The 288358-nt window shown below is 41.4% G+C and overlaps 4 protein-coding genes and 1 pseudogene across 8 annotated transcripts in view; 1 reads left to right on the top strand and 4 right to left on the bottom strand.

Annotated features, from left to right (window-relative positions):
• AOX1 (aldehyde oxidase 1) overlaps positions 1–13697 on the bottom strand; it is a 64849-nt gene extending 51152 nt beyond the window's left edge. Inside the window, 5 exon segments of the mRNA NM_001279815.1 lie at positions 135–261; positions 1673–1781; positions 3239–3335; positions 5171–5228; positions 13653–13697. Of these exon segments, the coding sequence (NP_001266744.1) occupies positions 135–261; positions 1673–1781; positions 3239–3335; positions 5171–5228; positions 13653–13697 (436 nt within the window).
• A 5581-nt stretch (positions 13698–19278) lies between these two features.
• SGO2 (shugoshin 2) lies at positions 19279–57643 on the bottom strand. Its single transcript, XM_012931423.2, has 9 exons — positions 57429–57643; positions 54614–54745; positions 51926–52101; positions 50951–51028; positions 45394–45479; positions 31447–31685; positions 27209–30010; positions 26383–26533; positions 19279–19500 (listed from the first exon to the last, which is right to left on the bottom strand). Exons 2-9 carry the CDS (start codon positions 54741–54743, stop codon positions 19485–19487), a joined length of 3678 nt encoding a protein of 1225 aa, XP_012786877.2. The 5' UTR covers positions 54744–54745; positions 57429–57643; the 3' UTR covers positions 19279–19484.
• Positions 57644–64756: 7113 nt separating this feature from the next.
• Positions 64757–66839, bottom strand: LOC131480320 (heat shock cognate 71 kDa protein-like; annotated as a pseudogene).
• Positions 66840–73558: 6719 nt separating this feature from the next.
• On the top strand, positions 73559–93398 carry KCTD18 (potassium channel tetramerization domain containing 18). Of its 2 annotated transcripts, none has more exons than XM_004576943.4 (7): positions 73559–73695; positions 76885–77118; positions 79257–79468; positions 81801–81994; positions 82853–82947; positions 88716–88818; positions 91562–93398. In XM_004576943.4, exons 2-7 carry the CDS (start codon positions 76959–76961, stop codon positions 92067–92069), a joined length of 1272 nt encoding a protein of 423 aa, XP_004577000.2. In that variant the 5' UTR covers positions 73559–73695; positions 76885–76958; the 3' UTR covers positions 92070–93398. The 2 variants fall into 2 exon arrangements, with proteins under 2 accessions (XP_004577000.2, XP_058520787.1); XM_058664804.1 differs by having other exon boundaries at positions 73572–73691; positions 76883–77118.
• A 10682-nt stretch (positions 93399–104080) lies between these two features.
• Positions 104081–278157, bottom strand: SPATS2L (spermatogenesis associated serine rich 2 like). Of its 4 annotated transcripts, XM_058664801.1 has the most exons (13): positions 278008–278157; positions 255633–255682; positions 189819–189878; positions 165458–165566; positions 162337–162386; positions 159112–159358; positions 142289–142495; positions 140853–140988; positions 121969–122027; positions 114305–114414; positions 111285–111387; positions 108718–108938; positions 104081–104979 (listed from the first exon to the last, which is right to left on the bottom strand). In XM_058664801.1, exons 3-13 carry the CDS (start codon positions 189855–189857, stop codon positions 104584–104586), a joined length of 1677 nt encoding a protein of 558 aa, XP_058520784.1. In that variant the 5' UTR covers positions 189858–189878; positions 255633–255682; positions 278008–278157; the 3' UTR covers positions 104081–104583. The 4 variants fall into 4 exon arrangements, with proteins under 4 accessions (XP_058520784.1, XP_058520785.1, XP_004577001.2 ...); XM_058664802.1 differs by lacking the exon at positions 255633–255682 and having other exon boundaries at positions 278008–278121; XM_004576944.3 differs by lacking the exons at positions 255633–255682; positions 278008–278157 and adding an exon at positions 201337–201481.
• Between the last annotated feature and the right edge of the window lie 10201 nt (positions 278158–288358).

The following is a 288358-nucleotide window of genomic DNA, read 5'->3' as shown; positions in this document are numbered from 1 at the left end:
TGGACATTTGGGGAAGTAAACCGGCAGATAGGTAGGTGGGAGTGATTCATTCTCTCTCTCTCTTTCTCTCTCTTTGCCTCTCAAATAGAATACATAAATAAGTGTGTGTGTGTGCACGCACACACACAACTTACCACCAAGGGCATCCGTTAGCTGATCCAGGCTGGGCTCTGGATGGTTCCTGAGCAGTGTGTACATAGACATCACCATTCCAGGGGTGCAGAAGCCACACTGGGTGCCATGGTACTTGGCGATCCTCTCCTGGAAGCACAGAGGTTGAATAGGCAGACTCCTGGATCCCACTCAAACCCACTGCATCAGAACCTGTGTTTCAGCCAGAACCCCAGGAGGACTCGTGTGCACATGAAAGCTGGAGATGAAGCCTTCTCTGCCCAGATGCTTACCGTGCACAAATGTCCTCCACTTTTGAGCCCCACTGGAGGCAGAGACTTTTGGCCTTTGGAATCACCAGGGGAGCTTAAAAATTCCCAGGCCCAAGCAATATTCTAGACAAACACCCCCAGAATTATTGGGAGTGAGATAGAGGCATATGTCTTTTCAAGATTCTGGGATGGTTTCAACATGCAGTCAACACTATGAATCCTTGAGAAAAGGGAATACCTCCAGAGAAATGAACTAAATTATGCAAGTTGAGAAACGAAGCTTTAAAATGTCCAAGCAATCCTGAGTATCGTTTACCTATCTGGTCCCTTTATGCTCCAGCTCACAACAATTTACAAAGTTCCACTGTTCATCCAAATCAACAAGGAACTCTTGTGTTTACTTGCCCATGTGATTTTTCCCTTAGCAATTTCTCTTGGGAGTGCAGCTCCAAGGACAAGCACATTTTGGAAGCTGTCTTCTGAGGACATTGTAACCATGAGAGCTCAGTATCAGTTAGCAAATGAAAGGGTAATGTATGCTGTGGACAGCTGAGTGTCTTAAAGGTCTGCTGGCACATTTCTGTTCCTCTAGGACCGGGCATTGAGGCTTCACAGAAAGCAAACAGAACCCAACATACTCTCCAGTCTACAGAATACATAGCTGGGCTGTTTGCTATGTTCCTCCTCTGTTTCCCTCTTCCGTCCTCTCTCTCAAAGTGATCCTCATTAACTTGGACTAACGCAAATAGGTAGCAAGGACATTTTTTGTAGGGAGTGGATACAGGATTTGAACAGGTGAGGAGTCTGAACACACTTTTTTGCTTCAGGCAAAAGTTCTAGCAAAGCATAGCTTTGGGAGAGAAGCCTCTGAATACCTTGACAATTCCTACCCTCCTAGGAGTAAACTCAAGGTTTAGTAAGTAATCTTCTTGGTGGCTGAGATTTTCATTCAGTTTCAAAATTGTGTCATTCTCCACTGTGTGAAAAAAATAAGAAAAAAATTCCTTCATGGCATACAACTTTTATTTCTTTATGAGTTTGGAAGATGTAAGACAGATAGGTCCTTCTAATCACATCAGAATAGAGGCAGCAGTGATGTTAAGGCTTTCTTCAAGAAGACAAAGTCAAAAGCATCTTCCCCAGAAATTAGTGACTAAACCCCCACACATCCCACTACATCAGTCCTATCTATTAACAGTGACCAGACGGCCTGGTCCAGCTGCCCACTCTCCCAGCCTCAGGTATAGTGTCATTATTGGTTTCCCTAGTGGGAAAAGGTGCACCTGTACCTGGACAGGATGAAGACGTGTTGTGGTGCTTCCTATTCCCTCCACGGTGGTGATCGCAGCGCCATACACAGAACAGATGGGGGTCAGACAGGCGTTCACTGGGTAATGTCTTCAGATTGCAAAGAGAAGCACAAATGGGAAATTACATCACATCTGGTGGGAGTACAGGGCATTCCCTGAGCACCCAATAGGGCAAGTCTGGTGTAAGGTCTTCAAGCTTTGAACACATATCTCATCCTTAGCTCCCACCTATTTTACAGGAGAACCTAATCCTCACAGCGATTTACTTGGGGGTCATAGCTAAAGTAGCAGTGACGGGTTAAAGTTAGGCTTCTTAATCAGAATTCCAGAATGGTGCCCATTAACCTTGCTCTTCTCGAATGGAGAGGCTGGTGTTCTGTAGTCACAGGTGACCACCCACCATCAACAGCTTCCAGGCGAGAATGGGCCAGGGACAGCTAAGGCAGTAAAGTGAACCTGGCATCATGCTTCAGCAGTGGCAATAGAACAGGAACACAGAACTCAGTCCCACAAAGCCACTGCCAGAGGCTATCCAAGCAAAAATAAGTTCACCACACAGAACTACTAATTGCCAAAGAACACATCAAACAGATGTTTAATCTCAAAAATTGAGAAAGATTCAAATCAAAAAAATGAGAAACTCCATTTCCATCATGGAAAATAGAAATGTTTTCAAAATTACAATATGTGTGCTTTGCAGAGGTTTGGAAAAGCAAAACTCAACTGCTGCTCATAAGAATGGAAGCTGAGCTCTTTCTGAGCCGAGAGATACTCCAGACATACAAATCTGTCAAAGGCACATACTCCTTCACCTTGCCATTCTGCCTCAGGTCATAGAAATAAACATAAATATATCTGTAAGAATGGTCACTGATGTATGGCTCAGAACAAGGAAGGCTAAAAAAATAATACAAGTGATCAGTATTTTGGGGTTGATTTTGGTACACCCAAATGCTGGAACAAACATAACAATGAAATTAGAGGATTCTGAAAATATACTAATGAGAAATTAAAAATATGCAGGCCTTTAAGCAGTTTGTACAGTAAGTTTATACATATGTATATACACATAAATACATACACATGCATATATATACATATATACAAAACGAACACTGAAAGGATATTTATTTTAAATAGATGTAAATACTTGTTGAGTGTCCACTATATGTTACGCAGAGTTTCCAGTGCCAGCAAGGAGCTGGTCTGGAGGCTGTGACAGTTGCATCAGAGTGTGATGGTGGCACAGTGCTCTATCATCAGTTAGTCCTGCCTCTCCTGCCCCGACAGCAGGGGGAGTCAGGCAGCCTTTCAACTCTGAGTGGGCAATTCTTTAATCATGTGATATGCTTATTTGTGGTACCCATTTTTCCTAAGCCATTCCTATTTCTGGGATAATGTCTGTCCTGGTCATATTGTACCATCAATGCTTAGCACAGCTCCTTTCCTATATTAAATGTTCAATACATATTCGCCAGATAAAGGCATGAACCAAAGCTCAGGTGTGAAAAAAAATCAGCCACTTCTGGGTTTTTCTGGAGGTACCTTATCTTCTTGGAGATGGGGTTATATCTTGATATCATCACTGTACAGGCACCACAGCCTCCCCCTCCACAACCATACTTGGTTCCCGTGAGTCGGACTGAATGAAATATTGTTAAAGAAAATGGGTTTTTCATAATTCTCTTTCTATAACAGTCCTGATCTTAGCAGTACCACCATAGACTCTTGAATGTATACAGAAGTTCAATACATATTTATCAAGTGATATACATTTCAGTTGCTACTATAATATAGAAGGTAAAGTGCAGAAACTCACACATTCTTGATTTCCTTTTGTGACATCATGTGTCCTCCTTTTAAAGACAAGCTGACATTATTTTGCCTATAATCTAAGTTCTTGAACATTCGAAGGTATGCATACCACTGCACCTTGGTTCTCATTCTATTTGTGTCTTGGCTGACATATAAAGTAAAACATCAAATTACAAATTGCAGTTGCAGCACTCTGGCCACTTTTGCCACATTTCTCTGCTTTTCAGCAGCATACTATGTATGACTTTACTCAAATATCCATGCTTCCAGTATTCCTTAGGAATGATACTTCAATTTTTAGCTATACACTTGCCTACCCAGAAGAGACTTCCCCAGCTTCTTCTGCTGCTAAGAGGGTGCGCTGACAATGCTGGCCAATGGACCAGTATCTAACCTCTACAGGGAAGTGTCCTCAAAAGGAAAGAATTCTTTGCTTCTTACTCTTTGCTAGAAGCCAGATGCAGTGAGTAGGACTCAATTAGTTAAGTCTGTGAGGAGGCAGGTACATGCTGATGAGGGTGATGCTCGGAAGGGTTCCCTATTAACTTGGTTGTGATTTGATTCTACTAGTCCTAGTCCTCCTACCCTTGGACTGCTCTATGTGAGTGTGAAAGCCAAGGAATTGCACCTCACAGGTGCCATCCCACAGGGAGGGTAACTGATCAAGCAGCCTAGCTACTGTGTTTTGAAATCAAACATCCCAATTTTCATGAAGACTCTGCTTTGCATGTGCTGCTCCCCATCAAAGACCTGGCCCTTGGAGAGGCATGGAATCCCAGTCGATCCTCCAATGGCTTTGGTCTTCAGAACACCTTCGCCCACTAGCAGGGTAGAGCTCTTCCATCAGGTCTTCTCTCACTTCTTTTCCACACATGCACTGGGTTCTGATGACCACCTAGGTCTTCCCTATGTCCTTTCACACAGGCATGTCTTCTAAGAAAGCTCCTACACATTTAATCCTAACATTTGTGTCTGCTTCCTGGAAAACCTGAATTAAAATGATGACAAAGAATGAAACTTCTTTTTCTTAACAGTTTACTAAAACTTAAAATTGTTTACTACTTCAGGAACAATCCACAAAGTAGTTATTTTCATTTGGGGAGTTATAATATATGCTCTATGGTAAACTCTTGTTGTTCTATAATTCTGTGTGTATTTTGCACACCTCTTGAAGCTCATTAGAGTTTATCCTTTGCAGGTTAAAAACCAATTCCTTAGATGGCTTTTACTTAGAAAATTTTCCTAATAAAACAATTTAAAGTTGAATTTCTCCTTTTTTGTGTGTGTTTTACTTTTATTTCAGGAAACTTTTTTGCTCTCTTTCCCTAATGTACCACTGAAGATAGAGTGTAAATATTGACTCTTATTTCTAGTGGGTGGTTAATTAAACCCTTTTAATATCCATTGCTTTAGCTCCCATGGATCACTTCCTCTACTTTACACAACAGATTTGGTGCTCAAATAGACACTAGAAAGAACACCTGATGGCCAGAACTGCACACTGCCAATAAAACTAACATGCAGAGCTCTGTCAAAGAGGAATATAAAACCACAGCAATGGCTTGATGTGACTGCAGAAGATATCTGTAACACCATCTGATGAGGGCACTGAAGCTACATGTACACAAGTACATATATACACACAAAGCAAAGCAAAGATACGCTTCTTCCTCAGATATGGCAGCAGCATTGTTTCAGGATCAGCATGTTTTTCTATCACCTGTGAAATAAAGAAAATAAGAGTTATACACCTAAATTTGGGAGGATTAATATAATATTCATACTGGCTAGCTTTTGCTTCTTTGAAGAACACGCACACTAACGAGTTGATTTCATGTTGAAGGAACACCAGAGATACACAGAAATCCTTTCTCAAGCACAATGTCCCACTCCATTGCCCCCTGTGTCACTGTCCTTGGTCCTGAACCATTCCATTCTCCAGGGCAGTGGTTATTTCTACAACCAGGAGCACTGCTGGCTCACTAACTTTTTCCAAGAATGCCTAAAGGTAGAAAGTGTAGAAGAAACTAGTAGAAAGGTGGATAGGAAGAATGAGAGAAAGAATATAATTTAGAGTTGCAAGAATACAAGCCAGAGGAATTGATTTGATTGACGCTTTTAGCTTTTGCTTATACTCTGGCAGACTTTCTACTTTTTACTTTGTTGAATGTAATGGTTAGAAGCACATTAAGCTTGTGATTATAAAGAGGACTGAAATTATGTTTTTGCAAAAATTTAAAACAAGGAAGAAAGGAGGAATATTAATGGGAAGGAGGAAGGAAGGCACAGAAACATGATTATTTTCTTAAAATTGCACCTATGAAATACATGAAAACTTTTCCCTTTATATTGACAAATTTTTCTAATAAAAAGTTTTAAATCTGTAAAATTAAATTTTAAAAATTGATCAGTTGTATCATGTTCAAATAAATAGTTTCCAGAGTGAGATCATACTACCACAGCCCCCCTCCAAAAATAAAATAAATCAAAAGGGTGAGGATAAAATGTATGTTCTGAGTGAGAAGCAAAGCAGCCAGGACACTCACAGCAATCTGGTGTGGAGCCCAGGGACCAAGCTGGCTGAAATGCCACTGAAATACACCATAATCAATTATGTTTCCAGAGTCATAACCTCTCTCTCTCTCTCTCTCTCTTTTTTTTTTTTTTACAAATTTTGGATTTTTCTTAATCACAGGACAGAGAAGCATAATTTACAATTAGAGAAACTGAGCTTGTCTTTCACTATGCAATAGTAATGTTCTCTTCCGGGAAGTAGGTGAGGATCTTATTCTAGGCCTGTCTCCTTCTATTCTACTTGATCTTATTCCAGAAATATAAGGCAAATGCTAATTACCAAGATCAAGTGTGTGCCCTAGAGCAGTCTGCCACAGAAAGGGATATGTGTGGTAGGAGTATGAACATGTACAAACACACTATAATAGAAGAGATGTGTGTGGTAGGAGTGTGAACATGTATATTACAGTGTAAGAGAAAAAAAATGTGGGGCACTTTCCAGGCATCTTCAGTTTAATTGGCCCTCATATTAAATTCTTTATTTTTCAAACTTGCTCTCTCCTCTTTTCTTCATAACCTGTTTCATAGCCCCAAGATCTGCTGGTTCATCATTTAAGCTTAAAAACCTGAGCTATTTCCGACTTGTTCTTTCTTTCAGTCCAACAAAATCAGTGTCACCAGATTCTGCCATCTTCACTTCCAAAATGATTCCGTAAATACTCTTTACTTCTGCTGTCATTGCCTGGGATGAGCCCTTATCATCTAATGCATGAACAGTTCTAACAGCTCTCTGCAGACTTACCTGCCTCTGCTCCTGGTATTTGCAGCATTGTCTTCTGCACCTTGTTGAAAAGAAATGCCCTAAAACAACCCAGAAGAGGCTATGGAAAGTGTCCCACTGGCATACATTTGGCTCGGGTTGCGGGCGGACCAGGCTGAGTCAGTTCGCGTCATCCACTGGCAAGTCCGAGCGCTGGAGCTGGGTGGGGTGGGCCAGGTTCGGTTGTGATAAAAACAGTACACAACACAAAATGCCAAGGAGAGGCTGCCTGTGCCTGTTAGGAAGGCAGCACCCAACCAGCACACTTCCCACTGGTTTAGGTGAGGGTCGAGTGTGTGATGGGCAGAGCCCGGACTGCAATACTCATTGGTTCCAGTGGAGGTCGGGGCTGAGAATAGAACCAACCCAGTGGTTGCAACCACCAGCTAATTAGGGTGATGGAATGAGGTGGGCACTGTGCTTGCTAGTACATATAGGAACCTGATCTGGGAACACTTCAAAGTTTCTTTGGGGATCCCTACAATCAAAATGGAGGAATCAGAACATTAACCAAGAAAAGAAAGAAGATGGAGTAGATCAACCAACCACCTCAGCTATATGTTGACAGCGAAATACTGGACAAGGGGAGACTCAGTGATGGACTATGTCAATCAGTGGACTCTGCATCAGCCTCATTGTACCTGGATTGTTGCTGATGGTATGTTGGAGCTTTTAATTGATCAGGATAATACTGTGCTGGCTCTGCCTTCAGACCAGGGGGGTCTCCCTAAGAAGTCATTGAACTTGACTGGACAATAGGATGCTGGACTCTATGTCTGGTATATGCTTGCAATGAGGGAATCCCAAATGAGCTTGAGCTGTGGTTATGCAACAAGGTGGAGGAATCCACCATGGGGGTGGGGTTTGGGGAAGGGTGGGGAGAATCCCAGTACCTATGAAACTGTGTCACGTAATACAATGCAATTAATGAATAAATTAATTTTTAAAAAAGAAAAAAAAGAAAAGAAATGCCCTAAATTCCAAGTCTGGCCATCACCTGGATCTGCCTAAACCTAACATAACTCCTGTTAAAACCAAAGTGTTGGGCCCGGTGTGGTAACCTAGTGGCTAAAGTCCTTGCCTTGCAAGCGCTAGGATCCCATATGGGCACTAGTTCATATCCCTGTTGCTCCACTTCCCCTCCAGCTCCCTGCTTGTGGCCTGAGAAAGCAGGCGAGGACGGCCCAAAGCCTTGGGACCCTGCATCTGTGTGGGAGATCTGGAAGAAGCTCCTGGCTTCAGATCAGCTCAGCTCCGGCGGCTGTGGCCACTTGCAGAGTGAACGAGCACATAGAAAATCTCACTCTGTGTGTGTGTGTGCATGTTGTCTTCTCTCTATAACCATGCCTTTCAAATTAAAAAAAAATTAAAACACAAAACTCTTCTGAAAGCAGAATTGCTGTGTGAGGGAAGCACAAACGGGCATCTTCTTTGAGCCCATAGAATGAATCTTAGATGAAATTTGATTTAGGAGTTCTTGGAGTTCAAGAAGAAATTCAAAGTCATTGGCAAGTCTGCCCCTTCATCATCTGCCTTCTTTGCAAAAATGCCCAGTCATCAACATCTACTAGACCTGTGCATCTCGAACTTAGGTCACAGAGGAGAAGTGGTCCGTTCCAGGAGGGCCTGGCCCTTCACTCCTCACTACATTAGCACATAGGGTTCCTGTTGTCCCCCTCACAATTCCCTAGAATTGTGCCTGTCATTCAATGTGCTGCTCAACAGTTCTCTTTGGAGACTGCTGCCATGAATACACCCAGCCAAGGAATCATTGTCCTCCCTGTGCTCTCAGTCAGTGGTTTCTGGTCTTCTGTGACATTTTCTCCTGAATCATCAGCACTTGTACATGAATACGCCTCTCTTGGCATTGACAAAATCACCTTCTGTTAATCTTCATGTCAAACAAAGAGTCTGGCGTCGGAGAGTTCTCACAGGGATATACTAAATGTTAGGTAACTAAGTGAATAATTTGATCACAATATGTACTGACTGAAGTGAGAACAACAAGGAGGAATGATTTCTCAGAGATAAGCGTCTGAAAGATAAAAACCCAGGAAGTCATTGATGGTGGGAATCATGGTTATCTACACCAGCATATATTCTCTTTTTATTTCTTCCTGCTTCCTAGAATTGGGTAGAACTCCAGCAACCATTTCAGACCGCCAGGCACATTCATGGTGGCTGAGGAACGGAAGACAGCATCATGAAGCTTCTGTGCAAGCCTCTTAATCTCTACTCCCAGATATGCTTGCAGAAAAAAAGAAAAATGACTTGTAGCTTGTTTCAGTTAAAAGTGTAGGTCATTGCAGTTGGAATATTCATACATGCCATGGTGAACTCACATAAGCCCAGATTTAATAAAGAGACAGGATCTGATAGCCTCTGTAGTGAATAACAACATTTTAGGTTTGAAGGATATTTATACATCAGGAAAGGAAATGATGGAAGCTAAAAGCCTTGTCTGTTTGAGTACTTATTCCAGGAAATGTTTCAGGACATTAGAGTCTGGCTCAAAGAACCACTACATTGAAATATAGTTCTTTTTCTTGATTTGATGGTTGGCATACTGGAGGAGGGCAGTAAGAGAGGGGATCTAGAAGGCTTCCTGTCCTGGCAGCTCCTGGAGTGAAACTGGGGGTTAGGACTGAGATGGTGGAACAGCAGAAGGGCACCTGCAGAATGATGGACACAGGAAAGTGGCAAAGACAATGGTGTGGTGCTGCAATGACTTGATATACCAGAAGCTTTCAGCAAGTGGTGATCTGAATTCCACCAGTGGCTGGAACTCCATCAGCAACCAGGTGGGAAGGGGAGCTCACAAGGAACTCAGGAAGTAAACCCAGACAAAGAAATGCCCCTCTTGCTGATTTGATTGAGTTGACGAGGAGCAGACAGAGAGCAGCAGATCCCCAACAGGTAGTGCAAGAACAGAGTGGATTTCACAGCCCAAACTCCACCAGAGCCAAATTGGGCACCATCTTGTGTAGGAAGACAATGGCTATGGGACAAGACTTCATATGCACTAAGCTGGGAGCGAAGTTATTTTAGGCTTAGTGAATTGCAACAACATGGCATCCTTCAGATCCCACCCAAAATAGTCCTGGGTAACCCAGGCCTAATGGCTAGCAGATCAAGAACCCCTTCAGTGGAACTTCAGGCGCCATTTTGTGCAGTATGGCAAAGGCTTTGCCACTCCTTTGCCACAGGGACAACAATGAACTGCGCATGTGCTATCATCCTGGGAACTGTGTGAACTGGAACTAGGAGAAACAGTGTACAGACAACAGTGCAATAGCGCGGGATCACAGGAGGTGGAGTGCTGAGCCAGGAGCTGGGCTATGCAGACCATGGTGGAAGTCTAACATAAGAGACTAGATCTGGAACTCGCTGGAGGGAGTGGCACAATTGACTGCAAACAAAGAACAGGGTACCAACCACAATAAATATAATCAAACTGTAGACCTGTGGATGACACAGATTGGAAACCTACCTCAAGGAGAAGAATCCACTAACCACAAATAAAATGAGGTAGGGAAAACCAGGGCTTATGGAACAGTATCACATAATGATAATACTATGATAATAATAATAAAGAAAAGAAACATATAGAACAAAGAAGGATTGAGGTGGTGGCTGGAGTGGGGTGCAGAGAGGACTGGGAACAAACATAGTCTCCTTGACTCAGGATTGGAAAGATGATGCCAGAAGAATTTTACTGCCCTGGTTCAGAGGCAGGGTCACAGTCATTGCATGTCATTGTAAGGGTGGAATCAATCCCTTTTTATCTTCGTCAGTCCTTTGGGGAAAGTCCAAGTTCATATTGTGCAAGATTAAGAAATCACTTTCCTCTGCGCTTTGCTGACTCATGCTTGAGGGAGCTTTGCCAGATGCGGAACAGGAGTAGAAAGAAAACGGAGAACAGAAATAAGGAAAAGAGAGAAAATAGTGCAGGAAAATACAAAACAAGGAAGGAAGAAAAGTACATGCGAAAGGACACAGCTAAGAGACAGACTGATGACCCACAATCTTTCAGAGTCCAGAAGGGAGCCAGTGGGGGGACCAGTGAGGACATCTGTCTGAGCTTCAGGACGCTCCAACACTCATTTTGTTTGTTGGTCTTCCTGCTTAAGTTGCCTCCACCGACTCTACTTTCCTCCCTCCAAAACACGGCCACTATACTCAATGACTTCTCAGTTCTCCTGATTCCTCTGATGGTTCTAGTTCTAACAATGAAGCCGATGATTTTCTAATCCAGATGCTAGCACCACCATGCCCAAAGCACTTACTGGGAGCAGGCACCTCCACTCCTATTCCAGGGGAAGGGGTATCAGTTCCTTCAGGCAGAGAGGAAAACTGAGGCTCAGCAATGGGAGGTACCTGGCTTGGACCCACAGCTGCTAAGTAGCAAAGCAGATGGCACAGGATCCATGCCAGCTCCAAAACCAACACCCTTGGTTTCTAGACTTCACTACCTCATGGAATGATATGCTTTAGTTCCTGAGTGGAGGGCAGCGTCTATGGCATAAATCACTCCTTCAAATTAAGTGTGTCACCTGCTCCTCTCAGGACCCCTGGCTGACCAAGCATCTCTCAGCAAGTAGGTTCACAGTCAACATGCAGCAGACTTGCTCCTGGAGGATCTTCCCACTGTCTGCTGATTCCTTTGGATGATGTAGCGATCTGACAAAAGGCATGGAGCAGAAGCCTATCCTGTCAACTCAGACCCCCTAATTGGCTGCTCAGATGCCTTTCCAAGGCAATTTTTAACCCCTGAGGTTATGTTTCTCCTCAAAATTCCTTTTCCCTAGGAGCTTCTCTCTTGTCCTCTTCCCAACTCTTACTTCTATCTGTGCAGCAATTAGGCCTGCTTGCTATTACTGCAGCACACACCTAACAGAATTGGAAAGGGAGGGGAGGGGAAGAACAGCGAAAAGAGGGGTGGAGAGAGTGGAGAGGGGTTGAGGGAAGGAAAGGCCTGAATTCTTTTAATTAAGCCACCAAAATCGCCTAACCACTGTCTCTAGACCACAGGGCATTTGGTTCATAGAGAAGAACAAGTTTATCTATCTTGAAAAGTCAACAGAGCACAAACTGACATTAGTCATTATGTTTGAAATCCCAGAATAGCTTATTTGGAAGCAGGGGAGGGACGGGGCAGTGTGTCCTCATTGAGATAAAACTGGTCTACAAATTCCAGTAATCTGAGTATTCTGACCCCTGCTCAGGTCTCTAGCTCCACTGACCTATCCTGTAAGCACACAGAAATCCTCCTGCCTTAGGACTTTGCACCTGCCTTTCCCTCTGCTTGGAATGCTCGTTCCTCCGAGAAGGTGCACGGCTCACCCCTACTTCATGCCCATCATGATCCGGGTGCCACTATCTCAGTGGCCAAAATGCCCACCCCATTTAAAGTGTCAGTTCTCTCCACCCCCAGTCCCATCTCCTCACTTCGCTTCGCTTCTGTTACCTGGGCATCTCCCACTGTCCAACATCATACAGTTCCATGTATTGATAGTGGCCCAACTCCCCAGTCCCTGGTAAATGAGGTGCCAGCACCAGCTCCATGCTGTGCCCTGCAGTACTCCTCAGTCTGACCACCACCTGGTGCAGGGAGGGGCTGTGACAGGTAAACGTGCCACTCATGGCCAATCTTTAAACAAAGCAAACAGTATCATCGCTTTTGAACAGAAGGACTGAGCCTCTGACGGGTTAGTGGCATGGTCACAGTTGCAACTGAATTGTGGAAACAAAAAAAAAAAAACAAAATAATCAGTGTTGTGCATACTCTACTGCTTGCCATGCCATGCAAAAGAAGAAAACATGGTATGATACTAATCCCTTCACCTCATTTTCATATTCCACCCTCATGGCTATCCCATGAGGGACTCTTTCTGACCCCATCACAGAGCACGCAAAATGAACTCATTTGACCAGGATGGCCTCTGGGTGGCAGGGACTTATAACTAGTACAATTAGTGGTGGGAGGTCCTGTCTAAACCCACAAAACTGAAATTAGTGTCATAAGACAAGGATGCTTAAGTTTTAAGGGGTCAGCCAGTGCCAGAGCCAAGGAAAAAAAGGGCTGTGGCTGTCCTAAGCATTAAGCAGGGGTCTCAGGTGGCAGAAAACAGCCGCCCTTACTTTGTAGCTCACTCTGGGGGAAGACGTTTCTTGCCTCAGTTTCCCCCCTTCCACATGGTGTCCATGCACTAGGACAGTAGTCATGGTGAGCAGAGGTCAGTGCCCACTCTTAGGGAGCCTAAAGGGTGTCCCTGGAGCATTGCGGCACCCGAACATGGGGTACTACCAGGACCAGGCTCCAAGATTCTGCAACAGCCTGCCGAGCGCCTGGCCTTGGCAAGCTGCTGCAGGAACAGGCTTCAGCAGTTCAGTTCTTCAAAGTGACCATGTCTGTGTGGGGGCGGTGGCACCGGCTGCCTCAATTCACATCCCCCACCCACCCCCAAGCTAAATGGCTCTCCTGAGTTGGGGCGGGGGGGGGGGGTGCATTCCTGACATCAGCTGGAGTTTTCAGAGAGATTATACTGGAGGTGCTGGCCTGGATGGGTAAAAGTGACAGTTTTTCTTATTTAGGTTCAGAGTAGTGTTGTTAGGCGGCCTGGGTGTCTTGGAAGAAGAGAGAAAGGAAGAATGGAAGGCGGTGTCCAAGACCCTAAGGTAGTCTCAGAAGCAAACCCTTGCCCACAGCAGAAAGCCTGGCGCGTGCCTGAAGCGCCCGCCGCGTGGGCACCGAGAGCTCGAGGGATCAACGGAAGCGGGCCGAAGCAGCAGGCAGCCCCGCGCGCTCACCTTGCGGCCGTTCACGTAGAAGAGCAGCTCGGATGTGGACCCCATGGTGACGGCTGCGCGGGGAGCTCGGTGGAGCACGGGAGCCGGGGGCCGAGCGGGAGGCGAAGGTTCCGTGGAGCTCGCGGCCCAAGCTGCCTGCCCAGCGGACGGTTCAAGTCCGCACCGAGGCGTGTCTGAGCTGGCAGCGGGGTGGACGGCCTGGGTATATAGACGCGGGGCTGCGGATTCGCGGGCCTGGTGCGGACCCTCCCCTGCCAGCGGGCGGCGCTGGGCGCCTGGACCACGCCCTCTGGCCCGGGCGCCACCGCCGGTCCCGTGACCGCTCTCGCTTGGATCCTGGTATTTTATTGCATCATTGAAGTGACTTTCCTGCTGGATTTGAACTTTGAAACACTAGTCCCTCCCTTCCCCCCTGTGCCTGCTGGCTGCGAGCCTATACTCCAGCACAGGAGCTTAAAGAGGTGTTCTACAGCTTCATTAAAAAGGTTTAGAAATAATTGTCCATGTTTACTTTTTATACCAAGGACCTTGATAGAATAACACTTTTTTTAAAAAAGTTATTACCGTTTAGATATTCGTTTATTGCATAATGACTAACGAACTTCTAAGTTTATCAGGAAGTACTGAGATGTAGAGCCCAGTGTTGTGGCAAAGTGAGTTAAGCTGCCACCTGTGAATCAGTTACTCCTTATGGGCTGCTCTTTCCAGTTCTGGCCTCCCCCACTTCCCATCCAGTTCCCTGCTGATGAACCTGGGAAATAGGAGAGGATGGCCCAAGTACCTGGGCCCCTGCACCCACTTGGGAGACATGAAGAAGCTCCTGGCTACTACCTGGTTTAGCCCAGCCATTGGAGCCATCTGGGGTGTGAACCAGCAGATGGAAGATGTATCTTCCTCCAATTGTTTAAGATACATAAAATAAATCTCTTTAAGAACTGCATTTTGAATCTGGTTAATTGCTCACTTCTCTGCACACTGTTGATTGAATCAGCGTCAGTGTTGAGGCTTGTTTGCAGCACATCAGGAGGCACAGGCGGTCTGATTTTTCTTAATGATCCTGAGATTGATCAGCGGATGCATCCCTCTTAATGAGTGTATCCATCAATATCTCACCTAATGGCTTCACATCCACTTTTGAGCATTGGCTGAGCAATTATTACCGGGTTATAATTTTTCTAACTGTAGCACTCCTTTTGCATTCATCACTGGGATTCATTTAAACAGAACTATCCATCTTTCACTACAGTAATTAGCTGCACAAACTAAATTTGCACCAGAGAAGCAAGATTTGTATTACTTTCCCTTAAATTAAAAATTTTTCAGTTTGAGTTAGCATTGTAATAATCTCAGAAGCCTTCAATGTTTCTTATTTTTCTTTCTTCCCTTTAGAAAGAAATATAAACCTATGACTTTTTCTGTAAATGTGTTCATCATTTTTCATAATGTTGCTTGTCTTATCTTGGGCCAATGGAGGCACCTTCAAATTGGAGTACTTCCTTTTGATGTTGTTTCATTGGTGGTTAATAATTTCCTCACTTGCTGGCGTAGTGTGCCAGGCTCATCTTTCTGTTATCTTGTCCCATGTTTGGAATCAGCCATTTCTTCAAAGAGCCCTGGCTATTTCAAATGAGTAATTACACTTAGAAAGTAGCATCTGGATGCTAGAGGGCTTCACTGCCAATCATTACTTCTACATATTTTCAGTGAATACAGCTAGATAACACAAATGTTATAAAGAGGGGTGAAAAAGGCACAAGTTGACACAGACATTTCTAATTAAAATCTAAGATTGCGGAGGTTGTTTTAATCTTCTTGGATCTACCATTGTATCCTTTTCATGTGCCAGCAGTCTTGAAATCTGAAGAACAACTCTGTCCTGTCCACAGATCTGTTTCAAAACAGATCAGTCAAAATAACATCAACAGTAAAATGATGAAAGTTTGATTTTGCAGTTCTTTCTTTATCTCCTAGATTATCCTGCTAAAGATGTCAATTCAAACTACTTTTTCCTCACCTCAAATCTTTTTCGTTTTACCAACTCGATAGAACTTTTTATTTCAGGTTGCTTTCAAATTAAGTGCTCCCTATTGATTGCTTATTCTTTCATTGTTGTTCACTTCTGATATGCACTACGTTGCAATCATTTTTATTTATTTTTGGTAAAAGAATTCTGTGCAGTTTCCTGAAAATGGGGCTGCAGAAGTGAAGGACAAACTCATGTTAGTTTGTTGGATATTGCTAAAAGCACTTCCAAAAGGTCTGTATCATTCTGCATTCTTCCAGCCACATTTAAGAATCAACTTGAGTGGGCCCGGTGGCATGGCCTAGCGGCTAAAGTCCTCACCTTGGAGGCCCCGGGATCCCATATGGGCTCCGGTTCTGATCCCGGCTGCTCCACTTCCCATCCAGCTCCCTGCTTGTGGCCTGGGAAAGCAGTTGAGGACAGCCCAAAGCTTTGGGACCCTGCACCCGCGTGGGAGGCCCGGAAGAGGTTCCTGGTCCCGGCATCGGATTGGCGCGTACCGGCCCGTTGCGGCTCACTTGGGGAGTGAAACATCGGATGGAAGATCTTCCTCTCTGTCTCTCCTCCTCTCTGTATATCCGGCTTTCCAATAATAATAAAATCTAAAAAAAAAAAAAAAAAGAATAACTTGAGTAACAAAGAAGTCTTCTGGACTAATGGAACCCAGACATGTGGATGGTCTGAGGTATGAGGGAGCGCATTGCTCAGCTACCATGAAGACTTCAAGAGCTAGGAGTCAGAATTCAGATGGCTAAGAATGGGTGCAGCACAGATGGTACTGATACCCCAGAAGCCTGAAAAGTAGGGCTGAGGCCCTTGAGGAAGGGACATGGCCCGGAGCGCGGAATAGGGCCGATTATGAGAATGCAAACACCACCTGGCGGCCACCACCAGTGCTTGCCGCCACAGGGGAAGCACCACTACCAAGGTGATATTAACAGAAAAAGCCAGTAAGCTGGTACAAGGAATTAGCCCCTTTCTTCCTGATTCTCCATCTCCCATTGCTCCCTATTGGCAGAAGTTGATTTTGCTTTTGTTTTTTTAGTTGAGCTAAATTATAAAGCAAACAGAACTGGGCTTGAGGTAACAGCTGGCACTCATTAAATGTGTTAAGAAAATTGGGATGTTTCAACATCAACAACGCTATGCTGTGGCTCATCTTTGTAAGGAGACCCACCTTAGCCATTTTTGTGCCTCAGCTTCAAGCCCGTCCTTCTCTAGTCCCCTGTGTTTTAGCCAGGACTTTGCATATGCTCTTTCTCCTTTGCCAGGCTCTGTTTTAGTCTCCCACGACTGTGGGTGTTGGAGGCAAACTCAAAGAAAGGAGGACCTAGGACAAAGGTGCTGCTTGGCTGTTTCAGCATTACCACAGACATGGTTCACCCCGACAGGAAGAAGGGGCTCCCCATCTTCAGAGTATCACCACAGCAGTCTCTCCAGCCCTCATCTGGGGAACCAGCAACAAGGAGCTGTACCACTCTGGAGTTCAGGGCTTCTTCCTGCAAACCTGCTCTTAGCTCAGGTATGTGACACCTGGAGCTCTCCCTCTATAAAACATGGTCCCTTCTGCCCTTTTTTCCCCTTCAGTTCTCTAGTATAGCTAAGAGTGATAGCTATTTCTGTCTTCTGACTGCACCCTAATTAATAAAATTCCTAACAATGCCACACGATATTAGACAAAACTTAAAACCTATTTTTGATTTCCCATATAAAAAAGCTCTCAAATAATACTTGAATGATTAACCTGAAATTGACTATAAATATATAGCTAGTCTTTAAACCACCATGTTCTTTAATGGGGTAAAAGCAGAGGTAGTTCCGTGAAAATCAGGAACAAGACACTCACTATTCTTACTTAGCATTTTAGTTAAAACAACAGCCAAGCAATTAGACAAAAAAAGCAATGAGAATCACTGAGTTAGAAAAAGAGGTACAGATAGCTTAGTTTTCAAAAAACAAGAACCCCATGCAGACTATAAGTTAAGCAATTAACATATGGAAGTTAATAGTCTTCCTATATGTAAACAACAATCAGAAGAATCAAACAGCATGGATTTTATTAGAAATGCTCAAATCCTCTACAGGGAAAACTTTGAAACCCTCCTAGTCTTTATAAATACTACAGTATTGGGCATAAAAACACACAGGCTAGTAGAAGACAACAGAAAATTTAAGTACACTGAAAAAACAACATGCAAAGGTGGCATTTCAAAGCGGTATTGGGAATCATGGATTTTTTTCATGGTTGTTTGAAAGAAGGTGAAAAATAATGCATTCATATTTCACTTGATATAACAAATCCCAAGTGAATTGGAACTCTAAGTAAAAAACAGTATGAAACACAGGTAAATGTCTTTATAACTTGGAAGGAAATTCCAGGACCAAATTCCACCAACAGTAAAATGTTGACAATTGTGACTTATGAAAAAAAAAATTCTGTGAAGGGGGAAAAAAGCACAGAGAAAAATAAATAGGAACAAGAATATAATAGCGTAAAGACTCTCAAAAGTCCAAAGTCTTGGATAACAGTTCAGGAATTTAACAAGACTGTCACAGAGCCAAGCTCTTTCCCTCTAATCCACAGTGTAAACTGACTTAATAACATAGTCTCCACTCCACAGACATTATGAGGTGGCTCTTCCGCTTTAGCACTTAGAAATGTTATCTTTAACATTATAAATTCTATGGCACACTGTATCCCTACAGGAGTCTCTCCAACTATGGCCCTAGAATAATTTGTACCCAGATGAACTGCATTATTTATGGAAAAATGCAGATTTGTGGGCTTGCTCCTTCACTGGTCAGATGTTACCTTAGAGAGACTTTCCATCTAGTCAGAAAACAATTTAACTAGTGATTGAATATGGCAAATGTTTCTTTGATCTCGTGTACTAACAGGATTTGTTACTTCTTACTAATTGGTGGTTTTCAAAATAAGGTTATAAAAACAAAACTCAAAAAAGAGCTTGAAAGGTTAATCTTCTCCCTCAAGTCATCAGATCCCACAAACTAGAAGTAATATATGATACCCTACAACTATTTCTGCAAATAGAAAGATGAAGAGAGGAAACTGGCTAGGGCAACAGGCAATGTTGAAAATCTTTTTTTAGGATCCAGCATGGTACCTTAGTGGGTAAAAACTCTCCTTGTGGCACCAGCATCCAGTTTGGGTCCACTTCTGATCCAGCTCAATGCTTGCGAGAGCAGTGGAAGGTGACTCAAGTACTTGCACCCCTGCACCTATGTGGGAGAACCCCAAAAAGCTGCTGACTCCTAGCCTCAAACTGGACCCATCCTGGCTGTTGTGTCTATTTGGAGAATGAACCAGTAAATGGAAGATCTATTTCTCCAATCCTCTGTAACTCACTTTTCAAAAAAATAAACCTTTTTAAAAAAATCAGCAAAACCTTTTTTCACATGTTCACATATATTGAATGGTTTAAACATAAAGCTAAGCAATGTAATCTTGGTATACATGATAACCAAAAATACTAAAGTTAACATTTTATTTGGTTAAAATACTAACAGCTACTGTTTGGTTGAAGGGTGTAAAAAAAAAAAAAGACTTAAATGAGAAGGTGGATAATTTATATGATGACCAAAAAATTTTTAAGGTTTATTATTATAAAACAGTATCTTATACACATATATTTATTAACATAATGGATAAATAAACAATCCACAAATAGTCCCAAAACAATAACAAAAAGGTGCTTTTTACTGAGTATTTCATCTTCTTCATCCTTGTTATACTTCTGTTGTGACTTATGCTGGGAATTCAGAAAAAAACAGAATCCACAAATTTCACCTCATCTTCTCATCTTCCTGCAGAGTAGAAAAAAAAGAGATATTACCAGTGAGAACAGCCCAAAATTGTTGCTTTTATTGTGAAGCTTGGAGACAAAACTGCTGCCTCACACCAGAAAAGCAGTCTTCTTAGACCACAGGCTTTACCATACAATTATGTATCAGCTTTAAAAAGAAATTGATCAACATCAACTTTACACATTGCATGTTTTACTACAGATTTCCTTGTTGTTACAGACTTTGGCACAAATAAAAGAATAAATGTAAATATACAACTGAAAACAATAAAATAAATGTTCATGTATTGCCACCAAGATTAAGAAATGAAATATCGGCACATCTCATAAGCCTTCAGTGGGGCCCTTCCTGCCCACATCCCCCTCCTCACCCAAGGAGAGTGCCACTCTGAACGTACCAGGCATTCCTTTGATTTCCCTCTGTGCTGACCAGCTGTACATTGCTTTCCTCAGTATTGGACTGTGGGGTTTTCTCGGTTTCACTTCTTAACAATGGAACCCTACGGTAGAAGCGCTTTCCTATGACTTGCATGTATTCCAATGAACATCTCTATTCATTTTCAAGGCTACCCTCAAACTTTTTTTCTTTTCTGTATCTGATTGACACTGATATTTCTGCTGGTACTTACAGCTTCCCTTGTGTGTGTAGTGTTTTTCTTTACTGTGAGCTGTCTGTTCATGGTCACTGGTCACTTCTCTTGCAACTTTAGCTGTGGAAGATGTATGTAACACTGAGATGAATGAGGGCTCTCCTGGAAAATATTTGCATTTGAATCACAGGCAACTTATTTATACTTACTGCTCAATTTGTGGAGTTTCATGCCTTCTAGTCTAACTGCAATCTGCATGAAGCCCTGATTTTGGTTATGAATTTTGGTAAGATTTTTTTTCTCTCAAATTCAGCACCAGAGATATTTCCTGGGGCTGAAAAAGCTAGTGGAAAGATTATTTTTAGTTTGCTGTTCTTTTGAGAGAGTAGCTCAACTTTATTGAAAGGGATCTACCATTAGACTTTTCATTTTTGCTAAACCCCAGGATTTGTCTTCTGTCCCCAGCCTCATAAAGCTGCAAATCCTATGTCTAGATATGCCCAATTGGACAAGCTGCCCTCAGGCAAAAGCAAGTTTTGGGCTCCACTTATTTCTCTGGGTTCCTATTTTCATTTATTTCTGATCTGGTCTTTTCTTACTTTTCTACAAGCTCATAGATATGTCCAACATGTTTTTAAGAATTTTAGGTTATTTCACTCAGTAGGTTGGTTGATCTGTGGCACCTAGCACATCATGTTGCAACAAGTAGTAATGTTTTTGTTCTTTACATTGCTTATGTATATTTGTGACTGGAGGAAATACATGCACATGCCCAAACTTTAAAAGGTACTAAAAATTAGAAGGAGAGTAGATACCATTCCCTGTTCTGAACCAACAGGACACTGCTGTCTTGAGTAACTAGAATTAGCTGAGGAAATGTCTGAAAACAAAAATCATAAGGAATATTCAGGACAAATATACAGTAATGACAGCTGACTTGTCATTGGTTTCTTTTTTGAATTGGAAATGGCATGTATTAACTATGTATGTCACAGCTGCTAGTAGCTTTTACAAGGGTAGATCCTGATTGAAGTTGCTTATTTTTATTTTATTTTTTTAAAGATTTATTTATTTTTATTGCAAAGGCAGATATACAACAGAGAGAAGACACAGAGATAAGATTTTCCCTCTGTTGGTTCACTCCCCAAAGTGGCTGCAATGGCCAGAGCTGAGCTGATCCAAAGCCAGGGGCCCAGTGTCTCTTCCAGGTCTCCTACATAAGTGCAGGGTCCCAAGACTTTGGGCCATCCTCCTCTGCTTTCCCAGACCTTAGGCAGGTAAGCTGGAAGGGAAGTAGAGCAGCCAGGATATGAACCAGCACCCATATGGGATCCAAGCACATGCAAGGTGAGGACCTTAGCCACTAGGCTACCATGCCAGGCCCTGAAGTTGCTTATTAATTTGAAGTGCTCACAGGCATTGATGATAGCAATGGCAATGGCAGGAAGTATCAGGGAGGTCTCAAAGGAGGGCATTTCTAACAGAAAAAAATGCAATCTACTATGAGTATACAGTGGTGCACTCCAGTGGATGCTCTCCAGTGGATGATTTATGTATAAAAAAGTACAGGAACCACCTTCCTAAAACAAAAATTACAGAAGATACATGGAAACACAGAAATACATAAAGATATAGAAATAACAGATTCTAATGTATCATAGTAAAAGATAGTTCAATTGTACAAAAGTAAAGACACAGAAGACTAAATCATACATTGAATGCAACACCCTAGGAAGAGAATACATATTTTCCTTAGTGTTCAGAGCAGTTAAAATCAATCATATATATTACGCCACAAACACTTAAATAATTCATAACATAGAAACATCTCTCTCCCTCCTCTCTCCTTCCCTCCTCACCACCCCCCCTCACAGACACACATAGAAACACACAATCAGTAATCAGAACTTCTGCAGAAAAATTCATAGGCCCATTTCCTGAGCACTTGGCTTGCAATCCAGTCCTTGGTTAGTGTGCCTGGGAAAGCAGCAGAGTCTGACTCACTATGCAGGCCCAGGCACCCACAGGGAGGACTTGAATGGAGTTCCAGGCACCTGGTGGCAGCCTGAAGCAGCCCCACATCTGTGGTCTTTTGGATAATAAAACAGTAAATGCCAAGATCTTTTGTTTCTATCTTTCAAATAAACAACAACAACGAATTCTTAAAAACTAAAGTCGGGATACCTTCAACGATGAAATAAAGATCAATTGAGAGAGTATAATACTTTTATCTATAGAATAAGATACATATCCATAAGGCCATATTGACATAAATAACATGAATTATGTTCTTCCTTATAGAAGGAAAGATGAAAGCAAAAAGTCAAACAGCACACTAGTTAACTGTTGCAAAAAATCCACCAAAGCATGCTAAAATCAGTGGATGAAAACCTGAGAAACTGGATACATAGACTCATTATCTTCTTTAACTGAAAAGGGAAAGACAGAAACATAGCAGTGAATAAACCTAGCAGACATCACTACAATGAAGTGATGAAGGTAATACTACTAATCACAAGATACAACTGACTTGACGAATCACTGACATGAAAACAAGTCATTTCTGTGGAAATCTTGCCCAGAATAACTGCAATATTATGGAAAAACTTTAGACAAACTCGTAGTGAGAAACATTTTTCAAATAACTAATAGTGTTTAATGAGGTTAAAGGCACGAAAGAAAAGGAACAACCGAGAAATGGCACAGGCTTGAGAAGGCTAAGGAAAAACAAAAACTAAATATGAGGTGGAACCCTAGCCAGGATTCTAAGATACAATAGGATATTAGTGACAGTTCATAGCCTGGCTAATATTATTGCACCAATGCTAAGTTTGCATTTCTGATAGTCCATAGCTTGGCTAAGCTTCCATTTCTGATAAATGTACTGTGAGCATTTAAGGATGTTAAAATTACGGAAAGCTCAGTAACGGGCACTGATAAATCTCTGTACTCTTGCAACTTTTCTGTAAGTCTAAAAATAATTCAAGATAAATTCAAGATAAAAAGTTGAGCCAATGAGAAAACCCAACTGAAAAAGGGCAAAGGACTAACAGATACTTCTCCAAGGAAGACTGAAAGTAGAGATGACCAATAAATGCATGAAAAATATTAAACATCATTAGCATTTGGGAACTGCAAATCAAAACTACGATATCATTTCACATCCACTAGGATGGAGAGAACCAAAAAGTTGAATAATAGCAAGCGTTGCTGAAGTAAAGAGAAATCTGAAGCCCCACCTACACTGCTGGTGGGAATAAGCAGCTCCTCAAGTTATTAGAAGAGCTATTATACTTGTTGATCCTCTTTTATACTTCTGTATATCCCACTCCTCAGAAAAAATATGACAAGAATGTTAGCTACATTCATGCAAAAACATATGTGAATTTTTGTTGCAGCATCATCATTCGTCATTGCCAAGAAAAGGGGGGGACAACAATTCAAATTTCCATCAGTTAATGAATAAACAAAGTGATGTAAGATACACACAATGAAATATCAGCCATAAAGAGGAATGAATTAGGGACACATGCAAGAGCATAATTGACCTTGAAAACATACTAGTGAAATATCAAGAAGAAGGAAATATGGATAGAAAAAAAAGCAGAGGAATAGTTGCGTAGGGCTTGGAGGGTGGAAGTAAAGCTAGACAATATGGCACAGAATTTGTTTTTGAAGTAGAGAAATAATTTTAATTTGTGAAGATACTTTCACATGTCTATAAATACAGTAAATGCCCCTGAATCATTCACTTTAAGTGGGTGAAATGTACGTTATATCACAATAAAGAGTTACTCAATGTCTCAATAAAGTTGTTTTCTTAAGGAAAGCCCTTGGTCCTTCATTGGTATCTAAATTTCTTCTAATTCACCCTCCCTTGCATTACTGCCATCTGCTGGCTATTATTTGAAAATATTTCTCAAAACTATCAACATCAGTTGCATAAAAGCAGACAATGGAAATAAAGCAAACGAGGACAAAATTTAAAATATTTTTCTCTATGTTACAGAAAAATTATCCACAATGTGATGCAATCCATAACACAGTACTTGATTTATCTCAAAAGCACAATTTTGAATGAAATGCATGTAAAGACTTTGACACAATTCAAGGCATGGGTTGACATATGAAACTATGGAATTATTTATGATTTTGTTATGTGTGGTAACTGTTATCAGGCTTTGTTAACTGTGTTAAGAAGTTCATAGTTATGGCCAGAGTCATGGTGTACGGGGTTAAGCTGCCACGTACAACATCAGAGATCCCAAGTGGGTGCTGGTTCAACTCCAAACTACTCTACTTCCAATCCAGCTCTCTGCTAATGTGCCTGGGAAAGCAGTGGAAAATGGTCCAACTACCTGGGCCCCTTCACCCATGAGGGGGACCGGATGAAGGATGAAGCTCCTGATCCTTGGTTATGACCTAGCCCAGCACTGGCTGTTTACAGTCATTTGGGGAGTGAGCCAGCAGATGAAAGATCTCATTCTAATTATGCCATTAAAATAATTCTTTCAGTTTACTTTTATTGGAAAGACATATATACAGAAAGAAGGAGAGATAGAGACAAAGATCTTCCATACATGGGTTTACTCCCCAAGCGTCCACAAGGGCTGGAGCTCAGCCAATCCAAAGCCAGGAACCAGGAGCTTCTTCCAGGTCTCCCAAACAGGTGTAAGAGCCCAAGGCTTTGGCCATCTTCTACTGCTATCTCAGACCACAAGCAGAGAGCTAGATGGGAAGTGGAGCAGCCAGGACACAGACCAGCATCCATATGGGATTCCAGCGCATGCATGGCAAGGATTTAGCCACTAGGCTATTCTGTGGGGCCTGTAATTTTTTTAAGTTCTTATTTTTTTTTAATATACATGGAGAAGTGTTTAAAGAATTATACACCTAGAATTTTGCTTTAAAAATACTACAATAAAAAATAACAGATGGTCTATGGCGACACCACCCTGAACACACCTGATTTTTTCTGATCTCGGAAAAAAGACTAAATGAAGCTAAGATGGCAAATGTTGATAAATGAGTACATTTGTTTTGGTTTTTAAAAAGATTCATTTATTTTTATTGGAAAGGCAGATATGCAGAGAGAAGGAGAGACAGAGAGAAACATCTGTGCGCTCGTTTACGCCCCAAATGGCCGCATTTCTTGGAGCTGGCTGATCTGAAACCAGGAACCAGAAGCTGCTTCCAGGTCTCCCAGGCAGGTGAAGGGTCTCAGGGGTTTGAGCAGTCTTCCACTGCTTTCCCAGGCCACAAGCAGGGATCTGGCAGGGAAGTGGAGCAAACAGGACACAAACCAGTACCCATATGGGATCCCGATGCATGCAAGGTGAGAAGATTTAGCCACTGAGCCATCATGCTGTACTGTAAATGGCTTACACTCACCATTTACAATAGATTATATAGATAAGTAGACTGAATTAAAAGAAAATAAAACCCATCTATCTGTTGCCTAAAGCAGACACATCTCACCAACAAAGATCAGAAAAAACTGTATCTCATGAATTCTGACTTTTTGTTTTTAATTTCATTTCTTCAAAGTTTTTTTCTCATATTAAATTCTTCACTGACTCACAGCTCATTACAGTAGCATCATTTTCTTCAGAAGGTTCTTCATTTTCTTTTCCATTTCTTCAGTGACACATTAGTCATTTGGTAGCATGTTATTTAACTTCATGGCGTTTTAGTTTCTTCTTTTCCTCTTGTTGTTGATTTTGTTTTGTGGCTTTTTATTTATGGGGATGTATAGTAACTGTGTAATGGAGACTATCATATCTGGATATGAGGATACAATGCAATATGCATCTCTACTTCCGGATCAAATAGAATCCCAATGGAACTGTTGAATATACCGTGACAATAAGATGCTGGACTCTGAAATTGTCTGTGTCCACAATGATGGACTTACAACTGTTTATGACGAACCATATTATTGTAATAGCATAGGGGAAATCAGTGTGTTATCAGAGGGGATTTGGGTAGAGGGAGAAGGGAAAGCCCAGAGTCAATGGAACTGTGTCATAAAATAAAATAATAATAGAGTGAAAGAAGTATACATATTAAAAAAGTAGTAGGACTGAGAACTGACCATAACAACAAATTCAGACCAAAAAAAGATACACCTGTTCAAAGAATACATTTCTCTAAGCTACCCAGAAATGTCGTAGCCATTATACACTAACAATACATTTTACTGATGTTCAGAAGCATGCATATCTGAATTCAGGTAGGATGTTTCTTAAGAGCAAATATTTCCCAACAGCATCTCAACTCACGGAGACACTTACCCTCTGAGACTCGGTTCTTTCAGAGAGAGAGGTACACATCTCCTTCTTTTCCTCGGAACCTCTGAGGAAGGATCTTCTAACACTTCTTCAGATTTTGCAGTGTCACAGGAAACAAAATTGGTATTTGTCAAGTCCTGTAATGCTCTAACACCTGGGAAGAAAATTTTCAGATATTTATGAAATCCTTATAGAGATATGGAAATACAGAGGAGATTTACACTGCTTTGTAAATTACCAGCCTATTTTAAAACTGAGTATTAAATTTTGACAGAAAAAAAAGGCTTAAAATTTGATGCAAAAACCATCAAGTTATGCCTGACATTTTATCCTGAAATAAAGCACAGGCTGACACAAATTCTTTATGATTAATCTGAATGACACCAATTATTACACATTCATTAACTATGTATCCCATTAACTCCCCCCTCTGTGAAAAGTACCGTGAGACCAAGGATAGCTCAACAATCCTCTAACATAACCTACATCCTCTAGAAGATGTATTTTTATAACATAAATTTCCCATGAATGTTTTGAAATATTATGTGGCTGAAATCTTTAATTCCATTTTATATGAATTTTTTAAGCACCCTCATTTCAAACAACTTTGTGATAAAACAAATTTTTTAGACTATAAGTTTTCAAGAATTTTATTACTATTTTATCAAAGTATTAAGCTTTCTTTTAACTCCTTCATGCTATTTCCATGGATAACTTTATATCAGCATATACTATCTCAAAATTCCAGAAAATTATTATACAATACATACTAACCAAGTGAAAAAGGTACGTATACTTCTAAAACTTGATCACTTTGGAATTTACCTACCTATTCTTGATGTTTTTGTTGTCTGGTTGACTTTAAGCTTCATCTCTTTCACCTTCTTATGTACATCTTCACTTGCTGGAAAAACTGGTGAGCATTTCAGGGCAAAAGTTTCTTTTATTACCAGATTTTTACTAGAAGAAAAACTCAAAGGTATTGAGCTCTCATGAACGCTGTGAAAGGAAGAATCTTTTATGTTAGGTGAATATATCCGAGAAAAAGATCTAAACTTCTCGGTGCAAAAGTCTGGCTTAACTGCAACCATCTGCTCATTCTCCAAGTAATTTTCCTTATCAGTCTGTCCACAGTCAGCTGACTCTCTGCGAACAATGTCAGGCATTTCCCCCGTTACTTCATGCGTATCTGGAGAGGGAGCCAGGAGAATCTTTCTTTTCTTTGATTTGGAAGTCACTTTATTTACTTTTTTCATCTGGCTTTCTCCTTCTTTTACCATCTCTATAAAGAAAGTATCTCTCCTTTTACTCAAAGGTGGAGAACTGTGCTTCTCACTGTTAGAGTGTTCAATTTGGTTGCCTGCATCAGCATCTGCTTCATTAGCAACATTTTGCAAACCAAATTCTAAGGAGAGAGATGTCTGGGAAGAATCTGTCAACTCTGCAATAGGTTTATTCTTATCCCTTGCTTTGCCAGATTTCTTCCTATACTTGTTAACTAGTTTGTAAGGATCTAAAATTTGGTGACTGTTTTCATTACTGTTGGTACTCACATAGTGTCCACTGATGCCTTGACAGTCAAGTCCTTGTTTAGATTTTCTAATTTTAAAGTCTTTTGGATAGTTTTCTTGACCAAGCACTCCTTTATCATCATCTCCACATATCCAGTTCACTTCACCAATTATTACCGTCTTCCGATTTTCTTTCTGCCTAAGCTTCTTATTTATTTTTGGATCATTTCTCTCAGTTGCTTCCCTATCAGTGGCATGCTTTTGCAAATCCAATATATCACGGGTGTCATAGTCACATAAATTTCCATTATCTTTAGTGGGAAGAACAGCTGTTGGAAACTCATTTGTGATTTGCATGTTTCCAGATACGGCTTCTTTATATTTTGGGGTTGGAGAAAAGAAGTTACTCTTTTCTACGTCACATAATGGTTTGTCACTAATCTCATGTGTTTGGGTCATTGTAGAAATTATTTCTGTTTTTCGACAGACCTTTTGTCTAAGTTTCTTGTCTGTTTTTGAAGCATTTTGACAAGCAGTTGGCACAGCATGGACATGTTTTATCACCCCTTCATAAAGGTTTCCACTATCTTTGGTAGGAAGAACAGATGTTTGAAACTCACTTGGGTCTTGCAGATTTCCAGGGATGATCTCTTTATCCTTTTGAGTTGGAAAGAAATAACTATCCTTTTCCAGGCAATGCACACTTTTGGCATCATTTAAATGGTCCACTTCAGAAATTCTTTTTGTTCTCCGACTTACTCTCTGCCTAAGCTTATTAACTTTTGATTCATTCTCTTGAACAGGGTACACACTGGTGATCTGCTTTTGCCAACCCAACAAATTCTGGGTCTCATATCCATTATCTCTGATGAAATGAAGTGCTTGAAATTGTTGTGTAACCTCTACGTTTCCAGACATGGTTTCTTTATCCTGTTGGGTTTCAGAGAAAAAGCTACTGTTTTCTAGACTGTGCAAATCTCTATCATCAGTCTCACGTATCTGGTTTCTTTTAGAAATTATTTCTGTCTTCCGATTTACTTTATACTTAGGTTTGTTTACTTTTGATTCATTTTGCTGAGCAGCCTGCATATCAGTGACATACCTGTTCAAATCCAACATATCCTCGGTCTCATAATTACATAACTTTCCAATATCTTTGGTGGAAAAAATGGCTGTTTCATATTCATTTGTGATTCCTAGATTTTCAGAAGTGGTTTCTTTGTCCTTTTGGGTTGGGAATACAATTCCTTTTTCTAACTTATGAATCACAAATGTCTGCCTAGAAGCTTTACTTCTATTACCAGCTATGGAATTCTGACCCAAATCAAATTTACCCTCTTGAAGGAACTGATCTGAACTTTGAGAGAAAGAGTGTATTTCTTTTTGCTCATTTGTTACATATGTTCTTCTCTTCTTTTTATTACACTGCGTATTACGTCTGTCATCTGAGTTGAAGTTATTACTGGGGCTTATTTCCTTCAGAGTGTTCACTTGAGCCAGCTGTTCAGTACTAAAAGTAAAAACATGTAGGTCTTCTGAATTACTTCTGTCATTCAGGACAACAGATGTTCTTTCGGGTCTGTTTTCAATCTTTTCCTCAATATCCACCACTGAATTACTTTTACATTTTCTCTTTGATCTTTCTTTCTTTCTTTCAGCACGTGGATCTTTCACTTTTCTAAAAGTTTTTGTTTGACAATCACTTACGCTTTTATTACTTTTACTTTTAGTGCCTCTTGAAACTGTAACAATTTTGCTCACTTCACTAGCAGTTAAATCCATGTCACCATCATACACAGTTTTCTGTAGCTGAAAGTCATCATCTTGCAGTTGATTCACCTGCTCTGCGTTAGGTTCACGTGCAGATTCAGAAGAGAACCCAGGAAGACATTGCCCATCTCTGTGAGTTTTATTATTTATTTCCTGAGTGTAGTCATTTATCTCATTCCTCAAATTTAATTCTGGAGCTGAAATGCATTGTTCTTCAACTACGTTTGTTACGCAAGGCATGTCTGCAGGCAAATTGGCTGATCCCCGGGACGACCCACGTTTCTTCCTTTCAGTCACGTTACTAGGAGACTGCTTAGCCCTGCAACTTTGGTCTGAAGAGGAATGGCTTTCTGCAAAATAAAGGAAAAGGAAATTCATAAAGTAAAGAGTTACTTAAAGCAAGTTAGATTAGAAATCTAATAAAAAATCCAAGTGTTTCACAGAAAGGGACATCCAAAAATGCATTTTGTTTTGATCCTTATATTACTAACAACCTGTGCTGGTAAAAATTAGAAATAATCAGAATATTCCTAAACCGCATTTTACATTTCTATCTATAGAAAATGCATATTATGGAGAATTTACTCTATCTCAGTCCCAACACAGGTAACAGTACTATTGGAATAGAGCTAACAGTAGTCATCAAAACATATTAGCAGAGCAGAAAGAGGAAGGCAAGAAAACCTAAATGAAAGCGATAACTTTAAAAAGGATTACTGTCAAAAGTCTGGTTAATCTAGGTATAATATATAACTCATGTTTATGTGTACATATATACACATGCTTTCATAAAGGAAAAGTAATTTTAAATTCAATCCAGTTATAGTGCCATACCCCTACATGAAAATCTGTGATAAACAGAAAAATACAGCAGACTATTTCATTTAATAATATCATGTAAATTAAAATGTGTCAATGGTGGGGTGAGACTTAGTCATTACCCAGGACCGAGTTTTCATTAACCAGTTATAACTACGCCTACTTACACCCTCCCTCCAATTTTATTATTTATCAAAGGAGAGGATGAAACTAGCTAAAATAAATGTCATCTTCCACATCATCAGATGGTATACCAAAACAAGCTTTTTAAGCCAGGCAGAGTTGAGAAAAACAGATTTCTTTCACCAGTTGATTCACTGCCCAGCTGGCCATGACGTGGCTGAGCCAGGCAGAAGCTAGGACCCTGTAACTCCATGTGAGTCTCTCACGTGAGGCAGGGCCCCAGGCACGTGCATCATCTTCTGTTGGTTTTCCACGCGCATTAACAGAGAGCTGGATCAGAAGTAGAACAGCTAAGACTCAAACCGGCACTTCTACGGGAGGCTAGAATCATAGGTGTCAGCTTAACCCACCACAACAAAACAATGGCCCCAGTCCTACCCATTTTTTAAAGGGAGACTATTTCGTTTTAAATTCAAATTTTCATCAGAAGTTTTAAACGTTGGAAGTTAGCAAACGTGTAGCATCACAGACTTTGCTGATTATATTTACGTCATTGCCCTCAAGAAAATCTGATGAATAAAATAGCCCAAATTAAATCCAGAAGTCTTATCCAGGTCTCCCACGCGGGCAGCATGGGCCCAAGCATTTAGGCCACCTCCACTGCTTTTCTCAGGCCATTAGCAGGGAGCTGAATTGGAAGCAGAGGAGCCAGAACACAAATTGGTACTCATACGGTGTGCTAATGCTGCAGACAATGGCTCCAATCATTATACCACCAAGCCAACCTCCCTGAATACAACTATTTAATACTGATACTCAAAACAAATTTTTAAAACAACCTCACCTTTGGGAAGTATATCCACAAGAGAAGAAATACGTTCCGAGTCATCCAGGCTATATATAATTTTGTTATTTTCTTTCTGAAGTAACTCTTCCAAATTATGCTGTGCAGATAAAGACTGCTTTGTTGATGCTGAAGAGGGAATATCAGGTGGTGCCTCTGGTAAAACAGACTGGTTACACTGTATTTTCTTTTTATCATCACCATCACCTTCATCATCATCATTTGAAGTTAATGGAACTCTAAAGACAAGTGGGAATGAAATAAAGAATTTTACAAAAACCATTTTAAAACTTGCATGGGTACTAACTATATTCCACCTATTTAGGATCAAACCACAAACCCACTATGATATCTTTTCATGTCTAGTTTAGACATTATGAGTGAAGGAACAGGTAGTATTTAGTAAAAGAATATAGAGTGAAAGAGGAATGCTGCTTATCTCCAGTTAGAATGGCTACAAAAGACAATAATCAATATATTTATCAGTTGGGTTATTGGAAGACAGCTGCTAATGAAACGAATAGAGCCGAAACATACTGAATACTCAGTGTATAATATTTATACATTTTTTAAAGATTTATTATTTTTTCTAAAGATTTATTTATTCTTATTGGAAAGGCAGATGTACAGAGAGGAGGAGAGACAGGAAGATCTTCCATCTGATGAGTCACTCCCTAAGTGACCGCAACACCAGGTGCTGCGCCGATTCGAAACCAGGAGCCAGGAACTTCTTTCCGGGTCTCCCACACGGGTGCAGGGTCCCAATGCTTTGGGCCAGCCTCAACTGCTTTCCCAGGCCACAAGCAGGGAGCTGAATGGGAAGTGGAGCTGCCGGGATTAGAACCGGTGCCCATATGGATCCCAGTGCATTCAAGGTGAGGACCTTAACCACTACGCTATCATGCCGGGCCATATTTTTTTTAATTGGAAAGGAAAATCAGATTTATGGAGGAAAGACACTCCTCAGATTCACTCCCCAAGCGGCCACAACAGACAGAGCTGAGCTGATCTGAAACTAGGAACCAGAAACTTCTTCCAGGTCTCCCACACAGGTGTAGAGTTTCAAGGCTTTGGGCCATCTTCTACTGCTTTCCCAGGCCCTAAGAAGGGAGATGGATGGGAAGTGAAGCAGCCAGGACACAAACCAGTGCTCATATGGGATCCCAGCACTTGCAAAGTAAGGATTTGGCCATTGAGCCACTGTGCTGGGCCTATATATACTTTCCACAATCCTATCAAATATCCAGAATTCTTCCTATGGTTTCCAATAAGTTCAATTTTATGATAGTATTTTAAAATGTTTGTGAAGAAATGGAATTAGAATACATTTTGTTACAAAAATATTTTTTAATTAACATATAATTTTTCATGATATATACTCCCCACAAACTTTATGTAGTCCCTTTGCCATGCATAGTTATGTATGTAATAAATTTGCTGTTTCAAAGAAGCACCCATGTAAACCAGAGGCAGGGAGCATTTTTTTCTTCCAAAATCCAATTGGGTATTTATATAACATTAATTCTCAGGCCATACAATATTACCAACTTAAAAATTAGCCTGCTCTGTTTATTAAAGTTCAAGCCCCACCTGCAGCTGCCTTGACAGAGCTAGATCAACAATTTCACAGGCCTCATATTCCTGTGAGCCAGATGTTCCCCACCTGACTGTAAACTACAACCATATGTCTACAGTAGTTAAATCTAGAAATTACAAAAGACAGGAACTCACAGAGATAATTTAATAAACACATATTCCTGAACTCAAAACTGAATAATACCCTCCACCAATAATATTTTGCCTTGTTCCTCAAATAAATCACATTTCACACTAATTTACTGTGACAAAAATAAACATTAAAAATGTCAAAAACGCAAAGGCAATTACTAGTAGAATAACCACTGGGAAGAAATTTCTGTGCACTCTGGGAAACAAGGTAACAAAAATAATCAGAGGCTTTGCTCCTGGTAATGAGCAAACAATTATTATCAGACCAACCATACTATAAAAAAATAACGATGAGTATAATTATGGCCAAAATATTTTCAAAATAACTATGAGGAATCAATGGAGAGACACAGATACTGACGGGAGAAAGAGGCTGGGGAGCATGATTCTCAGTATATGTAGCCTCACTGAGTTGGTCCCACATTCAAAATAAGCTATAGAAACTCATGGCCTTACTGATTTAAGGTCAAAATTCAGGACAACTATATTATCTACAAAGTGACAGGAGGATATAACAAATAAAAGAGGTAGAGAAAGTAACCGCAAATTGGTGTTTGGATGTCCCACAAATCTCTAACCAGCTTCTTACAAAGACACAATTGCCCAATTAAGGATTAAAAAAAACAAAACAAAACAAACAAACAAAAACAACAAAATTGGGCCCAGTGCAGTAGCCTAGTGACTTAAGTCCTTGCCTGGCATGTGCCAGGATCCCATTTGGGCGCCAGTTCATATCCTGGCTGTTCCACTTCCCTTCTAGCTTCCTGCTTGTGCCCTGCAGGGGAAGGCAGCAGAGTTGAGGATGGTCCAAAGCCTTGGAGACCCAGAAGAAGCTCCTGGCTCCTGACTTCAGATCCAATCAATTCTGGCTGTTGTGGTTACTTGTGGAGTGAATCATTAGGTAGAAGGTCTTTCCTTCTCTCTATAAATCTAACTTCCCAATAAAATAAATACATAAACTTAAAAAAAAACTGAAATGAGATTTAAAAATGCTACTTATAGGCAGACAGGCAGTGTGACATGTGATTTGGACAAATCAGTGCCTATTAAAATAAGAAACTTTGGAAAAATGCAATGGAGTCAAATTTTCTACAATGTAGGATCTATAATGTGCAGACATGAAACAGGAAAACACAATTAAAGCTAAAAGGGAAAGATAGTCAACACAGAATGATATCGATACATAAAGGACCAATTAGTACGAGAAAATTGTCATCACTGATTATCAGGGAAATGCAAATCAAAACTGAAGTGAGCCACCCCTCCATGCTCATTAGGATGGCTAGAATCAACAAGTATTAATGAGGATGAGAAGAAACTGATACCCTAACACCTGGCTGTATTAAGCAAAACGGCATAACAGCTTTGTAGTTCCTCCGAAAGTAAAAAAGAGTTATCATATGACCCAGCAATTCCACTCCAAGACATATACCGAAGAAAACTGCAAAGGTTTATGTACACAAAATCTTGTACATGACTGTTGACAGCAGCTGTATTCCTAATCCCCAAAGTAAAAACAACACAAATATCCATGAATTGATGACCAAAATATGGTTCATATAACACAATATTTAGCTATAAAAAAGCAATGAAATGCTAACAAATATAGATGGACCTTGAAAAAACTATGCTAAGTTTAAAAAGGCACAAAAGCTACACTATCTTACGATTCCATTCATCTGAAATGTACGAAACAGAAAAACTGAAAGAGATAAAAACTACATTATGGTTCCCAGGGAGTAGTGGAGGGAGGTGTCTACTAACAGATTCATGACTTTTTTTTTTAAGTGATGGAAATATTCTGGAATTCGATACTGATAAAGACTGAACAACTTTTTAAAAATACTGAGTCACTGGGGAGGGGTGGGGAGAACCCAAGTACCTATGAAACTGTGTCACATAATACAATGTAATTAATGAATTAAAAATAATAAATAATAATAATAAAAAAAAAGAAATATAAAGCCGGGAATCTGTTGCAGACAGAAAAGTTTATCTACGAAGAGACCAGGTGAGCAGGGAAGGGAGGAAAAGGGAAAGCACCTCCGGAGAGAAAGCCGGAGGTGGAATGCCTCTCGAAAGGGGAGGGAGAGAGAGACAACAAAGGTTTGAGGAAGGGTCTTGGGATGATGGTCTCTTAGTTATTTAGAAAATGGGTGGGCAGCCGCCCACTTGAAGATGTGGCCAAGACCTCAGCAGGCCTGGATGGTCTCAGTGAGGCCTAACAATAATGGGATGTGGCTGGCAGAAAAAGCTGAATGTCTGCAGCTTTATGTGTCCAGGTTGTTGGCTGTTATGTTTGTTATGATAACTTATATAGCTGGGGAAGCTGGAACAAAGGTCTTCAGTTTAATGGATGGACTCCAGGGTAATGAGCATCTTTACTCTTAGGATTTCAATTCAGACTGGATTGCTACAAGGACTTGTCATCAGCTAATTTGTACTGGACCCTGTTATCACCAAACTTTGTTAATAAAGACTCCTTATACCATAAAAAAAAAAAATACTGAGTCACTATTGTTGAATCCTTTAAAAATATGAAAGTCATGTTATAAGAAATGAATAAACAATTTCATATCAATAAACTTGAATGCCTAAGTGAACAGATTTTCTTGAAATACACACATTCTCTAAATTGACTTGAAAAGAAACAGAATCTGAAAAACCCTATATCTGCTTAAGAAATTAACAAAAGAGGCTACGTTGGTGCTCTGTGCTCTTCTGCTACGTGGGGACACAACCAGAGGACCCACAAGAGACAACCAAGGATGACCCTTCAGTCTTGGAATTCAGAAAGGCAAAATTACGGGGCTCCCGGCAAGATGGCCGACATAGGAGGAAGACTGTGAGAGAGCTCACAGACAGAGAGGGCTAGAACGCGACAAAAGCGTAAGTGGAGCAGCATAGAACTACAGGGAGAAGAACGTGAAGTTCCCTGGACAGTGTGGAGCCAAAAAAATCCACACGACTCGGAAGAGCAACCAGGGAAAAACAAAGCAAAGGACAGGGAAGACGACTTTCCGCTCCTGACCTGCTGAGTCACCTCTGAGTGCAGACGCTGAAAGCCGCCGACCCACCCAAAGACCGACCCGCAGACGCTGTGGCCGTGAGGACCGGAGGTGATTGGGACCCGCTGGCATCTGCTCACCCTGGTCACCAGGACTCGCCAGGACCTGCCCCGCTGCGGACACCAGGACCCTGAATCACCGGGACCCGCCGGCATCTGCCCACCCTGGTCGCCAACCCCCGGGACCTGCACCAGCCGCAGCCTCCAGGCTCCACCGCGACCCGCGGAGACCAGCAACGGATGCAGCAGTTGGGAGACGCACCGGCGGCCAGGATTCCCACCAGAGGAAGAGGCAGACTGCAAGAACCTGAGGTTTGAGTGAGTTGGGTGGGGACAGTGGTGGGTTGGAGGCTTTGGGAGTTGGCCCCCCAGGGGCACGGACAGAGCCTGAACACAATTGGTGCTCGTCTCCCCGCCCCTCCCCCCCCCCCAGACTCCAGCCTCTAGAGACACAGGGCGAGTGCCTTGAAACTGCCAAAACTGTGTCTGGGAGAAAGGCAAAAGGCACACTGGATACTCCCCTGTGCCTTTGCGGTCTGGCACTCAGCTGGGCGGTGCTATCCCACAGGAACCCAAGCACGCCTCTGGGCTGGGCAGTTCCCTGCTAGCGCCGGGGCGGTCGGTCCCCTGCAAGTGCTGGGGTGGGCGGACCTGCGCAGGAGGCGTTTCCAGAGAGCACCTGGAACACCCCACGCCCTATAGTCCCTTGCTCCGAGCCCTGTGATCCAGTGCACAGGGGGCGCGCACAGAGAGTGCCTTCACTCCCCCACGCCCTGTGGTAGCATACCTGTAGGGGACGAGCTGAGAGTGCGCTTTGAATCCTCTGGGCCCTGGAAGTGGCGCCCTGAGGTCCAGTGTTCTGGAGACGCACCAAAAGTGCCTTGAAAATTCCCACACCCTGCTACTCCACGCCTGCAGACTCCGATCTCTACAGGATAGTGCTTGGAGACCCCTCAGCACACTGGTGCCTAGGTCTCTCAAAAAAGAAACACTAACACAATGGGAAGAAATACCAGAAAAGGTAATGATCCAGATGAGAGTGCCAACACCCTACCAATAAAGGATCGAAAGCCAATGCCTATTTCGGAGATGCGAGATGAAGACATAGAAGATCTACCAGACAAGGAATTCAAAAAAATAATGTTAAAATATGTCAGAGACAATGAGAAGAATTGGGAGGACTTCAAGGAATTCAAGAACCACATAGCCTCAGAAATACAACAAATGAAAAGTAAAATCCTTGACTTAGAGCACAAAATTGAGAGCCTAACCAACAGAACAAATACAGCAGAAGAGAGGATCTCTAAAACGGAAGACACACAAAACGAACACACCCAGTTCATTAAACAGCTGGAGACAAGTCTGAACAAAGCCAATAAGACCATACAAGAAATGAAAGACAACCTCAGAAAATCAAATATTAGGATTATTGGCCTTCCTGAAGGAGCGGAAAAAGAATCAGGAATGCAAATGGTGCTCGACGAAATTATACAGGAAAACTTTCAAAACACTTGGAACATGAATCCAGCTCAAATCCAGGACGGTCAGAGGACTCCCAGCAGATATGACCCAAAGCGATCTTCACCCAGACATATGGTGCTCAAGTTCCACTCCAACGAAGACAAAGAAAGAATCCTGAGACAAGTACGAAGCAGAGAAAAGATCACATACCGGGGAAAACCAATCAGGATCACGGCTGACTTTTCTGAAGAGACCTTACAAGCAAGAAGAGAATGGACAAAGATCTTCCAAATCCTGAATCAGAACAACTGTCAACCAAGAATATTGTACCCAGCAAAGATCTCATTCGTATTTGAGAACGAAATCAAATACTTCCACAGCAAAGAGAAATTAGAAGAATATGCCAGCACAAAACCAGCTCTACAAAATCTCCTTAGAAATGCACTAATTCCAGAAAAAAAGGAGGTGAATCATAAGCAAAGATGGCAAACAGGAAGGTCTCCCCACTAAAGTCCACACAAGGAAGGGCAATAACACAGATATCAACACCCACAAAAACAAGTATGGCAGGGCAAAATCACAACCTCTCAATTTTAACTCTCAACACAAATGGCCTGAACTCACCAATCAAAAGGCATAGATTAACAGAATGGATTATCAAACAGCACCCAACTATCTGTTGCCTACAAGAGACACATCTAACCAGAAGAGATTCGAAGAAGCTGAAAGTGAAAGGTTGGAAACAGATATTTCATGCCAATGGACGAGAAAAAAAGGCTGGGGTAGCTGTCTTAATTTCAGATGATGTGGACTTCAATCTGACACACATCAAAAAGGACAGGGAAGGACATTATATATTGGTGAAGGGACTGATCCATCAGGAAGTAATTACCATTGTGAACATATATGCACCAAATTCAAACGCACCTAGCTACGTGAAGCAATTACTCACGGACTTAAGGGGAGACATAGATATGCACACAATAATAGTGGGTGATCTTAACACCCCACTAACAACAACAGACAGATCAACAAAACAAAAACTCAACAAAGAAACAACAGAACTCATACAAACAATAGAACAACTGGACTTGGTTGACATTTATAGAATTTTTTACCCTAAGGCCACAGATTATACATTTTTTTCAGCAGTGCATGGCACCTTCTCCAGGATCGACCACATGATAGGACACAAAGCAAACCTAAATAACTTCAAAAAGATAGGAATCATACCATGTACCCTCTCAGACCACCACGGAATGAAGCTGGAAATCAGCAATTCAAAATGCCCCAGGAAATACAGAAACTCTTGGAGGCTGAACAATATGCTACTAAACGAACAATGGATCAGAGAAGAAATTAAAGATGAGATCAAAAAATTTATGGAAACCAATGAAAACTCTGACACAACATTCCAAAATTTGTGGGACACTGCCAAAGCAGTGCTACGGGGTAAACTCATCGCAATTGGAGCTCATGTCAAGGCGCAAGAGAGGCGCCAAATACAGGAACTAAACACACACCTCCAGGAACTGGAAAAACAACAGCAGAAGAGCCCCACACACAATAGGAAACAAGAAATCATCAAAACAAGGGAGGAAATCAACCAGATAGAAATAAAAAAAACCATACACAAAATCAATGAATCAAAAAGCTGGTTTTTTGAGAAGATAAACAAGATAGACACTCCACTGGCCCGACTGACAAAGAAAAAACAAGAGAAGGCAAGAATTAACAGCATCAAAGATGAAAAAGGCAACATAACAACAGACACCGCATCCATTAAGGCCATAATTAGAAATTACTACAAAGCACTGTACTCCAACAAATCAGAAGATCACCAAGAAATGGAAAAGTTCTTAGACTTCTACCACTTGCCAAAACTTAGCCCAGAGGCAACAAACGACCTGAACAAACCCATAACTGAAGTAGAGATTGAATCAGTGATTAAAGACCTCCCAACAAGGAAAAGCCCAGGCCCAGACGGCTTCACTCCAGAATTCTACAAAACATTCCGAACAGAGCTGACCCCAATCCTCTACAAACTCTTCAAAACAATAGAAAAAGAGGCAACCCTTCCAAACTCATTCTATGAAGCCAACATTACCTTAATCCCAAAACCAGACAGAGAACTAACAGAGAAGGAAAACTACAGACCTATCTCTTTGATGAACATTGATGCTAAGATTCTCAACAAAATCCTAGCCAACAGAATTCAAAAACACATCAGACAGATCATTCATCCAGATCAAGTAGGATTCATCCCTGGAATGCAGGGATGGTTCAACATTCGAAAATCTATAAATGTGATACACCACATCCAAAAACTGAAAAACAAGAATCACATGATAGTATCAATAGATGCAGAAAAAGCTTTCGACAAAATCCAACATCACTTCCTACTAAAAACCCTAACCAAGGTAGGCATAGATGGAAAAATCCACAACATAATTAAAGCCATATATGAAAAACCCAACGCCAGCATCATACTGAATGGAGAAAAGCTGGAACCCTTCCCACTGAGATCTGGAACAAGACAGGGATGTCCACTTTCTCCACTACTATTCAACATAGTCCTAGAGGTACTCGCTGAGGCCATAAGACAAGAAAAAGAAATCAGAGGAATCCAAATGGGAAACGAAGAAGTCAAGCTCTCACTATACGCAGATGATATGATTCTTTATGTAGAAGAGCCAAGAGATTCAATACAGAGACTGCTAGAACTTGTACGAGAGTTTGGTAGAGTGGCAGGGTACAAAATTAATGAACAAAAATCAACAGCCATAGTGTATGTGAACAGCCCCAAGATGGAAAAAGACTTAACCAGCAAGATACCATTCAAAATAACAGAGAAAAGTATGAAATATCTGGGAATAAATCTAACCAAAAATGTAGAAGACTTATTTGAAGAAAACTACAAACTGCTTAAAAAAGAAATTGAACAAGACCTCAAAAGATGGAGTAACATCCCATGCTCCTGGATAGGTAAAATCAATATCATTAAAATGTCTATACTGCCAAAAGCAATATATACATTCAACGCAATCCCAATCAAATTGCCCAAAATATTCTTCATGGAACTGGAAACAATGATCCAAAGGTTCATCTGGAAGCACAAAAAACCACGGATAGCTAGAACTATCCTGAAGAACAGGAAGTTAGCAGGGGGAATCACAGTTCCGGACCTCTGGACATACTATAGGGCAGTGGTTATCAAAACAGCGTGGTACTGGCACAAAGATAGAGAGGAAGATCAATGGAGCAGAATAGAAACGCCAGAAGGAAACCCACACAGATACAGCCAAATAATCTTTGACAAAAAGACAAACGACAACCCAGGCAAATGGGAAGGTCTGTTCAATAAATGCTGTTGGGACAACTGGTTGATAGCCTGCAGAAACAAAAAAATAGATCCACATCTCTCACCATACACTAAGATCAGATCTAAATGGATAACAGATCTAAACCTACATCCAGAAACCTTCAAACTTTTGGAAGAAAATGTTGGAAACACACTGGAACACTTAGGGGTAGGCCCTCACTTCCTAAAAAAGACTCCAGATGCAGTAGAAATCAAGACCAAAATAAACAATTGGGACCTCATCAAACTAAGAAGCTTCTGTACAGCTAGAGAAACAATCAACAAAGTAAAAAGGCAACCCACAGAATGGGAGAAGATCTTCGCACATGACATAGGTGATAGAGGGCTAATATCCAGAATATACAAAGAGCTACAAAACAACCAAAATGTCAAAACAAACAACCCACTCAAGAAATGGGCACGGGAAATGGGCAGACACTTCACAAAGGAACAAACCCAAATGGCAAATAAACATATGAAAAAATGCTCAAGTTCCCTGGCAATAAGGGAAATCCAAATTAAAACATCAATGAGGTACCACCTAACGCCAGTAAGACTGACCCACATGAATAAAAGCACCAACGACACTTGTTGGCGAGGTTGCGGGGAAAAGGGAACCCTACTCCACTGCTGGTGGGGCTGCAGGCTGGTACAGCCTCTATGGAAATCAGTATGGAGAATATTCAAACAACTCAAATTCAACATACCGTATGATCCAGCAATAGCACTCCTAGGAATATATCCAGAACACTTGTTCTATGAGAAACCAACATGCACTCCTATGTTCATAGCAGCACAATCAGTAATTGCAAAAACATGGAAACAACCAAAATGCCCATCAGCAGACGATTGGATAAGAAAGCTATGGTTCATCTACTCCATGGAATACTACTCAGCTATTAAAAAAAACAAAATGCAGTTCTTTGTGGCCAAATGGGCCAAACTGGAAACCATAATGCTAAGGGAAATGAGCCAATCCCAAAAGGTTAAATACCACATGTTTGCCTTAATTTAAGATGATATGATGTTATGTATAACATGTTATGTTTTGAATGTTATATGTTGTGTATAAACTAAAACTGAAGTATAGGTGAGGTGGTCACAGAAGGTGGCTGGGAACCCGCATTTACTTTTAACATATTGGTTACTCATTACTATGTCAATTAATTCCATAATGATGTAAATTTTTGCTGATGGTATGTTGGAGCTTTCAATTGACTGGGATGATACTCTGCTGGCTCTGTCATCAGACCAGAGAGGGTATACCTAAGAAGCCGTTGAACTTGACTGGACAATAAGATGCTGGACTCTATGTTTGGTATACGCTTGCAATGGGGAAATCTCAACTGAACTTGAGCTGTGGTTATGCAACAAGGTGGAGGAATCCACCATGGTGGGAGGGTTTGGGGAGGGGTGGGGAGAACCCAAGTATCTATGTAACTGTGTCACATAATACAATGTAATTACTGAAGTTAAATAATAAATAATTTAAAAAAAAAAAAAAAAAGAAAGGCAAAATTACAGAGGAGAGATACAAAAAAAAAAAAAAAAAAGAAATTAACAAAAAACAAATTACTTTTCTTGTAAATTGTATTACATAGCTAAGAAATACCAATTATACAAAGTCTTTCAGAAAATGGATAAAGAGGGAACGTTTCTCTCTATGAGACCTGCATAATATTTACCAAAACCTATAATAGATTTTATAAAGATAATTATAGAACAATATCCTTTATGAATAAACAAATTCTTTAAAAATATTAGCAAATAAGAGTCAGCAACATGCAGAAAGACTAATAGACCATGACCAAGTGGAATTTATTTTTGAAATGCAAAATTAGTTTCACATTAGAAACTGTAAACAGAACAAAGAAGACAAATCCTGACTCTCTCCATAAACTCAAAAAAAGAATCTGACAAAATTCAAATTCATTGTGAAAACTTGTTGGGGGAGACATTCAGCCTAACAGTTTAGACGCCAGTTGGTACGCTTGTGTCCCACACTGCAGTAAATGGGTTCAATCCCTGGCTCTAGCTCCTGACTCCACCTTCCCACTAACGAGCCGTTGGCTCAAATAAATGGACTGCTGTCACCAATGCATGAGAACTAGATTGAATTCCCAGCTTCCAGGCCTTGCTTGGCCTGGCCCAGACCCACCAAGCGTTTGGGGAGTGAACCAGCAGACAGGAGTTCTCCTTTTGTCTCTATGCCTCTTAAGTAAATAATAATAAACTAGAGGGGGGAAAAAAATCTCAGCGAACCTGAAAACAAACAAAAAATATATGAATGCCTTCAACTTGTGAAAATGGCTGCTGCTAAAGACATATTATGAACCTGTACACATTTCAAATATAGCACCATTTGCATGCAAAGATACAGAAAAAGACATACCATGGAAATGCTACACCAAAATAGATTTCAAAATAGGAATTATCACTAAAAATATTTTGTTTATACAATAATCAATTCATTTGCAAAATCGTTAAGACATCAGATAAAATGCCTATGTGCCATTATCAGTGTGCCTGGGCCTGATACAGGATCCCACTCGTTGAGCCAGTGTTTGGACAGTGTGGATTATGAAGCACTGGTCCCACCTACACAAAAGACCAGAATTAAGTTCCTGATGGCCAGCTTTGGCCTGACCCAGTCTTAGATCTGTGATTATCGGGGGTTTCAGATTCACCCAGATTTACACGATTAAAGCTAAAAAAACAGCAGTTTCAGATTTACCCAGTAAAACACATAAGAAGTAACCTGGAGAAGAAATGAAAAGTAACAGGATATACAGAAGAACTTGGTAACTGAATGAAGGTTAACCTTCCTTGGAGTCCTACAGACAACCTACAGCATGACACCAAAAACCATCTCATTCCTTCCTTAAGGGACAACTTCGGGTTCATTAAGCCTGAACATTGTGCAAGGAACACAGGAACACAAACACTGCACTGCTTATGTTAAACAAAGTCTCTGTAACTCTCAACCAGTAGTAATTAAAGCCTGCACAGCTGACAGTCCATCTGTACACCTTTCTTCTCAAGGGCCTATGGGAAAGTACAACAGTTTAAAACTGAATTCTTGCAGATCCTCTTTCATATCTTATTTAAAATACTTTTTATTTCAGAATAGCTTTAAATTTATTTACAAAACAAAAAAATTGTACAGTGTTAGATATGAAGTTAAAAATTAGCATCTTTGTTTGAGGGGGACCTAAGGAAGAGAGAGCATGCATGGCAAGGAATGAACCAGCTTCTACCAGCTCAGAAGCAAACCCTGGAAGCAAGCCAGGATTTCACTAAAAACTCCTGTCCATACTCAAGTCTCTCTGCAGGCGGCCCAGTCTTTCCCCAAGGAAAGCACTGTAAGAGGATCCTCTCTGCCAGTGTCCAATGGAGTCATCCAGTCGAAAACACTGCGGAATCAAACTATCACAGCCTTCTCCCACGAAAGCGCCCTAAGGGAATCTCTTATGCCCAGTGTCAGGTGGGCTGCCCAATCTGACCTACCACTGGGTATTAGAACCTTGGGAGTGAATCTTCTTGTTGCACACCCTGCAAACCCTCTGTCCAGGAGGAGAGGAAGGAACAAGTGGACTCCATTTCCTTAGGAGCTCCATTCTGGGCCTGGCCTGTGTTCTCAGCCTGTCCCCGAGACGACTGCCTTGGCCGGCTCTGAGTGCTCAGCTCTCTCCTGAGACGCTCACCTGTCAAGGGGATCTTCCTTAGCTCAGTTCTCAGTTCTTTGCTGAGATGCCTGCCTGCTTTGTCAGGGATGTTCTCCTCATCAAACTAATAAATCTTACTTACTTCAGTCTGAATGGGCAGGTACTGTTCTTGAAAATTCACCTAGAGAGGTGCCCATGTGCTCTAACACATGTCTTACACACTAAATCCGGATTATCTAAGGAATCTTGCTACTTACTTTGCTTACTACTACTTGGTCTCACACCTGAATTTTTTCTTGCAAAAAGACAAGAACTTCTATTCTATCCCACAAACAGTGCTATAAAAAAAGTTCCCATATATCCCACATTGCTTACCTTAGTATTAACATACAAGTGTGATGTACTTGTCATAATCAATAAACCACACCAAGCTTCCCTGTTAACATTTCATATTAGAATAATGTACTTGTCACATTTTACAGATGCAACGTTAATAATGCAATGTTGACAGGTACAATGCTGAAAATAAATTTCATTATTTATGTTGAAATGCTTCTGTATGTTTCAAATAAGCAGAGAAAATAAAAGCTACTCAAAGTCCAATATACCTTCTTCCAAGGTAGATGTTTATAAGTCAATATTTAACCACATTGTAAAGCAATTACCTTGCAAATGGAAGACGCATCAACTTGCACTGCTTACTAATTCGCTTCTTCTTGCTAGCTGGCAGTGAAAAAGGACTTTGGTGGAACTATTCGCAAAAGAAGAAAAAAAGAAAGGAAATAAGGCTTCGAACTTCCTCAAATCATATTTTTTGTTATACAAGGAAGCCAGTAACAATAGATAACAGTTAAGTTAATGGAAAACAATTAAAAAGTCAATTTTGGAGGTTGGTATTGTGGCATTGCAAGTAAAGCCACTACCTGCAACATTGGCATCCAGTTTGAATAGCATTCCATTTCCTGGCTGCTCCATTTCCCATTCAGCAAACTGCTAATGGCCTGAGAAAAGCAGTGGAAGACGGCGCAAGAACTTGGACCCCTGTCATCTACACAGCAGATCTGGAAGAAGTCCTGGCTGCTCCTGGTTTCAGCCTAACCCAGAGCTAGCCATTGTGTCCATCTCGGGGGTGGGAGAGAGTTGAAGCAGGAGATGAAAGATCTCTCTCTTCCTATCACTCCCTCCCTATGTATAATTCGAACTTTCAAATAAATAAAAAAAAATTTTTTTAATTAATTTTGGGGAGCTGGCACCATGGCTCAACAAGCAAATTCTCTACCTTCCAGTGCCAGCAACCCATATGGGTGCGATTTGTGTCCCAGCCGCTCCACTTCCCATCCCTGTTTATGGCCTGGGAAAGCAGCAGAGAATGGCTAAGTCCTTGGGACCCTGCACCCATGTGGGAGACCTGGAAGAAGCTCCTGATTCTTGGCTTTGGATTGCCTTAGCTCTGGGAGTTGTGGCCATCTGGGAGTAAATTAGCAGATGAAAGATCTTTCCTTTCTCTATCATTTTTCTCTGTAAATCTGCTTTTCCAATTTAAAAAAAAGTATCTTTCAAAAAACTAATTTTGGTTCAAAAAAATTGAATTACATGCCTAATCTGTTCATAATAGGCATTTTCCACAAACAATTTGAAGAATCCTTATAGGTATGGATTTCATAAAGCAGAAGAAAACATATCAAAGGTAAAATAAAAAACCTGCAAGCTTGAAACACAAAAACAGTAAACACACAAAATAGTTAAACTGAAAATTAAATTCAACTCGGGAAATACGTCTCAGATAAAAATGTAAAAATTAAAAAAAAAATTGACAACAAATTAGTCAAATCTGGGCAAATCAATACCTGAAAGTATGGGGAGGATGTTTGGCTTAGCAGTTAAAACACTCATGCCCATGTTCCATATCAGAGTGTGTGTTCGATTCTGACCTCCAGCTCCCCAGATGGCCTCTGCCACCCTCAGGAGAGACCTGGATGAAGCTCTTGGGTCCCAGCTTCAGCCTTGACCTGGCCCAGATACTGCATGGCATTTGGGGAGTTAAACAGAATGAAGAAGCTCTCTTTGCTTCTTAAATTAGTTAATTCAAATTTTAAAAATAAAAATCTGGATTATCCAAGGGAAAAAAAGTCACAAAAACTAATCAATTAGTTGATTAAGACAATTTCCTTTAAAGAAAAATAATTTTGGGCCAGTATGGCAGTGTACCATGTTAAGTTACCTTCTGTGACAACAGCAACATCAGGCTAAATCCCGACTGTTACACCTCCAACACCTCCAATTCAGCTTCCTACTAATCAGCTGGGAATCAGCAGAATGGCCTAAGGACTTGTGCTCCTGTTACCCACCAGGAAACCTGGATGAAACTCGAGAATCCCGGCCTCCACCTTGTCTAGCCCTGGCCATGAACCATCAGACAGCAGACATTCTTCTTTCTTTCTGTTTCTTCCTCTCTATGTATAAACTCTACCTTTCAGATAAATAGATCTTTAAGCAAATGAAAAAATAGAATTCAGCAGCACAAAAAAATATCAAGTTTTGAAATTTTTTTCCATAAATGCAAGATTTAAAGTTCCTCAAATAAGTAATTAATATACCTTTACAAAAAAGACCATGTAATTATTATTATGCTAAAAACGCGTTTTACATTATTTAGCATTACTTTCATTTAGAGAGCTCAATAAGCAGAGAAATTGTGGGAAACTATGTACCTTACTCTTCTGAGAAAAGAAAACTTGGCTTTTAATGAGGAAAAACTATTCAACATTTTATTTTTAAAAATTCCATTTGAGCTTGACACAGTGGCTAAAGTCCTCACCTCGCACACACTGTGATCCCAGATGGGTACCTGTTCCCAAAGCCTTGGGACCCTGCACCTGCATGAGAGACCTGGAAGAAGTGGATGGAAGATCTTCCTCTCTGTCTCTCCTCCTCTTTGTATATCCAACTTCCCAATAAAATAACAAATAAATATTTAATAAAATAACATAAAATAAAACATTCCATTTAATATGTTTCAGACATTGTACTAGTATAGGTAAAAATCTTTGCGCTCAGAAACTTATATTCTGGTGGCATAAACAAATATTATTAAGTAAAGTTCTATTGTACAGTATTAGGTAATAAGGAACGAAGGTGGACATGAAATGCAGGGATGGCTGGAAAGTGTATAAATTTACACAACAGTTGCTCAGGAAGGCTTTATGGAAATAAACAACATTTGAAACAACATTTGAGACAAGTAGGGAACTCACACATGAAGGAAAAACCAGTATCCGTTTCAGGGAGTGGGAAGAGGTTCTGTACTAAAATAGTAAGACTGGAAGGAAAGGGACAGTAGGAAAAAAAGAGAGAAATAACCAAGACTTTGACTTTCTGGGTCCAATCAGGCAAAAGAGATGAGAGACCTCTAGCAAAATCTTGAGAGCCATCTTGGATGGCTCTGGCTGTTATGCTAAGAATCGAATACAGGCTGATAAGGAGAGAAGCCTAAGTGAGGATGCTACTACAATATTTAGATATGAGACGGCAGTGCTTTGTGCACGGATAGTAAAAAAGGGTTGTGAATAGTGGCAAAAATTCCAGACTGATTTTGAAGGCTGAGCTAAAAGGACCTGTTAAAAGATCAGGGATGGAATTGTAATACTTCAGATGAAGACCTCAAGGGACCTGGTTTGGTTGCAAGTGTGGATGAGATGCCTCTCAGATATAATAAAGTGGTGTTTAGCAGTGTTTGAAGTTCAGAGATGACTACGCTGGAGACACAAGTTCAAAAGCTGTCAGTATACAGGAACAATAAAAGCTATGTGACTTGTTGAAATGATTTAAGAGGAACGAATATAGACAGAAAAGAGAAGTCTGGAGCTAGCACTGGGCATAGAGTGTAAACCTAGAGCCTGCAGTGTCAGCATCTCACATGCGTGCTAGTGCGAGTCCCAGCTACTTCTTCTTCCAATCCAGCTTATGGCCTGGAAAAGCAGCAAAGTATGGCCTAAGAACAAGAACTTGAGCCCCTGCATCCTCATGGGATACCTGGATGAAGTTTCTGGCTCCTGTCTTTGAACCAGCCCAGCAGCTATCATGGTCTTTTGGAGAGTGAATCAGCAGATGGAAGCTCTCGTCTTCTTTTTTCTCTCTGTAACTCTGCCTTTCAAATAAATAAATTGTCAAACAGGCAGGATGAAGGGGGAGCAGTCTAAGAACTTAGTCCCAACGGCACTCCTAAAATTTGGCAGTCAGAAAAATAAAGAAAATCCAGAAAACAAGTTGAAAACGAAATAGCCAGCCAAATAGGAAGAGACCTGGAAGAGTATAGGATCCTAAAAGTCACATGAAGGACAAGATGAAAAAAAGAATTATCCCTGGGTTTTACAATATGGACATCAAGGGTGGTGAAAATCAAGTTAATCAGGTTCAAGAGGAACTGGAAACAACGTAAGCTGCTCTGAAGGGATTCTGCTTATGGAAAGGAAAGATTCAGGCAAGTAGCTAGAAGATAAATAAAGTAAGAACTCCTTAGATTTTGCTATGTATAATTAAGAAGGAAAGGAAAAAAAACTAGTGATGCAAGAAAGAAAAGCATTTACAATGCTGCCAAGCCAACAGCAAGAAACAATCCAAGTGCCCCAAAGCAGGAGCCTAGGAAGTACATTAGAAGTCCATTCCATGGGCCCTGCACAGTAACCTACTGGCTAAAGTCCTTGGCTTGCACGTGCTGGGATCCCATATGGGCACCGGTTCATATTCCAATGGCCCCACTTCCCATCCAACACCCTGCTTGTGACCTGGGAAACCAGCTGAGGACTACCCAGAGCCTTGGGACGCTGTACCCATGTGGGAGACCCAGAAGAGGCTCCAACTCCGGGCTCCGGGTTTCGAATTGGCGCAGCTCCAACCACTGCTTGGGAAGCAAATCTTCAGACAGAAGATCTTCCTCTCGGTCTCTCCTCCTCTCTGTATATCTGACTTACCAATAAAAATAAAAATAAAATTTTAAAATAAAAAAAAAGAAGCCCATTCCAGATTACCCTAAACAGTACTAAATAAGAAGGCACTCACTCCGTGTAATTAGGAGAGAATCCTAAGATATGCCACAGAGAAAAAAAAAAAGACCAAGAACAGTTAGTACAGTATGCTATTATATAAAATAGTATGCTACCTACTGTGTAAAAAAACAATCTGTATTTGTTACTATATAAACAAAAGTAGATACCTGCAATGAGGTGAGAGGAGAAAAAAGAATACAGTTAGAGATGAGACAGAGATAGATTTAAGATTTCATTTTATACTTTTTCTGTATTGTTCTGATACAAGAATTGTGTCTGTTTAACCCTTCACCCTCTCCCTCAACAACCACTAAAAAGAATGAGATGTTAAAACTTTATCACAGAAGTGTATCCATCAGATAGTGAATGCTGCTGAATAGACATGAACCAGCACCCACAGGGATGCCAGTGCCACAGGGTGGAGGATTAGCGTGCTGCACCACTGTGCTGGCCCCTCTTCACTTCTTTTTAATAACTTCCTTTTATTACATTCAAATTCATCTAGAATGGTATCAAGTAGCATCTACTTCCCCTCAAGACAGTTTTTAGATTGTATCCCTTTTTTTTCAAACTAACAAAAATTCTTCCCTAATTTGAAATGCTGCCTTTCTACTCGTCTGTTTCTGATCGACCTATTTAAACCTTTCACTTTCAATAAAAGCTTAATTTTTGCATAATAATTTCAGAACCATATAAAACAATGTGCTGTTAGCCAGTTAAGATTATCATCATTTCTGTTCAAAAATTTGGATTTTTTTAAAATAAAGATTTTATTTATTTATATTAGAAAGGAAGACCAAATTTATGGAGAGAAGGAGTATCCTCCGTATGCTGGTTCACTCCCCAAATGGCCACAATGGCTGGAGCTGAGCTGATCCTAAACCAGGAGCCAGGAGCTTACTCGGGGTTTCCCATGGGGGTGCAGGGTCCCAATGCTTTCGATCATTCTCTATTGCTTTCCCAGGCCACAAGCAGGAGGCTGGGTGGGAAGTAGGGCAGCCAGGACACAAACCAGCGTCCATATGGGATCCCAGCGTGTGCAAGGCAAGGCTTTAGCCAATGAGCCATCATGTTCAGCCCCAAAACTGGAATTCTAGCCTGAATGCTATTTAAATCACCTCAGTCATCCTAGACAACACTAAAGAAAAGACAAGATTTACACACAAATTCTACATACCTCAGAAAGACTGCTCATTTCAATTGCAGTTATTAAGTTGTTGTTCATGAGTGCTTCTATTTCTATAAGCTTCTTATTCTGAATATATAAAACAAAGATTTTTTTCAGTGAGTTAAGGTTTGGTTTATTATAATACCATGCATTCATGAATACCATCATTGTGAGAAGTTTCTATTTTCTAGTTGAGATGACACTGATCTAAAAAGGTATAGCACTATAGTCCAATAACCATGTATATAAACAAACACAAGACATTTTGAACATGTTTGATCCGTCAATTACAAATCTCATTTTTCTGCTCCTTATAACAGTACTACACGGCAAGTAAACACAGTTGGTCAGCCACAGGAAGTAGACCTTCAAGTAGAATGGTCATTTTTCTGTTTTAAGTGCTTTTCCATTCAGAATTAGCCCTGCAGTTACCACTTAGCTCATCATTGACTCTCACTGCCCTGCCTGGGTGCAGAGTTAAAATTTGGAAAGAAGAATAATGACTACAGGCACCATTTGATTTGGTTTGCAGCCCATGAAATGCTGAGATTAAAGAAAATACAAACACTCGGGAATTCCCTGCTTTCTGTTCACTGGGAGAATTATGCGTATCTTTTAAAAGTTTATTAATGAAACAAACTGTCTCCGGCAAGAAGTCAAATGTGAATCAAGCTATTTTACTTGTTTAACAATTCATGAACACACACTGGAAAGCAGAGTTAACTACCTCATCTCACATTAGCTACTTGCCCTTAACAGATTTACATGAGATTCTGATTTCTCAATGAATTTGGAAACAGAAAAATAGCAACCTCTTTACTTGGTGAAAGAGTCAAGGTTTATAGATCAATAATGAGCTTCAATAATTCTTTTAGGATGATTTGAAACTGAAAAAACATTTTTAAACAGTTTTAAAGCTTTTATAATAATATAGTTAAAACATTTTAGCTATAATTTAAAATTCAGAACCAACAGTTTCCATACCAAGTTATTTAGCTTGTGACGAAGAAACATATTCTCAAAATTCAGTTTCTCCACTTCTTTTTGCAACACCATCTTTTCAGTTGTAATTCTTCGAGAATTCTCTTTCTCTCTACTAAGAGCCTGAGCTAATGCCCTGTTGTTGTGCTTCAGAGAAATTTTGAAAATAGAAGAATTATCTGTAAAAAGATTTTTTTTAAAAAAAACAGTTTACTCAATTGTCACATTCCTTAGTAAAACTATTTTGGAAAAAACATTACATTTTATAAATTTAACTGTTAAAAGGCAGTAAGAGAACACAAAAGTAGTTTTGAAAAAATAGCACCCAAAATTTAGACTTAAAGATATAAAGGCTAGACAAAAGAGGAAGAGTAAGTTTTGAGGAATGCAGAATGTGTATAGAATAGGAAGACTGCACCTTAAGTACCATATCTCAGATAATGAAAACAGTCACAAAAACTCTTGAACTGTTAGTCCTACCTTCCTTCCTAATGTGACCAGGTAACAGAATACAGAAGTTGATCCTGCAGCTCTACAGACATCCCACAGGAATTAGGGTAGCTAATCTATAACAATTTTAAAACCAGTTTCTGTGATTCCAGAAGTTAACAAAATAGTTAATGATCCCAAAGTCCATTTTTCACACTTGATCTTAGCCAAAAAAGCTGAGAAGCGATCCAAAATCCATTTTTTAATGGATTACTGTAATGTTGGACCAATCATCTAAATCCTGCGGAACCTTGTACCATCATTGAAAGATCCTCTCAGACCCAGGTGCATTAGCAGAAATATGGATCAGGAATCAAGCAGCTAGCACTTGAACTGAGACTTGGATATAGGATGCCAGCATGGCAGGTGGTAGCTTAAGCCACTATGCCACAATGTCAGTCCTTATATCCATCTATTCTATTACAATCATCAACTTGACCCCTTCTTCTTAAAAGTACTGCACAAATACAATTTAAACTGCTTCTGAAATTTTTTATTGTTGACAACAAGTAAACAACATTGTCAACTTTAAAATACTACATTCTCTTGGTACACATAAAGCATTATTATAATTTTCTAATTTTGACTATGTGCCACTATTCAGCAACATATTTCACTGAATAAAAGAACAATATATATTTTAAAAGGACAATATATGTAAGATTATTTTATACTGGGCCCGGCGGCGTGGCCTAGCGGCCAAAGTCCTCGCCTTGAGAGCCCCGGGATCCCATATGGGCGCCGGTTCTAATCCCAGCAGCTCCACTTCCCATCCAGCTCCCTGCTTGTGGCCTGGGAAAGCAGTTGAGGACGGCCCAATGCATTGGGACCCTGCACCCGTGTGGGAGACCCGGAAGAGGTTCCAGGTTCCCGGCATCGGATCGGCGCGCACCGGCCCGTTGCGGCTCACTTGTGGAGTGAATCATCGGACGGAAGATCTTCCTCTCTGTCTCTCCTCCTCTCTGTATATCTGACTTTGTAATAAAATGAATAAATCTTTTAAAAAAAAAAAAAAAGATTATTTTATACTACAAATATTTTTCAGCTATTTAGGGGAAGCTTCTGTGTCTAAAAATCAGGGCCCATAAATGTACATTATCTTTGGCTCAGCCACCATTTTCAGACAGCCTTCCTTGATATAGCCAATAAAAAAAAAAAGTCAGAACAAATTTAGGATTCCCTAACATTTCATTCTTGCACTTCTCAAACTCAGCAAATTCCTTCATGACAGTGAATGCCCAGAAGTCCTCCTGGGCAGGTGTGTAGCACAGTGGTTAAGACACTGCTTGGCACAACTACATCTCACCCTGGGGTTCTTGGGTCTGAATTCCAGCCCTGCGCTGGCTCTAGTTTCCTGCTAGGATGCGCCACAGGAAACAACAGATTAAACAGCTCAAGTCACTGGGCCCCTGTGACCCGCTTTAGAGAGCCGAGTAGAGTTCCTGGCTCCTGGATTTTGACCTGGCCCTACCCACACTGCTGTAACACTTGGGGGGGTGAACCAGCAGATGGGAGATCTCTATGTCTTTCAAATAAATAAATTAAATATAATGTTCTGCCAAGAGACCCACTGTAGAAGGTGGTCTAATATATAATTTGGCCCTAGAAACCTGAGTAGGAGAAACAAGACATAATAGTCAGGACACTCAGCTATCTCACTAAACACGCCTGTCCTTCAAAGATGCTAACAGCAAGAAATGTGACTACAAGGACACTTCCCTTGCTAAAGCGAATTATTTTCAGAAGTAATGAGAAACTGTCTTGGGGAGTTCTCCCATCTTCTTTTTTTACCCTGACACCTAATTCCAGAATTCATAAAATCCCATCAAAGCGTCTCTTGTTCTCATAATAAACTTAGGCCATATAATCACCTACACATGCTAATGATTATCCATCAACCAACTGCCACAACATGCCAGAACAATCTGTTATTCTTTGTCGCTCTCTTCTGTAGAAAGCCACATTCGTATTTTCTTTGCCATGTAGGAGTTACTATCTTGGGCCATCCCAGTCTCACGGCTGAAAATTCAGCTATCCAGGGTAAGCCGTTAAAATAATTCAATGAGTTGAAGCACACAGAATCAAGTGCAAGAAGGGCATTATTAGCAAAAAAAATCCCACTTTAGTAATGTCCTATACTTGATAAAATAAAATACAAATATATCAGTACTCTGGGGAAAAAATAAAACTGATAACACTTACTTATTATTTTTGTCTTGATTTTTGAAGCGAGAGAAACATTTAGTTTTGCAGTCTTTGAAATTCTTCTGTCTCTTACATGCCTCTTTGTTCTTGAAGTAACTGAATCAGTTTCCATGACTGAGGACTCCATTGCTGAAGAGAAAGGGGAAAAAAGAAGAAACAAGAGGGTGAACAAAAAGAAGAGAGATCACAGTATTGATTAATGGAATTAAAACAGTAACCAACAGATAACCCTAAAATAATCATCACACCTTAAAATATACTTTCCTTGCAATAAATATTTGCAAAATCCTACACACACACAAGCACACATGGAGAGATTCAATTTAATCAAAGATAGTTTAAGGTAGAATTGAAAAAGGCAAATGATGTTTCATTCAAACCTTTGCAGATTTGATTAAACTGAAAATCTTACAGTGGCAGGTTTCCCTGGATGAGGGAGGCAATTCCTAAAGACCATCATCACAGCATCCTTATAGGTGAGAGCAGAGACTGGAGTTACAGTCACATCACAGCACCCTTACAGGTGACAGCAGAGACTGGAGTCACACAGTTGCATCATAGCACCCTTACTGGAGTTATGCAGTCATATCACACTACCCTTACAGGTGACAGCAGACACTCCCTTTTATCAGCTGATAATATCCTGGCTCATTTTTGTTCCCTTAGAGAACACTGAAGCAACCTGCAAAGGATTTCTCAAAACTTCCCATCACCTGCTTGTGGCTGTGCAGGTACCTTCTCTCCTGTGGTAACAGATGAATGATCTGTGTTCCCACTGACAGCCACGTTTATATTCAGATGCTCACACCAGGACTCATACCGTCTGGCCTTCCCAAAACATCCTTCCCACTATTCTCTGTGTCAGCTCCTTCTCTAGCACATCGTTCTTGTCTGCATACAAGCACACTGCTGTCTTCCTCACTCTAAGCAGGGGCAAGGGCTCATTTTCCTTCCAAGGGTCATTGGATATTTCTAACGTGATTTGCAGCCCATATAAAATTATCAGCTTCAAAAATCAGTTCACTATAGACAACGTGACTTTTCAGTACTGTTTGTGGTTGCCTTGGACCTGACTAGAAGATTTTGCCAGCTTTATATGCCCTGTGAGCTAAGACATTCCTGATCTGTTACAGAAACCTCTCTGTTCCCTCTTGACCACAGACTGGTGCTCCAGCTCTTGGCAGACCTTATCTGTACTCAGTTCCCAACAGTCCCATCCGCTTACTCCAGGCAGGCTTTCACTCTGACTGCACCAACCAAGACCCTTCTGCCAACGTCCCCTGGCACCTCTACTGCTAAACTCTAATGATCAACTCCAACTTGATCTGTCAGTAGCCTTTAACATGCCTAGTTTCTTCCGCCTCACAAATGGTCTTTTCTTGGCTTCCAGAACACCATACTTCTGGTTGGTTTGTTTGATTTTCTTGCATGACTGCTCTTTCGCAGTCTTACAGGTTCTACCCGAGGTTCGTTGCTTGGACCACTTCCCTTACTGGCGGTCCAGCACTACTTCAGCCTCTTGGCCTGAAACACCATATAGACACCAAGTGCTTCTAAATGGGTGGCTTGGATCCCCCTCTCTCTGGAACTTCCCTGGATTTGCACAGGCAGCTAGCTATTTCAGAATCCACTTGAATACCCAAAGTTAGTATTATCAAATTTGACCTGCTTCCCTCCAAGTCTTTCCCATTTCAGTTCACTCTGTCCTACCAGCTGGCCTCATCCAAAAAGCTCTGACAAACCACTTTATACTCACAATATATTCTGAATCTGACCACTTCTTGGTCTGTCTAGGGCGACCAACCTAGTCCAAGGCACTCTCCTACTTGACCTCAATTATTCCAGCAGCCTCCAGTCCCCCTCCTCCCTGCAGTGGATCAGTGTGCGCAATCTAACACCCTCCAATAATTCCCACTTCTCTCCAAAGTCCTTGGATCTTAGCCACCAAGATCTAACTGCTCCTGGCATGTCAGCTCAAGTTCTTCAGGTTAGTTGTTCCCTATTTCAATATCTCTTCCAATGGCTCCTTCACTGCCTCCTCCAACTGTTCAAATACCACCTTTTCACCAAGGTCATTAAAACTATAACTCCTCCCCCTAGCCTGTCTGATTATTCTCAGGCCTTTTCTGTTGATTTTCTTCCCCCTAGCTGTAATAACTGCCCCACCTTGGAGTGAGTGTCTTCTGACAGTGTTGGGGGGTATCAAGCAAACAATGCAATGCCCGTTTGAGAAGTGTGTGCCATGGGGAGGAAACTGAGCTGGCAGTCTGTGAATATTAAGACTCAATACTTCTGCTGAAAGTTTCACAAGAGACTTGAAACTGACAATTACTATTCCCTAGACAGCAGAACGCAGAAACGCAGACACTTCAGGAAAAGTATTCTATCTCACACATTCAAGTCCACACCCAATGTTCCTTAATTAAGATTCCTCATCTCGAAAAGCCGTCGCCCCTCTTCTGTACCAAAAGTCCTACCGGTCCACCGAAAGGAGGACTCAGTTCAGAGTTCTCCCATCTGTGTTCCCTCACCCCTGCGCCTTCCGCCTGTCTGCCCTGGGGAGCTGGAAATCGTCCTTGGGACAGCGCGAAGAAACACAAGTCTCTTCTCTCCCTCGCCCACCTGCACCGGAGGCAGCCATTCTTAGAACTCCAACCACCCACCCCGCCGCGCAGCTCTCTGAGCCGGGGACCGTGCCCAGGAAACCCGCCCGAAGACAGCCCAGGCGGCGAAGCCCGACAGCGCCGGGCAGGAGACAGGCACCGGCCCCGCCAGATCCAGAACCGTCACGCCAGGTGTCACAGTCACTCACCGGCTCACCGTAAGATCAGCATAGGGAAACACAATCTAGTTCCGGGACGCGGGCAAGGAGTCGCACAGGGACTGTGTTTAAACGCCGCGGCCGTTAGCGGTTGCCTCTTCAGCCAATCAGATTCCGAGGAGACGGCGTGGAGGAGCGTGCTCACCAGGAAGTAGGCGGTGGAAGGGGCGGGACACGTTGCCGGAGCAGGCGGGGGAGTGGCCAGACGCGCCAGGGCTGGAACCAGCAACGTGAAAGGGGCGTGCCGGAGACTTGGGGCGTGGGGCTTTCCGCCCCGTCCTGAAGAACTCTCAAAAGTCGGGACTTCCACCTCAAATTTCTTGGAAAGTTGATGTTGATTCCGGGAGTGCTCGGAGGCGAACCGACTGCATCATATTCTTAATCGTGATACCAACACCTTTATTTAGTATTCGCTTAAAAACCTTCCTCATTTTTTGTTTAACGTTCTGAAGGAGAAGCAGCCGTGACATTTTATTGCCAAACCTGGATCTTATTAGTATTTCAATCTTGTACTCATGGGCCTTCATTAGGTTGAATTTACAAGAATGCCATTTCGTGTTATATCCCACAGCATTAAAAATATCCCACTTTATTTTCCAATTAAGTTCACTCACTTTCCTTTCACAGATAACATATTTTTCAAAAAATTTACTCATAACTGTAGGAGGACGTTGTGACCGTAGAAGGTCAGTGAGCACAGGATTACAGTTGGTTGGATAATATTTGGAGGAGAATAACCAAATGGCTACCTTTTGTATACCTTATTGGATATCATTTGCTTAAGAAGAGTTGAGTGGAGAGTATGTATATGAGAACACCTGGTGGAATATACAAAAGAGTTCCAAACAAAAGCATTGATGGTTTTGTTGATGAGCTCAATACTTCCTCCCTTATCCTTTATGGTCCTCTGTGTATAAAGTTTGATGCCACTAATAAACTACGGCTTTTGTCCATCAGTCAGGGTCCACGTGTGTTATTATCGGCTCCGTGCACCAAGTCCATCGCTGTGGGACAGCGACACATAACATCTGAAAAGTTTAGAGAGAGAGAGAGAGCACGATCATTATTTTACTGGTTCTCTTCCCATCTGGCCAAAAGGAAGCCTGGAGCTTCGTCCTGGTGCCAGCCCCAGGTAGGTGCCAGCGTCCCCAGTAGCTGGTCTATCTGCTACTGTTCCTCACAGGCCATTAGCAGGAAGCTGGGTCAGAAGTGGAGCAGCCAGGACACAGGGCAAATGTGGGTAACTTGTCTTACTGTGGCCGATAACAAAAAAATCTGTAGAAGTTATACAGACAGGAGAACATCCTCTCTGTCACAGGTTGAAAATGAAAATAGCTTCTTAAATCTGTACTTTAATGACTGGGTATACAGTAATACAGTCAGCTTCATATTCTTGTCTATCTTTTGTTCTTTTGGGGATGTTTGAGAATCACATATTTCCATCTTCTAATAACCTACAAATGATGCAAGATATGCTTTCGAGTTAAGGCCTCATGTTCTGATACATTGCAAGACTGGTATTAAAACACATCTGGTGTAAACCTTGTGTAAGTAGGAAAGTATTTAATGACTGACCACTTGCTAAAATTATGAAACAGGAGACATTGAAACTTCATTGATAATTGTTTAGAATGTAATATCCTACCTATAGAAGTTTCTGGTTACCTGGGAAGGCTTTTGCATTGGAGTAGCAAACTGAAGTTTCTGCCTGCAATGATGGCATCCCATCTATGCTCCTGTTCATGTCCTGGCCCTCCCCTTCCAGCCCAAGCTCTCTACGTATGTCCTGGGAAAGCAGCAGAGGATGGCCCAAGTCCTTAGGCCCCTGCACCCACATGGCAGACCCTGAAGAAGTCCCTGGCTCTTGGCTCAGCTCCGTTGTGACCCCTTGGGAAGTGAGCCAGCAGATGGAAGATTCTCTCCTCTCTCTCTCTCTCTCTCTCTCTCTCTCTCTCTGTAAAAATGTGTCTTTCAAATAAAAATAAATAATAAATCTTAGAAAGAAAAGGATGGGGAGGAGACAGATGTAAAACACCAACAACAACAATAAAATCTTCTTTAGCAGATCAGTGTTATTGAAATAAAAATATTGAAGGAAAAACATCCCAAGTAAAAGGCACTGCAAATAGGCAGTAAAACAAAGAAGAAATAATATGCACACACTTTGTTAAACCATCAGGAATTTGGTCATCTGTACCAAACTGCAGGTTAAGTTGGATCAACAAAAACTAACCCATGGTGGTAGAAGCAGGGGGAAAACAAAGCCAAACCAAAACAAATAAACAAACCTCAGGTGGTTAAGGCATTTGAGGAAAGGCTGCAGATTAAGGCTTGGAAAACAAGGGGTCCTTGGCAGCCAGCAAAGGACCACAGTCGTGCTGCCCAAACAGCCCTGTGAAGCAGCTGTTGATCTTGCACAGCTAACCACTGGATGCCACTGGCGGGATGCCACAGCTGCTACCTCTGCAAAAAAGGGGGCATGGCTGTGCTGCAATTCAATGCTTGGCATTATTGGTGCCTGTGGCTAGTCTGGGGGGCTGTGTCTAGCTAGTCAAGCCTGAATTATATGCTACAAGTTCTAGCTGCAAAAGAGTCTGTGTCTGCCTTTTATTTATTTAAAAACTTCTTAGTGAAGTACAATCTCTGTTTCCTCCTTAGTCTCACAAAGTGAAGTATTGGCAAGGGCTCATGGTGAACTCTTAGGCAACTTCCTTTCCATACTGCTTTCTTTGAGACTCCCTGCTGTGCCTGGTGAGGGGAAGCTTACCATTGTAATTGCCTCAGATAAAGTGTTAGGGCATTTAGCATGTCCCAGGTACTGTGTGGAACCCTTTAGTTGCTGCTGGAAGACCTTGGCAAGGACAAAAATGGAGTCTGGAAGAAGGGGAGTCATTGTTTTATAATAGAATGAATACAGAGATGAGAGTAAAAAATTCTTGGTGGTTGCTGGGAGAGTTTGCAATTTTTGCTTGCTTGTTTTTGACTTGGGAAAAGGAGCTAGTGGAGAGAAAAAGCAAATGTCCTGGGAACGAGCCAAGGAGTGGTGCAGCAATATTTTGTGGATTTAGAGTTTGGAACAAGGGGTAAGTCAAAGGTGAAAGAATGAAGGATGCAATGTTATGAGCGCAGGTAAGTTTTCAAGTTAAAGCACCTTGCGAGCTTTCAAATCCATGCACATGTAAGACTGTTAACTACTGTTTTATGTCTATGATTAATCATTTCTGATACCTTAATTTTAGTAAAAAAAATTAAGGTCAGAAACATTATTTAGACAGGACCCACAGCTTCCTTATCTCCTAGAAAAAGTTTCTCTTCCAGAAACAAAGGGAATAATTAGTTTGTGCCTGAAAGTCTCTGCTGTAATTCTCCCCGCAGACAGATTGGACCTCCAAAGATGCAGTTAATCATGGAACAAAATAGAAAACACTGGTTCCCAGAGGGGTCGCCTGCCAAGCAAAGCACTCCAGAATTTGTGAAGGAAAAGATAACTACACTAGATTATATATTCCTCCTAACAGAAAGCAAAATTTAGATAATGAACTTGAAATAACCCAAATAAATCAACTCATTGAATCAGATTTTTCCCACTCAAGGCAGGAAACCACAAACAACTAGATAGTTGGCACAGCAGTTAGTTGTAAAAAAAAAATTTGCTCTGTTCACCCTTAAGGCAAACCTAAAATTCTTTCTCATATATCCTAAAATCTGCCAAGATCAGCAAAATTTTACTTCAACACAACAACTGGCTAAATACTAAGATGAAATGGACACGAAACAGCTGAATGGTGCCTTATGGCCATTTTAAGGTATAGAGCAGCCGGTCCTGTATATGAACTAAAATTGAAATGTCAATGAGCTAATCATAGGTTGTGGCTAGGACTTGTTTTCCTTTTTTTTTTTTTTTTTTTTTTTTCTTTTTAATACACTGGTTACTCAAAACCATGTCAATTCCATAACATTGCAAATTGCTGTTGATGTTATATTGGGACTCTTAATTGACTGTGATGATATTCTGCCAGCTCAAACTTCAGACCAGAAAAGGTCTCCCCAAGAAACTGTTCAACCAATCTGGACAATAAGTAGCTGGACTCTATGCTTGGTATATGTTTGCAATGAAAGAATCTTGATTGAATTTGAACTGTAATACTGCATCAAGGTGGAGGAATCCACCGGGGGGAGGGGAGGGGGAGGGAGGGGGGGATTCCCAGAGCCTATGAAACTGTCATATAATGCAAAATAATTAACAATAAAAAAAAAAGACAATTACTCATTTTTGTATTCCCAGAAGATCAATTTAGCTTCTCCATCATCTTTTTGAAGTTATTCATTTATTTTGATTTTGAAAGAGAGAAGAGCCAGCATGATAGCCCCACTGGCTAATCCTTCACTGCCAAGTACCGGCATCCCATATGGATGCCAGTTTGTGTCCCAGCTGCTCTGCTTCCCATCCAGCTCCCTGCCTGTGCCCTAGGAAAGCAGCAGAAGATGGCCCAAAGCCTTGGGATCTGGGCCCATGTGGGAGACCCGGAAGAAGCCCTTGACTTCAGATCAGCTCGGCTCTGGCTGTTGTGTCCACTTGGGGAATAAACTAGCAGATATGGAAGATTTTTCTCTGTCTCTCCTTCTCTCTGTAGGAGAGATAAATGAAAATAAATAAATCCTTTTAAAAAGAAAAGAAAGGCAGAGAAACATGGAGAGAAATCCTCCAGCTGCCGATTCTCTCCCATAGCATTCAGTGCTGGACCAGAATGAAGCCAGGAGCCCAAAAGCCCAACTCACGTGAGTTGTAGGGCCCCAAATCTTTGAACCTTCACAGCTTCTTCTCAGCCTGAGAATTTTGAGTAATCTGGATCCAAAGTGGAGTAACCAGAATGGAAACCAAGCACTCAAAAGCAGGATGGTGTGGGCATGCCAAGGGGTGACTTACCTGCTACACCATATGCCTGCCCCATATATCACTATGGTCTTATTATTAAGGTATGTGATAAAGGATCGTAATAGCCATATTTAGGTGTAATGAGTGTACCTTTTATCGAATGATAGAAATTATCTAGAAAAAAAAGGGTGGAGTGTTAAGAGATGTTAGCTCCCATATTATTACATAATGAAAAGTTCTTGCTGTCCAAGTTGTTAGACACTAATAGCCCTGATATATACATTGATAACAATATAGTGTGGTCTCATGGTCATAATGATACCAGAGGAGTTCTACAGTGGCTAACTTTGGACACAGATTTTTTTTTTTCCATACTTCAAGGGATAGGGGAAGTGTATATGGATTAAATAATGTAGATTTAATTTTCTTTTTTTTTTTTTACTTTTTTTAATATATATTTTTATTATACTATTTATGTATCTGAGGTGAAGGGGAATATTGAGGGAGAATCCCCACCCAGTCTCCCACCCACCCAAAGTCCCGGATGTGGGACATGCTCTGAGATACTTGCTCAAGTGGTTTTAATAGTCCTCCAGTTATGGATTGCTGCCAGTCTCACCACTCCCAGCTCGATTAGGTCATTGAAGAATCGATTGATTGTCACAGTCCATCATAGAGTCTTCATTTGCCCAGTATTTTGTTGCCCAACATTTAGCTGAGGTGGTTGATTGACCTGTTCCATCCTCTGTCCTCTCCTGGCCAGGGCTCTGAGTCCAGAAGTTCGATTGGGGAGATCACCAAAGAAACTTTGAGGTGGGCCTGGCGGCATGGCCTAGCGGCTAAAGTCCTCGCCTTGAACGCCCCGGGATCCCATATGGGCGCCGGTTCTAATCCCAGCAGCTCCACTTCCCATTCAGCTCCCTGCTTGTGGCCTGGGAAAGCAGTTGAGGACGGCCAATGCATTGGGACACTGCACCCATGTGGGAGACCCGGAAGAGGTTCCTGGTTCCCGGCTTTGGATCGGCGCGCACCGGCCCGTTGCGGCTCACTTGGGGAGTGAATCATCGGATGGAAGATCTTCCTCTCTGTCTTTCCTCCTCTCTGTATATCCGGCTTTCCAGTAATAATAAATCTTTAAAAAAAAAAAGAGAGAGAAACTTTGAGGTATTCCCAGATCAGATTCCAGCATGTTCCAGCAAGCACCGGGCCTGGCACAGTCCATCGCCAGGATCAGCTGGTGGTTGCAACCGCTGGGCTGGCTCCGCTCTCAGTCCTGACTTGCACTGGAACCAAGGGTGTTGCAGTCCAGCCTGGTTCTGCCCAGCACACACTCGACTCTTTCATCAACCAGTGGGGGCTGCAGCCCTGTCAGGGCGACCCACAATAACCCCCACCAGGCTCGCCCCCCACCCTGGCCTGCCAGTATACATAGCAGACTAGTCCAGTCTGTCCCGCTTCCCATTTGGCTCCCGTACCTGTCAATGGGCATTGAAGCTTAGTTCCCTCCAGCCAACTCAACTATCCAGCCCTCACGGATGTTGCTGAGTGCCTCTCCTTCTAGCCACCCCAGCCCCCATCCTATTTTTCATGCCCTTCCGAGGGAGTAGTGACCCAAGAGGGGGGAACCCCGCCACTTCCCTCCCAGGTCTCTCTCAGTCCCGGTTTATGCACTCTTTGGGCGGTTCTGTGGTTTGACTTGACAGAATCAGCCCCCAGTGCCAGCTTCTGCCAGCTGTCTGTGGCTAAGCCCAAACAACCTTCACCCGCTCCAATTTATGCTAGAACCGGCAGCAATAATCAGCCCGACCTGGCTTTTCCCTGATCTAGTCCACATGCGGTGCTCAGGTGTTGCAGCACTGCCCGGTCTGGTCTGTCCCCATCCCAGCCCACGCTATCCAGTGAGAGTAGCTGTCCGGTGAGGGGACAGCTGGTACGGGTACCAGAGAAACAATCCAGGTCTGTGCAGAGTCTCAGAAACTCGGTTACTGCAGATGTCACCCCTGCCTCCCGGGGGCTGCATGGGGGGAAGCTGGATCCGGCCCTAGAGCCTGGAGCAGAACCCAGGCACCAAGGTGGCATGTGGGCTTAGCACAGAGAAAAGGCATCTGTATGATGATAAGAGATGTTTGTTCATGTTTAACTTTATTTTTGTGTCTCTCAGGAATGTTTTCAACATTTTCTCGTACAAGGTTTGAACTCCTCTTGATAACTGTTTCAAGGCATGTGATTTTTGCTGTTATTGTATAAAACAAGTCTACGCATAAATCTACATTATGCTTATGCCACTGAGAGCTGCTTACTCTCTTTGGTTGTGTTTTTTTTTTTTTTTTTTTTTTGAAGCTACTGAGTCCATTTGTACTGAAAGAACTTATGAAAGTTCTCAGAGTTTTTTTTTTCAGTGCCAATTTTAAATCGTTTTGACATTGCATTTTCCACTTACAGTGTATATAAAGTGCAATGATACTTCCTTTCCCTGTGGACATGTTCCATATTCAAGTATTGAGAATGCCTAGTAATTTACTATAGCAGCCAAACTTTAAAACTGCCAGAATTTGCTACAAATTTGGGTCCTTCCGTCTTTCACTGTGTGGAACAATGCTGCATCTACACTAGGGTTGGCTTAATCTACTTCTTCAATGGTGGGCCCTGAGGAAGCACTCCGGAAGGAGGAGCTGCTCTGCCAGGGAAGCCCTCAGGCATACTTCCTGGCATGCCCCCTGCACTCTGGTACAGCTTGGTGATGATGGGGTTTCAGACTTTCTCCAGCTCCCTCTGCTGATGTTCAAATTCCTCCTTTTCTGCAGTCTGGTTTTTATCTAGCCAATTGATGATTTTATTACACTTATCAAGAATCTTCTGTTTGTCCTCATCATTGATCTTGCACTGAAGTGTTTCATTTTCAACAGTTGCTTTCATGTTGAATGAGTAAGACTCGAGTGAATTCTTGGAAGACACCTTGTCTCTCTGTTTCTCATCTTCAGCTTTGTACTTCACAGCTTCCTGGAGCATCTGCTCAATATCTTCCTTGCTCAAATGGCCCTTGTCGTTAGTGATGGTGATCTTGTTCTCTTTCCCAGTGCCTTTGTCCACAGCAGAGACACCAAGGCTGCCATTGGCATCAATATAAAAGACGACTTCAATCTGAGGAACGCCACAGGGTGCAGGTGGTATGCCTGTGAGTTCAAACTTGCCAAGCAGATTGTTATCCTTGGTCATAGCACGCTCACCTCCATAAACCTGAATGAGCATATCAAGCTGGTTGTCTGAGTAGGTGGTGAAGGTCTGTGTCTGCTTAGTGGGAATGGTGGTGTTACACTTGATGAGCATGGTCATGACTTAACCAGCAGTCTCAATGCCAAGGGAAACAAGAGTGACATCCAACAGCAACAGATCCTGAACATTCTCAGACTTGTCTCCAGACAGAATGGCTGCCTGCACAGCTATACCATAGGCAACAGCCTCATCAGGGCATGCTCTTGTTCTGCCCTTTCCCACTGAAGAAGTCCTGAAGCAGCTTCTGGATCTTGGGAATTCTGGTGCAACCACCCACCAGGACAATATTATGGATCTGTGACTTGTCTAACTTGGCATCTCAAAGGGCCTTCTCGATGGGTCCAGGGTGTCATGGAAAAGGTCAGCATTCAACTCTTCAAATCGAGCATGGGTCATGGAGGTGTAGAAGTTGATTCCTTCATACGGAGAATCTATCTCAATGCTTGCCTGGGTGCTGAAAGAGAGAGTGCACTTAGCCTGCTCACAAACAGTGCGCAGGCACCTGACAGCTCTCTTATTCTCACCGATGCCCTTCTTATGCTTGTGCTTGAACTCTGTGATGAAATGGTTGACCATTCGGTTGTCAAAGTCTTCTCCACCTAAATGGTGTCTCCAGCTATGTACTTGACCTCAAAGATTCCAGATTCAATTGTGAGGATAGACATGTCAAAAGTGCCACCTCCAAGGTCAAAAATCAGCACATTTCTTTCAGCCCCAAACTTCCTGTGCAGACCATAAGCAATAGCAGCAGCAGTTGGCTCGTTGATGATCAAGAACATTGAGACCAGCAATGGTTGCAGCGTCTTTGGCGGTCTGACGCTGAGAGTCGTTTAAGTAGGCAGGCACTGTGACCACAGCGTTGGTAACAGTCTTGCCAAGGTAGGCTTCTGCAATCTCCTTCATTTTTGCCAGAACCTCCAGGCAGAAGCTCTTCGTCTCCCCCTTGTATTCTACCTGCACCTTGGGCCTGCCGGCATCATTCACCACCATGAAGGGCCAGTGCTTTGTGTCAGAGTGGACAACAGCATCATCGATTCTACATCCAATCAGCCGTTTGGCATCAAAAACCATGTTGTTTGGGTTCATCGCTACTTGAGTCTTTGCAGCGTCACCAATGAGTCGTTCTGTGTCAGTAAAGGCGACATGGCTCCAGGCGGTGCAGTTGCCCTGATCTCCACTTTGCCATGCTGGAAGACACCCACGCACTAGTGGGTGGTGCCAAGATGAATGCTGACTGTGGGTCCCATAGACATGATTGTGTGTGCGTAAGCCTGGCTCCATTAGGAAGAAGACACAGCAAGCCCGGAAGCAGCGAGCAACCCCAATGAGTCACAGAGATATTTTTATCAGTATTTCTTTGCATGTCCTATATAGTTCTTGCTTTACAAAGTTTTGTTACTCAGTTATTTGGTGAATAGAATCCATAATTGTTGCATATCCATTATGAGTTGCGATGTTGAAACATATATTTCTGAACTTCAGTCACTTTTCATTTTGTACTTCATTTTTATTATTTCCTTTTCTGCATTTTCAATGCTCATCTTTATGAATTCATTTGACTATATAGTCCCCTGAAATTTTCACAACATGATCTTCATTTCTGTATGGATTTTTTTGAGTTTTTTTTTAAAAGATTTATTCATTTTATTACAGCCAGATATACACAGAGGAGGAGAGACAGAGAGGAAGATATTCCGTCCGATGATTCACTCCTCAAGTGAGCTGCAACGGCCAGTGCTGTGCCGATCCGAAGCCGGGAACCAGCAACCTCTTCCGGGTCTCCCACGCGGGTGCAGGGTCCCAATGCATTGGGCCGTCCTCAACTGCTTTCCCAGGCCACAAGCAGGGAGCTGGATGGGAAGTGGAGCTGCCGGGATTAGAACCGGTGCCCACATGGGATCCCGGGGCGTTCAAGGCGAGGACTTTAGCCGCTAGGCCATGCCGCTGGGCCCTGCATTTCTTATTTTTTATTTGAAAGAGTTAAAGAGAGAGATGTCCCGAACTTCAGGTCATGAAGCTCAAACCCTGAGGGTGGACTGGGAATGCTGGGCTGGTAGCCCCGGGCTGCTGGCCCAAGAAACACACGGACACTCGTATTTGGTGGAAAAGAGTGCCTCTCTTTATTTTTTCTCCTCATATATATACCTTCTTCTCTAGGGCAGGGGGAGAAAGGGAGGGGTTTCCTGGGAGTAATTATCTTCGTTGAAGCAGGGAAGGAACTAATCCTCTATATTGAAACAGGAGAGGAACTAATTATTTGAACAGGAACAAGGGTGGAGGTTCTATTCTGCTTGCTCTACAGAGGATATTTTGGCCTAATATCCTGCTTGCTGTAGCCCTGCTTGCCCAAGCAGGCTTTGCAATGCAACAGGCTGTCAGGTAGGCCAAGTCTAAGGCCCGTAAGTCTGGTTCCTAACAGAGAGAGAGAGAGGGAGAGATCTTCCATCCACCAGTTCACTTTCCCAATGGCTGTAACTGCTAGATCTGAGGTGATACAAAGCCAGGAGCCAGGAGCTTCTTCCAGGGCTCCCACATGGGCCCAGGAGCTTCTTCCAGGACTCCCACATGGGCCCAGGGTCCCAAGGTTTTTGGTCATCCTCTGCTGCTTTCCCAGGCCACAAGCAGGGAGCTGGATGGGAAGTGGAGCAGCTGGCACATAATCCAGCACCAATATGCTATATGAACTTGGAGCTATATTACTATGTTTGCTCAGTGACTGATGACAAATAATGGGACTTCGTACATTCTATAATCATGTCAGCTAATGCCTTATTATCTGTCAGTCAATCACCCAATCTATTGATCCAATTCATCCACCTACCTTTCGTTGGAGAACCTTCACCTGCTACTTTCAAAGATTTGATATGGCTTACAACATTCGAATATCTGGAGTGCTTTCTTCGGCAATGAGACACTGTTTCTTAAAGTTCTTGTATTCATGTGTTTATATGCGCACCTGTGTACACGTGCATGTGTCTGTGTGTTGGTTGCTCTGGAGCTCTTTTGTCTCTCTTTAGTTTACCATTTCTTTTAACTTCTTTTCCCCTTTCCCAAGCTCCAAACAGTACCTTCACATTTAATTATCTCTTTCCAGAAGAAACGTATCCCACAAATTGCCACCATAGTCATGTACACTTTAATATATTTAGCAAGAGCTCTCATTTATATTGTTTCCAAGTATTTTATCATGTAGAGTGAGCAATCTCTTATTTTCTGATTATATTATATCCATCATAGGCAAGATTCTTAAGCATGGCTTGCTGAGATTTGGTGTTTATTTTCTACTGACTGATGGTGTGAAGTTTGGATATCTCTTTTAGTTACACAGATAGCGTAAGTTCCATATAGTTTTATTTGTTATTTATTATTTGTTATTTTTTGCATGCTGTGTCATCATTTTGGAGGATGAATTAGGACATTCAGATTTATGTCCCCAGTGATACTATTTCACTGACTGTTCAGAAATTCTTCTGCCAGGGTGGGCTTATGAATTCCACACTAGGTTTTGTTTTGTTGTAACTATTCCAGCACATCTAAGTTTGGTGAATAAACAATAACCGGACTCTTGTTCTCACACTTCATACTGGGTTTGAGAGAAGGCTTTATCTGTGAATTGTTGGGACACTTTCCCCAGGGGATGGTTACAAAATGATTTGTTTCTGCTCAATAATAACAGGATTTTATCTTTCTCCCCTTAGGGTGAACAAGGAGAGGGCAGCAGTGTGGGGTTGAAGGAGACCTGTGGTTTAGGCTATAATCTGTGTGGTACTTCCTCTTGCTTCTCTTCAAGCTGTCATACAACACAGGTGGGATTGTTTTTTTATGTTCACAGCTGCAAGAGTGAGCAGTTGTTCAAAGGGTTGCTTGATGCTGTGGTTCCCTATAAGGCTCTTGCCTTTTCCCAATCCACCCAACTCACACCACTGAGAGAGAATGGGATTAACCAATGTTATTGAGTTATACATCTATCCTTGGCCTGAACCTTGTGTTAATAGATCACTAGGATCCCTGTTTATTGCAACTACTCCAATAGCACCAATTCTGCAAGTTGTCCACTGTCACACATCTCCCCATCGCTTGAATGCCCATTACTCTGAACCCATCCCCCGCTCCTCCTATTATTCCCAAACATCTTCTCTGAACTCTTTAAATTCACTTTTAAATGTTAATCCACTTCTGTTCCTAATTTTACGGAATCCTGTCTATTCCCGGAGTCCTGTTTTCACCAAAACTCTCTAAAAATTGTTTTCCTTCTAGTTTCAACATATTCTGGATCTGGGGTGGGATAGGGGAAAGGACTGGTGTAGTGGGAAAAGCCACCCCTGTGGTGCTGGCGTCCCATGTGGGCTCCAATTCAAGTCTCCGCTGCTCAACTTCTGATCCAGCTCCCTCTTGATGCACCTGGAAAAGTAGTAGAGGAGGGTTCAAATGCTTAGGATCCATGTGGAAGACCCAGAAGAAGCTTCTGGCTCCTGGCTTCAGATTGGCCCAGCTTTGGCCACTGTGGCTATTTGGATGGTGAATCAGCAAGTGGAAGATTCTCTCTCTGACTCTCTACCTTTCAAGTGTATAAATAAATCTTAAAAAAAAAAAATAGAAAATAGAGAAGAATCTAAGATGAAGTGGAAAAGCAAAAGTGATTTTTTTTGCTCTCAAGGCTCCCAGCATTGAGGCAAGACCCCAAAGCTGACAATCCCTGTCCCACTGGCACTGATCTGCTTTTATAGCGCCTTCTTCCCTCTTATCTATAAGATACCAGCCCCTCACCTAATGCATGTAGCAGTGGTCATATTTGGATGTGCTCCCCTGCTTGTGTCCATGAACATGAAAGGGGTTGGTAATTAGATTCCCTGAAGGGGTGGATTTTCCTAGGAGTCCTCCAAGGTCCACTCTTTGCTCTAATCCTAGCCCATGTATGCCAAATAACTGTTTTTGAATTCCACATATACTCAACTGCTATTCAATCTCTTTGGATATCTATTAACCTGCTGCCCAAACTACAGCATATGTGACATCCATGAAAACATGTCTTTCAGCTGTCTACCTGCAGGTATCATCAATGACTGAGAGCCCCAGCTGCTGTGATTTGAAATCCATCATCATGGCCTGGCTGCCCATCCAGCTACTGCTCCCAGCCAGCCATTGAATATAGCAGGGATACATGGACTCTCATTTCATGGAGACACAGGACTGCTCTGTCAGAGGACTTTGGCTTGAATATCCCCCATTGGCTTTGCTGTAATTTTTGTAGGACTGTGTCATATTTACAACTTTTCCTACCTTCTTTTCCTGAACAAGGGCTAAACCCATCTGATGTTCATTCTCATTCCTTCAGATGCCTTTTTATGACTGTCTTACATCAGTTCCTTCATTTAAAATCCTATGACAGGGCCTGGCACACTGGCATTACAAGATAAGAGTTTGCCTGAGGTACTGATATCCTATACAGCCACTAGTTGGAGTCCTGGCTGCTCCACTTCCCCTCTAGCTCGCTACTTATAACATGGGAAAGCTGCAAAGGCTGGTTTAAGTCCTTAGGACGCTGTACCCATGTGAGAGACCCACAAGAAGCTCCTGGCTGCTGGCTTTGGATGGCTTTTGTAGCTATTGGAGGGTGAATGAAAGATCTCTTTCTCTCCTCCCTCTCTGTAACTCTGCCTTTCAAATAAATATACATACTTTAAAATATGTTAAAATAAAATATTTTATGTAAAATAAAATATATTAAAATAAAATATTAAAATTTAATAATATATTAAAATAAAAGTTATAAGATGCTTCAAAATCCATTCTCTCTTCAATCTCATGTCAAATTACCATGTGATAGGCTCACCAAGCTTTTCCCAATGCCCACAGACTTGGGACATACTAAAGTGCTTTGTCTTCCTACGAATTCCTAATCCTTTTTTGCCCCAGGCCCTTTGCACTTACTTTTCCTTCTTCAAACTCTTACTCTATCTCTTCAGAAGATGGATACATTCTAAGCTCTCAACTGAAAGGCTCCCTTATCAGTAGGGATCTACTCCCAGCACAGCAAGCTCCCTGCAACTTTGCCCTGACCCCCACCCCCTGCCAAGCACATTTTCTTTGTAACTATTTCATGTGGTGTTTGTTTCTCCTTGTTAAATACGCAAGCACACAGATTGTCATTTACGTTTTTGTATGCTCATGTTCTAAGAACAGTTTTTGTATAGTGAACAGTTTGAAAAAGGGAGATCATGACACATGCAAATTATAAGAAATGCAAGGCCCGGCAGCGTGGCCTAGCAGCTAAAGTCCTCGCCTTGTACGCCCCGGGATCCCATATGGGCGCCAGTTCTAATCCCGGCAGCTCCACTTCCCATCCAGCTCCCTGCTTGTGGCCTGGGAAAGCAGTCGAGGACGGCTCAAAGCTTTGGGACCCTGCACCCATGTGGGAGACCCGGAAGAGGTTCCTGGTTCCCAGCTTCAGATCGGCACAGCACCGGCAGTTGAGCTCACTTGAGGAGTGAATCATCGGATGGAAGATCTTCCTCTCTGTTTCTCCTTTCTGTATACCTGACTTTGTAATAAAAATAAATAAATAAATCTAAAAAAAAGAAATGCAAATTTCAGTGACCACCAAGAAAGTGGGACTGCTTGTTCATTTATGTACTATTATGCTAGCTTTCACACAATATCAGAGTGAATCAGCTGTTGATGGCATGCAAATCCTAAACTACTGACACAGCAGGTTTTCTGACTGCTGCACAAGGTGTGTGGCTCAGTGACACTTTTATAAGATTTTATTTATTTTTATTGGAAAGGTAGGTTAACAGAGAGAAGGAGAAATGGAAAGATATTCCTTTCGCTGGTTCACAAGTGGCTACGATGGCTGGAGTTGAGCTGGTCTGAAGCCAGGAACCAAGAGCTTCTTTCAGTTCTCCCAGGCAGGTGCAAGGTCCCAAGGCTTTGAAGTGTCCTCTACTGCTTTCCTAGGCCACAGATATGGAGCTGGATGGGAAATGGAGCACCTGGGACACGAGCTGTTACCCATATGGAATCCCAGCAAGTGCCACTGAGTCATCAAGCCTGGCCCAGTGACATTGTCCTGTCCAATCCTTCACTTCCAGTACGTGGTCTATAGAGCTCAGTGATCACAGACTGAAAAGGCCCTTACCTGCTTCCCAAGCTGGTTAACACAAGAGGGTGTGGATGGGTTTACTTCTCCTTGGCTTCCTCCCTTCTAAGACTGGCAGTGCAATCAGGAACCAACTAGTTTTGACTAGGGAAGCACCTTGAAAACAGGCCTGGGCTTTGAGCCTCTTGAAATACCTAGCAAAAATTCCCCTCCACAAGGCGGGGTGCAGTTGAAACTTGCAAGAACTTTTTGGGGGGCTTATTGTTAAGAAAAAAAATAAGCAGTCATGCAAAGGCCTGAACATGGCTTCAAGTGTGTGAAAGCACTGAATACACATTTGGTCTCACTTTAGCTTTTTTTTTTTTTTTTTTGCTACAACAGGAATCAAAGTGTCATCATGCTCCGGCATAACACAGACCACGTTAAACAGGAATGTTCTATATGAAACAACTTTGTAAACCGCCAACAGTATCCAAACGGATTTCTCCAAGAGCAGCATTTTAATAAGCCTCACTGCCCAGAGGCTCTCTTAGGGAGGGCGTGACCACTGTCTTGAAAATGAGGACACCTAACTTACCAATTCTAGCCTCGCACTGACCCTGAAGAGTTACAACTTGTGTGATCTGTTCTTTTCTTCTATATAAGCAGTCTCTGGATGGGTGTCTCTCCGAGGGTGCAACCCCAGCTCTTTTTGCCAGGTCTTTGCTTTCTCTCTGAGAATGGGAGGACACTGTCCACCAACTCATCCTCCTCCCCCACCCCCCACCCCCGGCGGCCAGCCAGGCTGCACCAGTTCGGGGCGGGACCAACTCGGGGGCGTGGCGTGGCGTGGCGCGGGCGTGGCCTCGCTCCCAGTTGGCGCCTCCGTCGCTGCCAGGACCGGCCGCAGAGGGGAGCCGCTGGGCCTGCTCTGAACCCGGAATTGCCGAGCAGCCGGGTTGGCGCTCACTTCCGCGTCAGGTCCAGGGGCGTCCGGCGGCGGCGCCGAGGGCCGGGCCGTCCGCAGGTCAGTCGGGGAGACCGCCGCCCCGCCCCGCTCTTGCTGAGGAAGGTGCCGGGTGGCCCTTGGGCCCGGGAGGTGGCGGGGAGCCGTAAGGAAAAGGGTCCTGGGACCTCAGGCTCGGGCTTCGGGCCGATTTGGGGTTTCTTGAGCCGTGGGCCACTCCGGCTGTGGCAGCTCCCCTTTCATACTGCTACGGGCGAGGAACGTGAACCCCTCGGCGATTTTTCTCAAAGTGGGGTCCGTGGGCAGATTCCGGTCTGCTTTCAGACTTTGTGAAGCCTCTTTGATGGCCTGGGGCTGGGGGGAGGTTGCATTTTCAGCAAGGGTATCTGATGGTTGTGATGCAGGCAGCCCCAGGCCTGCGCCTTGGGGACCCTGCACCCTCACAGGAAGCCCCAGTGGGTGTCTCTGAGCCTCGGAGTTAGGTTATGCCTAGCTTTGAGTTCTTTCCCTTAAGGGTCAAGGGTGGGGAGTAGCCCTTGGGGCCTTAGCTCGTTGTATGGCCACCAGAGCTCTTGTATGGTACCTAGCCAGGCGAAGACCTGGGTGAAAACATGCTGACGGGTGGGCGGGGTCGACGGTTCCAGCACATAATAGCAGGTGGCCCTAATACAGACCCCTGCATATATCAGTGAGTTTTTTACCCCAGTGTCTACATCTGTCCATAGGAGCAGCCCTTTCTATGCGTAGATCAATTGTTTGACTCAGGTAAAGACTGTCCAGTGAGTTTTGCAGTGGGGAGCACTTGGGAGGCATTCAGTCCAAGGTTACTAGGACAATTATCAAAAGTGACACAGGTCCTGCCTTCCTCTGACCAAGCGGAAAGTTGGGATTAAACAAGCCGGGCTGCTGTGGACAGGACAAAATGCATTTGTGAAACTAGAGTGATTCGAATGGGTGCTTGGGAAGGTCATGTGAGAAGTGAGATTTCCCTAGAACCTTGAAGAATATGAGAAGACTTTAAAAAGTTGGTGGCAGATGGAATGAAGAGCTGGCTTTTGGTCTACCAGTTAAGATGTGTGAGGCAGTCCCCGAGTTCCTGGGGCTGATGCCTAGCTGCGGTTTCTTTCTCCAGATTTCTTCCAGTGTAGACCACAGGAGGCAGCGGTGATGGCTTAAGTGATTGAGTTCCTGCCATCCTCATCACACACTGGACTGACTGGACAGCTCCTGGCTTTGGCCCTGCCTGGTATAATGGTTCTAGGCACTGAGGGAGTAAAGCCGTATATGGGATTTCTCTGTTTATCTCTCTGTGTTCTGTTTGCCTCTCAGATAAATAGATTTAAAGAAAAACAATTAAGATGTTAATTTTGGCACAAATACATTGAAATCCATGCATAGTTTTTCCATGATTTTTTTTAAGATTTATTGTTATTGCAAAGTCAGATATACAGAGAGGAGGAGAGGCAGAGGGGAAGATCTTCTGTCCTATAATTCACTCCCCAAGTGAGTGCACCGGCCAGAGCTGAGCCAGTCCAAAGCTAGGAGCTTCTTCTGGGTCTCCCACACGGGTGCAGCGTCCCAGGCTTTAGGCCATTCCTGACTGCTTTCCCAGGCCAGAAGCAGGGACCTGGATGGGAAGCAGGGCCATCAGGATTAGAACAGGCACCCATGTGGGATCCTGGTGCATGCAAAGCAAGGACTTTAGCCCCTAGGCTACTGTGCCGGGCCCTTCCAGGATATTTTTCATTCTCAGAATTCACTGGATTTCAGGGAGCTGATCCAGTGGGGCATTGTGAACCTGAGAAGTGATTCTTTCACAGGACTCTTTTAAGTGGTGTTCCCAGAACTTGTAGGCAGCCTAAGACATCACCTCCATAAATAGTATGTGGATGCTTGTCCTCATAAGAGAAGCCATATGTTGGTTTCAGTCCATGACTATTCTACACACATGATCTCCCCTAGATTCTAGTGATGCCCACTCATCCTGTTGGGGACTGGCTAAACTGGAGCATCTGCCAGAGGGTCTTAGGTGATCACTTGATAGAAGTCAATTGATGTGGATATTGTGGGACCTCTTGGCTGCCATTTTAAAGCTGCTGTGAATTGTGTACATACGGCAGCTTCTCAATGTTGGCAGTATCTTTTCCTCACAATATTTCAGTTTCCCCAGAAATGCCAGACACCTGTGTTCTGTGATCTCCGGAAAGCATGCAGAGACCAGTCCTGGGAAAGGTTCCTGAGACTTCAGCATGCTAATGAAGCTGGATGATGCAGAGGTGTTATTTGTCATTTTAGATGAATCTGGTGACTGTATCTATATGATTCTGGGCTTAATTTATAAAGTCTCTCAGCATATACCTTATGAAAAAACATTTTTTTAAAGCTGCAGAGTTACACAGAGGGAGAGAGATAGAGATCCTTTGTCCGTTGTCTTATTACCTAAATGGCTGTAATGGTGAGGGCTGGGCCAGGAGCTTCATATGGGTCACTCACATGGGTGCAGGGGCCCAAATACTTGGACCATCCTTCGCTGCTTTCCAAAACTCATTAGCAGGGAGCTGGATCAAAAGTGGAGCAGCCAGGACTTGGAACAGTGCTCACATGGGCTGCTGGGATTGCAGACTGCAGCCCTGATACGTTATGAAAAAATTTATATCGTTATAAATAATACTTGTCACTTGCTGAGTACTTGCTCTGACCCAGTCATTGTTTCAGATGATGTTCTGTTAATGATTCTGATAGTCCTTTGAAATGGATGTTATTGCTGCCCCTGTTTTGCCAAAGGTTCCCAGAGGCAATACAGAGTAAAAGCCTGGCAGCTCAGTTCTGTGCTGCCCACTGATGTCCTTGACAGTCTGGATAGCCTCCTTGGACTTCGTGCAGTGAGAAGGTGTGCAGTCTAGACAGCTTCCTCAGACTCTGTAGTTGAAAAGTTGCTTGAATACCAAAGATCACAAACATACCTCAGCTTTATCCTCGTATGTGGCAGACCAGTTGTTATCTTCTTGACTTTTTTGAGTCCTTTCAGCAGCTATGCTTTGGTTGGCAAGAGTTTATCATCTTGTGCAGAGTCTCTGAGCCAAGTTTTCCAGCTTCTCAGCATGTCTCAGACTCCTTTTGTCTTGCCTAAAGCCTTCAATTCAGTATTGCCAGCATTGAGGAATTCAGTTGAAGTCACAGCAGAATGCATTCGATAGTCTCTTGAGTGTGTAGTTGGAAATGTCGGTGATGATCCTCCTTTGTTTTCACAGAGCGGGACTGGTGCTGCCTTAGCTTTGAAGTTTCTGAGGATGTTGGGAGGCAAAAAATCTGATCCCTGAGGCAGCAATGGCAGACCGCAAGGCAGAAGAGGAGGTGCTGGATATTCTTCGCCTGAATGTGAGGGGCTGTGTTTACACAGCCCGACGCGAGTCCTTGTGCCGTTTCAAAGACTCTATGCTGGCGTCTATGTTCAGTGGGCGTTTTCCTCTGAAAACAGATGAATCAGGTACTTGTTGAAAGCCTAGACAAATGATCCTGAGTATTCAAATAGGAAGTCAGTTGAAGTTCCCTTTGATTTTTAAAATTATAATGGAATCCATTAGATTAGTATTACTAATTATTGAGATCATTAGGACTTGTATGGAGAGTCATTAAAGACATAGAAAAAATTAAATGTCTATTTCCTAAAGTTTGTGATGCTCTTGCTAAGAGTTGATGAAGAAGTGAGTGTGCAAAGGTCAATCATGACCTAATTATGGAGATTAGCTATATTTTGAAAGTCTTTACTTTCATGCAACATCATGGGTGGAGGTATTTATGCTGATTGAATATATTAGCCTTTCTCTGTTCTTCAAGTTAGAAAATGTGTTTCTCTGAAGCAGGCAGCTACTTTTACAAACAACAGACTAGTCATCAGCATAGAATTAGTATGATACAGGAATCCCTGCAAATCCATTAGGAATCCATAGTGAGATGTCCAGTGGGTGTCTGAAACTGAATAGTACTGAGTCCTGTCACACCAGCTGCTTTCCTGAATACAAATACCTTTGATAATGTTTTATTTTATTTTAAAATTTATTTATTTTTATTGGAAAGGCAGAGATTTACAGAGAGAAGGAGAGACAGAAAAAATCTTCTATTCTTTGGTTCATTCCCTAAGTGGCTGTAGTGGCTGCAACTGAGCGGATCTGAAGCCAGGAACCAGGAACTTCTTCCAGGTCTCTCACATGGGTGCAGGGTCCCAAGGCTTTGAGCCATCCTCCACTGCTTTTCTAGGCGAGAAGCAGGGAGCTGGATGGGAAGTGGGGCAGCTGGGACACGAACTGGTGCCCATATAGGATCGTGACCCATGAAAGGTGAGAATTTAGCCACTGAGCCATGGGGCTGGGCCTGATAATGTTTCATTTGTAAGTTAGGCACAGTAAAAGGTGAATGATAGTAACTAACAATAAAATAGAGCTGCTGCAATAATAACAGTAAAGAAAATTTATACTTAAAGCTTAGGAATTATTTATTTCTAGAATTTTCCATTTGACGTTTTTAAAGCCATGGTTGGCTGTAGAAAGTGGGACCATGGATAAGGGAAGACTACTTACCGTACTTGCCACCTAACCTAGTAGCTTCATGGTCTCATTTGGACTGACATATGTAACTCAGAAAATACTGTGGTGGTGCTGTCTGCTGGTGGCAGGGACCCAAAATTTGGTGTTTAGAAGAAATAATAAAATATAAGATAGAGTTTGGGGGCTGCTGTGATTGCTTTGTGTACTCTGGGATTTATTGAATCTGCTTCCTGATTGTAAAATAATCTCAATGTTAGTTTTTGTTTTGTTTTGTTTTGCTTCGTTTTTTTGTTTTTTTTTCACTTTGATCCTCAGCAATGTTCTTTGGTTCTGTGTCAGAGGAGCAGGGTTGAGGAGTCTTGAATATGAGGGCCTGTTCTCCCAGGAGGTTGCTGTGCCAGCTAATGACAGTTGAAAGGATGGAAAACATACGAATTACTGATATTCAGGACTCAGTGTTCACTAGAGTGAAAAGGTTGTTGGTAAACATACCCTCTTTAGTGAGCAACTATATACATCTGTTCTGGTGCAGTTGGGCTGAGGTTAAACGTGAGTTTCTGTTTCAGAAGTCTGAGGTCTCCTGGATTTTGCAGTGGTCACAGTGGAAAGTGTAGGCATTGCATCTACCTTTTTATCTAGGAAGATATGGTTTGATTCCAGGGTACATGATCAGATTGTAGACTTCATTTCAGCTTTACTTTTGTCCTTGGCCTCGCTCCTAGAATTATAGCTTTAGTTCATATTATACCTGTTGCACCAAACATAGTGACTGTGGTGATAAACATTTGCATTCAGATTTAGATGCAGTATTATTTAAATACAAATGGTTTTCCTAAACAGCTTACCCGAATTTAGTTTTAGGATATCACTTTGGTAAGCTGAGGGTTGTTGGGGTATCATATTTGCTGCTCCAGTGAAGCACCAAAATCTAGCTTGGTTTAATTGACTGAACCCATTTGAACAAAGAACATTAGCTTTCTTGTGAGAAAGAAACAACTGTAGAAGTAGTCAGACTTATTTCAAATTGCTAAAGTTTATTGTATGAATCTATGTAGTCATTTTTGAACTGGGTGTTTTCTAGGGGCTTGTGTCATTGACCGCGATGGACATCTCTTTAAATATCTTTTGGATTATCTTCATGGAGAAGTTCGGATTCCCACGGATGAACAAACCCGAGTTGCCCTACAGGAAGAGGCTGATTATTTTGGCATCCCTTATCCATACAGCTTGTCTGATCACTTGGCCAGTGAAATGGAGATATATTCTTTAAGGTCAAATATAGAATTAAAAAAGGTCTTGGCATTTTCTTAAGTTTTAAAATAAATACATACATACATACTATGGGCAAACCAATATATTGTTTTATATAGCCTGTGTTGTCACATAACTAAGATTAAGACAGTTTTTAAAATGTCTGCACATGTGTTTATTAAAATAATGATGTTGAAAGAAAGGGAGATTGCGAGGGAAGGATAGAAGCAAAGAGGAAGAAAGAGAAGGAGACATCTTCCATCTGTTGCTTCAGTCCTCAAATGCCCAGGAGTTGGGAACTCAGTTCAGATTGTCCTTGTGGCCATAATGTGCTGTTCTCTGAGGTATGCATTAGCATGAAGCTGAGACTGGAAAAGGAGCTGGGAACTTAAACTCAGGTGTTGTGATATGGGATGTGGAGGCCTCCTGCGGCATGTTGAACCTGCTCTACCAGGCTCCACCTCATTTTTCTAAGGCTAAGACTCTATTAATTCTGTTATAGTAAAGTGCATTGCATTGCCAAAGATTTATTAAGTTTATATTCTTATTTTAAGATACAACATTTCTTGATGGCTTTGTAAATGGTACTATTCTGTTCTTGAAGTTATTTTTATATTAGAAGAAATATAATAGTACTGTATATGAGAGTATAGTGATATGATTTTTTTAAAGAGTAGTAATGGTAATAATAGAATCTGTTGCCTGATTTAGTGAGTGTAACAATTACTCAGTTAAAACATAAGTTTGATTAATTTACTTTGTGATCAGTAATGTTTTAAAAATATGCTACTATGTTAAGTCACATTTTAAAGATTAATTGCTAATTTACAAAATTTCATTGTCTTATTGATAAGATATTATGTATAACACATAATTAGCTAATTTGGGCATCTAACAAACCTATTTCCCTCCATGATTTTTAATAGTGAAAACTGATTTGAACTGGTTTCAATTTTTGATCTGCATGCCGGTGTCTAGGAAGCAAGCTGACAGATTGAGTTCCAGGTCCCATTCAGTGATTTGCATGATTGCATAGGTTCTGCTACTGAAGTTATTTATTAACTGAACTATTAAACAGTGGTTCTCTGTGTTGTTTGCTGCATCTAAACAAAGGAGCTAAAGAAGTCTGGCTAGAAGTTTTTGAACGTTAACATTTATTTTTGGGTGTTCCAATTCTTTGATCTTTTATTCTTGATTTTTTCCTTCAACAAGGAAATAGTATATCCATATTCCTTCTATAAGCTCACATGTGTCTTTTTCCAATTTTTTGTGAAATTATGGAACTACTCAAGGAATACTAAGAAGTGTGACATGCAGTTTTACTCTTGAACAATTCATAATTTAATTGGGAAGTCTTTTGCAGGCAAACTTAAAAAGCAATATGGGAGTGAGATAGCAGTACTAAGTGGACATTAGGGCTCTATTTTCATTGCTGATCCCTAATTAGAGGGTATCTGCTTTGTGTCAAGCACTTGTCCATGTACTTAGGATACATAGTGAGTTAAAAGAGACAGAAGTGCCTGTCCTTAGTGTGTTTACAGCACCAATGCTATTTTTTTTTCTCCTTCCCATCCACTGGATAAAACCTTCCTGCCCTGTTGCACCTTGCAGTTTAGCATGATGTGCTAATAGATTATTTAACGTCAGCTATTAACTATAAGCTCTAGAAGGATTGGAAACCTATCTTTCATTTGCTATTGCATCTTTAAGACTTTAGCTAATGCACATAGTAAGTACTTAGTATTTAAATGAATAAATGAACAGGCTGAATAATACCAAATGGATTCAGATAATATACAGTGAACTCATGTATTCATATCTGTTAGTGTAAAAGAGCAGTTGATTTAATTAATTCATCTTTGGAATTTGAAATTAAAAGTAAAACTCACCCAAGGGGTTAGTAAAAGGAAGATGGTATGAAATGGGAAATTGGGGGGATAATATTCTAAAGGGAAAAGAAAGGTTCTAAATTTCCATTATTATATGAAGATTATAAAATTAAAAGTGATGTTGGCAGTGGGGAAATAATTTTACAAAGATTAGATTTTATGATGATTATAAAATTAAAAGTAATCTTGGTAAGTGAAGAGAGGTAGAGATAAAAAAGGATTTCCAGGCATAAAAAGTTCTCTGAATGGAAGCTTTTAGGCTTAGGTGGCACTTTGTGTGATTGTTTCCTCCTCCTCCAATGAATCCAGCATACGTGTGCTTGCAATAAGGCTCTAAAGGTCTAATGATTACGCTGAAATGTGTAATCTTGTTATTTCCCTTATGATCAACTGAAATTGTAGCTTTATATGAAAGTGATAGAAAAAATTAATTTTCTGTTTTACTCCAGAGTTAAATTCAAATTTCATGTATCTCTTTGCTTTAGGCTTTAGCAGACTTCTGTGATTCATATGGTTTAGTTTGCAATAAACCAACAGTTTGGGTTCTCCACTATCTTAACACATCTGGTGCAAGCTGTGAGAGTAGAATAATTGGTGTATATGCCACAAAGATGGATGGAACAGATGCTATTGATAAGCTGCTGGGAGGAAGAATTCACAGTAAAAGCATTTTTAAAAGGTATGTTCAGATTTAAATGTGAAAAATAGTGGAATAAAATTGTGGTCTCTCCTGAGAGATACTATTGAATTAAATAGTGTGACTGACTAGAACAGGCTCTTGAGCCCCTCTCAGTGATCCCTTAGAGCCTGCTTCATGAGGAGATGGCAATGAAGACCATTTCACAGAGCTACAAGGTACAGGCCAACTGCATGAGCTAGGACAGTGCTGCTCAAGTGGCAGTGTGCATTGGCACTGCGAGGCTCAGAACCAAAAAGAAAAGCAAGTAAACCTAGCTGTCTAGCATGGGAGCACAGGCTAGAATTACTGGCTCACTGTGTATGCTTTTCTGAGGAATAATGGAGGACTTCATGTTAAATTCTTGACAATTCTTCTCTTCACGTGTTCCTGTAATCTTACTTAACACTGATCAGTTCACTCATCAAACTTGAAAAAATGACCTAGGAGATTGGTTTGAGTCACATATTAGTAGTAACTAATGAGTGACCATACAAACATGCTTTGTTTTAGATTAAGGATGTTATGAGGTTCTTATTTCATTACAGGGAGGGAGGCTTCCAAGTAAGATTTGAAAGAGTCTGACATAATGCTAGGAAAGTTTTAGCCTTGAATCTTTTCTAACTTTACTGCAATTAGCTGACCTTTTAAAGATGATGCTTTTTAGATTATCTATTTAGATGACCTTTTGAAGATGCTTTTAAAGATGATGTTCATTTGTCTACATGGTCTATATTGTGAAATTAACAAATACTTTACCGTAGTAACATGACATTGTGTTTGTGTGTTGTTTATGGTTAAGGCTCACAGAATAAATACTCAGCACCTGTTTTTATTGATTATCTTTTGCAATATTTCTAGAGAGGCGGGAAATAATGTTCAATACATTTGGAGCTATTATTCAGTAGCAGAGTTGAAGAAAATGATGGATGCCTTTGATGCTTGGGAAGGAAAAGGTACAGTGGATTTCTTTTATGACATGGAAGCAGGCTGACTTTTCATTGTTGAGACAAGGCTTGCATATCGCATTTCTCTGAAAGATTACATTTCTGTTTTTGAAAAAAAATTGAATATGTCAGGATAATTGTCACTTTGTATTCATATTGCACTTTCCCTAACAAAATGTTAAGCTCATGGATTGTTGGTTATTTTTAATTGTTGCTAGTTTAGTAACCTCAAATACACTTAATGTTACTTAGGTCTGTTTAGTTCAATTAGACAGAATTTATTTACCATCTACTATGTACCAAACATTAGACATATATTTCTAAATTAAACATGAAATTAAACATAAATTGTGTAATAAAGAGTAAGAGGAAATGAAAATTATGCTGAGAAAAATGTCTGAGAGCCCTAGTAAAACACTGAAAATAACTTTTAACTGCGTACTACTTTGACAAGTGACCATTTTTATCAAACTGCTGAGAGGTGACAGTGCTGTTTAAAATCCAGTGTGATAATCTACATTCAGTATTTCTCAGTCCTCAAACAACTGTGTGTGCTATTATGCATTCCTATTTTACTGATGCAGAACCTGAGTTTCAGAAAGCCCATGTCACTTGTTTCAGGACCATGGAAGCTTAACTCTTCTGTGCCTAAGTATTTTTTTCTTCATTCATAACATGTATAAAAGTTCTGTAATTTCTGTAAGTAGGTCCAGTGCTAAATAGGCTATATCCCAGTCTTCAGATGATCTTATATGCTAGTAGAGACAGACTGTCAGTCACGTAAGAACAAGGGGCCAGTGTTGTGGCCCAGTGGGTTAAACTGCCACCTGGGATACTGGCATCCACCTGGTTTGAGTCTTGGCTGGTATATTTCTGGGTCTCATTCCCTGCTAGTGTGTCTGGGAAAGCAGTAGATGATGGACCAACTGCTTGGGCTCCTGCCACCCCAATGGCAGACCTAGTTAGAGAATGAGTAAAGGGAGAGGAAGAGCCATTAAAAACTCCAACTGTTCCTCCTTTAAGTCCCATGTTAGAACTCACCCTTCTTCATTTCCTCAGTTTTGCTCCCCTTGTGTCTTGTTCCCTTTCTTATCATCACCCGAATCAGGATGACTTACAATAATGAAAGAAAGACTGTTCTCCTTAAGTTTATTATTGTAAAATTCATTTACTTTGGGATGCTGCAGCTTAAGTTGAGAAACAATTCCAGTGGTCTTCTCTGTGTCTCCTCTTGTGCCTCTGGGCTGGTCAGATGCCCGGAGAACTTGGGGAGAACCCAGCATGGCTTCTTTCCCTGCTGCTGTAGCAAGCTCAAGTAGGAAAGTGGGATCACTAACTTAGAAAACTTGCAACTGATTTTTTTTTTTAGAAAGTGTGTAATGGAGCTTTATTATTGTTTAACAAGGTTTTGGTGGGCCTATGGAAATGACTAAGCTAGGAATTACAAGTAAAATAAAAAATACTGGAAGGGAGAGGACTGGTTGTTATTTGTGGACAATTAATCTTCAGAACTACCCCCCCCCCAAATCAACAAAAAGTATTTTAAGAAATAACTTTAAAAGACTAAACTACATGGATGCAATATAATGTATAAAGATCAGCACCTTACCTATCATGAATCAATTAGAAGGAAGTGGGGGGAGTCTCATTCATGAAAACAATTCAAAAAAACATCTAGAACTATAGCTTCTGGGATTATGCAATGTAGCAAGGGATAGCTCAAGCTGTTAGATCCCTGCTTTTTCTCTTTGACTCTCAAATACTTTTTTTTAAGATTTATTTTTATTTTTATTGGGAAGGCAGATATACAGAGAGAAGGAGAGACAAAGAGTTCTTCTGTCAGCTGGCTTACTCCCCAATTGGCCATAATGGCCAGAGCTGAGCTGATTTGAAGCCAGGAGCCAGGAGCTTCTTCCAGGGCTCCTACATGGGTCCCAATGCTTGGGCCTCCTCTACTGCTTTCCCAGGCCACAAGCATGGAGCTGGAAGGGAAATGTAACAACCAGGATATGAACCAGCACTCATATGGGATTCTGGTGCATGTAAGTGGAGGACTTTAGTCACTAGGCTACTGTGCCTGGCCCACTTTTTTTAAGATGCTTATTTTGGTGTAAAAAATTGATATCTATGCACAACTTTTTCATAAGATACATTTCCCACGAACTTTTTGAAGATCACACACATATACATATATATAATCAAAATTATTGGACTATAATAGGCTATTAAAATTATGTTGAGTAACTTGTATAAACATTCATAAAAATAGGATATAATAGAATGATATAATAAAAACAAACAAAATTAAATGTAACAGTAAATATATACTCATATATATATACTCATTAATATATACTCATATGAATAGAAAAAGATTGGGCTAAAATATACCAACCAATATGTCTTCAGCCATAAATCCTGGCTTTTGATTAGGAGCAAATTTGGTTTTCTTCTATAAACTTTTCTACATTTTCCAGATTTTATGCAATGAATATGAATTACATTATAGGCAGAAAAAATGACTGTTTAAATAAATTGTGATGATATAGCATACAATGGAAGAATTCCCAGCCTTTCAACAGAGTGATTATTTTTATACACATCAACATGGATGAATCATAAAGCATCATGCTAAAGAAATTTGACCTAAAAGGCCATCTATTTTATGATTCTATTTTATGACATTCTGAAAAGGCAAAATTACAGGTGGAGATGTAGCACTGAAGGTGAAGGAATATAAGGGGAACTTTATGGGGTATTAGAAATATTTTATATCTTGACTAGGACAAATTTTAAAAAGGACAAATATTATTTCATGTAAGTTGCATTTTAACAAACTTGACATTTAGTTATTTGAAGGGCAGAGGTACAGAGACAGAAGGAGAGGCAGAGAGTGAGAGAGAGAGAGAGAGAGAGAAAGAGAGAAAGAGAGAAAGAGAATCGACTGGTTCACTCCCCAAATGGCCACAATGGCCAGGGCTGGGTCAGGCTGAAGCCAGGAGCCAGGAACTATTGCCATCTCCCACATGGGTGCAGGGTCCGAAGCATTTGGGTCATCTCCACATTGCTTTCCCGGGCACATTATCCCCTGGAGAACAGAGAAGTGGAAAAGCCAGGTCAGGAACTGGTGCCCATAGGGGATACTGGCACTGGAGGCAGCAACTTAACATACTGCACCACAATTAAATCTAATTTTTTTTTTAAAAAAGCAAGCATAATGGTCCAGGTTATGGAATGTTTTTGTAGTATATGTAACTTTTAGAACATGATCAAACAGTTCCAAAAAGTTATTGTCTTACATTAGGTTCATAGAGTTTTCTGAGTATTGGACATATTTGTTATATGCAGAAATGCAAATATATAACCTGCTGCATTGGCTATTACTACCAGAATTTTAATGAAAAAAGGAGATACCACATCATTTCTTTTGACCTAAAATTTCATTCTTAACAATTTCTGAAAGAAATATTTGAGGGACAAAGAGAGAAGGAGAGAGTCTTGGAAAGCTCTTACCTCTCTCTGGTTCACTCCTCAGCTCTTTGCAGCAGAAGGCTGGACCAGGGCTGGCAGTGGGCAACTTTAGGGACCCTACATGAGTGGCAGGATCAATTTACTTGAACTGTCATCAGCTGCTGCCCGAATGTGCATTATCAGGAAGCTGGAAGCTGGTGTAGCACTGGAACTTGAGCCCAGGGACTCTGATAGGAAATTCAGACATCATAACCAGCATCCTAATTGCCAGGTTTAATGCTTGCTGTGGTTACTCTTGGTTTTGTTTTTAAAGATTTATTTTCTTTTTATTTGAGAAGCAGAGTGTTACACAGAGAAAAGAAGACACAGAGAGAAAGATCTTCCATCTGTTGGTTCACTCCGCAAATGGTCGCAATAGCCAGAGCTGGGCCAATCTAAAGCTTCTTTCAAGTCTTTCACACGGATGCAGTGGCTCAAGCACTTGGACCATCCTCCGCTGTCCTCCCAGGCCATAAACAAGGAGCCAGATGGGAAGTGGAGCAGCTGGAACTTGAACTGGCCCATATGGGAGGCTGGTGCCACAGGCATAAGCTTAATTTGCCACACCATTGTGCTGGCCCCAACTTTTGTTTTTTTAAAGGTGGGAAATTTGTATTCAGTAAATTCTTTGAACTTTTTTCCATGTGTCTACATACATAATTTTATTTTTTAAAAATTGAAATAAATCTTATAAAATGGAATGAATTCTTAAAGTACGCAAGAGGGATTTTAGCTCAGAAAATTGGAACTCCTGCATGCAAAAGATCTTGTGCAAAAGATCGTAACAAGTGTCCTTGTTAAGGAAGTAGCATTTAGTCTAGTGGAAAATACACTGGTTAATATGCCTGTGTCCCACATCATGGTTCCTGGCTTGGGTCTTGAGTCCAGCTTCTGCTAACGCAGTCTCGAGGAGGTAGTGGTGATGACTGAAGGTGCCGGGTTCCTGCCTTCTACACAGGAGCCCTGGGCTGAGTTCCTAGCTCCCTGCTCCAGCTGGGTCCAGTCCTGGCTATTGCAGGCATTTGGGGAAATGAATCTGTGTACACAAAGGGTGTATGTGTGTATCTGTACAGGTGCACACGCCTGCCTCTCAAAATACATTTTTTAAAGTTTATCATAAATACATATAATAGGAAGCTTATGTATGGATTCCAGAATTTTTTGGCACCAAGATGAACTTACCTTTTATTTATACTTTTTCATGAGCTTTATGAAGTGCCCTTATACATTTCAGTGGCATTTATTATATTCATACATAGTATAATCATTTCCCCTGTTCATTCCAAAACATTCCAGAAGTGACCTTTGTACCCATTAAGTGGCTACTCCCTATTCTACTTTCTTCCCAGTCTGCTTTCTGTCTCAATGGATTTATTTATTCTGGATGTTTCATATAAATGGAATCATTATAATATGTGACCTTTTATGTCTGGGTACTTTTACTTAGTGCAATATTTTTGAGGCTTATAAGAATATGCTTTTCAGCTTTCAATCAGAAGCATGTACGATTTAAATGTTAAAATGAATCTGAGTGGGATTTTGGCCTAACATATAAACTCAGTTTATTTTTCTTTGAAAAGGTACTTGGAGGTTTTGAAATCTCCTGTTGCCTTGATGGTTGCCATTTACGGAGTGTTCACAAAATTTATTGGATGATCATAGCGGCCCAGTGAAGTAGACAGGGCAAGTGTTAAAAAGCGCATCGTGCAGTTCTGATACTACAGCCCAACACTATGGCTAACAGTAAAGGCACCTAGTGTATTTTGAGTGCTTAGCCTGCTCTAAGTGCTTCACATTCACTGATTTCTGTAAACATTGACAACAATCCTGTGATGTAGCTACTATTATTATCATCATTTCACAGATGAGAAAATTTTGACCCAGGAAAGTTAACTTGCTTTAGGTCACATGACTAGTGAAGCTAGAGTACGATTCTGACCCAGGCAGCTGTGGTGCCAGGCTCTGTGCCCTTGACTGACACACATCCAGCCTGCCTGGGCGTGCATCGTGACCTGTTTTCTCAGCGGATCTGTGGCGCAGCTCAGGCCGCTCGCCAGCTCTTCTGGATGGTGGCAGCTCAGGAGCTGGGCCCCTCTGCTCTTGCCCCTTCTCATGAGAACACTTCCTGTTCACGTTGGGCACATCTCCCTTTGTCACATGAGAAGCATAAACCTTCAGACCTTTCTGGCTGGCCTTACATGGAACAGCGTTGCTCAGCCTTTTGCAGTGGGCAGTGGCTCTCTCAATGATGTCTTTTGATCCTGCAGGTGTTAGCTACTGGAGGGTGCCTCATGAGCTGATTGAATGTTGGACTCTGGAGGAGCGGCCTTTACTTGGAAATCTGCGTCACATGGCTCCGATTCGAAAGAGGTGATCCATGTTGTATTGTTTTGTTTTTAAGGCTTTAACCAAAATCCTTGTTAGCTTTGTGAAAAGGAAATGGTTAATAGTCCTTGCTCTTACTAAGCTTATTAATCACATCACCTTGGTGAATCTTCTACTTTACCATCAAACTATCTTCAGAAATGCAGTTACAAAAAAAAAAGTAAAAAATGGGATTAATTCTCTAAAATTGGATTATAGTATATTCTTACTGACTTAGTGTGGTTTTAGAAATGCTAGAGGACATAGAGAGAATGCTCTGGTAAGCATTTTTCTCATACAAAATTGAAATCCCTGACTAGATTGGCAGTAGTAAAAAATTCTACTTAGACATAATACTTGAAATTTCCCGTGGCTTACTCTGAATTCCTTTCTCTTTCCTATTGCCACAAATAATGTTTTTGTTTAATGGTATTTTCTTGTGTTCTGTGAAATTGTTGGCATTAAACTCACTCTGCATCTGTCTCTTTTCAGTATGTCTTAGATATATTTAAAATAATATTTTATTTTTAATGTCTGGGTTTTATTCATGGCTTTCAGATGCTCTGATTTCTTGATCACCTATTTTAGAATTTGATTTAATATCCCCATGGAATTTCAAAGTAGTCTCTTTTGTCTTCTGGTCTTGTCAAAATGGATCTTACTTCTTGAATGCTGTATACTTCTATTATCATTTATTTTGCCTTTTGAGTTATATTTGCTTACCTGCAGTTAGCATATCTTATTTGGGTCTAGAATAGTGCCTCTCAACGTGAGGGGAAGAGATTTTGCTCCCTAGGGGTATCTGTCAAGGTTTGGAGATATTTTTGCTGCTCACATTGTGGCTTAGGGGATTCTGTTGGCATTTAGTGGCTACAAGTCAGGGTTGCCACTAGGGACTACTCCGGCCCTAAGTGGGGAAAGTGCCAAGGCTGAGGAGCCCTGCGTTTGAGTCTGACAGACAACAGAGGAAGCACACTGAGTGGGCAGGTGGCTTAAGGACACCCTCGTACCCCTGTGTTGGCTGTCTTTCCTTTGGGAGTTGCAGCCACAGGATAACAATGATGACTGAGAAGCACTTGGGAGATCCAACAAGCCACCTATGTCACTGGAGAAAATGGAATGATGTTCAGTAGAGTTTTAGGAATGACTACATTATACTCACATTCTTTGCTACATGTAATAGTTTTCAGGTAATCCTGCTGTTACCATCCCATTTCCAAGAATGAAAGTTTGCTGTGTGAGCGCTAATAGCACATGAATGTGTGAGAGCAAGCAGGTGGGCAGGATTAGGCTACCCTTCCTATTATGGAGTGGTCCTTCTTCTGGAAAGCTAGTGGAAACCGTGGAAGGTACAGACAGGGCTGTGACAGTAATTTTACAGTTTTAAAGTCATTTCTGGGGCCTGGCGCAGTAGCCTATGGCTAAAGTCTTCACCTTGCATGTGTCAGGATCCCATATGGGTGCCGTTTCATATCCCGGTTGCTCCACTTCCCTCCCCGTTCCCTGCTTGTGGCCTGGGAAGGCAGTAGAGGACAGCTCAAAGCCTTGGGACCCTGAACCCACATGGGAGACCTGACAGAAGCTCCTGACTTTGAATCAGCTCAGCTGTGGCCATTGTGGCCACTTGGGGAGTGAACTGGTTTAAGGATCTTTCTCTCTGTAAATCTGACTTTCCAATAAAAATAAATTAATTAATTAATTTAAAAGTCATTTCTAAAGATGCTTTACCTCTGTGGTTTTTTTTTTTTAAAGATTTATTATTATTGGAAAGCCGGATATACAGAGAGGAGGAGAGACAGAGAGGAAGATCTTCCATCCGATGTTTCACTCCCCAAGTGAGCCGCAACGGGCCGGTGCGCGCTGATCTGAAGCCGGGAACCAGGAACCTCTTCCAGGTCTCCCACGCGGGTGCAGGGTCCCAAAGCATTGGGCCGTCATCAACTGCTTTCCCAGGCCACAAGCAGGGAGCTGGGTGGGAAGTGGGGCTGCCGGGATTAGAACTGGCGGCCATATGGGATCCCGGGCGCGTTCAAGGCGAGGACTTTTTTAGCCTCTAGGCCACGCCACCGGGCCCACCTCTGTGTTTTTGTAATGAATGATGAGTTCAGTTTGGGAATGTTCCAAGCTTTGTCTAGTACTCAATTTTTGAAAGCACCTAATCATATTATGGGTTTGACCATTCTAGCAGTATTTCCAAAACTGTGTCCTACAGAAACAAATTTCACTGCATGTCCAAGGTTTCACTCCAGAATGACTGGGAAATAGGAGTATAAATCTAACAAAGTTAAATGCACATGGGGGTCTTTATATAGGCCTCCTTAGAATCTTTCCTATGCTAACATGGAAAAGAAACTGTTTAAGGGCATTTCTCACGTTTACTTCATCTTGAAACCATTGTTTTTCCCCCAGTACATTTCTTGAAACTGCAGTTTTTCCAAAAACCAACTGTAGGTATGCTGGGAACAGAGTATGATGTTGCAAATTCGTTGGTAACCCTCCCACTGTCCACTGGTTGGTGTTAGCATTATGTGAGTCATTGAAAGACACATTTTGTCTTCAGGTTGCAGTGATCGTTTGTAAACGTTCTAGTTTACATTGTGACCTCAGTGGGAGATGTGAGATGAGGGAGGTTGATCCCGATAAACTGCTCAACTCTTGGGAAGGCCTGCAGGTACACTTTGGGAATGTGTTCCTTGGCTACGCAAAAGGAAAGGTGGATGCTGAGAATAACTGGCTTCTGTATTTCTAGGCGGCTGACAGCACTCCAGGAGGAAGAGGAAGAAGGTGTGAACTGTAAGACTGGCCCAAAGCCTGTCCGATTTTTGGGCCCTTCCACAAGCACCCAGATTAAAGTCAAGAACTCAGCTGCTGTCAGGGTGTCTCCAGCCTGTGCCAGTCAGACTGCATCTGGGGCAGCGGCACACCCATCTCAGATTGGCAGCAGCGGAAGGGCAGCTCAGCATTGTGCTTCCCCTCTGGGCGCGGTAGGCTCCAGGCACACTCAGGCTTCCCCGGAGGCAGAGAGTGCTGAAAACGGGGCTGTACCCCCACCTCCAGCCAAGGTGCTGCTCTGTGACAGGAAGTCTACACCCCATCGCGTGATAAAACTGAAGAGGACTCCGCTGTGTGTTGCCATGCCCTCCCTGCCCAGCCACCCCACAGAGAGGCAGGCAAGCTCCCCCGAAGCACTGGCTCTCCAAGCTTGCAGTGCTTTGGGAGTGCAAACTGAAAATGGGAAAGACCAGGTGAATGGATAAAAATGGTGCACTCCAAACTTGCTGCTTCTACCTAAGAGCTTCCAGCCCCTTTGACAAGAATAACTGTCACTGTTTGTTGAGGCAGCAGGGGTCTTATTTAGGATTAATATTTCCTAGAATTATTATTATGGGAAAGATAAATTGTGTGAAGGCAGAATGGAGGAAAGGAGACTTAAGCACTTGGTGTTAGGCTTGCCTCTCGCTTCCCGACTACAGTGATTGTCCACGGGCAGTTTCTTGTTTTCAGGGTGGTTCGTTCAACAGTTAATTGGCACTAGGATGACAAAACTGAACAGCAGAAATAATCCCCAGACCGTCTACTCTGTTGCTGAAGTAACTGTTGACTCCAGGCACTCTAGTCCTGCTGCTCTTGGCAGGGATAGGCTTTGCAGTGTTGGCTTAGATGTTTTGGGCTGGTGAAATGGAGAGTGATGTCTGTGGGTCTGTGTGCTCTACCACAACCAAGAAGGATTCAAGAGCAAGAATGGAGATCAAGGTGAGCTGCCTCCGTGTCACTCCCAGTCATGAGGCATCAAGAAAAGAAGTGAAGTGGTTCTGGGCCCGGGTGGGTGAGTGGGGCAACAGTAACTGGAGGTCACACTTCAACTCTCCTGTAAGTGAACTACTTTCTTTCTTAGATTGGCTCTTCTTGGTGTTTTCTGTAAGCTGATTTATTTATGTCCACCAGAAGATGATTCCTTGTGGTAAGAACAGTAAACATGTCTTAAATAAGTTGTTAGCACATTTGGATTTGGATAGTGAGGTTTAAAAAGTCCTTTGAAAAACAGAGGTAAAAAGAGTTTTTAGCTAAAGTTGACATTTGGTTTTCAGAAATGACCATGAAAGAGTCATTCTGACACTACAGAGTGATTTTTATGCATAAAATTTACGTAGAACTTGAATTTAATACTTTTAAACAGAATGTTTTGATCTATTTTTTCATAACTATTCAGTTGTTGTTTTTACTCTTATATGTTGTATTTTATAATTGGATCACACAATCCTACTTTTCAGTGAGTGCTATTCCTTAAGTGTGTTAAAAATAAATTCATCAAGCAGGGTACTTTTTACTCAGATGTTTATCATTGTACTTGCATTGCCTTGAAGAAGTAAATATGCTGCAAGCATTACTTTCTACAAAATAAAGTAAAAGTTTTCAGTAAAATGTGACATTTCGCTCCTCCCCACCATGACTGTGCTTATTTAGGCCTTGGAGCCCTTCAGTGCTTTGGAACCTTGTTAGTTTATATAGGTTGTCTCTTTAAGCTTGCAAAATTGCTTTTTTGTCCAGATAGTGTATTAAAGTATTAAACTAATTTTGGATAACTATCTACTGGAAACTTTTGCAATAGGTGCTTTATTTGGCTAAAAAAAAAGCCATTATTTAATTGAAAACCTTATAATAGCATTTTCCTGTGGAGTATTTAAAACTTGAGTCATCTTTTAAAAGTGTTGTTAAACAGATTCCAGGCAAATCTGAAAATCATGGACCACAGAAAATTTTGGAACTCCCAATCTGGACATTATGAGGATTGCTTGTGTTACTGATTCGTATAAGAACATTTTATGCTTAATAAATATATAATGCATATTTTGTGTATAATAGACATTTACTGGAAATATTGCACCATAATTAGGCATATATGATGCAAACACTTGCATCCGCATTTCTTTGCATCAGGTAGTTTAAGGGAAATCTGCAGCGTTTCTCCAAAGAATGTCTTGTGCAACTGCTGAGGTGGGGAAGAGACAAGCTGTTCTTCATGGTATCAGGGTCAAAAGCCATTTTTTGAATGTGTGAGTTAGCTGAACAATATTATTTGAGCATGGTTCTTTGGGAGTTGACCTCATTTTATATGAAAAAAAATAGTGTTTTACTCAGTATCAGACTGCAAACATAAAAAGGTTGATACTCAGCATAACTCATGTTGTTTTTCTGAGAAAAAAACAGGGAGAGAAAGAAGGAAATAAAAAGTAAAGCTTTATAAATGTTGATTTTAAAAGTAGGTTTGTGCTATTGGGTTAAGGACACATAGAAATTCTCATTGGCAAGTAAGATAGTTGAATATTGCTCATCTTAAAAAAAAATAGTAATAATTGATTGTGTTTTCAGATGTGTTGATAATTGACTTGCCCCAACTAAAACTGGGTGGTTATGTTGTGGAGGGTCCAGGACTGGCAGGGGGATCCATGGAATGCTTTCTGTTGTTTATAACACCTTTAAAAAGTGTTTTTATGTGTTTTCTTGCTATTCAGAACAACAAGGTAGAGAAGGTTATCTTTTCACAGTTCTAGATGGAGAAAATGAGGGTCAGAAAAGTTAAGGCTGTACAACAATGATTACATGGGCTCCCATTTCAGCCCCAGGACTGAACTTCTGCTGGTTGACATGGCATCATTATGGTGAAAGGAAAAGCTAGAGGGAGAAAATAAACATAATATTTGAGGATTTTTAAAAATGATTGATTTATTTATTTGAAAGTCTGAGTTACAGAGAGAGAGGGAGAGACACAAGTATTCCATCTGTTGGCTCACTTCCCAAATGGCCCTGATGGACAGGAATGGGCCAGCCCAAAACCAGGATTGTCATCTGGGTCTTGCTTGTGGGTGGCAGAGGTCCAAGCACTTGGACTATATTCTGATGCTTCTCTGATCCAGGGAGCCACAAAACTGGTCCCTATTGAGGGTATTTTTGTTTTTTTGTTTTGTTTTGTTTTTGTTTTTTGTTGTTGTTGTTTTTGCATCAAAGCATTCAAGGGTTAGGTTACGTAATGCAACTGTCCCCCACTAGATAGGGACTCCATTGTTCTGCCCCTGCAATGCCTGGTCTGCTGTAGGACTTCAGTCAAGCCCCAGATTATTTCCAGAAGCATATTGGTAGCAAGCTTCAGGAGATGCAGCAACTGCTTTCCTACTTGGTGGAATTTATCCTGTGGGGAGAACAAAGGAGGCGCTCATGCAGAGTCCTTGGGACAGTGGTATAGCTAATGAACATGACTGCTAGGAGTGCTGACAGTAATGGCCATCACTGTTAGCTGCCTTGTCAAGTCATGTGAAGTCTCACCAGATCCCAGTGGTCAGCAGCAGATAGAGGTATCTTCCACGAAGAGGAGCCATCTTTGGTGCTTCTCTTTTGCTGTGGCAATTTTTTTTTCAGTCACAGACTGACTTCATTGGATCCTTAGTGAGTGTTAATGTCTCATCAACCTACTGTAATTAGTGTCCAGTAATGTTTCAAATTTAAAAAATTGATTATTCTGATATTAATGGTTAGATCTCTTATTTTTGTTGTTTAAATTATTTTCATTATTTTTTATTACATTGCATTATGTGACACAGTTTTATAGGTACTGGGATTCCCCCCACCCCTCCCCAAACCCTCCCCCCATGGTGGATTCCTCCACCTTGGTGCATTGCCACAGTTCAATTCAGTTGAGATCCTTTCATTGCAAGCATATACCAAGCATAGAGTCCAGCATCTTATTGTCCAGATAAGTTCAACAGCTTCTTGGGGAGACCATCTCTGGTCTGAAGGTAGAGCCAGTAGAGTGTCATCCCGATCAATTAAAAGCCCCAACATAACATCAGCAACAATTTATAATGTTATGGAATTAGTGGACAGAGTATTGGGTAACCAATATGTTAAAAAAAATACAAGTTCTTAACCACATGAGGTTGAGATAATATTACATTTTACAGGTACTATTTTACATATTGACATCATTTCATCTTAAATTAAGGCAAACATGTGGTATCTAACCTTTTGGGATTGACTCATTTCCCTTAGCATTATGGTTTCCAGTTGGGCCCATTTGGCCACTTATTATTTTCTATGATGCAGTTTTGTAGTATAGGGATTCCCTCCTGTCCCTCCTCCATCCCCTCATATTATTACAGCAGTATAGTCCTCCAGCAACAGTTGCAAGTTCAACATTCTGCCACCCATGTTCTCAACAGCATTGTAGGTATAGACAAAGGCAGGAAATATAATACCTCAATTTTAAAGATGAAATTAACACAGAGACATATGTGATCTTTCCTAAGACATTGTCCCTAAAATATTTCTGCATTCAAAATGTTTTACATGGCATTTTGAATGTGCACAAAGATTCTGTGAAGGGAAGAAAGGTGACATTTATATGACTACAAACTTGCTTTATAAAAGATTGCGGTATATCTGCCATCCCTTTGAATAGCTTTAATCTATATTTGGTGAAATGTTGCTTAGACACTGAAGAGAAAGCATGAAACTGATAGAATGAAACAAAAGAACTTCTTTAGCACACAAAAAGTATTTAGAATTAATTTACATTTGTTTATTCGTTGGTTAATTGGGAACCTTTAAATTAGGGAAAATGCTGTCATTTTCCCATTTCCCATGTGCTGAAATTCCCCCGAGTGCTTGTCAACAACTGGTGGATTCTTCACGGAATGTGGATGAATGGTTCTTTGTTGAAGACTGAAGTTGGTCTGCAAGATTTCAAGCATGTAGTACAGCCAAAAAAGAGAAACATTCTGAATAGCCAACAGGAAAACAGTATTTATTTCCAGCTGTTCCCAGAATTTCATATCCATGGAATTTGGTGGGTGATGTGGCCTCCCAAGGGCCACTTCCACCGGAGTCCTGTCAGCCTCATGAGATACACATGGTTTGCATTGTGACAGAGAAGCTGCTTTTCCTTGGATCACGTGTGTCACCTTCAGACAGCCCTAGAGTCCCCGTTTGCCAGCTAGGCGGTTTCTGATGGACGCTGTAGCTAAGACAGATAGAATTTTATGGAAACTGTCAAGTCAGTATGTTACCTTATTGTTTAGTTAACGGCTTGTCATTCTATCATGTTCTTCTCTTGTTTGTCATTTACTTTTTTGGGCCCCTCTTCCCTCAAAAGCCTCATTACCTCAGGGAAAGCCTGCTGAGCTCCAGGTATGAAATTGGGGCCTGGGACTTAGAAGTGAAATTTGCTTGAGGCAAAGAGCACAGGGTGGGAAGAGGGGGCGTACTGGCTGTAGTTGGGGAGCAGCATGTACTACTTTCTTCTGCCAGGATTTGTCCAAATGTTGGGCATATCTGCTTCCATAGCAGCTCTTTCAGGAATTCATCCTGTGACTTCTTCCTTCGGAAGACCTGAGGACTCAGTTTCTGTGTGGATGACATTGGCAGCCATAGGACATAAGAAATTGTACATTTGGGTCTTCATGTGGGTTGGGCAGTCTGGAACCGATCACCTGGGCTGAACCAGTCCTGCCTCCAGCACAGCTGGAGGAAGCAAAATGTACTTACTTGTCTACTTCATCTCTGTTTTCTTTCTCCAAATCCCCTGGACCCTCTTATTGTAGTCTGTTTTTGTGTTGCTAGGACATAAAACCTGAGTAGTTTATAAAGAACAGAAACTATTCCTTATAGTTCTAGAAGCAGGGAAAGTCCATGAAGGGTCCGGCATGTGGCGAGGGCTTTCTTGCTACATCACCCCCTGGTGGAAGGAAGTGAGTATAATAAAGGGAGAGATTGGAGACCCAATCACAAGCCTTTTTATAATTGGCATTAATGCATTTTTAAAAAGATTTATTTATTTTTATTGGAAAGTCAGATATACAGAGAGAAGAGCCAGAGAGGAAGATCTTCTGTCCGATACTTCACTCCTCAAGTGGCCGCAATGGCCAGAGCTGAGCCAATCCGAAGCCAGGAGCCACTTTGGGGTCTCATTAAGGCAGAGGGTCCCAAGGCTTTGGGCCATCCTCGACTGCTTTCCCAGGCCACAAGCAGGGTTCTGGATGGGAAGTGGGGCTACCAAGACCAGAACAGGCACCCACATGGGATCCTGGCATGTTCAAGGTGAGGACTTCAGCCGCTAGGCTACCGTGCTGGGCCCATTAATCCATTCTTGAGTGTTGAAGTCCTCACAACCTAAATATCCCTTCTATTAAAGCCCATCTCCTAGCACTTCCTACATGCTTTTTAGGTGATGTATTAACTACAGCACCTCTGGAGCAGGGGTTCTCACTGGCGGCACTGCTGATATTTAGGATTGCAGGCTCGTTTATTGCGATTGTATCAGGTACAATAGGCTGTTTAACAGTAAAAATATCTTCAAATTTTTCTAAATGTCATTTGGGAGCTACTGCTGCTGTTGAGTTTCTTAGCCTGAGCAAAGAACTGGACTGCCTTTGCTTTTAGGGAGGGAACACTGAGCTGACAATCAGCCTGAAGGAAGTGGTGCTGTGGCCTGAGAGGGGGCAACACCAAAGGAAGGAAGTCCCTAATCCACCAGTGGGAAAAACAAAAACAACCCAAAACCACCCTTTGGAGTCCCAATCTGTTTCTGGTATTTCTGTTGTTTTGACCAAGTGGCTACCTAAGAAAAGCTAAGATGCATTCTCCTAATTTTGTTAATGTTAGTAACGTACATGTTAGGCTAACTTCAGGACATGAGCGTGCTGTTATCACCCATGTTTGACACATGGAGGGACTGAAGCACAGAAGAGTTAGCTAAGCTGCCGAGGAGTCCAAGCCAGCACCCACATCTACGTCATTTTACTCCAAAATCCGGATGCCTTAGCTGTGCCGGTTATAGGAGTTTCCTGTTTTCACCCCCGCTGATGAGCTAGGCAGCATCCACGTGCCGCATAGCTAATTGGCATATTCATCACATGCTCTCTAAGAATGAACTACCAAGCCATTGTGTCTGCTAAGGCTTGGTTATGGTCTGAGTACCTCCCACCCGCACACCTCTCCCCCTGCTCCCTCCCCTCCCCCACACATCTCCCTCCGCGCCCCACCCCCTCCAGCTTCACATGTTGTCATTTTGATCCTCATTATGAGGCATTGAAAAAATAGAAATGTAATCTACCATGTTTACAAATGGGTCCCTTGAGAATTGATTACGATCAGGTAAAATTGCTATGCCCTCGTGATTGAAACCTGGTGCTTCCTAAAGGGAGGAAGACCAGATATGCATACCTACACACATGTGCTGTTGGTCTCTTGGTATGTGATGTTACATGCTACCTCGGGACTCTGCCAGGGAAAAGAGTATCACCCAAAGAGGCTCCTAGATTGTTCTCTTCCAGAGCCATGAGCCAATAAAGTAGCCTGTCTCAGGTGTTTCATTATTATAATGGGAACTGGACTAGAGGATTCTCTGACTTCCCAAACTCAATGTTCACTGGCCTGGCCTGCTTGAGGAAACATTTCTTTTCAGGCCAGCTGGCCTGAGGTTCCTGGTGGCACACTGGTGGCCGGAGAAAGGGGCTTCTCTTCCTGGTCAAGTGTGGGTCCTGCAGTAAGTGGTCCAGATCTGGAACTTTCTGGTGACCTTTGCCCTCAGTCAGTACTGCTTCCTGCAGCTTCCAGTTCAGTGTGTCCCTCTGGCAGCTCCCCCAGGTAATTCTGCAGCGTCCCTAAGGATGGTTTCTTGGTGAGTTGGCATGTGCCTCAGCTGCCTCCCCAGCATGTCCAGTGGCATCCCAGCAGGTGAGGGCTCTGTGGGTGGCTGCCTGCTCACCTGCCCCGGCCTGTAGCATCACAGTGGCCTGATTTGGCCACCTGCCCACCAAGGTCTAAGCCTCAGCCTTGGGAGGGGTGGGGCTCTTCCTAACTTGTTCCTTCCTTCGCTACACCCATAGCTGGTGGTGACTATTCACTGTCATCTCTTCCTGTAACCAGATCTCTTGCCCATTGGAAGCTGGTCCTTTGTTCTTATGATACTACACATCTGTCTTCCCCATGTGCAGATTACTCTGTGGTCACTGTTGCTTGCCTGGAGCCCACCTGAAGTGTCAGCCAGTATTCCAAGGACTTTGCAAATATGAACTCATTTAATGCTTATAACAACCGTGCAATGTAGGCAGTTACTAGCCCCATCTCACCATGGAGAAACCAAGGTAATGAGATATTGGAAGTGCTCCCAAGTTTACACAACCAGCAGAGGGTGGAGCCCAGACTGGAGTCCAGGTGGCTCTGCCCCTTTTTCCCAGAGTTTCAATTATCTTATTGAATTATTCATTATTGTAAAAGTCATTCAGATTCCAAAATTTGCAGGAGCTCTCGGAACTGATCACTCATACTTTCTTTCTCTTCCAAACTGTATTTAGTGAGTAGCCAGTCTATATGAGGTGTTGGCAGAGGGTGATGATGTTATTGGCTCACTTGTTATATGATGATGGTAATTAGCAGAAAGTGTTCTTTCAAAAGACTAAGAATGGTTCAATGTAACTCAAACTTAAATGTCCCAGTTTAAAAAAAAAAACATAGCTTTCTTATTCGTTTAAAGGTTTATTTATCCGTTTGAAAGGCAGAGTCACAGAGAGGGAAAGACGGAGAGAGATCTTCTGTCTGGTGGGTCTCTTCCCCAAATGGCTGTGAAGGCCAGGTCTGGACTGGACCCGTGCCAGAAGTCAGGAACCAGGAACCTCTTCCAGATCCCACGTGAGTACAGGGTTCAAGCACTTGGGCCATCCTTGGTTGTTTTCCCAGGTGTGTCAGCAGGGAGATGGACTGGAAGCAGGGCAACCAAGTCTTGAATAGGCACCAACATGAGATATCGGCATTGCAGGTAGAGGCTTAACCCGTATGCCATAATGCCAGGCTCAGTTTTCTGGTTTTTTTTTTTTTTTGGCAAGAAATACTTTCATGCTTATTTGCTATAAAAGTTTTTTGGTCATTGTTAAAGATAATGCATCCTTTTTTTTTTCCTGCTAGAAATCTACATAGTGTCTCAAACATGCTTTCTTTAGTTGTCATGAGTGACAATTTCTCTTGTGAAACTGGAACTTGTGTTTAGCACCAGGAGTACTCTTGTGGCTCTGGAAAGAAGTGAAGTTCATAAATGAAGGCTTCTTCAAGTGAATCCAGAAACATGTGTAAGACCTTTGAGAGGGAAGAGCAACCAAGTGTGGGTTGCGGCTGGGATGACTCGCTCCAGACTGCCAGGGCGGGACACGTGTGTGTGCCAAAATGAGGCTCGCGCTCAGGTTAGCTAATGCACCTCTAAAAATTGTGGACCTGCTCCTTTGAACATTGAAATTAGCAAACTCTCTTAGACTTTTTGGAAAAAAGAGCAAAATACCTTTTTAAATTTTGCTTTAAATTCTTAGTAAGTAACAAGAGAAACGACTGGGAATCAGAAAATCTTTGTAATGTTTCTCACAGAATTAGAACTATTAAAATATTTCTGTGCTTTTGGGGAAATACTAGAACGGTCTGTTAGCCGGTTTTTCTTTTATCTTTGGCTGTTTGGAGTTTACTTAAGAAACACGGATTGACTCTCTTTCAGTTCCTTTTTTGGAACCTGGGGCAATCTGGAGTCTTATCCCATACAAGCCTGAATTTTTGGTATGGCCTCAGAAGCAGGGCTGCTTAGAAAAAGGGTGCTGTGAGAAGTGTGTTACCATCTCTGGACACATGAGGGCACTCTAAACAGGCAGCGGTGAATACAGTAACCAAGGGCAAGGTCATCTCTTCCTGGACAGCGCTGTGGAATTCAGGCTCCTCTCCACTAAGTCCTGGACCAGCCAATCTGTCATGTCCCCTTCTGAACTGGCCTAGGGAAAGAACAGTGCAGGCTCTTGCTCCCTGCTCTGGAGAAATGAAAATCAAGGTTTCATCTTGGGCTCTGAGTCAGAAGTCCCAAGCCTCTTACTTGAGCAAAAAAGCTTTTAGTCGGGTAACTCTCCCCATGACCCTCAATTGGAATTGCTTCCCTGTGAACATTCAATTAGAATCCTTTTTCTGGTGCCAGCAGAATGGAAGTGAACTTGAAAACAGACAGGCTGCATTGCTAGTTTCTCTAGCTTCCACAGCGGCTGGCTTTAGCTGTCTGTGCCATGTGACATCCAGTCCCTGGAGGACAGGCTCTGCAGGACAGAGCTGGGGTATGGCGAGAGCATGAAGTGAAAGAAATGTACATGTGAAATGCCATTTGGAATCCAACAAGGAGATTTGGGTTTCACAGGTGGTGTCTCAGTGGAAGACCTATGTGATCCAGTGTCGATGAGTTTTGAAGTTATTTGATCTTCATGGATGTTAAGCTGCTTTAACTGTACTAGAGAAAGGCTTAAATGGAAAAAAATCCATCCTTCTGACTGTTGTGCATTAAGCAGAGATCAGAGCACTGGTAGCTCTTGAACGGAGGTTAATACAGTTTAAAGGAGTGGCAGAATACGATCCAGACCTCTGGGATCCCACCACTGGTTCCATCCCAATGGAGGAAAATTCATAACAGAATTTAAACAGCCTGGCATCAGTGCTGTTGAAATCACTGTTTCGAAAAATGCAAATTAGTAATGTTCACGTGTTCAGAATCTACAAGAAGGGCATACGTATGAAAAATATAACTGGGTCTGAACACTTTTCTGCATTCTTTTGCTTCTTGTCAGGGAGCTGGAGTGTTTCTATGTACTAAGGAATGTGTTTGAGCCTTGAGCCCTGCGAGTGACATGGGGCAAGGAGTCAGGGGTCAGAGTGGCCGGTCCACTGTGACAGAGCCAGGGTCACCAATGACCCAGACAATCCAGACCTCTCGCCCTGTGGCGAGTACTGTTGGATTCATCTTTAAAGCTGTCATACTGCAGCTGACATTTTTCAGCGGTGAGCAAAATCTTGCTACACAAAAACTGTACGAAGTCTTCCTGTCTTAAAAGATATAAATGCAAGGTCTCAGACAGGGTAAACAGAAATTGCAGTCCTGAACGTTTATCTTTCTTATTTGAAGGGACAACTCTTCCTTCCTTCCTGGAATGTGACTTAACGTTTTGAATGCCTATTAAATCTCTGGGTACACTCAGAGACCTCAGAAAGCGCTATGGACAAAGCAAACATCCTCCTGCCCTTGGCAAAAGAACAAACGGATGCTTGCATGGCTTACAGGCTCAGCTGCTCGGCAGAAAAGAACCGGCGAACCTGAGTTGCCAGAAAAAAAAGTTCATGTGGCTTGGAAAAGCAGCCTTTGCACTTGAAAAAAATAGCCAGTGCTCTGCAGTGCGTGTGTAAGTGTGGTGGTGTACCCAGACAGACCTGGCCTGTGGGCAGAGACAGGGACAACTCGGTGTCTGGGGCATTCAGAGCCTCACTCCTTCTTCCTGGGATAGGGTGGCACTTCTGGGAAGCTGGCCATACCCTCACCCCGTGGGTAGGCGCTGTCTAATCAGTCTATGCTAATTAGTATGCCCCATTCTCTGCCTGCCCCACTAGATGATGGGTTTAGGGATAGGCCTGGAAGCCGTGGTATGTAAAGCCTTTAGAGAAAGACATGTGGAAGCCAGCTCGAGATTCTCTTCTCTACCTAGCAGGGAGAGACTGATAAGGGTTTAAGGATTTGGAGGGCCTTTCCCACCTCCTTGAATCTGAATATCATGTTAGCTAGCCCAAGGAAGATGGGAGGAGCTGGAGCCCTGACTAACTGGACACAAGACATCCTTTGATGCTGGACTCTTCAGCCACTATGTCAGAGCATTTACAAAGTTGTTTACTTTGTTGTTTTTTTTACCACCTGTTACCAAGGTTTCTAATGCCGCGAGGACTCGGATATGCATCCCCATCTATGTGTAATGGAATTGAAGGGGCATAGTTCTTTTTTGAATTTGTATTCATTTGAGGAGAGAGATAGAGAGAAAACCCATTTGCTGTGTTGGACCTCAAAAACCCGCAACAGTCAGGGCTGGGCTTGGGGCCAAAGTTTGGAGCTGAGAGCTCAGTTTAGCTCTCCCATGTGCATGGCTGCAATCCAGTGACTGAAGCCATCACTGCTACCTCCACGGGGGCTGCATCAGCAGGGAGCCAGACACATGAAAAAGGGCTGGCTGTCCAACCCAGGCATCCTGATACAGAACGTGGGCATTGTAACTGCTAAAGGCCCACTTCCTGAAGGGCATTAGTTTTTCAGAAACTTGTCCTAAAATTCACAGTATTGGATAGAGCTTTGGGCCACAATCTCTAGCCACTGAGGCTTTCTTGAAAGTATGACACAGAACATTCAATAATAAGAGAGGCATCAAGAAACAAAACAAGCCAGGAGTCAAATGCAGCATATTTTAATTTGTTTCAAATAAAGCAATATATGTATATATATATATTTTTTCAGAAAAACACCAGATGTTAAATTCTACAAAAGCACACGTGTCTTTAGCAGATCATGTTTGTCTGATCATCAGGAATATTGTTTTCAACGTGAACTCGCTAACAACGATCAACGGACTGACATCCTGCTACAACACGGGCTGCCACCTGAGCCTCTGATCTTGAGCCACACCTTGATTTTCCTAACAAAGGAGTAAATACTGCCTGGCTAAAATGCTGCAAAGTCTCCATGAGAAAAAGCATCAACAGATCAAGCAAAGCCATGAAGGTTATGAAGCAAGCTAGAGCTGATTATTTAGAATTAGTAAAAATGAGTATGAGAGGATGACACCACCACACAGGGTCTGTATAATTCCGATGGACTCTCTTTTGGCAGCGAATTGGGTCAGCACCTCGGGCAGGGAACCAAAACGGAGTGGAACTGCTCTTTGTTCTCCGGCCTCAGGCCACCAGCGTCACGGCTGGCACGGAGAGAACCGTGGTGTCTGAGGAGACTTCTATTCTTGTGGGGCAGAGGTTGCACTGGGAAACCCTCCCAACGTTTCCTCGGAAAGGCCGGGCCTCCGAGCTGTCTGCGGGGTGCTGCCTCCGTCTGGGCTTTTCAGGATGGCCTGGAGCCTCTGGGGCCTTTGTCCCCAAGGGAGCCTCTTGGTTTTTGGCGCCGCCTTTGTTTTTCGGACGGAAGCCAGTGTGCAGCTGTCTCCGGTGTTCGTGCCTGCTGGTGCCCTTGGTCATGGAATCCACCTCATTCCCGCCACTCTGGGACTTGGCAGGCCCGTTTAGCCTGTTGTTATGATATTGGGGATTAAATCTTCGTCTTTGGCTGGAAGACCCATTCTACCGAGAAAGAAAAGAGAGAGGGATTAGAGCTGAACAAGCAACAAGTGACATCCATAGATGACATCAGGGAAGCCAAAGTTCTAAGTCACAGGTTAGCAGAAGAATATGACACCATGTCAACGGGGTCACGTGGCCAGGAACCCTTACCCTTAGCATTGGATGTCTTGTATATGGAACTGTGGGAACATTACTGATGCTGAGAGATTATAGAAAATAAGACAGTTCCAAGCTAGGCCAATAAAACACAGCCAAATGAGATGTAACATGGCCTGAGCGAGGTGTCTCAATGCTGACAGCTTGGAACCTTCCCTATTCACTGTGTATATGGATTCTAGTTACAAATATGAAGAAAAAAAGAAACATTCTGTGATTTTTTTTCTTCTCAAAAACAGTTTTGTATGTGTTTGAAAACAAATATCATTAATCAGAAATATTCTCTTGGGCATGACACGATGGCTTAATTAGCTAATCCTTTTTTTGCAAGTGCTGGGACTTACATGAGCACCAGTTCATGTTCCAGCTGCTCCGCTTCCCATCTGGCTCCCTGATTATGCCTGGGAAAGCAGCAGAGGATGGCTCAAAGCCTTGGGACCCTGCACTTGCTTGGGAGAACTGGAGGAGATTCCTGGCGCCTGGCTTCAGATTGATTCAGCTCTGGCCATTGTAGCCACTTGGGGATTAAACCAGCAGATGAAAGATTTTTCTGTCTCTTTTCCTCTTTGTAAATCTGCCTTTCCAATACAAATAAATAATTACAATAATAATAAAAACTACTCTTTTGAGCAAATACAGATGAGAAGGGTATCAGGTAGCTCTTGGAAGGATGGGGAGGTAACAGATATTCCCACAGAGGTAACTAGTTCTTTAAATTTTTTGCAGTTTTAAGCCAACAAACTGAAAAATCATTCCTTCAAGAAATCGGCAGCTAGGACACAGAGAAGGAGTAAGGGGCAATGAATTCTGCTTGTGAGTCCTAAACAAGGCAAAGAGTTCTGAGTTCTCTGAGGTCAATGCTAGCCAACACTTCCGGTGACTACAGTGTGCCAGGCACTAAGCACCGCGCCTTGGCACCTTCTCATTTGTTGTCACAGCCACCCTGTAAGACAGTTGCTGTTATTGGCTTCACTTTGTAAATGAAGATAATAGTAAATTTAAGGGATGTGCCCAAGATTTACAGGTGGCAAATGGTAAACCCATTCCCACTTTATGCACTGTCTCCTGCCAAGATGCATAAATAGCTTGTGACATGAATACAGAACTGTTAAAATATCAGGGCCTGTCATTTTATGAGTTACAAATAGATAATGTTCTTAATTTGTACTGACTTTAGGGTAGATCAGCCTGTATTAACTCAGGGCCAAGGGTAAGAGTCCAAGCTCAGGCCCCACATATCATAATCTGAATCTTGTCTCTTCCTACCTCTGGCTGCATCCCGCATTGCGAGAAGCCTTGGTCCTCATGAATGTGGACACTTTGGTCCCCATACCTAAGCTTTACTCCCACCAAGTCACAACTTGGACCTGTGAGTGTGTAAACTAGTGATACGGTCTCCCCTCCAGATGGTGTATCCAGGGAAGTGGCACAGACAGGCCCTGAGAGCAGCTGTGGAACTGTCTGAACACGGAATTCCTGGATTTTGAGTGCTCTGAGCATGTTTCCAAAGGGAAGGGACAGATAATGGGTGGCCATATCCCCTTGGTTTCACCAACTCCTCATTTTGGAGGGGGTGCTGGGGAAGCCCTGGCGGGGTTACTGTAAAGTGCAGTGCCTGGGTCTGTGATGTCTGGAAGCAAGCGCATGTCCACTTACATGAGCTGTCTCTTTAAACGCTAAAGAAATAGTGAGCTGAAAAAGCATTTACAGAGATGACAGGTAATTTGGACTGCTTTTTTTTTCAGGATTTATTTTATGTATTTGAAAGGCAGAGTTACAGACACAGAGAGAAATAGAAGAGTCATCTATCCACTAGTTCACTTTCCCAATGGCAACCATGGCTGGAGTTGGAGCAGTCCAAAGTTGGAAGCTAGGGATTTCTTTTGGGTCTCCTATGTGGGTGCGGGAGCCAAAGCATCTGGGCCATCCTCTACTGCAGTCTGGGTCATTAACAGGCAGCTGGATCAGAAGCGGTGCATCCCACCATGTGGGATACCATGCTTGGAGGTGGAGGGTTAACCAGTTGAGCCAACAAGAAAGAAACTCCAGAGCTCTCTTGGAAAGCTTTAAAGGTGTCTTTACAACAAGCCCATATGCTCTACCAGCCAACAGCATTTCTTGTCACTCTAACCTGAAGGAGGAAGTCACCTCTTAAAGGTGCAGCAGCAAATCAGCAGAGAGCAGCAAGATGGCCTCTGGGAACCTTGCATTTCCACATCACAGTGGGTAAGAATGCATTCTGCCACTGTGAAATGTATCCTGTTTATTGATATTCTGAGAGAAGAAAAAGCTACACTAACTTTGGCCGCCTCTTGTTAAGATTTTTTAGAAAATTATACCCTAGTTGTTTATTTCCCAAGAAGGCAAAAGTGACAGAGAGAGAGAGGGAGACAGAGAAAGAGAGTGTCTACTTGCTCAACTCTTCTCATGGCTGCAAATACTGGGGCCAGGAACACCATCTGGGTCTTTCATATGCAGGACTTGAAACCAGTGCTCCAAGGCGGATGCTGGTGCTATAGGTAGCAGTTTAATAGGATATGCCACAATTCTAACTTCTGGCTTGATTATCAAAGCATAAGTGAGGTGGGCTGGTGAAGTGGTTCAACAGGCTAATCCTCCACCCTGTGGTGCCAGCATCCCATATGGGTGGCAATTTGTGTTCCGGCTGCTCTACTTCCAATATAGCTCTCTGCTTATGACTTGGGAAAGCAGTGGGCCTCTGCACCCACGTGGGAGTCTGTGAAGAAGCTCATGACTTCGGATCAGCTCAGCTGTAGCTATTGTGGCAATCTGGGGAGTGAACCAGTGGAGGGAAGACCTTTTCTCTCTCTTTCTCCTTCTCTGTAAAACTGCCATTCAAATAAAAATTTTAAAAAAATCCTTACTTTATAAACTGTCTTTCAAATAAAAAAAATTTAAAAATATTTGCTTAGTTTTTTACTTGGAAAGTCAAGATTTATAGAGAGAAGGAGAGACAGAGATAAATATCTTCCCTCCGCTGGTTCACTCCCCACGTGGCCACAATGGTTGGAGCTGAGCTGATCTGAAGCCAGGAGCCAGGGGCTTCTTCCAGGTCTCCCAAATGGGTGCAGACGCCGAAGGCTTTGGGCCAGCCTCTGCTGCTCTCCTATGCCACAAGCAGGGAGCTGGATGGGTAACAGGATAGCAGCGATATGAACTGGTGCCCATATGGGATCCCCGTGCATGCAGGGGAAGGATGTTAGCTACTAGGCTACTGTGCTGGGCCTAAATAAATAAAGTTTTTTTAAAAAGTGAGAATTAAGCGATCCTAAAAATCAAGTGCTAGGTTTCATTTCATCAATGATCTTGGTGGCAGGTCCTGAATGTTCCTCCTGTGTCCGTGTGCGTATCTTTCCCATGTGGGCTGACAATGGGGTGTCGGTGATGGTTGTAGCTGAGGACAGGACAAGGGCCGCCACCTTTAGCAGGACCTACTAATGCAGGGCTCACTGCATAGCAAGTGCCCATGGGGCCAGAGAGTGATGCTGGAGGCTGGGATGGAGGGAAGCCCAGAGGGCTCAGTCCAGTGAGCAGCAGCTGTCAGATCCCAGGATGGCTTACCTGCTTGTTAGCTGGTGCGGGCTGCTGAGAGGGCTCGGCGGTGCTGGGGAGACTGCTAGCCATTTTTGGGTTTGCTGCTTTGCCCTCGGAGGGCTTGTTGTGATTGGACGATTTTCGGGGAAAGTTGCTCTGTTTTCCCGAGGATGCTGGGTGTGCATTCAGCAGAGGCAGCAGGGAGCTGCAGGGGGTCCTTGAGGAGTAGTTGTTCTTTGGGTGGGTAACTGCAACAACAAAGGGTGTGCTGTCAGGGACAGCTGCAGCCAGGAGAGGGAGGAGCTGCTGGGAGTTCTTTAGGAACATTTAAAAAGGTATTTAAGACAAAGTGAAGGCACACCTTCTGTTAGAGACCGCCACATCTCTCCTGTGCCAATCACTGACCTGTGAGCATGGCGTCAGCCTCCAGCTTGGGAGACCTTTCTAAGACATAAGGCATAAATTGACCAACTTGGACATAATTCTTGGTTAAGAGCTGCCAAGGGAAGACAGAGGGAAAACCTTAGGTTTTCTCTTTTGTGTGTTGTCCTCCAACACTCTGTTGTAGATGACCAAGCCCATTCTCGCTGCCCTTGTCACAGCCTAGTTGGGGTGGCAGAGCTGGGCAAGGCGGTGTGTTGGGAAGGCAGGGATGGCAGACGCCAGGTCTGCCCTCCAGCATGCAGCCAGTTCTGCTGGCACCTAACACATACATTCTGTCCCCTGAGAGCTGCTTTACCGAGCTGTTTATCAGCCATTTTCAGAAGCTTCTGCACAGACCTGCACCACTTGCGATGCTCCAGGGAAGACAGGCTGATGGCACAGCACCCCGCCAGGGCTCAGGGCTCTGGCAGGTCTGTCCAAACCTGTATTCTTTCCCTTCCCGCTGGGATTAAAAGTGGTGGTTCCTGACAGGATGATTTCTGTGTGATTATGCTTTGTCGGGGCCAGAGGGAATCAACTCAAGGATAAAGCCGTGACTTTCTCTCTCGGAGCTCACTAGAATTTGACTGTCAGGCTGGACAGCAAGACCTTTCTTTGAATCTTAAAATTGTCACCCATTTTTAAAAGCAATTTTCTCTGCTGCCTTTGTTGGATCAGACTTAATCCCAGGGTTATGCTAGAGGATTAGAGGTGATGAACAGGGCTCACAGAATGTTGGAAATGAAAAGGACAGGGCATATCTCCAGTCCCGTCATCTTATCTGCCAGGTGCAACAAGGACCTGGGGCAGGTTGGGGGGAGTGCTGTCCAAACACGACTGGGGGGCTGCAGTGGCTCCTCTGCTCACAGATGCGGTTTCATGGGGCTATTATTTCCTGCAGCTCAAGGACCACTATTTCCGGTTCAGCAGCTGTGGGCTCTCAACAAAGCCAAAAAGGAAAGGTCTTTGCGAGGATTCTCCTTTCTGACATGTGAGGCTGGGTTTCATGGGGCACCTGCAATTTGCTGAGGGATGCTTCTCCCATTAGGTGGCACCTACACCGCCCAGGGGAGCCTTCCCACCCCACAGAGCCCCATTCAGCTGCAGTGTCCTGCTGGGGAAGATGAAGGTGGGCCTTGACCTTCCTGGCTATGAATCCGACTGTTTGCCTTTGTTGAAATGAGGCAGGGGCTGGGAGTGGAAAATGGGGAGCAGGGGGATCCTTTCAAGAGGAAAGAGGCTCCTGGGGTTGCTGGGGGGGGTGGGGCAGAAATACAGTAAAAGACAATGCAGGGCTCGGCAGCGTGGCCTAGTGGCTAAGGTCCTCGCCTTGATCCCATATGGCCGCTGGTTCTAATCCCGGCAGTTCCACTTCCTCTCTATCTCTGCTCCTCTCAGTATATCTGACTTTGTAATAAAAATAAAATAAATCTTTAAAAAAAAAAAAAGACAGTGCAGTCAGAAAAATCAGACAACCACCAGAGATACATGAGCAGGCAGGCTCACAGCACCATCATTTTAATGGTCAAAAACTGGATTAGAGGGCTAGTGACATTGCTCATGGTTGAATAAACGATCAGTAATCAGCAATAATAATACATAGATAATAAATAATAAACAATTGCTCGTCCTTCCTCCATCAAAGCCCCTAGAGAGCACCCCTTGTGGGTGGGCTAGAGTAGAGGAAAAGAGTGACAGCCAATTTGGTTGCCCATTAGCTGCTCTAATTAAGGACTAATCGGGAACATGGCTAAAGTGAATGGTGAGAGCGAAGTCTTTTATCATCTCAACTCAGAGGCCGCAGGGCTGCGGCTGAGGGCATTGCTGCTCAGCTCTGCCACAGAGTTGGCTAGTTGTTCTGGACTTACGAGGGTCTCCGTAGGAGCTGGGCTCTTGGAAGTGAGGGAAGTAGCCTATCTGGCGGTGCCCGGGAGGAGAGTGCAGGAGGGATGAGCCAGCTCCCTGCTCTGTTTCGCTGAGGAAATCCTGGGGATTTGCTGGTGGGCAGTGGCATTTGAGAAGCCTTAAGTTCAAATCCTGACATTTCTGTTGACTTGCATCATGACATCTCTAGATCTCCCTCCAGACCGCCAGGGGCCTGCACACCTGACATCTGCCATATCCGCTCCAAACAGCACCGCACTCACGCACACGGAATTAGCCAAACTCACTTTCTCCGCAAAGCATGATTTGGGCCTTCAGCTGTTCGATGTCACAGGAGAACCGGGCAGCTTTCCCCAGCTCTTCATCGTATTTACGCTCACTGACAAAGTGCTGTAGGAGAGAGAAGTGAAGGAGGAGGCCTATAATATGGCAAAGACCCAGAGCTCCACAGGTTCATTCTCCCTGCCCTCCCAGGGCCCACGGATGGTGCTGATGGTGGGGACGGGTCTAGTCAGACCCTGTTCTGTTCCACCTGGATCATGATAACCTTCCTGTTCTTGGAATATGAGACAGCCTGGTCTCCTAGTCTTCCTAAGCCTGGGCTTAGGAAGAAACTCTGACCTAGGCAAAACGTGTACCTGGACTCACCAATTATTGAACCTTTCAGTGTCTTACCCCTAGAAGAATTTTCTGGGTTGCAGTGTGGCCAACTAGGTTCTTCCTAGTTTGACCGAGGGCCTGCAAGAGTATTAACCACAAGAGGAACCTGTTTTCCTTCCTAAATACTCAGCTCTGTGTTTTTATTTGAAAGAGTAAGCTTCCATCTGTTTGATTTACTCTGCAAATGCCTCCAAGGATTGGGCTGGGGCCTGGGACTCCATTTGGACTTCCGGCTAGGGTGGCAGGAACCCAACTACTACTTGTGCTGCTTCCCAGGGTATACTTTAGCAGGAAGCAGGAAACTAGAACGAGGAGCCCAGCCTGGATTTTTATGGGATGTGGGCCTCCCAGTCTGTATCTTAATTGCTAGACCAAACACTCGTACCCCGCCCCCTCTATTTTAATAGGGAACTAGGATGTCCAAAAAGCCATTAGTATCTAAGAAACATTATCTTCAATGATGGAATTTCAAGTGCTCTTCAAGGAAGTGGTGAAGAGATTATTTTTCAATTCATTTAAAATTCAATTTAAAGTTAAGATCTGTGTGTGATGACAGAGTGAGAAATGCAGAAATAGCTATGACTCAGGGCCTCCTCAAGTTTACCAGGGAGTTTGTCACATGGTAAGGAAACCAGATACCATTAAATACAATACAAGGTAGAGTGTGGCTGATGCTTTTGAAATCACAGAAAAGGAATAAATAATTCCCTGTTGAGGGAAACAAAGTAAGAGTTATACAAGAGGGAACATGTGAGCTAAAACAAAAAAACAAATTCTTAACAGATAATCTCATTTCACCTAGTTGTATTATTTTGAAATCAGTACTATTATGACCATGTTTTACAGATAGGGGAATTGAGGGTCCAAGAACCTAAGACAATGTGTACTTTACGCAAGGCCAGAGAACTAGAACGTTTTGGAACTGGACTATTTGCCTCTTAAAGCTTGTGCTACTGCCCAGATTTTGACAGGCAGAAATGAGTTGCTTTAATAGGCCAGGAAGTTAGCAATTTTCAATCTTTCACTCTAAGCAGCTGAGATTATTGTAGGAAGAGATGGCTGATTTGATGTACATTGGAGGGGTGAGTGCTTGGCGTAGTGGCTAAGTGGCTTACTATGAATGCCAACATCCTGGGTTCAAGTCTGGGCCCTGCTCCGGATTCAGGGGTCCTGCTAATGGACACCCTGGGAGGGAGCAGCTGTTGCTCTAGTACATAGGTCCCTGCTGGTCATGGGAGACATGGAGATCTTAGCAATCTGGTCCATGTTGTAGCATCTGGGGACTAAACCAGTAAATGAGACTTCTCTCTCTCTCACTTTTTGTCTTTCTTTCAAATAAATAAAATAAACCAAGAAAAAAAATAAGTTCAGTTGTGGCATGTCTGCTGAAAGACAGACTAGTGGAAAGCAGATTTGCTTTTGGCATAAAACTTTGGATATAGGGTGGAGGAGAAGGCTGGAAAAAGTAGGGATAGAAAGGTAAGTTATAGACATTGCTATGCACTGAGTGGGAGGCCAGAAAGGCCAGAGCAGGCGAGGAGAGAGAACACCTCTACAGCATCTTGTACCCACAGAGGAGCCCTCTGCACATGAGTTCCCTTCTGGCTTAGCTGGGGTGAAGGAGACCAGAAATTCACTTGCCACTTTGTATCATATTCAACCAGTTCTATATTTTGATGAACAGTAAGCTTTATTTGTAAAGCTCGCAGCAGCTGTATCTCGAAACTAGTTTCCTGGAAGTGGGTGGAGTGGGTGTGTGCATGCATGTCTGTGTCTCTGTGTGTGTGAGAGAGAAAGAGGAGGATAAGGGGAATTTGTAAACTTCACAAGTGTGATCATTTTTGTTCTCGTCCTGGTAACCACTTCCCCTCCTGGTAACTACTACCCTGGTGCAGTTTCTAAGACCCACAGTTCCTGGTGAGTTTGACAGGTACAGTCTCTTCTGGCCAAATGACGGATGCGATCTAAGTGGAGGCCAGTCAGAGCCTTTCTGTTAGGGACTGGAATCAAGCAGAGGAGTGTAAGGGCTGATGACCCCTTGAGACTACTCAGGAGTCCTGGACAGTGCAAGTCCTCCTGCTTGCTACCTAGTTGTAGACTGGTCTTCAGGTCATACTGCTTTGGGGAGCTACACTCACTTCCAAATATTTGTTTTTGGGGGATTTTCCAGGGTCAGTTTCTATTGCTTGCCATGGAAGAAATCTAGTAAGTACACATTTGCAGGTAGTATTCTTAGTAAAAAGGTACCTGTGCCTCAAACAAGGGTAGGAAAGAAACCAACACAGACTGCCACTTTATAATCCTCATTGGTATATTGTTCCTATTACATATGTGCTTGTGTGTGTGTTTATACACATAAATTACATAGTGCGAAAATCATATGGACACTTTATTTGGGCAAGTCTCTATTGGCTAAGAAGACAGTTTGTATCTTTTCTTTGTAAAATATATCCCTTCTCACCAAATTATACTTAAATACAGCAATAGGTGGTACTTCATCCTTTTGGATTCACTCTCCAACCCTGTGAAAGGGAGCTGCGTGCAGGACAGGAGGGCCTCAGAGAGCAGTGCCCTGGCGCTGCCAAATGGCCATCCCAGGGATCTAAGCCCTGGTTTTGGCTTCGGGCTGTGATGTTTCAGAACTGACCTTAATTTCTGCCCTGAGTTCGGCCAGCTGCATCTCTGCCATCTGACTGGCTAGATCAGCAAGTCTCTTTAGTTCTTCTGCTTTCTTCTGACGAGCAGTCAGGATTTCCACTGCCAAATAAGAAGGAATAAGATGTTAAGGCTAGAGATTGAAAAATGTCAATTGGCCTAATTTCTTGGCATCAAACCTTACCCCACAGAGCGATTGCTTTGTTGTACCTTGACTGAGGTAGTCAGCAGAGTGGGCTCACCCTTGGTATCCAGTGTCAATGACCCATTTCCTACTGTCTTTATCCAGAAATCCCTAAACCAACACAGTCTCTTCTGACCCACTGCATACTGACATGCTGCTTTGCTTCTTAATATTTACCTCTGGCATCTGATCCCACTTGGGCTCTTCAACTTGTGAGCTACTCAGAATAGTTATCTTTGAAAAAAAAAAAAGGTACATCAAATCCCACCTGAATGACACCGCAAAGACAAGTTGTCCACTTAGTACACCCATGCTTCTGTTATATGTACAGGACTATTACATTCTAATGGCAGTAGGCCTTCTGAAGTGTAACATGTGCTTTTCTGGGGCAGATGGCTGTGTTGTTGGAGTTGGACATATAAGTATTTATCAGGTTTTATTTTTCTAAGCTGTAATGTGCCTCTGCAGATTTGTCTGCAGTTTGCAGACAGATAGAAGTTTCAGAACTGAGTGTCTTATGTCTCTGTCGTAGGAGTCCTCAGTGGATAAATGTCAACGGTGAGCCAAGCCAGCTTGCACTGGGTTTGCATGTGCCCTTTAACATCTGTAAATGTGGAGGAGTCACCGGGGAGTTCTTTGGCACCGCTTTTTCACACAACTGTCAGCTGAATTAAAGATTCAAACAGATGTAGTTTAACTTGTGTGTCTGAGTTTCCCAAAAGTTTACAGAGCTCAGAAGCAGTGAGAACAAACACCCAGACAGAGTAGGACTTAAGTCTGGCTTTTCTGGGCCTGGCGCAGTAGCCTAGTGGCTAAAGTCCTCGCCTTGCATGTGCCGGGAACCCATATGGGTGCTGGTCCTACTCCTGGCCACTCCACTTCCCTTCCAGCTCCCTGCTTATGACCTGGGAAAGCAGTTGAGGACGGCCCAAAACCTTGGGATCCTGCACCCATGTGGGAGACCTGGAGAAAGCTCTTGGATCTTGATTTTTGGATCGGTGCAGCTCTGGCCATTGTAGCCACGTGGAGAGTGAATCAACAGAGAGAAGATCTTCCTCTCTGTCTCTCCTTTCTGTATATCTGACTTTCCAATAAAAAAAAATAAATCATTTTTTTTTAAAAAAAAAGACTTAAATCTGACTTTTCAGATGACAGACCTGGAGAGGTCTGATTTAAGTCACATGTGAACCGTCTCTGAAAAGGCATTTTGAGGCTTAAGAGGAACTCATCTAAGGTGAAATGCAAGCTGACCCATGCTTTCCATTTCTGGCTTTTGAACACAAACCAGCTGATTCATTTGGCCAGAACAATATAATTTATGATTTCAAGAGCCCTTAACAGATAACATTAAAAAAGTCATTTCAAAAGCCCCCGAAGCAGCACATAATCAGCTAAGAATTAAAAATTTCTGCAAGCCACAGTCCACTCTTCAGACAGACCAAGCTTTTATCTTTGTGTGTTGATGGCAAGAAAATGATTGATGTTAGCACAGGAGTAAGTGAAACGCACGCTGCTGATGAGGGGAGCAAAAGGAATGGTCATCCACATGCAGACTGCATTAAGAAAGGACATCTCAGGTTACCCTTTGGAACAGGTCACTAAAGAGGCCCATTACTTGGTTAGATGTGTGTTCCACACATTACTTTCATGAAATAATTACTCACAATTAAAACTTTAATGCTTTCATCTGGAAGCTTGATTTCTGGTGTCTCTTAAACCGATGGAATTTCTGGGGCTGGCACAATGGCTCAGTCCATTAATCCTCTGCCTACAAGCACTGGCATCCCACATGGGTTCTGACTCATGGCCTGGGCTACTCTTTCGATATAGCTCCCTGCTTATGGCATGGGAAAACAGCAGAGCACGGCCCAGAGTCTTGGGATCTTGCACCCACGTGGGAGATCTGAAAGAAGCTCCTGGCCCCTGCCTCTGGATCATCTCCGTTCTAGCTGTTGCGGCTATCTGGGCAGTGAAACAGCAGATGGAAGATCTTTATCTCCCCTTCTCTTTGTAAATCCACCCTTCCATTAAGATAAATTAATCTTAAAAAAATGGAATTTCTGGCTAAAGTTGGCCAGCATTTCTACATGGGAGTAACTGAGTAAAACTTAGGAGCTACTGCTCTTTTGAATGATCGTAGTTGACCACTGTGCCGTGGTCTTCACCTACCTGCTTAGCACAATAATGTTATCTGCTGGGATCCCTAAGTATCTCTGATCACCTGCGCAGTTACAGTACAAACTGAATTTTGCAGCTTTTTGTGGTCATGCACCTACTGCCTAGTATAGAGGAGGTGCCCCATATGCTTGCTGAGTAAAGGATTCACTGGATGAATAAATCAGCCACTTGCGAGGATTATCTAAAGGGGTTGGTGCCATGGCATAGTAGGTTAAGCTTCCACCTTTGCCACTGGCATCCCATGGGGGTGCCCACTTGAGTCCTGGTTACACTGTTTCTGATCCAGCTTCCTGCATATGGCCTGGGAAAGCAGTGAAGGATGGCTTGAGTCCTTGGGCCCCTGTACCCACAAGGGAGACCTGGAAGAAGCTCCTGGCTCCCAGCTTTGGACCAGCTGAGTTTTGGCTGTTGGGGCCGCTCAGGGAGTGAACCAGCAGATGAAAGCTTTCCCTTTCTCCTTTTCTAAAACTGTAACATTGTCTTTCAGACAAAAATAAAATAAAAATTTTTAAAGAAAGTAATATCTAAAGATGAACAGAAGTTCTTTGTCTACAGGGATCAGTGAAGACTGTTTAGTACTCTTTTTTGATTGGTTATTTGTCATTATGGTTCAACCTGAGAATGGGTCTAAAGTCTGCAGAAGGGAAAATGATTCTTGAGTAGGAAGTTGGAGTAAGGTGTTTTACCTTGTCAATTAAGAGAAAATAAGCTCTGAACAGGGCCCAGATTTGCCAAAGCAGTTAGGAGAGGGTTCTGTGACTGCACAGTTAACACAGATTTGACTTTTCTTATTGGGTTATTTGTGGGACTGGTGACAATTTGGGGTCACTGTTCATTTTGATTAAGCAGAACTTGGGCATTCATACCAAACAAAAACTTCGTAAAAGTAGATAATAAATGGGCTCTAAAATAGGAATGTAGGTGGCTACATCACTAACACATTCTGAGTTTACATTCATGGAAACGTGCATGGCCACGAACACTGCATCAGCAAGTTTTTGATGCATTTTACATATAGTCTCATTAACATTTCAAAGCCTTCCATCATCATTATGAAAAAGCCTGAGACTTAAAAAAAATCTCAAGCCAATATTTTCTGGAGGTGAACATTTTCACCTCAAAAACATCAGTCACAGAAGCAGAAAGCAGAAATGAACCAGGTGAGACCTAAGACTCACTGATCCTCTCATTTAAAATAGAAAACTCAATATATTTGGAAGGCACCATCCTTTTAGGGATTTGCAGAGGGAGACAGTCCCATACAGCTTAGTTTTCACTGTATTTAGGACTTAATTAATATTATCCATCCACATTTATAAGCAGTCTGTGGCTTGCTTGAATTCATTTTCTCAAGATATATTACAAGTTTTTAGATGACATTGGAAACTTGCTTCTATTATCCAAACCATAGAAAACTCTTTAGTAGGAGGATATTTCAAAAAATTCATGGAAATTGAAATTAAAAGATTAAGTTCATTTGGGTGCAAAAAGTTTAGACATACATGTGTAGTCTTGTCATTCTCCATGAATTCTTTGAGAACTCCTCATATGCACAGATTTCAAATTTTTTTTGCACCAAAATTACCTTTTTTTTCCTGAGATTTACTTATTTATTTGAGAAGCAGAATGATAGAGAGACAGGAAGAGGGATTCAGAGATGGAGAGGGTGAGAGAGAAAGAGAGACACCCTCTATCCACTGAATCATTTCTCAAATGGCTACAACAGATAGGTCTAGGCCAGGCTGAAGCCAGGAGCTGGGAACTCCACCTGGGTCTTCCATGTGGGTGGCTGTGGCCCAGTTAACTGCGCCCTTGGGTACATCACAAACGTTGGCTTAACTTTCTGTGTCATGATGCTAGCACTTAAATGTATCCTTTTCCACAAAGTTCTTGAAATTTGGGTGCAAAAGCTGTACCCAAAATCATAGGACGTGGGATGGGTCAGGAGCTGGAGCCCAAGTGTCTTTTTAAGCACAAAAATTCTTTGAAATCCTTTATTTCTTGTGAATTTTGTATCCTACTTATATCTGTGGCTTACACTATTGGTAAACATGGCAAACCAAGAACATGTCCTTTGGCTCCCTGGATTTACAGATGAAGCAGGAGGCCCTAGCCAGTATTACAACATGCTTAGTTTCTCCATCTGGAAAATGTAGTAGGGCTTTTGAGAGCTAAATAGAATGGCACCTGTGAGTTGTTTTACAGTACACTCAAATATGCTATTGGTAAGGGGAGAAACACTCATCAAGCATATACTTCTTGCCATTTCACTAGTGTTCACCTTTACTGGATTCCAAACTCTATGGATACTGAATTGATGACAAATAAACTTTTTAACAAATGCTTAGGAAGTACTTACAGCTTTCTCAGCATTGTGTTAGGTGCCATGAGGAATACAGGTGTTTATGTTGTAATCAGGAAGCCTGGTTTATACAATGTATAGGGAATGGAAACTAGGAAAAACACTCCTGATATCACAGAGAAGTGAGTTCAAGATAGCCATTGTAGAGATAGTTCTATGCCTAGTGGGGAGACATTCCAGGCTTGTAATGATAGGGAAGATGTCTAACTGATGCAAGCATGTCATCTGAGAGATGAAGCTCAACCCTTCTCACCTCTATTTCCTGATTGTGTACGAGAATGGACTAACCTGATGACTAACAAGAACTTTGAATTTTTTATGAATGGATCATGTCAGACATTGTGCTAAATGCCCGACATTTATTCTCTCCTTTTGTCTTTTCAATAACTATTTGAGATACCCACTACTATTATTCACTCTTTTCTGAGATAGAATCTCCGGCTTTGAGAAGTACACAAAATGACTTAAGGTCACAAAGCCAGTGAGTGGATGGAAGCTGGATATGCACTCAGTTCTACGTGCTTCCAAGGCAGGCGGGCAGGCGGGCAGGCGGGCAGGCAGGCAAACTGGCTGCCCTGGGTTCCCAGGCTGTACCAAAGCCAGGGCCTTCAGCACCACTTGACAAAGCATAACAAATCCTGGCAACCCATCTAGAAGGTCTGGCTAGCTCCAAAACATGCTGAGTGCAGGCTCCATCATTCTTTTATCTGTTTGCTGGTTATTCTGGTCACTAACAGTACTTGGTATATAAATGCTTATTGATTGAATTTTAGAAGTAGGAATGGTCTCCAGAGAAACTACAAATTCCACAGGTTTTAAAACTTACGATATTATCCCAAGAAGGAATGATGTGTATAAGAAATCAGAGAATTTGTGTGACCTTATGAGAAAGAGATGTGCTAGGGACTTTCGGTGTGGATTCTAAGGCATTAGTAAGGTCTGTGTTGATGGTCAGCATTTCTATCATTACAATAAGAAAGTGAAATGAGATATCCATGACAAACAGGGAAAAATCCCAATAGGAGTGTAGTCTACTTATAATAAATAAATCAACAAATAACATTGAGAATAAATAATTTCACAATAAAAGGCATTGCATAACTACTAAAATATCTAGATTCACTCTGGATCACATTAGTTTCATTTAATAAAATTTGCTGTATTTTAGATTCTAAAATGATGTTTAAAATGATTTAGAATTGTGTAACAAAAGCAAGGAGAATTTCCATACAACAATGATTGAATTGTGACCAACGTCTAGACAAGAATATAAAAAAGAAGGGAACATCTGGTCTGATCTTTCATCCTGGCAGAAATAAAGACACTGATGTCTATACATGACAAAAAGATGTAGTTAGAACTTGGCTGGAACCACTGATGCCATTTACCCAACTCATGAGTTGAAATTTAGGTAAGGACGAAGAAAATAAAAATTGTAAAACTAAATTCCAGATTAAAAAATATGGTCTTTGGGATTACATTAACATAAGGAACTGAGTTTAATAATAAGACAGGGCTTCTAATGCTTGCTTGTGGCTGGATGTTAAATCTGATTATTTAGTTTTCTCTGACAGTTCCAACCCATGAAGCTCCACCCATTTAAAATGGCAAATCTATTCTACTATTAACTGAGCAGTTTTACCTCAATGAAAAGAGTACAAAGACTAGAAAAAAATTTAAACCTTGAATATTAACATTTTGTGTTAAATATAGGAAAAGTTTTACAATGATCAAGACGGCTTAAGTGTACTTACTTTTTAGAGAACTTTGAGCATTACATAGTCTAACTTGTGATTTCAATTTAAAACATGAAATTGATTTCTCTAATGGTTTAATATGGCAAATATAAGTATATTGGACCAAGTCTGTAGCAGAATCGGGGTGTTTCAAGAAAACTTCATTTAGTACATCTTTAAGTTTCAATTATTAACCTTATTGAGTTACTTAAAAGCTTAGGAATACTTTGCTTCTTAGGTATGTCAGCTTGCCTTGTCAGGCATCTGAAGTACTTGAATCAGATACATAAAGTTCATGCATGTAATTCAGTATGTTGAAGGAAATTTAAATAACTAAGCTTAAAATGGAACTGATATTTTAAGAGAAACTGACAAACTTGAGTTGATTAAAGCTTAAAAAGAATAACTGAAAATGCCTGTAAGTAAGACAGCAAAATTTACGAAAGAATCTCAACAAGTTTTCGGGGAACCGTGGAATTAGATGATAAGTTTAGGGGGGTATTTGGTGGAGTAGTTAAGATGCCACTTGCGGCACTCGCACCGTACACTGAAGTGCATAATTCCAGTCCCGGCTCTTCGGCTTCTGATGCAGCTTCCTGCTAATGCATGCTAGGAAGGCAGCAGGCGATGGCTCAAGTACTGGGAACACTCAGATTGAGTTCTGGGCTCCGGGATTTTCCCAGACCCCTTCCTCTCTCTGTTTCCCAAATTAAGTGAAAACAAACAAAAACATTTTAAATGTTCATCTTGGTGCAAACTTATTTTGAAATCTACCTACAGTTTTTTTGTAATATGCATTTCTATGAGCGTTTTGAAGATCCCTTAGGTAAGATGTGAAGGCTTAAAAACTCATGTCTTAAATTAACACCGAATTCAATACCATAACTATGACTAAAACTCTTCATGTGCACAAAAGTTGCCTTGGAGATGAACCTATCCAACTGACACCTGTTATTTATTGGAAGTTTATTCTGCTATGCCCTCAACTCTAATGTGAGTGTTATGACATTGCCCTCTGCCAGATGACATAGTAGGGGTTTCCAGGGACTAAGAGACTTGCCTTAAGTTACAAAAGTTCATGCAACTCTTCAGTGTAAATTTTCAGGCCCTCTTAGAATCTGATATCAGTATTAGTTTGCCCATTTTGTTGCTTCTGTTTGGAAGGCTTATAATCTAATAACCATATGTCTACTTACTGGCTTCTTCTTTAACTTTATCCATCTCTGCCATTAGTGACACTTCTTTATCAATGATGCTAGTGGGAGAAAAAACAAAATCAAAGAACGCTTAGTCAGATAACTTCTAATAAACACTGGAAATAAAAGACATTATTTTAATTAAACAAAATACAAAATTAACACAAATATTTCTATATTCTAATGGCAGCAGCACACTCTATCTTTCTTAAACCAAGGCAACATGGGAGGGCTGTTCCTTAGACTTACACAGTGATATCTGCTGAGTAAATCGCTTGCCGACAACAACTAAAAAAGAGGTCTTTACACTTTCAGACCAGTACTGCTTTGAATTTAAATTAGAGGCTATTTTTGACCTATACAATCTGAAGTTCCAAACCAATGTCACGAGTATTCAAAAAGCTGACAGTTTATCAGGGACAGAGGTCCTCAATCATCTCTGCTCCTCTTGCAGCCTCTGGCTGGGAGAGAGGAGTAGGGCCTGATTCTGGTGCAGATGGCCCTGGGACCATCCTGTTCTGAGAAACATGGTGTGGGTCAGCCCATCCGTCTGCTGTATAATAGGGGGCTGTCTCACTTGGCCTCTCGAATAAGCATTTAGAGGATATAATGACCTTTCCCTTATCATATTTCATTTATTTGGGAGGTTAGGTTTTTGAAAAAGGTACTACCTACACAATAATTGTCTGTCCAACTCCCCTCCCTGAAGCAACACACCATTATCAATTCTTTATATATCCTCTCTACACAAGCACAACAGATGTCAGATGCTCATTTTATTTTCATTTTCATCACAAATAATTCAATACTTACTCCTATTTCTACAATGTAAGAGCTTTGAAGGTCCATAATCATTTAAAAATTGTATCTAAAATATTGACAATAATTTAATGTTATCACCATAAATGTTAACAGCTTGTTTAAACCAGGAGCCAAACAAGACCTTTTCATTGCAACCATTTTGTAGTCTCTTACATCTGTGTTAAGCTGTGGACTCCAACTCATCTGTTTCCTTATCCCCTTTGCAACTTATTTGAAGGAAGCAGGTTGATTGTTCTGAAAACTTGTCTAAGATCTGAATTTTCTTAGTTATATCTCTGTTGTATTACTTAACTCATTCCTTTTGTATTTCCTACAAATTTATTTTTTGATATGGGAATCAGGATTTTTTCAGAAGGAATAATTTACGTGTGGTGTATTTTATGTGTACTGAAGGAAATATACAATATAAAGAATTCCTTCTGAAAAAGTTAAGTCAGAGACTCATCAATACAATATCTAAAACATTTATGAGAAATATAAGGGACCTGTCTGTTTTTATGGTATTAACCATTGATAATCACTGCCTACATCAACAGAGTTTGAAAAGTAGGGATATTCAAGTTACATCATTTCATTTTTATACTGAAATACTTGCAGAAAGAGTAACCCTTCTTTACAGTTTGCTTATTATGAAGTAAGTTTGCATAGATAAAGCTAGATAAATGCTTAATTCTCCTATTTATCAGTTTTCACAATGGTTGTTGGTTCCTCAGTATTGTCTACACGTAATGAATGAGACACTCATTTTTGTTGGTACTGATTAATAATCATCTATTGAATGTGCTTCGATACAACACAGTTCTCCTTATTACTGCTTAGATGGTCCCATGAGATGCTCTTTAAATGTCTTTTAAAATGTATTTCATCTTCAGAATCTTTTCCAGGTAAGAAGTGGTTGCTAGGATAAACTGATAGCATTGTTGGGGTTCCTCTACTAGATAATATAACCTGAACACTTGGGCAGTAAGAACTGTGCACAAAGAATGCAACCCTTTCCAAACAGGAAATCCTAGTGGCAAGAACTAATGTGTACTCGAATGACAAATTCTCCAGAACTGGGCTCGGAGCCTAGTCCATCAACTGCACACAATGTCAGCTATCCCCATGACGCATGTTACTTAAGGTCACAGAATATGATCATTGCGATATAACCAGCATATCAGGGCACCTGTACCTTACTTATTGACATTACATAACTATGATGTCAATGAGTTTTAAGTATATACTGACGGGTGTGCAGTAAGAAGGAAGTCTTTATTCCAAATATACCTCCTTGAAGGAGGGTCTCCAGTGAAACACGTTTATTGATTTTCTTTCCAGAGATCTCTCTCTGTCACACACACACGTATGCATTTGGTAATTGTATGGAATGTTTCCTGAGTCCACAGGCTTTGTACTTTAACAAGTACAAGGTGTATTTAGTTTCTCTGTCAAGTTCACAAATGGAGCCAGAATAGAGGGAGATGTTTACTACTTGTTCTTGTTTCTTACAACTTTTTAAGGCACCTGATTTTCATTTAGGAAGACAAACACTATGCAGCTAAGGTGAGAACCTAAAGACTGAGAGGAACCCTAGCTACAAATATATGGTTAAGCTACTTTGCCTGAGCAAATAGTTTGAACTTTCATCCTACACAGAAGAGAGGACAGAAGACAGAGATGTGAGCAAATGGTAAGGGCTGTGTGGGGTGAAGAATCCTGGAAGGATCCCCAATAGTGCCAGTGTCTCCTTTATAAGCTGAATGCTTGGAGCTTGCTCAGAAGGCTTATGCTGCTGTGGATGCCTGGAAGGTTGTTGGGAGTACACCCACATGGAAAATGGGAAAGTGGATGGGTTGCAAATCTGTGAGACTCAAAAGACAAGGGACAATAGTCTAAAGGCAGATTGGGCCCAGGTAAACGAAACTGGTTCTCATCCCCAGAACAGGCACAAACCTCAGAGGGTCTTTGGCCTTCTACAGCACATGAAGCAAGCATGCAGGAAACACAATCAGAATCCAGGGGCTGGGCAGCCTCAGCTGATTTGGGGGTTATGTGATGGTGCAGCTGTAGGGCATCTGATAATTTTTGGTAGCCTGTGCTTTGTTTTCTTCAATGGTGGAACGAGGCAGGGCTGCACAAGGTTTGGGTCACCTCTGCAGAACAAGCCTTCAGAGAGCAGGAGGAACATTGACTCTTCTGACCACTATTTGCTGAATACTTGGTGTGTACCAGGCCAGGGGTTGAGGACCAGGAATACAACTTTAGAAACTTTCATCATGGAACATAAGATAGTTGGGGGAGAGCTGAGAAGGATGGAAGGGAACCTGTAGGGGAAATAGGAGAACAAAGGCAGAGGCAGAGGGAGAGTGAGAGAGAGAAAGTAATGATGGCTGAAGAAATCCGGATTGTTTTTCCCACATCCAACTGGAAGGCTTCTAAATCAAGTCCCCACATTTCAGGAGCATGCATACAACACAACTAAGGGAAGCACATGCACTTGACATAAGATTGGCAGGATATCAGGTGAGTAGTGGGTGAGACAGGTGCAGACTGCAGTGGGAGCACCAGGACAGCCCCACAGTCTCCCACCTTCCTCACTTCCCGACCTCCCAGGCAAAGCCTCTCCATGGAGGCTGAGACTCCTGCAGTTTCTGCTGGGAAAGGACACAGGGCTGGGGAGAGCAATCTGCTAAGTTGTTTATCTGCACCAACATGGTGACATTTTTTGCTGATTAAATTTGTTAATATAATTTTGTGCCCAGTGTACGATGGACACCTGGAGTATAAAACATATGCCTATATTGATGCCTTACTAAGCAGAGGTAGGTATTCATTGAATGGTCAGTTCAGGACCTCTGGGCCAGCGTCAAGAGGGATGAAAGTCTACACAAAAAAATGGTTAATCTGCTTAAGACACGCATTTGGGGATGTGAAAAAGCCTGTGAAGGTAGCAACGGACCATGTTCCATTCCTTTGTATATATCTAGAAAGGAAGAACATCCTCAGCATTGTAAGGATTCCAGCACGCACTCAGTGTGTGACTGCCTTCCAGTCCCATGTGCACTGCAGGAAAGCCAGTGAACTCTGCTGAGTCAGGACTCCTTGCTGGACTGTTGAACGGAAGTAAAGCAAGGTCAGGGCTGGCCTGAGGCTGATGAACCTAACTTTCCCTCAGGAATTCAATCTGGAAGACCTGAGGGTTCCCTGTGCTTTGCTTGTGAGAGGGAAGAGGAACTGTGGAAAGTGCATGTGGAGGATGGAGTAGTTGGCAGTCTCTCTGGTCTGTCCTGGGGTGGGCAGTCAGACAACAAGTAGCCAGTTTTGCATCAAGCTAAGGGCCAGCTACAGGAAGGCTTAGGAGAGACCAGGTATGAGATCTCTCTAAAGCCCCCACAAGGCCTATGAATGACAGCCAGCTCTGTAATTTCACCAGTGCCACCTGCAAGTGCTGCAAGGCCAGACACACACACTCAAGTGCTGCTGGGCAAAGCGAGCCGGTAGGTGGCAGGAAGCCAGGGAGCCTGGGGTGGAACGAGGAGGGTGCCCCCTTTGAGGGGATAGTGCCAGCATCGGGGGTGGGCATGGGAGAACCACACATAGTGCCATGATCTCCAATCCAACTGGGAAAACAGGGCACATGCCTGCTTTCTGGGCACAGTTGTCTACACAGGGATCAACTCTTCGTTGCCTCACAGTGAGAGCTGCTTTCTGCTCACCATGGGCTAGCCACTTGTAGGTCAAGCCCATTACCTTACCATAATGGTGCCATTGAAGCTTTTTGACACCTGAGGAAGTACAGGTGCTGCAGTTTCCTGGCCACAGGGCCTTAACACATACCCTTTTTTCTGCCTGGAAGAAAATAATCCCCTCCATTCCCCAGCCACTACCTTGTTTCTCTTCATCATTTAACTGTTTTGCTTTGGGTGGTTCCTGAATCACCTCTTTAGGGATCTCTGACTGAGTTTTATAAAAGAGTTGCTCAACTTTCACATCTCAGATTCTGTGGTTGCTTGACAGCAACAGACATAAGGGAAGAAAATAATTCCTTTTGTATTGTGTGACTGTAATGAAACCTAACTGGTGCAGAGTTTGCATAGACCATGATCATGTACACATTTCTGTAATGTTGGTCATTTGCAGAATCTAATTATTTGAGAAATAAACTTATGAATAATAAAATGTACCAGGAGGGTTTGGCTTAGAATCCAAACAGATAATTGATGACTCCGGTTGCAAATGAGGTTGGTTTAATGTCTGGGATTTGTGCTTCTTCTACTGGTCCTCAGAAATTCTAAGCATTGAATATTTTTGTTGACCAACAGAGATACTTACCAGTAATACAGGAAGAATTCTTCAACTGGCTTATATCCAAGACACAACAAACAAGTGCTACAGAAATCCATGCTGACTGCCCATGGTTCAGACATGCCCTGTATCCTTTCAAAAACACATCTCATTTAATCTAAACTACCTGGATCATAAACTTTTATTTTGTTGCCCATAAAAACACTTTCATTGTGAAAGCAATAAGGTATGAGAAGATTACACGGCAAAGCCTTTACAGTGGATCTATAATTAATCACAGAGATAGTGTCATTTTATAGAAAGTGTCTCCCGTCTTGATTCCTTCCTACAGAAGATGCACAAAAACAATAATAAAAAATGAATCCAAAGGGCTCCTTCGCGGGAGCAAATGGGTCATTTTTTGCTCAGTGAAAAATTCAGCTGTAAATGAGGAGACAAAGACAGTGAGTGCCCACTTTCGTGGGGAAATTGGAGGAGCTATGTCAGGCTCAGGGCTCTTCAAATATGGAGCTCCTATGAGAGGGAGGCAGCCCCAGAATCATTAGTGGCTGGGAAGCTGGGGAGCAGAACCTGCTGATAGGTACTGAGGAGTGAGGACAGGACTTCTGAGCAAATTTAAGGAAATCCATATACAGTCATAGCCAGAATAAGTGGTCAAAGAGTTAAAATAAAGCCACATTCTACGATGTGCTGGCTTGAGGGAGACTGCTATGAGAGGAGTTGCCAACAACCATCTGATCCCAGACAATTGTGCTTCTGGACTTCCTTGTGGATAAATGGCTTCCATGATAGCTTCTGAAACTCATCAACCACCAAGCCAACAAAGGAGGCTGGGAACCTCAGTGAAGAGACAGGCAGGTGCAGGGCACTGTAGGATGAGCAGGCTGTAGGAGAATCTGCATGGACAGTTCTAATGTAGAGGCAGAGGAGGTGGAAACTACCATGAGAGGCATGAGAGGTGAGTCTAATGAATGCTAATAGAAATGTTTTAGCCTTTGTGAAAGCTCTACCAAATAGCATAATGCATACATATTTGTGATAAGCTTCCTCACATAGACTGTATTTCCTTCCTAGATAGGAAACACGGTGTATAATCATTCCCTTGCCCTGTTTGTCCATAGCTTCTGCTCCTTGTGTCTGCATAGGAGTGAGAATTGTGAGGGCAGCTTAGAGGAATGCCCTTTGGCTCCTGACAGCTTGCTGGTGTCCATGGCTGCTTGGGTGGGCCTTGAGCCACCTGTCCTTTGCAGGTGGGCCTAAAGGAAGAGGTGTCTATACTGTCCACAGAGATTATGCATTGGGCATGTTTTCACTCCTGCACGGATGGTTTTGCCTGCCACATGGAGGGCAGAAAAGCTTCTATATACATAAGGTGTCATCTACTGTGTTCCATGTGTAGCATTTCCATTTTACCCCTCAGGTATTCCAGGGAATCTTAGAACATGTAGAGGAAAAACCCAAAGGCTTCAGCAGCCATTTCTCAACTGTTGTAGCTGTCACCAAAGCTGCCTTCCTGAAGGGAGGGCCACACCTGTGGCAGGATTGGATGTGGGTCTCTGTCCTCAGGGCCAGCAGGACTGTAGCGCTAACTGCAACGGTGCTCGTGCTTTGCTTGTTTCTGTTCCAAGCCCCTCTCCCTGTCTTGTGCTATCACCTACATCATGCTACCAGGGTCACCACACGCTCAGCTCCTGTGACTCCACTTGCTTTCCTTCCCACATAACTATTTCTTTTGCAGCCCTCATAGAGACATTGCTTCCCAGCTCCTGTTCACTTGCACCATGACTGATTTACCCATGGGCTCATTCTGAAGAATTGGCTGTTCATTTGTCCCATCTACAGAATGTGACCTGAATTTGGGACACAGGCTTTCAGCAAGTTACCTCCTCATTGTAAAGCTGCCTGCTAATCATGACTATCCCAGAGAAGAGCTAGCGCTGCCTCTAAGCATGGAATTGAGCTCAATCTGCAAAGCAAAGGAAAAATATGTCAATGGAAGTCAACGAGCATGCTCAATTTGCCAATCAGGCTGAGCTTATTCTTTTCTACTTCTTTGATCAGAGGTAATACACTGTAGTATCTCTTAGTCTGCATATTTTATAGTGGAACCATTCAGTGATTTGAAACCACAGCTAATGAATATTTCATCATACTGTCTGAGGTGCATTTGTGGAATAAGGCACACGCAGATTTAGCATATGGACTAACTCCCAACAGTCAGAGAATTCTGGAGTTCCTCAAAAGGGACTTAGTTAACTTTAAAAAGAAAGGAAATTCCTTTTTCTGCTTGGAACTTCTGAGAAGACAGACTTGCAAAATCCTGCAAAGTCTACATATAACACTTAAAGCACAAATAGTTCAAGTGAAAAATCTACTTTCCTCATAGACTTCCCTTTAGAATTTCACATATGATTTTGCTAATTTCTTACCTTTGCTGAGTATTGCTTAATTTTATGTCTTTGCATGGACACCATTATTAAGGGAAAGGAACTATATTTCTGTTTCTATAAAAATAATGTGATTTAAACTGACACTTAAGCCAAAGCTACACCCATGGATGGGGAAGGCAATCTGCTCCTTCTGTGGGTGATAACTGATCATACAAGGGTGTCATACAACTGGCTAACATTAGTCTACCAACTATAACTTCATTTTACATCTGCTTTAAAAAATTGGAAAATATAGAAAGCATGATAAAATAAACCAAATTTCAAGCTAACACAAAATAAGGAAAAAAATCTTTGTCTCATTCACAAAATAGAGACAACTACTCAGGACACTGTTATATTCCCTACAAAAAAAGAAAAACTGGGCAGGGAGCTGGATAACTGTGCAGGAGCCATCGTGGGTGATGAACAGGAATAAACAAACACTGGAAGAGGCTAAAGTGACACAAAAAGGATCAGGAGTTCTGATTCACATCCAACCCCAGGCCACCAGGCCTGACCTCAAAGGCTCCTTGCTTCCAGTATTGCTGACTTCCTGGGCTCTCATGGGAAAAGGGTAGGATACATGCTTACCTGTACCTGTTTGTCCTATGTGATGCCACCTCTCCCAGTACTGACCTACCCTAATCCAGGAGCTCCCCAATTTGGGGCACCAATGAACTCTATGTACTTAGTATCTATTATAAAAAGTAGACTTTCCTAATCTTTGATATATGGTGGATTAATAGTAGTCCACAGACATAATGTGTGAATGCATCTCCTGATTTGTTCAAAGTTCACTTGGGAATTTCATGCTTCTGGTTCTTCATGCTGTTTCCTATAACATGCCTTTAATTTTTAAAGAATATTTATTTATTTGCGAGGCAAGGTACAGAAGGAGAGGAGAGATGAAAGTGGGGGGTGGGAGAGGGAGAAAGAGAGAGAAGAGAGAGAGAGAGAGAATGAGAATCAGTATTTCATTCACTTCCAAATGGCTGCAAGGTTGGGACTGGGCTAGACCAAAGCCCAGATCTGGGAGCTTCTTCCGGGTCTCTCCTGTGGGTGCAGGGCCCAAAGCACTCAGGCTATCTTTTGCTGCTTCCCGAGGTGCATTAGCAGTACCAGAAGTGGTATAGCTAGGACTCAAACTGGTGCCAATATGGATGCCAACCTCACAGTGGCAGTTTCATCCATATGCCACAATGCCAGCCCTATACAGCTATCTTCTTTCTTCTGCCTCCCTCTGGCTAAGTCTTGCCAGGGACTTCTTCTGAACCACCCAGCCAGGGTTCCTCCCCTGCCCCACCCCACACATGGCTCCACTGCAGCACTTCTAACAGTACATCACAGGCTGTTTCTGTCTGCACCACTGTACCTTGGGTTTTCCAGGAGTCTTCCTTTCTCCTCAGTGTTTTTTGCAGCATTTCTTACTGGGGTCCTCCTATCACTAACAGTCATACTCACTGTACTCATTAAAGACTGAGCCTTAGTCTCCAGCACTTCCAGAATCTCTGGGAAGGACCCAGATGCTCTCGTCACACAGAAGTTTGAGAGGTGCCAGCCTGGATACACTTATCTATCCACAAAATGGGTGAGCAAAGATAGGGGAAGGGAGAGGTTGGGTAAAGACATGAAAGGGGAAAGAACAGCTGCAGTCGTTTAGAATCAAGAGATCCCTTTGCTTCTGTTTTCATGAAGCATTAAACAGTAAATGTGATGGCAACTCCATAGTTCATATCTGGGATCTGACACATAGTACACTCAACAAATGGAAAGTGGAGAGGGGTAACTTCTTCCTAGTGCCTTGGTGTGGAAGAAAAGAAATTTCCTGAACGCTGTTCTGTTCTGCAAGGGAAGAGAATCAACCTCAAATGAATAGCTGTCGAGGGCCAGGCTAGTGATTTTCTAGACTGCTCTGAAAAAATGCACTGTCCTCTATGTGAGTTCTCACAAAGCCCCTTAAAAAAGGACAACAGCACCCCTGTTTCACAGCTAAGAAGACATCCAATCAGCGTCAGAGCTAACATATGTGAAGATGAGATTTCTAATTGCACCCAGTGCCTCCCAATTAAGTGGTTAATCAACCTTGAAAGATGCGACTTTTACTAGAATATAGCCCAGTAGGAATCAGCAGCTTGCAGTCACTGATAGAATAGTGTAGTACACATGGGAGGAATTCTCTTCTATCAACTTCAGATATGCCCTTTGCCTAGGACTTGTTGCCATCTTAGCTGACAAGTTGCCCAAAATGACTCCTTGGTCTCGCTCAGTACCACTCTAATAAAGGCAAATAAGCTCCAAGACACACTCTGAAATAGTGATCTAGGATATTTCATTTAAAAATATTACAAAGTATTTTGTATTTATACTAAGATGTAAGAACAAATTCATCTTATTTTTCTTCAGTGGAAATGAATTCTCCAATAAATGAAAAATAATTAAAGTCTACGCGCCAGTACCTCACAGAAATGTATAGACAGAACCATAGGCTTAATTTCCTTGGGTGGTTCTGCTCTGCGATAAAAACAAATGATTGCTTTTCAGGAAGAAGTTACCAGGCTGGCTGACTGGCAGCCTTTATTTTGTGCAAAGATTCAGAAATCTTTTTAGATGTTTAAGATTTCTTGTCTTTAGTTCTGCTGGGTCTATTATTCTTCAAAGAAGTCTGCAGTGGAAGCAAAGCTGACTTCCAATGCCAAGTGTGCAGCTGACATAACGCATGGGGGTAATCCACATGTGGCTCAGGAAGGCTGTTAAGATGAGATGCTATTTATGCCAGCTTCCTGGGGGACTGCATCCAACCTCAAACGGCCAGTTTACAACTTTCTTTGCTTATCAATCTGCTCTTCTTTCATGTCAACTGATTTATTCAGTTTTTGGCAGTGACCCTGGGGAAACATGTAATGCAAAGAGAAACCTCAGGGAGGAAAGAAAATAGGCAAAGAGAAGCTTTCACCTCCAAACAGCAAGTAACATCTATTTAGCATGACACACATTCACAAATGAGGAAAGATGGAAAATATACTGTACCACAGGGGTTTGCCTCCATTCAGAGCCACAGGGACCTTGAGTGTGTCCAAGTCATGTGGTATTTGTCCTTTGCAAAAGTTTCAGAAAGGATCCTGCAGCTTATTTCTGTTTATTGGACTGGTGCAGAGTGAGGAAAAGGAGTCATTTTGGGCAATTTGCTAGCTAGACAGCAGCACACCCCATACATATAACTCTCCTGAGACAACAATATATTTATTAGCCTCTTGCATTATAATCTCGTATATCCTTTGCAAGTGTATGTGCATCCTCATACTGTGGGTTCTTTTAGTATTCTGGCATAAGAATAGTAATACTCCTCCTGGGGAGGAGGAACCAGTTTGTTGAATTTCCTTTGCACAAATCACAAGCAGAGGGCCACTGGGAAACACCCTTTGGTGAGTGAAAGGGGATAGTTATAAAGTCTTTTCTGTACAGGTTTTGATCATTGGGAAGAATGTATTTCTTCACAGAGAAGCAGGGCATAGAAAGCTTTCATTATATTTATGAAGAACTAATAAACACATCTAACTCTTGATAAATGTATATGCACATATATAAATATATATGAACAAAATCCAAGAATACAGTACTAAGATGGTTTCTATCTTCATTACATGTTTAGTTGAAAGCGAGGGCAAAAGTGTTGGGGCTGGCATTGTAGTGCAGCAAGTCACATCACTGCCTGCGATGCCAGCATCCCGTATGGGTGTTAGTTTGGAGCTGGTTCTACTTCCAGTCTGGCTCCCTGCTACTATGCCCAAGTTAGCAGTGGAAGATGGTCCAAGTGCTTGGGCCTTGACACCCATATATGAAATCTGGATGGAGTTCCAGGTTCTTGGCTTCAGCATAGTGGCCCACGTCTAGCTGTTGTGGCCATTGTGGGAGTGAACAGGTGGTTGAAAGATCTCTTTTTCTCTTTCTTTGTAACTTTGTCTTTCAAATGTACCAATAAATAATTCTTTTTAAAAATTCAGTGTTAACACATTCCTGATCATTAACGAGGGAACTGAACATGTCATGAAACTGTTATGTACCAATGCCAGATGGCTGAAGAGGCTCCGAGACAGGCTCTTCTACTGCTAATTCCATTATAAACAGGTCTTGCTGAGTGGCATGGAAAAGCATCTTTTTATGACTGTGCAGCTGCTGCAGATCCCTCCTGTCCTGTGTATACTAGGAATGCTTGTGATTTTGGCCACATGGGCTTTTACAATGGAATCTCTTATTCGTTACTCTATCAGCACCCTCCATGCAACTGAACTAAAAAAAAAAATCACATTTGCTTCCTATTACACCATCTACTATGATTCTAGGGCCTGTTTCACTCTGTATTTTTTCCTATACCTCCCCACTAACATGTAAAAAGTCACACAACAATTACAATGATACTCCTAATTTTAAAAAGGCTATTGAATGGCTTTTAAGTATTTATTTAGCCAATCACCACTCACCATAAGCTATGCAAAAAGGCATTCTGTTTCATGCAGTTTCAGTGGCATGAAGGCTGGTACACCTGACTATGTTGCTGGCATTAGAAGAGCTGGGCATCAGCCACCAAGGCCCAGGAACACCAGGCAAAATCGCTGCCTTACTGAAGCCAAAGAGTAATAACCCCTAAACAGCTGCTTAATGGGACAATTCCCTGGTGCCTTTAACTCTGCATGCCATGGAGCTTCACCTTAATCCTAGCTTCAACTGTGATATTTTGGTTTTACTGAAAAATGAGAAAAAGATTCAGGTAGAGACAGAATGGCTAGTGAAAGTGAGTGCCTATCATCAGCTACAAACTTCAGTTCTTAATTTTCCCATTTTCTTCTAAAGACTAAGTTGAATTCTATAATAAAAAACGGACAAAAAACACCCATAACAATAAGCAAAGCCCTCAATTTCCCACATAACAATATAATTGTTTTTCTGGTCTCAAGGCAACAAACATGCAATGTGACCTTTAAAATGTGCAGCTGAAAGGTTTTGTTTCAAGCAGTATGGATTGATATGAAAAGAGAAGGCCCATTGGTCTGGTTTTGGGGCGTAGAATTATCAAATGAGGGAGGGGTCTCTGTCTTCTCCTCAACAAGCTGCAGCAGGATGAGCCACAGTACTAGCACAATCCTTCCATCTGGGCCTCACCCAGGAAGCCTCAGCACTGCTGACAGCCCGGGCCAGACAATTCTTTTGTCACAAGCACATGGGAAGGAAGAAGAGGTGAGGAGCTCTTTTGTGTGTTCTAGGATGTTCTGTGGCATCTCTGCTTACTTCTTGGAATTCAGTAGCACTCCCTTTTTTTTGCATCTTTGATAACCACATCTATTTCCAGACCAACTGCCTTCCTGAAGTGGGGGGGTGGCAAGTGCATCCAGTTGAGAATCATCACTCTGGTCCCATGCAGATCACACATGGCAGGTTCATTCACTTTCACTCAGTGTTTCTAATCACAAAGGCATTTTTTACTTTTAAAATCTATATTTGGGACCCTGGGAGACAAGTGAAATCAGTATTTCTGTGGGTGGCATCAAAGCAAGGAATGGCCTCCAGAGTTCTCAGAGATTTTAATTACAGTGTATATTTAGATAGTCTGGCATGGAAAGAAGTAAATGCCAATTTACAAGCATTAGCTCTGAGTCAATCTTAAAGTTATTCAGACAGAGAACAAAGACAGGCTCAAAGGGCACAGAAACAGCTGGCTCCTGAAACTACCTGCAAGGCTGGGTGTCAGCACAGTGGCTAAAAGTTTGGAGATTAGAGGGGGAGCAACCAGCCACCATTCAACCAATATAGCAATCACCCAACTGTGTGACAAACCCACAAAAGTGAAGAAGCAAGTCTCACTGGACTCCTACTAAAGGACCTCCCAGACATATGCTTCAAGCATTCTGTTTTAACTGGCCATTCAAGGAGCAGCAAGCTGAGAACTGCCGCCTATGTTGTTCTGATCACAACAGTCCCATTGGCAATTTCTCACTTGGGAGGCCTTCCCAAGCTGGTGCCTAGGAAAAGGACAGTGTATTTCAAATGTCACAGTGATGCTATCTGGCCTGTGTGTGCAGCCATCTTGATACTCTGGCAGGGTTTTGCTTGGCTACCAATAGGGTTTCGGCAGCAGATGAGAGGGATTCGAGGGATGCCAGAAGATACACTTATCTCAAAATAGTTTTCCTTTCAGCCTGAAATTCTCACTTTGAGTTATTCTTTTGGCTAAGGGAAAAAGTGTCAACAGAGCACTTGTTAACATGCAAATATGTGGCTTTGAAAAGGAAGCCACATCATCAAAAGGATGAAGTTATCTGTTAAACAAGACAAATATGATTCACTGGTTAAAAGGCGGTAAAGACCGGGGATAGAGACTCCTTGGCAAGCTCCAGGCTTGACGGAGGTGTGGTGGTGAGCAGCCCTTCCTGTGGGCAGCAGTAGCAGGCTTGTTCTGTGTATGAACAAGGAAATGATGTAGAGGAGGAGAGGATATAGGAAAAGCAGGCAGTGGTTCATGGGTTAGGACAGCAGAAACTTCTGAAATACTTTTAAATTCCGTGTGGTCAGGCCTTCTGGTCTGTAATAGGAAAAAAAAAAATCAACAGAAAGACTAGGACCGCTTGTGGCCCCTTTATACAGAATGCAAGCTTTGACAGATTTTCTTTTCCTAACCCAAAGCAAAGCAACCTGAAGGGACTGTCCTCTCTGGCCCCCATTTTCCTGAGACAGCTTTTGATCACATGCTGAAATGACAATCATACCTACCAGAATTTTTACATCTCTATCTTAAAATATGTTCTCCCCCAGCATATGGCACAACTCTCAAGTATTATTCTCCTTCCTCGATATTTATTGAATTTAACAATCTACTGTTTATTTGTAAGCCTTCATGATCAACATGGAAACACACACACACACGCACACACAAACACACACAGATTTGTGACAAGAAGCTTGACTTGTCTGCACATAAAGCAATGAGATCTGGCAACTAAGAGTCCAAGGATGAATATTTTCCAGTTGTGGTAGGATGCCAACCATATGGGAAAGGACCAGCTGTTTCATGTTAGCTCCCAATGTGACTTTTCATCTCATGTTGCCAAATTTATTTCCTGTTAGGACCCGTTGTGGGAGCATACTGTCATCTTTGTTCTTTTCTCAGATCCCCAGATGCATCTGGGAAAATGAGAACGCTCTGTTATGGTCACTGAGCCCTATGGAACTCTGTCTTGGTTAAATGCCATCTTTAATTTTATATATGAGCTACTTAATGGTTTTCTTCAAAACTGAAGGATAAGCATTCAGCTCATTTAACCCCAATGTGCTCTCACTTGGCAATAAGCATGTACAAACAACTGTTTTCTCCCAGCCTCTCAAAATCAGCATTCCCATGATTTCCAGCAGGGTTTTTTTTTTTTTTTTTTTTTGGTGGAATTTAGTCAAGTAAGGACACATGTCCTCAAACTGGCACTTCCATAGCAGAGTAAATATTTAGAATTTCTTGTTTGAGAGTTTCTATCTATTTCTAAGCTACGTCCAACCCCTGCTATGGAGTTAAGAGATCTGATGGCCCCAAAGTAAGGCACTGGCAAGGAACCTCTGGGTCCACTTCACCGAGTGCCACATCAGTTAGTGTCTGCCACAGGACCTTTGCTCCTTTGGAAAAGTATGGGATCTGTCCTATATACTCCACATCTAAACATGCCTTATGGTGTTATACAAGGTCAGAACTATACTCAATGAAGAGTTTGACATTCAAAGCTCTGATGCTTAGAGTACATGGTTTTACTATCTATAGGAAGGCTTCATTTTTCTTTTAAACTTCTAAGCCATTCTCTTCTGTTCTGTAAACCTGATAATTTTCAGAAGCGCCATGATGCCTAAAATCTTTTCTTTCGTCCACTTAGAAAATAAGAGGGATACTTCCTATAAGCACATCAACATGTTGGCCTAATAGTTGGCTTATCTGGAAGAGAAACAACATTTTTCTATTTGGCAGAAATACATGCAAATAAATCGTTGACAAAAGAAAGTACTTTGGTTTTATTTTTAAGTTGCCACTTATGCAATTACTGTGGGATCATTTTAATTAGAAGTTAGACCAGAAAACACGCGCTAGTATTTGCTCATTTTATAGCTATGGCACACAGAGAATGGCTGTTCTAAATTTTGTTCTCCTTCCATTGGGAGGAAAAGTGTCATTTTGTTAAGTAGGTGACTTCTAAGCAACAGCAGCAGCAGCAGCAATGCCTGGCAGAGCTCCTTTAGAAGCAATCTCTCCCATCAGCCTAAAGTGCAGTGTGAATTACCAGCAGGGAAAAGCCACATCGCTTTGGCGGGTGCTGACTTTCCTGGCTTTGTGCTTTCAGCTCTTGAAGAGTAGAGTGCTCAGAGAATCTGCTATAAATCTCAAGATGCCATGACCTATGGGATGCTCATTTTACTAAGAAGCGAAATAAAATAAAATAAAAAGTACTCCAGGCAGCTGGAGGAGGGAGAGGTAGTTGGAGGTCATTGCCACACTGGGTCAATTAGTATGAGAGTTCCAGGTATCACACAGAGATGCTGAGAGGAAGGGTTCAGCCTACGACGCCATGCAAAATGATAAGGCAGAGGTTTTGCTCTGAGCAGCACTGATGCTTTCAGATGCTTTCAGGCAAACTGTGATCCCCTCCAGTCAAGCCTGGCCTGCTGGGTTTGCGTTATCAGTGCTGGCTTTCACACAACTGAGGCATTATACAGGGATCCCATGCTGTAATGCTCAGACATTGACTAGATAGCCTTTCAGAGAGAAGGTGTGTGTGGGCTCCAGCACTGGAGAACAGGCCTGCAAGTTGGGAACATTTAGAAGTATCAAGGTGACTTACTTAAAAGACAGACTGGAAAAGTCACATTAACTTGATGATGATGATGATGATGATATTAACAATAACAATAACAATAATAATAATAATACTTTCCTGGAAATGCCTGGAACAGCTGGTTAGATTAATACTTAATTAAACAGTGAGGTATAGATGCCATACCAGGTGTGTGTGTGTATGTGTAATTTGTAATTACTTCTCTTCTCAGAAGATCTTTGGGGGCTGGTGCTGTGGCATAACAAGCAAAGCCACTTCCTGTGGTGCTAGCATCCCATATTGGGGCTGGTTTCCATCTGATGCTTCATTTTGATCCAGCTCCTTATCAATGGCCTGGGAAAGCAGCAGAGGATTGGGCCCCTGCACCCATTTGGGAGACTGAGTCTCCTGGCTCCTGGCTCCAGCCTAGCCCTATGCCTCCAGTTTTTACCATTTGGGGAGTGAACCAAAGTATGAAAGATTTTTCTCTGTCTCTCCCTCTTTAGCTTTGCATTTCAAATAAATAAAATGAATCTTTTTTTAAAAAAGATTTATTCAGTTTATTACAAAGTCAGATATACAGAGAGGAGGAGAGACAGAGACGAAGATCTTCTGTCTGATGATTCACTCCCCAAGTGAGCCGCAACGGGCTGGTGCGCACCGATCCGATGCCGGGAACCAGGAACCTCTTCCAGGTCTCCCACGCGGGTGCAGAGTCCCAAAGCTTTGGGCCATCCTCGACTGCTTTCCCAGGCCACAAGCAGGGAGCTGGATGGGAAGTGGAGCTGCCGGGATTAGAACCGGCGCCCATATGGGATCCCGGGACGTTCAAGGCGAGGACTTTTAGCCGCTAGGCCACGTCGCCGGGCCCAAAATGAATCTTTTAAAACAAAGCTCTTTGAAAGGCTGAATGATAAACACTTCTTTCAAGTCCCTGCACCCTTAGAATCTCATATGTAGCAGATGGTTTTAAACTCATGAATTTTAGATTAGGTTAGTGTGAAGTGTAATCCTTAGTTTTATACAACTCTACAATTTTTGTGAAAAAGCACATCAGTGTCAAAGCAAGGACTTGGAACAGGGAATTTGTGGGAAATGTGATCAAATTTTAGAATTTCAGGAGGCCAATGAGTTAAGGGGACCCTGCTACATGAAAACATGGATGTGTTTTCTTTGGTTTTCTTCCTTTTCATGTCAGTACCCGGATTTTCTTGTGGAAGATCCTAATTATTCAACTCCACCCCTGGGGTTGAGGCAGGGTTCACAGGACTCTGGCCTATTTAGCAGGAAGGCTGTTCCTCTTGCTACTGTGATTGTTTAAATATGCAATCTAGTGCAGCCAATGAGAATTAGCCTTTGGACTTCTGCTACAGCTTCTTGGAACCAAGCCTTCTCCCAGATCTCAGTGCTACAGGAAGCCTGGAGCTGTAAGGGAGATCTTCTTTGCTGACGCAGAAGAAGAATTAAGAGTAAGTCCAAGTTGAGAGAGGATGAGAGAGACAGATAGACAGACACTGAGTACTGACAATACATTTTGTATTTAGAAATAAATTTGCATGAAGGAGTCTTATATAATTTTCAGAAATATCTTTTTCTTTTTAAGTAGTGTGATTTGGGTTTCTATAACTTGAAACTGAGAGTCCTGATATACTGAGAACATTTTTCTATCAATAGTAACTTTTACTAACACATACTCCATTTTGTGGGCATAAGAAATGAAGACTCAAAGAAATGTCTTCCCATCAATAGCAACTGCAGGGCAGGACAAGGACAGGACCAAAACTGCGTTGATGCATCATTTCTTAATGCTAAGTGCATTTGTTTCCTTTTGTTAAATAGATTTTTAAAAAATATTTAATTATTTTACTTGAAAGACAGAACAGTCTTATGGAGAGAAGGACAGAACTTGCATCTGTTGGTTCATTCCTGAAATGGCTACAATGGTCAGAGCTTAGCTCATCTGAAGCCAGGAGCCAGAAGCTTTTTGCAGGTCTCCCACGTGGGTGTAGGGTCCCAAGGCTTTGGGGCATCCTCGACTGCTTTCCCAGGCCACAAGCAGAGAGCTGGATGGGAAGTGGATCAGCCGGGACATGAACTGGTGCCCATATGGGAATCCCAGTATGTATAAGGTGAGGATTTAGCCATTAAGTCATCGTGCTGGACCCACTGTGATGATGCTGGAAGCATTTTGTTTTCTTAGTAGAATTCATGATATTGGCCTTTCCTGGATTTGTAAATAAAATTATTTTTTTGAGGTTTTGTTCTATTCATTCTTAACATCTTTGTGTCAACTTGAAACTCGAATGAACTGTTATTAGGTTTCATTTTATTCTTACCCAGAGGAATAATTTCCCAGACATGTGCTTCAAAACTTATTTAAAAGAAATCTACTAGGGAACTGCTTGGTGATGACTGTGAATTAAATACACAGCCTTGTCCACTTGATGTTCTTACTTACCAGAAGTTCTCTGGGCTCATACACTTAGAGTTCCAAAACTGAACTACTCACCAGTTGTGTAACTCAGCAAAGGCAGCTTTGATCTTCTTTACGGAACTGTCCACTTCTTCTTTGATCATAACACGGTATCTTGTTAGAGAAACGGTGCAGCGTTGTAAATCCTTCACTGATTTCTCAATATTTGGGCCTAAAATTGATGTCAAGAAAAAAAAATGGTAAGTTGTGCATTTTATATTTTATATTTTACTTGAGGTAAACCACAAAACAAAGCAATTAACCAAACAAATAAACAAACCAGAGAGGAGGGCAGAATTCATCTTTTCTTTCTCAAAATAACCCACCGTGGATACTTCAAATAGGCTCAGAGCCTGCTGTGATTTCACCATTTGGGTGGGTTTCTGGGCAAGCTATTGAGGGACACGTTTTAGGAAGAGGCTCTCATCTTGGTGTTCTATCACAAACTGCAGAGTCTCAGCATTTGATACATCCAAAGACCGACTGTGCTGTCTTTGGTGGTCTCTATAAACACCACTCTGTGAGGGTAAAAACCAGCATGTCTTATGGAAGAGGAAAATGACCCAGGGACGGGTGAGGTACAGATGAGGTAGGGAGAGAAGGGGACCTTTTTGTCAGGTGTGCTGGCTCTGGCCCCATCAGCCAGGCCTGTCATTTCAGCAGCAGCTCTTACAGAAGCTCCATGGGAGCCCACCTTGCCTGGAACCATCACTCGGGTTTACACAGAGTGTACAGCAAATTCAGAAGATTGGCCTTATCCCAATCAGGTCATGTTTCTTAGAAGCAAAAAATATCTCCCCTCCAGGAGAGCGGGAAAGGATATCACACCAAACCCCAAGAAATCAGAAACAAGGGATGCTAAATGAGAAGAATATAATTTAATCATCTGAGAATCAGAAAGGGAGTGATTCATTCCCTTTCACTTTTAATACTACTTATGAGTCAAATATAACAAAGCTTAAAAAAATAATAAAATTCTAATGCACCAGGTATAGATCCCCCTTTTTCAGAGTTACATTGTCTGGAGGTTCTAATGCAGACTGAATTTACATGTCAAGATCACATTTGAATAAGATACAATAGCCTCTAGACTCATCTTCATTCAAGTCAAGAACCTGGTACCAGAGAAACATGCATTCTTTCAGCATCCACATTTCTTAAAGGGCTTTTATGATGAACATGTTTTTTAAAGTATTAGGATTGAAAATATTGATGGTGCAAGTTTATGACAACTGAGATCAGAAAAGCCACAGAAGGGCAGAGACAGTAGATACAATTTCATTTAAGTAATCAAGACTATGAGTAACATGGAAGTCACATCTGCCTTTCAATCTATGTAGGTCACAAAAATAAATACAATTGCATGCTCATTTTCTTCACTAGGCAGCATCTTTTGGAAAGTGCTGTTATTCGGGCACTTTTCTGTGTGTGTAAAATATATTGAATCATCTGTGCAAAAGAAATAACTTTACCTCTTTTCTTTGCCAACTCATCTGGCTTTATTTCAAGATGAGCTGTAGGGGCATTGGACTTAACAGGAGATGTTTTGGCCTTAGGCTTGCTTGGGTTACAAGGCTGCTCAGCTGACCACTGTAGGCCATCTGACCTCTCTGCTGTTCCGTATATAGGTTTAGGGTTGCCATCTAGGGATAGTTTCTGTTGTAGTAGTCTGTTGCCTTCTGTAAGAGAACACCAGATAATGACCGTGAAGTGATAAACTAAACACAGCGATGATAAAGTGATGGCAGAAGCCAAGATTTTTGTTTTTGTTTATGTGTTGGCAACAATGTCTTTTGCTAAAAAGCACTCTAGAAACTGCTGTAAAAGAATCCCCAGGAGATTAGAGGTTCTACTAGAAAGAGCATTGTGTTCAGAGCCAGAAGATCCGGGCATGTATTTTGAGTCTTGCAACCGTTTGCAGAATGACCCACGGTGAATCACACTATTTCAGGGCCTAGTTTTCTCACCTTTAACTGTCCAGCAAAGTACTGAGCATGTCTGCTTTTATTTTCCTTTTTTAAATGATTAGGCACATTTTCAAGTGTGGCTTCATATTGAGTATTGACGCTATGAAGATAGAGCCCTCCCATATCTGCGCGCTACATTAATGTCTTGATATCTTATTCTGAATTAATGAAGGCAGAAGAATGATTGGAGACGGGGCAAGAATGAAGTCACAACAGTTACTATAATCATTTCATCTAATATATGGAGGGTTTAAATCAGGAAACACCGTCATAATAGCCCAACTATATTTAAAAGCCAGGGAGTCAGGTTCTCTCTGAAGCTTTAATAGGTGTGGCAATAAATTAGCAGTATGTAGCTTTCAGCATCTTTTAAAGGCAGGTTCCTATGTAGCCGTTGCTGAAGTGAATTAAATGGCACCTTAGGTGGTCTGAAAAGGAAATGTATTATCCTTAATATTTTACTACCAGAGAGCCTGGTGTGAAAAAAAGGGAGAGGCCAACGTGCTTTTGCTTTGCCAATTTGTTTTGGAAGGCCGGGTGCCTGGAGACAGCTGAATTTAGTAGGAAGGCAATAGTCTGTATCCAGGAGACACATGTTCTGGTTTTCTCTCCATCCTGGGTGACAGTGTGAGCATGGGATTAGTTCTCTGACTAGAACTCAAGCAGAGGAATGCCATCTACACGAAGCCCAGGCTCCTTTTCACCCTGCTTCTCCCTACCTGGCTGGTGCTTCATACAAACTCATGACATTACATTTTGACTCATGGCGTCATGTCTGCCTCTCACTCCTGTTTTCTCATGGCTTTCTCAAGGGCAGATATCAAGTTCAATTCATTTTTTGACATCCCAGTACTTGTAGAATTATGACTGAATTAAAGTATACTTACACACTTTAAATTATTTCACAGAACAAAACAGGACAAATACAAAACACTCTTCCAGACACTGTCACATACATCCTAGATATTACACCAGGGAAATGTGCAGACAAATATAATATAGTCAATTTGATTTTAGATGTTAGTCCATTTAGGATAAATGTAATTTGACTAGTTGAATCTATCTTTCCAATCTTTATTTAAAGAAAGCACAACATACCTTTCATGGGTTGAATCATAAAAATTTACTTTAAGAATAATTATGGCACACAATGAAACGTTCATCAAGGTAGTAAACAAGTGAATAAAAACTGAAACCACTGTTTTTCCCATTAATAAACAGATTTAAATGCTAGCATGTGACGTTTTCTTCAGTTACACTAAGATGAAGTTTTACTAAAAGGCAGGAGTGGTAAAAAATGAAGTGTGAGATGAGTTTCCCTTGGTACTTAGTATACATGGAAATTCCAGAAATTCTTCTCCTCTGATTCATTCATGGGCTAGCATTCTGACTCCTGGGTCATCCTGTTGGAGTGGACATAGGTGGTACTTCCCACATTATGATGAATTTACAGGTTTAAGTTACAAGGATGATTAATTCCAAGCTGTTCTAAACTCATTTCCCCTCTAAATCACAGTTGAGATTGAATCTTGATTAGATACTATGAATTGAGAAGCTAAAACACAGCTCTTTGTGCATAGTGTAATAAATTTGTCATAATCTTGAAAATAAGGGGATTTATATTATGGTCTAATGGAAGTAACGACCTTTAAATAGAGGGGAAATTATTCTATTAGAAGGCAAATGAATTTTAAACAGAAGACAAACATGCAAACGAGCATGAACTAGTTAGCTTAGAGCTAGAACTATTTTGTTTATGCATCAGGAAATTGGTAAGTGTGTTGTGGATTCATTTCATCACGCATCCAACAGACATTTATTGAGAAATTTAAGAAGCAGTATTTTGGGTGGATCCTGCAAAGTTGTCTCATTATTGGTTGCATCACTGATTACCAAAAATGTCTGAAATTCTCCAAGGCCACTTTGATATATTTGCATACTAGCTATTCAAATCTGTTACTAAATACAATGAAACCCTGGAACTCTTTCAAATGAAAATTTGTGTGGTGTTCTACACCTATGACAAAATTAGATGCTTCCTGATCACAAATACCAATACTTCTAACAAGGAATAGAGCTTTTGCTTAGATATACTTAATTTCTTCTAATATCAGCAACAGTATCAGGTATGGAATCCACTTGTAAATTTCAATACATCGTAGCTGAAAGGGTTTAATTCACATAAGTCTTCAACATCTAATGAGGTGACAACTAGCCATATGTGGCTACTGAATACTGGAAATAGGGCTTGCCCAAACTGAGGCATGCTGTAAGTGTAAAATTATATACTCAATATTAAAAACTTAGTGATTAAATGTTTTAAAATATTTCTTTAATAGTCTGAAGAGAATTGACTGTATGTTGAAACAATACTTTGCATATAAATTAGATAAAATGTATTGCCCAATTTCCTTTACCTGTTTACATTTATTTTTATTTATTTATTTTAAGATTTATTCATTTTTATTGGAAAGCCATATATACAGAGAGGAAGAGAGACAGAGAGGAAGATCTTCTGTCCGATGATTCACTCCCCAAGTGAGACGCAACGGCCGGTGTGCGCCGATCCGAAGCTGGGAACCAGGAGCCTCTTCCAGGTCTCCCACACGGGTGCAGGGTCCCAAAGCATTGGGCCGTCCTTGACTGCTTTCCTAGGCCACAAGCAGGGAGCTGGATGGGAAGCAGAGCTGCCAGGATTAGAACTGGCGCCCATATGGGATCCCGGGGCGTTGAAGGCGAGGACTTTATGCTGCTAGGCCACGCCGCTGGGCCCTACATTTATTTTTAAATGTAGCTACCAGGAAATATAGTTTTAGATACAATATATATTATATATGCATTAAGTTTCTATTGGATGGCACTAATAATAAACTATAAACAACATATGATTAGTGGTCTACAATGTGCAATCACTAATTATTATTTTTTTTTTTTTTAGATTTTTTTTTTTATTTTTATTACAAAGTCAGATATACTGAGAGGAGGAGAGAGAGAGAGGAAGTGGAGCTGCCGGGATTAGAACCAGCGGCCATATGGGATCAAGGCGAGGGCCTTAGCCACTAGGCCACGCTGCCGAGCCCAATCACTAATTATTTATATTCTAGAATAAGTGAGTATTTGTTTTAGTGAAGTCTTAAAGATTGGGCCCGGCGGCGTGGCCTAGCGGCTAAAATCCTCGCCTTCAACACCCCGGGATCCCATATGGGCGCCGGTTCTAATCCCGGCAGCTCCACTTCCCATCCAGCTCCCTGCTGCGGCCTGGGAAAGCAGTCAAGGACGGCCCAATGCATTGGGACCCTGCACCCGCGTGGGAGACCTGGAAGAGGTTCCAGGTTCCTGGCATCGGATCGGCACCCATCAGCCCGTTGCGTCTCACTTGGGGAGTGAATCATCGGATGGAAGATCTTCCTCTCTGTCTCTCCTCCTCTCTGTATATCTGGCTATAATAAAAACGGATAAATCTTTAAAAAAAAAGAGTAAAATGTGGCTTCTTTATTATTATATGCTTAATACTTGGTGGGTACATGAGAAACACTGGATAAATGAATAAGTGAATTAGCATTTCCTCAGTACTTTCTATGCCCAAGGCTCTTCTAAGAGTTAGGAAGCCTAGTATGACATGGGTCTCTGGCTGTGTCTTTATCTAACATTCATTAAATACTTTAAGCAAAGTAGTCACATCTTGGGAGGAAAAGTTAACTCTAGAAAATATGCCCATACTTCAATAAAATTGTATATATTTCTATTAAATCCTTGCTAATGTATCTAAATGTGGCTCTTAGAAACGTATTTTTTCAATTGAACTGTCATGAGTCTTTCTTTTATTTTATAAATACATCAAATTCCAGATACATGGTATATAACTTCCTGAGTATTGTACTAGTTTTAACTGAACTCAATGGACACAAATAGAATGCCCAAGGAGATTAATGAGACTTCTTCACAGGAGATGAATGAGTCACAGCCTCTCTGTCCTTAATAACTAATGTGAAAATTTAATATAAGATGATCATATAGCAAATCTGAATTGATTTTCCCATTTAATTGGCATCTTTGTTGAAGATCGGTCGACTACGTGAGGGTCTATGTTTGCACTCTATTCTATAATGGTTTGTTCTCACAGTACCACCAAACTCTTTTGCTTACTCTAACTATGAAATGAGTTTTGTTTTTTTTTTTTTTTTTTAACTGTTTAAGGCCGGAACTTTCTTTTTTTTTTTTTTTTTTTTTTTTTAAATTATTTATTATTTAACTTCAGTAATTACATTGTATTATGTGACACAGTTACATAGATACTTGGGTTCTCCCCACCCCTCCCCAAACCCTCCCACCATGGTGGATTCCTCCACCTTGTTGCATAACCACAGCTCAAGTTCAGTTGAGATTTTAAGATCAAGTAATGTCCTACAAATTTGCTCTTCTTTTGATTGTTTTGATGATGCTAGATGCTTTGCCCTTCAACATAATGAATCAGCTGGTGTATTTCAGCAAATCTAATGGGAGTTTGAATGGATTTGTGTTCTATCTGGAAAGCAATTTAAAGATAGATGTTATCTTAGCAATGCTGAATCTTTCCATCATTGAACATGACATACCACGATATTTATTTACATTTTCTTCAAATTATCTCAGCATTAAGGTTTTTTTTAAGATTTATTTTTATTTTATTGGAAAGTCAGGTAAAAAAGAGAGAAGAGACAGAGAGTGAGATCTTCTATCTGTTGCTTCACTCTCCAAGTGACTGCAATGACCGCAGCTGAGCCAATCTGAAGCCAGGCGCCAGGAGCCTCCTTCTGATCTCCCAAGGACTTGGGCCATTCTGGACTGCCCCTTGCCAGGCCACAAGCAGGGAGCCGGATGGGAAGCAGGGATACTGGGACACAAATTAGTGACCATATGGGATCCAGGCATATGCAAGACGAGGCCTTTAGCTGCCAGGCCATTGCGCTGGGCCCTATGTTACGTTTTTTTAGTGTTCTTTATTTTCATTCAAATATATGCCCAGGTATTTCAGACTTTTATGTTACTGTTTATAACAGTTTTTACATTTTCAATTCAATAATAGCCCATTTCTACAATTCAATAATAGCCCATTTCATAATTTTTTTTATTATGAGAGTTTTGTTTATTTCTTTATTTCTTTATTTCTTTATTTATTGGAGTAGATTTCTTAAGATTTTCTACAGTTGGGCCTGGCATGATGGCTCAGTGGCTAAATCCCAGCTTTTTAAGTGTCAAGATCCCATACGGACACTGGTTTGTGCTCCGGCTGTTCTGCTTCCCTTCTAGCTCCCTTCTTGTGGCCTGGGAAAGCAGTCAATGACCGCCCAAAGCCTTGGGACCCTGCACTGCTGTAGGAGACCCGGAAGAAGGATCTGGCTCCTGGATCAGCTCAGCTCTAGTCATTGTGACCACTTGGGGAGTTAAACAGCAGGTGGAGGATGTTTCTGTCTTTCCTTCTCTCCACAAGTCTGATCTGTCTTTGCAATAAAAATAAACGAATCTTTTTTTAAAAAAAATTTTCTATAGACATAATAGTGACATCTGTAAGGAATTTCTTCATTTACACACTGTCCTTTACTAGTGTTTTGACAGGGATTTTGGTTTTTAATTCACAAAAAAATACCTTTTTTCCCCTTCAATTCTGTTTCTTGCAATGACTTTATCGTGTCTTATTAAGGAATAATGCTGGCTTCATAAAACGGGAAGCATTCCTTTCCATTTTGTGAAATAGTTTAAGGTTGCTATTGTATTCCTATTGCAAATGTTTCTTAGACATGTGGTTTCTCTTCTAATAGGTCATTAAAATACTAGAACACTCTCCATTCCTTTCCCCCTTTTCCTTGAAATGTGGGCATCTGAGAGGATAAGCCAGGTGACTGGCAGGGGTGATAAGGTGACGGTACACTATTCCTTGAAATGTCTTCATCTAATTTCCCTTCTTTATATTTGTCATCTTAAGCTTACAGCTATGGTTTGGATATTAGTTTGGGCATCCATCAAAAGTTCGTCTGTTAAAGGCATAATCCCAAATTGTTATACCAGTAGTTAATTAGAGAAGGCAGGAGCTTGATAGAATTACAAGGTCTACAAGGTGAGTCTAGTGGGAAATCGTCAGGTCATTGTGGGTGGGCCACTGGAAGGTAGTTCTCAAGAGAGGGTTAGTTATATCAGCCTGCACCAGCCTCACCTGCTCTCCCTGTTACCTGGATTGTTATGTGATTGCTCCTCCACACACTCTGGCATTGCCATCCTCAGCCCGGGCAAATTGGGAACAGATGTGGCATGATTGATCTCTGACTCTGAACCCTTAAACTGTGAGCAGGAATATACCTTCATCCTACCCAAGGAGGTTTTCTCAGGTGCTTATTATGGCTACAAAAAGTTGACTAACACATTTGCCTTTACCCTCGCCATCCATCCTATCTGATTCTTGGAGTATGGAGCTTCTCCAGTTTCCGCCTACTCTTTAACACATCAGTCAATTTTTTCTCACTTACTTTTCCTATCTGGAAACTGATGCCATCTTGTCCATTTTTTTAATATCATTATGGATTTCCACATTTTAAAATTCTTTTATTATAATTTACTGAATACTAAATGTGACAATAAAAATAGAAACCTATCTCTTTCTTTTCCCTGAAAAATTCTTTGATCAGCTCTACCAAATTATTTTTGAGCTAAATTGACCATTTACACCCAGTTGCAGTGTGCGCAATTATTTTCACATCAAACTATTGTCAACACTGAGAGTTATGAATTTTCTAGTCACCAAATTTTTGTAACAACTTGTATATTTTACTTGTCCTTGATGTAATTTATTTTACACATCTCAGCAAGAACTGTGCTGGTTGTTTTGTTAATAGCAGCAAGGAAAACAAAGCTTCCTCTTGGGAGAAATGTGTGTGCTTCCAGTCAAAGATTTTCATAATATGTTGTAGACATGCATGTATTCCAATTTGAAAGGCTTTGAAAACTCACAATCAATTTTCACTTTTTAATGATAGCTTGATACACTTATAAGTACACTGAAGGAATTATGCAAAAAATTCAAATCTAACTTTCAAGAATGCATTACACACAATAGTTCTAAAATTGTTTTATTCATTGAGTTATGATCCACGGTTTCCTGTTATTCATGCGGTTTCAGTAAAATGTATGATCTGACCATGATTAACTTATATATTGAAAAAAAAGTTCTACTAGAAAAAAGATAAAGTAGCAAGGAATAAATTTGTTCTTACAGTTATCTGTATAATTCCTGAAGCCTGTATTATATAAAGTATGTTACTATTCTTACTTACGTGAATATGAAAGTTGTTTTATGAAAACATAATAAAATCACTGGGAGTTCTTTCATAATTGATCTTAGTGTTCTCAAGTATTTACAAAGGAAAAATGTAAATGTAAATTGAGCTTCTTAAAGAGGTTTCATCTCCTTATTAATAGGTTTTACACACAGAAACAATAACATTGATACAAACCTTCTGAACAACAATATAAAAAATTTTTTTTAAATGCATACCTTTTTGGGCCCGGCACGATAACGTAGTGTTTAAAGTCCTCGCCTTGAACGTGCCAGGATCCCATATGGGCACCGATTCCGGCAGCTCCACTTCCCATCCAGCTCCCTGCTTGTGGCCTGGGAAAGCAGTCGAGGACAGCCCAAGCTTTGGGACCCTGCACCCGTGTGGGAGACCTGGAAGAGGCTCCAGGCTCCTGGCTTTGGATTGGCTCAGCTCCAGCCATTGCGGCCATTTGGGGAGTGAACCATCGTATGGAAGATCTTCCTCTCTGTCTCTCCTTCTCTTTGTATATCTGACTTTCCAATAAAAATAAATAAATCTTAAAAAAAAAGGCATACCTTTTTAATCCAGTAATTCTACTTAAAAGAATAAATGCTGAGGCAGTAACATAGTTGTTGAGATTTATGTGGAAGAGGTATTCACTATAAGATTATTTAAAAATGTAACATGGAAATAATAATTTATAAAAATACATAAAACCACAATGTAGCCATTAAAATGTTATTTTAAAGGCTACCGATTGATATGTTCATGTCATGTTACATAAGACTCAAAATAATTTGCTATGTTTCATAAAAAGGAATATTTGTACATTTGAAAAATTCCATAATAAAATTCAACAGCAGTTGCTCTGAGGTGGTAGGAGTGCTTTCTTTTTTACTTAAACTATATTGCATTTCAGAAATTTCCCCAATTAGATAAAGCCAGTTTGAACCTGGAAATGCACGTCATAATTATCTTCACTAATAACATAGTAACTTAAAATTTGCTTAAGCTATATTTCCTTGCATATTGTATCACTAATAATCCAATAGAGGAAGGTTTGCTTGGTTGGGTACTTGTTACTGCTGTAGGTACCAAAAATACAATGGCAATCAGAGGCAGACATGGTTCCTATCGTTGCAGAACTTACAGCTTCAAAGGATGATCAAATGTACAACCGTAACCGTGGTACATGTTACAGAAGAAAATCACACTGTGTGCTGAAACTGTAAGAGGACTATCTGACCTAAGCACCCAGAGAAGAAACTCCCCATGGAAGTAACATCCAGGCTGAGACCTGAGCAATGTCACCTGACGCCTCCTGAAGCAGCTGGCCATAGAGTGGTGGGGAATTACGTTGCAGGCATGGAGGAGTCCTGTGTGTTGCATGTCGAGTTCTTGCCTCCTGGCTCGAATCTAGCCTTTGGTGCTCTGTTTCATGACACTGGTGCAGCACTCTGTAAATAATTCTCTCCAGTCAGCTAACTAGCTTTTCAGCAGAGAGCAATAAAGTGGGCCAGCAAGGCGATCTGTATAATATTCTGCTCATCTGGGCTAACACTGACTTGTTGATATTCACCACAGGTGATAGCAGTCATGCCAAGGGGTTCCAACTGTGAGCTCCTGCCATGTGCTTCTCCCTGCCCCAGCAGTCACTCTGTCCCTCTGGCAATGGCAGGTGTTTCCTAAGACAGCCTAGTTCATGCCCTAGTGAATGTCGGCCCTAGCACAGGTTGCATGTCCTTGGGAGCCACACATCTCCGATGAGGTCAGAACCTCACAGTCAACAAGTGGGGCTTCTCCAAGCGCTTACTTCCTTTGTTGGCCATGATTCCTCAGTGCAGAGATAGTATGGCTTCAATACCCTTTTCATGTATTTCTATTAAAAGATAATAAAGTCAATGGACTAAGCTGACAATGACACAGGTAGGTACATTACCTAATCTTATTTGCCTAAAACATGGTTTTATTTTCATTGCATTTCACTAGAGACATTTAAATAATAGTTGTTTTAAAAAAGCCAGAAAGAGGGCCCGGCAGCGTGGCCTAGCGACTAAAGGTCCTCGCCTTGAACGCCCCGGGATCCCATATGGGCGCCGGTTCTAATCCCAGCAGCTCCACTTCCCATCCAGCTCCCTGCTTGTGGCCTGGGAAAGCAGTCAAGGATGGCCCAAAGCTTTGGGACCCTGCACCCGCCTGGGGGACCTGGAAGAGGCTCCAGGTTCCCGGCTTCAGATCGGCGCGCATCGGCCCGTTGCGGCTCACTTGGGGAGTGAATCATCAGACGGAAGATCTTCTTCTCTGTCTCTCCTCCTCTCTGTATATCCGGCTTTCCAATAATAATAAATCTTTAAAAAAAAAAAGCCAGAAAGAAAAAAAAAACCTTTTAATGTTTACCTGAAATGTATCCCATTTAATGAACTCTAACTGAAATTGCCACAACACAGAGTGGATGGTACTCACAGGTATTTTTGTATTGTGCTACACAGTTGCAGAAGTGACTTTCAGATGAGAAAGAGAAGGAAGAGGGCTCAAGATTTCATTCTACATGGGTGACAGAGAACACCTCAAAGACTGTTTCCTGTTCCCTCAGGTCACTACACCCGATGTCTGTCTCCATCTCTTTCTGCTTTTTCACACCTTCTACACACACACACACAAAGAGAGAGAGAGAGAGAGAGAGAGAGAGAGAGAGAGAGAGAGAGAGAGAGAGAGAGAAGCAGAGCTCTAGGCAATGGAAAATGTTCTCCATGTGCCCTGTGCAGTTCTTACACAGGGTGCTTGAAGCTGAGGCTGAGAATGTGCAACACTAACACACAGCTACAAATGGGAGTTCACACCAAGTATCTGGATGCTAAGATAATGACAAAAGAGGACTGAGAATGGCAACTGTCAGTTTAGAAATACCAACTTTAATAATGTGTATGGCCCAGCGTGACAGCCTAATGGTAAAAGTCCTCACCTTGTATGTGCCAGGATCCCATATGGGTGCCGGTTCTAATCCTGGCTGCTCTACTTCCCATCCAGCTCCCTGCTTGTGGCCTGGAAAGTAGTGGAGGATGGCCCAAGGCTTTGGGACCCTGTACCCGTGTGGGAGACCCAGAAGAAACTCCTGGCTCCTGGCTTCAGATTGGCTCAGCTCCGGCTGTTGCAGCCATGTGGGGGGTGAATCAATGGACGGAAGATCTTTTTCCCTCTTTCTCTCCTTTTTCTCTGTAAGTCTGCCTTTCCAATAAAATAAAATAAATCTTAAAAAAAAGGGAATCTGTTTGCATAGCAGTGTTTTATATCAGAGATAAGTGGGAAAGGCAAATGAAATGTCACTATTGTATCTTTCTTTCAAAAAAAAAATACACAGCAAAACCTACAGTTAGAATTCTACAAAGGCTTCTGCTAAGGTACTAAGTAAGATCAAGGCGTTATTCAGGCTACCAGGACCTCACACGCCCTGGGAGACCCTGACCTGAAGCACCCCACATCTCAGATTGAACTCTTTGTTAAGTGCTTGCATCACATTACAAACTCATCTGAAGATGGTGTGCACCCCCATCCATCTCTCTCCTACAATGCCAAACTGCTTTCACAACACTTGCCATAATCTATAATTAGCTTGGTAACTTTGGCTGTTATTCTGGCTTATCCCCGTCTTCTCCCTAAGAATGTAAACTGCCAGTTAGCAGAAGCTGTTGTCTGTTCATTTCTTCTAGGAGAATTCCTGGCACATATTAGATGCTTAAAAATATTTACTTAATAGATAAATAAGTGATGGAACAGTTTGCTTTGCCTCCGATGCTGTGGTAATCAATTTATGTATCTCTCTTGCAGCCTGCCATAATCTAGTCAAATAGAACTACATTTTCTAGTTTGCAAATGAAGAAGCTGACACACTTGTCCAGGGCTACACACCTGGTAAATGAAGAGGTGATGTGAATCCCAACTTGCCCGCAGTTAAAGCCCTGTTCTTCCCCATGATATTATATTGCTTCCATTTAAGAACTGGCGCTGCTCAAATCCTCGAGTATACACACTGGAAGTTCTAAGCTAGCTGCTTTCCTCTTGTTGATCTTTCTAATCCTCTGGCCCAATATAGGGCTTAGAGAAGCATGGAGATAATCTTGAGGGTAGGACCAACAGCAACATGCAAAAAACTGCTTAGAGTTCCCTGAGGGGAACCTCAGACCATAATACACTGCGACACAGTGGTGGGCTGTTTGTATTGTTACAGGAAGCACAAATGAGGGACAAGAAACCAATACGTTAGAAATCACAGGACCCTTTCTCTTCTATTTGGTTCATTTCACTTTGAGAATGAGAGAGCAATTCCATGCCAAAACCTAGAATCTGCATTGCAAAGGGAGAAATGACAGAGCTCTTGCTTCCTGTAATTCAGGGCAGACTTTGAGGTTTGGCTTTTGCAGGTCAGTGAACACAGAATGGGGCCTTCTGACTTGAGACAAAGAGTAGGGAACAGATCAGCTTTCCCAGGACGAGGGAATTAAAACCAAAGTTGCTGGGGCCAGCAAGAGTTGCTGAAGACAAGCCAGAGTCCTGCTCCAAAGTTGATCCCAACGTAGCCATCGGTGGCCTTTTCCCAATCCAGCTCCTCTCCCATTCAGTAGGAACTGCATCCACAGTGGAAGATCATAAAGGAATTTGCATTCTTATTTTGGCTAACTGCAAGGACAGCATTTGGCACATTTTAGCAATATGAGCCTCTTGAAACACAACACAGGAAGAGCACCTGGGAAAACTAAACTCTAGGGTCATAAAGTGCTTCAGCCATTTAGATGGGGACTTAGGAAAAAATATTATTGTTGGCACTAGTTTTGGTAAAAATGAATCTCAATGTCTTCTTTGCCTGACTTTTTATGTGAATCCACGATGCTTTTGATTGGATTATGTAAAGAAAGATCTAATTTGAGTTGTTATTAAAAATTCTGAAATATAAGAAAAAAAACCCTACTCTTGGGCTTAAAACATACTCCCAAACTTCTAAGCTATATGCTGACACACGGCATTGTCCCATTTGACAGTGCTATATTTACTGCCTGAAATGACGATGCTCTGAGTGGTTATTTTTCATGTAGGAAGTCACACCAACACCCCTGAGCCACCTGCATATATCTTAAAGCGAACTTTTCCCCTACCAGAAAATGATTCTGTTTAAGACTTTTCAAAAGAGAGATCTTGAATGTCAAGGTGTTATAAAAAGATAAAACATGCACTGCACATGTTCGCAGCCTCCTGCCCAGCGGGGCCATGTGCTCAGACATTGCCGAGCCACCTTCATTACTGGAGAGCCTGATAAATGCTCCACCACTGGTGGCCCGGAGATTCTATTCAGACTCCTACTGTGAACTCACTCAGCTACAGAATATCACCATATGGCTTTAGCAATATTATTTTTTCTAATTTTTCAATTATACTTTTTTTTTCTAAGGAGTTAAGGAGCCCATGGTTTTAGCTGTAACCCTCCATTGCTTGCATAAAATTATGTGGATTAGAGTCAGCTTCTGAAAACTACAGAGGGATGAAGAGGGCCTGTTCTCTTCAGCTTTTCCATCTGGAAGTCTTGGTCTCCTCAACCACAAAGACAGAAGGTCAGGATTAAAGGCTCCCTCTCAGTTTTCCTAGTTCCCACATTCTACTCAAAATGGGGTGCAGAGTGTTCCAGGCCTCTTACACATTCTGGTATTTCTGACAAACTGAACAAACGCTTTACAGTCATTTGACAGTTTTGTGTCAACTTCCTGAATGACCCTTTATCATCTTTAAGGGAAAAACCTAAGTAGCTAAAAAATCCAGTTTAAAATCTGTGATCCCAAAACCTACTGGTAAAGGTGACAGCCAATCAGAGTCCCTTTCTTTTGCAAATACATCTAGTAACTTTCCATTGCTGTCATTGATTCCTTAACAGAAAAATTTACACAAAGCACAGGTTTGTGATGAACCAGTGACATTAACAAATAATGCAAATATGCTTCAATGCCTCCATGCTAAACTTACAAAGGGAGACTGGGAAGACTGCAAGATAAAGAGATTCTTTACACAAGTTGTAGCTTGAAGTTTGCAAAAGCCCCTTTGTACAAAGAAGGTCCCTGGGTGGCACTTAGCTTTCCTGGCATCTATCCACTGTGAAGGGAGGCACTTCTATAGTACATTTGCTCTGACATCATATACTTAATACAGTTATTGAAATTGTGTTAAGAAAAGGATATAAATTATAAGTAAATGAACAAATACATGTGCTAGGCTTTTAGTTGATGACTGATACCAAAACAGCAACTTGAGTAATTAGATTTTGAAAGTAATTCATGCGAAAGCAATAGCAAGTAAAGTTGGGAATCTGCTGCTTGATTATTTAATTTCTTCCTCCTGTCCTGATGATAAATCAAAACATTCTCAAAACTGTTGGCTAAATTGAATTAAAAGATTCTTAGAGAATTTGGATCAACAATGAAACAGGTTACTTCTGTTGTCATTGTTTGGTTTTAAGAAACCTGTTCTAAATAAGGAAGATTTGAATTGCGGGGCAATTAATGGAGTTGTTAGAAAACGCGTTTCCAGAAGAAAATTAGTGCTTTGGGAGCAATTTAAGAAGTTACTAGAGAGTTTTACAGCATGTCAGTTACTTTTTTAAAATAATTTTTATTGTTTTTTGATACAATTTAGTTGGCGGTGGGCTCTCCCCTCCCTTTCCCCAACTCCCTTCCCCTCCCCTTTGTTCTCTCTAGAATCATGTGTGTCCATTGTGAATTTTCCCAAGTCCATCAGGCAACCACTGGAATATCTCCCAGCCATGTAGAAGAATAACTTTTCATTGTAGGTTAATTCTTGTATCCTGGCCCCCTAATACAGGCACAGTGAGGATTAGGCTTTCGTTGTTTATGGGCCGTACCAATAACAGTTATATGTGGACACTGACAATTACAGGTGGTTATCAACAATCTACCTCTTGTGGATGGTTAATTAATGAATTATACCACAAGTTCTTGTTACATTAGGTATAAGTAAGTATGAAGTAACACTGATTAACACAAAGTAAGATTCACATATGATATCTCTAGATTTGACATCATATTATATTATATTAGAGCAAAGATATGATATCTGACCTTTTTGGATTGGCTCATTTCCCTTAGCATTATGGTCTCTAGTTTGGCCCATTTGGCCACAAAGTGAATGCAGGCCACTATGGAAATCAGTATGGAGAACACTTAGGCAATTAAAAATTCACCCACCATACGACCCAGTAACACCACGTCTAGGGATATATCCAAAAGATTTGTTATACAACAAAGCAACATGCACCCCAATGTTTATAGCAGCACAATCAACAATCGCAACAACTTGGAAGCAACCTAAATGCCCATCAACAGAGGACTGGATAAAGAAACTGTGGTTCATCTACACTATGGAATACTACTTGGCAATTAAAAAAAAATGAAAAACATGTCAGTTACTTAACGCCTCCATGATACAATACGTGTTCCCATGCGATGTGCTGTTTGCACCTCTGCCTTCTGGGATAGACTGAACCCTCCCTAAGTGGGGACGATGCTTTGCTTACTTAATGTTAGTCTGAGGAAAGCACTGCTTTATGTACTGTGGATGTGCAACAGGTGAGGGACTGAGTAATTTCCTCTAAGCTTCCACATCCTTTCTACCACTGCGTATCTACAAGTCCCTCAATACCTGCTGTCCCCTTGACATCTTCTGAACCACTCGGTCGGATCCACCACTCCCCTTCCTAAATCCTTTCTCACTAGGGCGCCCACAGCCTTCTCTTCAAAGATATCAGAACATGATTCCCTCAATCCTTGTTTGAATGTATTGTGGTAGCTAGCGCTGTGAATTTAAGAGGAGTTGCCAAAGCCACAGATTTAATCAATTCAGGATTTTATAAAGAGAACTAAAACTTTAAGAAATCAAGTGATGTAATGGTTCTCACTGAGGTATCTATTGCCTACTGAAAAGCATCCTTAACATAAGATAAAGCATTTTATAACTTTATCAAAATGGTTGTATGTGCTGAATGATTTACAGTCATGTCCTGTGTAACAAAGAATTACCCGTGTCCCGAAGTTTCCTGCCCTTGTGAATGACTGTTTATGTGTATGTGTGCATATGATTATGTAATCCTATACCACTTCGCTGGAGTTCTAGGATTTATTTAAGTTTTCAGGATTTACCTTCTGTATAAATTGAGGGAAGATGGTATTTTCTGGTGTTCAGAACTTGACAAAATTTTTCAAAATGTGGAAAGCCACATGGACAATCATACAGTTATGATATTGCAGTTTGATTCCATGTATATACTTGCTAAGTTCTTGCTTCGCATGTCAAATACACGGTAATGGTATCTACAATATTTAGCTGACTTGATTTCTTTTGAGTACACCCTTACTTCTTCTAACTGGCCACTTCATTAAGCTTCCAATTTTAGTTACTATTGCATTTAATTAATTCAAATTTAGGTTCGTATTTATACTATCTCTACATTTTATTTTAGAATTTGCTATAAAATGATGCTCTGAGTCAGGCAGTATGGAAAATCCCTGCTTTCATTATGGAAAACTACATTTCATCATATCATGTAAAGCAGTGCAAGTTAACACAGTGTGGACTCCTTTACCTAAATGTAAATATTTAATAACACTTTGTTACCAATTATTCTTCTCTTTCTCCAAGTGGATTCTAGCAAACGTGCCTATGAAAGAATATTTCTCGAAACTAGAATCTCCATTTCCACGATGATCCAAATACACCAGAAAAACGTCTTTCTGGTATAAAAAGAACCCTCTGACTCCGTCTAGGGATGCAGCAACACTGATTCTTCAGCCTCCTTGTCTTGCCCCTGCCCTGTCACCCCTGCCCCAACCTTGGCTTCAGGAAGACTGACTAAACCCTCACACACTGAAGCAGACGCACTCCTCAGCCCCAGCAATACCACAGGGGCCTTGTCTGCCCCGACGGAACGCCCTCTGAAGTATCGTCTTCTATTTCTTCTCCAAACAACTCTCCTTAAGAATTACTGACCTGTGACCCCTCGAAGGACCTTGGAAGGCTCCTCGAGGATGGAGATCTTCTTCTCCCGAGGAACAAGGGCAGGTTTCTCACTGGCAGAATCAGTGGACGAGCTGTCCTTCTCACAGCCGTTCAGGTGGCCATTCTGTACCTGAGGGGGCTGTGGCGGCAGGGCCCCTGCCTCCGGCCTCTCTGCCTTGTCCTTGGCATCCTTGTTGTTTTGATGCTGCTTGGATTTGCTTCTTTTCCTTTTATTGTTCTAGAATAAGAAACAAATAAGAAAATAATATTCTTTAGCTTGGACCCACCCTTGAAATAGAAGGTAAATATGAGAAATGAAAATATAATAATATCTCCTAAATGGCTCTTGGCATTTCTTACCAAATGCATAAGAACACTTACATCTTTATCAACCACCCAAATTGATTTAAATGCCTTCTTCCTACAACAGGTCATCTCAGCTTTTACCTCATAATTAGTAAACAAAAATAGTTTGATTAAGAGGAAAACAATAGGGCCCAGCGTGATAGCCTAGTGGCTAAATCCTCACCTCACATCCGCCGGAATCCCATATGGGCGCCCATTCATGCCCCAGCAGCTCCACTTCCCTTTCAGGTCCCTGCCTTGTAGCCTGGGAAACCAGCAGAGGATGGTCCAGGGCCTTGGGACCCTGCACCTGTGTGAGAGACCCGGAAGAAGCTCCTGGCTCCTGCCTTCGTATCAGCTCAGCTCCGGCTGTTGTGGCCACATGGGGAGTGAACCAACAGACAGATCTTTTGGTCTCACCTTCCCTCTGTAAATTTGCTTTTCTAATAATAATAATAATGCACATATATTAAAAAGAAAGGAAAATAATAGCAATGAACATAATATTTGAGCAACTTGTGGCACCACATATATTTGAATAGCAGTATCATTCATAATAACAGCTTTGGAATAACATGAATTCTCTGGCGCTTGGAGAAGACTCTTGATTCTTAACGTAGTGATGAGGTAGGGGCAGGTGAGGAGGACACTCTTCCCATTTTGGGGGGATGAGAGCACTAGTAAAAAAAATGGTACAATTCTTTCTTGTGAGTTGAGGAATGCCAGTCCCCATTGTCCAGGCTAGGTCTCTGACACAGGCCCAGCCAACCAGGAGACTTCCTTAACTCCTGTCACTGTCCAGGAAGCTCCAGTATCCTCGAATACTTTCACAAGATTGAAACTGAAACAGACCATTGTTGCAAAATAATCGCAAACTGACCCTTTCTTGAATGGCTGGACTCGGCTGCTGGTGGCACACTATTACAAGGTTTCATTTGGTTTACTTTGAACTCACATAACTGCCCTCTGCCCTTTTTAAACACAACTGCAAGTTTTTAGGTCGCAATGCCACAACATATCCTATACAACTCCTAAACACCTGATGGTGAACCTGTAGTTGTCCTTTGGTGTCTACAGGGAATTAGTTCAAGTATTCTTAAGGGTAACCAAAGTCCCTTGTGCTGAACCTATGCACTTCATCTGGTATGTTTTAAATCATCTCTAGATTACTTAAAATACTTAATAAAGTATAAAGACTCTGTAAATAGTTACTATATTGTACATTTAAGCAGTAATGACAAGGGAGAAAAGGCTATACATGTTCAGGACAGACACATTCACTGTAGGCCTCACTGCATTTTCAGTACAGTATTGGTTGAGCCTGAGACTGTAGAATCTACAGGTACAGAGGCTTACTGTGCACAACAGCTCGGAGAGACGTTGCTAACCATGTTGCATGTGGTACCTGAGTTCAGTTTTGTGTCCAGTTGACATTCAAGTGTACTTAACAATCAGTATGCAGTAGGCCTCAGTGGATACAGAAGGCTAGCCCTCCAGGAAGAGCCTGTCCCACCTGCTGAATTGGTGAGTACCAACTAAATATCAATCTGACTTTGTTCTTCAAACATATTCATCAAAGAAATAAAAAGAAACTGCTTCCTCCTGTTGATCCTCCTCCCTCCTCCTTTTCTTTTCCTTGGAAACCACAACCATCCGCACCACTGTCCTGGGTGTAGGAAAGGCCCAGGGGCCCCCAGCACCACACAACACCCCCAGCAAGTTCAGGTTTCCAAGCTCCATGTCTCCAGAGCTGAGGATGCACACAGTTTTCCTCTGAGGGGGGACGCTTAGCCATGAATTGTGTGTGTGGCTACTGCTTACTATCACACATCAGAGAATTTCAGACCCCAAGGCTCATGTCCGCACAGTTCCCCTGCAAGTATAAATACTGCCTTCCCCTCACAGGCAAATCAATTTCACCACACAGAAACCTGGGAGCTTTGATTAAAGTCGAGGAGAGCTCACCAGAGATGGTGGCATCCAAAGGTTATAGAAATATCTCCTAATTCTTCCTCTTTGTGGAACTGGGAGAGATAGGGCAAAGTCGACTCTAAGTCATTTCAGTCATCTTGGGATTCTATAGACAGTTACAGTGGCTTCTTGTTTCTTCCCAACATGTTTCCCAGTCCAGAGTTCTGCCTTCAGGGACAGGGGTAGGCTGGTGAACAGGATCTGGCAGGGACATGGCAGCTGTGGGAAGGCCTGGTTACATAGAAGAGCAGAAGAGACACGCCGCATGGGCTTCTGGGAGTCCCTCTGGGTCCAGACCAGAGGGCAGGCTAATCTGTATCCCAGAGAGCACAGCCTCCTCCCTCTGTCTCAGGGAGGCCAGCACTCAGGAAGGCCCTGGACCCACTAGGCCTGGCGAGACAGGCTGTTTTTTCTTCTTTCGTTAAACATTCACCTTAAAATTCAGCACGAAAAGGCTGGTCCTGGAAGCTGTGGATACCTTCTTCCATATGAAAAAAAAAAAAAAAAAAAACATGTGAAAATACAGTGAGAGCTTTTCAAAGTCTCTTAAATGCTCTGCATTTTTTCTTTTCTTTGTATTACAGGATATGTTCAGGCAAGTTAATACCTTGAATCCTTTTAAATTGCAGGCTGGGCTCCCCTTAATACTTAAAAATCAAAACAACTGAGGGCTGTCTTAAGTACACTTGGTGGTTAAAAACAGTGAATAGAAATTAAGGGTGAGAGAAAGAAACAGAAAGAGAGAGGCTGGTAGTTTAAGAAAGTCAGGAAATCTGGACGTTTTCTGGGTAGGCATATTAACATATTTAAAAAAAGCGTAAAGTTGGCAGCCTTGTTAAAATGATAAGCATGAAGGCTTTGATTGAAGATTGAGTAATTTATAGCCAATGTTAATCTTACCTTCTTTTTTCCTGTCATATTCCATTCTTTTAGAACTTGAATTGCACTCCCTAGATAAAGATAAAGAATCTTCAACAAATATTCACAAAATAAAGCAACACACATAATTCATCTCTGTCTTTCCATTTTGGTAGTAATTTCTTTTCTTTTTGCTTTTTCATTTGTTTTGATACACCCTGCCTTAATAAAAATGCCACTTCCATGTCTTATTTCCCAGATTTTCATTTAATTTACTGCATGATCTTGGTTTTATCAAAATATTAAGCTCTACTCCATGAAGGTTATTTTTTTTATCATTATATTGTCTTAGGGAAAATGAAATCTATCTTCAGAATTTTCTGACGGCTTTGTTGCCATAGGTAGAATTAAAATTATGCTGTTTGATATATGAGTAAAAATGTCTATGATATGCTGAACTAAATGAGATTCTGATTATTATTAACCATACAAACTACAGCTTTTTGGGTGGCTATCCCTTCTTTTTTGCCTTGATTCACTATGTTAAAAACTTGTAGTGGGATGAGGAAGACAGCTTCTGGGATATTACTTCTTCCTACTGGTAATAGGAATGGGATGCATTCTTAACAAGACTTTTACACTGAAACAGAAGAAGTTCATTAAATTATAAAGGTGGGTCCTAGGTTCCCTCCATCCCTTTCCCTCCATCCCATGTCCACTGACTCAGAGGACAAGTCTAACTTGATTTATATTTAAGGAAATAAGTTAGCACTAGGCAGCTACATTCAATGTTTCTACTACGTAGTCTAACAAAGTTCATTCATTCATTACAACTATGCTGAAGGTAATTTCAATAAGTACATCAATTGGCATATAAATAGGTACTTGTAAAAGAAACTAGAGCTCTTCAATATGTTCTTTTACCAATTTTAAGCCTTTCTCACAATCTTATTACACTAATAGCTCTCTATAAGGAGTGCCTTGCTTAAACAAAGATAAACTTTAGACATTCATATACAAATTTTTCAAATTAGTACAGTCCCAATTATTGTCTACTGTCTATTTTAGATAAGCCACATCATTTGGGCTAAAGTTTAACCAAGTTAATTATTCCTATCTATTCCAAGATTCAATTTGTTGCATGCATTTGAAACGATGTACTTGAAATAATAAGACTGCACATCTAAAAGCAAGCACAATTCAGACTCTTTATTAACTGCACTGGCCTTTCTTAGGGTTTCCCAGAGAATTAATGTTTTACAGCCTTTTCCTTTTGAAGAACTTCAATAAGTCACTTTCATCAGGCTTTTTAGTCTCTCCAGTGGTTAATAATCATTAGGGTTATTTTTACTTTCAGTTAAACTTTAGTTTTCTAAGTAAAATCAAGTTTTAAAAATAACAAACATTATCCTTTTTAATCAGAAGTTATGTTTATTGTTTTGTGCAGCTGTAATATCCAATCGACCCTCTAGTTTTCAAGTTTTGACATAAATTCTATTTGTAACATGGACAATGAGCTTATAAAGTATAACTTTGAAAGAGAAACCCACACTTGCAGAGGATTTTGAAATAAGCATTTATTAAGTTTGAATTATATTTGAAGCTTCTTTGAATTTCTGAAGCAACTTAAAAACAGTGCTTTCAGTAACTGACCTTAAGAAATATTTTTGATTCATGTTTTACAACCACAATAAGTTTTTCAGTAATCAGTAAAGTTTTTATTTATTTGTTTGTTTATTTATTTATTTAATGACATTTTCACAGTGACAAGTGAAATGCTCAGGAGGGCCAAGAAGGTGCTCTGTTTGAACCCAGAGACATCTGAGGCCACCCCATCACCATCACCCAAATCAAAACCTTCCTGATAGAGAACGCAGGAGGGATAACTGAGGAATGGAGCTGACAGCCCTTTTCCTTTCCTAGAGCTTTTTCTCCCCCATGCAAGTGATGTTGGCAAGAAAACGTTGAAATAGGATTTATCTTGAGCTAGGCTGTCCCTATTTCCAAAAAAAGTTTGATACAAACTGTACCTAATACTGCAAAGTCAGATTAATATTGGGCTCTCTACTATTTATTTCTTTTGACTAAAGATTCTTATCTGCTAATCTATGAATCAGGGAAGAACAATGCTGGATTCTGATTGGAGGTCTTTTTTGAATGATAATCACCTGTTAGTTAAATTAGGATGCTAACCCAGAATGCTGATACCAGGAATGTGAGCATGATGCTAAGGTTCCAAGATGTTGCCCTGAAATGCAGTTATTCCTGGAGAAAACCAAGGGAATTATTCTACTGCTTGGCAAATAAATAAATCAAACTGTCCTTGACAAAGTGTAAATAAGATGCAACTGCGAAATGTGAGGACAGCTCCTTCCTGTCCTTATTTGTCAGATTATCTTTAGTTATTCCCTACTTACAAAATAAAAATGAACACCAGGACAGAAGACCTAAGATTACAAAAGACAGATAGCAGTCTTTGTTTAAAACTTGAAATTGTTTAATTTGATTAGGAGAGGAAAGTTTTCTCATTCTTTAAAGGAAACCTACAACTTTTAACTCGTAACATTATTAGGTTAAACATAATTGCTGAGAGTGTAGATTCTGCAATATCACTAACAACAGACTATCTAAACGTAACTTTTTAGACAACAAAAAGGTTGTCAAGATAAATAAGATGAACTGGCATTCTGAATCATTAGGCAATCTAAAAATCATAAACTAAGGATACTGAAGAATAAAACCAGTGTTCTTAGAGTACATAAACCTTACGTTCAGGGAATAGAATTATAAAGCCAAACAGAATTTACACTGTTGAAGAGATGAGCAGCTTTCCAGGTCAGGAACAAAATATATTACCCTGCAGTCACATGCAGCATCAGATAAAGGACATGTATAATAACAACGTGGAATAGCTGGCAATGAAATCAGTAGCATTATAATTGGTGTCCTTTGGAAATCATCCATACTACTTCTTTTTTCTAATGAGGGAAAAAGAACTTCCAAGTGCTGCTTTTGTTATGTTCATGTGTTTTTAACAGTTAATCTTTATGAGAACTAACGTACCAGTGATATTTAGTTTGCTTAAGGAAAAAAAAAACACATGGAGTATGTATGAAGTATTTCATTCTAACATCTTCAGCTTCAGGAGACACTCTATACTCACCATCTACAAAGGCTTGGACAGCTTTATCCACATTAAAATCAAACTGTTGTAGCACCAGCACTATTTCATTATTGCTTTTGTTGGGAACCACTGATCTAACTGCATAGATCTGTAAAGGAAAAAGAAAAGTAAGTATCTTACATATTTCTTATCTATGAATCTTTCACACAACAGTCAAAAGGTCCTGTAAAGCCAATGAATCGACTTTGTTGCCAAAGTCAAGGCATTTCAACCCCTGAGAAGTCATCCTGGTCATCACCTTGACTCCTACTCTTCACTGATGTGCACATTTCCACAAAGACCTCCTTGTGAGAACTCTGGCAGCAAGTGTGAAAGCCAACTCTGGGTTTGCCATCTGCCCTTCCCCAAGCCTACAGATGCACACAAGATACTTTCTGGGAGGAACACAAAATTCTTTCCTGTCTCTGCCTTTCCTACCACTGGCTCATGGGCTCTCTTAGAAAATGGACAGGGTTAGCTTCCTGCCTTTGCGCGCCTATCTGCACAGTGGAAACAGTCATGTTTATCAACACATGTAAACGCAGGGTACTGTATTTGTGAAATGATGATCTTAGGCATGACGCATAAAATGCTTTCAAACACATGTCTGAAAACAATACACTTATAAGCAGTAACAGTAAATCCATATATAAGCAAAGAGCTTCGAAAGGTTAAGATTAAACTTGATGTTTAATGAACCATGTGCATTTCTTTAATCAAATTTAGCATATATTCATTCTTACAATTAACTGACCTTTATCTCACAGACTTGCAATTACTACCAGATGTTCTACCTACTTGAGCAAAACCTATTCTATCCAGTTTTCTGCCAAAGGGATTACTGCAGCTGCTACTAACAAATTCTTCAATGTTGCATGGTTCAAAGGTAAGAGACTGATAAAGCACTGTAAAATCTTTATATGTTTTCATCTAGTTACATTATGACCAGAGAGTTTTAGAGTTAAATACAGTTTAGTATAATTGGATTTATGCAATATGGATTATATGGACATGGTATGTGAAATGTGATACTACTCACTACAGCATTTAATTGAGCTGTATAATTTATCTCCTGATTATATCAGAAAATAAGCAGCCTATTTTATATAGATCTGTATTTAAGAATATTTACTTATAATGAGAAAATAGCACATGTTGTATGATTTATAGAAGGCCTGACATTGCAGATTAGAAAGTTGGTTCAAATCTTGACATTAAAAGCCAAATATCTGAGTCTGATCAGGACCCAAGCAATATACATATATTTGGATATTTGTGACTCAAAATTCCTTTGATTATTTTATTTTTTATTTTATAGATTTTTAGGGTTTTTTTCTCCATTAAAAAGTCCTCAAATTCATGTTCTTTCTCACTTTTTATTTGTACCTTCTTTTTGATTTTTTAAAGATTTATTTATTTTTATTAGAAAAACATATTTAGAGAGAGAAAGAGAAACAGAAAGATCTTCCATTTGCTGGTTCACTCCCCAAGTGGCTACAATGGCCAAAGCTGAGCCAATCTGAAGCAAAGAGCCAGGAGCTTCTGGGTACCCACATGAGTGCAGGATCCCAAGGCTTTGGGACATCCTCTACTGTTTTCTCAGGCCACAAACAGGGAGCTGGATGGAAAATGGAGTAGCTGGGACATGAACTGGTACCTATATTGGATCCTAGCACTTACAAAGCAAATATTTAGCCACTGAGCCAATGCACCAAGCCAATGTGCCTTCTTTAAAACTCTAACTAGGTGAATATTTTTTCAATGTCTATTGTGTGATAAAACCCCAAATTTTGTGGAATTTGGAAACCAAAGAGGTATAAAATACACTGATCAGATAATCATACACATTAATATGTACTTATAAATGACATATATGTGCTAGAAAATCATATGACAGACTTGACCTGATATAGATATTCCAAGATTTGGAAGATGGAATTAAAATCAATGAGTGAGAAGTGATGGCAAAGCATTTGGATTACAGGGAAACTGAGTGAGGAGCAAGGCACTGAGGAAGGAGTGTGGAGGAAGGCAGAGGGTGGGGGAGCAGGCTAAACACCTCCACCTCTGGTGCTGGCATACCACATAGGCACCAGGTCGAGCCCTGATTGCTCCATTTCCTATGTAGCATCCCTGCTGATGGCCTGGGAAAGCAACGGAAGATGGTCCAAGTCCTTGGGCCACTGTATTCAAAGAATGTCCTGGCTTCAGTCCCTTCTAGCTCTGACTGTTGTGGCCATTTGGGGAGTGGACCCACAGTACCAGTCAGCCTGAGTCTTAAGGTTTCCAAAGGTATGCATAAAACCTGTGAAAACGCCTCTGAACTATTCTTATGTTAAGCTGTTTTTTTATCATTCAATCATTGTGCTGGAAAGTTTTTCTTTTTCCTCCTCCTCACCTTCTAGCTTTTTTCCCTAAACAATCCCCCTCCCGGGAATATGTCCAAAAGAAGTGACACATACACATGAGAAAGCAACTTGTATCCCTATATTCATTGCAACAAATCCACAATAGCAAGATATGGAAACAACCTAGATGCCCATCGAAGGAGGACTAGATAAAGAAACTGGTACATCAACTCCATAGAATAGCACTCAGTCATTAAAAAGCATGAAATTCTACCATGATTTACTTATTCTGAAGGCAGAGAGAGAGAGAGTGCGTTCTCTCATTTGTTTACTCCCTCAATACCCACAAATGTTGAGGTTGTGCCAGGATGAAACTGGGAACCCAGGACTCAGGCCAGGCTGCCTATGTGGGTTGCAGAGACTTAACCATTTGAGCTCCACCTCCTGCCTCCCAGGAAACTGGAATCTGAAGTAGAGCTGGGATTCAGACCCAGGCACGCAATAGGGAAGGAAGGAAGGAACGCATCCCACACGGTGTGATCATTACTACAAACTGTAACCCTCAGGAACATTTCAAGCCCACCCTGGTTTAAATTTTATAATCATCACCATCATTATGGCCATATTGGGTATGCCCTTCTAAATAATAAAACACTTGGATATTAATTACATTAACTGTATTACAGCTACATTAGACCAAAGTTTTCAGTCCACACACACAATTGTGTGGACAGTAGAGATTCAGATTCATGGAATAAAGTAATTGTTCTTTGTGCTTCCAATCTCTTCTCCTGCAAAATACAATGTTTTTATTATAGTAAGGCAGAACACATTATATATCACTGCTTGGATAGATGCATCCCTTTTCAATGTTTCCATTATTCTTTCATGTCCTCCAGTGAAAGAAAAAAACAAAAAAATCCCATGGTCTGATGTGTATAGAAAACATTTTCTCTACTTATTGTTTTTTAATGTCTTAGCCTTGAATGCATCCTTAGAAAACTGTCAATAACATATCTGATAACAAATCTAATTTTGGATATTGGATTTAACTCCCAAAGGAAGATAACTGAGACAAGTATTTCAAGTTTTATAGAAACGACAAAAAGAAAAAAGAAAGCCAGTTTATGTCTCTTCTAGGGTCTCAAGTAATGTTGAGTTACAGTGCATTTCTAGGTCAATCTCTGTTTTTGCTTTAATCATGGAGCTCAGTTAACATGAAGAGAGCAGTACTGTTTCCAAACCTTTGCTATTTATAAGTTCACCACATTAATTTTCCTATGAAATGTCTTGGAGAAAGATAGACAAACCATGTGTGGTCACAGTTGCCATTAAAAACACAGGAAGCTCACTGTGTCAGTATTTATAATTCAGTAGACACACAGGGAGCTTACACATTTTAGGGTAAAAAAGACTTCATTATGAAGCAACCTTAAATATGCAGCACGGATTACCGGGCAGTGGCACAGTGAGGTTAAGCTGAGATAGCCACTGCATTTGGAAATAAAGCTTCTGAGGACCAAAGCTCCAGGAGGGATGGATCAATCAAAGCGTGACTAATGGTAGTTTGCATATGGAGAACTCATAAAATTCACGCCCGCAGTGGCTGCTCTGCAGAGGCTGTTTCTGGCGCTTTTTCATAAACACACGCACAGCCATTTCCTCCACTGCCACAGCCCCAGCTGGTGTGCCCGCTGCTGCAGCTTTGCACCTAAGCTCACTGTGTGAAGCTGCCCTTGATTGCATCCCAAAAGGGCTGGCATGCCATCAACGCAGTGGTCCATAGGTGTCTGCCAGCAGCTGTTCAGGCTGTTGGGTGATAATAAAGACAGCCAGTTAGTGGTTCATTTAGCAACTGCTTTACCTTCCCCCCAAAATCACATTCCCCTGCTTTGTTTCTACTAATTTAAATCTGGTTGGGCCAATTCAATTCGTCATTTGAAAAGTTGTTTTGCAGGTTCCTTCTGAGCATTTTAATTCTGAATCCCCTGCCTGGTCCTCCTATCTGGCTCTGCAGGCTCTGTCCTACTCTGTCAGACCCAGCCTGCTGGCATTTCACCTGCACTGAGCAGCAGGTAGTATGATTTGCATGGATGCTGCTTGGTTTCAGCTTCCCACATCAGGCTATCTCCCCTGCACCTGAATTGTCTGGTTGAAGAGCTGTGAACAGATTTCCTCCTTCACACTGTGCATTTCTGAGCTTGCATGTGATGACTCCTTAGAAATTCTTCATGGCTTACTGATGAGTCATGTAAACTGTGTCTGACTTTCAAAAGTGATTCTGATCAAAGTTTTCAATCCACCTACACAGCTGTGTAATCAGCAAAAACCCAGCTCTGCCAAATAAACATAAAATAACTGCTTTTTCTGCCTCCACTGTCTTCCATGCAAATCCATTCTGAGGCTGGCGTTCTTCCTAAAATACGAGCAGATTTCAAAATGTTTGTGGACAAAAAAATGAAATTCAAAAGTAATTTTATTTTATTGCAAAACATTTCAAACTCATGCACAGGTTTTTTCATGATATGCATTCTCCATAAACTTTCTGAAGACCTTTCTCCCTTCCATAAGGACTTAACAAAATGAAGTGATTTACATTCCAAGGTCTGAAGTTAATGGTTAATAGATTGATGTTAATGGTTGATGGATTAGGGGTGGGATTTGGTCTATTAGGCTGGATCTCTTAAAATGATGGGATTGCTTAAGGTTGCTAGGGCAGAGTCACTTACCATGACTTTATAAAGAGACACATATCAGGGGCTGATGAGGTGGTGTAGTGCACTAGTCCTCCACTTGTGGCACTGGCATCCCATACGGAAGCCAGTTCAAGTTCTGGTTGCTGCAGTTCTTATCTAGTTCCTTTTTCATGGCTTGGAAAAGCAGCAGGCCTTGGTCCCCTGCATCCATGTGGGAGACCTAGAAGAAAGCTCCTAGCTCCCTGTTTTGGATCAGCAAAGCTCTAGCCATTGTGACCACTAGGGGAGTGAACCAGTGGATTGAAGATCTCTCTGTGTCTCTCCTTCTCTCTTTGTAACTCTTTCAAGAAAAATAAATACATCTTTAAGACACATTGTGCGAGCAAGTGAGCCGGACAGGAAGAATGAACAGGCCTCTTGGTTCTCTGTGTGATTTTTGTGTTGTTGTTATTTCAGATTTCTCCCTTTATTGAGAGTTTTACATATTGATATAATTAAGATTTTATATGGATGACAGTATACCAATTTGTTGTTTGCTTGTTTGTTACTATTTGGACTTGTCTGTTTTTAAAAACTATTTTGCTTTTGATGTTGTTTACATAGTTGAGAAGGATGTTTGCCCATTGATTAGGATGAGGGAGGGGTGCAGGCATGGGGGAAGGTGGGTGGGGCACATGCTTCCAATTTTTTTCCCTTTTTCTCCTGTATGGGGTTGGGTGGAGGGGAGGAAGGAAAGTGAAGGGAGTTGCTTCCAGTTGCCAAATTACATCGGTACCTGAGGAAGAGGGGACAGCCATTGACATCATCCTAGAAACACCGATGTGGAGAAGAATATTCTGAGGGTATAGCTTGAGTGGTTTCAATAGCTCTGAGACGTTGTTGGTTTTGATACTCCCAGGTTGAGAAAATCTTTCCAAGGTCTTTTGGCTGACATAGTCCATCCCAGTGTATTCACTTACCAAGACATGCTGCCAAAGGTTGGCCAGGAGACTTGTTTAACCTGTTTTGCCCCCTATCTTCTGACATGGTACTTGATGTAAGGAGTTATTCCAATATCCCTCCCTGGACCCGGCGCCATTCCTTCTTCCTCACAGCTCAGGAAGTTCGCGCCGGCCTAGCTATCCACCAATTGGATGTAACCTGGCTGTCCACCTGAATCCCACCTCCCAATCTTCCAGCCCCTTCCCCAACTCCGCCCACTTGCCAATCATCCCTAGGCATTCACCTGCAGGCGCCAATCCCCTGGGGGCCTGGCCTCAATCCCTCCCAATCCCCACCCCCTATACCTGGCCGACAAAAAGGCTCCCCCAGGTACGGCTCTCTCTTTTTTCCCGGCTCTTATCCCTCCCTCTCTTACCCCGCTCTTCTCTCTCTCTCTCCCCTTCCCTTTTTCTCCTCCGGACTTTCACCACCTCTACCCGTTCCTGCCCTGTTGAAATAAACCTCCTAAGATACCTCGTTGCGTCTGGTGTTTCAGCTCACGGTAAAGAACCAGGTTGTGGGAATTAGCTGCGCGTAATAATATCGGGATAATATCGTAATATTGTATGAACTAGAACTCTCCAAATCTTTTTAAATAACTAACACTTGATGTCCTCTGCAGGCCTAAATGAGCTGGCTGTTATCTGGGTGTATCTGGGCATGCTGTCCACTGCACAGGCATCAGCAACTAAGGCGGCCCAGTCTTAATACATGCATTCCAAGGCCAGACCACAGATCTTGTGATTTGCTATGTGGTTGGAATTTTGAGTCTAGCAGTTCAATTGGGGGTTCCTCTAAGAAACCTCACCTGGGGTGATGCCAGACCTGACTCCTATATATGCCAGCTTTTCTGGGGTCTGGCTCAGTCCATCACCTACATCAGCCTACACACACTGGCAATTGCAACTGCTTGGTCAATTCTGTCTCCAGCACAATCTCTTACGCAAACCAATGGGTTCGGTGCCCTAGAACCCAGCTGACCACAAACCCAGCCCTTACACATACCAGTGGAACTACAGCCTAATCTGGGTGACCCCCAGTGACCCCAACTAGTCTTGCCTCCAATCCTAGTTTCTATGCATGCTGGTATGTGCAACACGCTGGTCTGGTCCATCCCACATTCCATCTGGATCTCAAGCACACCTATAGCTTAGCTCACCCCAACCCACAACAATGAATCAGACCACAAGTGCCAACAAGTGCTACCACCTTGTCCAGCTTGGCCTGCCCAGCCCTGGCTCTCTTGTTCACTGACAGGAACTGCAGCCCAACAGAAGACTGACCATAGTTTCCCTACCAGGCCCATTCCCAGCCCTGGATTTTTGCACATTAAAGGGGATACTGTATTCTAGTCTGACACGATCTGTATCCAGTCTCGGCACTTATCCACCCGTCAGCCAGCATGTGAGTTGGGTTTGTGAAAGAGCTGGGCTAGGCCAAGCCACCACATCTGCTGGCACATGCAAGAGCCAGAACAAGTGCAGGCCAGCTGGGCCTTGTCACAGTATCCGCGGATAAGTGCCGGCTAGCGACTTGGAGATGATGGGCTAGTGATCTCATTGACTATGATGTGACCTAAGCATGATATGGGTAGTGAGAATATGTAAGTATACTTATTACTTAAACTTCAATATCAGATTGGAAGAACTGTTATGAGATTTTTCCATTTCTATAATTTTACTTCTATATAAAGTACTCAAAAATGGTGGGGTTTTAAAAATTTGAAAGAAAAATACACAGAGAAACTGCTTGTCTATCTTCACAAAACTCAGTTAGCAGAAAGAAACTGGTTGGTCCCCGACTAAGTGACAGGCACTGGGAATATGAAAAAGAATCAGATACAGTTCTGTCCCAAGGAAGCGCAGTCTAGCAGTGTAGTTAGGGAACATTTATAATAGAAGCATGCCATAAACGCTGACCTGCCTTTATGAAAAAGATACTGTGGTTCTACAGAGAAGGGAGTCATTAAGTTTTCCTGAGTAGGGGAGAAGACTTTGAGAGTGCCAAATGCCATAGAAGGAGCTCTAGAACTCAGCAAATCCATGTTCTAATCTTGGCTCTGCTACACACTACCTACATGACCTTGAGTGAACTACTTAAATCTCTGAAACTTTCTTCTGTGGTTGTAAAATGTGGTTATTACCTGCTGGTGTCTCTGTTAACATGGAAGGTGATGATGCACATGAAGTGCTAGATAAGGAATCTGGCATACATTAGCTGCCCAATAAATTTCCAAAAGAAAAAGTGGGGCATTTACAGTGAGCCACACAGAAGGGTCTTTTCAGGTGTGGTTCTGAAATGGAAAGAACATGTGGCTAGAGTATGTGATCAAGACTGACTTGGGAAAGATCTTGTATACTTGTCTACTTGCACAAATTGTCCACAGCTTCACTGACGATCAGTGCATCAAGGACTGTCCCTCTCTCTCCCACAATCTCACTGGTATCCTAGGAAGCCATCATTAGTCTGGATAACATGTGCTTTCATCCCCTTTTATTCTTTTTTTTTTTTAAAGATTTATTTTTAATTTTATTACAAAGTCAGATATACTGAGAGGAGGAGAGATAGAGAGGAAGTAGAGCTGCCGGGATTAGAACCAGCGGCCATATGGGATCAAGGCAAGGACCTTAGCCACTAGGCCACGCTGCCGAGCCCCATCCCCTTTTATTCTTTCATTTACACAATAAATTCCTACTACAATTAGGTAGAACACTGCAGACTGCGTAGAACAGTAACAAAACAGATACTTGGTCTGACCACGGCCAAATTTAGAAAAGGAAACACCTGTAAACAGATAGATTAAACTATATGCAGGTTACCATGTGACGAACGTTACATTAAGTTGAGAAAAGTTCAAGTTGAAAATGCATTTAATGCACCCAACCGACTGGACTCACAGCTTATTCTAGCTGATTTTATACATACTCAGTACACTTACTATATCATGGAGCAAAATCATCCGACACAAAGTGTATTTTATAAAAATTGCTGAATGTTTCATGTTACTTATTGAATACTGTACTGAAAACAGAAACAGAATGGTTGTATAGGTAGGCCTGCACATTATCGTAAAGTCAAAAATCCCACGTGGACCACTGGGAGTTGGGACTGTCTATAATTGCAGCTTACCTAAATGAGTGTTGTGAAGGAAGAAATCAGGCTACAGTGACAATGAACCACAATGATTAGAAGTGGCTTGAAAAGATCAATTAGACCAATCTGATTCTCTGCTTTGGGAGTTTGAATTAGTCAACGAGAAGGTAGATACCCTGCAGGATGGAGCTGGTGAGGGGCTCGTCTTGCAGTTATCTTTCTTCCTGCCTCTTTAGCTTCCTGAAATCTCATGAGATCTTTCCAGCATTTTTTAATAACCTTTTTTTCCCTGTAGTAATTTGATAGGGTTTCCTTTTCTAATCTAGCACAAGTAGCTAATCTAATGTAAACCAAGCAGCAACATTAGATGCAAGAGTCACAGCCAAATGACCCAAATGGCAAAGGGAGAAAAAAAAGGAAGATCTTAAAAGATAACAACAGTTAGAACATGAAAAACAGGTCAAAGAGAGGCCCATGAGTTTCCCCACAATTATTTTCATCAAGAGACTATTTGCCCCACCAGCATGTGAGCTCAAGGGACATGGAGCATTCATTATCTTGACATCCACAGGGTGTAGAACAGCAGATGGCAGACAGTACATAATTCATAAGTATTTGTTGAACAGAGAAATCAATGGTTGAATGAAAGGAAGCAGAAAATCTCATAAATGATCATTAATATATTTCATATTTTTAATCCACTTGGTTTTCAGTACATCTCAGTATAATTCAGTATAAAGTATTATCCACTACTAGAAAGCTTGATGGTTTTGAGCACAGAATGTCTGGAGTGTCTCCTGTGTTCCAGGTACAGCTTCTGGCTGGCTCTGGCTTTGAGGGACTGTAATCTTCAGGCGAGCTTAATCCTATCACCAATCGTTAGGAAACAGCCAAACAGCCACCAACCTCCTTTACACAACCGAGAACCAGGGCTATTTATGGGTTTGGCATTCTTACAACTTTGAAGGAAATTTTATAATCAGTTTAAGTCGTATTTCTTGAATACTGAACCATCCGAAGTTGCCTTAAAAACAGCTCATCTGGGTATGTTTTGCTTCACTTGCTGGGTCACTAATATTATCTCTACACTAATGAAGGCAGTACTCCTATGAATCTTCTTGGGGGAAGAAAATACTCTTTGCAGACCAGTACCTCTGTATCATGGATAATGCTTTAATTTAATTGCCTTTTCTAACTTCTACTTCCTGCCAGCAAAAAATATGCATGAGGTGTTGTCATGTTCTACTTGGCCGAGTTTTTGGGAATTAACACTAGGGGCACAAATCAAAATTAACTTCTTTTTTTTTTTTTTTGGCAGAAAACAGGATTAGAAGGAATAATGAAGATTTTGAAGATGGAAAAAATGTGGTTTTCATAGAATCATAGGAAGCTTAAAGTGGAGTTACGGCTTCTCAAACTTTAACATGTACTAAAATCACCTAGGAATCTGATTAGAATGCAAATTAGAGGCTTGGAGTCAGATCTTGAGATTCTGTATTTCTAATAGGCTCTGGGGTGATGTAGATGCTGCTTGTTCACAATAATGGGCCCCCAGTGATGTTCAGACCCAAATGCCCGAGGATCTATGACTATGTTGGGTTACAAGGAAAAACTGAGTTTACAGTTGAAATTAAGGTGGTTAACCAGCTGACCTGAGATGGGGACATAACCTAGGATTCTCTCAGTGGACCTAATACAATCACAATGATCTTCATAAACGGAGGAAGACAGAAAAGAGTCACAGGTCACTGCTTGGTTTCAAGATGGAGAGGGGCCAGGAGCAGAGAATGCAGAGAGGTTTTAGAAACTGGAAAGGCAAGAAAATCATTGGCCCCTAAAGGCCCTAGGAATGCAGCTCTGCTGACACCCTGCAGCCTAGGAAGCCAGATTTGGACTTCTGACTTTTAGGACTGCCAGATAATAAATTCATGTTGTTTTAAGTTGCTAAGCTTCTGGTGATTTATTACTGCACCAATGGGAAATTAACCCAAGGGAGGCTACATGGCACACAGTGACAATGGACCACACTTGGAGGAACAAATGTCTCCTCTCTTCTTCCTCCTAAAACGCAGATGTCTAGTTTTATCCCACCAACTCTTCTCTGAGAAAAAAAAAAAAAAAACAGAGAGATCAAGTTTGCAGCTGGCAGCCTCCTCCCGGTGATTTGGTGAAATTCTAGCTGCTCACTTCTTCAACCGAGATTTTTGTGCGGGGAAAGTGAGAGGAAGCTGACTCAATCCTTGCCCTGAGCAGCTGACCAAACAGTAAGGAAAGCAAGGCCAAGTCATACAAATAATGAATGTGAATCATTCTGATAGTAAGTCTTCTGACTCTCACTGTTCTCCATTCTTGCATCCCCTTTGTATTTCATCTGGACTACAAAAAGACTGCTTGGATTTTCTGGCTCTGCTTCCCCTCTTTCCAACCCATTTTTTTAAAAAAAAAATATTTATTTGAAAGTCAGAGTTAGAGGGAGATGCACACGCACACACACATGTGTGTGTACATTTTATATATATGTAAATAAATAAATAAATAAATGTAGATTTATATATTATATAAATAGAATATAAATAAATACAAATAAATGCCATATATACATACATACATGTGTGTATATATATATATATATATATATATATATATAGAGAGAGAGAGAGAGAGAGAGAGAGAGAGAGAATTTTCCATCTGCTGATTCACTTTTCAAGTGACAACAATGGCCAGGGCTTACCCAGGCCAGGAGCTTTAACTGAGTCTCCCACATGGGTGCAGGACTTGGGCCATTTTCTGCTTTTCTCAGGCCATAAGCACGGAGCAGGTTTGAAAATGGAACAGCAGGGACTTGAACTGGTGCATATATGATATGCAGGCTATACCACAACTGCTGCCTCTCCAATCCCTCTTTAAGAAATCACTGTTAATTCCCAGGTGCTTGATGAAATTCATTGATGGGTGAAGAAGTCAGCACTGAGAAAGAATCAGGAGAGCAGAAAGAGGTCAATCTATTAAAGAAGGTCCCAAAGGAAATGAGAGAAAACAGCACCAAAATCCATGTGGAAAAGCAAGCTTTGGAGGGCAGACTCTGTCTTTATCAGAATCCTGGGGAAGGAAGATAAGAGAGAAGAAGGGGACAGTGAAGGTATTTGAGATTGTGAAGGGGTAAATTTATGGAAATCATCCCTCTGAATTATAGTTTTAGTCTGTTATGGTGTGTAAGCAGTGGAGAAATGTGTAGAGATGCCAGAGAATGACCTACATGAATGGATGAATGTTGAGCAGTCTGAAAGTCCCCAATGCTAGATAGCATGTATCTGTCACAGAACCAGGTGGCCTGGCTTTCCCCACAGCTGTTAACAAGGCAGAGGCAAGAGCAGGGGAAGGAGGATCCAAGGACATGAGCTGTAAGAAACGTAGCTGTAGCAGATCCCAGGGTGCCGGGCAAGCGGGCTGAGTGTCACGAAGGTTGCTGATGAAGGCATGTGCTGTAAGAGGATGTTTTGGGAGACTAGTAAGAGGCAAAGGGATGGGAGATTGTGTTGAGAACAAAGAACAGAAGTAAAGGGAGTGAGGGAAGAGAGATTAATGGTAAGAAGGACATGGCCAAAAAGGGAATGCCAGACATGGCCGCCCTTAGTTCTACTACTTTCTTCTGATGTGTTTGTATAGTCCTTTCGTTACAGACTAAATCTTCACTTTTTCCAAAGAACTGAAGTGTTCCCCAGAATTCCATCTTTATGGAGTAAACATATGCTCTTCAGCAATTTTTCATAAGCTGTTATAATTCCCAAGCTTTCACCATCTGGCCAACCTCTCCTGTGTGTATCCTGTTAAAATGTGGTTCTGTGAATGAAGCACATTGTTCTAGAGGAGGCTGGATTACAGCAGAGAATTGTGAGGCCTGAATCTGCTTTGGTGGGGTCCCTGTTTGTCTATTAAAGGAGTCTAAGACAGCACTCACAATCTTAGGAGCCATGACAATCACTGATTCAAGCAGGCTTCATTTTGCTATTAACTCTCCTAGGAGTTTCTGTGATAAGGGACTCCTACCCTGTACTAGTGCAACAGCCAGGACACATGGGTACAATTTTATATTCATCAATACGATGTTTCAATAGGTAAGCTCTGACACATCACTCTAGCCAGTTGTTATCTTTCGGAACCTTGCATTTTGCAAACACAAGCAGTGAATGCATTAGCTATTCCTTCCAGTTTTGTTGTTACATTTAAAATCAGTTGACATGTTCTACATCTTAGAAGATTTATTGGATTGAATTTTGTATAGGCCAGGGCTGACTCAGGAATTTCCCTCAGTACTGATATGAATCTTTTAATTCACATTCACATGTCTAGTCATTCATCCAGTCTGTCATAAAGTCACAGCCTCGGCAGTTGGATAATAGGTAGTGACAGACACACTACATACCTGGAAAGCAGATGCTTCATATGTGTGACCAAGGAAGTGATGTCTTAGCATGGTGGCCAATCCTAACCTGCAGAGTGAGAGAAACCCCTCTGGGAACTGAAGTTAGTTTAAATTGAGAATAAAGGATGAGTAGTGCTAAGTCAACAGAGGGGAAGGGAAAACAAGCAAAGAACTCTAGGAAGCCCATCCAATACATATGAATGGATAAGGCCTAGTGACTAGAGGCATGCTCAAAAGATACAGGCCCAGGATTATGGAAGCATCAAGTATCAAAAGGAAGAGGACTGGAAGTGCAGCTGAAGCAAAATACACTGGGCAACAGTGGGCAAAGTCCTGCAAGCTCTTGTCATTTTAAGCTCTGTTTTAAAAGCAAGGCACTGGAGTGTTTACTCAGGGGAGGAGTGTGATGATAGTATTTAAGAAGGTTGCTCTACCTTTGCGGGTGATTGGAGCTCAAACAGACACCAGCTACTGAGGGATCAAGATGGAGTAGTGTAGAGAATTACTTGAAAGGAAGTAATTGACTTGTGTTTAACAAGATACGAGGAATGAGGAAGACAAAGGCATGTGATCACCCTGGCTGCTGGCGTGAGCATCTATGTGGCTGATGGGGTCATTTCCCCAGAAGGGAATCACAATGGAGCTCTCCACCTGAAGGTGCCTGTGTAATAGCCACATGCGGATACATGGAAAGCTGAATTTACAAACCTGGAGCCCCAGGCAAGAGCTGAGCCAGGGATGGAGACTTGGACACTGTCAGCATCCAATGAGTCTAAACTCTGGCTACAAACTGGAATCATCTGGCAAGGTTTAAAAACAAACCTATACTCAGGCCTCACCAGATACCAAAACTGGGATTCGATATTACTATTGATTCTAAGATCTTTCCAAAATTGAGCGCCATGTTTGTGTGATACAGTAAAAGCTCAGCCAACTAAGGGATAGCAGATAAGCAAAAGGAAAGAAGATTTATTTAAAGCTATAAGCTGCTCACCTAATACCTAATCAGCTCAGTATACTGCCTGCTTATTTTCATTTCTGTGTTACTTAGGAAATGTAATTGCAAAAATACCAGTTCTAGTTCAGGATAGTTTTCCATTTAGTGCAGCAAAATTGATTGTTTTTTTCTCCTTCAGGGGGCATTTCAGTTACCTATGCTGTCTAACAAGTAGCCACAATTTGGCAGCTTAGAACAACAATCTATCATTTTTCACTATCTTTTGTGAAATGGTGAAGTCTGGCTGGGAGCATTGTGGCATTCAGACGGAGAGGGGACAGTAATTCTGGTGTAGCCTGGGGCTCCCTGGACATCTCCGTCTCTATCTTTGTGTAACCCCAGGGATTTTTCAGCTGGTCTCCTGGGCTTCCTCCCAGCCCCGTGACATTAGAAGCAGCTACACTGTTTGTATCATGGTTTGGATCTCTGGTGCAAGCCTGCCAACTTGTAACAGAGCAGCAGGACCACTTTTTCCTTTGAGTTTCTCAGCTAGCTCAGAAGCCCACCCAGTTTGACATCTATTCTTGTATTTTTTCCCCTAATTTATATTCACTCTTGTTAATTTTCAGATAAAGAGTACCAAAAAAGGAGTAACTCATTATACCCCTTTAACCATCACTAAGGTAAAGAAGTTAATCATTCTGTAGTCAATATCAAAATGAGGGGGTAAAGCTAATCTCTAGTCTATTTTAACCTTGAATATTTCTTCACAGAGCTGCAGAGGAATCAGACGATCCAAACAGCAGGGAAACTAGAAACACATTCCCTCCTCTTAAAGGGAATTTATCTGCTAATCTACATGGCATTAAAAAAAAATTTTAATGGGTATGAGCATTTTACAAGGCATACTGACTTACATCTTAGAGTAGTCATCTGAGTAACCAAATCTTGTTTTGTTAATGATTATCTAAGCTCTGTATGTTTGTTTTTCCTTTTTACTGCCTTCAGAAGAAAAGCAAACAAGCAAGCAAATAACAACAACAACAAAAACAGCAATAAAACAAGTTTGTGCATTTTTCCTTAGTTGGACAGCTAAGATTAGAACTTAAGCCAACAAAAATTAAAACAAAAAGCACTAGCAATCACTGACCAAGAGATGAGTGGATGGAGAAAATGCATATACGGATGGTGGAAATTAATTTAGCCTTATGGAAACAGAATCCTGTCGCAGACAACAACATACTGCTGCTTGGGTGAACCTTGAAGACACAAGCTAAGTGAAACCAGCTGGTCACAGGGCAGCAAATGCAGAAGTCCACTTCTATCAAGTATGTAAAATCATCAAACAAAACAGAGGATACAAGGTTAGCTTCCAGGGATTCAAGAGGGAAGACAGAAAGCTGCTATTTGATGGGTTCAAAGTTTCATTTATACTAGAAAAGCAAATTTGAGAAGCAAGGTGTCTATAGTTACCAATACTGAAATGTGCACTTAACACACTTGTTGAAGGGGTAGGTTTCATGTCAAGTATTCAGACATTAAGAAATGTAACTAATCCTTATTTGTCAATTCAAGACAAATTTTATGAACAATTATTTAATTTGAGAAGTAGAGTTTTGAAAGTCACAACACAGAATGGCATTGGATGATTGAAAGGTGACTTAATTCAAGTCTGTTATTTCATAAGAAACTGGGCTAGAAAGGTTATGTGCTGTGTATGTAAAAGAGGTAGCTACTCTGTATGGGATTAAGCCTGAGCATATTTTCTGATGGGTGGCACAGCGTTCTTCCCTGGTCTTTCACTGTTCCAGTGATGTGGGAAGGATTATGGAACCATCCATGTTACAGGTGACAAGAACGGTGGAAATCATCTACATCCTCTCATCTGGAAGATGACAACATCGAAGCCTACAAAGTTGACAAAATGTACCAAAGGACACACAATTTTCTGAAGAATGTTCCTTTGCTAATTCAAATGTGGCTAGACATAGAATGTATCTCTAATAGAAAATAAGATTATTAACTCATTGATAACCTTAGAAATTGAGAAGACTCATTGCTAGGACAGTGTGGCCGAGCTTCTTAAGGGAAGGGAAATTCTAGAATTCACATTTTAATTTGCTGATTATTTTAAGAACAGTGGTCCTCAAGCTTCTATTCATTCTTTTTAAAAATTTCATGATTTTCTGTGATGACTGAATTTCAGCATAGGCATTTCAATTTCTTTTGCTTGTTGCTCTTGGGTCTTGCAGGAGCTGTGGAGCTCTGCTGTGGGAAGCAGGTGACTGACAGTTGGCTGAGCATCCAGATGCACCCCTTTGGGTGCTCCAGCGCATGTTGTCCTCAGCCACACTCCTCCTGGGATGTTCCCTGTCAGCAATCAAGTCATTGGGGTGCAGGAGTGGGCAAAGTGGGCCTGAACACTTCCTCCCAGCTTGCCAGAAGTTTCTGAACACTGCAGTGCAAGTTCAAGACTCTTTTTGCTGACTTTGCTTTCTTCTCTCCTTTCAAAGATGGCAGGCCTGTAGGAAAGTCTGAAGCTCTTATGCTTTCTCCCCTTTATGCTCTAAAAGTACCCCATTGTATGACATCTAATCCAAGCTCAACCTGGCGTCTTCTTTTCAGAGGCCTCAAACAAAAAATACATATACACATTTTTTTCTAATTATACCTACCTTTTCACTACTGTCATTCTGGTACTTGCCTAAATGTAAGGAAACGTATTCCACTATCTTCTCCTTTTTCCTTTCTCCCTATAGCCTGAGAATTAACATGACAGAATCTTAGGCAACTTAACAAAATATTGATTAATTAGAAAATATTTTAGGATTGTAAAGTCTATGTATTACTATTACAGGATCTATCAAGTACACAAAGTTTTTGCTTATAGGGAGCTTATGGTTACATTGTGGGAAAATGGCCTAACAGAAAAAGTGATTTTAATAATAACATAATCAGTGTATTTTTATAGTGCTCAACCTATCGTCTATCTGAACCAGATTTTCAGTGTGCAAGGTCAAAAGAGAAGAAAACTATCATTGCAGCCTTGTCATTTTTTATCTGCAAAAATTGGATAATTTAATATGAAGGATCATTGTGAGAAATAACTAGAATGTAGGTGAAGTACCTATAAATTCCAAGGGATTGCAAACAAAGGTTATCTTTCCTGCTGCTGAAGAATTTCTTTCTTAACACGCTCTTATGCTCTTTAGCATTAACCATCTATCTTCTATATGCCTCTCAGTCACAGTGCAAAAGGGCTACAATGAAGGGCTGGAAGGCGGACGAGGAGAGGAAAATCAGAACAGAAACACTGTAAATTCCAATCATGTAACTTGGAAAAAGCAATGCGATGCTAATCCTGCAATAGTAAATTTCTTCTTATCCCCTGAAACTGATGCTGACATTTCCATTTATTCATTCAGTTCCCCTAGACTCCTTGTCAAATCTCTTCTAGTTGCCAAGCAACAACAGCAGCCATTCTGTACATAAGCATTAGGCAATAACTATCGTCAATGTTTCTCCTTCCCTTGAAAGGGAAACTTAATGACCCTTTCCTAGGAGACAAGGACTTGTCTGCAGTGTAATCTGAAAGCTGAGTGGTTTGTGTTCTGGCTGTTTGAATCCTAGAGTTGGGCTAAATGAACTTAAAACACTCCTGTAAAATAATAAAATGAAAAAAATTTCCCAAAGTTTGCATGCTTTGGCCTTTTGTCACAATTGTATGCCATTAAAACTTATTCCAAATCCCATGAAATGGGTTCTTTACTAAACAGAGTCAATATTTTAAAGATACATGATGCGGGCTTTCTTCCACGTTCTCTCTGATCCTGTTGAAGTCTCTTTAATCAAATGTTGGCATCCTGCTGACCACAATCCCCCTCACAAAGAGATCTGAGCTCTATCCCCATGCTTTTTAGAACCTAGCTCAAGGCAGTTATAGGAAATAAATGATAAAAGAATGTATGTATTATGAAGTAATTAGGCACCTGCCCACCTGATGTGGACTTTAGGTCATCTGCAGAAAGGTTGACAATGACACCTCTCTGTACCCAATGTGGAAAAGAGAGTCTCTTCCTCCTTTCTGTTCCTCCTCCTTCCTTTCAATGACTTTATATGATTATTGCTTATAACCCAATTTACCTCTATAACTTGAACAGCTCTAAAAGCTATTCACAGTAAGTGGCACAGCTCAGCAATGAGACTATAGACAAAGCTATTTCCCAATCCCATATCATCATCTCATCTAGTCTCAATTATTTTTTGTGAAGCTCAGCAAGTGCTATAAAAGTTGAGAAAGTCATGTCCACTTTTGTGTTCTTTTGCTTATCTGGGCTTTTTGTTTTTTCCTTCTTATCTTGATTGTATGCTTATTTATATTCAAGTTCCAAACAAAAATGTTCACAAGAGCCCCTTTCTATTTTTGAAACTTTAAAAACAAACAGATGGGCTCATCCAGATCCTTTATAGTTTACGTTATTAGAGGCCATAAAGCAGTTTTATATTGATTATTTTTTTTTTAATTTTTTTATTAATTATTATGCATTATGTGACAGTTTCATATGCTCTGGGAATCCCCCCACCCCTCCCCACGCCCCTCCCCCCTGGTGGATTCCTCCACCTTGATGCAGTATTACAGTTCAAATTCCATCAAGATTCTTTCCTTGCAAACATATACCCAGCATAGAGTCCAGCTACTCATTGTCCAGATGGGTTGAACAGTTTGTTGGGGAGACCATTTCTGGTCCAAAGTCAGAGCTGGTAGCATATCATCCCAGTCAATTAAGACTCTCAATATAACATTAACAGCAATTTGTAACATTATGGAATTGACAAGGTTTTGCGTAACCAGTATGTTAAAAAAAACAAAACAAAACAAAAAAAAAAGAAGCAAGTTCTTAACCACAACCTATGATTATCTCATTGACATTTCAATTTTAGTTCATACACAGGACCAGCTGCTATATACCTTAAAATGGCTATAAGGTACCATTCAGCTGTCTCGTGTCTATTTCATTTTAGTATTTAGCCATTTGTTGTGTTGAAGTTATATTGATTATTATATCTGATGACTTTGTGAAGTAGGTGTTATTATCATGTTCAATTTACAGATTGGGAGACTGAGATTCAGAAAAGTTCAGGGACTGGCTCTAGGCTGCTCAGCTGGCAACCGGGGACCTAATAACCTGTGCCTTCTATCTCCAAACTCCATACTTTATCTACAACCTCACTCATGAAAGGAGATTTCCTTAGGATACTGGGTTCCTCACAGTGCCATAGGAATCATCTATCGGTATTATTTATCACCCTGTAACAAGTTATCAAGCAAACAAAAGCATCATTTTGTAAACAAGGATTTCCTTTACTTTCCATCACTAAGTTTGCTGGATTATATTCTGTTTACCATGAATAATAAAATATGAAAGAAATCTGATGAAGAAAAATCTCCCTATCAGTTCTAATAACACTGTCTTACTCAGTTGAAAATTACATTTAGAAATTTGTGTATCAATTTAGCCTGGTTTCCAATTTTAATTTAAGAAGTAACCTAATAATCTCATACAGTGAACTCATCTATGAGAGTCTAGTAATAAATTTCTCAAAAATACATTATTTAGAAAAGAGTTGCAAAAAGTAAATCATGCTCTAAATACAGGATCCCTAACAAGCATAAAGATTTAGTTTTGGTAACTCACCTTAACAAAATGAAATTTGAAGATTTTTCTTCTACTTATATTATTTTGGTGTAGCAGGAAATGACTGGGTTACTAACCAAGAACATCACTTGTTATTTACCTGAGATCATGGCACAGTATCATAAAAAGATGCTACCTTTCTGCAGAACCACTAGTAGTCATCCTAAGAAAGCAAAGTTTCTGGTTTTAGAAATAATTTAAAAGATGCTTTAATAGCAAAATGAGTACTAAAATGGGATGACATTTCCATTAACCTACATTTCATTTTTTAAGAAGGCTTAAGATTTTGCGAAATATAGTGAATGGGAAATGCAGTCTCTAAAGAACTTAATTGCTGAAACAGGTATGTTCATTCATTCCCTATCCATTCATTGACACAATGACTGGGGTCAATTATGTTCCAAGCCCAAAACCAATTTAGACCCAGTCCTAAAGAAATACATAGTTTCACTTGAAGAGACAACAGAAACAGCTAGCAATTGCACAGCATGGGATTAACAATGCAGTGGGCAGAGAACCCAACTGAAGTTCCAAACAGAGCATACAGGAATGATAAACGATTCAGACAGTGTAGGGAGACAGAGAAAGGAGATGAGTAAAAAGGGTTCCTCAAAGGAAGGTGAGCAAGAGTCATGTCTCTGAGGAAGATGTCTCAGGCAGATTAAGCTGCCTTTACAAAAGCATGGAAGGGGACAAATTCAAGGTTAGGGTGGCTGGACTGAAGGCAATGCAATGGAGAGACAGCACTTGATGAGAACACACTGAGAATGTCCATCAAAGAAAACAGATGCATGTCATGCTGAAGAACTTCAACTTTGACACCAACTATATTTCTAATTCAAATCCTTATAGTTACAATCCAACAACAAAAAGATATTTTGAAGCAGCCACAGAAAGTGCCCATTGTATTATCCTTATATTATTAGCTCCTCCTTTGGACAAACAGCTGCATGAAGGCAGAAATATTTCTTACCCAAAACATCTACTGGTATTGAATTAATCCGAGTTCGGATCCTGTGAAAATAACTGACGAGCTCATTTCATGGCAAGACTTCTATTATTTAGTTCCCTCTAGTGCTTGACTAGATGTTATATAAAAATACTATGCGGACATGGTGTTCGATGTTGAGAAGCTTGTAATTTAAGATGTAATAGTTGTTATTATTCTTAATTTTCAGAACTGAAATGTCATCGCTCTGTGTGACAAACTGAGAAACAAACTAATCATAAAAAGGCCATAAGAGCTAATAACTAAAGGAAGTAAGTATACTGAAATAAATCAACGGAAAATTATAAATGCTCAGAATTTTCAGTTGTTTATTATGATTTATATTGTTGAGTTGAGAATTATATTAACCTTTTGACACAGAAAGATGGAATTCACTAACTGAGTTAGAAGAGCTCTACTTCTATTGTCATGCAGATTGATAATATTTACAGCCTTATATCACCCTCTTTCAAAATACTGCCAACACTGTGATGCGTTGCTGAAATGCAATGGGAAACACCATTTACTGCTGCTCTTCGCATGGGTGTCTGACAGTACTCACAGCAAATTCAATGAATTCTGTGCCTAAATTCACGAGAGGGGACTTCATGCTGAACCTTTGTCGTTTATATGTTTATCTCGCTTTATGGGACTGGTGCCACATCTTTGAAACAAGAAAATCTATTGCTGACTGCAGAGCCTACCACACTGGTTTGCACATCAGGCATGCTTTATGCAGGAATCACTTACTAGGAGTCTGATTCTTGAAATACTTTTCCTTCCCAGAAGCCCAGAGCTTTAGGAATTATGCAATTCTTTCCTCAATCTTCTATAACCAGGAAACAGTTTTTCTCACTGGAGTATAGGACTGTGAGTCACAATGGATGTGAAGTCAGGACACCAGGGCACATCTTTTTGCTGCTGGTTACTCAATGGTCAATAAGCTAAGCAGCTGCGTATTAAAATAATACATGAGTTCCAGTGCAGTGGCCTAGTGGCTAACCTCTTGCTTTGCAACTGCTGGGATACCACATGGGTACTGGTTAATGTCCCAGCTGCTCCATTTCCCATCTAGCTGCCTGCTTGTGGCCTGGGAAAGCAGTGGAGGTTGGCCCAAGGCCTTGAGACCTTGCACCTGCATGGGAGACCCAGAAGTGCCTGGCTCCCGGTTTCAAATCAGCTCAGCTCCAGCTGTCGCTACCACTTGGGGTGTGAAATCTCTTGGGAATCCATCTGCCTTTCCAATAAAAATAAATAAATCTTTTAAAAATGCAATATATGGAATATAACTGATAAAACTGTTTTGCCTTAGTGTTTAAGATAACACATACAATGCCAAAGAAATCGCATGCTTGTAGAAGCTGGTTTTGACCAAGCACCCAGAGACTGGTGGTAACAGTTTATTCCTTTGGACCCTGAGGGCGTGTTGGTGGAAACCCTGAAAAGCAGGAATGTGTGGAAGAGCACAGGCTTTAGAACTACACACCCTGCTCCTCCATATTCCCTGAGAATCTAACTCTGACCAAGTCAAGTTTGACCTCAAGCCTCAGTGTTCTTATAAAACAGCAAAGTTATTTAATATGAAAATTTATAAGCCATGTAGCACAGTCACTGATGGAGTTAGGAGTAGATGTCAGATCATGACACACTCCTGCCTAAAATCTTCCACCAGCTCACTCTGGCCTTTGGAATGAAGGCCTACACGGCTCTCCAGTTTTTGGTACATAGACCACTTTGGCAGCATGGGGAAGTTAAGGGGTCCTGCTCAGAACAGTGTGTTAAAGTTCATGAAATGAAACATATAAGGGAAATGATTGATATTGAAATACAGCTGATTTGGACACCAAAACCCCTATTTATGAGACAGTAATATTAAGAGGTAATGCAAGTTTGCCACAAACGTATCAAAGCCTCTGTATATGTGCTTCTCTGTAATAAAGCTATAACTACAGTAATTTTGAAGTGGTGATGAGCTAGCAACATTTCTAGAGACCTGTGGCAAACGTAATGCCACATGAAGATACCTGTGAATTCTAGTTGTGGAGTCACAAGTACCACTGCAACTACTGTGGTTGGTTTCATTTCGCATAGTTCATGACAGAAAGAAATCCAAACTTCATTTAGATGATAATGAGGAAATTGTCCGATATGATGGTGTGCATTTATTTGTCTTCGGTTGATTCTCTGCTTCCCTGCCTTGAGTGTGAGCTCAGTGGGAGCAGGAACTCCATGTACACATTCAATTGTCATATCCAAGGTATTTACAACAGGACATCTTTGCTATGTGAAAGAAAAATAATGAAGCACTCGTATTCTTCACTCTATTTTGATGTGACAAGAATACACAGGAATGAGAGGTAAACTCCTGTCTAAGTGGCTAAACAACTGAGTCAGTCACTGATGTCTGAGGGACACTGGAAGGTGGACTGAGCCTGGGCTGGCCTAGGATCCTGTATTACTGGGCTTTTCCACCAGGGGCCAACTGCTTGTAGGGCATCTGTATCTTACTACAGTTCCAGAGAGCGGACTGGAGAGATTGCTCTCCATGCTCTCTGATTTGCGGTCGTTGAGAGCTAACAGCACAAAGTAGCTGGTGTGGCAAGAGATGGATGCTGGTGTTAAGTGGTTGTAGAAGGGCTCTGAAGTACGACCAGTTTCCAATAAGTGAAGGGGGAGGGGAATGCTTCAGAGTCAGGATCTCTCTGCGGTCAAACTTTCAATGCTGCCCAGCATGGCTACCAGGAGATATGTCGGATATTGACTGGATTTCTTTATATAAGACCATCTCTGAAGAGGCAATACAATATCCTGTCTTCGTTGCAACCTGGCATGGTGTTCTTGAGTTTGAACTGCTGCAGGGCTCACTGCCTGAGTTCAAATCCCAGATTTGTTGTTCGACTAGACATGTGAACTCGTACAAATCACATTCCTGTTCCTCAACTTTCATTTCTGTAAAATGGAAACAACTTTATGGGATTATGGCCAACAGGAAGTAAGAAAAATGTATGTAATGTGTTTAACATGCATTCAGGGCATGCTATGTGTGATTCCCTCTGCTAAAGAGTTAATTGGAGTAGCAAAATTGTTATGTATCTCCCAAAACCACTTTTCCCTTCTTCCACTACTACCGAGTTTTTACAAGCTAGGGACTCCATTACCCAGATTAGAGTTTGCGAGCCAGTGTGTAACATGAACCTACCTTTTCCTTGACATTCACATGAGTATTGAGTTCAGCCATCTTGCTTGTAGTGGAGCAAGCCTATAAAGAATGAGACAAGATTAACTTCAGTTTTAAAATTGATTTCTCAATGTATTATTTTTATGTTCTTTTCCGACAAAGTAAACAATTTTATTCAGTCCCCATCATAAATACCATTTTAGAATGTAAAAATACTTCCAGCTAAGCATCTGAGTTAGATATCTTTTAAAAGCATCTTATAGTAACTCTAGAAAACAATGTAAAATCTTTTATTCATACTGTATTGACATGAAAACTGACAAAGACAGATAGGAATGCACTCAAGCTGTGTTTCTTGTTAACAAAAAGAGAAGTTGGTCAAACATAGGAAGCAGAGGGAAACTGCCTATTTTATCTAAGCATTGTCATCACATCCTTAGTGTCCCAAACCTTTCAGCAGTCCCCAGGCAATCTAACATTTATTAACTCCTGCATGCACATAATTATACCAAACACTACAAAAAGAAACTAAAGAAATGGTTCCAGGTTTAAACATAAGAAGCATGCTGTGTGTGTGTGTGTGTGTTTTACTTTTGTCTCTATCTGAACTCTCACTTCAGTCATTGCATAGCTGTTTCTTTCCTGTCAGCTTCATGTCAGTTCCTTCAGACTTGCCTCCTTCAAAAAGGCTTCCCTGGATACCCTATCAAAACTTGCCCCCTCCTGCTCATTCCCCATCAAGCACATGTAGGCTTTTAAACTTGCTTTCTTGCTTGCCAACATATCAAGTAGGACCTTTTAGATCAATATGTAGGGATCTTTACTATAGCCTTTTAAAAATATACATATTTATGTTTTTATTGGAAAGGCAGATTTACAGAGAGAAGGACAGACAGGGAGACAGATTTTCCATCTGTCGGTTCACTTGCCAAAGGGCCACAATGGCCAGAGTTGAGAGGATCCAAAGCCAGAAGCCAGGAGCTTTTTCTGGATTTGCCACACAGGTGCAGGGTCCCAAGGCTGTGGACCATCCTCTGCTGCTTTCCCAGGCCACAAGCAGGCAGCTGGATGGGAAGTGGAGCAGCTGGGACATGAAATGTTACATACATGGGATCCCAATGCTTGCAAGGAGAGAATTAGCCAATGAAGCCATCACGCCAGGTCCTCACCACAATCTCTAAAGACCACAGATTCATGCTTTCCAGGTCTAAAGGTACCCATCAAATTGCCCATGCTCTCTCTGCTCCGTAAAACCTTCTGGTTTTCTGCCTTTTCTTTGTGGAATGCTCAGTTCTGAGATCTCTATTCCCAACATCAGGCTGTGAGGGTTTCTTTTCCTTCATCCATTCAGAATTTTTCATCATCATTATGGAAGATAGATATTCTGTCTTAATAAACAGCTACCATCTTCTTGGAATAGAGAATAAATGACTAAAATGCATGAACAGATTAGCTCAGAAATTAGCAGCTAGTCAGGTCATCAGAACAAGTTAAACTTCCTGTTTGCATGGCAAAAGCTCTTTATCAGTCAAGAACCACTGAGATATTTTCTTATATTCTTTCTGATTTTTGTTACAAAAGGACAGTATCCCCAGTCTCAGAATTATTTTGTTAGGGATAACTTACAAAAATCCTCAGATGCTGCCCTCCATTTTTTAACACCCAAGCCTTAAGAAAAAAGGATTTATTTATTTTTATTGGAAAGGAAGATTTATAGGGAGAAGGACAAAAATCAAGGTTTTCTGTCTACTGGTTCACTCCCCCAAGTGGCCATAATAGCCAGAGCTAAGGTGATCCAAAGCCAGGAGTCAGGGGCTTCTTCTGGGTCTCCCACATGGGTTCAGGCTTTAGGTCATCCTCTACTGCTTTTCCCAGGCCACAATCAGGGAGCTGGAAGGGACATGGAGCAGCCAGGACATGAACCAGTGTCCATATGGGATCCTGGCATGTGAAAGGCAGGGATTTAGCCACTGAGCCATCTTGTTGGTCCTTACTCCCAAGTCTTAAATAAAGCATAAGAAGGAGGGGTCTTCAAAAACCTCACAGATGAAACTATGCATGGCTTTCAATTTTTCTTTTGTACCAAAAGAAGCTTATCTTTTAATTCTGGTTTCCATGCACTCTTTGAAGCACCCTTACACAGATCCTTTTGCTTGGTGTTGTACAAAGCTAAACTGTATTACTACTCAAACTGTTCTCAGATAGGAATCACAAGATGAACAAATACTAAGGGGCAAGATTTTACTTGTAGACATTCCCAAAGGATACAGCTGCTGACACAGGCATCTGGACAAGCAGGTCCATAGAATGAACCTCACCCTCTTTCCTGCAAGCTCTCCTGCAGCGGGCCCTATGGTGGAAGCATCTCCCACTGCTTCCAAAATGCAAATTCTGAAACCTCTAACTCAGCACATGGGAGACAGTAAACACTATTAGCTAGAAAATAACATCTGCCTTTTATTCCCACCTGCTGCTGTCCCTAAAAGTTAGTAAAAGACAGGCTTGCCTTCTTATTAACTCAACAGAACAGAAATGGTGTACAAGGCACCAAATAATCAGGTGGCTTTTGTTTACAAGTTATGTATGAAAAAACAAAACCTTTGGTCAGTTATCACAATGCTTGCAAGACAGTCTATAATCAGAGTATCTGACGCCTTCTAGAAGGATGGATTTTTTTTAATTAAATGAAAGCCTTGGCATTATGCAAATATATGTGTACACTGTACATATATAGACTTTTCAGTGTATGATAGTGTGCATGTGTATATGTGTGTGTATATATGTAAGGGGAGGAGGAGTAGGAGGAGGGACAGATATACCTGTCTAACTATGAAAGAATGAACTGAACTGACAGCTGGACTTAGAATCATATTTGTAGAACAGATCTGTGAGCCACAATGCCTTCTACTAGACCAGAGCAGTTGACTCCAGGACATGCTTGGGACTGCTATTCTAGCAATGTGAAATCTTACAGAAAAAGTTTTTGTTTTGTTCTATAGCTGGGCTTTGATGTCTATGGCTTGGACATACAACATTTTCTAAAGCTATAATCCATGAAGGACTCAGGGAAAAGTTTCATTGAGGACAGAACATTTCTGAGCACTAAGGAATTGAGAGCACCAAATGGCAAGCTCTATTGATCAGGCAAAGCATACACGTACAAATACACACTCACTCACTCACTCACACCTCTTCTTAGCAAAGTCTAACTTCTTCACAAAGTCTAACTCAGGATGACTCTTTTCACATACTGATGCTGAAAAGATTAACCACAATGTTTTTTTAAAAAAATACTAACAATGAGGACAGAATGAGGGCTTCTGTATGTTTCTAAGACTGGAAGATAAAATTAATAAGGAGCTGTGCTTTGTCCATTTTACTCTCTTAATTTATTTTCCACAAGAAAGACAGTCTTCACAGATTGAACTCCCATGCCTTCTTGACATTATGGCTTTCTGAGGCCTAGAATGTAAGAGAAGAATTTGGAACCTGGGCAAGTCTTCAGTTACGGAAATCAGTGAAAGGGTCTTAATCCAAACAGATCATAAATGTGGTTGACTTAAACATTTATGCATTCGAGTGGTTGAGTATCCAATTGGGTTCTACTGATAAGGATAAATGCTAGAGAAACCAGGACAGGTGAAGCTGACCTTCAGGATGCCCTGCAGGTCCTCCCTGAGTGTCTGCATCCTCCCAGTGACCCTAGTTCCTTGAGAAAGTTTAGAAGCACAGCTTACACCTGCATGGCAGTACTTGCTTACCATCTTTCCCAAGCCAGTTCCCTTACTCCTGTGGAAATAAAAATGGGTTGTATTCCTATTCTATAGGGATTCCGTTTTCTGCTATGAACTGTAGCTGGTAAATCAGCTCAAACTAATCTTACTTGTCTTAGATAGTCAAGGAAATTTTCTTCCAGGAAATATTTCTTGACCTGTTCCCACATGACAGGTCCAAGGTTCAGCATTTGGAAACCTGAATCCTTCAAGCTGTAGACATTAGGGTTATCCCGGAAGTCTTCAATGCTGTGAACTTTGGGCCCCATAGTGAGAGACAGGAATTTCCCTCACCTTATGCTTGGTCATTACAGTTGGTAGTGCATTACTGTTGAGTACAACCTTAAGTACAAAAAAGATTCAGGAATCTCTAACTTCATGGGGCAGAAAAATCGTTTCCAGTTTTCATTACCACTTCAGACCATTCCTGCATAAGAACAATTACTGAGGCCTCACTATACAAATCCATAGATACTTGTCCTGTGTAATTAGTTATTTAGTACAAAATTAAAATACTAAGAAAAACAAGTTATAATAATAATGTAACATTTCATTATCTTATTTATTTTAAAATTCTTAAAATTACAATTAGCTTTCAGCCTTATATTTGTAAATATATATAAATAATACCTAGTTTTCATATATGAGTATATGCTAGGGACAAATAAAGATCAAGGAAACTGTTAAAACTTATTAAAAAGAGACATTAATCACATGAAAAGTAATTCCATCATTTTAATATATCATCTATATACTTCACCAATGTAGAATACACTGCAAATTATGTTACTACCAATGACTTCCAGCATCAAACTGAACTATTTAACGAGCAAAAATCTTACTTACTATACATTCATATGAGTGAAAAAATCTATTACCTTATGATATTGACAATATATAATGTAAAATAAATCTGAATAGTAGAAATTCTGGTGAAAATGTTTGTTTCAGCATTTCCAACTGGCACATCTCAACAAAGTTTAATATATATGACAATCTTATGCAATCATATGAAACATGGAAAGTTGTAACAGTGTCTTGCAATGCCAAATTGCTTTATGGCTTTCTTATTTCTGTGCTGTTTTATTGTACATGTAGTGATAAAGTTTCACTTTTGTTTCTCTGAAACCTATTACTTCCTTCAGATTCATTTTCTTGTTCTCAGGAATTACGTCACTTCACTTGTATTAGACTTACAGAAACTGAGTATGTAACATAAGGAAAGCTTAAAAATAACATTCTTAACAATTTTGTCAGGGTCACTTGTGCAAAATTTCTCCCAGGATTTAAAAACAAAACTATAAACATTATAGTGGATATTGGCTTGGGTCTGTCAACAGAGCATTTAAAAAGTTACTGAACTATAAGCTTGAAATGCCAAGATTCAGGATATTGGGTTTACAGAGGAAAGAGCACAAGTTGGAAGAGGCAGGAAGCTGACTAGACTTTCTGGCTAATCATCAGGGCCAACTGGGGAGTACTGAAAAGGAAATTTCTGGGCCTGGCGGAGGGATTGGGACTGCAAACACAAACTGCCCAGGTGGTTTTCCTGCAGAGCCAGAACTGAATGTGGCCAGTGGCCAGTGGCCAGTCTGAAGCGGGTGCACTAGCAACATAAAGACATATTGGATTTCAAACACTTAGTTAAAAAAAAAACACGATGCAAGGTGTCTCATTGGTATTTTGATGTTAATTGGATGCTGAAACAATAATATTTGATGGATGGGATTAAGTAGAATGTAATAAAAATGATTTTCATCCACTTTTAAATTCTTTTCATGGGTTGTTCTGGAGTAGTACTTTTAAATATATTGTTGTTTATTAATTTGAGAGTCTAATGATGAGTTTTGCTGGTTTACTCTACAAATACTGGCAGCAGTGGGTAGCGGTATTGGTGGGAGGAGTTGTGATGACCTGAGCTATCCTGGCTGCATCTCAGGATCTGTACTACCTGGGAACTGGAGTCAGAAGTCAGAAGCCGAGCCAGACACCAACCTCAGGCACTCTGACATGAGGGCACAGATGGCCTGACTCGCACCCCCAAAGCTAGGCCAAACATTTATGTGCAGCAGTGATTCTTAGAGCATGGTTCCCAGAGGAGCAGTGGCAGCAGAGTTGCCTGAGAACTCGTTAGAAACACAAATGCTCTGTCCTCCCTCCCTTCTCAGAGAGAGAGATGGAATCCCACACAATGGACACAGTACATAGTGTCTTTTTTTTTTAAAGATTTATTTTATTTTTATTACAAAGTCAGATATACTGAGAGGAGGAGAGATAGAGAGGAAGTGGAGCTGCCGGGATTAGAACCAGCGGCCACATGGGATCAAGGCGAGGACCTTAGCCACTAGGCCACGCCGCCAAGCCCAGTACATAGTGTCTTAACAAGCCCCACGGTGCATTCACTTGCACTAGAATATGCATCTTGGGGAAAGAAACATAGGGCCTTTCCTTAATTCCAGTCACTGTACACTAGAGTCAGAGTCTCACCAAAATCGTGATGGATAAATAGGAGGCCAGTTTCCTACAGATGACAGCATTAAAGAGCATCTTTTTTTTTTCTCACCAACTTGCTGCTAGTAACAGTCAAGACATGCATGGAGAAGTTAGAATATGTGCCAAGTACTCCAAGTACTCAACACACTATTTTCACTTACTCTCAATATCCTATGAGTTAGAAACTGTGATTACTCCCCTTCTATATATGTGAAAACTGAGGTGCAAAGAGACTGGGTAACCAACTCCAAGTTCCATTCTACGTAGAAGGACCAGGGAGTTTGACCCCATGAGTCTGACTTGGGACACCATGGTCATTGCATTAATACACTGCAAACACCATCCCAAACAAGTCATTGGGTCCCACCTCCTAGCAACTATAGTGGAAACTTTCCACACAATTCTCCCACACAATTATTATAGCTCCAACTCAGGGTTGGCAGGTGTGTTTGATGCCTGCTTGGTACAGACACAGAACACATGAACTATGAATAAAACTATTCAGCTTCCACAGGAATGTTCAGGATCATGTTTCTTAGAAAGAGACAGCTATTTTTCCTGTAGCTTCCTACCACAGATGAGACAGCAAATGACTGTATTTGGTGGGTCCCAGCCAACAAACTGTTTCCTGGACTGCGCGATGCAGCCAGGAGCTCTGTGTAACTCCAGGGCTTAATACCTAAGTGATTGTGTATCATAAAGTAACTAAAATGTCCACGTACCTGACTTGGGGATGGCCTAGACCACGCTGTGATCATACGGATCCTGACATTTTCTCATGCTGCCTCAGAAGGAAGCATTAGGACTGATCTTGGGTATGAGAAGTCAACCATATTGATATAATTTGAGATGCAGCAAAGCTTCTTGATCAAAATAGCAAGTCTGAAAGTCTAGTCTCTCAGAACATGGATTTACTAAGACATCATCATCTGTACTTAGTTTAGGGCATTGGTTTAGTGAGGGTAAATAAACTTTTTTCTGCCAGGGGTCATTTGGATATTTATAACATCATTTGAGGGTCATACCAAATTATCAATTTAAAAAAATTATTCCACTACAGATTTATTGAGTCCTGCCTGTGGTTGCCTCGGCAGGGCCAGATCAAAATATTTCATAGGGTTTTTATTGTCTGTGAGTCGTATGTTCTACCCATGGTTTAGAACATGCTAGAATAAAGTGCAACATCACAGTTCATTCTACTGCCATTGATTGATCTTTAGCAGAGAACAGTACTTTAAAATGTGGATAGCAAACAGAGAGAGTGAGAATGACAGGGAGAGAGAGAGGAGAGAGAGAGAGATCCTATCTACTGGGTCTACTCCCCAAATGACTGTGATGGCCTGTGCTGAGTCAAGGCTAAAGATGGGAACTGGTAACTCAATTTGAGTATTCCATCATTATTATTGTCTCCCAGAATCTTCACCAGCTAGCTGGAAGCTGGAGTCAGGAGCTGGAGGGTGGGCTCTCAAACACAGGCATTCCAATATAAAATGTGGATGTCTTAAATCATGAGATCAAATGCTAAGGACACATATAGGTGTTTATACAGGGTACTATGCATCCTGATGGGGCCACAGCAGGGGATGGAGCCTCACATCTCTAGTTTCAGAACAAGAGGTTGGAGTAAATTACCCCTGTGGTCCTTTTTAGCTGTCAGACATAGCAAGTCTACAAGGTCACCAGGAGGTGAGCAGAACACCTATATGCTACAGTGGCAGAAAGCGAAATAAATGCTTTTTAAGAAGTGCTGTCTCTGATGCAAAAGGCTATTTCTTTGTACAGGTTACCCTTAAGGTAGTCAAGAGACAGCTTGGCTACCAGAACACAATCAGGGCACCAATGTGTCACTTAGAGAAGGAAACAGCACTCCCTCTATAGAACTGGAACTTTGTCTAAATTTCACATTAGGTGAGTCTTGTACTTAACTTTCCAATGACTTTTTATTTTTTTGGTACCTGCTTCTTCTCCCATCAACATTTTGCTATTCCTGATCGGCCCTCATAATGGCTGAGGTCTCTTATATTCCAAGTACTTTAGCTCTTTCAGGCTGCGGCTTAATTCTCTTATTTAATAAGGGTTCTTGTGTAGCACATTGTTCCTCAGAGAAAAGTTGCTTTAATGATTAAGAATGAGGACACACAAAGAAACAGAGTGAATTAAGAATTTCATATGAAGATATTTGTAGTTTGTTTTTTTTCATGTAATTTGAAGAAAAAAAAACATCTCAAGGTTGCATTTTTATTCAAAGACACTGTAATGTACTCAGCCCACTGTCAGAATGACTTCATTGAAAAGCATTTTAAGGGCAAATGTCAGAAAAAAAATTCACATTTAAAAGCTCAGGCTTGGCCTCTTTTGAAAAAGCAGGGTTAGCCTTTGGTTTTAAAATGTCACTGCCTACTAAGTTCTTTGTGGGGGGGAAAGAAAGAAAATTGAATGTTTTATTTAAACAGGTCATTAACAGTCAATACTTATTTGAAAGGGCCTGCTTTCAGACGCAGATAAAAGCTTCCAATCACTTAGAATCTCACTGGAGCAGATCTGGGGCAAGATGTGCTGATGCAAGTTTGAGCCATTTCTGGGAGAATATGGTCACTCAACAGCCCCAGCACTAGGCAGGAGGAGGGTTCCTGGGCACCACTGCCTGTGCTAGATATACAGAGACGCAGTGGGTGGCAGGCCCAGTCTGGAATTTCCCATTTTAGTGCTGGCAAAATGTGTATCAATGAAGATTGACCATTCTTGCATAAAGTGCCAAGCTATCTCCCCAGGGAGGCAGAATGCAAATGGGAATAAAAGAGCAGAGGGCAGCGAAAATACATGCGGTGGATCCCATCATCACAGTCACAGGAACGTATGCATGGCAGGCATCCTTCACCTTGACTGGTGGCCTGATTTTCCTATTTAATTTGAAATTATTTCATTTCACAGGTTTCTGACAGCTGGAGAACATATGCCTTTTTCTGGCAGTAAACCGACACTGGCTCCTGTAAGGATTTGCTTTTTTGTCACTGGGCTTTACAGCAAACATGTGTTTCCATAGAGATGTGGGTGACCTGGGCCTGGTGCAAGTCCCCAGTTGTATCAGCAATTCAATTACACTCAGTTCTTTGCAGATGTGCTGATATAAGCTCAAGTCTGTAAAGCAGGCCCGTGCTCAGAGATGTCTCAAGAAGGTGAGGCGACTGTAGTCATGGAAAACAGAAAAGGGGATCAGAACCAATTCCCCCGTCCCTTTTCAAGGTGGCCACTATCGGTCTTTCTCCATTGGCAACACTGGTTTCCCCCATTCCTTGCCTGCTGCCCACTGAGCAAACCCCAAATCTCAGTGGGGTTTGGACCAGTGATCTTGATACATGAATTCATTACTGTCTGCAACACCAAGTCCTTCTCACAAAGTCCCCAGGCATTGAAAAAGAAATAAAATGCTTTCCTTTTCTCTCTTTCCTTTATCCCTTTTCTCCAAATAGCTATGAAGCATTCCCATCGAAAAAGTTTTACCTTCTGGTCAAACATCAATATTGCACCAGGTTCTACGGGGAAATGCCTGCAATGGTTAGAGCTATCACTTTCTCAACCCCCCCCCCCTTTTTTTAAAGATTTATTTATATTTATTTTTATTGGAAATGTGGATCACAGAGTGAAGGAGACACACAGAGAAAGATTTTTCATCTGCTGATTCATTCCCCAAGTTGCCACAATGGTCAGAGCTGAGTTGATCTGAAGCCAGAAGCCAAGAACCTCTTCTGGGTCTCCCATGCGGGTACAGGGTCCCAAGGCCGTGGACTGTCCTTGACTGCTTTTCCTAGGTCACAGGTAGGAGCTAGATGGAAGTGGAGCAGCCAGGACATGAACTCGACACCCATATGGGATCCTGGTATATACGCAAGGTGAGGACTTCAGCTATCTGACAGCCGCATGAGCTCCCCCCTCCTTTTTTCTTTTTAAGATTCATTTATTTTTTATTGGAAAGATAGATTTACATAAAGAGGGAGACAAGGAGAGAAACATCCTCCATCTGCTGGTTCACTCCCCAGATGGCTACAATGGCCAGAGCTGATCCAAAGCCAGGAACCAGAAGCTTCTTCTAGGTCTCCCATGGGAGTATAGGGTCCCAAGGTTTTGGGCCATCTCCACTGCTTTTTCAGGTTATGCACAGGGAGCTGGACTGGAAGTAGAACAGCTGGGACACAAACCAGTGCTGATATGGGGTGCTGGCACTTGGAGGTAGAGGATTAGCTAGTGAGCCATCATGCCAGCCCCGACTTTCTCAGCTCCTTCTATAGACCCAACACTGCTCCAAGTACTTTCTATGCATTAACTCATTTAATTTTCATAATAGATCTATGGAATATGAACTTGTGCTCTCAATATCCCTTCATTTGGTAGAAAAAGATATGAAAGTATAGAGAACCAAGGGACTTGTCCAAGTTACACAGTTCTTAAGTGACTAAGCGGAGAATTGAACTTAGCTTTGGCTCCAGAACTTTTGGCCCCAGAGGAGTTTACAGTTCAGTGACAGGCATGGCTCAGTGCACAAGAACGCAGACAAGAGCGAGATGAGGGCTAGGGAAGGAACACAGACGTGGATGTGACCTGGCTGAAGCTTCTGGGACGAGGTTGTGGTCACCTCAGCCTGAAAGTGTCACCCAGAGACAGAGGCACAGCAAAGGATGGCGGTGAACCTGGTGAGTTTTAAGTTTCTTACCACATTTTTTTAAGGAAAACACTGCATGTTTATCTCCAAAGAAAACATGGGCTGTGATTCTGCAATATAATCCTGGACTGACCCAAAGAAGATGTAAATAAACCTGGCAAACAAAGCCTCTCTGTTCATGGTTAATTCTGCAAAGTCGGCTCAGATGTCATGGAATAAGGACCCAGCATCGGAATCTGTGAGTTCCTTTGAGCATATTATTCTGGGTTTAAACTTGTCTCTTGCAAGAATTCAGAGCATTCCTAGTAGACTAAGTCAGAACTCTCCTAGTGAATGTTTATGGTTTTTCTGAAAGTGACAGAGAAAATCCTATTTCCTTGAAATATCACTAGCATTGAGCAGATAAATTCAATGAGTAAAACACATGATCCCAAACCCACCGGCATTCAGTGGCAAAACAAAACAAAACAAAACAAAAAGCTATCAGGAAGTTATGGAAGACATGGCTTTGGCATCCAGCAAAGTCCCTCCCTTATGGCAGCCAGGCTCCTCCTGTGCTCGTCCCCTCACCATTGGGGTTCTGACTAGGGCTTCCCACAAACGCCACACAACTCACCTTGTATGGTTTCCTGGTTTCAAGTCAATGCTCTCAGGGCACAGTCCTGAGTTACTGGCTTTCTCAGCAGACAAGCTCTGTCTCCCAGCTGGCCACCTTTATCAACTGGCTTTCATTCTGACCAGCAAGTCATCTCAACAGTGACGCAGGTGGAGCCAGCAACTAGGGTAGTAGCAGGATCTTGGGTGTGGCCAAGTAATCAGCAATGGGCAGGCAGCCCTGCATCTCGGGAGGACTCACCTTTCCAGCAACAGTTTGCTTCTGCTTTGTCAAGCTGCCCAGTGTTTCTGCTCCAGCCCTGCGTGAGGGAATGTCCAGCCCTTCGTTTTTATAATCCTGGAGAAGACAAGGCTGTAAGACTGAACCCGTACTGGCTGCTCCTGGGGCTGGGAGATAGCCCAGGCTGGACTGTAGCAGTCATCATCCAAAGGTCAGAGTTTAATGGTATGCTAAGGGCCTCTCATCTTTGGGTGACACCAATGCTAGCATATCAGTCCTTTAGCAAACATTTCCAGTGCTGTGCCCTGAGGCAATCTCCCAGGTGCTGGTTCTACACCTGACTGGCAGCATCTGTTAGTTCATTTTATCCTCTATGAAAAGGGTACAAGACACAACCAGGGTAGCCATTTTATCAGAGATCATGCTTTTACTGGCAGGGATAAAGTGCCCACGGTGAGTGCTTACTCCGTCTGCACAGGTGAAGGGCTAGGCTGAAGAACCAGTGCTAGCTAGGGTTCTTATTTATAGATAGATTGGAAAACGGCTTCTTACCTGTCAAGGCTGCTCTCTCTACAGACAAGCTGTCACTAGGTATGTTATCTCTATGTGGTGGCTTGATATTTGAAGTAAATAAACACACACACATTCTCCATGTTTCTTGGAAAGGCTCTATTTTTCTTTAGGATCAGGTCTCATTTGGTTCCTATCAGCAGAACCTGCCTACCTAAGTACAAACATGCAGCAGGTCTAGCCAGCCAGGACCATCAACCCTATGGTACAGATGCCTTTGGGCTAAGGTGCCTTTGATGTCAACCACTCTTGTGGGTCCTTTCATAGCCTCAAGAGGAAACACTGTCTATTTTCCACCATAGAGTCTTCCTTACATTCTTATGCTGGAAAATCAGTCATTACAATTTGCCAAGAAGGAATCCCAGCTCTGCCTCTTAACTTATTTTGGAACTTGACCACAGTAACTTGGTGTCTCTAGACCTCCATTTCTTCATCAGCTAGGAAGGGGATAATAATAAAAATGATACTGTAGGTTGGTACCAAGGATGAAATGAGTATATTCTCATGAAGTGATCACAACAGTGCCTGGGACATGATAAGTTCTATAAAAGTACAATAAAAGGATATAAATAAATTCCTTCACAGCCTATCTGGTAGCTTTCTTTCTCACATACCTCAATTTCCATGTGAGATGTGAAGGCTTCCCAGGTCATGGCCATATAGGATCCAGTGATAGATTTCACTGAAGTGGACAACTCCCGAGAACCTAGTGCACCTCAGAGGAGGGCACTGTGGCCCCAAACCAGGGCCTGCCTACAGCACTGCTAGGGGGCTTTTAATTCTAGGTGCTCAGTCTGTACCCATGGGGGTCATTTGATTTCCATGCTCTTAAAATTTCAGCATGAGCAGAAACAAATCTAGGACTACAAAAGTCTTCTCCATGAACTGTATCATAAACCTGTGCCAGGTCACTGTTTCCTGCTTCATGGCTATGTGATGTCATCAGTGGTACTTCTTAGTGACTAAATTCATAATGAAGGCACTTGTCTTTAGAGGGCAAGAAATAGTTGCAACCTAGAAAGATCAAAGTTCAAAAGTCTTAGATGTAGGGCCCGGCGGCGTGGCCTAGCGGCTAAAGTCCTCGCCTTGAGTGCGCTGGGATCCCATATGGGCGCCGGTTCTAATCCCGGCAGCTCCACTTCCCATTCAGCTCCCTGCTTGTGGCCTGGGAAAGCAGTCAAGGACGGCCCAAATGCTTTGGGACCCTGCACCTGCCTGGGAGACCTGGAAGAGGTTCCTGGTTCCCAGCTTCGGATCGGCGCGCACCGGCCCGTTGCGGCTCACTTGGGGAGTGAATCATCGGACAGAAGATCTTCCTGTCTCTCCTCCTCTCTGTATATCTGACTTTGTAATAAACTGAATAAATCTTTAAAAAAAAAAGTCTTAGATGTAGTTAGGGAATAATCTGAAAACTACTAAATCTCTTTCACATTGTGATGGCAGGTAATTCCATGAAGGTGGGAGAAATAATAATATGATTTCAATGCCCTTAAGTTTATTCAAATGTACTTTTAGGTAATAAAAGCTAATATTAATCATTTTATGATATGCTCAAAATTCTAGAGGTCAAATTTGCTGTTTTAGTAAATTTCCTTTCAACTTTTAACTATAATAACAATAGAAATTATTCACCTAAAATATACTTTCATGAGAATATTAATAAATGCGTTAAGATATTCCAAATATAGGAGACATCAGTGAATTTAATGAATTACAGAAGCCTGCTTATGATAAATTCCAGCTTGCCTTTCTTGTTCTCCAAGTACCAAATACAATGCCTTTGACAACCCAGGTGTTCAGTAAAGACACGTCGAAAAAGAGGAATAGATGTCTTCTAAAGTGTTCTCTTCCTCTCTTGGTTATAATAATCTTTTTAAAAATTAGTTCCCAGTCTTGAACTTATTATGGTGTGCTTACATTAAAGAGCATCTTTAGAAACAGCAGTGCCAAATTATGTTCCAGCTGCATCATTTTATGTATTCTACAAACTACTCCCTGTCTTCCTCCCTCCTTCCTCTTACTCTGAGATACCTTTTAGTCTTTCTGAGTGTCAAGGTCTAACCATGAGTATCCACGTCACCTTTTTCAGACCTCATATATCCCACCTCTTCAACTTTCTGGACAGGTGACTTCCTCAATATCCTTTATCCATCTTATTTCCTCTTAAGGTAGAGATTTTGACCAAATCACTGCATTAGGTCTCCAGTTCTGCTCTGTCAAAGTCTACATACTTCTGTCTCTTAAAGAAAGGTTGAAATTTTCCTTTTTTTATAGAGAATGAGAAAGTAATAAATAATTTCACTCATCGCTATACAGATTTAACCATGAACTTTACCATTACATGTACCTTATGGGACACTGGAAAACCTACCTTGTCTACCTCCTTAATTTATACAATGGAGGACCTGATGGGGGGAAGGGAGGGAGAAAGAGAAAGGGGGTGGAAGGGGTAGATGAGAGAGAGAGAGAGAGAGCGAGAGCGACCGCAAGAGCCGGAGAGGACACTGCATCCGCTCTATCACACACTGAGTTCTAGCCTGCCCTTTGGCTCATCTCATAGTGGAAGCGGTTTGGACAATAGCAGATGCTGGAGAAGGTCTATACGCTTTAAGAATGTACAGTTTACTCTCTTTCAGATAATTTTTTCAAAGATTGGATGAGCAAAACTATGTTTTTTTTTTAGTACAGCAGCTCAAATATTGTACAGGCCTTAACTAAATGTAACATTATTATTTTCCTTTGGAAGACTGTTAGTTATCCAATCTACCTTAAAGCAATTTTGAGGTGTGAATGTATTAGGTTTTGATCACCTGTTTGGGGAAAAGGATCTATCTTAGTCTTGATTTTATTGATACTCATTTTTGGCAGATTCATAGAAATCAGCAATCAAGGTTATCTGGGTTTTCTCTAATGATAACAATTTCACTGGCCTGATCCTGCATGGGGAGGTTGCCATGTACACATGAATGCATACATGTTCTTCTGAGATGTGAGATTCAATGCATATTCTCATGGGAGTATATATGGTGTAGAAATTCTGAGATGACTACAACAATGTGCACATAGGACTTTTGGGAGGTGAGATGGCTTCAATTTGCATAGATTTAACCAGAGGGGGCTTCAGAAAAGGGATGATTTAATGCTCTGCTTTAAGACACAACTGGCAATGACAGGTTGGCATTTCAGATATTAAGAAAAGCAAAAGTGAAACTTCTTAGGCAGAAACAAGCTATGTGTGAAATCAGAAAGAAAACCTACTTGCTCAGGACACAGAAGCCAATTAACAAATATTTATTGGGTGCAAAATGTGTCATTGTTGGATGCAATGTTTTTAGTTCATTGTAATGCAACATAATCTTTTGGACGATTCATCTTACTTGAAAGGCATAGTGGAAGAGAGGGAGTCAGAGAAAGAGATAAAGAAATCTTCCATTCACTGGCTCATTTCCCCAAATGGCTGCATTCGTCAGGCTTCAGCCAGGATGAAGTCAGGATTCAGGAACTCTATCTGAGTCTTTCACCTGAGGTTCAAGCACTGAGGGCATCTTCTGCTGCCTTCCAAGGTACTTTATCCTTGAGCTGTTTCAGAAATGGAGCAGCCAGAACTCAAGTCAGTGCTAAAATATAGGTGTTTAGCACCATAAACTACAGCTTAACCCACTGCATCACAACACCAACCCCAATGTGGTATAATTTGAAAATTGGCTCCTGAATGTGGCAAGAGTTGTGACAAAGTGGGTTAAGTCACTGTTTGTGACATCTGCATTCCGTATCAGATTGTAAGGGATGGGGTCCTATTGCTGCCTCTTCACTTTTTAAAACTGGTTACTACTGCTTCCTTTGATTCAGCTTCTTGCTAATGTACCTAGAAGAAAGCAGACTATGGTCTAAATACTTAGGTCACCAGGAAGACCCAGGTGGAGTGCCTGACTAGGCACTGGCCTCATTCTTGCCATTGGCTTTTGCATTTGGGGAATCAACCAGTGATTGAAAAAGTCTCTCTCTCTCCTTTGTCTCTCAAACAAACTTTGAAAAGTAAAATAAAGCTGGATCCTGCAAGGAGATAAGATTAGCAAGCCATGAGCAATTAGATGACATTGGAAGGCAGCACAGCATGTACATAGGTGTTATCTGGTATGGTTTCAATGATAGGCCTGTCTTGTTTGTAAGGCAGGAAGAGGTAACTCCCCTCTTTTATTTTTCTGTTAGCAACGGAGAGTATTATTTCCACCCCATTCTAATTTTTCTCTTCCACCTCACTGTCATTTTAAGTTGTATGGTTTTGAATTCAGTCCCTATCTGATTTTTCTATTATTCCTGAAATACTGAATAAAAAACTGGATTTAAAAAAAATAACTTCCATTTATGGCAAATTAGCTTTTCTGTCCTTTCAGTCTTGCAAAAATACATGCATTAATCTAACAGGAGAGGTCTCCAAAGCAAACACAAGCTATCCAGCTGCCATGGCACAGCCGCAGGAAAGCAACTCGCAGATTCTATTCCAAGGTTTCATTTTTACCAGGTTTTTTGTCTCCTGAGAGATGATCAATAGCTAATATCATGTAATTTACTGAACTAAGTCTTGAAAAAGATAACTGAACACAGAAATGACAATTTTGTCTGTTTTACTAATGCCTCTCTTAAAAATATGAGGAAGTAAAAGGGAAAAATGCCTTTGAAAATTAATCTCGCTTGTATCTCTATTTGGATGACTGGACTTGGTTTCAGTTTTCATTTCAGGCTTTCCAACAATATCCAACCAGACAGAACGAGACGGCCCTCCATTTCCTGTGGAACATAGGCAAGGTCTGAGGAAAGACTGCATGAACCGCAGTCACAGCATTCCTTAGTTTTTAAAGAGCCTGAAGCCATGCCGCACAATGAAGGGAGAGAATTCAGGTCTCACAAGGCTCCTGCCAGACAGTATCATTCTCTGCACTTTCTAGGTAAGTGACCTAAGCCTTGTACATGAAGACCAAGTGTTCAGAGTCAGTCAGCAGCAGGATTATTTAGGTGATGCTGAAATCCCTCAAACCAGCTCTCACATGGACATGCATTTCCTGAATCTGGTGCCACTGTTTTGTTTCAATGGGAAAAGAGAACAGTTTAGAAATTATTGAGCAGGTTCACTCTAGTTGGGAAACAGTATTTGCAAGAGTTAGAGTCATATGTATAAAGTCGGTTTATTTTTAAAGAAGCCAAAGCAAGAAGGAAAGTTATCAAGCAGTAGAAGAGGAATGTTTTCTCAAGGCTTAAAGTTATGCTTCTCACATCCCAGTGAGGTTGCGTCACTGTGGAATACACCCATTTTTCATATCCTTCCTTACACTTGTTGTCTTTTGTGTCAATCCCCTCAACTTTTTTTTTAAACTACATTTGCTGACTTAAAAAAAAGGCACAGGAAATTGTTTCCTGTCGGAAAGTTGGTCACTTACTGAGACTGTTGGACTTACGTACAGTTCAGGAGAATGAGGGACCAGAATGATGAAGTGCACTTGAACCACAGAGAGATGCATTTCTAACTAGAGTGGTTTCACGCTGTTTCAGTCAAGCATTACCAGAGGCTTGGAATGAAAACTGAAACCACTTGGAATGAAAACTGAACTGAGTTCAGAAGTCCAAGATCTCTCGTGAGCTTTTTGTGCCTAAGAGTTTAAGAGGGTCATGGGAAGAGCTTGCCTACAGGAGGGCCAGAAATGCCTCAAAATATACGGTTTTGGTACAAAACCAAAATCTAAAGAAACAGTCACCAGGAAGACGCAAATATTTTCTAACAGATTTTCACCTGTGATTTGGTGTATGACTTGATCCAACTTCCACAGGAAGCATCTCCTGATGCACAGTCCTGCAATTCACTGCAGTCCAACACTCAATATCACCACTGGCTACTTGTCTCACAAACATGTAGGAGTTTTCTACTCTTCCAACGTCCTGGGATTACCAGGGAGCGGTTCCCCTTCTTCTTCAACTCTGATGGCCATACGGCGTCTGCTCAAATAAATAACATGTTGGAGATTCATGGCCTTCCAACAGTGTTTCTGCTGCACAAGATGAACTGTGAATAAAGGCTTAGCTAAAACTGACTCGACTGCCTTCCTGGAAAATCTTACATGGTGCTCTAGTTTTGCCTTCAGGCACACCTGACATCTGACCACTCTTCTAAAATACTCAGATTCATCTTCAGCATGCCTTCTCTATTCTAGTACAGAATTATTCATAGCATCAAAGGATGCTGGAGTTGGAAAGGGCTTTATAAATGCACAAGTTATTTTGAGAAGAAGACATTTTGTGTTGCCAGATTTGCAGAACTTTATTTTCTCATGTGACATACTCTGGTGTCTTCTCACCCAGAACTAGATGGACATATATCTATCTATCTATATATATAGTATATATATCTAGTATATATGTATATATATAGTATATGTGTATATATGTGTATATATGTACATATAGTACATATATACATATACATATAGTATATGTATATGTGTATATATATATAGTATATATATAGTATTTTTTTATTCTTTTTAAAATTTTATTTAAAATTACATTTTGTTGATAATGACATCACATTACACACTGGTCACAGTGAGCTCAGAGTCCATTTAAAACGCTGAGACTTCCTTGTATCATCTGCAACAGAGCTCAACTTCTCTAATCTTTTCTTCTACAGTTAATTTCTGGGGGGGTTACTTATTACTATGTTCTTTTAGTTCACTGAAATCTCTTTTGTTCTATTAATTTAGTTGACTGTTCCAGTCTATTAGTGTTCATTTGGTGACCACTGCTATACCTTTCCACCTCAGCTGTCCATTTCACTTGGGTCATTCACAAATTGAAGGATATCCTTTATGCCACTTATTCCACTAAGTACACAGTCAGGGCTCTCCCACTTAGATACTGTAATCTGTCATGCAGTTTACTCATTTATAACTGTGTGGAGGGGGAAAGAATATCAATTGTACAGCATTGTAAGGATTTAATCAGTGAACAGAGAGTATCAAAACACTGGACACGTGAGTGTTTGATAAACGTCCCATATTTCTACTATTTTCATCACCCTCACTATCATTCATAATATTGATAAAGAAAGACCCACTACAAAATATTACTAGGGGCTACAGAAGTCACTTTTCACCATTTCATTGATCCATTCTTGAGTGTTTTAAGGGTTTTGTTATGTAATGCTCATTGTGAATCCACATAACTGCTCTGTTATTCAGTTAATAATTCTCTATTATGAAATTATGAAATATTGACATAGTGTGAAAACTGCTTTGATGAGACTCATATATGTCTTATCTTCACTGTTTTTTGATTTTGCATTCCAATTAGCCTATGCACAGGCAAATCACTGAGTTCTCTTGATGTTTTTATTGTTGCCTAAAAATGATCGCCTTTGTTTACCGAGTGTTCTGTTTCCAGAATAAATTCAGGATTTTTCTGAGTTGCAATATTTTCTCCTTTTGTCAATCTCCAGTCTTTTGAGGGTTTGTTCAAGTTCCTCCAAGAAGACAGAATGGTTTGGGACAGCACAGTTATGCAGAGCTTTGTGGATGCAGCCTGGTGCAGGAGAGCTCAATCAGTGGCAAAGGCCAAGGACCCTGCATTATGCTGTGGGGGTCTTTCCCATAATTTTGTTCTACCCTTACCAGGGGGACATCAGTGTCCTTGCTAAGGGAAAACCTAGGGAAACAAAGGACTCTTCACTTTTCTCATCAGCAGTCTTCTCTCTCTCTTTTCTCCACAAGATAAAACAAAATTCTATAATAATATGATGATGAAAACAGAATTGAGTCTTGATAGAAATGAAAACTGTATCATTATCAAAATGACTTGACATCACAGGATTCCAGTCTTCTGTATCTGGCTTATTTTGTTAACTTCATAGAACTGTGCCCAGCCAGCTTCTTCTCTTTGCTGTTTCTAGAATATTTTACATATTTCAGCTCACCTTGTACTCTAGGCTTTCTGACACTGTTCTAATGGGATTATTTCTCTCTCTCACTTCTCCCTTTGGTATTGTTCTTGGTGATTTGCCTCCCTTTGCATTCTTCTCTAAATGGTCTTTTATATTTGAGTTAATTCAAGCATGCCCTTTGCAGCCACAGCTATCTCTTCCTCATTTTTTAGGACAATTAAACCTCTAATTCTAATAATGCAAATTGTAGAATATTAGACATATATGTGTGTGCGGGTGTGTGTGTACACATATGAGGAATTGATGCATTATCTCTTGATAAACTGGGAAGATATTAATGATTATTTTATCAATATTTCATTACTGCTGATATAAATATACTTATTGTATTCAATATCAGTTTTACTCTATTTGCCAAGGATGCAAAGATGAACAAGCAGATACAGCCTTGTCCTCTTGAAGCCTGAAACTTCACATAAAACAGAGATGAGAACAAAGACAATAATGATCTAGCTCAATACAGGGTTTCAAAGGGGATATGTGAGGAGCTCTGTGAATTTATAGAAAGGGCTCAACTCAGGTCTAGGGGTTGATTTTCTCATCTCTTCAGTCAGCTTCTTTAAATTTTAGAATCTCTGATAATAGGATCATACATTTTACTTCTCTGAAATATTTGGGATTCCCTCCTGAAGTCTACAGTGTATACCTGCTGTAGCCATCATCTGCTCCTTGGTTATCACAGAAGGTAGTGACAAAGTCACAATCTTCCAAGTGCCTGGTATATAGTAGACACTCAATAAATACTTACTGAACAAGTGGACAAAGCCTCCTTCTATTTCTATTTTACCAACCAATATCTTCTGGGTTAAAATTAGATTTAAATAGTAGTTCCCTTCATTTCTCTCACTTTCCTAAAGATAAAAATATCGGTAAGGCAAACTGGTATTTAGACCCTATTTTCATTTAAACACGAATAAGATTTCTAGTAAATGACCAACTAGTATAAGTCCCTCATCAATCTTACTTATTTATTATCCTGCATTGTTTTTGTATGCAATATGAGAAATAAATTATACTAATGCTTGATATGCCTGGGTGGTCTAAGTTCATTTATCTTCTCATTTATCCATTAAGTGCATGGAACTGCTCCTTCTTCCTTTTAAGGTTACCAAGTGTGTCTCCTTGTGGGTTTAGAATTCTCTTGGATTCTCACCTCTGCCTTCCTTAGAAGACCTGACTTTTCACAGTGGGAACAAATCTACTGTTTTATTCTCATGAAAAGGTCAATTTTCCTCACTTATACTGTTACAGGTTCTGCCATTTGTCATTTTTTTAAATGGAAGGTTTATTAAAACTGGGTTTTACAATTATTTGAGAACAAACACTTCTTCATTTTCTTATAACATTACTTTAAATATAAAATTAAATATACTAGTTTAAAAATCAGCTAGGAGACAAAGTTATATTGCTCATGAACTATACCTCTTTATCACTCACTGACTGAGAATCACTGATCTAAATGTTGGAAGTAAACGACATTTTAAAAGCATATAGACAAACATACAATACTATTCAATTAATTATCAACATGACCAGTGACTTTTTGGATTGGAACTTTAATTTAAATATGTCTTTAATCCATACAAGCACAAGGACTATTAATTCCCTTTTAATATTAGAACATGTAAGCATGGGCATTATTTTTCAAATTAAATTATTTTTGAAAGACTTATTTCATATATTGGGTCATTCCTCCAATGCCTGCAATACCCAGGGCCTGATCAAGATAAAGCCAGGAGCCAGGAACCAGGAGACCAATCTGGTTTTCCTGCATGAGCGCCAAGCATCCAACTGAGCCATCACCTGCTGTCCCAGAGTGTACATTCATAGAAAGCTAAAACTGAGAATAGAACTGGGACTTCTACGCAGGCTGTCTGAAACGCAATGTGGGTATTCCTAGTAGCATATTAACTACATACCAAATATCTTCCCTTTTGATTTTTTAATGTACTTATTGTAAAATTGTCAAAGGTAATCTATTACAAAATACAAAATCTGTGCCCAGAATTAACCCTTACAGTTTATTTATTTGCAATACGAAACAAAGCCAGTTTTATTTTCTTCAAAAGCATAGATTTGTATCAAGGATTCTGAACTAGGTATCAAAAACATCAAATCATTTCTTTGCCTGTGACTGAGCTCAGACTAATCTGTCTGCAGAAAAACAATAAATCTATTTGTCTTTGCTGTTTTCCTTGCATGTTGCAAACAAACTATGTTTTGTCCATACAATATCATGGCCACCTAACATGGGTGTGGGCTTTTGTTGAGCTAGCAGGGCAGCGATCATGGACTGCTAAATAAGCAGTGATACATGAAAGTAATGGGAGAGGAGAGGGGACAACTCAACTTAATGCTACTTAGTTAACCTATTAGCTACACCAAGTACAGTTTTTGTCAAAAGACAAAGGAAATTCTGTAGGTCAACTCTGTGGTACAGTAGATAAAGCCACCATATTGCATAATGGACTTCCAGTTGGAATCTCAGCTACTCTCCTTCTGATACAGTTTCCTGCTAATGCGCCTGGGAAGCAGCAGATGATGGCTCAATTACTTGAGTCCCCTGCTGCCCATGTGCAGAACACTTAAATGGAGTTCCTGCCTCTGGGCTTCAGATGGGCCATGCCAGGCTTTTGTGTGCCATTTTGTCTTTCAATGAAATATACAAATCAATTAAATATCTTTTAAATACAGGCTAAATAATCAATTAAATACTGATTAAAATTTATTTGTAGTGAGTTTATATAGAATCTGAATACTTTAAAACTTTCAATTGCTACAGTTTAAATAATATTAAGAACTCTTAATAACACTGAAAAGTAATTTTGGAAAAAAATGTTTATTTTCAAATCTTAGTGATAGGGGAACTAGAAAATGTATGAAAATATACATTTTTAGGAGAAATTAACTGCACCTGTAGAAATTCTTACTAAATTACCACTTCAGTTTATTACATATCATACATGAGGAAACTTCAAAAAATGTAGGTAATCGAATTAAACATGAGTTTCTGGTGCAAAAAAATTATATATATACATATATATATACACATATATATAACTTTTTGTATGTATTTTCTATAATATTTTTTGAAAATCCCTCACATTAATGACTGTATCTAAACTGTGTATAACTTACTGGTAAGAAATGCCCAAGGCAATGGTAAGATTCTGATTCTTACCTAACGCAGTAAGCTTTAGGAACGCAGAAGGCAGCAGTGTACAAAGTGTAAGTCTCAAATATGAACTTGCACTTTGACACAGATTCCTCCACCATGGATATAATCCTGCTGACATCATGTGTGTGTGACTGTAATGATTTACAATTGACATTCATCCTTTTATTGCTGTCATGTTGGTATTTTCATGTTGTTAATGTATATGGTATTACGTAGTACCAAGTCAAAGTCATGGGGAATCAGCAATAATTTTTTTTCTTAGTTGATATTGCTATCCTTGTATGATTATCTTCACTTGAAATTCTTGGTATAGAAAAAAGATTTCCATGACTTCCTCTAGGAGGAACATAAGATATAAAATGGACATAGAACCAAAAGGTGGAGATAAACATAATTATTTTCTCAGGTTCCTTATTGGATGTGTCAGTCAGTATATATGAAGAGGATGTCCTGTAGTAAAACATTTTCATAAAGGACAAAAGTATGAATACAAAGTCAAGTATGTATCTGTTGACTAATATTGTACATAGGTGGATGGATTAAATAATCCATGTTCAAGAAATAAAGCCCCTGGCAATGTTCCCAACTTAACATTTGCAAGATTTGATTGTTGATTCATGGTCCCTGGATGTCTAATGAGTTGCGTTAGAATCACACTATGTTCAGTCTGAAAACAAAACACCCCATGGTCTTGGAAAAAACTTCTTTTTATAAATGAGGAAACAGAGGTTCTTGGAATATAAGGAGTTTGCTGAATGTTACATAACTAGAAAGTGGCACAGTAGCCTAATGACTGAAGTCTTCACCTTGCATGTACCAGAATCCCATAAGGGTGCTGGTTTGTATGCTGTATTCCACTTTCCTTTCAACTTCCTGGGAAAAACTCTACTTCTCTTCCAACTCCCTAGGAAAACTGGCCTGGGAAAGCTGTGGAGGATAGCTCAAGGCCTTAGGACCCTGTACGGGATAACCAGAAGAAGCTCCTGGCTCCCAGCTTCAGGTTGGCTCAGCTCCGACTGTTACAGCCACTTGGGGAGTGAACCAGCAGGTGAAGATCTTTCTCCCTGTTTCTCCTCTCTACACTTTCCAATAAAAATAAATACACCATTTTTTTTTTAAAAAGAAAGTGGCATGGCTAGGACTTTCATACATATTTTCCCTTTATTCTGTGTTTATCAAAGAAAGCTTCTCTTGAGCATACTTCCACATATTCCTATAGAGAAGAACAGTGAACAAAATATGGACCTTGGCCTGAAAGAAACGTGATATTGGCAAGGGTTAGTAGACAAGTAAACAATTACAGGGAAACATGATTTTAATAGAGCACTTTAAAGTGGAAGTGCGTGTGTGTGGCAGGGGCAAGCAACCATGATTAGAGTCAAGGAAAGCTTCTATGGTTTCCAGATCTGAGCTGGACCCTGAATGAGCCAGAGGATTGAAGCAGGGTAAAGAGGGAATAATATGATCCTGCAAAAAGAAGAAAGGCCCTGTAAGATAAAGACATAAGTTTCTGGTTGGCCTATCATCCATACTACAACTCTGCTCGCCTGAGTCTACCAGTGTAGTCTCTGAGTTCACAAAATCCAGTGTATGAACTGCGGAGACTGAAAATCCAGTTTTCAAGCATGGTTCTGCTGAAAGGTCCCACCTGGGCAACCAGCCAGCAGAAATCCAGACAGAGGGTACGTTGTCATCCCAGCCAGACCAGAACAGCTGCCATTCTCCATAAGCTCCTGCATCCTTCACTGTAAATAGTGAATTAAAATACCAGATCAATACATGGTGACTATTTGAGGGAAGATATGCAAAGTTTGCCACAGTGACAGGGCTGGTAGGATACCTTACTGTTGTCCTTGATAGAATCAAAAGGAGAAGTCAATCAGCCACCTCAATGGGGCAGGAAAGTGTGTGTCAAGCATGAGACATCAGTGTGCTCCCTGTGCTGGGTACTGCTCACACATTGTTCAGCTTGTAACAAACCAGTGTCACAGATAACTCCATCGGTGAACAGGAAAGGAGACAGGTGGGTATCCATGGCCTAGTGCTGCTATGGTAAGTTAGCACAGAGTTGGCAGCTCAGAACACAGCCTTATTATGCTGCACTTATGTAGGTCAGAGGCCTGACAATTATCCTTTCTAGATACCTAGCAAGCACCTGTTGTTTACCTTCCTGATCTCCCTGCTTTGCTGTGTGTTAGCCATATGATTCAGGGGGACTTGTTCAAAACCTTAGACCATTACCACAGAACCTGGTAACAGGGCAGTATACATGACACATTTAGCAAATGAGAGCTTTTGTTATTCTTTCCATAACAGATAGTAGGAATTTTAACATTTGTATGTCAAATAAATGAGCAGCTGAGAACCATCTTTTAAGCATAATTCTTCAGCATCCTTTGTTCATATAAGTTAATCCCACACTAAGGTAGAGCTATATGTTTATTTTTTGTCCCTGCTTAAAATAATGGGTGTCCCTGATCTAATTCTACCTTGGTTTTTATTACTTTTCTCAATAACGAAAGTGAGAGACAAAATCAGATTTTGCTTCCAGCAGTTTAAAAAGATAAAAATCAGTGTGACTGTCAAAATGCAGGTAGGTCTTGTCAGGTTGAGATGAAAACAAGGGACACAAGTGAAGAAGATGAATGTGGACATGAAGCAGGCAAGGCGCTGGGCTAATCAAGTAAACAAATATGGCATGCAAGTCCCAGATGCAGCATGTGGAGCACAGTAATCAGCAGTGTCTTTTTATGGTTATTTTCTTAGAGCAGACATTTTTCAAGTTATGCAGATTTACAATGTACTGTTATAATTCTTAGTACAAGTGGTAGCAGTCCTGGTTTTTTAAAAACTAGAATATGCATGAGCATTTAAAAAACTTTATGTTTACAATGAGGATACCTCAAATAGTTATCACTGCTCCCTTTCATCAAAGTGCAGCAACAACTCAGAGTAACGCAGAGATCTAGATGGAGGAGGGAGGGCAGAAAGCTCCTCTGGCCTACAAGCACAACAACCATGAAGACTGGGAGCCTGGTGTTCAGCATCCAAAGTTGGGCTCTTAGATTTATAGAGGATCTATTTAGTCTGATAACTTCACTTGGAATGGTTATTTTCATTCGACTGCACAGGAGCAAAAGATACTCTTGAGTTAAGCTTTAACTGCTTTTCTAGTGGAAATGCATTTTACCTGATGCCTGAGACACATGAGGTTGTAACACCAAGCAGGACAAGAATTTCTCCTTCCCATCCTTAGCTATTTGCTACTCTGCTCACCAGTCCCCCTGCTGAATTCAGTGTCAAACACAGTTCTTCCAAGGCTAAGTTTGCCTGGCTGGAGACAAAATGAGTGTTGTCCCCAGTAACCATTCTTCCTTCTGCCTGGGCACGTGGTCACCCGGCTCATCTGCTGTTTTTAATCACCTGCAATTTGGTATGTTCATATGGCTACATTTGAGCCCACTGGATATAAAAGGAAGCAATAGGTTGTACTGGATTGTTCCTTTAAAATGACTTCTTCTTGTCCCCTTTCTGCTTGCTCAAATGTGATAACATCTTGAAATGAAAGCCACAAAGTGAGGATGACAAAGCAGCAAGACAGGCAACGGGGTCCTATCAGGGAAATGCTTTGTCAACAGCTTTGTGCTTAGACAGTTCTGTGGGGAGATATAGACTTTGATGCATTGAGCTACTATAGTCTTTTATCACAGTGGCCAAATTGGCATTCTAATATTTTATACAAAAATTCCTTGCATAGAACTTTTTGAAATTTCCTGCATGCACATGCTTCGGTTAAGGTTTTAACATTCTAAAGACCTATGTATAAATGTCTTCTAGTACCTGAAAAAAATAGAATGAACAAGCACAAAAATGGTTTTGAATTTATGTGATAGTTTTTGTTAACAGGCTGGGTATTTGGCATCAATAACATAGGAGAACACTAGAAATCATCAAATAATCCTTTTATTTCATTTCCACAACTACAACAGAATGTGAAAAACTGGAGAGGACACAGAGAGGTGTATACACCAGAACAAGTGTATGACAGTGCAGGATGGGCAAACAGAATTCTAAATTGAGCAGCTGATTTAATATCTCTGTGGCAGACAAAGAATTGAGATCAACTGCCCCAGAAAGGAAACGGCTTAAACTGCAGCAAGAAAGCCTTGGTAATTGGGGAAAAGCCATTTCTGAGCCTACGGTTTATCATTTTAGTTCCCAAAGGAGAGTGTGAAACTCTGTAGATATTTTACAAATAGAGAGGTTTGCATTTTCCAGAATGCTATGTTAGAGTTCTGCCTGATGACAGCAGCAAGGAGGGAGTGAGAACAGACAGGATGATATCAGCATGTCCCTCATTTCCCATGCTTTTTCTCCAGTCTCTCTTTTCCTTCCTGCTAAGCTTCTTCTCCACTACCTCCTTCTTTTTCCTCTTTCCCACATACACTCTCTCTCTCCCTCTCTATCAATGGGTTTTGTGTATAAGCAATGAGAAGTAACAAGTTTTGTTTTTCCTTGCTTTGTCTCATATTCATATACCTTGATCTATGTCTTTCATTACATAGAAAGAGTACCAGAAACTGCAAATTAAATGGTATTAATAGTGTGCATACATAATATGTGTACATGTGTGTGTATATGTGTGTGTGTTTGTGTGTGTATTTGAGGGGAAGAGAGGCAGTGGAGCTAAGAAGAGTTCTACAGTGTCTTTAGGTGCAATCAACAGCCACATTGTTTTTCTTGGGTGACACACATGCTCACATAGCCCAATTCTATTCTGTCTCTGATAATCCTGGAAAGCCAGATGATGAACTCTGTAGAGGGGCCATGTAATGTCACAAAGCCCCAGGCCTCAGCACTAATATATCTTCAAGCATGCCCATTCTATTCATCGTGTCAGTGGCTTCCATGTGTTTACTTGATTGTTTCGTTAAAAGGGAGACAGATTTGGAACAAGAGAAAAACTAAGAGGAAATAAAAGACAAAAGCAACAGTGGCTTATTTATCAGGAAGGAACTATCCTATGGGAACACTGGTGAGCACCTGCCATCTGCTTATCCTCCCCCAAGGAGTATTGAGCTCATGGGTGCATCTGAAACACAACTGAGCATGCTCCACCAATCTCTAAACTCTCTCCACACTGTTAGGATCCTTCTGCTTAACTGTAGAGATGCCTTCTCACCTAATCCTGGCAAGTAGTAGCTCTGGCTGGGAAAGATTTAGAAGAGGGATTATATAATGTCTCATTTTCTTTGAGACTTACCCTGCATAATACAGGGCTGAAGTTTTAGGAAATCATCCTGGTCCTCAAGTAATGTAAAATGTTCCAGTGAGTGCTCATCTGAAGTAAAGCTAACATTTTTTTTTTAAAGATTTTTTTTTTAAAGATTTATTTTTATTACAAAGTCAGATGTACAGAGAGAGGGGGAGAGACAGAGAGGAAGATCTTCCGTCCGATGATTCACTCCCCAAGTGAGCCGCAACGGGCCAGTATGCGCTGATCTGATGCCAGGAACCAGGAACCCTTTCCAGGTCTCCCACGCGGGTGCAGTGTTCCAAAGCCTTGGGCTGTTCCCAACTGCCTTCCCAGGCCACAAGCAGGGAGCTGGATGGGAAGTGGAGCCGCCGGGACCAGAACCGACGCCCATATGGGATCCCGGGGCACTCAAGGCGAGGACTTTAGCCGCCAGGCCACGCCACCAGGCCCAAGCTAACATTTTTTTAACCTCCTCTTGCCTGACCTCTTGCATGCTCCAAACATTGCCTGGCACATTATGGTGAATTAGCCAATAATATTTTTTTGAATAATAGAATCAATGGTTTTACATGGGCTACTTTTCTGATCTCCTAAAACCCTTAAGAAAATACTCTGAACTTGAGATTTTATATATTTCACCCTATTAGTTATGGTGCTTGCTTAAGAACTGTCTGTGTGTATACATGATTTATAAATGTTAAATATGAACCTTTGTGTTAATAAAGTATACAAACTTTACCCAAATATTCTCAAATAAAAATTGGAAAAGATATGAAAAATATCTGTATAAATCCTAACACAGTTCAGGAAGGGGCCATTGATCTAAACTTGACTTGATCCCTGCAGAAGATCAGAGGAGATGATGGCCTTGGGAGTCTGGAGCAGTCCAGACAGATTCAAACAGTACAACAGGGCCCTATTTTCCAGCCTTGCACTCTTCACCCACGCCAGACGGTGACATTCAATTTAATGGCAGATGCTTACTATGCATGTATTGAATTAACTGGAAGAAGAAAGTGAGGACTAAGCCAACAGTTGTAAAATGGGCAGGACTGAGAATTAGAAGATAAAAAGGGGAGTGTTCCAAGCATGACATATTGGGATACATTATTCTGAGAACAGATTTATCACAGAAAAGGAAAGAGGTTGGGCTTTCCTCACAATAACTTGAGCACTAACATATTGTAGAGTAGCAGCAAATAAAACTGATCAGTGAAGGAAAGAAAGAAGACCATAAAGAATTGAGAATCTGGAGTTGATATTTTGTGGGACAAAACATGAAACCACTGACAGGTTTTAAGAAATAGATGCAATGGGGCCCGGCGGCCGTGGCCTGGCGGCTAAAGTCCTCGCCTTGAAAGCCCCGGGATCCCATATGGGCGCCGGTTCTGATCCCGGCAGCTCCACTTCCCATCCAGCTCCCTGCTTATGGCCTGGGAAAGCAGTCGAGGACGGCCCAATGCATTGGGACCCTGCACCTGCGTGGGGGACCTGGAGGAGGTTCCTGGTTCCCGGCATCGGATCGGCGCGCACCGGCCCGTTGCGGCTCACTTGGGGAGTGAATCATCGGACGGAAGATCTTCCTCTCTGTCTCTCCTCCTCTGTGTATATCTGGCTGTAATAAAACGAATAAATCTTTAAAAAAAAAAAGAAATAGATGCTATTATGGCATCAATGTTTTATGAAGATTAGACTGAGATGAGGATGCATAAGGTATGGGGAAAAATATTTGGATTGCATGAGAACAGCTTAAAGAGTGTGGAATTAGACTAGCAGAGTCTGACAGGAGTGATAAAGATGATGGTGGGGAAGAAAGTAGCAACCTAAAAGTCAATTAGAAGGAATATGACCAACGCATGGTAACCAGAAAAAAACTTGGAGGAAGAAAGCAAGCAACAAAACATGCATAGACGATGACTCTACCATTTGCAAAAGGAACACCACCCACTGATTTCTTGAAGTTTCCTTCTATCTTCGTTATGGAAGTAACCTCAGTGTGGGTAGATGCATTTAAAAGCTTGGGCTCACCCTGTAATCTCCAGGGAAAATTCCTAGACATGGAAGACAGACAAAATGCTCAGAAGTCCAAGGCATTTATGGGCTTTCTGGAAGATACAATTTGGAAATGGTACTCTACCTTGAGGAAGAAAAAAAGAAATGTCATTTTTGTGTGCATGCTGCTGGACATACTAATCAACCACAATATGAAAACCAGTAACTTCATACGTTTTTCAGCCAGATTTTTCCAAAATGTGAACTTCAGAGTATCTTTAACTATGGAACTTGGTTTGGATAAACAGTCAAGTGAATGAGTCTGGAAAGATTAGTAGTTCCTAGCTATGGTGGAAGAAAAAGAAATCTGATTATTTTCACCAACTAGCTTTAACTGCATGAACAGGTTATATGATGTACTGGCAACTATACAGTTAATTTTCTGAAACCTAGGTACTAGATCACTCCATGACTTATTTGAAGATGGTCTCCTAAGATGGTAAGAAATGGCCCAAAATTACATAAAGCCCACTTTCCAAATAGAGTTCTGCAGAAAATACATCTGCCATCTGGCCTTCTGGCTCACTTCACTTCTTTGCTTTTAGGCATATAATATTTAATCTAGACCACACAGTTTATTTATCTAGGTGGTTCACAAAAATTTCTGTAGTACATTTGTCTTGCATGCGATGGAGCATTAGCCACTTCACATTAGGGCAGTTTTCTTGTCCCAGTGGTTCAGTACATCTCTTTTGAGTCATGTGTGCTTGAGTGCTTTGGGTTATAAAGTCAAACCAACTACTTTTATCATCTCTCAAAGATAAGGTCTCCAGAGCACTCTGAGATAGGTATTGCTCCATCTTTACACATATGGAAGCTCTAAAACTAACTACAAAGGCTTTAACACCTCATGAAATTTACATTTTACATTTCATTTACAATTTACATTTTACTTGAATGTAAATTGATCTGAACTAATTCCCTGTACTTGTCATTTCCTAAGAAATGGGGAAAAGCTACCCTATTCTCATTGTATGAAATACAACCAATGCTTTAAAATTTAGCCAATGTGCATTAAAGTATGGAAACAGTAATTTGGTGTGGGTTGACTTTTCAAGTATTTTTTAAGCAATGAACAATGCATTTAACTGAAAACATACACATACATCAGTAGTTTACTTATATAGTATGGTCCCCCTGCCTGCCCTGCCCTGCCCTGCCCTGCCCTGCCCAGGCTCCTCCAGGTTCTTCAAAGGCAGAAATGAAAGTCTTTATAACTACCTCCCTATATCCAAGAAAAGTGACAGGGTGAGAACAGATTTTGTACTGCCAAACTTCTGCCAATGTTCAGATATAGGAAAGCCTTTTTAAAAAAAATTTATTTATTTATTGGAAATTCAGATATACAGAGAGGAGGAGAGAGGAAGATCTTCTGTCCAATGATTTACTCCCCAAGCAGCTGCAACAGCCGGAGCTGAGACTATCCAAAGCCAGGAGCCAGGAGCTTCTTCTAGTTGTTCTACGCGAGTGCAGGGTCCCAAGGCTTTAGGCCGTCCTCGACTGCTTTTCCAGGCTATAAGCAGGGAGCTGGATGGGAAGCAGGGCCGCCAGGATTAGAACCAGCACCCATACGGGATTCCAGGGCATGAAGTCAAGGATTTTAGCTGCTAGGCTATTGTGCTGGGCCCATAAAAAGTCTTTTAATGACCCTGTGCATTTAATTTCATTTCTCTGTGGCTCAAATTAGCCAGTAATTCCTAGGACTGCAGCAAAACCCAAAGAATAAGTCTATAGACAATGACAATGAAAGACCATCACATATATAATAACTTTTCACAGACAGCCAACTTAGAAGGACAAATATATATTTAAAAACCCCTGGGACCCAAATAGTGAGAAGAACAGAATTCAAGATCTGTGAAAAATGTTGTACAAGCACATATGACAAGGTCAAGGAAATATACAGGTAGAAGTTTTGACAAGTCCCAACATAAATAAAGTTCCTCTTGATCCTACAAAATAATAATTCTAACATCCTTCTCTTTTATTAGTTATGTGCCAATTTACCTCCAGATTTTCATTTCCTACTGAATGAAATTGCCAACAGGTTTACCACCCCTTTGCATATCCCATTTCCTCCACCATGTCTTCTTAAGAGTATGACATCATAAAGTCAGATAAAGGAAACTGTTTCTATACTTTGAGAGGAAAAAAAGCAATGTTTGTGATAATTCATTTTTTTTTCTGCTCCTTCTAAGCTAAACACTTATAATTCTTAACACATGTTGTCTTCTTGGAACCATTTTTACTTCTGGCTTTATGTAAAATGTGAGAATTTTCTATCTCAGAAATGGCACTAGCTCATCTTTTATGATGTTCCCATTGTATGTTCACTGCCAGAGACACAATCTGTTTAGAGCCATCATTATGATTACTATAAATAGAACTGGGCAATGTGCTTTTATGTATGTTTATCATTTTCAGTTTCAAAATTGTATTATTTAGGCTTTGATCTAAAAGGCTATCCTGTGAAAACATATAATGAGCCCGGCTTTCTCATATGGAATTTCAATGCATTGTGTAGATACAAATAATACCCACTTACCAAGATTGAACATTTATTATCCATAATTTAAAAGCATAGCATAGATGTAAAAACACTAAGCCTGTTAGCAGTGATGTAGTTCCTGCATTTTATTAATTATTTAATAACATTATATAGATATCTCTGTCAAATTTTAAATCTTAATGTTCATGTTTTAAGTTTGTCTCAATCTCTTAAGAATTGGGATTGAAGAAAGAAACTTCCTAATTTCCTTATAAGACACAGACATCCAATTTTTACCTTCCAAGTACAGACATCCTAAAAAGTAGAGTAATAGTTTTAAGAGATTTACTTATTTAGAAGAGAGTGACAAAGGAAAAGAGAGAGTAAGAGAGAAAGACAAAGAGCAAGAGTAAGGTTTAACTCACTATGCTATAACACCAAATAGGAGAATATTGGAGTTGGAGATGGTTTATGATTCTCTGAATTATTTTCTGTTTGTTAATCATCTGCAAATGTGTTTGCTTCATTATTGAAAGGGGAAGAGTTGTGTGTGAGCATATACATAAATGTAAATACAATAAATAAACATATATAGCAAGATATGGAATGAAAGGAGAAATTGATTCGAAATTTGAATTTGTAACTTCTAGTCCTCATTTCAGCAACTCAGTTGGAGTTTACTAGGCCCCAGCTTCACCATTTGTAAAGCAGCTGTAAAGACCAAATGTGTGTGGGAACCTTTTGTAAACAGTGAAACACAATTCACTAAACACATATGAGGGATGTGTGTGCGTGGTCACAGGTTGGCCCAATTCCTATGAACAACCTATCAATGGATAGATGCTGTTTTCCTGATTCTTGTCATAGTTATATAGGTTTTAAATAGGACACTGAAGACCAAATGCAAATGAAGTAAACAGAATTGCCTCTCACTGGAAAATGTATTGGGATGCCTGTCTTGTTCTCTTTGGGAGCTCTTTCCGGGGTCAGTACTCTCATACTAGATCTATTTTGCACAGCTGCTGATTCTATTTACAAAAAGTTTCTACAGAGCACCAGGGTTTCCCACAGCAGTTTCCAGAGTAAGTTGAAGAGGCTCTGGCATTGATGGGGTCTGAAGGGAGGGGATGAGAGGGCAGAAGAAGGGAAAATAAAGGGATGCTTGAAAAGTGAGAGCTGGAAGAAGGGCAGCCTTTCATGTCTGTTGGAAACGTGTTTGTTTGTCAAGTTCTTGTAAGTCAGGGATTGTACGTATATCCAACCATACTTTACTACAATTTTTTAAAAAGTCATTCACAGTTGACATTTCCTAAATGTCATGTTTAGCTATGAAACAGCCCCGGCGAAGCGACAGAGGTGCGGCCTTTGTTGCTAAAATCTGGTTTGTTCAGTCATAGCAAATAGCTAACACACTCATGGCTATTTTCCCCTAAATTGAAAGATATTTTCTTGTGTATCTCAGAAAGCACTTAAAAATATTTCTATAGCCAGTTGAAAGATATTTGTATTTCCTACAAACTATCCATCACATGGGAAGAAAGGGCAGTAACAAAAATCCTCCCCATCACCAGGCTCCCACATGAGTGAGGTCTTCAAGGTACCAAAAATGGAGCTAATCATCACTAGGACACTTCACAAGTTCCTCTTACCAGATCACAGGCTTACATTAAAGATATCCTACTGTATCAATGTGTGCATCATCAACATTCTTTCTGACTGAGAATGCAAAAATCAAGCTGTGGTCCTGGCCAATGCATCTTTTGCTCTTTGAGATAGAAAGACAGGGTCTGAGCTAATGACTCACACTGTTGAAATTATGGACATAGGCAAATAATTACTCATGGCTTAGCTAAACTCAGGCTTGCTCCAACATGCCTTCCTGCAGTGATTTCTCTCAGAAACAAACTTATTTGGCAAATATTCAACTTCATTATGCCTGTACTGACATCAAGAGGGTATACATCCAATGGATACCAAAAACAAAATATAGATTGGGCATCTCCAACAAAGGCCCACTTTGATATTTGTGGAATGTTCTCTCCTCACTAAAGACAAAAGTTCTGCCAAGAAAATGTAAAAGCTGCAGTTGCCTACAATAGTGATGCATGTTTCCATTTTAGAATACAGCACAACACTTTTAAAAGTTACTGCCTTGATAAGAGTTGTTCATATGTTCATGGATCAAGGACAACAGGTCTGAGGGACAAACACTGTCAGAACTCTCTTTAGGGATAAACTAACCTAAATCAGGCTTCTTTTTGAAAGTGGAGTGTCACAGATTTGCGGGTTGGCAGAAAAGGAAGGATTAGAAGAGAGTGAAATATACAAGAGATGCATGCATTTGCTTTTCCTGTTGCCTACTCTAGGGGTAACTAACTCAAAAAAAACAGAGGTTTCTTTTCTTAACAGGCACTGCAGAACAGCTAAGCAGATGTGTGTGGGCTGCTTCTAGCCCTTGATTAAGCAGACAGGAATGACACTGCTTTTAAGTTTCACCCAACATATCCACCAAAACACAGACAAGGGACTCCACTGAAGTTGCACAGTCAAGATCCGAAATTTCAATGCAATCCTTCATGTAGTTTTAGGAAGGGTTTCAAGGGGGCCAAATTTCCACTTCCAGGACTGTTCTCAGATGTGGTTAAGAGATTATACAGACTCTTTCATCCTCTCATCTTAGCTCTTCTATGTTACAGAGTCTGAAATCAAGGTATTGGAAACTTTTTCTATGTTTTCATCAAGGAGGCATTTGATGGAGGCCAGATGGAATTCTCAGAGCCAAGTAGAGAAGATCTCTGGTGAGGCCTTCCTCAAACCACAGCAAGAACACTCCCAAGCCTTCTAAAGAATGGATGTGTCACATACAACATGTAGATGCTCTGTCAAAGGAACTAGGCATTTTGGCAGCTAAAACCAGAATGTGGCTTTGAGAACACACCAGAAAGTTCACTGTGTGGCCATGTCTGGGTGTCAAGGAGGGGGAGTTCCCCTCCCTGGAGTATCAGTCTCTCTCTCTCTCTCTCTCTCTCTCTCTCTCTTTCTCTCTCTTCTCATACATGCAGGGTTTTGTTCTGCTAATCCTCTTGGAATGTAAGTCTTATCACCACCTAGAGGAATTCATTACCCTTTCACCTTCTCTGCTCGCCAGGCTCAGGAGGCTAAGCAACAAGAGAGCAATTGTCTGGTTGTTGAACCCTGAATTCAGGTGTGCTGGCACAGGGTTATCCTGTACCTGATTTTTCCCTATAATCAAAAGGGAAGGGGAGAGATTAATCATGTTTCCTTCTCCAAGGGAGTGGGAGGGAAATCGCCTTCTGGAAGGGAAACTGGGGCCCCCTGCCAATAAATCCAGCTATTTTAAAGCCAAGGATTAAAATGAAAGAAAGCAGTAGATTCACAGGGGCATTCTGAGCTGAGGCTGCACAAGGCCAGAGCAACTGATCAATACAGTGGGGAAAGCACAAGTTAAGCCAGTTATATGGATAATGTTTAAAAGAAGAAAAATACCTCTTATTTGCCTGTTTAAAATTTCTGTTGTTTATAAAGCACCCTCAAATGAAAATGTTTTAGAGTTTATATAGAGCTTGCAAAATCTTATTCTGTTTTTAAGTGTATGCCCTTTTTGATGGTCCTTAAATGATCAGTTTTGCTCACAAAGGTAAACAAACTCAGAATACAAATGCTACACACACCTCTTTGAGTTGTAAACCACGAGCACTGTTAGATTGCCACAAAAACCTATCAGTCTCTTTCTGGCTCTTTCTTCAAGAACATAAGCACAAAACTGAGACATACACTGAAATGGGAAACTACCGAAGCCAGCAAGGCAGCCAAATAGACTGGAGAAGAGACAGAACAACATTCCTGGAATCCATTACAGGACAATAGAAAGCAGCCATTGACTGAATCACACAGAGCAAGATCAAAGCATCGAACTGAAATGGCACACGGGGTTTCCACCCACTTCAATGCCTATGTCAAGGGGCAGGGAGTTTATAATTGAACCACTCAGATATTTCTAGAATCCAATACTTTCTGAATGAAGTCCATATAGTAACACCATACACTAAAATCTACATTATTGTTAGCTGTGTTTTTAAAGAAAGCACCTGTAGTTGTCTCAAAATAGAGACCTAATCTATTACACCTCACTATTGCACAGAGGAGTGAATACGACCATTTTAATGCCTTACCCACTTCAGTTTAAGGCTAGGGAAATCAGTCATTAGTTCTGCATACTGTATTAGGTGAACCCCTTTGGTAACAATTATGTATGTCAGAACACCAGGAATAATGTATTATTATCTAAAATACATCATGTGTTGGAGAAAGTTACTGACAAGGTAGGATATTTTTAAACAGGTTTTTTTTCAATTTTGGAAGGCATAGAAGTAGAGAAAGAGAGACAGAGAGGAGATAGAAAGCAAGCTCCCAATTGCAGGTTCACTCTTACATGACTTCATTGGCAGCTGGGGCTGAAGCTGGGATCTGGAAATGCAATTCAGACCTCCCACGTGAATGACAAGAATCCAACTAATGGAGCCATCACCGCTGCTTCCCAGAAACTGCATTAGCAAGAAACTGGAGAAAAGATTCAAGGATTCAGAGATACGTACCAAATCCAGGTACTTTATGATGCAGGATGTGGGCATCTCAACTGATAACTGCTAGGTCAAATGCCAGTCCTTTTCATGCAAATTTTAGTCCTTGCCAAATAAAATATGCATCACTCATTTAATTTTAGTGACTCAAGATTTGGAAAAGTAGTTTCTTGATTTCAAATGTTTTTTTTTTTTTTTTTTCCTGTTAAGCTGTTGCTGTTAATCGTGAAATCTCCATACAATAAGTTTATTCACTTTACATGTTTTCCTCTGAGTTTCTGGTATACACATATTCAGAGGAAAAGCTAGAGCATCTAAAAACACAAACACTAACAGGGATGTTTGGCACTCGCTCCCAGAAAATGCTCAGCCATGAAAAACTACACAAAAAATGCCTCTTCCTCAGATTCCGCACTGAGTTCCATCCGTGGTTTTCATAATGGTGCATGCTGGATTTCAAGCACTTGTCATAAGCACGGGGGAGAAGCATGCTGTGAGGTTGATTTTTGGTGGTGACACCAAGCCAGAGAAGCTCTGTTTCTCAGTAGGCTCTTGGCAATGACTGAAGGTACGATGTGATCTTCCAAGAGGCTATCTCCTTGCACCTGGCAACGGACATTTCCTTTCCTATTCTCCCTGTTGCTGATGGCTAAGATCCTCAACACTCCAACAACAAAACAAATTAATTGTTCTCAGCCTGGGTCAATCATTATCCATTAAGAAATAAATCTGTTTTAGTGAGATAAATTTTGGATACTGTTGGGGTCTTTGTGGAATACAGGTATCATGAAAACTATGTAGGACTTTTAAAAAATTGGCAGCAAGATAAATTTATCTTTTAATTTCACTTTCCATGAACTTCCTGAAGTAAGGCCATATACAAATATGGCTATTACGCTGGGGGAGGTGGGTGACACTGTGCTGATCTTTGCTTCCTGCCAAAAGCCTCTGTGTTGGGAGAAAGTTACAAAGGCATGCACCTGAAAGGACAGCCAACAGGTAAGGAGACAAGGATGGCTAAAACTTGACGGGACAGGCATGGAGCAGTGATGTGATACAGCAGGATCTGCTGGGATATAGAAGCCCAGGGGAAGAAGAAAGAAAAGGCCTGCTGTGTGGCCCCAGGAAGGCTCAGCAAGGTGACAGAAGCACCTCACTGAGAACAGCCAGCCAGCCATCCCTCCCCACCTCTGTGACAGGTGGGGGGGGGGGTGGCTCGATGTCTAGAAAAGGCGAACCCAGGAAGCTAAAGGCTCCAGGCTACTTTCAGATCCCTAGGCAGATAAGGAATTCATTCTGGAAAACTGAGGCTATAGTACAAAGATGTATAAATACTAATGTTTGTTGGTGTAGGAGGTGGCTTTTAAAAATATTTACTTACCTTAAGAAACAAGGGAGAGAGGGAGAGAAGGAGAGATCAATCTTTCAACTACTGATTCACTCCCAAATGCCCTTAAAATCCAGTACTCTTAAAGTCTGTACTGTGATGCCTCCAGCTTTGTTTTTGTTAAGATTTATGCTTAAGTGATTCGATGTCTCTCATGTTTCCACACAAATTTTAGCATTGTTTTAGCACTCTGGGGTTTGATTAATGTGTACAACCTTTGTTTATACATCTGAGGAACAGATTTTTTTCCTTTTTAATTTTATTTATGCTTTTTAAAACTTTGTTGCCTACTTAATTTTTCTCTGTTGTTATTACTACCTTCTAACTGCTGCCTGTAGATACTGTCACTTAATGAATTATTAAACATGTGAAAAAATACATTAAAATGCCAGTATTCAACAAGGTCAAAACCAGCAGCCAAGAGTTCACCATGGGTCTGTGATGTGAGTTTTGAGGACCTAAGCACTTCAGCCACACTTGTTGCCTCATAGGGTGCATGTTAGAGAAAGTTGGAATAGAAAGTAGGGTCAGGACTCATAACCCAGACACTCTGATTTGCAGTGTGGCATCCCATACAGCATCTTAACTGCTACTCCAAAATCTGCCCCAAGGAGGTAGCTTTTAACAAACTGAATTTGCTGATAGGAGGAGAGTAGCGCATCCTCAGCGCCAGGATGAGACAGGCCACTGTCAGAGATCAGGAGAGGTTTTAGGATGAGCAGGGAATCAGGAATCCTGGTTTAGGTCCTGCCTATGTCACTGCTTGGCATCCTGAATCGCGGTTTTAGGTCCTGCCTATGTGTGGATGTGGCCTTTCAGCTACTTCTCCTTCACAGGTCTGTTTCCTCGTTTGTAAACTGAAGGGTTAGGCCCAAGGAACCAGCTACTGTGAGATGTTGGAACACTGCTCCCGGCAGGTCTAAAATGACATATCATCAGTGGTCTTTGATATGGCATTGTCTATGGGCCTCAGGTTCTGCTAGCCGCTTGGCTCCTTCTGCTTCCCCCCACAAGTGACCAATGGCTGCCATTCTTAGATGTGATGTAATGACATTATCCTTCCGAAAAGCGCTATTTTGAACAAACTTTTTCCCAAAGTATAGGACAAGACCACAAAGAGCCAACAGAACCTGATGTTTCAATACTGACTCTCCATTTTCCCACAGAGCGAAATAAAATTATTATCAGGAGTGAAGCTAACCCAAACTCAATCTCTTCATGCTCACACATTTCTTTCCGTTTTTTTCAAAAGAGTCAACTCTGAAAGAGAATAATCATCACCAGGTTCTGAACACTTTGAGTCAGAAGTTCTGAACTAAGCACTTTGCATACCTTCTTCCTTTGACCTTCTACAGGTTTGCTGACAACAAAAGTGAGGCTTAGATGGCCTATGGCTGCATGTGGGAATGCCCATGTCAGACGAAGGCCATGCTCACTGTAGGGCCACACTCCTTGTCATTCCACTTTGCTGTCTTACCACCCCACAATTCCCACTGTTTTGTTCACGTAGTCTAGTCAGTTCCAGGTCACTGCAGGAATACCTTTCACAGTCCACTTCACAGTGATGCTTCCTGTGGCTTCCAAAGATGGACATGATCATTTCTTCTGCTGAAGAGCTAGGAGGCATTCTGAAAAATCAACACTGGCTTCTGCAAGAAGTAGCCTTACCCAGAGCTAACTGAAAGCCATCTGAACATTTTCAGACCTGGGATCCGAATCACCTGCCTTGTTGCTTACTATGTCCCAATGTGTGTCTGCAGTGAATCACAGGAGGATCACTTTGCATGTTTACTCATGCCGAAGAGAAGACGACAATATTTTTTGTCACTGCCCTGTAACTCCTCCATCTCAACTAGGAATATTGATATTATGGTTACATAATAGACAGCCTGCTGACACCACTATTTTAAAGCACCACTTTTTCAGAGTTTATCACAAGTCATTTTAAATTTCATTTAGCTCCAAATCATTATACAATTTTATGTTCAGAAACAATGTCCCTTGCTATATCAGCTAGATTGGAAAATATAGTTTTTACTGTGGGCTAAAAAAAATTTTGGCAAACTTTTCACTTTCTTCTTTCAGAAAGGTAAGTAACTGATAAATGGCAAGTCATGTGTCGTATCCTAATACATTACTCTGAAAGACTAAAGTAATCGATTTTAACATCTAAGTCAGAATTAATGGTGTGGCCTTTCATTTCATTATCCAAATGACCAAATCATTGAGCATGTGACTTTTCCAATCAAATGATAGTTTATTAGATTATCTGACATTACAACTCAAAGAAGAAACTGACATATTTGTTGAGTTAGGTGTCTATGATATGATTGTCCAATATCCATTCGTTCCTACTATTCTTAGCTGCAGAAACCATACTTTTCTTTAGCAATACCCAGAGAAGTAGCCCTGGGTGTGCGTTGTATGGCTCCACATGAATCCATCAGCACACCATTTCAGCTATGGACTCATTGCAGCTCCCATTGGGTAGCAAGACCAAGGACAGGCAAACTGAGCTTTGTTCAAGCTATTAGAAAACAAGACTTGCTTGCCTTATGGATTAAATTAAAAGGATGACAGGGTTCAACTTACTCTGGCCATCCTGTGACTCTTTGGAATTTGAACAGGACCTGAGGTGTTCCCAGACCATATTCTTGTATGTACTAGCAAGTACAGGGCCCAGCACAGTCCATCGCCTAGCTGGTGCTTGCAATTGCTGGGCTGATTCTGTTTTCAGCCCTGACTTCCACTGGAAGCAGCGGGTGTTGCAGTCCAGCCTAGTTCTGCCTAGCACATACTTGGCCCTCGCATAAACCAGTGGGAGCTGCAGCCTAGTCAGAGCAACCTACAATAACCCCAACCAGGCCCGACCCCTACCCTGGTTTGCCATTATGTGTCATAGTAGTCCAGTCTGTCCCACATCCCAGTTGGCTCTCGTACATGTCGATGGGTATTGAAGCTTAGTTTCATCTAACCAGCTCAACTATTCAGCCTTCATGGCTGCTGTTGAGTGCCTCTCTGTCTAGCCACCCTAGCCCCTGTCCTAGTTTTCGTGCCCTCCTGTGGGAGTGGTAACCCAAGAGGGAGGAGCCCAAAATTTTCCTCCCAGGTCTCTCCCACTCCCAGATTATGCACTCTCCAGGTGGTTCTGTGGTTTGACTTGACAGAATTACCCCCCAGAGACAACTTCTGCCATCTGATGTTGCAGCTAAGCCCAAACAACCCTCACCCACTCTAATTTTGTTTGCACCAGTAGGAATAATCAGCCCAGCCTGGTTTTTCCCTGATCTAGTCCACATGAGACGCACAGGTGTTGTAGCCCTGCTTAGTCTGGTCTGCTCCCATCCCAATTCACGCTCTCCAGTGGGAGTGGCTATCCAGCAAGAGAACCCCCCCTTATTCCTCCTGCCGGTTCCGCCCCCTCCCTTCCTGGTTCTCAGACATGCTGGATGGGCGCTGCCATCACATCCAGTACAGGAAACCTCACCCTGGCATTCCGTATTGTGCACTGGTTTTTGTTGCGACCAAACCTGGCCCAACCCACACTCTGTTCTGGCGCTCAGATTTGCCAGTGGATGACGTGTACTGATTCAGCCTGGTCTGCCCCCAACCCATGCCAAATGTATGCCAGTGGGAAACTTCCCATTGCCTATTCTGGGCTGTTTTCTATCATGCTTCTTGCATTTACCTGCTGGGTCTGTGTCCTGCCAGAGCAGTTGCCCAGGCTCCTCCATCAGAATCCCTCCCAATGCCAGATTTAGTGCATACCAGGGGGTCCATGAGCCAGCCCTACTCAGTTCTCCCCCTGTCCTAATAGGAACAGTGGCTTTTCCTGACTGGCCTTCAACCCAAGCTGGTTCTTGCTGTTGGATGTTTCAGCCCAGACACGGCTCGTCCATACCCACATATGGCTCACACATGGTTCAGTAGGGGTTGAGACCTAGCCTAGTCTGTCCCACATCTACCCTGGTCCTCCAGGACACCAGACGGTGTTGGGGTCTGGGCTGGCCTGGTGCATCCAGTCCCAGTCCATACTTGTGCCAAGGGAGACTACAACTGCTTCTTGATCAGAACACAGCCCCCATTCCAGCCCACGCGCCCCTTGGTGAGAACCTCAACCCAACTAGAATTTCCCCTTTGCTCCCCAACCGGGCCTGTTGCCAGCCACAGATCACGCACATGCCAGTGGTTGCTCTGACTCAGCTTGATTCAGCCCCTCACCTGTCCGGCCTCTGCCTTTGACACTGTGGCTTAGCGTCCCCACTCACGCAGAACAGTAGATGCAAGAGCCTAGGTCAGCATGACCTGTGCTCCATTCTGGTTTCTAGTTTCGCTTGTAGGCTAAGGTTTGCTCAGTCCTGCCCAGTACATCCCGATCCATTACCAATTGACACATTAGCCAGCTGTTGGAGCTACTTTGTCCAGCTTGTCTGACCCCCAGGTCTGGACTACATGTTCACCAGCAGGAGCTATGACAAGCCAGGGGAGTTTCCCAAGTTCCTCCACTTGATCCACTCCCAGACCCAGTTCTCATACATGTCACTGGGTTTTAGGCCAGTGCCCGGAGCAGCCCAGGCTTCCATTTGGCCTTGTATGAGCTGGTGAATGTTGCAGCCCGACCCACCGCACACCCTATTCAGGATGCATATTTGGGTGCTGCTGCCTTGACCAGTACAGACTGTTGTGGGTTCCTTTACCTGTGATAGATGGCAGGTTCCTTGGTCACACTTAGCTTAGTCCATCACCACCCCAACTCTTTGAGCTAACCAGTGGGGTTAGAATTTCCACAGAGTTTGGCCTACACATCCCCCACAGAATCTACCCCCCGGATATGTTCTCGAATGCTAGTTAATGTCATGGCCTTGCCTAATGTGACCCCTCTGCTGATCCATCATCATGTCAGGTAATAGGATACCCTGCTGGACAAGCCCCGACCCTTAGCTTTTGCATGAACTGGTGTTCGGTGCTCAGCATTGTTAAGTAATTATAAGTTCTTTGGGGGAAGAGTTACTGTCATTGGGAATCTTTAGGATTGATTCACATCCCAGAACCACTGTGGGTTCAACCTGGAGCTACCTAAGCAGCGATTCAAAGAACCAAAACCCCAGGGCTCCCTGGCTGGGCGGCCAGCAGGCGGGGCCTGGTGCCAAATGGTGTGCTGGCTGCCTGGGGATAGCTCACTACGTGCATGTGGTGGGTGGAGTCGGGATTCAAGCAAGATGCCCCGTCCTGAGGCCCACCAGCAGTCGGGAGGCTGCTGGAAGTTTAAACCCCCAGGCCCAAGGTTGCGCCACTCCCCATCCTGTCCATTGCTCAATGAGAGCAGCGGGTGGTTCCTGGACCCTGGGCTGGCCCAACCCAGCCCCGGAGACTTCTCCCTTGGTGTATTTACCCTGAAGGGAGCAGCCCCGGAGCCCAGGCAGGCCAGGGGACAGCTCACCACATGCACATGGTGGCTGGAGTTGGGATCCAAGCAAGACACCCCGTCTTGAGGCCCACCACAAATAATTTTTAAAAAAGAAAGGAATTTTTGCATTGACAGTGCTCAGGAGATAGGTTTAAAAATTAGAGAATTGTGGATGTAGTTACTTTTAAAAGTTTTTTCCGCTCATCACATAGACACATCACACAATAGAGGAGATAGAAAATGCCAAAATGAGATTCTCTCTGAAACTCTTTAGTGTGGCATGAGGAACGGGAGACAAACAAGAGAACAACAGTTTCTTGCACCCAGAGAGGTAAGTAGGAGGTGCAAGTCAGGAGTGGACTAGTAGCAGATGCACTGCCTTTGGTGTAGAGTTAAGCAGGCAGTGGTAGACGACCTCTGCGATCATAGCCAGAGTTGAAAGGAAGCTTGCAAATGACCAAATTCAACCCTCTCACTGTGAGGAGCAAAAATCTGGTTAGGTATTCTCAAAAATGTCCCACAACAACTCCATGAAGGAGCTAGGTTTAAAGCAAGGACGTCCTAACTTGACACCTATCAAGAGTAACTTCTGATGAAACACTGGTGAGATCTGCTTCCATTTAAGCCAGGAACAGGGAATACGGAAAGACAGAGGCCTCCTTGACACAAAAACAACAGGCTGAGAGGTGGCCAGGGGTTTAATAGGTATTGGGAATTTTATTTTTCTGATGCAAATGAGTTCTTAGTTGTAGTTTGCTTTCACTATTTCTCATCTATAACAAAGTCCTCTTGATACATGGAACAGCTCTTGGTTCTGTGACCCTGATCATAAGCTTATCAAGAAAATTAAAGATGAGGGTAATCAGAAAATGACAGAAAAACTAGATCTTTTGAAGCTTTCTTTTCAAAGGACCAGAAGATCAAGGATAATATTTCAGAGGGAGTTGGTTTGAGTGTACAACATAATAGGATGGGTCCTCTTATCAATACATTTTCATCACTTGGCACTTGTAAATATAAAAAAGGCACAAAGTTCCTCACTTAGAAGTTCCTGTGGGCAAACCTAAAAGATTCAGGAGCACCTAGAGTTCCTTCATTTTAAGGAAGATTAGGAAGAAAGCCAATAATCGCTGCTAAATCAGGTATAGCAGACAGCAGTTACTGTTTGCTCAATCATTGCATGTGTGTTCAGCTGAAATATGTTTACAAATACATTCAGCTGAAAAGCATAGTGTAATATTTCTTAGCTAACCAGACCCAGTCGATTTCATATGGTTCAATTCACATATATTTTCAATTAAAAATTACCTCTGCTGCTTTTTACTAAGAAAGCAGTATATGCTCATTATAAGAATAAGAAATCTGCAAAAGAGCATCATAAATGCTTGTATTGTTATCATGCAACGGCTACTTTAAAAGCTAATAAATAGGGCCCAGCACGATAGCATAGTGGTTAAAGTTCTAGCCTTGCATACGCTGGGATCCCATATGGGTGCCAGTTCTAATCCCGGCAGCCCCACTTCCCATCCAGCTCCCTGCTCGTAGCCTCGGACAGCAGTTGAGGACGGCCCAAAGCCTTAGGACCCTGCAGCCACATGGGAGACCTGGAAGAGTTCCTGGATCCTGGCTTTGGATTGGCTCAGCTCCAGCCATTGTGTTCACTTGGGCAGTGAAGCATCGGACGGAAGATCTTTCTGTCTCTCCTCCTCTCTGTATATCTGCCTTTCCAATAAAAATAAATAAATCTTAAAAAAAGCTAATAAATACATCTCCAAGTCATTCTCTAAGAATGCCTACATGCATTAATAATATGTAATCACAGTATACATATTTGCTTTTTGTTCACCTTTTATCACTATGGCATATATATCTTAATTATTAATATTTTTCTATAACATCCTCTTTCGTGGCTGAACATTATTTCATTGTATGACTGAAACAAATGCAAAAATTTAATTAATCTGTTGTTAATGGACATCTAAGCAACTGTCTATTTACCGTATTATAAACAATGATGTAATGAACATCTTCATGGAAAAAAACCTTTGTACCTATTCTTAACATACATTAAATAAAAATTTTGTGACTAAAAATGAAGACATTTAGAATGATTTAGAAACAGACATTACCAAGATGTATTCTATTGCAGGAGTCATATACTTTAATTCATATGAATTATTTAAATATCAAGTTTATGACAGGTTCAGCATTGAATGGAGAGAAACAATGTAAGCATATTGGGTTGGCCAAGTGTAACAGATGTGTTTATAACTCTGATGAATGTTAGTTACAGACATCATAATCAATTAGACTGCTTTTATACTATTGCTTCCTATTTATATACCTCCAGTCATGATTAACTTCTGAGTTCCTGCCTTATTTCTTGCTTTATTGAAATCCAAAGTCAACAGCAGTTCAACCATAGTAAATAAATGAAAAATTTCAGAAATAAACAATGTGTAAGGTTTAACCAATGCACCACTCCAAGCTGCATGATGAAATCTCATGCCAATCCACTTGCTCTGTTCCTCCTAGGATCCAAATAATCTCTCTGTCTAATAATTGATCCCTTTTTTACTTAGTGGCTGTCCCAGTAATCAAATCTCCTTTTGCATTATGACAGTGTTTGTGTTCAAGTCGATATAGTCACATCACAATACCTATGCCACTTGCCTCACTTCATTTCATCACATACGCACTGCATCATCTCATATTAGTACAAGAGAAAGGTAAATACAGTATTTTGAGAGTAAGATCACATTCATAAAATTTTTACTATGGTATGTAGTTTAAATTATTCTAATTTATTATTAGTTATGGTTAATCCCTTACTTTGCCTGGTTGATAAATTCAACTTTATCAATGATACATACATGCAGAAGAAAAAAAAAAACAGCAAAGATGAGGAGGCTTCAAAAAGCCTGTAGTGGGGCCTAGCGGCTAAAGTCCTCGCCTTGAACGCCCCGGGATCCCATATGCGCACCGGTTCTAATCCCGGCAGCTCTACTTCCCATCCAGCTCCCTGCTCGTGGCCTAGGAAAGCAGTCGAAGACGGCCCAAAGCCTTGGGACCCTGCACCCGCGTGGAAGACCTGGAAGAAGTTCCTGGATCCTGGCTTAGGAGCGGCATAGCACCAGCTGTTGTGGTCACTTGGGGAGTGAATCATCGGACGGATGATCTTTCTCTCTGTCTCTCCTCCTCTCTGTATATCTGACTTTCCAATAAAAATAAAATAAATCTTAAAAAAATACTCTTAAAAAATCAAAAAGCCTGTAGAAAAACTGAGTTAAAAGATGTTTATTTGGGTGCAAGATTTTTTTCAAAATGTATACATTGTTTTTCCATAATGAGTAACTTCCACGAATGTTTTGAAGTACCTAGTGTATGCACAAACACACACGGATTTCGCTCTTTCTTGGGGACTTGATGCCTTCCCTCCCTCTCCTGTGCTAAGCATTATTTTATATACTCATCAATACTCACTTTCTTAAAGTCATTCTAAATGGGCAGTCCCTAGCAATGTTATTGTGGGGCTCCAATTACATGCAACACCTAGAAAATCTTCCAAGCTAATGCTCTCAATTAGACATTAGAACCAACTGGCTGTTGACATTATAATAGAAGACACAGAAACGACATCGTGGGTTTAGCAAAATCAACAAGTACCTGTAAGACTAAAGAGACAAAGTGGAATATGTGGTCAGCCTACACATTTTCTCAGAAATTTTTTATTTATTGATTTATATTCCACCTAGCTCCAAAAGGACTTATTGCAGCATTTTCTTTTAAATGTGTTTTGTAAATTGGACAATTTCACATTATTGCAACTACCAACTTCTTTCCTAACATAAGGATATTCTTCTATCATAACCGCTTGCTATATTCAGAGACTAAATTGCTAGGATATTGTTCTTACCAGAAAAGGAAGGAAAAAGATAGCATGTTAATATCACAAAGTCTAGTTGAAACACTCCACAGAGTGACCCTGGACAGGTAATACCAGTCCTATAAGACGCCGCAAAGAGTTCAATTCCCCAGATACACAGAGGATCCAAAGAGTGACAAAAAGTCAGAGTTTACCTTTGGGTTTTATCTCCTGTGGGGCTCAGGGGCAAAGAAGTCACTAAGTCAATAAGATGGCGACTAACAATCAAGGGCACTGGGTTACAGGTGGAAGGCAAGATGGCAGCCAAGGACAGAGCCCTGGGCGTGAACCAGGGCAGGAGTCACTTCATTTCAAAGAAAGACTGATTGGCCAGGGCCATTTCACTCGCCTACCCTTGGCCTATGGCAGGTGGCTTTCTCCTAGTAATTGGCTCCTAGTTTCTCCCCTCCTGGAATTCCTGAAATTCCACACCTGAGGCTATCCCTTACTCTATAGAAGAAACTGAATTTCCCCAATAAATCGGAACTGCTTAGACAGAACCCCTGTTCATCTATTTGTGTCTCGCGGGCTGGGAGGCTGGGTGGCTCACCCCCTCCGGCAACTGGGTACTAAAGTACAATGATCAAGAGCAAAAGAAGAGACAAAGGCACAATGAATATTGCCGAAAACTCTCCTGCAAGGGAGCAAGACCCTATGCCAATCTCAGAGTTAACTGAGGAAGACATCGAGAAAATGGGGCACACAGAATCCATAAGACTCATTTTAAAGATTCTGATCAACAATGAGAAGCTCATACAAGAGTTCAAAGAATTTAAGGAAGCAATAAAGCAAATCAAGGCTGGTATATCAGAAATTAAGAACACAGTAGAGCAAATTAAGAGTACAGTGGAGAGTCTCCAAAATAGAATGAAGCAAGCAGAAGAAAGACTCTCAGAATTGGAAGGTATTTCCTGTCACCAGGGGGAAGCAAACAAAAAGCTGGAAGCAGAGCTGGATCACGCCAAAAAAAGTATTCAAGAATTGAAAGACACTATTAAGAGGCCAAATCTAAGAGTTATGGGAGTCCCAGAAGGTGCAGAAAGAGAAGCTGAGTTTGCAAATGTATTTAATGAAATAATAAAGGAAAATTTCCCTAATCTAGAGGAAGAATTGGGAAACAAGATGCAGGAGGGGCACAGAACTCCCAACAGGCTTGACCAAAAGCGATCTTCACCACGACACATGATCATCAAGCTCTCTTCAATTGAACATAAGGAAAAGATCCTTAAATGTGCACATGAAAAAAATCAATTGACATATAAAGGAAAGCCAATTAAGCTCACAGGAGATCTCTCACAGGAAACTCTACAGGCAAGAAGAGAATGGAGTGACATATTCCAGATTCTAAAAGAAAAAAAATTTCGGCCTAGGATAACATATCCAGCAAAGCTTTCTTTTGTCTTTGAAAATGAAATAAAATTCTTCCACAGTAAAGAAAAGCTAAAAGAATTTGCCTCTTCCAAACCTGTCCTACAAATGATACTTCAAGATGTTCTCTTGGCAGAGAAGAGGAATAGCACCTACCAAAACCAAAGGCAAACAGGAAGAACATCCCAGCAAAATGACAACAGAAGACTAAACCAATGAACAACCCATTGCTAAAATGACAGGACCAACGTAACACCCATGTATATTAAACTCTGAATGTAAATGGCTTAAGCTCAATCAAACATCATAGAGTAGTACACAAAACCCATCTGCTTATTGTCTGGAGGAGACACACTTCAACAAAGATTAGCGGAAACTATATCACATGGGTTTTGTCATTCTCTGTTAGTTTCATCTCTTCAAAACACTTCCTTCTGATTAAATCATTGACTCATATATCATACGGTAGCATCATTTTCTTCAAGGTTCTTGATTTTCATTTCTTCAGCTACACATTAGTCATTTAATAGCATGTTATTTAACTTCTTGGTGTTGTTAATTTCTTTTTTCTTCCTGTTGTTGATTTTGTTTTGTGGCTCTTCATTTAAGGGGATGTATAGTAGCTATGTAATGGAGACTGTCATATCTAGTAACATGTCGTTTAACTTCAGGCATTGTAAATTTCTATTTGTTGATTTTGTATCATGACTTTTCATTTAAGGGGATGTACAGTAGTTGTGTAATGGAGACTGGCATATCTAGTAACATGTCATTTAACTTCAGGCATTGTAAATTTCCTCTTTCTATTGTTGATTTTGAAACATGACTTTTCATTTAAGGGGATGTACAGTAGCTGTGAAATGGAGACTAACATTCAGACGTGAGGATGTAGTACGGTATGCATTTCTGCTTCCAGACAAAGATGGACTTACAATGAAACTGTTTACTATATCTTGACAATAGGATTCTGGACTCTCTGCCGTTGTCCAGGCCCGCAATGATGGACATATGACTGAGTATGAAGAACTATATGTTAGTAATGATATAGAGGAACTGGGGGGGGGGGAGGAAACTGGGGAGGGGATAAGGGAATATGAAACTGTACTATAAAATAATAAGAATAATAATAAAATGTATATGTAAAAAAAGAAAGAAGCGATCTATTCATTGTGTAATATGAACTACTCCAATTTCAGGACAACCTTAGGAAATACACAGTTCTTCATCTGAACTCACAATAAGACTCTCCTGACTAATCAAAGCTTATATCAACATTGAGCCTAGATTTAAATGTTGCATGCTGGCATGTCATAATTTACTGAGTCATTTCAAAACATTTTCTTATTTGATCCTTTAGTAAGAACCTTTAGAACTTTAGTAAAGTAGATATTCATCTCTTTTTGGAGACTTCAAAACTTGGCCTCTTACATGATATACCAAAGTCATATAGGCAGGTTAGTGGCTAAAAATGTTGGCACTGATGCCAGACTGCCTCAATTCAAATCCAGGTCCTATCTACCGTTAATCGTGTGATCTTGAGCAAGTTAGTTAACTTCAGTATGTCTCAGTATCAACATCCATAAAACACAGACAAATGATCATATACTCACTCCAGAGGACTGCTATGTGGGTTAGTTAGATTTCTACATTAAAGCAGTTACACAATTCAGAAGACAGTCTGCCAGTGACACTTAGGTGAACAGAATAAGCTTTTAGGAAATGAGAGCAAGAGCTAAGTATCTCAATACTTAGAGCTTAGACTTGTAGCTCTGAATGAGATATACTTCTGTTTAACAATTACATTGTTCTATGATTCAGAATTTTATCAGGAGAGAAATTATCTATTTCTCACAAAAGGAAAACACACGATAAAAGGAAACCATGAATTGTATATAATGACTCAAAAAGGAAGAACAAGGGCATAAGTTTAAGTGTGGCTTCTTAAAAGAATCCCATTTATTTTTGTTTCCAGAAAAATACTGTACATGGTTTAAGTATTTTCAATGATTTTAGAGCACAATGAAAGGTCAAACTAAATGGAAGTAATATTTGTATAACCCATGGTGACTGTCAGGGAGGCAGTTTCCCAGGACCGGGTCCTTGATGGGGACAACGCAGTGTTTATGTGAAAAACACTCAGAGGAGAGGCATTGTATGCACACCCCCAGACCTCCATACCTCCCACTGCACTCACTGCATGAGAACTTTCTGAGAACTGAGAACAAAGATAGAACTGGCACCTCTGGGATACCGTGCAAAAGAACAACCTCACCAGGGGTGAGGGAGGCAGGAAATTGGCAGCGGAATATTACCAGGATACCTTCTCTGCATGATGGTTTTCCATTTCGGTGGGAGCCAAAAAGCAAATGGAAGACTGGAGAAGGTGATGCTGTACAAACTGGGAGGGTCAGAGTGAGCCACCATCACAGTAGGTTGCCACCAGACAAGTGCCAATTGTAGGAACATACCAAACAAGCAAAAGTAAAATGTTTTGGAAAAACACCGTATTGTGCCTGGGGATCACCACTGAGGGCCATGCAATGCCAGGGATTAGGAATTTCTCAAGCACTGTCCTGTGTATAACATCTCCTCCCTGTGAAACATCACATGGAGGCACAAATGTGGCGTAAAGTAAAGTGCATGGTGGAAGATCCACTCAAAGGAACTCAGGGCACCTCTGATGCAAAGGTTACAAGATTCCACCCTACACAGCAACATGCGCAGAAGTAAAACAAAAAGTCATACATTGTCTTTCAGCCTAGAAGTCCTGCCTGCCACAAGTGCAAAAGGCACACCACCATGATTACCTGCCATCTGTACAGTGCTTTAAAGACCATTATTTTTATAAAAGTGATCTTCCAGCTTAACATGGATAGCCTGCATGTCCCATAGCCTATATTCTTCATATTACTTCTGAAGATATCTAAAAATCAAATTCATGTTACAGCAAACATGTTGTTTTAATCTATAAATACTACACATAGGATTTTATCTGTGACTGCCATACATTTAAAAGCAAATGGTGGGTTTTAGGTACTGAATCTGCTTGAAATATCTACTTCATTTCCAGAATGGCTAATTAAATATAATTTGTTAACTAAACCAGGTGTAAATATTGCAATTCTCTGCATAGACCATTAAGCATATCTCATTAAGAAGTTTCTGTATTTCCAAGCCCTTACACATTCTAAGGGGAGTACTATGGATGAATAATTATTGTTAAAAGGAACATATTAGAGAATATCCCTTAAGGGTCTTTAAGAACAGCTCTTAAGGCATAAACAGGAACCATGCTATAAGGTTATAAAGAACAGTGGAATAAAATTGATTGTGGCCTGTATCCATAAAGAAGCGCAGAAAACACGAGGAGAAAAAAGCTAAAATTACTTCCAGCTTGCTGAGTTAAAATGAACTGTTGTTTCATTAGGCAAGTCTCTTATTTACCCTTTGCCCTATATATAATAAGAACATGTGTTGTTGGAAGTCAACAGTTCACATTAGCATTTTTTAATTTGGGAAACAGGGAAGTTGTAAGCCCTTAGGAATCATTTTCTGGCCGAAACAGTTCAGCATGCTTGTCGGATGATGTGTGTTTCATACCCAATCTTGATAAAACATTCTGCCCTTGAGATACAAAGATAATCCTTTTGACCCAAAGTCAGCAAGGCATTTCCCTTTGAGGTCTGTTCTCTCTCTCTCCCTCTTTTCATTCTTGGAACTTTGATGATAAATTTGTGCTCATTATCCCTTTTTGCTCATCTGGTCTCCTCTGACTGATCATGCACATTTGGAAGACCAGCTGCCTGTGTTTGGGAGAGAAGCTGTAGTTGAAGAAAACAGGAAGTGAAGTGGAGAGCCACCCCTTTGGCTCTGGCACCAGGCGCGAACCAGCGCATGGGTTAAAGGCAAAATGCTACTAAGCAGAAAATGATTTTGTTGGGTCTGGTAAGAATTCTTAACCTATCTGCGTTGAGAAAAGGTGGGTAAAATGAACCTTATCATTGGATACGCCAACTTCTGGAGTAAACTAGGCCTTCTGAAAGGTTTTATTAATTTCTTCTATAGCTCTGGGTATCAGGTAGTTCCAGGTGCTGATTTCTCCAAGCCTTTAATCTGCAAGTCAGCCCCCACCTTGTTTAGGTCTTTCACAGTCAGCTATAATCATTGTGTTTATTCAGTGCTTACCTCTCCCTTTGTGGTCTAGCTACTAGAAAATAAGCTTCCTGTATTAGAAGATCTCAATCTACTAAAATTATCTACAGACTCTTTCAATGGAATTAATCTAGTCCATAGTACATGTTGCCCAATCAACCTCTTTGCTCTCTCAACTCACCTTTATATTTACAGATATCACAGGAAGTTCTACATTATAGTAGCTCATTCAACACATGTTAAATGAGCATCTCATGTAATGTAGTAGGCAATAGGCACAATTCTGAGTACACTGATATACAGAACAGAACACTCGGGCAGCTGAAGGTTCACACGGGGGCTGACAGGACATATCACATACTGTTTCGCTAAATCTTTGACTAGACCATAGAGAAAGACAAAAAGAGTCCATCAGCTTGTTAACAAAAGAGCAAACTCAGAGGACATAGCCACACCTCTGCTACCTTTTAGTTCTCATCTCCCTAGTTTTTTTATTGTTCTAGGTAAGCCACAGAAAATGCCTTTTAATTGGCTGCCGGAGCCACTTAAAGTTCTCTTTTCAGAAAGTTTTTCAAAAGCCTTATAAACACATTTGCTATCCTAGAAAACGCTAATGTTCAGGTACCCCTTTGAATGAAAGGGAAAATTCCTTTGACATTTTTTTTCTCAGTAACAAGGAATGCAATTAGGGCTGTACTTGGCACTCTGTCAGTTCCCATAGCCAAGAAAACTCAGGGTTAGGAGAACAAAGCTACCAAGATGCTTTTGCTATTGGCTATGGCTGGCCCAAAGTTCAAGGGCTAAAGCCTGAGAATGTTTTACCCCTTTACTTTAATTTCCCATGTAAATAACTTCCAAATACCAAAGCTTAGAGGGACCCAGAATGCAAAATCCTTCCCATTACTTTACTGAGAAATTATGTATGCTGTGATTTATCCTTAATGCTGGTCTTTCAAAGCATTAGCCAGGACACCTGCAAACCTTTGGACAACAGCTGCCAATAGAAGTTTTAACATTCCATGGGTCAGCAGTTAAAATCTGGAGAATAATAAATCATCCTTTATCCAGTGTGATGCTCTGGGTTGCTAATGTATTAAGAGTTTAAAAACATAAAATATAGATTACATTATAACTCAGCACTTTGGGAAATGGAAGCTAAGTTAAATATGATTGTTATTACCATACCTGTTTATTCAGCGATACACTGTCTCTATGAAAAATGTTTTCTTCTTACCAAAAGAAAATTTCACTGAGTCTTAATCATATAAAATATGGCTATTTCATGTGCTAAGATACAAATTGACAATTTTTATAGCTGTATAATAAACATTCTAAGAGGAATAATTTAGGATATACACTATTTAGGGGCTTGTCAAAGCAATATTTAAAAACAATGTTTAGCTTGTTTTGGAAGATAGTCATCAATTTTCAGATTTATGAATATCTGCATAATTTCTATTCTTGAAGTATTAGAAGTAACTGCCCACGCCCTGGTAGAACACATGCTATGCAGCAGACACACCTGAGGTGTGAGGATTGACTGTATTCATTAGTTTAGTTTGTTTAGGAGTGACTGTGATACAGTGAAGTAGGACTTAGTAGGTTCACAGGGATAAATTAAGATCCTTCAAAGGGATGATGCCTGGCCTGTAACATGCAAATGGTGCTCCTCTCCTATATTCTCTCCACCTTAGCATAACATTTCAGGGTAAGTTAGGCTGTCAGTGAACAGCAGGCATGCATTAGGAATGAAACATTTCTTTGATGCCTTCTTCCTAACAAGAGTAAAGCAGCAGTTAAAGGTAGAAATAAAGCCAAACTTTAGGGAAGTCACTTACGCAGAGGAAAGCCTCATGGGAGCTACAGAGACATGTTTAGCATCTAGTGAGGGCAAATTCAAACTTAGTGTCCACGTGAAAAACATCAGAAGCCCAGGCTCTATTCTATGATATGGGTATTTACTGGAGGAAGCACTCATAATACACCTGTTATGTGTTTGTATTTCTTTGATTCTTGCTTTTAAACATTATTTTTATTTGAAACATAGATTTGCAGAGAGAAGTACACACATACATTAAGATATATATATATATATATATATATATATATATATATATTTATTTATTTATATATATATATATATATATATATATTTATTTATTTATATATATATATAAATAAAATCCCGGAACATTAGCAGGGAGTTACATCAGAAGGGGAACAGGCAAACTGGTGCCCATAGGGGATGCCAGAGCAGCAGGCAGAGGCTTAAACTATAATGCCATAGCACTGGCCCTTCTTTCATTTCTTTAAAACTACTATTCCTAAACAGAGTTGAGTCAAGATGGACTACGAATGAACTATTAGCTGTATCTTAACAACAGAAGTGCTGGACTCTCTGCTACTGCCCATGCCCACAATGATGAACATGTAACTGTTCATGAAGAGCTATGCTACAGTAATAATACAGGGGAATTTGGTGGGGAGGAAGAGGCAGGGGAAATCCCAGGGCCTATGGAACTGTATCATAGAATGATGATAATAATGTTAAAAGAAGTTAACATTATATATATATATAAAAATATGTAATATATATTATATTTATATATACACACATATATATAATTAAAACGACAAACAAATGTCATCTCACACCTGTTAGGATGTCTATCATAAAAAAATAAAAGATAAGTATTGGCAAGAAAAAAAAGAGAGTTGAGTTATCAGCAACTACTGACACCTTAACAATAACACTAATAGGCATTTCTGATTTTTGGAGATGGCCAACGTAAGTATGCCTAGAGATCCCAGTAATGCTATCCATCCTATGAGACCTTGTTCCCCTTAACTAAACCTGATTGGTCAGAAGATGGTTGGCCAACCTCTCTTAGAGCAATCTAATTCGCTCTTCTATAAGTCTCGAATTTGGAAACCTTAGCCCCAGAGACTGAAAGCCATAGCCAATTATGTCCATGGCAAGAAAGAGACCACAAAAAGCCTCTGATGAGGTCCCTGATGCTTCCTTGGTTGCAGTCCTTAGTGCAGTTTGATGGTTTTATTCAGCCCTCCCTTCAGTTCTCTGAGATACCCTAGTACCCATCCCATAAGCACACTTAAACAAAGCTCTTTATTGCTTTAAGCTGCCCAGTCAGATTCTGTAGCTTAAGTGACATTTTGCCAAAATCAAAGTACTTTTAAATCAACAGTTACACTGCTAAGAGTATCAGAATTCATTACATATGTAAAGAACTCTACATTTTACAGATGCTCTCGTGAATGTAGTCCCTGTAAAAGTTGGAGAAAGGTGGGTACTAATGCCTTTATGACACAGAAAATGTGGCACCAAATCCAAGGGCTGTGGCCTATGTTCTGCAGCCTGGCTGCTGACAAGTGGCAGATCCAGGCTTAGGGCACAGGTCTCCTGGGTGCTGGGCAAGCGTCCGCTTATTACAAACCATAACACATGTGCTATTTCCCACACTCTACTTCTCTTACATTGTAAAATACTACCTGGTAGTACGCAGCATTTCCATCCTCCCCCATTTAGAATACGTAGTTGAAGAAAATCTTAAAGGAAAAACACACAACTATTCTGAGCATGTGTGTAAACGCATATTAAACACACACAAGGGGTGCTTCAGAAAGTTCGAAAACAAATAGAATTGAAAGATAATCTGCATCTTCAATGGTTTTTTAGTTAAAAATCTTAAAAAGATTTATTTTTAATTTGAAAATAAAATTTCCAATAAATAAACTTGTCTCATAGAGACAGAGGAACCACACACACACACACACACACACACACACATTGGAGCTACATCCTGGTTTTTCATGCAGTTGGCAGGTGCCCAAGCACTTGGAGCATCTTATGTTGCCTTGACAGGTGCATTAGCAGAGAACTCAGATCAGAAGTGGAGAAGTGAGACTTGAACTTGTGGTCTGACATGGGTTTCTGGGATTGTATGCTGCAGCTCAATCTGCTATTTTGCAAACAATACATTCCATGAACTTAAAAAAATTTAATTATGATTTTTACATAGGTAATTAGGGCTAAAAGAGTCAGGGGATACAGGAACATGGGTAAGACCATTGTTTCCATATTCTCTTTTTTTCCTTCCTGTATCTGGGGGAAGGGGAGAGACAAAGGGAGAAGCCACACCCACCCTCCTAACCATCCCAGGGTCTCCAATGTAGGGCATGCTCCAAGGGCACTGTTCAAGTGGTTTCAATAGTTCAACTGTTTTGAATTGCTGTCAATTTTGTCATTCCAAGCACGATGAAATCTCTTCAGAATCCATTGGCTGAAATAATCCACCTTAGAGTTTCCTCTTGCCCAGATTTTCACTGCCAACACGTGGTTAGGGTAGTTGACTAATTTGTTCTGTCCTCTGTCCTCTGTTATGGTACCAACTGTCCCCAGCAGACTCCAGTTTATTGCCATATCCTCCATGTGCATCTGGATATGCTGACTACTGCTCTGTCTGAGCCACTGAGGAGGCTCAGTTTTGAAATATGCACTTCATGGTCAGACCACTGAACCTGCAATTCTCCTCATGGTTGGGGGTTCTGAATCCAGCAGTTTGATTGGGGAGATCTCAGACCAGATTCTTGTGTGTGCTTGCCAGTAAAGGGTCCAGCACAAACCGTCACCCCACTCAACCTATGTATATGCTGGTGGTTGCAACTGCTGGGTCAGTTCTGCCTCCAGCCCTGTCTCCTACTCAAACCAATACGTGTTGGAGCCCAACCCAATCTTGCAATCACACACTCAGCCCTCACGTAAAGCAGTGAGAGCTTCAGCCTAGTCAGAGCAATCTGCAATAACCCCCACCAGGCCTGCCCCCTGCCTTGGTTCCCATGCTTGCCAGTATATACAGCAGATTGGTCTAGTCTTTCCCACATCCCATTCTGCTCTCATATATGACAATGGGCATTGAAGCCTAGTCAACCCAACCAGTCCCCCATCCAGCCAACACACATGTGCCAGTGGGTGCCACTCTCTGTCTAACCATTCCTGCCCCGGTCCTGGTTCTCATGCTCACCAGACAGAATTGCAATCCAAGAGGTAAGCACCCACTGTTTCCCTACTGGGCCCACTCCCAATCCTGGATTATGCACTCTCCAGGTGGTTCTGCAATTTGGCTTGACAGAATTAGTCCATCCCTGCCACCCCATGCCAGCATCTGCCAGCTGATGCTGTGGCAGAACCCAACCAACCCACACCCACTCTGACTTATGCTTACACCAGTAGGAACAGTCAACCAAGCCTGGCTTTTCCCTGGTCCAGCTCACATGAGGCCAACAAGTATTGTAGCTCTGCCTGGTCTGGTCTGCCCCCATCTGAACTCACGCTCTCCAGTGGGAATGGTGATCCAGCAGGAGAGCCTCACGCTGCCACACTACCATCTTTGCCCCCTCCCCCCTGGGGAAGTGTGTTGGTTAGGTGCTGCAGCCTGGTCTGGCATGGTCTGCCTCACCTTGGCTTTTGCCAATGGGTGCTGTAGGCTGACCCGGCCCACCCCCAATTCCAGCTCATGCTGGTGGGGGCTACAGCCTAGTCCAGCTCAGCCGGCACCCTGTCTCAGCCCTCATGTGTACTGACATGTGTTGTGATTGAACCTGGCCCTACCACACTCCATTCTGGTGCTTGGATTCTCCAGTGGGTGATATGAACTGGCCCTACCTGGTTAGCCCCCAACCTGCACCAAATGTATGCTGCTGGGTACCATTCCCTGGCCTGGTCTGGGCTGCTTCCTATTATGGTTCTTGTGCTCACCTGCAGGGACTATGTCCTGACAGAGGAGTTTCCCAAGCTCCTCCATCAGAACCTCTCCCAATGCCAGATCTCGCGCACACCGGTGGGTCCATGGACCAGCCCTACTCAGTCTACTTCCTATCCTGGCAGGAACAATGGCTTTTCCTTACTGGTCTTCAACCCATTCTGGTTATTGCTGTTGGGAGTTACAGCCCAGCCAAGGCTCATCCATACCCAGACACAGCTCACACCTGGCTCAGCAGGGGTAAAAACCTAGCCTAGCCCGTCCTACACCTACCTTGGTTCTCACAAGCACCAGTGGCTGCTGGGGTCTAGGGCAGTCTGGCACACTCAGCCCCAGTCCATACCTGTGCCAAGGGACACTGCAGCCATGTCCAGACCAAAACACGGCTCCCATTCCAGCCCCCGCACTTACAAGTGGGAACCATAACCCAACTAGGGCACCCCCTTAGTTCCCCAACCAGGTCTGTTCCCAACTATAGATCTTGCACATGGCAGTGGTTGCTCTGACCCATCTTGGCATAGCTCCGCCCCTGTCTTGGCCTTTGCTTTTTGATACTATAGCCTAGCCTGACCTGGCCTGTCCCCAGTCCCAACTCTCGCTGGTGGGTGCTACAACCTGGCCCTGCTCAGTCTGCTCCCATCACTGGCTCATGCAAACTGGTAAGTGTGACAGCCTATCCCAGCGTGACCTGTGTTCCAGCCTGGTTTTTGCTCTTGCCTGTGAGCTAAGGTTTGCTTGGCCCTGCCCAGTCCACCTCCCTCCAAAACCAACCCACACATTAGCCAACAGTTGGAGTCACCCTGCCCAGCCTGAACTTTATAAAGACCCTAATACATCTTTCCTTCTTTTTCACTCCAACACCAACCTGGTAGCTTAGCAAACATTTCAACACCATGAAATGTCTAAGCCAATTTCTTAGTATTGATATTTGTATATAAAAAGAAATGAGGCCAAGATATGCCTCTTTTGATATGGTAGCAAGTGTACCATCGTCTATATACCTTAATTTTTGGTAGTAAGTATACTTTGAATTATAAGGCAACAGAATTGGACATTTTCATTCTCAAGCTTGGAACATGTTTTCCCAATATGTATATAGCTGTTTGCAAGTCATATACATGTATTATATTGGTATATTGTATATCTTTACAAAAAAAGCAAATAAAAATAGGAAAGAAGAATGATAAAATGGTCCCAACTAGAGACCATTATGTGCGGTGAAAACAAAATCTCAAAAGGACAAATATATGTTCTCTCTAAGGCATCCTTCATGCAAAATATAAGATAAACAGATATACAGGTAAACTTGTACAAACATATATTCTCATAGATGAACTGTATAATGAAAACTAGCATACCGGGAAGTGGAAAAATGTTGCAGTATGCATCTCTTCTCCCAAATTGAAGGAGGAATCCCAGTGAAGCTGTTAAATATACCTTGACAATAGGATCGAAGACTCTCTACCATTGTCTATATCTACAATGTCATATACACTTAAACAGCAGAATGATGGACTTGTGACTGTTGCTGACAGACTATACTATTGTAATAATATGGGGCAAACAGTGTGGAGGTTACAGGGGTAGAAAGTGGAAATCCCTGTGCCTGTGGAACCATATTACAAAAATATTAAAAATTTTTAAATAAATGACAAGCCTAATACACAGTTTACTAATCATAGCATCACAAGGCAAATGTACACAGGATGGGATTCATGATTAACCACAACGGACACAAATTCGTGTTTTCCAGATAATACCTTCAGTAGTGTTTTGATGTTCACTGTCATTACCTTATACTACACTACATAGAATACATGCAATGATTTGTCATTTTCTTATTGCTTACAATATTACAATAATCTTTATGGGAATTCTACACAATTTTTAAAAGATTCACACAGAATCTTTTAAAAATCCTTCTGCCAGCTTGTGAGGGTCTGCCAAAACTGAAAAAAAAAAAAAAAAACAAAACGGTACTTGTAAATCCAGTTAACCAGGCACACTACATCCCACTAAGTCTCAAGACAAGAGAGCCAGTGGAAATGCCACTGAGAAGCCTTGAATTGGCACTTCAACCTTCCCAGCCTCCAGCTCAGATGTGTTACCTGACCTATCTAGGAATGGGACCATGTTGGCAGAGCCACCATCAGATACTAGAATGGTGCACAGTAACAAAATGAATGCAAATCCATGTTTTATTGATTCATTTCCCCACCCACACGAATCCTCTCAAGAGCTCCTGGAGTGTACATCCCATGCTGGAGGTCACCTGGTCATGTAGCAAGGCAGCTGTTAACCCTAAGAGCCAGTTTCAATCACAGGACTCTTCTGGCCAAAAACTGCGGCACAAGGACAGAGTAGCCAAGTCCAAAGGAGAATGAATTCATTTGTTTCCCTTTTAGAAGTGTTTTAATGATAGACTATCACTTTAACCAGAAGAGCAGATCACAAAATTGATGCTTGGCTGTCCAGGGCTCACATCACTACCAGCCCTATCAGAAAATATAGCTTTCCCAGCACCCACAGTGGCCCTCCAGCTCTTTTCCCTTCCATGGGGTGGGCACTTTCCTAACACTTGATTCACTTGGTAATGTGGTCCTTGCTCTTCTTTGCAGTTTTAGTCATTGAGGTGTACACATCTTAGCAACAGAGTTGTATTAGCTTTCATACATTATATAAATGTAATTGTTGCTAGTATTCTTCCCATGTTACTGGGTATGGCTCTAGTTGATTTTCTATTGCTGTTTGGTACTGAAGCACCACAACTGATTCATCCATTTTACTACTGACAGAGAATTTTCTACAAGTCTCTGGATGTATGTTAAACAAGTCTCTAGAATGGACACAGAGATACATACATTTATGCACATATTTATGCACATTTACACACACATAAGTATATAGCATAGGTAAAAACAAAAACAAAACCAAAAACAAAAACCTAAGGGAGGGTAATTCCGGTGCATCTATACCTTGCAACCAACTGTAACATTAGCTAGCTCTTATGTTGCCATCAGGAAAGTCCATTAAATTACTACATTTTATTTCCACAGATTTTTCATTCTGACACATTCACTAAATTTAAACTATGACACTAAATGCATTTTACTCTGCTAAAAACTAGTTTGAAAATTTTCAGTAAATTGGTGGAAACTGATTCCCCAAATTCTCTCCCTCTCTATCATTCTTTTCTCTTTTTGTCCGTCTTCTCCCTTTCTTAGATATTTTTAACTCATTGTACTCATATTTTCCCTTTTAATGAGTACCAATATTGTGTATACTCAGAACACAAAATGTTCATTCAAATTTTAAAGCAATTTTTCATGAAAATAGTTTCAAATTAACATTGCTCAAACTGGAAAACCAGTTCCTTCTGTAGCCAAGTGAAAGGGTACAAAGCACAAATAACAGACACTAATTCCAAATCCAGAGTTGCCAATGCTTTCATTACCAATGTGAGTACTCTCCAAAATCCAGTCAGAAATGGGGCATCCTTATGTGACAAAACCATGGAACCAGCATAATCTTATCAGCCTATCTCTATTCTATGTTGATAACCAACAAAATAACTCACATTTATTATTGCGCCCAGCACTTAGTACATATCAATTCACATGACATGCTCTACATGTATTACCTGTTTAACCCTCAAAACAGCCTGTTAAAGCAGTACTATCGTTCTTTCCTTTTTATAAGAAGAAACAGAGGCACAGAGAGGGAAAGTAACTTGACCAAGGTCTCACATTTATAGAGCTGGATTCAGATTAAAAACCATGCCTCCTGGAACAACCTATATTCTATGGTATTATCTTGCAAATTGTTGTTGGCATTGTTATTATGGTTTTGAAAACAAAAACTGTTAAGATTGGAGGAAAACATGTGAACCATAGAGGCGAAAAGATTTTTTTTTAAAAGATGTTTTTACATTTGTTTTTACTTATGAAAAATCTGTGGAAGCGATTGTAGCCTAGCAAATTGCTAATTCTGGAAGGATTAATTAAGGAATGAATTAAGGGATTCAGTAGATACCCAAATTAGTCATTACGGCTCAAAGATCTGGAGTTCTGGTCTATATCCAGTTCTGGCACTTGTGTCTAAAATAAACATGACCGGAAGAGTACCACAGCTCACAATTAAATTGGATTTATACGACTTATGTGTCCACATGGGACAGGTCTCTTCTTAATTGAATTCGGACACCTCTTTGGTCATTTTCCATCTTTTCAGTCTTTTGTAACTGCTGGCAGTAGGATCCTGCTGAGGGGGAAATCATTTCAATCAGCGAGGTCTGCACTATAAGCACAGAAAGATAAAAGCAAAGCCTCTGAGCTGTAATTAGAAAATTCTGTAAGTGTGCTCATGTGGCATATGTTTTACACTACTACCAACTGGCAGGGCCAGTTACAGAAGGGATGTCGAATGTCACCATTCTGGGATAAGCAGCCAGTAAAAGTAGTGTTCCAACATGCGATTAGAGTAATCTTTTTCAGGCCACAACACCCCTGCTTTCCATGTCTAATATGATTAGTGACAGACAGCTGGAGGCATCTCATTCTCCCGACAAAAAGATGATTAGAACTGTTTTGAATTGATACGTTTTTCCATCAAGTTGTTGCCTTCCAGCAGAATCATCACAGTTTCTGATTATTGGGTAGATGTTCCAAGAAAACAGGAATTGATCGGGCCCTTGCTTGTCTGATGCGAAGAAAGCTGCCAGGATTTACATAGTAACTATTCAGTTGCCCAACCAAAAGAAAAACCAATCAGTATATGTGCATGAACATCCATAAAGTGCTTTCTTGGTTCCTGAAATAGGAGGTAGTAAAATACTCTATTCCATTCATGGAAAATAACCAACTTCCACTAATGTTAATAGTTCTTTTTCAAAAGTTAGTCATATTTCTACTAAAGTTTTGGGTTTATGGAAAAAGAATCAAGACTGGATTAAAAGTTAATGGAAATATCTGGGAGGCAGTAAGGCCTCATTAATTTGGACTACCTCAGTCTGGAATTTATGAACCTTTGACAGGGTTTGGACTACAGATGATTTTTTTTGCAAGGTATATATGGTTTGCAAAGCCAGTTAATTTAAACAAGTCAGCTGTGGGGCAGGGAAGTAAAACTATTTTAGGTTAAGTATGAATCTAAAACAACACACTCTCTGTCCCACATGTACTTTCAATGTACTTATTCAAATACCAGTAACTGACAGCAAGAATATTTACCAATTTTTTGAATTTCATCTTGTATAAATTTGGCTTTCACACATGAGCTTGGAACATCAAAACAGCTCTGTGAGATGGGTACAGTTGTGGCTTTTTTAGAGTACAGGAAACGGAGCCTGGGAGAAGCAAGTGCCTAATGAAGACTGCACAGGGGCACAGAAGCCAGAGACTAAGCCCTATTCCTCAACCCACAATCTTGTGTCCTGCCTCTCACTCACCAACAGACCCACCCTAAGGCCAGGCCACATCACTGGAGTAATCGAGGCATGTTCTAGAAAAACACCAACAGTGACGAAACAGCTAGGTTTGCAAGGACAGACAGCTAGGCAGTCTGACTCCAGACTTTTCTAAATTACAAGAATGTTCATAAAAGATTTTGTTTTGTTTTTGTTTTGTCTTTGTTTTTGCACTCTAAAGTATTTTACATGAATTAGACTACTAAAAAGAGAGCCAATGCTGAAGTTCATGAAAAGTGGGTTATGAGGGCGGTAGGAGTGTGTCAGGTGCACTGGCCCTCATGGCCCTATCAGAAGTGACTTCAATCTACAGACTATGAACAAGAGCCTGTTCTGAGACCCTGAGGTAGTGGAGCTGTCTAAGACTGGACAAGACTCCAGCAGTCACCTGCAGGTACAAGGACAGCTGGCCAGGCAGGCAGTAGGAGGTCATCAAAAAGGAAAACATCCTCTCAACTTACCTGGGAATCCACAGAGAAGTTCAAGAAACCAGCCTTGGTTCTGCAGTGTTCTAGAAAGAAAGAAAATTTGAGAGCTCAGGATGGCTCACTTTAGCAGACACACAACCCACTTCTCATATCTACCAGGAAGCACAGGATATGGAGTCCGGTGGAAGGGAGACTGCCTTACTCATAGCTATGAACCCTCTGATCTGTGGAATAACCTATAAGGCTCAATATACTTAATTGTACAATGAAGATAATACCAGTGTTTTCCTCACAAAGTTGTTAACTGAATATACATGATTTATGAAAGCCATTCAGCATGCCACATAACGTACAAAAAAACAAAAACACGAGCTAGTGTCACCATTTTCTTTGAAAGTGCATTTGTTCTAGGGCTTTACCTACTTTGATATTTGGAAGCAGGCATTGTTATAGATAGTCATTTCAGACTTTAGAAAATGTGGCACAGAGAGCTCAGACTACTTGTCTCTGGAGAGTATTCTGGGCAAGTGGTAGAATTGAGATTCTGTGATCCTTAGTTGGGCCTGTAAGTCAATCCACCATTTGCCCACTCAGCCTTCACCTCCGCAGTTTTTTGAGAAGCCTTATGTCTCTAGTATTAGTGCAGATTCAAACACTCTGCTCATGGATCCTACTGCCAGAAGATTTGGTGAGGAACATTCCAGAAACAACAGAAATTCCTCAGGAAAGGCTGCTGTGTCTGGCTCTGACACCAGCTTCCTGGGAATCCTTCTCCAAGTCAGCTGACCTCTGGGTTTCCACTTTACAGGAAAGAACAGTCCTGGAAGACTTTAGGTCCAGAAATTCTAACCTACAACTCCAACTTCATTCTGACCAAATTTTTTCTGCACTTTATTTTGGGAGAACTATACCATAACCCTTTGTTTACCTAACAAACATTGACAAAATATAATGAATAGGGCCACAGATATCAACACAAGGCACATCCTATGTTTCATATCTAGTTCTGCAAGCATGATGAATTCTTGGCACAGGAAATGCTGGCCATTAAAGACATGGGAAGAATGCAGCCCCAAGGAGAACTGGACATAATCAAGTCTTCTCCAATCTGAACTCTTGGGAGTGGCCCTAAGAATTCTCCATCCTGGCTCTGGTGCCTCAGGTACCCATAGTCTGGGATGAGGAAAAGTGCTATCCTATACTGATGGAGTAGGTAAGAATGTCTATCAAAAATAAGGCAGAAATTGGACAATAATTTAATATCTGAGCTGGAATTTGGGTTTATTTTCTTAATAGTCACAGTGCTGTATGCAAAAAAATATGTTTTAAAATTCAACTAATACTTAACTATTTGATTTTCTTGACTTCTAAAAAAGATTTATTTATTTGAAAGGCAAAGGTACAAACAGAGAGGGACACACACACACACACACACACATCTTCATTTGCTGATTCTCCCTGGATTGCTGCAACAGCCAGGTCTGGGTCAAGCAGAAGCCAGTAGCTAGGAACTTCATCTGGGTCTCCTACACGGGGAGGAGCACAGATATTTGGGCCTTCTTCTGGCCTTCTAGTTACATTAGCAGGAAGCTATATAGGAAGTAGAACAGACTGGGTTAGAACTAGCACTCCCGAGTGGATGCCAGTATCACAAGCAGCAGCTAACACATGATGCCACAACATTAGTCCCTCTTGATTTTAATAAAATACACCAATACTCATTCTAGTAGTAATCTCTTTCTCTCTTCCTCTCCTTCTGTGTGTGTGTGTGTGTGTGTGTGTGTGTGTATGTGTGTGTGTGTGTGTGTGTCTTTGTTTATGCAGGTGACTCCTTCTTTGGGAAACATTTACTTCCAAGATAAAACTGCCTTATTTAAACATCAGCTGTATCACACTAACATACATTTGCTTTCACAAAAACTACTTAAAAGGGGATAATTTAGTGACCATACTTCTAATAAAAGAGAATTGATTTTAGCATATGCCTTTCAAATGTTAGAAAAAACTATTTTCTGATTCTCCTTATGTGCCACAAAATGCAAACATGTTGACAATGTAATAAATGAGTTGTCACGTAAAATATTAAGCATTTGTAGATTAAATTTTTAATAAGGACTTCTAAACACATCTTAGAGTTTCATCAATCTCTGACATGGGAAGCAGCAGAATTTTAGTAAATTCTTTCCCTCATTATAACAGAAGTCAGCACAGAATGTTTATGGTTCCCATGGAGGGCAACAATGAAATTCTTTATAGAAAGGTTGAAAATTTGTAGCAGACAGTTTTAGAAAGCACACAATAGTCCAACACTTCATGTATTATTTTGATAGGTATTCAGGCAGGTAATGGAACCACAATCTTGACTCTGCTTCTCTCAAGGTGCCTTCCTGCACATGGGAGTCTACTGAGAAATGGTACCTAAATTGCCTCTGAATGGGATACCAAAAATGTTTGATACGATGTCAGCATTGGTAGAGTGCCTGTGTAACTTCAAAGAGGACAACTTCAAGCTATACCCAGTTGCAGATACAAATTATAGTTTTCTTTAGACAGAAAAGATAAAAATTAAAATGTTAGTGGTAATTATCTATGTGACAAAGAATTATAGGTAATTTTTCTCCTCTATGATCTTCTTTTGAAACTTTCTGAGCATGCTTTGAGCCAAACAAACTTGAAAATAACATTCTTCAACCACATGACATACTGCAGAAAAGAGCCTACTGCAGAAAGAAAGGAAAGAAAGAAAGAAAAGGAGGGAGGGAGGGAGGAAGAAAAGAAGAAAGAAAAAGAAAAGAAAACTTTGGAATCAGACATTTTGGATTCAAATTCTAGCCTGTAGCATTTCTGTCCTGGTGTCCTCCGAAAAGTTCCTCAGAAGCTCAAGTTTTATACATTCTGTTACCTGTAAAATGGAGATAATGCCACCTGCTTTGAAGCACACAAAAGACATGTTGGTTTTTTTTATAATAAATAGTAAATAAATTCATTGGTGTTTACAACTGATACATTGGGTCATTTGTTTGGAGAAATACTGTGAGTTTGGAAAAGGTTAACTTTCAGGTGGCTCAGTGGTTAAATCCTTGCCTTGCAAGTTCTAGAATCCCATATACGTGTCAGGTTGGGTCCCAGCTGCTCCACTTCCCATCCAACTCCCTGACTGTGGCCTAAGAAAGTAGTAGGGAATGACCCAAAGCCTTGAGACCCAATGCCCACGTGCGAGCTGCAAAAGAAGCTCCAGACTCCTGGCTTCAGATCAGCTCAGCTCTGGCAGTTGCAATCACTTGGGGGGAGAATCAGCAGATGAAAGCTCTTTTTCTCTTTCTCTTCTTCTCTCTGTAAATCTGCATTTCCAATAAAATAAATAAATCTTAAAAAAAAACTCTCAAAATTCTAACAGTGAAAATTTCAGAAAAAAATTAAGAAGAAGGGACTTCTACCCGTTTCTTCTTTCCATATCAGTGATCAGATTCCTATAGCTTAAGACTTGTGGATTCATCTGTACTTGCTCAGAAATCCTCTGACTTGGGCAAGAGTTGTTGGAGGGAAAGAAACTAGAGCTACCATGATTGGGATCTTTCATGTTGTCATTCCTATTCCTTTCAACTAAAATGAGCTAAACACATTATGGTTTTGCTTATACAAGGGGTGACAGACAAGGGACAAGACTGTAGATTCTTTGGCTTTTCTTATGACAGTTATGTTGCTGCTTTCATCCTATTCATCTGAAGTTAAGTCATAAATCAGTTACGGTTATGATAAAATATAGATACTTAACAAAATATGGCTGTTAGGGATACGCTGCCCTTGGATATATGTTTCTGAGCCTTGACTACAGCAAGAAATATTGATTTAACTGGCTTTAATATCAAGTCAGGTATTTGTTGACATGTGGCAATGAAAAACATCAAAGCCATGAAAAGCTTGATATATGTGTCAAGTTCCATTTCCACTTGCTCCAAGGGACTGTCCAAAGTCTTCTACTGAACTGGAATTTAGTTCTATCATTACTTGCTCGAGTCGCAGACAACAGGCATTTTCATTATAATGGGATTTGCTATATAAATGAATAGATTTTTTATGTAGTACAATTTATTGTAGATAGTATAGCAGAAAAAAATCATTATGTACTTAACCTTTCTCATCTTTCAACTCCAGTGATACATCTTTCTTTCTATGTAAGGGATGAATCTTCTTTCCTTTCCAATGTCTGCTTTCTCTTTGTGCCCCTCCCAGTGTCCAGTACAGAGCAGACAGACACTGGGGAAACAGTTAATGGAGAAAAAGTATAAAAGAAGAAGGAAATTCAGAATAGCTCCTTTTGTAGGAGAAAGGAAACTTAGAAACTAATTCAAACTGAGAAAAGCCAGCATATTGAGCCATCACCGCCAAGCAGTGGGACAAGTGGGCTTTTGGTCAGCTCCCTACTGCTGAGTGACCACAGAAGCTGTACAGCATACCTACATCTAACACTTAGCTCTATCCCTGGGAACTCTGGGGGGGTTAGTAATTGCCAAAACAGCTTCTTATGGATCCTACAGTAAAACCAAAGCAAAGGTGGCCAATAAGCAATTCTTGTACTCCTAGAAGACTCAACCACCAGTCATGGCAGTTTGAGCACAATAGGGCCAGGGAGGTACACCCACAGCAGTCTAGGGAAAGGGAGTAGGTGCATTCTCATGGCTGGAATTCACTGTCTTACAGCCAGATCAGAAACTTCTCTTAGTTGTTGCCTCCATAAAGCACAACTACAAGGAAGAATCAAAAGAGACTTCCAGAAAGCTTGCATAAACACCATCCAGTGTCAAAGTTCCTAACTTATTATTTTCTTCCCTTTCCCCCTACAGCAGCATGATCACTTCAATAATCAAAGATTTTCTATGATTCAATCATGTTGGAACATATTCCTGAACCTTAAGGTCTTTTTCTTGAAGTCTTTTTTAAAATTGAAAGCTAAAATATGCACCAGCTCTACCATTTGTGCTTGTTCTTCAGAGCAGTAGGGCAGATCTAAATGCCTACTTCTGTGGAGGTCATTCTTGTTTTCAAGTGTACTACCTATAGAAGCCAGAGGGCACCACTTCCTCATTAAAGCAACCTGCCTTGGGAGTAAGCACTCAAACTCTGAGAGATGCCAAGTAAGATACTGGGAATTTCAAGGCAGAGCCAGGATCATTCTCAGTATTACTGGGTAAAGTGTAAGCAAAGAGTTAGATGGATCTAATAAGATGGTTTGCCCTAGGAGTGATACCATTTTGCATATACTCCAATTTTTCATGAAGAACTATCTTAAATGGTAAGTAGCTCCTCCTCCAGAGGGATGACCTGTACCTACTATTTAACACTTTAGAAAAGAATCATGAGAAACTTTTGAGTTCACCAACTAGTTTGTTGAATACTTTGATCTTCCCAGTGACCTTTGTCTCTGCCACAGCTTCATCTCCACAGCAGCGTTTGTGGGAGCTGGGGTTCAGGCACATTAGATCTCTTTGACCAACAATAGACACCTAACTCATGATGAATCATTGTCCTGAATTTTCTATTCCACTCTAAAGACTCAAATGTAACTTGTTGGACTCTACCCACCTGCAACAGGACATGGCAGAAATGCTATCAACAGCCATGCTGGTGGCTGTGTTCTGACAGGAACCACAATCTTTTGGACTAGTGCTTTATGAGTGACACTGATAGGTCAGTAGTGATTATCACTAAGGTGAAGGACTGTGCATAATTCTCCTCCTTGACCAGAATCAAAATGACTGCAGGAAAAGGAGAATTAACTCCCAAAGTGTGTGAAGCTCAAGGGTTAAAAAATTGAAGGATTCAAACATCTAAGATAACTTTCTTGACTAGACAATAGTTGGTTACAAACTCTGCAAGAAAGCACCTCTTGGATATGAAATATTACTACTATGGTGGGTTTTCTTTTTCATTTTCACAAAGAATGGAAACCTACAAAATGACAAGCCAGCATTACCCTATTAAAAGACAACTTCACTTGTTTCTTTGTTCTAAGAAACTGAGTGTTAGGTAGTGACTGGCAATCACTGCACCTTCATCTTCATATTAATTATGCATTTTTTTCCTACAAAATTGGCTGCCACATTACATGCTATAAGTCAGATTTGAGAGCTGCCAAGATAAATGTTCCAAAAGGCTGACTTTTTAAAGACAACCTGTCAGTTCACCGAATAATTCTCTAGGGGTTTATCCCAATATACTTTAACGTTTCGCCTATACTTAGACCTATAGTAATTTTTACAGATCCTTGCTGATGTCATTTTCCAGCTAAGGCTAAAAGGCTTTTTTCCTTTCAACTCATAACATACAAGCAATGAAATGTACAATTCCTTTAGACAGTATCAATTTATTTTGGGAGTTGTTATTGCTTCATTCCTAATTTGATTTATTTGATTATTGGGGAGATAAGTTATTGTGGCCTAATCCAAACAACTAAAACAAGAAAACTTTTCTTTCTATTATTTAGTATATTTTTTCTTCCCTGAAGTTTTGATTCATCAAACAATCATATCTATGCTTCATTTCCTTTAGTTAATACCTTATTTTTATGAGGCATGGTTCCAAAACATATAAGAACATACACACATAAGAGGTACTATAGTGAGTAAGGCAAGAGTCCCAGTCAAATGTCCTATCTTTATGTGGCACCAAGTGACATTTTGTAGAAAGCACAATGGTAACTATTCATTCTGCAAGCCTCCAAGAGATAGGCGTGAATGCATGCCAGAATGGAAAAGCATAAGCTCTGAGATCAGACAGCTGGCTTTGAGCACCATCTCTAGCACCCCTACTCTATGACCTTGGACAAACCACTCATCTCTCCTCAGAGCTTTCTCATCTGAAAACAGGGGAAATAGGGTTGCTACAAAGGTGCTGTGCACAGGTTAAATGACAATTTTTCTATGAAGAACCTATTATATAACCTGGCACACTGAGAGACAGTAAAGAATTACCAAGTTTTATTCTTCTCTGCCTCTTCATGACATATCACTAGTAGTTCATTTAGAATCTGTTGCCTATGTACAAAACAATTCAGAGAATATTAGCGGTACTATTGGGAAGTTTAACTGTAGGGAAATGATAACATTAAGGTGTAATCATATATTAAAATTTATGCAGTTATCCCAAGTATTTTTCAAATAATATTTTATGACAAGGACATTTTATGCCACAATATAAGCTAAGAAAATAGGAAAGAAAACCTGTATAATAGTAGCTCACATTGGCTGAGCATATGCTACGGGCCAAGTGCCAGGCTACATACTTCATTAACATGCATCATCTTATTCCTATAGTAAATTTACTAAGTGTATACACCATCATTATCCTCCTTTTTTTTAGGAGGAAAAATTGAAGTTTAGAGAGTTTAAACAAGTGGGATAGCTAGGGTTGTGACTCTCAAAGTGTGTGATTTCAAAACACTCTACTGCGTTACACTGATTTTTCAGTACACTTTCGGTGACTATCAAAAGGCTAACTGAAAACACACCTACACTCAAACGATCACACAAAACACATGCTGGAAGGAAATCACACTAACTGCTGACTGACAAACTGTGAGTAATGAAATTTCAGACACCTTTTATTTTTTTATCCATTTCAGTATTCGCCAAATTCAAGCAGTATCTTTTTACAGCCAGAATTTTTTTTTACATCATAAAAGAAAATGCATGGCAGTATTCTGATATTCTGAAAGATACAAACTGTTATACAAATACTAGTATTTTTATAAATCAATATTTGTTCTTAGCTTTTTTCTAACTTTGAGTCTTATTATTCCTACTGTAGATTTTTTTGTATCTAGTCCAGCACAAAAGGCATGTGGAAAAAATGAAGTTATTCATAATTACTATGAACTAGGGTATTGAAAGCATTGTAAATGTATTTTTAAAATTTTGATGCTAATAAAAAATTCAAAGAATTTATGTGAGGAAGATAAACTGAAAAACCTCTCTCCTCAAATAAGAATTTTTCTGCTTAGAGAAAGCACATCCATTAATGACATAATGCCATCAATGCATTCTTTGTCACAGTCATGCTAGAGATACTGTCATGGAACCATTTAAGTAGGCGCCAGCACAATGTTTGGGCATGCCTCAGCTTGATTGCTGTCTGTTTTAGGAGGTGTGAATCCAACAGTGTGTTGGAGTGACACCCAAAGAGTAATTTCCTGTCTCCCCACCATTTTGTTTTAAGAACAATGATCTGTAAAGAGAACTGAATGATGAACAAGCAATTCCTTTGAACAAAATAAGCTCATATGAATTGAAATGATAGATATGACTTTATTTTACTAAACTGTTTTTAAGATACATTTAAAGCGAGGTTCGCTAGACAGGATTTGTAACAAATTCCTCAAGAAAAAAACTGATTTTGTTGCGCTTCCCCTTAGAGGTTTAACAATAATTCAAAAGTGACCAATAAAATTGTCACCTGGCTGTAGCCTCATAATCAATAAAGCAAATAAAAGCAAAGGATAATCCAGCTAACTTTTGTTTTAAAAAAAAAAAAGGCAACAAAATGCACATTTTGATGTCAGTTAGTCTCTTACAGAAGGTGAGAGGACTGTGTCTTTGGCCAGTCCTATTCAATACTGTATCAATGACTGAGTCAGCATCATTTTCTAATTGGTAGTTAGTAAGTGAAAGTACCATTAAGTGACTCACTTAAGCAGAGTTCCAATAAACAGGACAAATAATTTCAGAGAAAGAGACAAAATAATATAAAGCCCTCTAAGGAGAAATACATAATTAATTGCTCACCTGCAGAACAAGGGAGACCTGGCTTGCTAGCAGCTGTTGAGAAAAACAGACTTGGCAGTCTTATTTGACTTTGTCTATAAACCAACAACATGCTGCCCTGATTTGCAAAGGAGGCCAAGAAGATATTTGACTAGATTAACAAAAGAAGAGCATCCTGGTGAGAGAAGGTTGTAGCAGTCCAGTGCTTTCTACTGCTTACAGCTTAGGGGGTAGGATGTTAAGTCCAAGATTCTCATTTGGGGAGGCATGGACAGACTGGCTGCTGCTTAAAGGAGTGTGAACCACTGAGCTAATAGTCGCAAGTTGCTGCAACCACATAACCCTGGAGAGTAAGGACACATAACAGCTATAGTCATATGTTTGAAAAGCTACCATGCAGAAGTTGCACATTTATTTGATGGCATTCTAACAGGAAAGCTTCAGAGAGGCAGCTTTCTGCACACTACAAGGACAGGGTGTTAAAGTATTTTTGTCTGCCTATGATTGATAATAAGTACTGGTCCCACCACAAAAAACAGATGCCTCAACATGAATAGGCTTAACACTTAGCAGCACAGCAGCTTGTTATCATTAGACCACAGTACCCAGTATTTCTTTCAAATGTCCACATTCATGCTTCTAATTTCTTTTATTCATTTATTTGACAGACAGGCACACACACATGGAGTTGGGTGTATGGAGAGACATTATCTATTTGTTGGTTCACTCTTCAAAGGCCCAGGTTAACTAAGGCTAAACTAGGGGTGGAGCCAAGAGCATAACCCAGGTCTCCTATGTGGGTGTACGGAAGCCAATTACTTGAGCCATCACTGCTACCTCCCAGGATCTGTATCAGCAGGAAGCAGGGGTATGTAGTTAGAGGTGGGTTGTGAATATAGGCACTTGAATACTGGACACCGGCCTCCTCACAACCAATGCCTTAACTGCTGGGCTAAGTGCTTCCCTCCTATTACCCTCCAGTTTCTTATCAGCAATGTTAATGAAGATACTTCAGTTCATTCATTGTAAGCAGCACCTAAATTCCCCTTGCCATAATGGGGGAGGTGGGGCAGGCTGTAAATCTAAATGCAATTCAGAAGAGTCTAGAAGGTGAAATTATACAAAAGTTTAGAAATTATAAATTAATGTTGCCATGGTAACCTTAGCTGCTATCATCCACTGTAACTGAAACTGTTCTTGCTCAGGGCTTACCAGGATAATAAATGAGTTTACATATTCAGTACCACAACTTAGTACTAAACCACATTTTAAAATTTCTTTAACTTTTGAGTCAACAGATTTACATTTTCTCTTGGATCATTCATGAGCTTGACTGATACGACTCTGCGGCAGTCGGTAGACAGTGGAGGAACTGACTGCATCAAGAGCTGAGGAAGTCACTGGAGGCCAAGTGCATGTCCAAATCCCATCCACTGTCCAGATTTCATAGGTGGAGGGGTATCAACAAGAATGCACAAACACCTGCCAAATTGGGACATTAGCAATCACAGCAGCTGGAGTTACATCTTTCTCCTTTCCCTTTACAACTTACAGGACTTCCTGTGTTACTGTAATAAATACCTGCTGGTCAGAAGCATGATTGGGCCAGGCCTTGGGCACAGTGGTTGAGATACTGCTTGAGACTATCTCTCATTAAGGGGCCTGAGCTCAAGGGCTGGCTCCAGTTTCCTGCTAATTCTAACCCTTTGAAGCAGCAGGGGGATGACTGCTTTGAAGTAGCAGGGTCCCTGACATCCATGTGGAAGACCTACATTGAGTTTTGGGCTCCTGACTTTGTCCTAACAGTTGCAGGTATATGGGGGGTGAGCCAGTAGTCAGAAAAATCTCTGTGTATGTCTCTTTGCCTTTCATACAAGGAAAATAAATGATAACTTGATGAAATAGGACCATCACTGCTATTTACAGAACTTCAATAAAAGAGTTTTCTCAGTTATAGCATTTTAATCACTATAATATATGAAAATCAAGCCACATTGAGAATATTGCCTCCCATCAAAATCATTCTTTCTTTAGTGTACTAAAGCTTTTTCCTTTCTTGTCAATAACAAAGGCTCCAACAAAAGAACTTCCCCAAATCCCACAGTTAAAGAGAGAATGGCTCCAACAAAATAAGTGTGAAAAATCAGTCCCTGGTGTCTAATTTGTATGAGTCCTCCTTCTCAGGGTATTTTGTTAGCCTCCTTTATTTGTAATTTAGCAGCAAAGAATAAAAATAAAATTACATTTTGATGGTCACACAACTACTCAGATTCAAAGCCCTGTTTTGCCTACTGTTTTGTTATCCTGGCAGAGGATGTAAACAGGCTTTTTCCCCTCCATGGTGTTCTTACTCCAGATGAATATTTACACAAATGCAAACCATTATGCAGTATTGGACTTCAGCAAAACATGAAGGCAACTTCCTGCTGCTCTCCATCACTACCAGATGGGTGAGAGCTAGGTCCCTTGACCCAGAGTTCTTCCTCACTTCTTAACCATTCTCAGGGAGGCTCTATAAAATCATTCAACCAAAGGAGCATATATTAGTAAGCTTAGCATTTGCTCCAGAGTAAGGGCCCTGGAGATGGGCACTTGATAGCTTGTCTTACTGAGTCATAACAAACTCATAACACAACAGCTGGCATTATTTATTTTACTTTGTACATTAGAAAACTGAGATCTGGGGCTGGCACAGTGGTGTAGCCAGCTAATCTTCCATCTGTGGTGACAGCTTCCTGTATGTGCACTAGTTTGTGTACTGGCTGCTCCACTTCTGATCCAGCTTACAGCCTGGGAAGGTAGCAGAGGAGGGCCCAAGTCCTGTGGCACCCACATAGGAGACATGTATAAGCTCCTGGCTGCTGGCTTCAGACTGGCTCAGCTACAGCCATTGTGGCAATCTGGAGAGTGAACCAGAGGAAAGAAGACCTCTCTATGTGTCTCTCCTTCTCTCTCTCTGTAAAATCTGCTTTTCAAATATAAATAAATAAATAAATAAATAAATGAGTTCCAGGAACATTGAATAATTTAGTTCCTGCAGGCAGCCGCCTAACTACCTAAGCCAAAAACAGGTCTTTCAAGTCTCAATCCTTGTCCTCTTTTTCATAGTGTTCTTAGCAAAGAGAATACTAGCAAGAAACAAAAACTTCATATTTAAAGAGCCCTTTTCAATAGAATGGATTTCATATCACACCATTCACACTGAAGATCAGCCTTTCACTGGAGACAAACACAGTTAGTTCCTAACATAAAAAATACCAACTCTGTCTTTGCCTTTCCTTTCTTCTTCTGAGTCACATTTATGGTAAAACCGGACCCAGAGACCAATGGAGCAGCCAGTCAGCAAGCAGTGTTTGATGCCTGGCACCTGGAACTAGGGGACAGTCAACAATCAGCCAAAGTGATCAATTTCCAATTCTGCAAGGGTCTGGCAGGTGTCATTAGTGGAGAGGCCTGCAGAGGAGCTCAGAGACACCTCTATTGGACCTAGACAGCTGGAGAGCACCACAAGTACCTCTCCCAAGGCAATTCAGAATTCTCACACCAGACTCAAAGCAGGGACCTGGGAATATGGGAGGCAAAGCGCAAGTTGTTGCACAAGCCTTGGTCTCACAAAGTTTGACTATGTGAGACCAAGACTGAATTCTGATGACAAGTAAACTGCCTGGCCTGCCCTAGGGTGCGTCCCTAAGGTCCAGATGCAAGGGAGCTGTGTTTCCCCTGCAAAGGGCCTAGACTCATCCCAGCTCCTGAAAATGAGAACTGAAACACAAAGGTTGTCACCACTCCATTCAAACCATTTTCTGTAGATGTGTAACCTTTAGACTTGTCTTTTTCTTTTTTTTTATTAGAACATTTCCTTATCATGCCCACCAAGTAGAGCAACTAAAATCAACCATTCAGGTACTCAGTTTGAAACCCAGAAAGGACATTCTGGGAGCCCTAAAGGCTCAACAGAACTGTAAGAGACCCATCACCTGCCCATCACACTTCCCTAAAATCTAGACCTGCCCAACTTTTCATCTCCATAGCCATGGCTTCTTACCTAATGCTCTCAGCTGATACATACTGCTTTCCTTTCTTTGGATGGATTTTCCATTGTGGACACATAAAGCTCTACATATCTTGCAGGACACAAATCACTATTTCCTGGGTCTTTCTGATGGGTTGGGTACACGTCCCTCACAGCCTTTTGGGCTGCCCTCACTTCTGTAGGGTATTCTTGGCACAACATTTTGCTTGATGCACAATATTGTATGATGTATGCACAACCAAGATTTGCAACTCATTCAGTCATAAATTTGCCAGCACAAGATAGTTGGAGAGCTGGGGTTGAGCCCACTGGGAAGGATCGAAGACAGGATGGGGGATCTCAGAGACATGGCTGGCAGTGTTTTGCCTGGTGCCTAACAGGTGGGAGGCTTACAGGGAATGTGACTCTACATTCTTCTGTCATATCCTCTCAACTCCAATTCTAGCATCACAGGAATTCTTGCTTCCCAGCTCTGGTGGTGACTGGGTAGGCCCTGGGAGACAGAATGGATTTAACAGTGCTTGCCACACTGTGCACATGCTGTGTGTCTGGCTCCTGGGGTAGTGTTCAAAATCCTTCTCTGCAGTTCTGAATCTCACTTGTTACCTCCAGATTTAAGTAACTGAACAACTGCTGTTTCTTTAATGTAAGGAAGGCCAACATAATCATTAAAAAGCTCATGGGCTTGTCCCTACAGGACACATCTCCTAGGAATGAGAAGAGGGTTCTGTAACAATACCATTTAATGAAAACCTATGTGACCCACTCAGAGAATTTCAGACTTTCTATTAGCTGTGCTAAAAACAGGTGATGGCCTAGCAGCTAAAGTCCTTGCTTTGAATGGGCTTGATTCCATACGGGTGCTGGTTCTAATTCGGGTAGCTCTAATTCCCATCCAGCTCCCTACTTGTGGCCTGGGAAAGCAGTCGAGGATGGCCCAAAGCCTTAGGACCCTGCCTGCATGGAGACCTGGAGAAAGTTCCTGGCTCCTGGCTTCGTATCAGTACACCAATGGCTGCTGTGGTCACTTAGGGAGTGAATCATTGGACGGAAGATCTTCCTCTCTGTCTCTCCTCCTCTCTGTATATTTGACTTTGCAATAAAAAGAAATAAATGTTAAAAAAAAAACAAAAAAAACAGGTGTGTGGTCCCAGCACGGTGCCCTAGTGGCTAAAGTCCTCATCTTGAAAGCGCCAGGATTCCATACAAGTGCTGGTTCTAATCCCAGCAGCCCTACTTCCCATCCAGTTCCCTGCTTGTGGCCTGAGAAAGCAGTCAAGGATAGCCTAAAGCCTTGGGACCCTGCACCCATGTGGGAGACCCGGAAGAGCTCCCAGCTCCTGGCTTTGTATCAGCACAGCACTGGCTGTTGTGGTCACTTGGGGAGTGAATCACCAGACAGAATATCTTCCTCTCTGTCTCTCCTCATCTCTATATACCTGACTTTGCAATAAAAATAAAATAAATCTTTAAAAACACAGGTGTGAAATGAATATCATGTTTTACCTATTATATCTAAAATAGCACTGCTTCCATGTGAAATCAAAATTCTAACTGTATTATTTTACATTGCTTTTTTCACAGAAAACCTTCAAACACATGGGCATATTTTTCACTTACAGCCTATCTCAACTTGTCATTAGCTATATTTCCAATATTCAACTGTCATATGCAGCCAGAAGCTCCAGGGCTGAACAGTGTAGTTTTAATCATCTTCCCTCTGCTGCTATCCTTCTATCTCTTCTTTCCTGTAGCCACTCATTTCCTTTACTGGAGGATGTTATGGGCTGTGGCAGACTGTCAGGGCCACCATTAGAGTAGATTTAGATATATCCTGATGGCAGGGCCCAGATCACCAAGGAGCATTTGTGTCATGCTAGGGAGTTCAGATTTTATCCCAAAGATACAGTGACTGAGCTGAAAGATTTTAGGCAGCAGAGTCATGATCAGGTTTGCTGCATAGAAAGGTAGCCGTGTGGGGGATGGACTGAAGGCAGGCCAGGCAGAAGGTAAAAAGACCAGTCATGAGGCTTCTGCAATGACCTTCAAAACAAGGGCTGAGGTGATAGGATAGGGAAAATGATACAAGGAACGCAGGATCACCTGCCCTTTCAGGGGCTGCCACTAAAGGCTAATAGTGAGAGGGACGTAACAGGCAGAGAAAAGGGTCAAGGGGAACTTGTTTCCTTCCATACTTATGTACTCAAAGAAAAGGATGGCTGATACCCTCAAGAAACAGCAGAGTGAGGTCCCTAAGGAAGTTGTGCAGAGAGTGGGCAGCCAGAAGAATCAGCCTCAGATTGATGAACAGAAAAGTAAGGGGAAAGAGCCTACCTTTTATAAGGAAGGCAGAACTTTTCCATCGCAAAACTGGTTTTCCTTTGTTACAAAAATAAACAACATAATTACCCATGAAGGCTTTCTTTAATAGTACCATGTATCATGCAGAGAATGGGGGGAATGCTGAACACACAAAGGAGTCACTCATTTCCTGGAGTTCCAGATCTGCGAGCTTGGTGTATTACCAAGACTTGAGCACACCTTTGGACTTCACATAAACATCACCTCAGGCAATTCTCATCTCCCAGATAGCCACAGTGATTCTTTATAGTGAGTGGTTTCTCTGATGGCTCTGTGTCTAGGCAGAATGATAGCTAAATATTTCTAGTGTCATGTGCGTTACCTCACAGGGGACGTAAGAAGCAGGGGCGTGGGGGTCAGACTCCAAACAGATTCATCTGTCATTTATCAACTTGCAGATCTGACTTAGTTAAGTTACATAACTTCCCTGAGTTTGTGTGTCCTCTTCTTAAAAGAGTTCACAAGCTCTCTTGCATCGAGATTTCTATGAGGTTTAACTGAGATGATTAATGAGTGGAAACTATGATGAAAATGATGGTGATGATGAATGTATTAACTTTGTTCTGCAGCTCTAGAAATTGGATACTGCTAACAATTAATGAGTGCTTTGAAACATTTAGAATCTTGGTTCCTAAGAATTAGAAACTCTCAGCATTAGGAAAGGACCTGAAAAATTCAAAGAAGCATCTGATGTTTGTATTCTTTCTTCACTACAGTATATAAGCACTCCCTGTACCCTCTCTGCATTTAGATGTAACACCCAAACTCGGTACAACACCTGCTCTACAAGTTACAAGCCACTCAATCCTCCTAGGCTTCAGTTCTGCCCTTCAGAAAAATGGGAGTGATACAGTAGGTACTTCACAGCATTGTTATGAGGATAAAAGGAAAAAAACACTTGTGAATAAATAAGATACCGTGTGGCACAGCCTTTGCTTGTACACATAGTGATGAGTGGCTGACCACCTACTGAAAAAAAGCACAGATCACCTTCCTTATCACCCCAAACTCACCTCTATCCATTGATCCTAGATTTTTCAGTCCCTAGAGGTAATTCTACAGAACCAGAATGAGGTTTCTATGTTAATCACGTGTTTCTTTGCAGAATTTGTTTGTTGCATTGTGCAGTATCCCAAAGATGGCTGTGGTACACCTCTAATCATTTACATTACTGTGAAAGTGTCACCTTTCCATGGCATTTCCATAATACAGGAGACCTTTTCAAGCATTCTCAGCAAGCTGGATACTACCCAGGAACACAGTGATCACTGCCTAGAAGATTTATTTTGCACTCTACATCTTGGTCGTCACCACTTGGCATCACAACTCATTACTGCAGATATCCTTAAAATTTCATCACTGAATACTGCAGACCACCAATGCCCAGGAGCACTTTCACTGGGTTTCAGCTTAAAGCAGCAGTGGTGTGGCAGAGTACTACAGTCAAAACCCTGGCATCCAGGTCTCCACCTCCACTATCCTTATACTCCCAGTAATAGCTACTGAAATCTTACACAAATCTTGCCAGTAATCGGCACAAACAACTGTCACTCTAGGAACCTTCCCACCATTCTATCCCACCCAACAGAGGGGGGATTTCCTCTTTAGATCAATTGTAGGCCTTTGCTTTGAGGATACATACACCCCTTCCCTGCACAAATGGTGTTTTGTGCAAAATGAGACTTACTGAAAGTTAAAGGAATTGACTTTTATCCCAAGTACAAAAAGATGGATGTGGCATACTCTTCCCAGCATCACTTTTCACCCTCAAACAGATCCCCAGATGAATCTGGTTTTCAATTTCCAAAGATGCTTGTAAATGGAAAGACTGGGCAGCCCTGCAATACAGTTTGGAGCTTTGGAACTGATTAACCAAACTTTTATGTAACTGATAACTCTAGCCTAATTATTTTATGTATAAAATACTGGCATAAAGCCTGAATGGTTTTATTTTTGCTCACTACTGGGACCCATCATTCCACCTTAAAATAACTCCAGTCTCCTTAATTCCATCTCACAACTGCCAGACTCCATCATTATCTCAACTCTGGGAAATGCAGAGTCCTCAGAATCCTCAAAGCTGATGAATGGGAAAGCTGATTAGAACCAGTGAAGAAAAATGTCACAAAACTCCTTGACAGATTTCTCCTTCAAGTGCCTGTCCCTTTCGTCCAATGTCAACATTCATTTCTATATTAACAAATATTTATAGAGGTCATGCCTAGGTACTATGCTGTAAGCTGGGCTCTAGAAATATAATGGTGAGCTATTCAGATGCAATAATAAAACTCTTCAGTAAAAATAAACTTACCCTTCCTTTATTCACTCTCCAAGTGCTTACTATGACCAAAGACCTGTAGATGACTCAAAGGTAGCACACAAGGTATATGAGTGCCCTAAATGAACCTATAGCCTAGTTGGGAAAGCAAGGATGAAGCTCACAATGATAATCACAGAGGTAAGGATCTAAAATACTAACACTGATCCAGGAAAAGAAACCAGTGAGAGATACACAATCAGAGCAGGCAGAATTGACCCTGAAGAATGTGATTAGGTCAGAGAAAAGTAGAATAGTTTTTCTAGAGTGTGAACAAAAGGGTACAAGTGAAAAAGAATTGCCCTTGAAGGACAGTGGGATTCAACTCATTGGACTAGAAGATTCATGTTGGAAAGCAGTAGGAAAAAAGAAAGCAAGCCAAATTTGGGCAAAATCATGAGCTACATTAAAATTAGGTTAGGGGCAGGCGTTTGGCAGAGCAACTGACATTACTGCTTGGGATGCCTGTGTACATGTCTAAGTGACCAAGTGACTGGTCTGAGTCCCAGCTACTCTGCTTTTGATTCAGCTTTCTGCTGATGTACATTCCAGGAGGTAAGAAATGACAATTCAAGGCCGTGGGTCTGTATCACCCATGTAGGAAACCCAGATGGCATTCTAGCCTCCTGACTTTGGGCCTGGACTACTGCTATCTGACATAGGTATTTGAAGAGTGAATCATAGACATGGAAGGCCTCTCTCTGCTGCTCTGCCTTTCAAATAACATGAAAATAAATCAATTCGTTTTTAGAGAAACAAATCAAGTTCAGATATCCAATATCAACCAAACAGCATAACACATCCTAGCGTACCTTCAGTGTGCTCAATGTGCTTATGTTAGCCTACAGTTGGAAAAACTTAACTAAGGCAAAGCCTATCTCATGACAAAGTACTGAATACCTCTTGTGGCTTTTTGAATATCCATATCCAAAGAGCACTGGTAGCACAGTATGCTGTGCCCCTTGTGACTGTGCCTGTGGGACTGGCTAGGAGCTGCAGCTAAGCTACCTCCGCTGCCCAGCACTATACAAGATGGCACTGCCTCCTGCCAGCCTGGGAAAAAATCAAAACTCCAAGTTTCTACTGAATGTGCATGAATTTTGTACCACCGTAAAGTTGAGAAACACTACATCAAACTATCTGAAGTTAAGAATCTTCTGCAGCGGGAAGAACATTTGCTTCAAAATCAGATAAAGCTGAGTTCAGCAGTTTTCTCAGATTCCTTGAAGAGTTCTAAGGAAAAGAATTTTTGGAAGGTGAACATGGTACATGTAGGTGGAAGAGGAAAAAAATGCAAATTATGATGAGAACAGGAAGTAGGAGATCATAACCACCCTTAGAAACAGCAATGGTTAGCAGCCAGGACTTAAAGTGGGAGAGTGGAGAATGTGAAAGACTTTCAGGAGTGGCTGGGAGCAACTGTTCCAAAGAGACAGCACACAAAACTGGATACCATTTCATGGAGCAAGTGAGAAAGAGGAATCAGAGAGAGTTCCTGGCTCTGCAGTCTGGATGATGGCAGGAATTCTGAAATTATCAAGACAAGCAAAGTTTGTTCATAATAAAAGGAATACATTTATCAGAGAATAGCAAAAGTTTGTTATCAGACCTGTGGCCTCTAACCTGACATGGAGGTATCCACAATGAAGGTCCACTAATCAAGACAAATGGTAGAGAAGTTTGGATCAGTATTAGGGATATACACTTTTATGATTTAAGCAGAAATAACAGCATCACATTTTTTTTATTAATTATTTTGCATTATGTGACAGTTTCATAGGCTCTGGGAATCCCCCCACTCAGCATCACATTTAAGAATTTTTATTTGAATAATACAAGCTACTAAAAAATAATGAGCTGATATAAACAGCAAAGAGACCTACATCTTCTCAGCTACTTGTTCTCAGCTATGGTGCTTTGGGGATCCTCTCCGCTGTCACAACACTAAACGAATAAAATTTCTGCAAAAAAGTCAACATATGGCCTATTTACATAACAACTACCACAACTCCAAATTAGCTATTTTGACATGTCAAGGAAACAACATCTTTATAGAAGATTACTTTTAAAAAGGGAAGATAAACACAAAAGGTTTGTTATTCTTTTATACTTCTGTTTACTGGGTCATTATATGTATAATGAATATCCTATTTTAATTGTGTGATTATATTCTAAGGTGGAACAGGGATAGAATGATAATTAGAATTATGTACAACCATTCAGAGATTAATAAACAGACCCAATCATTTACATCTGTCTATATGACATATATGCATCTTGTGCCCATGTCATGCTTTGAAAAGCTACTGTGCTGTGCAGGGAAATTATACCAAACACTGGATTCAACTATTACAGTCAAGTAACAGTCAAACCACCACAGAAGATGACTGGGAAATAGTACTATTGGGCAGTGACTGTGCATTGCCTGCCTTGTGCATATAAAACTCACTGCACTCTTGTCACAGGGTGAGACTAGACTGTACCAGGTGCATACTCACCTTCCTCTCCCTTGTCAAAACTGTATCCCAAAGTTCTTGTGTTAGCTCTTCTCTTAAGATGCTATTCAAACCACGTAGAGGCAGCAAAGCCCAGCAATGCAGCTCCAACACTGCCACTAAAGAATATTCCTTGTTAATGACATCCCTGTTTGCAGATAGAGAGGCTGGGCAGAGTGTGAAATGTCTAGAATTTAACTTGCAGTGGAAAGTGTTAATATTCAGATAGCAAAAGTGATCCAGAAAACGCTGCACACATGGGCAGTGTTTCAAGGACAGCAAGCATGTGGTCCCTGTGTTTTTTCTCCTGGATCGTTACTGATGTGGCAGAGTGGCTTGGCTAGCCCATAGAAGCCTCTCTGCAATGCTCACCTGAAAGTCAGTGTGAGCTGCAGGCTTGCCTTAGAGGGCTCCATCAAACAAATGAATACAAAAGAGTCTTGGTTGGTGTGTCATCCACATGAGCACATTACATTAAGTTGACTCTTAGGAAATAATTTCATATTTCCAAGGATTAAAGAAGAAATAAAACTACCAATTAATATACTTCTTTCTCAGATGTTTGGTCTTTTTTTTTTAACCTTGTAAATATTCTCTGCATTCGAGTGATTGCATTTTTTTTTTGCAGATTTGGGGTCAGTAGTGTGTGTTTATAAAGTCACAGATACAAAATTTTGCACGCTCTCACACACACACACACAGTTTGTTACCCAATGTGAGTTAATTCCAAATCTTTCTGCAGTTGTATTTGCACTGTCCAAATAGCAAAACCATTCCCAAGATTTTTTTTTCTCCAGTTAAAGATCCAACAAAATTTTATCATACACCATATTTTTAAATACTATAGTTACTTGATAAAAGCTGCACAATACTTTCTGCTTAAGTAGCACAATTTCCTATGAGCTATAAAATACTCTATCCACAGGCAACTTCATGCTTTATTTTCAGAACATCTTTAAACAGAATTGATCTTCTTACTCGAATCTCCTGTTTTTCTTCCAGAATGAAGCCATCCCTGACTTCCTGCCCTCTGCTTTCCCTGCCATTCTGCACATCTGCTTCGTCTTTGGAAAACAAAATCAATCACCGTGGCAATGAATCGTCCCTGGCAGAAAAACTCCAACGATGTTATAAAGGTCACACGAGTTTTACTTTCCCATAGTTGCATCCAACCTCTTTTCTCTGCACAGGTTCTAGGATTTTAGCTATGTTTTTGTTAAAATACGCAAGCTTCTGGGGATCTGGTACTTAGTATGATGCTTTGAAAATGTTTCGCTAAGCAAGTGAACATAGTACACAGTACACGTTAACACAGAAAAAGGCCCTGTTTCAAGTTCAAGGGGTTTCACTAGTTCTCAAGCTATAGTCCCTGAATTACACACTCCAAAGAAAAATGCTGCACAGACTTTACCCAAAGTGCTAGGTCTCCAAAGCCTTGGCATTCGCTAAAGCCAGGGCACGCAGGGAACTGAAAAGGCTCCTGAAGTTCACAAAACACACCCCACTCTACGGGGGGTGGGGGGGGGAATTGGCAAGTAACACTCGCCAGGATGCACATCTTTGGGCGCATCCTGTGCAGCCAACTCTGGGTCGCTCGCAGCATGCCTTTCAGTCAGCTTGCCGCCGCGCAGGCCAACACAGGCGGCCGGCAGTCAGGTGTATTGGGGCAGCTCGAGGGACCTTGTCGCTTGCAGGGGAAGACCCTAAGCCTGTGGCTCCGGCCCGCTGCGGGCACCGGGTACACCGCTTCCTCCCTCTGCCAAGGCGCTCAGCCGCTACTCCTATCACTCCCTCCTGCTCTCGAGGCGCAGATGCGAGAACGCCTGGGGACCAGACTACCGGTGGGGAGGCAGTAGTAGAGGGACACCGAGGAGACCCTCGGTAACTGGTCTGGTCCCGTGGATGCGGGCAACTCCACGGCTGGAAGCGAGCAGGCGAGCCAGCGGGAGCCGGGCGGGGGTGGGTCTCACTCCCGCTTGGGACTGGAAGGGGGCGCCCGCGCGGGAGAGAAGGGCAGGCGAGGGACCGTGGCCGTGGGCGATTCAGATCCGGGGCGGGCGGGTCCACGTCGGAGCGCGGCACGCTCGCCCCGGGCGCGCCGAGTGTGCGCCGGGGTCAGTGCCTCCTCCCGCTCGCCCGCGCCGGCCACGGAAAGGAGCTCGGCGACCTCCGCGTCCGGTCCGCGTCGCCAGCTCCAGGCGGCGTCGCCCAGCGCGGGCCACACCCAGCGCCCCAGGAGGCGGCGGCGGGGGCTGGGCGGCCCCGGCTGCGGAGCGCGCGGCCCCGGGGCCGTGCCGAGCCGAGCCTCCAGCCCCGACACACAGGCCCCGCCGCAGCGGTGCGCCCGTCCGCGTCCCGCGCGTGCCGGCCCGGGCTGCCGGGTGAGGAGCTGGGGGAGGGTGTCTCGGATGGCGGCGGCGGCGGCCTGGGGTCCCCGGCTTACCTCCGCTGGCGGAAGCCGACCGCTCCGTCCAGGGTCCGGGCTGAGGACCGGGGGCGCGGTCGCTGTGGGGACCTGGGGTGAGGACGGGGGGCGGGGAGGCGCCGCTAGCTGTGGTGGCTCCTAGGGCGCGGAGGAGGGCGGGCCGAGCCGAACCACCGCCTGGGCCGCGCGCCGTCCCGGGCTCGCCCCGCGCTGCAGGCGCTCGCGGCGGAGGGCGCAGCCGGCTCAGCCCCGGACTGGATTCCTTCACTGACAACTCCGGCTCGGCCCGCGCCGGCAGGGCCGCTCCCGCCCCTCGCAGGCTGCCCCCGCCCGCCGGCCCGCCGGCCAGCCCGCCCCTCGGTGTCACTCACCAGGCGCACACACCCCGGCCGGCGCCCCTCGCTCGGCTCGCACACGCGACGCGGACTCACGCCTCTCTGGGGTTTTGTATCCGCTCGCACGCACGTTCTGACACAGTTCCCTTCTCGCCACACGCCCTCCCCAGCTCCTCTCCCACCCCACTTTCTAGAAGAATCCCCCACACAAGCTTCCGCACTTTGCCCCACAGCAACCTCCTCGCTTTCTCCCTCCATCCCAAACCTCCACCTCCCGGAGACGCCCACCCCCCTGGTATTCAAATATTCAGTTATGACCCCCACATGTTTCAAGAGAATCATCCTCCCCTACCGAGGAAAATGAACTTTGCTCCCCGCAGTGCTGTCTACACTTGCAGGATGCTACTCCTTCCAGAAGGTAGTATTGGTTTCTGCTGAGGAGCCAAGCTCAGCAAAAATGTAAACAAAGGCAGCTTCTTCGGAGACGTCCTCAGAAATCAGGCTCCAGGCAAGTAGTGGGGCGCCGGTGTGACCTTGGAACGCCGGCTGAGGCGGAGTGTTCCTGCCCCTCGCCTTCGCCTTGACCGCTGGTCCTTCTCGCTGGGCTCTAGGCGCGGGCAACGGAGTGATAGCTAGCTAGCGGCGCGAGCGTCAGCCCTAGGGGTTCAAGCTGGGACTACAGTAGTCAGCCGAGGAAGGCAATTTCTCAATCATTATTCATGATAGAAGCACTTTAGATAACACACCTCTTCCAGAGGCTGCAGAGTGGAATTCAGGCGGCTCCCCAGGGCCGTTTGTTTGTTTGTTTGTTTGTTTACTGTGAAGGGTAACTTCTTAGGCTCCCGTTTCCTCAGTCCCCATCCCTGTTTCTTAGCGGCGTCCACGGATGTCAACGTCCATTACAAACATCCCAGCTGAGTTGGTTCTGCCTCTGGAACTGCAGGCTCTGGTGGGTTTCTGAGTGGACAGCCAAACTGTGTATCTTGCGATGTGCCATGTTCGGAACTGATTTTGACACAAAATATACCATTGGGGATAAAATCCGGATCTCCTCACATAGCATGCCTCTTGATTTACCGCCGTTGTGAACCAGAGAGGAACTGCTGGAAAAGGAACTCGTTTTCCTGTGGGAGTTGCTGGCATTCCTCCTCCACAGTCATGGGGTATTGAAGTGTGGATTGTGTAATTTAGCTGACAAATATTTGTAAGGGCTTTATAAGTATTGGCTCATTTAATACTTCAAACAGCCCCTGCAGGTAAATACTTGTTTTTGTTCTCTGAGGCACAGAGAAGCTGAATCGCATACCTACGTTTTGAGCTTAGTTCAGTGGTGGAAGAAGAGTTTGAAGCTACCATAGCTCCACCTGTGCTGCAGGTGGGACAGCTTGATTCTAGAAGCCAAACTATGTGAAAGATAAATTTGTGGCTTGTCACATTTAGGAAAGAGAGCCAACCTGTAGCTATCTGGTCTGCCTTTTAGATCCATTTACAAACTCATTCATTTAAGTTTGAGGGAGGAGTCCTCCATTATTAGATTCCTAAGATGAACAATGTATGATTATTTATTAGGAAGGACCCTGGAAGTAACACTGAGCTCAGTTCCCATCCCTTCCTTTTGCCACTTGTAATCTTCTGAGGACTCAGATAACTTAGCAAGAAATGTAGAACAAGGTAGCCTATTCAGAGCTGTCCCCTGAAATTGAACTCGGAGAATGCAGTGGGGTCCAGGACAGAAAATCATTCCATGAACTGAAGGTGACCAGATGGCCGAAACTGGGTTACAGGAGCCCAGCCATGGTGATCTGCAGGGCCATTTCCCTGTCAGCAGATAGTAGCTTTGAGAGACACTACTGCCTGTATTGAGGGTAAAGATGGAAAGGAGGGGGTTGGGAAAGGCTCATGGAAAATAGAAGTGCTCTGGCAGCCACTACATCTAGAGTAAAACTGGTTCTCTGCTGGGAATGGAAACCCAGCCCGTGAGAAGCCAAGGACAACCTAACTCTTGAAGGAAGCAATTACTTGGCTCAAGAGTTAGCCAAGGAACCCAACAAAGGAAACCAGACAGTGAATTTCCAGTCAACTTTAAACCTTTTACTGTTTAAATGAATTTACTCTGGAAAATATAGATACTTTTGTTTCTCGAAAAGGAGTGTAAAATAGAAATATATGTAAAAGCGTCTTGTATATCACATAGCCAAAACATCAGTGTTTTGGCGAATTAGGCATAGATGACTTAAAAATAAATGAATACATTCCATTAATTGCATGGGAAAATAAAGAGCTAAAGAAATAGACTATGAACAGGGGAAATGTTAGTGTCCTCAGCAAATATTGATATTTTACTTCAAACATTACATTGTTGGGCATTTCATTAGAGGTTCTATATCAAGCATGACTGTATGAAAATGGTCCTCTGATCCTTTGCTGTCTACAAAGAATTGATTCCAGAACCCCCATTCTGTACCCCAAATACCAAGATACTCAGATGCTGTATGTTCATAGAAAATGGTGTGTGTGTTCCTCCCATATATTTAATTCATCTCTAGATTATTTTTGATAACTAATACAATGCAAATGCTGTATAAATAATTGTCATACTGTATTGCTTGTAGAATAATGACAAGGGGGAGAAGTTTATACAAATTCAGACACAGTATTTTCCAAATATTTTCAGGACACAATCTGAATTCAGGGTTGAATATGAATTCAGAACCCACAGGTCCAGAGGACCAATGGTATAATCCATTACTCTAATTTTACTGTGTTCTAAACAAAATAGAAAAGGAAAAATATTTTCTTGAGTGAACAAAGAAGATGAAAGATGAGCAAATTCTGTTAATCTTGGTTTCCTGATATATCCATATAGGCATTTGAAACTCTGCATCTACTACTTTCATCTGTTTCTCTCTCTCTCTCTCTCTCTCTCTCTCTCTCTCTCTCTCTCTCTCTCTCTCTCTCACACACACACACACACACACACTGTATATCCAAAAGGCTTAAGTGTGGAGGAGCAATGCCATATCCTTCAGTGAGAATGAATCTTCATATTGATTTCATATTTCCTCCTTTCCACCTTCAATGAGCTCCGCCTGCTCACTCAGAGCCACGTTCACTTTTATGGAAGTAGGTGGGATCCAGGAAGGCAGCTATAGACCATGGTCAGTTGTGTATCTATTAAAACCTTGATATCAGAATAAGTGATAGGAACATAGTGATTCTAGTTGCCAGATCCCTGATCACAACCTCATGGAGTTGTCTGCCTTCTAGGGGTCTGGGTTTTTAACAGGGTTCACTCACTGGATGGAATCTGGGTTACCTCAGTCAAGGACAGGGTATAAAAAGTGTAGAATTCCTTAAGGCCTTTCACAGATACCCCTCAGCTTCCTTCAGAATACACGATGAGATTGCACACTCTTAAATTGCCCATGGTCCTGCAACTTGCTTCAGCCAGTGAAAGGCAGGTGGAAGACAAAGATCACTGAGGGCAGAAGTTAACACTGCTGCATAGGTCACCACCTACTCTTTTCCTTCTATAACTGCAGATAGCAAGGTGCACCCCATCAGGCTGGAGCAGACAACAACAACAAAAACAAACAAAAAACCCCCTGTCATCTCTGCAGACGTGTAGTAAGATGGAGAAATAAACCTTTGTTCTCAGCCCCTGGGATTTGGAGGTTGGCTATTTCTGTGTTATATGCCAGTTTATTCTGATTAAAAATAGGGAGGGAGAAAGAAACAAGCAATTGCAGGTGCACCACGACAGAGAATAGCTAATCACTGCTTTCCTGCAGGGCACACAAGAAATTCGCATTTCTGTTGCCCCAGTTGCTAGGTGAAGCCATGCACCTGAGTTCCGACCAGGGGAATGCAGGTGAAAGCTCTGTGTCAGATGTTCAAGATTCACCCAAAGAAAACTCCCTGCATGATCTGTCTTCCTTATCTGCTTTGTGGAAACTAAGGGCTCTGAGACTTCATAGGAGGAGTCAGCAAACTTCAACAAAGGGCCATATGGAAAATATGTTAGGCCTTACAGGTCATATGGTCTCCATCATAGCTACCCAGTTCTACTGTTTTATGGGAGAGCAGCCAAGGACACTATGTAAACAAATAGGCATGACTACCTTCCAATAAGATTTTTTTTTTTTATAAAACAAACGGGGGATGGATATGGTCTGTGCGCAGTAATTTTCTGACCCCTTATCTAAAGAAGGGCAAAAACAGAATGGAAAGAGCCTTGGCTCTCTGAGTCACCCTATGATGGGGTTTGTTTTCTGCATACCCACAGTGTATTATCTGAATTTAAAAACAGGCAAATAGACAAGCCTTCTGTTAAGCATCCTAATGTACTCTCTTACTCTATATCCCAGAAAAAAATCCAGCTGGATTAATAATCCAAACATTTTAAAGATGTAACAGATTAAAATATAGGCGATTCTTTTACAATGTTGGCTGTGTTTATAATACCATCTAGAAATAAGACAAAATCCCCAGGTATTATAAGAAAAAAAGTTAACATTTCTGTACAGTGAAATGTCCCACAGTGTTACCTAATGGAAGAAAATAAATACAACATATATGCACAACAGGAAAGAGTTGTAGATACTAACAGTTTTCTAGAAATCAACGAGAAAAAGATAAGCAGCAAAAACAGAGGCAGATATTGGATGTAAAAAGGCAGTTCTTAAAAGAAGGAACATATGCTAATAATATAGTAATACATCCAACCTCATCAATGATTGGAGTATAAAGAAAAATATGCAATATGCTAGCATTTTTTCTTATCAGAAGATTGGCAAGAAATTTATTATCAAATGTTTGTAAGTTTAGGAAATAAACTTTCACACTTCACTGACTAGTGTGAATAAATAAAAATTTGGGGAATCAAATTGCAGTACCTATAAATATTAAAAATGACATACAGGCATATCCTTGGATCATACACTTTGATTACAAGTAATCTCTCCTACAGAAATACTGAGTTTGAAAAACTAGATTTATATATGTGTCTATTGTAGTAAGGGCCAAAAAATTTTGACCACACCTTAGCATTTATGAATAGAGATGGCTAAATAATTTGGGTACATCTACACTGTGGGATAATAAATAAATGTTTAAGAATGAGGAAGATGTGTATTGTTGACATGGAAGAGTGCACATGATGTATTTTTGAATGATAAGAACAAGTCAGGACACTGTGTACAGTGGGAATGGTAGCAGGCGGGGGGAGGGGTGGTGGTGGCAGCAATCTTTTTTTTTTTTTTTTTTTTTTGGTGGCAGCAATCTTAAGGAGCTGGCAGAACACACTGTTAACCCTTAAAATTAGAGTAACCATGGGGGCACTTCCCCGTTTGATTTGTGTGCTTCACTTGCTTCCCTTTGGACAAAATTCTTAGGTTTTTAAAAGCAAACAGAAAAAAGGCAAGTGAGGATGAAAAGACACCCAGCGTGGCCACGGGCCAAGGCCAAGGGCTTAGGGATGGATGGTTGAGAGACAAAGATGTGTTAAAGACTCACTGAGACAGATCCAAAGAATGATTCACTCTATGATGTTCCCATGCAACCACCCAGCAGTTGATGTTGGACCTGGGTTCTTCTTGGGAACTTTCCAGAAAAGACAAAGACAGGGTAAGAAGAGAAAACACAACCTTGCTGCCCTGTGGGCTAACATGTTGGAAATGAAACAATGTATCTTGGCAGAACTTGTTAATTTTTTTCACTGTTTCAGACTTTTGTTTAAAAGCTTACACTTCTCACACCAGTTGTTTCTCAAAGGAACATAAACCTATTTAATAGAAGATTTTTTTAAAGATGTCATAGTCTGTCATTATTTTCATCTCATTTATTTGAAAGACAGAGAGACAACTCTAACCTTTCACTCTCCAAATGCTTACAACAGCTAGAACTGGACCTGGCCAAACACTGGATCCTGGAGCTCCACTTGAGTTTGCCTTGCAGGCGATGGAGGCTTAGGTATTTGAGGATCCTCTGCTGTCTCCCAGGATATAGCTTAGCAGAATGCTGGGATTAGGAGTGGAGCCAGGACTTGAACCCATACACTTTATCTGGGATGTGGGCATGTTAACTGCTAGTCTAATGCCAGCCTGGTTTTGGTTTGAAAAGCTTCGTGTCCCTCTGTATTCTAGTTAAGATAATTCTAAATTCAATCTATTTTAGTTGTGCCAACAGGAAGATAAATGGCACCTGTTGTATGTCAGGGTTGAGTAGACTATCATTTATTTAGGAAGCATGCATTGAAGTTCTGATGTGTATTAACATGTTCTGTTGGCAAGTGAAGTGTTATTTGTATTTATTTGAAGGGGCAAGAGAGGAAGGGTAAGAAAGGAGGGGAGAAAGAGCATGCATGGTTCTATTCATTGATTTATTCTCAAATGCCCATAACCAGGCAGGGGCTGGACCCAAGCTAAGAGGTAGAAACTGAACCTGAATCTCCCATGTGAGAGTCAGGAGACCCAACTATTGGAGCCATCACCTGCTGCCTCCAAGGGTATACATTAGTAGGAAGTTGAGATAGGAATGGAGCTAAGACTCAAATGCAGACATTGAGTGATAGGATGTGGCATCCCAAGCATCATCTTAGCTGTTACATCAAATATCCACATACCAAATGTGGTTTTGCCATATATCAGACTGCCACAGAGGTAAAGCATCTTCTGCTTATTAAGCATCTGATTTAAGTAATGTCACAGTGATTCATTATTTACCATCAATGTGACTTGTACTCTAAAATTATCAACTTTATTGTATATTATTTACCTTAAAAACAATGGTCTAGTGTTGTTGCTTTTCAATGCCACAAAGGAGAGCTGTGGGGAATCCTCTTTGAAAACCCAACTTAATTATTTAAAGAAGAACCTGTTAGATTCCTCTGGGTCACAGCATGGGCATGGACCTTAGACAAATACAGGCTTGTTTCAGAAGGAGGTCCTCATGATGCTTTGCTCAGGTCTTCCACAGCATGGGGCTGGCCTTGCCTGGAGTAGAGCTTGAGGTGTGAGGGTATATTTGTGACACTGAGGTGGTGTATTAGTTCAGGAGGGCTGTTATAGCAAAGTGCCACAGACTAGGTGACAGAGAGTTGTAGTCTTCCAGTTCTGGAGCCTGAAAGTCCAAGGTATTTTCACAGTGGGTCCTTCTAAGGGCCATGTGGGAAGCCCTCTGTCATGGACTGTAGATGGCCTCCTTGCAAGTCTGTGTCTCTTGTCTAAATTTCTCATTTTTCTGGGATTCCAGTCATACTAGGTTGAAGCCTACCCTAATGACCCACTTTAAGGATCTTATCTCCAAACAAGATCATACTCTGGAATTGTGATGGTTAGAACTAGAGCAACTCTTTTTGGGGAAGGACACCATTCAACTCATAATAGATGACATTAATATTGACTAGTAAAAGTGAGATTTTAGCCAGAGCATCTTGCTGGTTATCTAGGATTCTTGACCAGACCCATCTCCTTGACATTCCAGGACATTTCTTACTGTTCTCCCCATGATCTTGTTGATTCTTGTTTATTACTCTGTCTTAGGTAACTATATAGTATTTTATGAGAACTAAGCACTCCCTATTACCCGGGGCTGTTCCACTTATGAATCCTAGTGTCAAGCATAGTGGTTGATCTAGGTATGGTAAATGAATGATTAACAACCAATATTCCATCTAAGAAATCCAAGTCACCATTACCATTTTTCCTAATTGCACAACTAAATAAAAGTGAATCTAGACTGACCCTTGTGAAACAGAATAACGTGAATTTGCAGGTTCTTTAAATCCTAATTAAATATGGTATGGCTTATTGTAGGCCATAGCTATGTGATAATAGAATGGCATAAGTCAGTACAAAATATGGGAAAATGATCTTTATAATTCAGCTTTTTCATCAATGAAGCAAATTCAGCCAAAGAATTCTGTGCTTTACTTACTTGAACAGTGAACTTCTGATTTAAAATCTAATTTAAAAATTACTACTAAAGAAAGCAGAAGTAATTCTGTGGAGATTATGCTCTGATTAGTAAATATAATTCATAAGAAGGCCTATGGGAACTGTGGGTTTTAAAATGTGGGAAAGAGAAATCAGAAGGGCATCTTACAAACAGTCTTTAAATGAAAGCACAGATATGTTGATGAGTTTTTCTGTCTCACCTAAAGACAGAACAAGAATAGTTTATGCTACAGCATGCAAGGGCTCAGTTGACTATGAAGGGCAAATTTCCCCGATAGAATACTAAGCAACAGAATGACTTGGAATTCAGTGAAAGCTGTGGCTCTTTATCTTTCTATAAGGTTAAATCTCCTTTCACACTTAAGTAATTATGAAACTTTGGAAAAATTACATTATTTCACCAGTGGTCAGTTTACTTTCTCATAAAATGGCCTTCATGTCAGTATCTACCAGATAAGGTTACTGGAGATACAAGTTCTTGGCACATTTTGAATGCTCAAAAATAACATCAATAATGACAATGAGAGCAAATATTTATTATTTACCAAATCCATCCACCATTGGAAGTAGTCTGTTATTGTAGTTGTATAGTAATTCAGGTAGATGTTTTTATTCCTTTTTGTTGTTTTTGTTGGATAAGAAGACTAAGGCACAGAAAAATTAGGTAACTTGCTTCCAACTTATAGTCCTAGAATGTGGCAAAGCTTTAATACAAAATGAGGTAGTCTGTTTACATGCTGTGTTTCCTGTGACTATAAAGTCAGTAACTTCTACATGTTTATAAGCAAAGGAGTATGAGTGCTTATATAATCAAAAATTGCCATGCTCTTTAAAAATTCATAACCTCATGGTTCCCAGGCTTTTATCATTTTTTAAAATTTCCTTCCATATTGGGAATGGTTTTATTTACTAAATCCTGCAACAATAAGTAAAGATTAAGTCATTTTCCATTATTATTAATCAAAGGCACATGTAACAGAGCTCCCAATCAATATGAAGGAACAGCATGATCTGAATTGATATAATTCCTGCAAAAGGCAAGGCAGCTCAGCCTTTTGGTGAGCTCATGCCATTTTATCATTGCACAGTTTGCACCAGGCTTTCTGAAATATCTATTATAATTAATTGCTCCTCCTTTTGTCAATATTAAGTTAATATTCTGTGATGAGTCATTGTGGTCCTGATAGATGAATTCTTTCTGCTGTGATATCACTTGAAGTAGTTAGGTTCCTCCCACAAATGAATCCTCCACACAATCACATGTATTCTGAAGACAGACAGACTACATAACAGTTTTTAAATAGTGTCAGCAACCAGGTTTAGAATCCAGAGTGTATTTTTTGATACATTGAAAAAAGTGAATGGTTTTGGGTAGGAGCCACAATGTCAGATCAATAGGTACAGCTGAGCGAGGAAGGGTTATCTGCAGCAAGAGGCTGAGGTGAGCTGCAGAGAGGAAGATCTGGGATGAGAAATGTGCATGGTATGTATGTGCGTGCAGAGGTGCAGTTTTGGGGGGAAACAAGCAATGGTGTGCTGTTAAACCACCTTTCAGGGAAAATGAGAGCCCTGATTGGTAGTATGTGTCTATTTCCATGTCATAAATACTTCTGTCACGGCCAAATTTAAGCTCCCAACAGTTTAGTAAGTGATATATTTATCTTTGTTTTTAACAATCAGCTCTCTCAAGCCAGCATGAACCTGGTCCAAATTACCCCTGGAAATAAACAAACTTATTTATCAGCAGTCTTAGGGTAGAATGCAAATAGGTGTCTCACTGGCCAGATGAAGGAGGACAAGAGAACCCATCAGAAGACTGAAAACTTGGAGGCAGAAAAAAGCAAGCCATAAACAGGAAAAATATTTCAAAGTGGTAACCTGGTTATCAAACTGGGAATGAAGGCATGGATAGAGAGCGTATTCTGGAGATGATGAGACACAGAAGAAAGAGGCTACAGTTCAAGCAGGTTAAGTATCTGCTTTTCCTAGGCCACAGGGTTTCTGTCTGGTAATATAACTAATAGTCATTGCCCACTTCAAAGGTACCTCTTGTGCAACATGCTCATCTCCCCTCCCTGA

The sequence above is a fragment of the Ochotona princeps genome, chromosome 5, assembly GCF_030435755.1.
Source record: "Ochotona princeps isolate mOchPri1 chromosome 5, mOchPri1.hap1, whole genome shotgun sequence".
Taxonomy (NCBI): domain Eukaryota; kingdom Metazoa; phylum Chordata; class Mammalia; order Lagomorpha; family Ochotonidae; genus Ochotona; species Ochotona princeps.
This window is presented reverse-complemented; position numbering and strand designations above follow the sequence as displayed.

Coding starts and splice junctions, on each gene's coding strand:
- SPATS2L (XM_058664801.1), bottom strand. CDS start 189,857: ATGGCTGAACTCAATACTCATGTGAATGTCAAGGAAAAG. Junction 114,415..121,968: donor TAAAGTTAAAGAAGAAGCCA/GTAAGTAGACAT, acceptor CTTATTTGGCAG/TGGAAATCCTGACTGCTCGT. Junction 111,388..114,304: donor AACTCAGGGCAGAAATTAAG/GTCAGTTCTGAA, acceptor TCTCTCCTACAG/CACTTTGTCAGTGAGCGTAA.
- KCTD18 (XM_004576943.4), top strand. CDS start 76,959: ATGGCAGACCGCAAGGCAGAAGAGGAGGTGCTGGATATTCTTCGCCTG. Junction 77,119..79,256: donor TCTGAAAACAGATGAATCAG/GTACTTGTTGAA, acceptor GGTGTTTTCTAG/GGGCTTGTGTCATTGACCGC. Junction 81,995..82,852: donor AGTAAAAGCATTTTTAAAAG/GTATGTTCAGAT, acceptor CAATATTTCTAG/AGAGGCGGGAAATAATGTTC.
- SGO2 (XM_012931423.2), bottom strand. CDS start 54,743: ATGGAGTCCTCAGTCATGGAAACTGATTCAGTTACTTCAAGAACAAAG. Junction 45,480..50,950: donor AAATGAGCAGTCTTTCTGAG/GTATGTAGAATT, acceptor TTTTGCGAATAG/TTCCACCAAAGTCCTTTTTC. Junction 31,686..45,393: donor ATGCGTCTTCCATTTGCAAG/GTAATTGCTTTA, acceptor ACTTGTCTTTAG/AGTTCCATTAACTTCAAATG.